This window comes from Mchenga conophoros, linkage group LG3 (genome assembly GCF_057382185.1).
Source record: "Mchenga conophoros isolate Kocher_MC1m ecotype Shallow Benthic linkage group LG3, M_conophoros_male_GT1.1, whole genome shotgun sequence".
NCBI lineage: Eukaryota > Metazoa > Chordata > Actinopteri > Cichliformes > Cichlidae > Mchenga > Mchenga conophoros.
Genome location: NC_140528.1, coordinates 76,901,791 through 77,166,532, shown reverse-complemented (window position 1 = coordinate 77,166,532; position 264,742 = coordinate 76,901,791). Strand labels below are relative to the sequence as shown.

At 41.9% G+C, this 264,742-nt stretch overlaps 1 protein-coding gene and 1 pseudogene across 1 annotated transcript; one reads left to right on the top strand and one right to left on the bottom strand.

Moving 5' to 3' along the window:
• The first annotated feature begins 111,436 nt into the window (after positions 1-111,436).
• LOC146580560 (neuroligin-2-like) lies at positions 111,437-260,714 on the top strand. The gene is made up of 8 exons (XM_085267334.1): positions 111,437-112,001; positions 145,665-145,718; positions 180,874-181,023; positions 248,115-248,300; positions 252,871-253,136; positions 258,117-258,270; positions 259,061-259,427; positions 259,730-260,714. Exons 1-8 carry the CDS (start codon positions 111,494-111,496, stop codon positions 260,556-260,558), a joined length of 2,514 nt encoding a protein of 837 aa, XP_085123460.1. The 5' UTR covers positions 111,437-111,493; the 3' UTR covers positions 260,559-260,714.
• On the bottom strand, positions 255,463-256,594 carry LOC146580561 (uncharacterized; annotated as a pseudogene).
• Positions 260,715-264,742: the final 4,028 nt, after the last annotated feature.

Sequence of the window (264,742 nt, the reverse complement as noted above, 5' to 3'; positions counted from 1 at the left end):
AAAAAGGCCAGAAGCAGGACTGCATGAGCAAAAACAAATGTTTTATCCAGTAAAACATGAATAATCTATCTGTCAGAATAGCTGTGTAAAACTGAAATCCTGTTCAACAAACCAGACATGTGTTTTGCGGTGTGTTCAATCAGCATAGACAGCAAGCATGTACACTTCATTTTCACACAAATGGAGCCTCACATGAAGAAATCAAAAACAGCACGGCTGGTCCTTGTCCTCATTCTTGTGCCAAAAGCTTTGCCTGTTGGGCGGTGTTCTCTCCCTCTCTCTCTTTTTCCTCCGGATTTTCAAAAAGAACCAAAGATTTTTGAAATTCTCCATTAACCTTGATGTGTTTTGACGGCTACAGCCCATCACTGTCTTCAGCTTGCTTTGAGAAGCCACAACCACGTCCAATTATCTATCCGTTGGGGTGCTTTCATGTCTTTGAGATGTTTAGTCACAAATGTGCGTATTGTGCCCCGGTGTCACAGCTTTTCATGCTCCAGCTCTGTCGCTCATCCATGTCATTACATAGCTTTTAGCGAAGGGGAAAGATGGTGGGAGAGAGAAAGAAAGAGAGGCGAAGGATAGAAGAGAGAGGGAGGGAGAAGAGTCGGGCCTGTCGAATGACATTTTGTCTGTGTGTCCAGGCTATTGTTTGCTAGGGGAGACAACACCAGTCATTGCTGTTACACTGGCTGGCAGAGTGACACACGCACATACCCTGGATCAAAATAGCCTCAGGTACACGCACAAACGTGCACGATATTTGTCTCTATCTTCATATCAGCACTGAAAATAATTGTTGTTGTGGGTGTTTTAAACAAAATAGTTCCATTTTCGGTCTGTAGTTGATCGTACAACCGACAACTATATGCCGCTCGAAACAATGCAATCAAAGCACATTCACGCTGCTGTGATATTAAGTCACTCTGTGCTTAATGTCAGGTTGTTTGTCCCCTGCAGGTATCCACACAATTGTACATACAAAAACATGCAGGCATGCACAACCATAAAATCTGAAATATAAGCACACACACGTGCACGCTCATATCCACACACAAAGATGCGGTTACAGCAGGCTCCCCACACTGAGCCAGTATAATTAGCACACTCGTTAAGCTCATCTGCATCTCTCTTCAAAGGAGATCGATGCAAATGGATAGGACTTAGCCACTGGCAGCAATTAGGCCAAAAACATATCCTAGCTGGAGAAACTTGGTTCCAGCGAGGCAAAATTGGTTTCATTGTGGGGAATAAATGCGTTTTCTGCCCCTGCAATGAGCGCATAATAGAATCCAAACTGAATACTTTCATTTACTCTCTTGTCAAATCAAGTTGTGTTTAATCACGTTCGGCACCAGCCCTCCTGGTTATCACATAATCCTGGGCTCTAAGGGAGAACAGAGTTTCATTAGGAAAATGCAACACCATCACCGATTCATTCTGCTAACAGGTCTCGGCTTCGCTGCCATACACTCATCTATCTTATTCCCATTTTGTTGTCAAAAAACTATTAGAAACACTTACGTGACCCACACAGTGCACTCGGTGGCCTGTTATTTACTGCGAACTTCATTTGTTGACTTAGTCATGTGGCAGTAACATTTAGTCCTGTAGACACGATCAAGATGGTTTGGCCTGAGTATTTCAAAAACTCCTGATCTACTGGGATTTCCCCACACAGCCATCTCTGGGGTTTATAGAGAATAGTCCAGAAAAGAGAAAGTATCCAGTGATTGGCAGGTCTCAAGTACCTTGATGATCAAAGGAAAATGGTCATGGATAGGAAGGCAACAGTAACTCAAGTAACCACTTGTTACAATGATTGTATCAGAACTCGTGATGCACAATACACTAGATCTTCAAGGAGATGGGCTTCACCAGCAGAGGACCACACCGGGTGCTACTCCTTTCAGCTAAGAACAGGAAACTGAGGCTACGGTTCACATGGGCTCATCAAATTTGGACAATAGGAGATTGGAGAAATGTTTCCTGGTCTATTAAGTCATGATTACCGCTGTGATATTCAGATGGAAGTGTCAGAAATTGGCGCAGACAGCATAAAAACATCCATTCTATTTTGTGTCAGTGGTTCAAACTGCTGGTGGTGTGATGGTATGAGGGAAAAATCCAGTGAGCAGCAGTTCTCTGGACCAAACTGCCTTGAATGGCCAGACCAAGCTGATAGGAAAGCAAGAGTAATTCAAATAACTTTTTGTTACACCAACGGTTTGCAGAAAAGCATGTCCAAATGCACAACATGTCAAATCTTGCAGATGGGCTACAGCAGCAGAAGACCACACCAATGCCACTCCTGTGAGAACTGGAAAACTTTTCTCAAAAATTGGAAAATAAAAGACAGGAAAATAATTGGTGGGTCTGTTGAGTCTTTCTGCTGCAAAAACAGCACATGTTCGTGATGGTGGTTGTGTAATGGTGTGAGAGATAATTTCACACTTTGGACACTAATGTTTTTCCAGCACGTTATTAAATCCATGCCATGAAGAATTAAGGCAGTTCTGGAGGCAAAGGGGGTCCAACCAAGTCCTCGCAGTACCTAATTAACTGGTGTGTATTAATATGTGGCATTGTAATGGCATAGTACCAGCACATTAATATATAAAGTAGAATAGGACTATAAAACAACCCTTGCTTCTTATATTTCACTGTTAAACTTTATGATATTTGTGCAGCAGGTCATTCCTTTACTTAAACTAAAGGAGACCTATTATACTTTTCTTTGCTGTCATATTATATATGGTATTTTGCTGGTGAATGCTCTGCATGTTTTAGATAATGAGTTGTGCAAATAATCTCTGTTTCAAACAGTTTTCCTCCTTTTGCATCATCTGTCACTGAGAGGGAATATCCATAATAAATCCAATCAGAAGATATTTGCTTTGAAAGGAGAGTGACCTTACAGTAAGGTCTGCACCAAGGCCCAGTATCAGTTATATAAGGTTTATTTTCAGCTGTCATTCATGCAAAGCTATGTCAGTAAGTCCATGAATTAAAAATATGGAGCTGGGAATGAAATATTTTCCTTTTTTAGTGTTTCTTTTGTGTTTTATGGGACGTGTCGAGATTTCAAACAAGAGTAAGAGATTTCACAAAAGTTGCTGTGCTTTAGCCTTTTTTACTAATATGTTTTAGTCTGGAACCAAGTGGTAGCCTGTTCATTAGACAAGCACTGTCTTCCCTTTGAGCCACAGTGAAAATACAATCTGCTGCTTTGAGCACTTTATCGTCTGTGTTTTAATGACTTTGTCTTCACTTTCCCAGCAGCACCGCTGCTGAATGGTTTTTTTCTAAAACATTACAATGTCAAAACTACCGACTTTGTATACAACGAGTAATTATGAACAAAATGATTATTACTTTCAAACCAAATCATGTTTGAGCAAGGATACAGATCATCTGATTCAGTCATCAGTGGCAATCCAGCCACTCGGGAAGGCACACACACACACACACACTATTCATCTTGGCATCACAGTCCTGACGCATGGACTCTTGTGTCTAAAATTCCTCCGTTACAGTATTTCCAGCCCAACATCCATGTAGAGCACCATATTGGTCTCCAGATGCAATAATGATGACAGTTCACACAGAACCTCCTTCTCCAGAGAGCCTACAAGAGAACATGCCCCACTCCTCTAGTTCCTTGTGGAAAAGTCTTCCTGTCCTCGTGAAATTGTTCCTCCAAACCCACTGAAGCGTTCTTCACTTACTCCTGCTGTAGGTCGTCCAGATCCTCACCCAAAGACACAGCCACATCAGTGTCTGGTTTGTTTCCAGATGTGTCTCAGTCAGACTTCTAACTCTGGGGCTGAAAAATTAAGCCAACAAAAGTTAGCTGATCCCCACAAATGGTAAAATGGTGAATGGCCTGTATTTGTATAGCACTTTACTTGGTCTCTATGGACCCCAAACTCGTGTTAAAATTCCCAGTCTCACTGTGTTTCAGTTTTTGTGAGTGAAATTCTATTATTTTACTAATCAGTCACATGTATATCTCTGTGTTTCTTGTAGTTTATGGATGCACCTTGTTAATGAAGCTTAGTGCTACTTGATAACTTATCACTCAGATCTCTAGACTAAGTATGATCACCTATGACTCTAATAAAGCTAAATGTTTGTGCCTTAAATCCTAAAGCTGACTCTTTCTTATCCTCTGCACTGTGCCGTGGTGCTAGTTTGCCTGGCATTTTTCCTTTTCTCATTTTTTTCCACCCTTTTTGCTGGAACTGCGCTGATTTACAAGAGTTGGCACATGAAAAGATAGCATGTCCCGCTGTTGACTGTTGCCACTCTCCTTATCATTACCATTCCTTGCTGAATTACCTGTGTGCATGTGAGCGGGGTTTAAATGGCAACATCGCCCTCGGTGCCGTTGTGACTCAGGCCATCCATCTCATTCACCTTACCTTGCTTATTCCTCCCATCTTCTGGCTCCATCAGTCTGTTTTCGCACTTCTAATGAGTCCCCTTCTGAATGCTTGTTTTTCTGCAACACCATTAGAATTTCCGTGCCACGGCTCTGATGGACGCATATTTGCCAGGAGCTAAATTCACAGCAGAGTGAAATAGGGGAGGAACGGATGTAAGTTCAACATTATGAATCTTTAAATATTCTAACTAGGCAAATGTTGGCAAAAGTGGTAATCAGCAACCCCCTCCAGCATGAATGCCATCAGAGGAGTTAATTAACACCAGGAGAAGGGTCTTGGCTTCTTTTTTTTTTCGAGGCATCTCACATGGAGATAGAGTTAGAGCCGGATTTTAAGCCTCGCTGTCCAGTGCCCGGTGGACAGCTAGAATCAGCTGTGAAGAATGTAAGAAGTAGCAGGGTTTCTACAACCAATCCCTTTATGTTTGAAAGAAAAGGGAGCAACAAGGAATAGAACAGTAAATCTCTGCAAAGGCTTTGCGACTTTTTAAATCCTGGCCTCATTAGTCATGTACCTGGAGAGACGCAGGAGATGGCGAGCAGGAAGATGAACCAAAGAGATTCATACTTTCACGAAGAGAAAGTGTCATGGCAACATTAGTGCAATGAAATGGCTTCATGTAGGAGTGAACCAACTCCACTTTATGCTGTTTACTTTTAATGCTGCTCTGCTATGTGTGTGTATATATATATGTATATATATATATAGTCTCACCGTGTAAAAGTATCCCCGTACATTCATGTTTTACTCTGGAGAAATAATGCATTTGGTTCCTTGTTTTCATGTCCCTAACGACAGTAAAAACATTCAGCCGTAACTGTAAACTTAATCTGTATTCAGCTTTCACAATGACAATATTTTTTACTGCTGCTGTCTATAATTGCAAGTCATAACTAACTTTTGCCAAGACGGACGCAAAAAGATTTGTATACATATACATTGCTCAAAAATAAAAAAAAACATTTTGAAAATACTCAATAAGAAAAATCACACTGGATCTCTATACTGATATGGACTGGGTAATGTGTTAGGAATAAAAGTCAGGGTGCCATTGCTTATCCTGTAGAGGTCCCTCCAAGGGTGCACCTCCCCAGACCACCACTGACCCACCACCAAACTGGTCTTGCCAAACGATGTTACAGGCAGCACAGCGTTCTGCACGGCTTCCCCAGACCCTTTCACGTGGTCACATGTGCTCAGGCTGATCCTGCTCTCATCTGTGAAACGCACAGGGCAACAGTGCTGGACCTGCCAATTCTGATATTCTATGACAAATGCCAATGAAGCCGGGCATTGAGCACAAAGACCACTAGAGGATGTCAGGTTCTCAGGCCATCATGAAGTCTGTTTGTGATTGTTTGGTCAGAGACAGTCACACAGTGGACTGCTGGAGGTCCTATTGTAGGTGTTTCCACTGCTCATCCTCTCCCTGCACAAAGGAGCAGATACCAGTCCTGCTGATGGATTTTGGACTTTCTATGGCATCGTCAAGCTCTCCTAGAATAACTATCTGTTTCCTGGAATCTCCTCCATCCTCTTGAGGCTGTGCTGGGAGACACAGCAAACCTTCTGGCAATGGTGCATATTGATGTGCCATCCTGGAGTATTTGGACTACCTATGGAAGGACCAGATATGGCCTCATTAGAGCAGTAGTGACACTGACCCTGTGACTTAGAGTCAGAAAAGGTGATGGGGGTGGAGGAATGTCAGTGGCCTCCATCTGTAAAGCCGTTTTGGGGATTGTTTCATCGTTGCCTGTCTAGTGCACCTGGTGTTAATTTCGTTAACGCCAGAGTAGCTGTAACTGATTAACAACTGGAACTGGATGCATGGATACTGACATCAGTACGTCCAGTTGTGCCTCTTCTATCAACTCTAATTTGGTCTTCTCCAGCTCCAGAAAATGCGTCTGGTGTTGGGTCTTACACTTGTGTATCACTTAGTGTAAGACAGTTGATACAAGTGGGTTTATTAAAGTTTTCATTTGCTGGTGCTCCTGGAAATGAGTCTTTATGTGGAAACAAAGTAGAATAACAGGAGTGAACAAAACCGTAAAATTGCAAGACTTTAATCACAAGTAATGAACTGAAAGAGATTAAAAGGTATTATAGAATTGATTAAAACAGTAAAGCGGGACGTTAATTCTCCATAGCCTTGTCACCACGACCAGTTTTATAAAAAATACACTGATTTAAACTTTGGCTCCTTTTAGCTCTTTCCCCTTATCTTAGCCCTTATTTCCTTATATTAACACCTTTCCTAATGAGTGAGACACTCACTCAGGTGCTCGTTTTTACAAATTGCATGTAGTATTATCTTTAGTGCTTTCTGTTTAATTCTTATCTAGAGCCAGTTTCCCCCACAGGGACCATTAAAGTATCTAATCACCTAATCTAATAACACTGGAAACTTTAAGTGTTTTACACATCGCAAGGAAACAATTGCTTTAAGCTCAACGTCATCCATCTGGAACAATGATATAGCTCGTGATAGAGTCGTTGAGATGCCTATCACCTGGATACTCTTCCCAGAGGAGCCACTTTCTGCTTTCATTATGTTGATTTAGCTGTGCTCCTTATGGTGCCTCTCCGTTTCTGAATGCTTTGCTCACGAGGCAGCAAGCTGCAAAAGAAAACAAAAGGAAGGCAGACAGTGGATGAATTAAATACATCAAAAACAATTACAATCAGCAAAATGTCAGGCCAGGATAAGCCTGCCTAATAACCGGTAAAACTGCGTCTCATTCTGCTTATTATTCATAATGGCGTCTGTACAGTCACACATGGAAATGCGAGCACGCTGGTCTGTATTAGAAACCCGTGCATGATAGAAAATGTTGATTTTCACACTTTGTTCTGCTTTATTAAATGGCATCCTTTATTCTGCTTTGGTTGGGGTCAGTAAGGCAATCAATTAACATCAAGCAGTCAGTTAGTCATACATTACCTGTCACTCGTGGAAAATGAATGACATTATTTTGCTAATTGCTTGGAAACTCTTGGAAATGAGCCTTTTATTACCTCCAAAGTCTCAGCAAAGTCGGTGGTGGTAGTGGTGGTGGGGATTCACAAATGCTAATCACCTCATAATTCTTGACCCACTGGACGTGAGTGCAGCAATGTTGCCAAGACTCTTTAAAGTTAATGTGATGAGTACAATGAGATCAAGACCAATAAAAACTTGTTAAAAGGAGCAAGAAAGCAAATGAGTTCATACTCTTTGATAAGATAATTCCATCTGTCACAATTAACTCCAGCTCAGGGTGACAGGGAGCTGGAGCCAAGCTAAAACCCTATCCCTAAACCCTAACCTAGATAGGTCATCAGTTAATCAAAGGGTTAATGCAAAGAGACAATCGAGCATTTATTGTTCTGCAATTCAAAACAGCCCATTTAAAAATCTCTGATATTACACATAAGAACGTGTCACATGAAAGGACCAACAAAAGTCATGGAATTAACGCTCCTATCAGAGTACCGTCGAAGACTCGTCCACTTTCTTCTTCAAGGCTTATGCATAGCTAACAAAATGCCTTTTAACATTTTAATTGCATGTTAGCTCCTGTAGGTTTCTGACTTCACTCGAGGCTGTAGGTTACTTAACTGTAAAACACAACTGCATGTCAGCATATAGCTGCCACAAACGGCTAGTGGGGTTAGACAATGTGGTCAAATACTTCAGAAAAACTTCATTGACAATACAGATTTGAAAGAATGACTTACAAGTTAGAAAATATATGATCATTGGAAAAACTAGTTACACCTGTGAATTCAAGGGGCACATGTGTGCTATTATAATTTTAATGTTTACAGTGAATACTATAATTTATAAAAACAAAGATACATTATTAAAAAATAGTTTTAGACTAAAGGGAAAAAAAGATCTGATTAGCCATAAGGTGCAGCCTTGAACTTACGTCCTTCCACTGACTTCCTGTTAGCTAATGTGCGATTTTTAGCTAGCCTACTTAGCTTTAGCAACGTGCATAAGGGTTTGTTTTTTCATCAATAAACGTTCAGTTATGGAAACTTAAAAGTGAGCGTGAACTTTTACAACAATTAACAAAAATGTCAGGAGCATTAGGGATCTAAACTGGGAAAGGCAAAGCCTGATGATGGATATGAAGAAGGGGACCCACTGAGGATGCTAGCATTGCTGATGGTATTAGTGCTCGTCCTCAAGAAGGCCCATGATGACCGGTTCCTCAAAAGTCTCCCCCATCACCATTTGAGAATGAGCACATAAGTTTAAATAAAAGTTGGTTGGACCAATATAAATGTGCTAGAATACAGTGTGCACAGAGGTTTAGCATTTTGCTTTGCTTATTTATATTTATTAAAACAAGGGTTTGGGTTTCATTTGGAGCCAGCATTTACTAATAATGGCTTCAGCAACTGGCGAATGGCCTCAGCATCCCTGAAGAGTCGTCATGAAACTGCGGGACATAAATTTTGCTGTCGAGACATGGAGTGAGTTTAAAATAAATAAATAAATAAATGGAAACACAGGCAAGTGGCTCCAAATAGCAAAAACGATTGATAAAGGCATTGGTTACTTTCAGTTCATTGGTTACTTTCATGTAATTTCAGCTTTGACTGAAATTACATGAAAGCTGTGGTGGAAAGCATGCGTTTCTCACAGTGAGATCACCGTGAGGATGAACAATCATAGGACAGGACAGGAGCAATTGTATGAGCTTCACAGGAATGCTTGTAATCCATCAAATATATGGCTATATACATCCATTGTGACATATAAAATGAGATTTGTGCAGTAATTATTAGGATCTGGTGGGCATGTGTGTTGTTGTTCCTGGGTTTTGTTTCCCTTTTCGGCACAGGTAGGCAGGACACCTGCGGCGCATCGGATTTCATCAGTGGGAGCCAGTGGCGGTCCTAGCCTGTTTGGCGCCCTGGGCGAACACTCCCTCTGGCGCACCTTGCAAACGAAGGGCGCCCTTACTCCCAGCAAATAGGCGATAGAAAACTGATCGGTGCCTATGCCGTTCCCAATATGCGCTGGCATGATGTCGGGGCAGCATGAGTACTAGCAATTTTTTTTTTTTTTTTTTTTTTTTGCCGATGCCCGTGATGCCACCCCCCACCACGATGCCGCCCCGGGCAACCGCCCGTGTCGCCCATATCAAAAACCACTACTGGTGGGAGCATTTATGGAGCTGTGTGACGGACGTCTGGTGTCGGAGTATTGTCGCTTCCACAAGAGTCTGTTGATTCCACGCTACTAAGCTGTATGTTTAAAGATCCGTCTTCCTGCCTGCTTTCCCTCTGCACCAGCCTGTCTCGCCGCCTGCTCGCCTGCCTGTTTCGTTTGGTATTGGACTTCTCGGATCTGTGACAGAGATTTACCTCGCACCAGCCTGTCACCACTGCCCATACCTGTATTTTCTGTGTTTCAAGTAAGCTCTCCAACTCTCCCCGTTCACCTAAGTTTAAATCTTGACTTTCGACGCTATCCCCTAACTCTGTTTGTCCCTCATCCTAAGGTCGCTCCGGTGCGCCACCTATCCTCCCGCATACCTCGGCTCTGTTTCATCCGCTCAGCTCCGTCTCCTCGCACATTTACCCTGTCACTGTACATAGCCCCATCCCTTATAAATATTCCCCTAGTACTGTAAATAAATCCGGATCCACCGCAATCCCGAGCCCGTGTGTGTTTCTGCTACTAAATCCACCCGTTTAAGTCACCTAACAGTAATAGCTGATACAATACTTAGAAAATATGCTCTACAAGTTTTTCTCTGGGTTGTTAGTTCACAATGTTCAAAAACATAAGGGAAGATAAGCTGACAGCACAGTGTATTGAACTAAAGAGGCTGTGTTTTGCTCGACAGGCACACCAGTATATTGCAAAGGCCAGCAATCCGGACAACACTCATTGACATCCAGTGCCAGTGAAATCTGCATTGGACGACATCGGTGCAATCACTGGCAGCAGGATTATTTTACATCTTGTTCATTCTAATGATCCTTTCACAACAACCATATCACAAGAGTCACCTCAAGGTGCTTTATACACTGTAAGGTGGATCCTTAAAATAATAAATAGCAAACAACCCTCTTTGAGCAACCACTTGGCGACAGTGGGAAGGAAAAACTCTTTTAACAGGAGGAAACCTCCAGCAGAACCAGGCTGAGGTAAGGGGAAGCCATCTACCACGCACTGTTTGGGATGAGGAGAGGAAACAAGAGGACCTGACAGGAACTTCACTACGTGAGAGAAGGCAGGCAAAAACAGCTGGAATAATGGATGGCCTGAAAATCCACATATTGTATGACACAATGCATTTTAACAGAGACAAACACTATAGTGAGAGGTGTGCCAGCCTGAGGCCCAAAACGCACATTTATTAAGTTTTCCTTTTAGTTATTAAGCCATAAACTATGATTCCCTATAGAGTCTCACTGCTGTGCTCATAAACTCCTGTAACATTACATTTGGAAAACACAATGCTGATTACTTGAGATGATTTAACTGCTGGATGACTATTCGATCGGTGGCTGAAATAACCACATAATCCCTGTCTTCTGTTCACTCTAGATATGTGCAGGCAGGATTATCAATCTTACAGCTATTATATCCTGTGGGTGCATGTGCTCCCATGTGCTCATGGATCTTTGCATGTGTCGTGGGTGTTGCAGTAAAAGCTAAACTCTTGTGGTTGACACATTAATAGCAGGTTAAATCTTAAATTCAGAAACACCCTCTCTATAGAAAAACCAACCAACTGCACAACATCTGCGAATCATACAACTTGCTGAAGTTGTAGTCATTAGCGCCACAATGGCTGTCCTCTGAAAATACCACAGACAGCACTGCATTACTTGGATAGTCTTGCTGTGGAAAACAGATGGACAAGTGCTTCAAACCTAGCAGGTACAGGGATTATTAGCTGAAATCTAAATTTTGTGACAGCTCATGGACTTTATAGAGCATGGTATAATTAAACATATATGCGTGACATTAAAAAAAATACATTAATAAAACAAACTCTTGCTCCCTCTGTAGCACAGAACTACAAGATAAAACTTACTCTGAAAACGTATCAGTTAAACTATTCAATATGTGGCGTGGCCTAGTTGGAGTGGACTTCTAGCCAAGACTGCTGTAGTAAATGCATTTTCCTCACAATGAAGCTCATAGGAATGAGTGTGATGTATGATGTGACATTTATAGATGGCACCAGAAATGCCTGTGAATATGCAAAAACACAGGCTGACAGGATGGCTCCAGAAACCTCGCAGTGGAGGAATATTCCTGCCCGGTAACAACCCAAAGCACACTGCCAGAATCACACAAGTTTCCAAAAAAAAAAAAGAAAAAAAGGCAGAAATATAAACAGAGCAAGAAGCAAGCACAAACTTCTTGGACTGGCTCTACCTCATAGCAACCCATATTTTTTATTTATTTATTTTTGAACAGTCTCTGATATTATGAAGCCCTTAAGCCCTCCTGAATATGTTTGAATGTTTGTTCCTCATTTGGTTCTTCTTGTTTGGTGTTTTTACTACTGCTATTTACTACTGCAGGAGCCAGGATACATGGGTGCACAGTTAATGTTAGCAAACAAACCTTATGGGTCCAGTTCATGTCCTAAAAACCTATTAATTAGTGTTAACAGTGCATAAATTTGAAGCTGGAATTTTCAAGTTCAGTCAGGACCCTAACCTGTGCCTTAATAATCCAAGATGGCGGCATTGGTAAAACTCTAAAACGTGTCATCTGTACAGCCACAAACATGCTGCAGCTTTGTTTTTAACAACAAAAAGCAAAAAGAAACCTTGAATTGTATTGCTAGAGATGCATTAATCCATTAAAGAATTCCTAAGAAGGCACAAACACGTTCAAGAGGTCGACTTTACAACGAAGCTCTAACTACCAGAGTGAGGCCTCTTATACTTGGATCAGCTGCATGCATTGGCATCTAAATAGATGAGTTAGAAAAAGTCATCCATGTACAGCTGTTATGAAGAAGGAACATATTCATATAAACCAACATATTTATTGTACCAGGCTGTAAACATTTTGATTGTTAAAGTTGGGAATTTCTACAAGCATTTTTCCAATTTTAAAAAGAAGGGACTGCTTTTTCTTTTTGCACCAGTAAAGGACCTGCACTGGCTTCACTTTAAAACCGGTTATCCTCCAGGCTAAAGAGGTCTGAGTCTGTCACCAAAAATTAAAGTGGTCATATGAAGTACAGAAAAAGCAAATGGCTTTAATAAAGGTGTGATGAGTTCTGCAGTGAGGTCTCTACTTTGAGTTTATCAGATATTATTCTACTGTCCGGTTTGGAGATCATGTGGTTTATTTAATTACAGGGGTGTATTCCATTCTCTATACCGTATGTGTGCCATCTGTATGAGCTGAACATATGCTGCTGTCCATTTGCACTATAAAGTGTTGGGAAGCTCAATACTTGCATCAATCGAGCACATGTTCGCTTGTTCATTATGTGAGTTTACTACCTCCTTACCATGAATAATGCATGCGTCCAGACTTCCTCTCTCAGAAGCCTCTCTCACTCACCGTTGCAACATATGAACCTATTAATGTTAATAAAAACTACACGTGCATATGTGATCACTAGGCCATAAAGTTTTAAGTTCAGAGGAGTCAATGAAAAATGCAAAGTCACACTGTGCAGGCCTCTCTCTTTCTCTTTCTTTATATCTCAGTGCAACAGCCTGCATCGAAGGGACATGTGGTGCTGCAATTAGCTCTGGCCGATTCATGGATGTGGAAACTATGCCAGTGCTCAGATGGGTACAATTAAAAACAGATGCCTCTCCAGCTAATAGGATGTGCATGTGTTTGCGTGTGGCACTGAGATACTGCTACAGAGAGCGAGAGAAGGTGCGGCATATGATGGGAACCAATGCAAGCTTTGCTACTTCAGAACTAATCTGCTGGGCTCCCTGCTGCTTCAGATCAGAGAAGAGGGCTACGATCCCCGACCCCAAGGGGGTGAAAGCTTGCTGAGGAGCAGAGATATCAGAAAGCAGGGTCGGAGGGAGGGACGATAGCTGGATGGAGGGAAGGAGACTTAGTGGTAAGAGGAGAGGCTGGCAGAGGGTTTCTGGGTGAGGGTGGGAAATGGAGGGAAGACAGAAAGCAGGTAAATAAATCAACAGAAACCTCAGCAGGTCATAAGCCTTCTGAGGTTTGTGGTGTAGAAGTATTGGTTTCTCTGCAGAGACAGTTATGCTCTTAGCAATTATTACAACATCTTGTACAACATACTGGATTCATTTCCTCTCTAGATCTCACTTAACCTTGAATGTATTGATTTAGCAGCTTCGGGAGGAGGCCAGCATCTTTCTCAACCTTAACATGGAAAAACAACTCCCAAACACATCCCGAGTCTATAGTAAACACTTTTATTATCACAGAGATAACAATGCATGTATGTGACATTGTGATGAGCTCCCAGACACAAGCTGCTCTACACTACCTACAGCAGTGGCTAAAGAAACAGGTTATTACTATCAGGAACTCGTAGAGACCGAAACGTTTCATGCATCTATTAATGTGGACTTACAGCTAACTAGGCCTCTTAGTTAGCTAGTTTAGTGTTTTCTGTTAATTTATGTTGTAAATTTATGTTGCATGTAGCACCTTGGTTCCTGGAGGAACGTTGTTTCGCCTCACTGTGTACTGTTAAACTGTATATGGTTGAAGTGACAATAAAGCCAACTTGACTTGACTTGACTTGACCGCTCCATTATTTATTTAAAAAAAAACACAACATAAACACTAAATATTATAAGCTAAATAATCAGCCAAGCTTGATATTTTTTTCAAGGCTTAAAAACAAAAAAAAAACCCCTAGCTTATAAACATCATGATCATTTCATTTCATGACTCAGAAATCTTCCAACTTCAGGTATAAAAGGAAAGATTACTGTTGTAAGATGTGCAACCAAGATGTGTTTGTGCAATGTGATAAATTATCAATATACATTTATTGCAATTAAGCTTCCTCAGCATGCAGTTTAAAGTTCTGTAGCCCATATAAAAACCATGCTAGTCTAGTGCTAGTTTTGGCTAGCAGGTAGCGTTTATTACCCTTGATCGTACAACCCGTTCTCACTCCCAAAGCGTAACATTTTACGCTAGGTGACAAATCGTCACCATATTACGTTTTCGGCTACCCACCACGTTCCTAAATGACGACCTCGGAAAAAAGAGGACATATGAGAACCGTCTGGACTGAATCTACACATGTTCGCTTTTTTTCTTCAAATCGCTTAGAAACACGCTATTTAACATCATTAAAGACCTGGTTAAGGTCAGGAATAAGGTTATGGTTAGGGCTAGGGATAAGGTTAGGTTTAGGGCTGGAATACAGGGCTGGAACGTCTATTACCGCGTGAGTGTCATTCACTGGATTCCAGCCATAACCCGCCGCGTACCATAAGAACGCCGAAGGTCTCCTTTCGCGTTCCTCAGGAACGCCGCGGGACGTGACAAAACGTCGACATGTTACGCCTCGGGAGTGAGAACGCTCTGGATCGTAACACATCAGTAATGTGACAAAGAGGAAATACTTTTTTCTTCACACCCTGGAGGACGGGGCTGTGGCCCCCCCACACTCCCTAGCAGATCATTACATGGAGAAACCTTTGGAATGCAAGCATGCTGATCCACACAGGTATGCACACATGGGTATTCACAGACGCGGACTAAAGCTTTCTTGGCTGCTGCCTCAAAGCACACTGTGCGCTGTCTATCTTGCGTGCTGCACAATATCGTTTATTATTTAGTAAATATTGATATCTATGACTAGCTAGTTTATTGTGATGGTGCTTTGTTTTCTCTATTATTATGTTGCTCTTTGTTGTTTGCTGTCTCCTCTGTTTGTTTTTTTTGTTTGTTTGTTTTTTTTTTTTTTCTCCATACAGGTGACCCAGGAGTTCTTTTTTTTTTTTCTCTCTCTTCCCCCCCCTTCTCACCGTCTCTTCTCCTCTTTGGTTTTCTTTCTTTCTCTCCCCCTCTCTCTCTCATTCATTCCCCCTGTCCTATTTATTAAAAAAAAAAAAAAAAAAAAAAAATGACAAAGGATGAACTGAAGCTCTGCCATCACGTAATGTCGCATACTGCTGTTTCTGATGTCATTTAAAAAAAAAGGGAAAAAAAAAAAAAAAAAAAAAAAAAAGAAAATAAGTACACAACCTCTGGGTGCCAAAGACTTTTAATGAGTCTCGTGAACACTTACGGCTGGCTCCATAAGTGTTTCAAACCCTGTTAGCTTCCATGTTAAAATGCCTGAATGCAACCAAATAGCTAGCGTTAGCTGACACCCATAGCCAATGCTAGACCATTCACAGCGACTACTCCATCTTTTATCTCCAGTGTATACTGAGAATGGACAATGACACCGTGCTCCACAGATCTAACTAATACTTAAGCTATCTTTCTATGCTATACTTGACTCATACATCGCAATCTGCAGCAGAGCAACACTTCCAATAAATAACTCTCTGGTAAAAAAACAACAACAACAACCTTTATAGTAATAAGTGAGAATGTGAGTGTGTGAAACGCAGCATGACACCAGGAGGTAAAGAGCAGGAAGCTGATTGAGGCAGGTGCCTCACAGCCAACACGGAGGTATAAAGACTGAAGAGAAGGAAGGTGAAGCAATGCACAAGTCAACAAAGGTTATCTGGGACAATTTTAGCAGTAAAGAGCAGACACTGTGTGATATATAACAGCCTTAAAGATGTAATGGTGACACTACAGAGAATGGAATAAGGCCACCGAGGGAGGATAAGAGGGGCAAGATTTTGAGCTTTCATTGTTGCGCTGTATGACTGAAGGATAATTACTGTTGCGAGAAGAAGAGGAGAATGAGTGCATTTAAAGTGTCTGTACCATGCAGTCCCTCTGCTTCTCCTGCCAAGCTAAGGTCCAGCCATGTAGTAGCTCTGTCTCTTTTCCCCTAAACAGCTTTGTGAGTTAAAAGCTCTTGGCTCTGAGTTTGTTGCCAGCTATTTGAACAGACTTTTGCAGGCCTTCCCTACCCACAGAGGAGTAATACCCTCCGACTATGTGTACATAGGTGAGTGCATACTACAGTCGTTGTGAATTAATTACTAGGGACCAATAACGTATTTCTCCTGGACAGTCGGTTTTAAAGTGTGTGACAGTGTCGTACGTCTCAGTCTGCAAACACAGAAGGGATTTGTGGGTATACTTACTGGGTCAGGTTGCTGGAAAGTAAATTAGGCGGAGAGAAAATACTCTGGGTGCCTGAGACAGAAAGGTTAATGGCTTTATGAGATTGCAGTGACATATTATTGCAAACACCTCAGAGCAAACAAATTATTTGATTGTGATATTGAAGAATGTAGCAGTTGTTCCTGCCTGTTAATGGAATATTAAATCCACAGGGTGTGGACATGTGTTACTGTGCCTTACAGTGCCATGTACGTACATCCTCGTATTGTTTTTGAATAAAGTGTAACACTTTCCAACGACATTTTTAGGTTCTTGGTGGTCTACCTCAACAGTAGCATAAGGATAATTAGCTTTTTTCACTTATTTATTCAACAGATTTATTACTGTGTGTGAAATTATTCAGTGAAATAAGTAAGTACACTTTGGACTCAAACACTTGCGTTACTGTCTGTAGTGCAAAAGGAACATTTTGTAGCAAGTGCAAGCTAAATTGTTAGTTTTGCGGTGGTACTAAACAACACTACAAAGAAAATTACTTCAACTGATTTATGTCAATGGATGTAAAAAATTATTGGTGGAAAAAACTGCAAGCTTTTTAGTAGTGTACTTGAAGAACAGAAGCTTGCTTTTCCTTTGTTTGTGTATTTAAAGATAATAGCTGTAAAAAAGCATTGGTGGAAAAAAACTATGTACACTTTGGCCTCTTAAGTTAGCGTCGTATCCGTTATTAATTTAGCCTCTGCTTCTAAACAAGCAAAGCAGGTTGTAAAGTCGATACACAGCATGCATAAATGATTTTGAAGGCAGATTTTTAAAGCAAAAATAGAAAGAAAACTGGATTCAAAATCAAGACCACTGGAAATAAAGGTGATACAGATATATTTCTTGCACGTGCAAGAAATACAAATTAAAAAAGCATAATACAAAAGTCTGATGCATCCATAGCTTACCTGATTTTTGAACCACAGAATCGGCTACGATACACTGGAAAGCTTAGGTAGAGTTTTAGGCAACATAAAGAACGATAGTGAGATCAGCCTGACTGTGAAACGCTCAGAATATGAGGCTGAGAATTTTAACACTGATCCTAAACATGCAAGTAAAAATAAATGAGTGGCTAAGATGTTGGATGTCAAAAGATTGGAATCACTCAAATTCCCTTCATATGCAGGATTTATGGCTTTCCTTGCATATACAACTCATTTTAAATCCCCCAACATTTCAGCTGGATTCAAATCTGGGCTTTGAACAGGCCATTCTATAACTGTGCTCTCTTCTTTTTGAGATTTAAGATGCAGAATTCATACTTTGATGGAAAAAATATGATGAAAAAGTTAAAAAATCCCCACTGGATGTACTTATTTTTTTCCCACATCAGTGTAACAATGTATTCCCTGTAAGTCTCAACGCATTGTTTTCCCTTGTGGGCACCAACTATTTCATTTTAAAGTAGCTCTCTTTTGAAAATCCAGACAATAGAAGAAAAGAATCTGAGGTGGGTGTCTGCAGGGACCCCAGGGGCACATCAAAGGGGCGGTTGACTGGTCAGTTATGCAGAGAGCTGCAGTAATCAAGCACAACCGGCTTTAATGATGTTGGAACACACACATAAACACATGAATTCTGCTCAGGACAGCAGCTCCCACCGGGGCTTAACAACCGCAAAACTGACCTCTAACAAAATAGCATCACGGCTTTAGGAATGAGCTGCGTGCAGGCATGGATGGTCCATGCAGGCTCAGGTATCAGGTTTCCCTGGTGGGCCATTACCTCTGATGCCTGGCTAGGGTCTATCAAGTGTAGGACATCAAAATCACCGCTGTACATGCAGACACGCATTTACAGGCCCTCTGCCTCCTCAGATTGGCCTTGGGATGTCAAAAGGGGGAATGAACATCGACCGGCAGAGACCATTTGTCTCAGTAGTGGAAATTTTAGCCCCACAGTGTCCGCTCTCCCCCTTTCCTCCCCCTCTCTCTCTCCGCCTCCTCTCAGGCATTTTTGAGGTGTCTGAAGGTAAAAAGCAAGACGGGTGGACATGATGTTTTGGCTGACTGACAACAGATCAGCTCCCCACATGGGTGGAGAGACAGCCTGTTTCTCTGTGGTTTATGAGGATGTGAATAGTGAACGGATGTAAAGCTGTAAATCTGTCTGGGAGCACAGGCATCAGCTGGCTGTACCTAGGGGTTACCGTTGTTAGACTATACTTTAACTAAAGTGACTGCAAACAGCAGAAGGTGACGATGGAGCAAAAAAAAAAAAAGAAAAGTTTTATTCAGCGAGCTGGGAATTCCTGGCAGGCATCAGCCACCAACTGTGGATACATGGCTCTGCAGTGGAATAGTGACGGAGGCAGATGTTTGGCTGTGTTACGAACCCGGTAATAAGACAGGCATGTGGCTGTGTTGCATCCAGAGGAGCAGGTGCTGCCACCACACTGCCATTACCATCTGCACTGATGAGATCAGGGACCCAGCCGTGCTGGATGTTTGATGATTATTATCCCTTAAAGTAAAATATAAAATAAATAATCATGCAAGCTGGTGAAGTCGGGAGTATCATTTTTATCTCCCGCAATTTCACTGTAAAATTAGTTTATTGTCTCATTTGGCCCTGGCAATGTGATATTCACGCCTCAAATATGTCTCTGCAGTAAGCACTAGCCAGTCTGCCAGTATGAACTGAAGTGGATGGATGAGGAAATGGTGGAGGTTAGGAGAATGGTGAAGGGATAGAGGGAAAGAAAGATGCAGAGTGATGGAGGAGAGGATGTAAAAAAAATGGGATAGTATCCCTTTAATGTCCTCTGACGTCATGATGATGCAGCTCTGCCGGGCTGGGTGCGAGCGTAGGAAAGGAGGAGAGTGATGCCGACAAAAAAAAAGAAACTCCTCAGCACTATTTTTTTAGTCCCCTTGAAGAGAAGAAGGAACACCCTTTATACAAGAGGGCGGATTAACACCTATTGTCACTAGCAAGTGAATATGTCAACGAAAGCACGCTGAACGCCACACGCTTTAATAGAAAAAGCGACCATATTGAGGTCAGAGGAAAGCGTTGCCAGGGCGACCGGCTTGCTAGGGAGGACACTGCGGCGCGCGTCACACGCCGGGGACGAGCGTAGCTGCCTGCCTGCGTGCGTGCCTTACGAGGGTGCGCACGTGCGCGAGCGCGCGACGGCCAGCCGGAGCGGTCACGGCATCCTCTCAGCAGCAGCAGCGGCAGAGGCAGCATCCTTCTCTTCAAGACTGCTGGAGCACCGCGATTTGTGCGTCCGCCGTTTCTGATACAAGCTAAAGCGAGCCGAGCCGGAAGCTCGGCAGCGTCTTGGCTGTCTTTACTGGGATTTATTTTGGATTTATCGTCGATGTCCTAGGAAAATAAGAAGAAAACACAGTCCGAGAGAGTAAACCTGAGTAGCTGAGACCACTGGTCAACACAGGTGATACTTTCCGGCTGTCAAATCCGCCGAGTCCCCGCAGACACGTCCGGGTTATTTCGGGGTTATTTTGCAGTTTAAAGGCCTCGATAAAAAGAGACATTGGTCCTGTGGCACGCTGGACTGTCAGCAGAGAAATTCATTTCTTGCGGGGACCAACCCGAGCTCGGCTGCTCGTATGGAGAATCCTACTAAACCGAGCTGTTTGTGGTGGGTATTGCAGTAGAGGCAGCTTTATTTTTGGGATTCAGTCTCCACTCTGTCATCGTCTCCAGCCATGAAGTCCCACCTGCCGGCCCGGTTGGACTGAACGAGGTAGAGCTCTGCCGAGGGGGACCTCCCCCCTCTCCTCCCTCCCCAAAGTATTTGAGCTATTTTCTTTTTTTTTTTTTTTTATTTGTTTCATTTTTATCTTTGTTTTTCCCGCGAGCTGGCGGAAGGTTTAAGGAGAAGGACGAAATCTGAAGAGAAGAGCAGTGGGAATCTGGCGCCCTACCAGCACCCGTGGATCCCACGTTAACAGGTAGGCTGAGGTTTACACGGTGGATGCTGATTGAGGTTATTCTCACTGAAAATTCTTCGAATTTGATTCATATCTAAAGTGTGTGTCAGCAGCTGAGTGAGAGGATGCATTGACCCCCACCCCTAAAAAAAACATGCCTGGAATGAATTATATGTTGTGTTACTTGCAGTCTTTTCCCCCCAGCATGCTTTAAAAAAAAAAAAAAGTATGTATATTTGCTGTGGACCTGTTGAGAATGAACCACACTTCGTGCAGATGAGCTCCTCCATAATCACACAGAAGATGCATCCGCTGTGCCATTAATGAGGGACCTGCACTCAGAGCTCTTCTGGTGGGATGAGAGAAACAGAGGCTGCCATTCGGTCAGGCTCAGCTTATTCCTGTGCCCCTGGATTACATGCAGCATTTGTAGCATTTTCTAATCAATAGAGCTTCTCTGAGATTGCAGAGAATTGCTCATTGTGCCTTTTTTTTTTTGGCATTATCTGGAAGATAGAGATGAAGGAGGAAACCATGGGAATTCTCGCAAGCAACTTAAATTGAGCCTGTTTTCATCTGACCTTTATTCTCAAAAGACCCCAGGAAGCGCCTTGGCCATGAGAACATATTCCCCTAAATGCTCCCCTACAAACACGCACACACACACAGATAAATGCACACAGACACACAGCACGAAGAATGGGGTGCATTTATATGCTGTGGCTGATGTTGTGGGGCATTCGGATCAGCAGGGCCTTCTAGATGATAGAATTCAACAGGGACAAGAAGACCTCTGTTCTTATCTACAGCAGAGAAGGGGAAGGCTCTCCTTGGTTTAGGCAGCTATCCTGCCCTATATAGCAGATAGGGACATCTCCTCTGTGGGGAGAAAGCATTTAAATGGAGGCAGAGGGAAATATGTGGAAATGTGTCCTTGTGCTAAATAGATGTTGTCACAGAGGAGTTGTTATTTACCTCGCCGGCAACCAGCTAGAAACTTTGAAGACCCGCCGAGATGTTTAAGGGGGATAAAGGTGGCGTGCTAATGCAGTCTGTTGAGGAATTGCAGACATTTGTGTGAGCGAGCAATACGTACACACAGAGAGAGATAAAAAGGAAATAGAGGGAAAGACATTAGTACATCCTAGCTCCATTGTTACAATGCTCTCGGTGCTCATTGCAGCTGAGCACCTGGCATTGCAGAGTGTATAAATGTAAGTATAAATATGTATATGAAGATCAGAATCTTTTACCCTTAAAAAATTGGCATTAGTCGGCCTCTAGATGTTATCGCTGTCATCTCGAGGTTTGCTGGTCAAGTTGAGTCACATATGATCATATTCTGATTGGTTGGACAGCCAGAGGTATAACCTCTGAAGGAAACGTTACATTAGCAGCACTCTGGGTTGGATCCATGACCATTTACCCAGTATACGGTCTTGGGGGTGGCTGAAGCTGGTCTGAGACAGAGCAAAAGGTGGATCCACCAAGATCCTTTGGAGGAGGTGGTCTCGGTATGGTTCCAAACAAACTCCATCTGTCCAATGAGGGGACTCATTCTCATGTGGTTTGTAGTCATGCATTTTTGTTTGCTTGGATTTTTCTCTGTGTGAAAACAAACCAAACCACAGGAAGAAGCTACAAGTTAACAAACTCATCAAGTGATTCGGACCACAGTAAACGAACTATAGGTGTCAAAACACCCTAACTGAACAAACTTATTGGATAAAAGCTTGTTAATCTCAAATCCTGAGCAAATGAGCATGTCCAGAATAATCATTCTTTCTGCCTCTTAGAATGACCATAATTGATCAAATGGAAAGTTCTGTTCATTGTTAGCTTTGCAAAGTGGACAAAGGGAAGGGTACTGAGGTCAAAGGCAAAAGGGGCCAAGCACTGTTTTGTGGTTGTGTAGACTTCAACACAACCAGAAAAGTCACACCTTGCCTGCCATTGGAAAGAATGCAGGTTGAAAGCACTTTGTGTTGGCTTCCCTTTGTAGACCCGGAAGCTGTGTCCGCCTTTGATACTCTCCGGTTAAAATCATTTGTTTTACCTGTCCATACATGGGCTGTTTCTCAGAACCACAGATTATTGGAAAAGAGGGACATGTTAAATAAGACTGTCTGCATAACATTTTTTTTCTGAGGAAAAAACCCCAAAAAGGCCAAAGAGTCAAGCGTCAGCTATATCTCACTTCAACAAACAAAACAGTATATCCTCTGAAAATGGCTGGCCAACTTTTGTGCTTCAGGCCTGAGGCTTTGGGAGTAAATATATCAGAGTTGGCACATATTTCAGTGTCTTTGGCATTTAGCATCTTCTCCAGTTCTGGAATTTGCCAGTAGCAGCAGCTAGACCCAGACCGAGCTGGATGTGAAGCCTTCTCTCCCCTTAAAAACAGAAAAGCATGTAATGGGGCCTGTTAGCCATCTTCATCTTGTGTTGGGATCACCGGTTACCGTAGTTCTGTTTTTGGAAATCTTACAAACATGGGCAGAAGGTCAGCTGTCCATTGGTGTTGCTTTAGTGTAAAATAACTAGGTTAAAATGATTTAATATGCTGGGTTTTTATGTTTATCTATAATTCATTGAGGTAAAGCAGGAGAGCAGGTAGAATGCAGTCAGTGCTCTGCTGTCGATTCAGTTAAGCAGATTTTTGGTTGAAGCATTGTACAGTATCATTTTACAAATAGATTTTCTTTGACTGACCACAGCTCCACAAGATACGATTGAGTGTTTCTGCCATATACTGTTCATCCATTTATGGGAACTTGTTATATACTTTTGTTTGCAAGAAATCATACATTTTTTATTGGTGTTTCTGTGTGTGTGTGTGTGTGTGTCCTTATCAAATGCATGCAGAACCCATAAAATCATTGCTCAATGCCAGCCCTCCCGGGCAAGATGCAGCAGAGCCAGAGGCAGATGGGGCTGAAGTGTTCAAAGCATGCCGACGGGTAGATTGATGTCTCCTAGCACGGGTCGCTAAGCAGTCAACAGATGCAGGGCGGTGTTGTGACAGAGTGCGATGAAATGGTCATCACGATCACACGCTTTCACAGCGCTTTAAAAAGCCCTACCTGTCAGTGTTACTGCGTCTGATTTTGTCCCTCACTGTTTATTTTTTGCTATTGACAAATCAGTGACAGCAGGTTTCCCAGTGGGTTAGGAAGCCTTCTCGCTGTGGAGTAATCGGAGCTGCTGCTAATTTTAGGCTGCGAGATCTTCAGCGTTATGACAGCTGATGCGCTGTCTGGAGAACTGGAGACTCATCTGATGAATGCTGGGGAAATTAAATGTTTGTCTAGCAAAGTTGGAATGAATTAGTAAAGCTGGCTGTACACAGAAGTCCTCAGGGAGGTGCTGTTGTTCATACCTTCCTTCTGTTAGAAGAAGTTTGTATGTGTGTCACTCGGTACTTTGAAGGCGCATGAAGACATTTTTAGGACTACTGGAAGAAATTAAAATCTGCATACATGTGAATTTGCCTTCCACTCTCCAGCTAACTTTAAGCACTGTGACAAACTGGACAATTATTGGATGTATAACAGGGAAATATTAAATAACTGTGGCAGCCTGTTTGCACATATGAAGGATCTAAGACTCAGAGGAGCGTGGAACATAGAGTTAATGGATGTATCACTGAATCTCATTACGCCTTCACAGGACTACGTGGCCTGTAAGCACATTCTAAATTGATGACCAGTCGTTGTGATCTCATCCGGGTTACTGCTAATCACAAGCCGAACCTGTTTTCTCTGTTTTACTGATTGACTGTGACGCTCTTGAAACGGACTAGCTCAACAGTGGATCCGCTCTTTAAACCGGAAAAGCTTGAAGAATTGGAAGAGGCTGATTAAAATGGGAACGTGCCTCTTCTTAGTTCTTGAGGTAGAGTGGCTCCTGTCAGTCCAGACACAGGTCGTTGCTAATACGTTAGTGGAGGTGCGTCGCTGCGGCAGATTACAAAAAAGGACAAAATTAGCAAGCTGATGGATCAAAGTAAGAAATGGAATAAATGGCGCTTTGCAGCGTCTGAATTGACAAACAGATGGGCATTACAAAATGTTTAATAGTCAGAGTGCGCAAACACTAAAGTGCATTGGTTTCTGTGAAGAGCGGGTGACGCACAGCTAGATTACCTAGCATGGTTTTCTGGATCGCTTGTTAGTTTATTGGACACATGAGCACAATCCAAACTGGTGTGTTGTTACTGTACTCAAACATGCTGGCAATATAATCTTGTCCAGCAGGCTTCGACTGCCCCGCCCCTCCCTGCGAGCAAAAGCTCTTCTTATTGGCAGTTCTTTGCAAACTGCAGATGTGAGGGGTTTGTGAGCTGAATGTTTAAATGAGGGCGGGCCCCTCTCAGTGAGGTCACACAGAGCCACTAGTAGAAAAAACTGTCTAAAACTGAGTGTTTGACCAGGCTGAAATCAAGGCTTTTTGGATCAAATGGATTGTAGACATATGGCAGAGGACAAATAATAATGATAACAATGAGAATCGGTCCACTTTGACACAGGTACAGTACAAGGACAGGGAGGACGCAGGCACCACTGAGTGCGCCAATTAGAAAGAAGTGAATTGTTTACTTGTAATTATTGACAAAAAACAAGTGTAAATGGACTCTCGCTCGTTGCCGATGTGTTTGTCCAGTAGACCAGCACTAATAGGACACTGCTCTCTACACATGATGTAAGATGAGTTTTGGACTGCTTGCGCTCTCTGATAATGACAGTAGGCTTTTGTATTATCATATATACTCTGCACGACTCCTTTAATGCCTCATTTCTCATTGACATATCCATTTATTTTTCTTCGGCATCCATCTGTGGCAGTCATTCATCTGCTTCAGAGGAGTCTGGATGTTTTCTTCTTCTTTTTTTTGTAACGGACTCTGTGTCGTTGCTATGGCAGCATCATTTTGGAAGGCTAAGCCCCTCAAAGATTTCAAACGTGAAGGTCTTCTTTTTTTCCCCCTCAGTTCCAGTTGTTTGTAAGAATGCACCAGCACATATTCTTGTATAGGTAATAAATATAATAAATAAATAAATAAGTAAGTAAATAAAATAAACAAATGACATCACCATATTGATTGCTGCAATGCCCAAAATGCTGCAGGCTGCATTTTTTCTTTATCCATGATAAAGCCAAATAAACAATGTTCCCTGGTGCTGTGCAGAAGCTTGACATGAAATCATTATGACCAGATATTTTATTCCATTAGAAACTTGCAAGCCTAAGCACCAGCCTGTCTCGTCTTTTCCGGTATATACAGTGAAGTAGGAGGTTCTTTCCCTCACACATTAACACACATGGGGCCTTTGCATTTAAAGGTAAGAGTTTATATTCTAGAGACTGTTCTGTGATGTGCGTAGCTCCATGTTGTGTGCTCAGCCTGCCAGTGTGTCTTGTTTTGTTGCTATTCTCACAGAGTGCTGCTCTCCCACAGTGCCACCACAGAGGCCCGTCTCTCTTCTTTGAAACTGGTGAAAGAGATCTTTGATGGCCGGGGTGCAAGATGGAGATAAGGTTTTAGAGCTGTTATTCGTCTTACTTCTTTTCTTCCTCCCTCTTCCTCTATTTCTTCATATTGCAGCATTTTCTGCTGTTTGTCACTTGTTAATCTCTCACTCACTCTCACACTCACACAAGCTTGCACACTCCTCATTTTTTTCTGCCTTGTGCTTGTCTTCAAACCCTCGGGCCGTCTATCAACGTGAGGCGTTCAGCACTCATTAAGGTTAGATCAAGGTCGAATGATCCGACACATTTTTATGGAGGGGAGGGGGGTGAGAACCAAAAACTTTGCTCTCCGAGTCTCCTGCCGACAGCAGCAGCAACCTTCACATCACTGCTCCTCCTACCCCCTGCTAGAACCAGGCTGACCACCGGCCAAGATCAATGAACATTTACTCCTCTTATTTCTTTAGAAAGATAAAAGCCAAAGGAAGACACAGAGACTGTGAGAAACCACCCAGAACACCCATCGGCCAGCTATCGGGATAGCTAACATCCCACTGACGGTTTCACAGAGCAGACTGGCTCCAGCTCAACATTTCCTCTTAAACAGAAAACATGCAGAGCTTTGGAACTCTGTTGAACTGTATTGCACAATCAAGTCCTTAATAGAAAGCATAATGCAGTTTTGATGGACTCAACAGCAGCGGGGTCAGCAACGGGTTGGATTAAATGCATCATATATCTGGCACTGCTTCTGTTGACACATGACCAATGTATCTCTCCCTGTCACTGCCACGATGATCTACGAAGGTGTTGAGTCTCCTGGCAGTTGCCCTTCGGATTAAAGAACCACTAGTCTGGGACCGACTCTGTAATTTAAATAAACTTATAGGAAATAGTTTAGTCATATTATAGTAAAGGCTGGGTAATAAATGTTTCCAAAGGGCAACATGAGAAACTAGGACTGTTGTGGAGGATCGCACCATGAAGCTTAAAAAGAGATCAAAGTAATATTGAGCAGAATTGGGTTCAACTCACTGGTCAATGAACTGGTTGTAGTGTTTTTCTGTTCTACCTGAGCAGTCAAAGCATTTGACAGCTTCCCAGTTTCTCATGTCGGTGCTTCAGGAAATGAATTGCCCAACCCGTGTATCATTTACAACAGGGGTGAGCAACTCCAGGCCTCAAGGGCCGGTGTCCTGCAGGTTTTAGATCTCACCCTGGGTCAACACACCTGAATCAAATGATTAGTTCATTACCAGGCATCTGGAGAACTTCAAGACATGTTAAGTGCATAATTTAGCCATTTAAATCAGCTGCGTTGGATCAAGGACACATCTAAAACCTGCAGGACACCAACCCTTGGGGCCTGTGTGTGTGTACACACACACACACACACACACACACACACACACACATATATATATATATATATATATATATATATATATATATATATATATATATATATATATATATATATATATATATAGAGAGAGAGAGAGATATATATATATAGAGATATAGATATAGATATAGATATAGATATAGATATATATTTGAGTGAGATAATATTGACAGTATCTCAATGGCAGGGCTGGCCACGTCTTGGCCAGTACTCTACAGTAAACCCACAGAATTGCAAACAAGGTCCAGGTCAAGGTGCAGGTGGAGGCAGGCGGGCATGCTGCTGTCCCTGCTCTCTTACCTCAGACACATGCAGAGCGAGAGAAGGAGGAAGTGTGCTCGGAAAGTCAAGTGACCACAGATGTCGCACTCTGGAAAAAAAAAAAAAACTGAAAGAGTGGAGGAAACATGCTAAAGAGTAAATAGGAGAGCTTTTCAAGAAAGTGGGCTGTGAAGGGACAGACTGCGGAGCCGGGAGAGTAAGGCGGGGAGAGGGATGCCACAACATTACAACAGCACCATCTCTATTTTGCACTTCTAACATCTGCTATATGCTCCCTCTTCCCTGCTGTTCTAGTCACATTAGTATTGGCTGACACACCACCACATATATTAGTATGAGCTGTCAGCCGAAGCCCTAACAACTAGCTTGAGAAGGACCAGTTGAATGGTAATGCTGGCAGAGGAGGCAGCAGCAGCAGCAGTTGTGGCTGTGTTGGCCAACATGCTGAAGTGTTATCGCTGTGGCTGTACTGTATAATGATGTGGGTTGTTATAAAACACACATATTTCCCTCTGGAGCTGGAACAAACACACACACAGACACACAAAAAAGGCACAGATCTCAGTCAGTCAAACATAATGAGCCTAGCCAGTTGGCATAGCTGGTGGCTGTTCCGTAGACTGTTACCCATTTGATGTCCATCTGCTGACATAAGTGACGGTGGGTTGCGGTGGTTGTGTTGGAGGCATGGCCAGAGCTGCCAGCTAATGGCAACACTTGAGGATGCAGATATAGCGGTCTCTGCTGTCCTCCTCCCAGAGGTTACCGCTGCTGTTTAGAGAGCTGCCTGCAGGAGTTGTGGATGGACTGTTTACCACACCATAGTCACTAACTTCTATACAGATCAAACATTTCTCATTGAGGCGTGGAAGTGTGTGGGCATATACAGGATGCCACAACCTCACCTTAAAAACCAAGCCTCCACCGCTCCTCCTCCGAATAAATCGAGCGTTCACTTCAATACACTGCACGCTGTCTAGCTCCAGTTGACGCATTGTTAGGCTGCTAGGCCTTAGCTGTCCTGATGGCAGATGCTAATGAAAAGAATTACAATGTCTCTTACTTGACAGCCTCTCGCTACGAGAGTTTGCTGGTTATGAACGAAAGCAGTGGAGCGACAGTGATGAATGAGCGGCAGAATGGCAGCGTTACACTTTCAGTGATGCAGAGCAGGCGATGATCGTCACTGTTATCGTCACAATCAGCAAAGAAAACCCTCAGGATGAAGAGGGACACACACACACAAACACACGCATCAACACAGACACACACACGGAAACAAAAGGTTTCGCCTTTATGCACACGCTAAGCAAATGCCTCAAAGCCCTCTGCACGCCTTTCTCCTTTGATTTATTTGAACTAAAGGCACTTTTCTTTTTGTTTTGTCCTAATATTTAAGGATGCAGCATGTGTATCCTCCATCCTTCATGGAAAACAATGCATGTTGTTTGAATCATTCATCTGTGGCTCTTCGCATTGTCCCTCAAGGCTGTAGCAGTTCCTCTCTTGACAAATGATAGCAGGAAAAAGAGGCTAAATTCCAGTCTTGTGTGGCTCGCTTTTGGACCAAAAACAACCCCGCGTGAGCAGATTTTCTCGGAACAAATTTTCACAGGTAGCAGCTCGCAGCACCAGGAACATAAATGTCACTGTTCTGACTCGTAGCGAACTATATTGAGTGCACTTATCTGCTACCCTCAGGCTACAGTATCTTGGTAAAAATGACTCATGTTCCCTGCGCTGTGCCCTTGATGTGTCCCTTCTGACTGTCTAGAATTTGAATAAAAGAACTTTGAACTTTCTTTTTCAGGTTTTGGGTGTAACAGATTCACGAATTTAAGAGGTTGATAGTGATCATAATATGAATATAAAATATTAGAAAAGCAAGTATAGGGAGCATGAGCTATAAAGGTAATAGGTACAGTAATGTATAGGCTACATGTAGAGAGTGTAACAACTTAGTGGAAAAAAGATAGGGTCTTGTCATTTTAATTAGGCAGGGTAAGGGAGTGTAACCTTGATCACACACCGGTGCTGCTGCCTAATGAGTAGTGAGATTGTTTTGGAGGGATGTTACGACGTATGCCTTTTACACTGTTAAAATGACTAGGATGGCATTTTTGCTGCAAAGATGGAGACCTGGGAAGGTCTCTGTGAGTGCCGACATTAAATAGTCTCTTTCCTTTCTGCTTTAAACTCCAGCGACTTGAAAATTACAAGGGGTTTAGGAGAAGAGGGCGCTGATTCAGAAGGTTGCAAGTCAGCAGGATTTCCGAGGCCTATTTCTTCACTGTCCCTTCCTCTGTCTTCTTTCGTGGAGAATAAAAACAATTCAAGGATTCGTCTCACTAGAGGACACGCTTTGCATTCTGGAGGACACAACAGCCACGAGGGTGTGCGTTATGGAAGTATGTGTGTACCTGGCATGCGCATTCCTCCCATTCAGATTGCGTTCATAAATACCTGAATTGATTTTCCAGATGTGTGTGAAAGTCTGAACCACAGGTTGCGTTGTGACATCTTGTTTTGCCAGACTTTGATAAATCTGAAGAGGTGGGGTTGTATTGATTCCAGCAGGTGAGCCGATAGTTCACGATCATCGCTAACATGGAGACATTTCCATCAGAGTTATTGGATGGGCCCAGTCGATTGAGTTAAGTACACAAGGGAAATCAAAATCCCACTGTGGGCTCATCATCCTCTGGGTGTTCAGCTGGGAAAATCTGCTTGCCTCTTTGTTGTTCCCTGCCTAACCTCCACCCATTTGGCCTTCCGTCACCCTTTCCAGTGGTTACTCAGCTCCTTGGCTGCCCCATTTTCTCCTCTCTCCACTTAATTAACCCATTGATCAGCATGCTCATAAATTAGTCCTTTGGAGAGGCCCTCAAAGAGCACTCTTCTCTTTCTATCATGGCCCTTCACCTCCATTGGCCGCTCTGTTACAGAAACAGTCCCTGGTCTCTGCACTAGCTTTGTCAACATGGGAAGCCAAATGTATTTTTTCAGCAGTCATTCAGCTATTCATAGGTTGAAGGCAGGGCAGCATGGAATGAGGAGTTAAGGCAAGTACAGATTAGTGAGTTTACCGCTCTATTCTTTGTGCTCACATAGCTCAACCTCTCCATGGTGCCCCTCTTGTGTCTGTAAATGTTTCCCCCTTCCTTAAGTCTCTCTGTCTCTCTTGCTTTCTGTCCAACCGGTTCTCTAGAGCAGGGTGCCAGGCACCTACTTAAAGATTTGCCCAATTAGGGGGTGCTCAGAGGTCAGCCTGGAAGGAAGCCTCTCTACCACTCCCTCCACAACATCCTCTCCATCCTTTTTCTCTTTTTTTCTGTTTACATCTCTTGTACCTCTTGTTCCGGCCTTTAGTCTTTCTTGGAAATGACCTCTTCATTCCTTTTATTACCGTTAACATTCATTATCCACATTTCCTTCACTTCCCCTGCAGTGAAATCCTCTTTTCTGTTAAGTGGGGTATTCATTTGTAAAACAGAGGAAAGAAAGGCAAGCATATGCAATATAATGTTATTTTATTGTTGTTTAAGGTGTTGTGCAGATACACTGATCTATCTGAGAGACCATTTTCACCCAGTCTGATGAAAAACTTAAGTACACACCATAAAACGTGGTTGTGCAATAGCTTGCAGAATCACCTCCCGCTCCTTTTTACAGTGTTGCCTTAGTTCATTGAGGTTTGTGGGGATTCGTTTATGTGAAGCTCTCTGATGGTCATGTTATAATGAGGTTGACTGGGCCATTGCAACACCTTCATTCACGATCCAGTTCCTGTCAGGTTTTAGCTGTCATACAGATGGCCTCACATTTGACTCTAGAATACTTTGGTTTATAGAGCAGGTAATGGAGCACAGGTCCTGTGTGTAAAACAAGCCCAAAACATTACCCCTCCACCACCGTGCTTGACAGTTGCTGTGTTTGGTTTTCACCAAACATGACCCTGTGCATTATTGACAAATATCTCCGCTTTCGGCTCATCTGTCCAAAGGACATTGATCCAGAAGTCTTGTGCTTTGTTCAGAGTCAACTTTGCAAACCTAAGCCAACTTCAACACGCTGATATAACTTCTCTGAGCATTGCATGGTCTGAATCTGGAGTAAATTTGTAAGAATGTCCACTTCTGGGAACATTGTAGGATTGAGTTAACTCACACCTGAAAGCTACAGACTAGAAAACTGCCAAAAGGTCTGGTTTTATAGAGGTCCTCACACTTTGCAGCTCCTGGATGCTGCTTATTAATTCCTATAAAAGCGGTAATGATGTACTTAGTTTTTTACAGGACTCCTTTAAAAACGTCAAGTTCTTTGTGAAAAATTACTAATAAGGAAATATGACAGACTCCCTCTCAAATGAGTCGAGTGATACTGTGGTGCTGTTGGATCCCAGTGTCTTGGACTGCCAGTGGTATTTGCTGTTCTGCTCTAACACGTCAAAGTGTCGTGGCTCGTTTCTTCCCTGTTGTAGGATCTGGTTTGAAGCCAGCAGAGCGTAAGAAGCAATAGAGTCACCAGCTGCAGTCCACGTCATCTGACTGTGGGACGAAATCTATAGAGAGGCAAATGAATGATCACATGGACTGCTGCAACCCTGATATTGAGCTATTCTCAAGGAAACATGACACAGGAAGGGCCAGGGCTAGCTGATTAGCAGCAATTGAACTTTCAAGAAAGGAGGGAGGCGATTGTCCCCTCGTAAATCGATCATGGATGGTGGAGATTTCTTGCCCTGTCATTAATATACTAGTCAGCCTGCCCAAGTGCAGGCTGTTTGTATGTGTGAAGCACTGGATTCCAAAATGATCATTGGAAACCCACTCCTACACGGCCCTCTGACTTTGCCAAATCATTTCTTGTTCCATTTGTTAATTATTACTGTATTTTTCTTTTGAAAAGAAGTCCACCTCTTCACCTTCTTGTAAGGCCAGAATGACAAAGGCTCTTCATTTCTGACCTGGTTGGATAGCAGTGTCATGTTCACGCTCTTGTACTGAGGGCACATGAATTTCCTTAACCTCTCTGATGCCTATAGTCATTTAACCCATGGTGCATTACACCCATTGCCCCTTGTCTAGTTTTCAGCCTCACCTTAAGGGGTATTTAGGAGCACCCAATGGATCAGAACCAGGAAAATGAGTTAGCTACGGTCCAATTCAGGGTGGGTGAATGGTTTGATTTAAAGACCTGGCTCACTGTTACAATTCATTCATATCCTGAGGTGTCCTGCTAGGCCAGCAGCCAGGCATGGAAATCTTTACTGAACCAAAAGCTATGTGTGCACTTGTGTAAGTCACTTAAATATAGAATGCTTTGGGAAACTGTGGAGGGGATTGCAAATAGAAGAAAAGTATTTTCTATGTAGTGGCAGGAACTTTGTCACACATTAAGCTCTCGTGGGCTAGAACATTCTTTATGTATACTCCTACCCACCAGCGTTGTAAGCTGGGTTTGCCCCTTGGCTGGGGTGCTTGCAGCTCTACTGGATGATCCATCAGCAGCTTTGGCAGATACCATTTGGGAGGGGAACCTAGTCAGGAATCATTTCTTTTATTGCACAAGAGCAGCAGTGGTAAAAGGGGCTGCCTGTAGTGGAATGGGACTTTGTAGTGTTTGTCCTGTGGCACATGCTCATATGTTTGGGCAAAACAAACTAAAAAAATAAGAAAAGAGTCTCCTGTAATAGTTGTATTTATATCTGTTATACAACCATTTTGTATGCTATTGTTCCTTCTCACCTTGACATGTGGTGCCTCTTTATGAAAGGGTGGCTTTTACAGTCATAATGAAAACGTACATCCTTTTGTGCCCTTCTGCAAATACAAAAAAGAGTCAAAGACAGTGAAGATTCAAAGGTACAAAATGCCTCCAGGGCTAAGAGGAGCTGAGCATGCCCAAGGGTGTGATGAATGGTCTTCTTTCTACTCATGCGGTGGCCTGCTGTTGCTAAGGCTTGAGGGAAAAGATTCTGCAGAAGACATTATTGCCATGTATAACTTAGGAGATCAAACTCATGGGCTCATTCGTTTATCCATTTAACCGTCTTTGTGTGTGGTGTCTTATTGATGTAGGAGAAAAATGTGTGTGTGTTTGTGTGCGTGTGTGTGCGTGTGCATGTGGGTGTTTCAGGAAATTGTTATGACAACGAGGCAGAGCAGTGGCTTTTATCACCCGCTGTTAATGGGGAAATGCAGAGAACAGTTGTTCTCCTTGTCGTCCGACGACATCGTCTTGTATATTGAATTACCACTGACTCCTGTGGCTCAGCCTGTCACGCACATACACACATGCGAGGACACACACACGCATACACACATGCAGGTTTCATAGCCCTAAGCATATTCCACTATAGCTGTCACCACAGCGCAGGCGTACATATGTTTTGGGGAATAATCTGATATGCCAAGTGCCCTGTCTAGCTCGTGAGTCTCCTCTGTACAACAGTTATAATGCTATTACATTTACTCTTGTCAAAGCCAGACTTCAAGGTCAGTCACGACAGACAGGGATTTAGAGTCTGAGCTGAGAACAAGTTAAACAGTGAGGTTTTACACGTTACAGAAAAGCGATTCCCCAGGGTTTTACAAATCAAGGTCAGCGATTACACTATAGGGGTGACTCGAGGAAAGAGGCAGGGTGGGCGTAATGTTAAACCCCACCCCATTTATCCCCGAAGTGACAGTCTGCAGAGATTGACATACCTGTCAGCGCCTCAGTCTGCGTGTTCATTTGAGTAATGCTTGATAAGGAATTTTATTGACATTATTTACAAGGTCATTTTTAATTTGTTTGAGTGTATTTGCATTTAAAGTTTCGGTCACCTGTGTGATCTTGATTCCCATGAAAATGCAACATTTCAAACAGCACTGCAGACTTGTGATTACTAGAGTTATAACACCACATATATGCTTCTCAAAAGAAATGTTACTGCTAGCCTTGGGCACAGTTATGATTTCAGAGTATACCAGGAAAGCCTGAAATCAATACCATAAAAATTCCAGTTGCTCCGTTCTCTGAGAAACCACCAAACCATCTCTGGACTTTTAGTTTTGTTTCTTTTGACTTGTTTTGGTTTGTGCCCCCAGCAGTATTCGTTTCATCAGTCTAACTCAGTTTAGGTGTATGTATAGGAATCTCTTAACATCCACCAGATTGCTGGTGGAATGCAGCTCAGAGCTGGGGGAAGGGTTAGGGGTTAGGTTCTTCTGATTTAAACAGATTTCTTACATATCTGGCCTGCCCACAGGGGATCAGACCAACTGTGAAGCCAAAATTCATGCAAGAGAGATGATTGGAAATAGAGCCCAACCAATTCTAAGATTGATATTAATACTGATTGGTTAATACTGGTGGTTTTTAAAAATCCCAAATATTCACTGATATATTTTTTCTGTCAGACACTAGGGCTGCCACAAACGATTATTTTGATAGTCGACTAGTCACCGATTATTTTTGCGATTAGTCGACTAATCAGATCATGCATCCTTTGGACTTAAAACGTACAGCTTATTGCACCAGCAGCATCTGCTCTTATATAACTATCATTAGTTTACAGCTTTAAGTGTTTAAGGTCTGTGCTAACTAAAAATAAAGACAAGATGATAGTTTATTAAATTATAATGAAATTTGCAGATTGTTTCAGTGAAGTTGAATAAACTCCTTGCTATCTAAAATATAACAGGACACCGGAGTAAATTCTCGAGCATCTCACACTTCTGATAATCAGCTGTCTGCTTGACGTTTATTCAGCTGTGTAAAAACTATAACTTTAATCTCAGCCAAACCGATTTACTCAGGAACAAATAAAATACTAAAAAAAAGCCAAACAATAACATTTTTAAGTTATCTAAGTGACTTATATATCATGTGTAACCTGAGTAGCGAAAGACGGCGGTGGGTTTGAAAACGATTTGCCGGGAGTCCGGTGTTCTCACGGCTCTAGTGAGCCTTGCCCCCGGCTAGCTAACGAGCTAGTGGGTAACAGACGCTTTTGAAAATATGTGGTGTCTTGATAAACTGAGCAGATATTTGAGGTTTACACAGCTACATTCTCGCCTGAAAATATGTTAAACGTTTATTTTGTGACCCAGAAAGAATAATAAGAGTAATATTAAAACTAACTAGCTGCCGCCATTGTTGTAAACTGAGCTGGGCTGCGCTATGAATTCTGGGACACAGCCTTCTTCTTCTTCTTCTTCGGGGTTTAACGGCAGCTGGCATCCTTGTACATGCAGTGCTGCCATCTACTGTTTCAGTCCGTTATTACACTCTTAAATCCTACTACTTATTCCTGCGTCTTTTGTGATCTTACAAAGCTTCAAACGACGCGTCGACTATTAAATCAGTCGTCGACGATTCTGATAGTCGACGTAATCATGACTAGTCGACTAATCGTGGAAGCCCTATCAGACACACAAAACATGAACTTATTTTCCTAGCATTTATTACGGGTTATCATTTATTTATTCTTTTATGTTGTGGCTGACACTGCTTGGACCACCTGCTGTCGTGTTATTGGTCGTGAGAAATGACAGATTGCCAAAAATGGTTCACTGATTAGCTGGTGGTCTTTGAGAAGTTATAACAGTTGTAACAGTGTGAAATCCACCCAGCAAGTGTTGGTTAGGCTTTTTTTGAAACTTCCAGCCAGTCTGTAAAAGTAGTAGTGGTGGAAAGGGATGCACACGTTGAATGGTTTACACACTTTAGTGCATAACAACAAAACTGGACAGGACATGCCGTCGAGTAGAGTTTAATCATTATTTTCCCTTCAAAAATGTGGTTAATTCATTCAAATGTTTCATCTGAACTGCTGCTGAAGCATTAAGTTGGAAGAATATTCTTTGAGAACAACTGGAAAATGTAACTCGTGAAGAAAACTTTACAGAAAGCGCTCTGAGCCTTGACCTTAAAAGCACCCCGTGTGCATATTGAACCACAACTCTGTCAGATTGCTAGATGAGGGTAGAAAGAGTCTATCTCCAGGAAGACCTTTCAGATGTGACCTGCGGAGTGTGATAAATGAAAAGACTTTTTGACACCCGATTCCTTTAGAACCCACCCCTTCTACTTACTGTACCTTAATCCCCATCATTATCCTCAACCTGGAAGCAGTGAAGAGGTGGTAAATTATGACTTGCAGTCAGTCATCTTCATAATGCTCTGTTCAGCTGACGCCAGCCTCACAGCCCCATCTGCAAGTACCCAGCACGGCGCAGGCAGAAAGGCTTCTTTCTTTGCAGTCTCCCAACTTATCTGAGAATATTCAAAGCGCTATAGCGTTTGATAGCTATTTGCCGCTTTTCTGTAGTTCTGTTTAGTGTGAATTTCATTTGTTAGCTTATCTTCATTTATCCGAAATAGTAGTTTAGATGCCACCTCGCTGCTGCCAGTGCACCTTGTTAACCGGAGAAACACTAAATGGGAACTAACATCCAGTCTACTGCGTTATCTTCAAATGATGCATGATGAGACCAAGTGAAAGGATCCTGGGTGGATAAATGTGAAGTGAAAGGGGTAAAAAAGACCAATAGAATTTGCAGCTGCACAAACCCAGACTGCATAGCTTACAGCTACAAGTACAAACTGCTTTGTGCATAGGCCTGCAGTCATTTCCAAAGTGTTCCCAGTAATTCCACTATCTCGCCACTGTGAGCATTTATAGATTTGGGGTAAATGCACAACTGAAACACCTCGACTGTTCCCTAATTGGCCACTTTATAAGTACACTAGGTTGGACCCCTTTTTGCTTTTAGAATTACCGTAATTTTCCTTGGTCCATGATCGCTTGTTCCGCCAAATCTCAAAGGTGATCTACTGGATTCAGATCTTTGGACTGAACTCAAATTAGTTTTTGTGTTCAAGAAGCCAGTTTGAGATGATCTGAGCTTGGTGACAAGGAGTGTAGCCCTTCTTTGAAGTGGCCATTAGAAGATTAGTACAGTCAGGGCTTAAAGGGATGGACGGGGTCAGCAGCAATGCTCTGGTAGGCTGTGGTGTTTAAATGATGCTCCACTGGTAATACAAGGTCCAAAGTGTGCCGAGCAAATATCAGCCACACCAAGGCAGGATAGGTCCGTGGTCTCATGTTGTTTATGCCAAATCATGATGCTACTACCCAAATGTCAGAGCACTAATGAAGAATCATCAGACTAAGCAATGTTTTCCAGTCTTCTGTTTTCCAACTTTGGTAAGCTTGTACGAATTGTAGTCTTTTTCCTTTTGTGAGCTAACAGCAGGGACACATGGTGTGGTCTTCTGCTATTGTAGCCCATCCACTACTAAGGTTTGATGTATTTTGAGTTCAGAGATGCTCTTTTGCATACCTCGGTAGTAATGAGTGGCTCTTTGAATTACTGTTGCCTTCCTATTAGCCCGAAGCTGTCCGGCCATTCTCCTTTGACCTCTGGCATCAACAAGGGTTTTTTACTCAAAGAACTGCTGCTCACTGGATATTTTCTAAACCTCACAGATGCCTGTGTGGGAAAACCTAGATATCAGCAGTTTCTGAAATACTCAGACAAGCCACATTCACATTGTCCTTTGCCACTCTCATTCAATTTGAACTTCAACAGGTTGTCGGCATGTCCAAATTCCTCGACTTGCTGCCTTGTGATTGGCTGCTTAGATATTTCCCTTGATAATCAGTTCAACGGGTGGTTAGTGAACGTATGCACACATGAGGCTTGGATACCTGCATATCAAACGCACATATACAGCTACACATTTGTGTATACTGCATAGCTCAGTCCTGCTATAATTGCTTATAAGTAAGAGATTTAAGTGTTGCATTAATTTGTTGTTTTGTGGCACAGGTGTCACATCGATGTCTGGCTTGAGGATATTTGACGTGAGGCAAACTGACAAGTTCACAGGAATCACAGCTCGGTGCGTCATTCGTCAAGAACAATATTAGTTTTACTTCTAAAAGGGCAAAGCACAGAAGTTGGACCTTCTACCTGATCTAAGGTGATATAATAACAAAACATGATGAGTTTGTGTTATTTCCAAGTTTTTGCCTTTAATACTACCTCCTCTCTTCTTCCCAGAAATATACTTTTATGTGGTATTTATTTGTATATGTCTCAGGAGGCACTACTTTGTGTTTCATGACAATATTATCACAAACTTATTCAGTAGGATCATGTTGTTGGACGGTCCACCAGCAGTCTGGGTTGTTTCCTGAAGTGAACTAAGCATCATGGTGCATAACTGGACCCCCCCAAAAGTTGTCTCAGGGCTAAACTGCATGACAAAAATGTTTAATTATATTTCTATCCGTGTACAGGTTCAAAAAAAATATTAACACTTTTCAGGTGTAGCACCCCTTTAGGCTAAGTGTTTAAACAGCTAACTGGTGGAGCCCTCAGGCTCGGGGTGTAGAAGACTCTGGCATTTTACGGCTCATAACTTTTCGGTTGCAGATACTCCAGTGATGCAGCAGTGACCTCACTGACCCCAACCCCTAGTTTTAGTCGTGCTGCAGGTTTTTGGGTGTTTTCAGACATCCCTCGGCCTAAACTCCTCTTCACCCTCCGTGCTTTTTTGTCTTTTCTCCCCCAGCCGTTATGTAAGGCCCAGAGCAGGTGTTTTAGAGAGATTGTGTTTTTCAGGCTATTTCTGGGCACAGGTGGACTCGGACAGTGGAAGCAACACATCAACGCTCCCCAGACGTTGCTGTCATTCGGGAGCGCAGATGTTTCAGCTGTGACAGGAATAAACCTGCGCGCGCGTGTGTGTATGCATTTGCACATACTTGCATACAGTGCGAAACATACTTCACCTTGACGTCTGCAGAGAAACTGCTGATGCGAGGCAGTAAATGACATGATTACATCTATAAGCATGTAATCACTAGTGCATTTGTCTTGCACTTAAATGCTGTTGTGACATTAGTTTAGTAGCCTCAGGCTGGATATCTGTCTTTACAGCATACACTTTGCTCCATCATACCACACGACATACTGCTGTGTATGGATGATAAACATCCTATAGGCTGCTTGTTTATCAGCAGGTAAAAGTGGTGCAGAAGCAATCTCTGTTGTGACATTCAGCTGATAAGAAACAAAATGGGACCTGGAGCGGGGCTAGGCCTCGACATTGAGGCATCCGGTCAGCGTATGTGTACTCTGTGTGTTCATTTCGGTGCATGAATGGCATGTGATGCGGAGATTACAGCCCGTTACTATTGATAAATGTGGGTTTTAGAGAGTGATATGTGGCTGGACTGATGCTGCCGCTGATGTAAAGGATTATCCCATTACTGAGACCTGGGCATTAGCACTCAGCCACTCACCTCAGGGAACTGCAGATGGACAGAAAGGAAGAGAAGGGGAGAAAATGGAGGGGCAATATAAGATGGTGGGGGGAGTGGGGGGTGGAAATGATGGGAAAAGGAATGAGAGGGAGATAGGATAGAGGTAGCATAAAAGAAAGGGTTGAAAGAGCAGGGATGAGAGGCTGAGCTTTGCTGCATGGATAGAAATAGAAAGGGGCAAGAAGCAGCAGCCAGAGAAGACAAGACTTTACAAGTGGAGGAGTGTGTGTGTGTGTGTGTGTGTGTTTGTGTGTGTGTGTGTGTGTGTGTGTGTGTGTGTGTGTGTGTGTGTGTGTTGGGGGTGGGGGTTGGGGGGGCAGAATACCAGATAAAAGCCGATGATGAAGATTTGATATTGTGGCTGTGAAAGAGATAGAGAGTGCATTAGGGAACAAAACCATGAATGATGCATCAAAGAAAGGACTGTTTGAGTTATTGGGGCTATAGGAGAAGAGTGGAGGGTGTAGGGGGTGGCAGTCGGAAAGAGAATTTTATAAGAAGGGAAAAGAAAGGCTGCTGGCAACAAAAGGCAGATGTAGGATTAATGTGGATGGCAGTGAAATGAAGAAAAGAAGGAATGAAGGGGAAGTGTGTGACATTAGAGGCAACAGGGGGGAGTTTTTATTCCTGGACCACTGTGACAGGAGGAGAAGATAAATAAAGGCAAGATGAAATGAAGAACGTTATGTGCAAACGTGCAGAAGAGAAGCAGAGAATATGGGTACAACCGAGCACAGGCAATCTTTCTGTCGCCTGTGGAATGATCCAGTGTTGGGGTGCACATGCACACATAGGGGGTGAACCTGCACTGATTTAATGAGGGTCCTGTCTGCTCCTGTGTTGGCTTTGTTGTTTATGATTCCTGTGACCTGCACATTAGCACTCACAAGCACACATACAACCTGATTTAGAGCCCGACCTCAGCACTGCAAACACGCAACCTTATATCAGCCATATTGTATTTATGAAATTCAGGGCTTTTATTTTGTGAAGCTGACTAACAGAAGACTTTAAGGGCACTATAAACAAATATTGAAACAAACGTCAGATTAGTGATTTGTTTTATGGGGTCACAGTGTTCAGCCGTGGCCTGGTCGATACTATACAGCTCTGTTAGCTGGAAATAGGAGCGTAGAGCATGAAATTACTGTGTGTTTGTGTGTGTGAGCGTCTACGAGTGTCACACTGTCGCCAAGTGCTTGCTTTTTTCTGTCTTATTGTAGGGTCTCTTTGCATTAGCAAACTATGTGTTGGTTCTGACTGGAAAATGACTTAAAAGTTAAAAATACACACTGGACTGGAGTGGGCAGTGCCTTAATCACATATAGCCAGCGGGATACAATGTGGAGCTCGCGCTTGCTTTTTAGCAACAGTATGCAAATGCAGTAAAAATGAAGGCTGTAACAAAGTCAGAAGGGGAGAAATTAGATCAGTTGCTCTGATGATAGATGAAGGCATTTAAGGTAGTAGAAGCTGCCACCCAAACATGAGTAGGAGTTAGGTGAGCTGAACACTGAGAGATTGGAGACAATTCAAGTCAAATAGCAAATGCCAGTAAGTGATTATGTTGTATTTAAAGAGGAGGCTATAAAAATCAAAAAAGCTGTGATTAAATATAATTAGAGTCAAGGCAATTTTATCATTATAGTCAGAATTACACTTGGAAAATTGGAAAGTACAGTTTTTCCTTTACTTTTGTTAGAAGTTACGTTTCTAAATGTCACTTGCCGTTTTTCCAAAAACATAGAGAAAATTATGACACATTTGTTGTCGTGTTGGACGGCTATATCACTGACACACATCTGTGTGGATTATGAACATGACAAAAATTCCACTCAGTTTTTAGTCATCTTCTCTTCTCCAGTAACGTCCATAAAGCTCATTTCCATTTGCACCAACTCGGATCCACTTGCCACGACTTAACTTGGATGTTGTTACAGCAATGCGTCCAAACATCCTGCAACGTAATAAACATGCGACATGAATGCTACAACAAAGGTGGACGTCGAGGCAAGAATATACTTGCTGCTCGGTCTGTGGCTTTTCATCAGACTCGGGGCTCACGGCGTTGTTTTGTAGCCATTTCTCCTGTTGCCGGTTTTCAAAAATAGAGGTTCAGACACTCTCGTGACTCATCAGATGACACCACTGATGAGCCAATCAGTGACATGCAGTCTGACGACATCACATTTTAGCACCTGCTTGGATCGCTTGGAACCCCAGCTGAGCAGACACTATTTTAGTACCTGTTACCAGGTACTGTGACCTGAAAACCACGGTGAATCAGGCTGAATCAATCCGAGTAGGTACTAATTGAAAAGGGGCTTAAATGGATAAGTGCAGATGAATGGGAATGGGACTAGGGTGTAGGCACCAGAATTTTAGTAGTGGTGTTTGTTGTTGTTTTGTAGCCTCAGTCCAGTTAGCTACTGTAAGCATGTTAGAGGAAGTTTTGGTTGTAATTAGAAGAAGGAGAGCAAAGACAGAATGTATTCTGCTCTGTTTCACGGAGGGGTTCATGATTGGTGCGCGTGCATTTTCTTCTTATTTCTTGCTATTTGATTAACAAAAACGAGCACCTACTTCTGCTTCAGTAAATATAGATCCACTTTAAAAAGATGTAAAATATTTTTGACAGAAATTTGGCAAAAATCCTGCATTTGCTGAAATGCAATCTCTAAACCGCGGGCTAATGTACATGGAGACTTTCGCAAGCAATTACTAAGGGGTAGAACCAGACCCTTTGGACCAGATACCTGCTGGATTCACTGGAAAGCCCCCAAAGTACTGGTCTTTTCGTTCTGAGGCTAAGTAATGAGACAACAGCTTACGTGATGCAGATTGCTCTTGTGGTGACAGCAGTGTTTTAATTTGGGAGCTGATGGTTAGCATTTTTCTTTGGGTCAAATAATGAAACGGTACAATGTTTTTCTTGTGCCTAAAGGTTTTAGATGTTATTATATACACACACATGATCAAGATAACCACATACCTGTCTATATGGAGATGATGATAGTGGTGAGGTATCAATAGGGTTCGTGCAATTATTCTCATAGCATCCAATTAGCTGATCAATTTGGGCCATCTGGGATTGCATAGGGGTCTCTGGGGCCAGCATGGCCACAAAACTATCAATCTGCGCCAGTTTAAATTGACTGGAGAGCAATAAGAGGGATGAAGTGATAGATAAGTATCACACAGTGTAAACGCACAGCACTTCCCTGCTAATTTCTGAAATACCAGGAGGTATGTGTCCATTTAAACACAACGCAATTCTGTCCAATTTTATTGTATAATATTGTGTCAGAGCCACAATTTCACCAAACTATTGGCTGTAGATTTAACCTGCTAATTTCCCCGAAGGCATTTTCAGACCCAAAACTGTAAGGGAAGGAAAGAGAAACTGTGATATAGGAAAGTTAAATTGCTTTTGGAATAGCTTATTTTATTTATTTATTTATTTATTTTTTGCATAAAGTGTATCAACACATTTAATGGAGAAATAAACTACAGAGTGATTGCGGTGCAGCAGCAAATGTTGCAGAGTGAGAAGGTAATGTAAATGTTATCAACAAATAAATGGAGACATCAAGTGGAGTGCATGTAGGTAATGCGGAAGGCCATGTTGAATGCATTAAGGGAGTACTTCCCCCCCTCATGCTAAAGTGTAAAACATCGAACGTGAAAAGCATTTCTGATAACACCGCACTGCTGCTTATTACACTGATGTTGGAGAAGACCGCTGCACGGAAGAACATTTTGTTATCAAAGTGGTGAAACAGCAGGTTGAACATAGCGTTACTTATTCATAAGTACAGTATAGCTTTTTGCTGAGCAGTCTTATAAGAGACACTGCAGTATGTCCAGTAAAAAGTGGGCAAGTAAAAGAAGAAAGCGAGACTTGAAGGCCTTACATTAAATGGACAGTTCACCCCTAAATTACAAAAATGTCCTTTATTTCTATTGATACACTATTCATCATTTGTATGAGGTCCCCAATTCATGGACATACAAACTATAGAAATTACTTCTCAGTAATATAATGGAAACAGATTGAACTTGCCTTGTGGTACTTGTCACCTAAAAGTGAAGCATCTATATAGGATATGAAGTCAGACCCAATACTAGGAAGTCAGCTTATCCTAGTGCCAGCCCACATCAGCTGATGGCTGAGCCAATGCTCTTCCTCGAAGCTTATTAGCTGTCAAACGCTACTAGCCCTTTTCCACTAATACCTGCTTGGCTCCACACGACTTGACACCATTTCAGTAGGTTTCCATTACAATTGAGTACACGTTTAGCAATGTGGGCCTTGTTGCTGGGTTTCAAAAATGATGGTTTTGATTTCCGTGACACAGAATCACTCTCATGACTCATCGAGTGACCAGCCAATCAGTGACATGCAGTCTGTTGACGTCACATTTTCAGTAACCACCTAATGGAAAACCCTAAAAACCGAGTTGAGCCATGCTGAGCTGAGCCGAGTAGGTACTAGTGGCTATACTATAATGATGCTGTTTTAGCTCATCAACAGTTGCATCTGCAAGCCTCTTTGCAACCTACCTCCATCCTTGTGTCCTTGTCTTTCATTTGCTACTGATTTACGTTTTGCCAGGAAATCCACTCCATAGCTACGTCGTAACCACAAACCCCTCTGAAACACTACCCTGTGACCTACCGCGCATCCTAAAGTGCAACTTAACATCCACCCCCTAAAAATAACTACACATCACGTGAACACAACTCACAACTTTTGTAATTGTCCTGTTCAGCACCGTTGATTCTCCTGTATAGTTCCTGCAATTTTAGCATTCATCAGTGAGAGAATAACAATCATCGTCTCGTTATAAGGAATAATAATTGCAGCATCAGTGTAAGGACTCACTGTCTGCAAATTCTTGGAGGGATATTGCTGAAATGAGCAGAAATTATGTGAGGAAACGCACAAAGAAGAGGTGAAAAGAGAAATGTCCCAGCATTTTGTTTCTATTGGCTGGAACTGCATATAAAACAAAGAGTCATAAGCACAAGATAATTCATATATAATGCTACACACACAAGCAGAAATGCTACCAACGACTTCGGTCACTTGCGTAGGTTACGTCATAGGCTCTACAAAGATTCACCACAGCAGTCTAAATCAGGGCGTAGCCAGTGTCAGCTTGTTGTCACTGATCCCTGCCCGATATCACCAATGCTGTATGCTTTGATTTTGATTTTGTACCTTTATAAATTGCTGGGTAGCTACGTCATGAGTTGGCACTCACAAAAAAGAATTAGATTATGGTCTTTTACATTGAGTGGGGCAGATTACTCTTATTGTTCCTTTTTTTTGTTTTGTTTTGTTTGAAAGAGTTGCAAAGCCTACTGTGTCTCTGCTCAGTTAGAGTAATCACGATAATTGGCCACTGTTCTTTGTTTATGAGCTCTGGATGAGCCGACTCCACAGGGTCATCGTCACTGCGGCGCCGTGGAGACAAAATGCTAGTTGCCTCAGCAGTCACCTCATAATCGATCACAGAGCCGGGGAATGGAGAGATCTCCAGTAATTAGAACAAACATGCACAAATTAAAAACACAAAAAAGGGAGCCAAAATTGTTATCTTGGTATCATCTTGGCAGAATTCATTTGCTTGCATTTAACTGAAACATTTTGGGTGTCTGATTAAAAGTGGGCCAGATTAAACAGATGTCTCCAAATTGCGGTGTAATGACTGGAGCACTCTCATGGTGGCCCAAATGGAACTTGCTTTGCCAGTCTCTTCATTAACTCAAGCAGAGCTGTGCGGTGCTCATCCCTGGCACCAGAAACGCACTTAGAGAGGTGCTTGGAGGCCCTGGGCGAGTGGGTTGGCTTGTGAACCCGTTCATGTAAGACACACACATCCATGCACGGGTGCAAACAGGAAGAAAACACCTTGCGTATCCCAATGTTCCTAATGTGCATGGAAGTGGATGCAAGTTTATGGTGAGATGGGAGACCAGTACACATACTACACCTCCCAAAACAAGCTCTTACATCCACACACACTCACTCTTACCTCTTACTCTGCCTGCACTTCACACCAAAACCTGTCAGGCCACAAGTGGCTGAGAAAAGAGTTGGAGAGGCTTGGAGTCAAGATGGCCCCGGCTGATTAGGAAGTAGGAGGCGTTTTTCCTCCTTGTGTAAAGATGATAATGACAACTCCAGCAGCCCCTCGGCCACAATGAACGGGCTGAAGTACCCGAGGAGAGGAGCTGGAGTGGCTGGTGGGCGGAGGTTTAGCTCTTAGGGTTAAAGGGCATTCAGCAATACCAGTGCTAAACTCGTTGTTAAACAAGCTATCGGTCGTCCAAGTGCTGCCTTGGGGAAAGACAGAGAAGACGAGATTTCTGTGTGTATGTTTAAACATAATGGATTAAAGTTAATGCCTGTGATTGCGTTCAGGCCTGCCGTGCGCTCCATGTATGTTGTCAGGTACTAAAATCTTGCATGCAACAGTGACGGGAAGTAATGAAAGTAATGGAGGCACTCCATTGATTGTGCACTAGTTGAGTTTACTCATTATGGAGAGTACTGCTCAGCCTGTAAAAACAGTTGTATAATGTCTTAGTGAAGTCACGATGGTTAGTGTCATCGCTGGACGTATGTAAACCCATCAAGTTCCAAGTGTGTATCTGACATTGTTACGGGTAGTTAACGTTTGGTCATCATGATCTGCAGCAATTCTCTGTTGCTATCTTCTGTCAGTTGCACAATAGGCTGGCCTCTGTTTCCTCAATCTAGCATAATTGAATTACAGTAAAGATGTGGATAGTAATTTAGTTCTATTCTAGATAATTTAGTTAGTTTATTCATTACAGTTCGCTTCACTTCCTGTTTGCCATTTGTTTGGAAGTTGTGTTTTGATCGTGTCCTGTGGATTTTTGAAATTTGGCCATCAATTTCTGGAGCAAAGACTACTCACATTGTTGGAACTTTTGGTACAACCCTGTCTGGATTACGACTTTGATACAGGATATTGGACTGGACTAACGGAGTTAACGAGGTAATTGCAGGCTAGCCAACGCGTTACCAGGCTAACAGCTGACTGAGGAATCAGCTGACCGAACCTGCTACCAGGGTAACCAGATAAAATGGGGCCGAAGAGGACACCGACAGCTGAGGAAGTCGAGGACATTAAAAAGTCCCTTGACTTCATAATGGAGGAAATTTCTACTATCAGGTTGCAGCAGAAAAATATCATTGAAATTGTGGAGGAGGTAAAGCTCCTCCGCATCCAAAATGCCGAAAAAGATAAAAAGATTGCATACCTGGAAAGTAAGGTCGCTGACCTGGAACAATACTCCAGGATAAACGACGTCATCATCACTGGGCTCCATATTAAACCCCGGTCATACGCTCAGGCGGTGACCGCTGACAGCAACGAGGAACCTGGAGAGCTTGACATTAGCTCCACGGAACAACAGGTGGCTGCTTTCCTGCGGTCCAAAGGGATTGCCCTGGACTGTAACTCTGTCGAAGCATGCCACCCTCTTCCCAGGAGGAACGGCAACATACCGGCTATTATATTAAGGTTTGTAAATCGAAAGCACAAGATTACGCTGCTGAAACAAGGAAGAAAATTAAAAGGATCTAATGTCTTTATCAATGAACATCTAACCAAACACAACGCTGAAATAGCCAAAAAAGCGCGACACCTTAAGAAGCTGGGAAAAATCCAAGGCACTTGGACGACGAACTGCAAAATATTCATTAAACTAAACGGATCACCAGAGGAAGCCAAAGTTCTGACCATTAAAAATATGGCGGATCTCGAAAAATATCAGTGAGCAACACGATCTGGACGGCAAACAAGGTAACAGACAACCACACACTCACTTATGACACACACTGGAAGGAAGAACTCAGATACATCTGGAAGAATCAGCTGCATCAGTCAGACAGTTGCAGAATATGATCAATTGGAACTGAAAACATTTAACTATATGGATCACAATACACACGACTTGGAATATGAAATAGATCCAGACAACAACTTTTTCTCATCTAACAATAACAATTGCTGCTACTATACAAATAAAGACTACAATCAGAGGATTAAAACTGAGAATAAATTATCAATTATCCACTTTAACTGTAGAAGTCTCTATGCTAATTTTAGTCATATCAAAGAATATCTTAACCAGTTTTCACATCCATTTAGTGTCATTGCCTTATCAGAAACTTGGATCAATATGGAAAAAGGAACAGACTTTGAACTGGAGGGTTATGAATTCACATTTATAACTAGGCGAAACAAAGGAGGAGGAGGAGTGGCCTTGTATGTGGACAAATCCTTGAAATTTAATGTGGTGGAAAAGATGACGATGGTGATTGATAATGTACTAGAATGTATTACAGTTGAAATTTGTAAAGAAAAAAGTAAAAATGTAATCATTAGCTGTATATACAGAGCTCCAGGTAGTAGTATTGAGACATTTAAAGACTGGATAGAAGAAACATTTATTGAAATAGCTCGCAAAAAAGTTTTCATTTGTGGAGACTTCAATATTGATTTGCTAAACCCAAATAAACATAAAACCACTGAGGAATTTATAAACACAATGCACTGTATGAATCTATTCCCTAAAATTACTAGACCTACCAGGATTACATCACATTGTGCAACTCTCATAGACAACATTTTTGCAAATGACATTGAAAATAAGACTGTAAGTGGACTCCTGATTAACGACATAAGTGACCATCTTCCAATTTTTACAATCTATGATAGGAATTACAAGATCAATAAAATGGACAGTAAAAAAGAGTACAGACGAGTAAGAACAGAAGAAAGAATGAATGCATTTAAAAAAGATTTATTGAAGGAAAACTGGGGTGAAGTATATCAGGAACAGGACGTTAATAGTGCTTATAATAAATTCCTTAGAATATTTGCATTACTGTACAATACCAACTGTCCAATAAAGCAATATAGTAGGAAACAGAAATATATGGACTGTCCATGGATAACAAAAGGTCTGCAAAATGCATGTATAAAGAAAAATGCTCTATACAGAGAGTTCTTAAGAACGAGAACTAAAGATGCTGAAATCAGATACAAAAGATATAAAAATAGGTTAACTAATATACTTAGATTTAGTAAAAAGGAATACTATAAGAAGCAATTAGATATAAATAGAAATAATAATAAAAGATTATGGGAAATCCTGAACAGTGTTATAAAATGTGGGACTGGACAAAAGAACTATCCCAAGTATTTCATTTGTAATGACCATGAAGAATACAATATGGATGTTGTGGCAAATAGTCTCAATGAATTCTTTGTAACTGCTGGACCAAATTTAGCAAGAACAATCACTCATCCTGGGAAAGCACAGGAAAAACCCGATACACTGATTGACAGAAATCCATATTCTATGTTTCTCACAGCCGTTGATGAAAATGAAGTTCTTGAAATTGTCAAAAAATGTAAAAATCACAAATCTTTGGATTGTAATGATATTGATATGATAGTGGTTAAAAGAGTCATTGAGGCTATTATAAAACCATTTACATACATCTGTAATTTATCATTTCAAACTGGTCGATTTCCAGACAGAATGAAAATAGCAAAAGTTATACCTCTATACAAATCTGGAAACAAACACCATTTCACAAACTACAGGCCTGTCTCTTTACTACCTCAATTCTCAAAAGTTCTTGAAAAACTGTTTAAAAACAGACTGGAAAAATTTATAGATAAACATAAACTACTCACTGAGAGTCAGTACGGATTCAGATCAAGCAGATCAACATCATCGGCACTATTAGATTCAATAGAATACATCACAAATTCCATAGACAAAAAGCAATATGTGGCTGGGTTATTCATAGACTTGACAAAGGCATTTGACACTATAGATCATGATATATTAATAAGAAAACTGGAACGTTATGGTGTCAGAGGGGTAGTTTTAGATTGGGTCCGGAGTTATTTAAGTGACAGAAAGCAGTTTGTGAAAATAAATGGTGGTTTCTCCTTATGTATGGACATTGCTTGTGGTGTACCCCAAGGGTCAGTTTTGGGTCCAAAATTCTTCAACTTGTACATTAACGACATCTGTAAAGTGTCCAAAGTATTAAAAATGGTTCTCTTTGCTGACGATACAAACATTTTTTGCTCTGGTGATGATCTGCAGAATTTATTGGAGGATATGACTAATGAAATAAGTAAAGTGAAGTTCTGGCTTGATAAAAACAAATTATCATTAAATTTGAATAAATCTAAACTTATGTTATTTGGAAATAGCAGTTTAAATACAAATGCAAAGATTCAAATAAATGGTGTTGATATTGAAAGAGTCAGTGAAAATAAATTTCTGGGGGTAATAATAGATGAAAAACTTAACTGGAGAGCTCACGTAAGATATATTCATTCCAAAGTATCACGAAGCATTGCAGTACTAAACAAGGCAAAACAGGTATTCGACAGAACATCACTTCATATTCTCTACTGTTCACTGGTTTCACCATACTTAAGCTATTGTGCAGAGGTCTGGGGCAATAACTATAAAACCACATTACATTCACTTTTTACTCTTCAAAAGAAAGCAATTCGAATCATCCACAATGCAGGTTATAGGGAACATACAAACTCACTATTTTTGCAGTCTGAAATATTGAAAATTGACGATATAGTGAAATTCCAAACAGCACAAATTCTATTCAAAGCAAAAAATAAAGAACTGCCAGGTAATATTCAGAGTATGTTTTTTTTTGAAAGAAGGAAGTTATAATTTAAGGGGTTTTTGTAACTTCAAAACAATGAAGGTACGTACTACAAGAAAAGGCTTTTGTGTTTCTGTTCAAGGAGTGAAACTATGGAACAAACTGAATATGGAATTAAAGCAATGTCCAAACATAAAACTGTTCAAAAAGAGTTATAAAAATATGATCTTCTCGATCTATAAAGAAAAGGAAAATATTTAAATTAAGTGAATGTCTCTATTTAAAAACAAACAAACAAAAAATTCATGATGTGATATTATAGTATATAGTATATCAGAAATCTGTTCACTATTTTTATTACAAATTATATCAGTAAGGAAGCTGACTAAATATTCACTGATAATTTATGGGACAGGGGTGGGATTAAATAAGTGTATACTTCTTCCCACTCCCTTTCAACATGTAAATTAATCAGAATGTTTTTTTGTATGTAATTTGTATAGTATTTTTTTTTCTCTCATTTCTTTTCTAAATGTACTTGTATATTGTTCACATGTTGAAATAAATTACCAATCAATCAATCAATCAAACAAAATAAACCTTTTTTTTTTTTTTTTAAAGCCAAACAGTTTCCACATCAGAAGTTAGAGTGATGAACTTGACATTGGGTCAACATTAGGTACACATCCTATACCACTGTTGCATGTCTTTTAACTTCTCATTGATGCCAGCCCTCCTCCTTCCCCGTTGCTTCCATTTTTCCTGACTTGGCATCTCCCGGCCAGATATTACCAATAGTCCCCGTGTCAGAGCACAGTGCTGCAGCGGGACAAGCAGTTATTAGCCAGGCTTGCCATTAGCAAAGGGAGGGGGCATCAGTAGGCACTGAAGGGCAGACACTGGTGAGGACAGCCCAGACCTGCTTCTGCCAACAAAGCTCGGGGAGGAAATTGATTACATGCCATACTGATGCGAGAGTAATTCGATTTTAAAAAAAAGAAACAAAAGTAAAATCCATATCTGTAATCATGCATATGCAAATATAATCAGACAAGAAAAATAGTTAAGGTAAAACATGCAGAGGTTTGTGGTGCTCTGTGAAGGTAATTATACTTGATTTACAATTAAAATTGAGTTGAAGTGAGAGGGGAGAGTGGCTCAGTGGCCAAGTTTACAATAATCTCGTCGAGGTGAGCCTAAGAGGTTTGTTGCATAAACATTTTAGTGGCGTATGAGGATAACTGATGTTTCACAGGATGTCTGATTCTGGATAGTGAGCTTCTGTGGTTCTTAAAGTTGGAGACAAGCTGATACTAATGGTTTAGACAAATGCACTTAATGTAATTTGAGAAAAATAAAAAATAAAGCGGACAGATATATTTGCATGAGTTGGTTGGAAATTGGTTGAGTTTGCATCCAGTACAAGTTTGTGGGAGCTGCTAGTCAGAAACAGCAAGTGCTATTCAGTTAAAGTAAGTAATAATACTCTATTAATGTAATCATATCTACTGGGGCCTGGATCCTGGAAAAATGGCAGCTCCCCTTCCTCTGTCATGTGACGTTTCAAACAAGCAAGGTCCGCAGATCAGATGTGTCTAGGAGTATTTTTATGTGGGACATGATGAACGATGGCTGTAAGGATACTAAAGTCTGCCACTTCCAGTAAACTAATCTGACATTGTGCATTTGAAAAGTGGCAGACATTTTTTTTACTCTTACATTTAAGTGGCCGATAAATTAGTAGATCGAATGGAAGAAGAAAAAAAACAGGACGGTGAAGTCCAAAGTGCAATGAAGGATATGTAAGCAGGATATATCATCTGCAAACATTTTGGCCATGATTACTTAGAGGCCATCGTTGCAGATTGTCAGGTTTCTGTCAGGTAACCACGTACAAACCCTTGCTTCTTTTCTGAGCTTGACTTTGCGCACTGAGTCAGCTTAACATGTAAAAAGCACGAGTCAACAGTATTGATGGTCTTGTAGGTCAATTGGGCCATCAGTACCTATCAGGTATTGGAATTACCTAAGCTGATTTGATGGTGTCACCTTGGGCAGAGGGGAACTATGATTGACAGTCACTGATTATAACAGCGTGTTACAAAATAACAAGGAATTTATAGACCAGTTTTCTGGAACAAATATTTCACATGTATGTAATGCAGGTATTTTTGATATGCATGCAGACAAATCTGCAAAACATCTGTATTTATGTTGTGATTAATTCATTCCTTCATTCAAAAAAAAAGAATTGGACCATTGCAAGTGCTGGTTTCTGTACTACGGTATGCATGAAAGATTCATTACTCGTCCTAAAGTCAGCACTGAAGGATGAAATAGACTCAGAGCCATGGTCAGCTGGCAGGGAGCCACTGTGAGTGGCACAGTGTTGCTCTGCAGTTCCTTCATTACTCTATCCCTCCATCTCTTCCTGTCCTCAATCACCTCTCCCCCTCAGCCGCTGCTCTCTCCCCTCCCTCTGTGTTTTGAGGGTTGTGTGTTGAAAAATTCTCAAGCGGAGAGTCTGATTATTCCAAAAAGACTATTGACTCATCAGCAGACGCACTCGAGCACACGCCACGAAGATAAATAGGCAGACTGACTCACACACACGTATGCACACATCAAATACAGGCACGCACAGACTTTGATGTGCAAACAGACAGAAATGCACACCGACACAAGCCAAGCTGACACAAAAACATAAAGAGCACTGCCACACATACACACAGGTTTAATTTAAATCACCACTACACCCGTGTCCCAGCACTCCACTTTTAATAGACCTCTGCCTCTTTATGGCTTTCTGCCTCCTAAACCTATCAATCCTCCCCCCTCTCCCTCTATTCCCCCCACCTCTCTCTCTCTCTCGGTCATATCTGATCGGAGTTGTGACGCAGCCGCCCTCTCTCATCCACCCGCTTTGTCTTGCTCCTTTTTCTGAGCGACTGCAATCATTCTGTCTTTTTGTTTTAACCTGGTTCGTTTTTTTTTTGTGTTCTCCATCTTTTTCTTTATGCTTCCTCTCTTCACCACTTGCCATCCACTTGCTCTCCCCTCTGTTTTTCAATTTCTGCTCTGCTGCTGAGAAGGCAAGAGTCAATGCAGCAGTGCATGTGGGGAGGGATTAGATAAAAAGAGGGAGAAGAGGAGAGAGACGAGTGGAAAGGGAGTCAGAGAGAGAGACGAAGGACGGCAAACAGAAAGATTTTCCTTCTTCTTTTTCTTTGGTGGGGGATGAGGGGGCGGGGGGAACGACTCATGAAATAGTATTGACTGTTTCATGAGTTTACTTCTCTGTCTATTGGTCTATAGCATGCGGCTCTTTAGTCCTTATAGTGTGGCTCCAGGTGGTTTGGGAAAATAAATTAGAAGTATTTAGCTGAAGTGTGTTTTATTTGTGTTTAGTTCTTTTTTTTTACTTGTAGTTCTAAATTGGAAGATTATTGTGATTTTGAAATATAAAAATAAAATTATATCTTATTATTTTTTCATCGATCAAAATAAGCGTCACACTCGCAGAAGCCGGTGTACCCGCCGAAACGGCGTGCATTTATCGAGACTTTCAACCCCAGGTAGGCCAATTATGGATCTTCGGATCCACATTATGTCAGCAGCTGTTCTCCACCGTGAACTATGTTAAAAACAAACACCGCTCACACCTCACAGATGACAGCTTACAGTCCTGCGTGAAGATGAAAGTGACTTCGTACCACGGCAGACCCAACGATGTTTCCATGAACATGCTTTTCAGCGTCTCTTTATTTGACCACTCTTCACACACGGTTGCTGTACGCACACAGCCGGCTGTAGCTTTTCAGCTCACAGCCTGACACACACCAACACAACAGCATAGATAGCACAAACTTTAAGGCAGCGAGGCGTGATTGCGGGTGCCGCTCAGGTGCGTCCGCCTCCCCTGCAGCGGCGCTGCAGACCACGCCCCGCCACACACATTAACCAGGTAAAATACATATTTAGGCAGAATTTTGCAAATATCTACTTTTCATCTTTTAGCAGCATAGAGCTTTTTTTCCAATTATATTTTAAAAGTCAGGTCAAGGCTCCAAAAGCCCAAAGGCGATATAAGGGTGGCGGCTCACAACAGTTTTTGTTTGCTGGATCATTTTAGTTCAGCTGCGTGTCTTTCCTTTTGTTATATTTCTTTAAGAGTTCAAAATGTGTTAATTACATAAATAAAAGGTAATTTTCTCTGTAGAACTTCATGGATTTCATAAGCAACACACCTTAGTTGCTCTGTGGATTCTTTTAAAAAGCAGTTAAAACTTTTCTGTTCAAACAAGCCTTTTGTTGATCTACATATTTTATATTATTTACATTATTTACATTTGATCTTTTAAATTGTGTATAATTTCTATTGATTGTATTGTTTATTTTAATATTTGTGTACAGCGCTTTGTGACTGCCTGTCTGTGAGAAGCGCTTAATAAATAAACTTTACTTACTTTAGTTGTTCACACAAAGCATAAAGGTAAAAAAAACAATATATACAGTGTTATCTTCATTCTAGATGTCAAAAAGTATTTGCAGCTCCCAGTGTTTTCTTTTGCGTGGAAACTGGGTCCAAGTGGCTCTTTGTTAAAGGTTGCTGACCCCTGCTCTATAGTGTCTGGTTCAAGGATTTGGACACATTTAGTAGTTTTTCCTTTGTACACCAGCACAGAGGAGTTTAAATCAATCAAGGTGTGATTGAAGTGCAGCCTTTCAGCTTTAATTGAAGGAGTTTTGCAAAAGCGTTATACAAAGTCCCCTAATGCCAGAGGCTCAAAAGTCACTGGACAAGTTAAGGTAATTTAAATATAAGGATTGTTTTTAATCCTTGGTTGGAAATCCTTTGCAGTGTCTGAAGCGCCTGAGGTTTAGAACCCATGGATATCACCAAATGCTGTGTTTCCTCCCTTGAGATGCTCTGCTAGGCCTTTACTGAAGCTGCCTTCCATTGCTGCTTGTTTGTGGTTCTGTTTTGTCTTCAGTGATTAAAAAGCGTGCTCTATTGGCTTGAGATTAGTCGAGTGACTTGGCCACTGAAGAATATCTCATTTATTTGCCTTGAGAAGTTGTTGGGCTGCTTTTGCAGAATGCTTTGTGTCAGTGCACATTTGCACTGTCGAGAAATGACTGATTGGTTTTGCAGCGACTGGCTGTATATGAGACAGACAGTATAGCTCTCTGCACCCCAGAATTCATCCTGCTACTTCTGTTAGCTATCACATTCTCAGTAAACAGTTCGGACCCTGTTTTGCTGGCTTGTGCGTGCTCGTACCATAAGGTTGCCTCCACCATGATTTGCACCAGTGAGGTGGCATGACTGAGATTATGACATCTTTCTCCATACTTTTCTCATCCTGGTACAAGTTGGTGTCGTCTGTCCAAGGATTTATGTTTTTATAGAACTGTGAAAGCTCTTTGGGGAATTTTTTTTGTTGGCAAATTCCTGTTCTGGAGTATAAGGTCCATAAAGGCATGTCTTTATTCTATCATGTGACAGTAATTCATCGACCTCCCTGTGTGTTCTTGAGTTGCGTAGAAGTTGCAAAGGGGTTTCTCTTAACCAAGGAAAAAATTTGCACTTCAGTTGTCTTCCATTGTTTTCCAGGTGTTTTGGTGCTGCTAAGCTGGCCAGGGTGTTTGTTATTTTTAAGAAGGTACCAGATTGTTGTTTTGAGCACTCATGCACTGACTTTCCTTTGGACCTCTACTTTAGAGTTCAGTGAAAAGCTGCCAAATGCACGTTCAACACTTGAACTCCAGATGTTTTATTTGTCATGGACTGACCAGGGCAGCAGATCTCACCTGACCGTGAAATTAGTCGACTGTACAGCTTTTGATCTCTTGAAAATGGGGTTGATTGATGCAGCTGTTTATTCCCTTCATGTGCGATGTCAGACACTTTAAATATAATTGTGACTAACAACTATTTTTTGTTTATAGATATATTAAATGAAAGATTTTCCAGCTTAATCACCTGACATGTAGTGTTTTCATTACTTCTATTACTTCTTATCCCCTTAATAAATATTAAGCCGTCTCTTTAACTAACTGGTAGGGTCATTAGACTGTTATTAGCTGATTATACACCTGGCTGCACAGACACAATAAGGCAAGTATTTTACAATTTCAGATTGATTTGGATTCACTCTTAGCTTTCATTTCAGTTTGTTATTGCTCCATGGTTCACTTGAAACCAAAATGTGTGTGTGTGTGTGTGTGTGTGTGTGTGTGTGTGTGTGTGTGTGTGTGTGTGTGTTTGCCACGGTAATGAGAGCACTGTTAAATCCATGCCATGGCAGAATGTGACACTGGTATACCGCCCACCCGAGGTATCACCGGTATAGTGACTAATATTAGCTAATCTTAGCAAACTCCTGGTACACATTGGTGTCTGCCTGACAGTACTGAGTGACTAAGCCTCTTCTGCTGTTACATCACTGTCTACCACTGTCCATTATCCTGTTATTGTCACTTGTGGTCCAAGATATGTTTTTTCCCCCCCAATAATTGCATACTATAAAAAATATTCAGAGTATCTATTTTAATGAGCCTTCATTAACGGGCCATCATGGAGTGTGACAGAGCTCGGGTGAAAAGCATTGTAGTATCTCATGCTACTGAAAAAAATTTGCTATTAGCATATAAAGCAGGTGGCGGAGGGATGGTGTGGTGGTGTTGCTGAGCTCAGGTGGTGTGGATGGCAGGGGTCCTGGTTTAGGAAGCAGCGGGACCTGACCAGTACATCTGCACACCTGCACCCTGCCTTCCACATTCCACCTCTTTGCCCTGGAAAACATCTCCCAAACCAGTAATTGCCCTCCCTCACACGCAGCTCCTCAATAACACTTGCTCTCCACCCCAGTCCACCTTTTACTTGTCTTCACTTGCAGGCCAACAAGTATCTCATAACCCCCCACCCTCTCTATTTCATCTCCCCTACTCTAACCCACTAAGAAGATCCTTGTTACAACCCGGCTCAAAATGACTGTAACAAGAGCGGGGTGTCGCGCGACTTCCCACGCCCAAACAGACACAGACACAGACACAGCATCGGACTTTTAACAACAATTTATTCACAACAATGGCACTCACGGTAGTGGGAGTGTATGATTTCAGGGTGAGCTAAGGCCAACACAACAAACAAAACTCAACCTAGGCTTCGGTTCCCCTCTGACCTGTTCAAGGAAAAGAAAACAAAGAAATGACACAGTCTGACCTCCCTGGTCTAAGAACACAGGAGAAAAGAAGGCTTCCCAAAATAATCAGCAGCTCACCCCTACTTGCTCTGCACTGCACACACATGCCCGACTTTAACTAAGTAGCTATGGCTGCAGATGCTCCGTCTGGACCTGAGGCAAGTGCACGGGGAGTTTGCCACATCCCACACCGCAGCTCTTCAGTCGTCCTTTTATAGTTCACGTCCACAGCAGGAACCAGTTAGATCAGGCTGTTCCTTAGGTCCACCAATCACAGCCAAGCCCCTGCACAGGCGAATTTGCATACACACACAACAACACACACACGTAACACCCCCCACCATAAGAATTAAACAATCCCTTGCTTGTTTAATTCCTATCTGTTTACACTGCACTAGATAGGGCATCAGCGAGGACATTATCGAGGCCCTTTTTATGACTAATTTGTAAGTTGAAGTCTTGTAAAAGGAGGGACCAGCGCATGAATCGCTGATTGGAGTTTTGCATTTGCGAAAGAAACACAAGTCAGTTGTGATCTGTGAAAACTTAAACGGGCACGGAGCTAGACCCAATGTAGACCTCGAAGTGTTGCAAGGCTAGCAGCAATGCAAGCGCTTCCTTTTCGATGGTGCTATAGTTCATTTTTTTGTTTATTGAATTTCTTAGAGAAATAGCAGATTGGACGGTCCACACCGTGTTGATCTACTTGCAGCAGGACCGCACCCGCTGCAGTTGCGCTGGCGTCCACCTCCAACTTAAAAGGAGACGCTAAAACTGGGGCACTGCACAGTAAAGTTTTCACTGACTCAAAAGCAGTTTGGCACGCCGCAGTCCATGTGAAGGGTTTGGTCGGGCTGACTAGGTCAGTCAGGGGAGCGACTACGGAGGCAAGGTTTTTACAGAAACCGCAGTAGTAACCACACATTCCCAAGAAGCGGCGTAACGCCCTCCTTGTTTGTGCAATCGGAAACTCAGTAATAGCCTCCACCTTCGCGGTTACGAGGCACACTCGCCCGTGACCCACCTGCTTTCCGAGGTAGGTGATGGTGGCTTTTCCAAACTCATATTTGGTCAGCTTTACAGTGAGCGATGCTTCCTCGAAATGCTTAAAAACCGTTAAGAGGGTTTGGAGATGACTGCTCCAGGAAGCAGAATAAATGACCACATCATCTAAGTAGGCATCACAGTTAGGGACCCCGGCCAAAACCTTAGCCATCAGGCTCTGAAATGTCGCTGGCGCATTACGCAAGCCAAAGGGCATCACGATATACTGAAGGAAGTGATCGGGGGTAACGAATGCAGACATCTCAGACGCTCTTGCAGTTAAAGGAACCTGCCAATATCCCTTTAATAAATCCAATTTGGTCACATAAGTAGCGTATCCCACCCGATCAACACAGTCATCCATCCTAGGTAATGGGAAAGAGTCTGCTTTAGTGGCCGCATTCACCTTTCGATAATCCGTGCAGAATCGAGGAGTATTGTCAGACTTGGGCACTAACACACATGGAGAGCTCCATGCGCTAACACTTGGAACGGCTAAGCCATGCTCTAGGAGATAATTGACTTCTCTCTGCATTATTTCCCTTTTCACTGGATTCACCCGGTACGCATGTTGTTTAATTATGCCCCTCCACATTAAAGTCATGACATAAGATAGTCGTTTGGCGCGGGTGATCAGAGAAAAGTGACAAGTTATTTTTTATCAGAGTAATGATGTCAGTTTGAGCAGTTTCAGGTAAATCGACAACAAATGATTCAAGATCATTTAAAATTACAGAATTTTTCAGCCCACTACCTAATGCATCATCCCTCCCAGATAATTCGTCATCCGACAGTTTGTAAGCGGGGAGGATGGCAACAGCGCACACCAGGGGCGCTGTTGTATTTTGTTTACGGGGATAGAACAGTTTCAACGTATTCACATGACAAACCCTGGTTTTTCGCCGCCGATCTGGAGTGCGAATCACATAGTGGTTATTGTCGAGTTTACATTCAACACTGTAAGGACCAGCAAACTGAGTTAGTAAACTGGACCCCACTACGGGCAATAACATCAACACCTTCTCCCCTGGTTGAAAACGTCTATCCACAGCTTTTTTGTCAAATCGAACCTTCATTTTAGTTTGCACTTGCTTCAGGTTTCCCCCAGCTATTTTCCACACTAGGTGAAGCCTCCGGGGTCTCCGACAGCCATTTTTCGTTCAAAAGTCGGAGAGGGCCTCGGACCACATGTCCGAAAACCAACTCTGCGGGGTTAAATCCCAGCAACTCCTGTTTAGCCTTTCTAATGGCAAACAACAATAGGGGCAACCCCTCATCCCACTCTTTACCAGACTCCAAACAGAACTTACGTAACATAACTTTGAGAGTTTGGTGGAACCTTTCCAAAGCACCTTGACTTTCAGGGTGATGTTCTTTCTTTAGCTTTCTCCTCTCCTCCTCACCCTTATCTTCCCTGCTTAGCCTCTATGTCCTTGTCTTGTCTTGTGTGCATTACTTTCCCTGGAATAGCCTCCCACTCTCGTTCTCTAAAACCTAAAAGAGAATTCCTTTCCAACGCCTTCGATGCTTGTGCCCTACCGGGGAAGATAGCAGTCAACTGGACCAGCACAGATGCTGCAGGACCGGATGCGCTGTCTACACCGGCTCTCTCTTACCCTTTACCCGCCCCTGTTGCTTGTCTTGTGTTTCTATGGTGTATTGATAGTCATGTGCTTTTGTGCTGAGGTGTTTTTTCTGTTATCAAACTGTTCTCCCACTAGGAGCTCAGTCTGAGTGGAGTTTTTTTTCTCCTCCTCTTACCTCATGTAGTGTATTTTCGTTGTTTTTTCCTATCAGCCTACCTTTCTGACATGTCTGCCCAATGTGATGTTTGTGTAAAGTTGGTCAGAAGGTTCCTTTGTAAGTGCGCATGCGCCATTAGCGTGCTGCCTGCTGTAACCCTAATTTCCCTTGGGATGAATAAAGTATTCTGATTCTGATTCTGATATGGACTGGATGTAACATGCTTGGCATGTAGTTCTTTAACAACCTGTGCAAAGACTCTGGACATGAAGTTGGTGCCTTGGTCCGTTTGAATGATTTTCGCTATCCCAAACACAGAAAAGAATTTGATCAAACCTTAAATTACTGCTTTGGCTTTCACCGTACGCAGCGGAATGGCTTCCGGAAATCTCGTTGCTGAGCACATTACAGTAAGAATATACTGATGACCGGCTTTTGTTCTCGGCAACGGTCCCACACAGTCTAGTATTACCTTTTCAAAAGGTCCACTCATTATTGGAATAGGAGATAACTGCGCAGGTGGAATGGGCTTATTGGGTTTGCCCACCAACTGGCAGGTGGCACAAGACCGACAGTAAGCAGCTACATGTTTTTTTTAAGCCAGGCCAAAAGAAATTGCGCAGCACTCGGTAATAAGTTTTATTTATTCCGAGGTGCCCAGCCATGCCGGCATCATGTGCTAAGCTTAGCACCTGATCACGATGCTGAGATGGTACCACCACCTGTGTAACACTTGATGTTCTACTCTGATCAGAAGACCACCACCTCATTAACACGCCATCCTGCAGGAAAAAACGGGGAAGAATACTTTCTCCAGCCGTGACAACGGCTGCAAAACAGGGACTCAAAGACTTGTCATTTTCCTGAGCACTTACCAAAGCTTCTTTATTCACATCTCCACTCAATTCCGGTATTAAATTTAGCACACTGCATTTATCCCCAACACTGTCTTTCTCCCCTACAGAAGGCTTTTGCTCCCTAGCCACAAATGTATCTGCGATACTAACGACATCAGCAAATTTGCGCGCTTGCGCCCGCGTAACAGTGCAAATGGGAAAAACTGTCGCTTTTGGGTCAGTAACATCTGAGGCGGTAGCAACAGGGGTATCCATCACTTCAGGCGGTGGAAACACTTTCCCCCCGGCCAAATCGTTGCCCAAGATAAACGACACACCTTTAAACGGCAACTGTCGTCTTATGGCGACCTTCACAGGTCCAGTTGTGATAGGTGAGTGTAAATATACTCTGTGGAGTGGCGCCCGAAGAACACTCATTTCAATTCCCCACACTAACACATCCGTGTGGCAGGCGGTTTTATCCGACAGTGGCAACACATCATCTAACATAAAAGATTGATGTGCCCCGGTGTCTCGGAGAATGGTGATAGGAACCCTGTCCTTCTCTTCTCCTGCCACCGAAACGAAGCCTTGGGAAAGGAATGGTTTGAAACGTGACTCTACCTCCATTTCTGGGTCACACCCATGCATCTGATCAGGACAGATAGGTGGGGAAACTACTTTAATGAGCCCCACGGGTCCCTTAGACCCTCTGCGCTGCTCTGGCGATCAGGTGACCAGACTCCCGGCAATAAAAACATTCCCGCCTTTCAGTTTCCTCCTGTCTCGCCCTTTGGGTCTGTTTAGGAGATTTTTGTCTCTTTTCCTGCCCTCCACTCACTTCTTGTGCTACCCCGGTTGAAAAAATGACTTTATGTGTGAGGGTAAATTCATCCGCTAAAACTGCTGCTTTTGCCAGGGACGTCACCTTCTGCTCGTTTAAATAAACTACTAACTGATCTGGGAGACACTTTTTAAATTCTTCTAAAAGAACCAACTCCTTCAATCCCTCAATATCCTTCACTTTGCTGGCTTGCATCCAGCGTTCAAACAAGCGATGTTTCTCACGGGCAAACTCCACAAACGTTTGTTCAGCGGTCTTTTCACTTTTACGAAATTTCTGATGGTAAGCCTCAGGAACTAATTCATACGCGTGCAGAATAGATTTTTTTTACAATATCATATTGGAGGCTGTCGTTAACGGAAAGGCTAGTACATACTTCCTGAGCCTTGCCGATTAACTTACACTGGAGTAGCAGCCCCCAAAACTCCTAGGCCAACTCAATGCAGCTGCTATATGCTCAAAAGCGCTGAAATAGGAATCAACCTGAGCCTCCCGAAACTGAGGTACTAGTGTAACATGTTTGGTGATGTCAAAGCTTGTTGAAGTAACTGCGGATGTGTCAGGGCGACTCGAGACAGGTGTGGAGGCAGCGGAAACAGGTGTCGAGACGCCAACGCTTTGACACGGAGGTGCATAGCTTGAACCTCAAGCTCTTTAGCGCGAACCTCTACCTCCCTAATACGGAGGGTCAAACGGAGGTGCTCCATGGACCCTACTGCCTGAGGCTCCTCAGCCGCCCCAGACTCCACCTCGTCTGCATCCGACCCCGCCTCAGCCGCACCAGGCTCCACCTCAGCCGGAGACACGCTAACGGGTCCTTTGGCATCTGGCTCCGGCTGAGCCTCCAGAGCCACCTCCATACCACCCCTGCCAGGCTGCTTTACAGCGACCGACGGGGAAGGGAGAAAGCCCTGCTCCACCAACCCTGCACACAAAGCGGCCTTCACCTCTGCTTTGCGGGCACCATAGGACACTTAAATATCAAAAGAACTCGCTATAATAAGCAAATCCGCCTTATCTTATCCCAGGAAGGCGATGTAACAAAGTCATCGAAAGAAAACTCCATCCCCAAACACTCACCCCTCACTTTCCCCCCACACAAAAGAAAAGCCGACCGAACAAACCACAGATCACAAAAACGAGACAAAACGGACGAGCCCCCAAATCATGTTACGACCCGGCTCGAAATGACCGTAACAAGAGCGGGGTGTCCCGTGACTTCCCACGCCCAAACAGACACAGCCACAGCATCGGACTTTTAACAACAATTTATTCACAACAATGGCACTCACGGTAGTGGGAGTGTATGATTTCAGGGTGAGCTAAGGCCAACACAACAAACAAAACTCAACCTAGGCTTCGGTTCCCCTCTGACCTGTTCAAGGAAAATAAACAAAAAAATGACACAGTCTGACCTCCCTGGTCTAAGAACACAGGAGAAAAGAAGGCTTCCCAAAATAATCAGCAGCTCACCCCTACTCACTGCGCACTTCACACACATGCCCGACTTTAACTAAGTAGCTATCGCTGCGGATGCTCCGTCTGGACCTGAGGCAAGTGCACGGGAAGTTTGCCACACCCCACACCGCAGCTCTTCAGTCGTCCTTTTATTGTTCACGTCCACAGCAGGAACCAGTTACATCAGGCCGTTCCTTAGGTCCACCAATCACAGCCGAGCCCCTGCACAGGCGAATTTGCATACACACATTAAGAAACAAACAAACCAACAACACACACGTAACAATCCTCCTTTACATTTATGACCCTGTGGTATTTTACAAAATAAACTGAATACTGAAACCAGATAAAACTTTATTCAAGAGAGTGCTTGACCCGACCGTATCCACAGCACATGCTGCTGCCTGATTTGAATTATTTGCTACCAAAAAGCAATGATCCTACGCTTTAAATCTAAATCTCAGTTGCCCACACAGTGCTTAACTTCTGAAGCATTAAAAAACCGGTGTGTGGTACATCTTAAACCTGAGACCTGTGGTGTACGCCATGAGGTTTTAAAAAACCTAGCTTCAAGGCATGCTTTATGTGAACGGGGCCAATAAAAACAGCTGTAAAAAGACAGAATATAAGCACTAAATAGTCTTTTAGGATTTTTGTCTATTTGGAAAACAACTAAATATATCTATATTTTGTTATACCTTATTTTTTTCAACCAAAAGCCACTGTTGTTCATTATATTCAGTAGCATATAGCAGATGTTCTGGCGAGACCTTAAACCTCCGAGGTCTGAGCTTTGATGGCAACCTTAACTCTAACCCTAGGCAAACACAAAATATAATTTTGTTTCTATTGCTTTTAAGTCTTGGCAGTTAAAAAACAAAGAAAATAATTAAAACTCATGCAAAGCAAACTTTGTACCTCAGAGGGCAAAAACACTCAGTTGTTGGTATGGTAACCATTGTATGTGAGAGACATGCTGGTGGTAACATTTAGCTGTAGCCACCACTGTGCTGATGTGCTCTATGAGAGAGGCACTAGCATCTGCTGGTGATTTATATTTTATAGTACTGCATGTGCAGCATTAGTGTTGCTTAGCTCAGAGACAGTTTTTGAATGATTCGGACACTAGCTGAAGTCATGAACCCGAGCTGTAACCTCCATTAGACCAAGCGCAGTTATGAGTAAGTGGCTCGGGCAGGTTGGTGGAGAGGGAATATAATTTGAAGTACTGTATTACAAAACCTGTCTGTCAGGGTAAATCATACCATCTCTTTTGCTCTCATTCAAAGACACTTCAACACACACAAAGCTTTTGAGATGAACCATGAAGCCCTGGTAATACCTGTGTGCACAGGGGTGTTTCAGCAGTGAGAGGAGCCCTTCTCAGCAAAGGGGTGGATGGAGGTGAAGAACAGAGGAAGAGGAGCGAAGGAAAGGAAGAGAAGGCGGGGGTATGCAGAAGCTAAAAATAGCTCAGAGTCGCCAGTCTTTCTCAAAACAGGCTTTTGTGAAGTCACATTTGCCTGAAGCGAAAGATTTGAAGTCTCCTGGAATAATAGATTCACCATTCGCTCTTTTCCCTCTCTCACCGGGGCTTTCTCTCTCGTTACAAAGAGCCGCTGTAATGGCAGGGGGAGAAACTGACATCTGTCCATTTTGGCGTGGAAAGTAGATCACATTTAATTGAAACCTCAGATCTCACAAATACTTTTTGTCATGCTGACGACATCATTTTGACAGTAATTAATACAAAAACTCAGTAAGAATTTCAGTGAAAATTCAGAATTTCTGCTATGCGAGCTTGGACCTGCACGACTCTTATCCTGCACAACACTCATTCTGTATCGATTGCTGTAGGGAAATTGCCTCGTTGGCCCACTTAGGTCACTGTGACAGAAGCGGTCTGGATGCAGTAAAAGCACCCCGCAGTTAGCAGGGATACAGTGTATTGCTCAAGGACAATTCGGCAGATACTTGCTGATATGAGTCTTGAAAGGTTAAGCAACATCCTGCTGGCTAAATAATTGATGACAGAGATTTCTTATACAGACTCGAATGCAGGAGAGGTTATTTAAGTCCTTGGTCGAAAGCAGTTACATCCTTAGTGAATGAGTGTCACGTACTGTTTGTGAAAGGAAGCCGTTTCTTTTCAGAGAAGAACAGAATGAGTTAATTAGATTTCATTTCCCTCAAGAGGGTTGATCTATCAGTTTGGTGTCAGTGTTCGGCGGGCAGACTGATCCAAGATGTGGTTGAGGTGCAGGAAAGGATTTAAGAAGAGCTGTGAAATCACAGGGGCTAAGCTAGCTGTAGAATAGCTTTAGAATTGATGGTCAGCAGTTCTCTCCAAAATCTACAGCAGCCTGCTGTAAAAATGTCTTGTTTTGTCTTTCGGCCAATGGCACAGAAGACGTCACACGTGGATATGGAAGGTTGGGAAATGTTTAAAGGTGACTTTGATGCACTGCTTTGAGTCGGAAAAGTTAAGCAACTGTTAAAACTAACGTATTATTGTTGCTGTTACTGTTTTAGTAGGTGTATAATTAATAATTCATGTCTGATACCTGCTTCTAATAAAATTTTGGTGGAGAAATCATTTCAGAGAGCTAATTGACCTGGAGCAGCGTTTAGCTGTGTGTGAGGTAAAACAGTACTATTTTAAAATTTATATATTAAGTGCTCGTGTGCATTTTGATCTGTCATCACACTTGTTGGTAAATGGGGTGATCTGATTGGTCAGATCTGTTTATTCGCATCAGAAAAATCTGAAAAAATTAAACTATGTTGCACAAAATAAATGCCGCAAATTCATCCAATGAAATTACACGATCCGTGTGAACAGATCCATTTAAAAACAGATTTTGGGGATCCGATGTGTCCAGGCCTTTTATGTAGATGTAGTTTTATATACATCTATGCTGCATAGGGAACAGGTTGGTTGGTACGCCGCTCACATCCAGTCTGAAATATCTCATGTCAGCCGGAGAACAATTTGAAGTCATTAAAATTTATACAGATATTAAAGTTGTCACTTGTTTTTCATTAATGTCTCTGGTAATTGTGTGACAACCACCTCAAGGTTGACATTTATATTTTTGACTGAAATGTTGTGACAAGATGAAATTTAGCATTCCCCCCTCAGGATAAATAATAATAGATTTGTTAAGCTTTCATCTAGTGCTGGGTGCACAGCAGGAATAAATTTCACAGAATGCACACAAATGCCAAACTTTGGCATGAGAATGATTCCCTCCTTTCCAGCAGCATTTGCATTAAAACAGTTAGGCACAAAAGACTGTATCAGCTGTGTGCAACAATAAGACTGTTAGAAAACACAGTCAAAAAGCCAGTGATAGTCCCACTGAGTTGGAGATACTACTAACAGAAGATAAGGGCAGAAAGCATTAATGGTGGCCTCTGCACTAGCAGCGTAGCTTTTGCAGACTCTCAGCAGAGTCTTCGCTGTGTAGAATCGTCTGCATGCTGCTCAGAATTTGAGAAAAACACGTTGAACTATTTGCTTTCGAACAAACAAAATCCAACATTGCTGACGTGGTAATAAAGCACCAGAAATGCTGACCATGCAATGACCCACAGCCGTCATTAGTGACATTAACTCCAAATATTGGCCTTAAAATTTATTTAACAAAAGATGCAAAATCGATCTCAGCACATAAATCAATTGAGGAATCAAAATGTAGGATGTCCTGCTGCCAAAATTGGAGTCAATATCAAGTCAGCTTTTAAAACAAATGTTTAGGCACAGCAAAGGGGATCTAAATATGAACTGTTTGGGGCGTGTCCTACCAGGATCAGCCCTCAGTGTAGGTCACGGACGTGCTGGAGAGATTGCTGAGATCATGAGTTAGCTTGTTCTGTATTGGTTTGCTGTTTGACTAAATGCTACAGTCTTTTAAATGTAGCCGAGTTAGCATAGGTTAGCATACTCACACATAAAGATGGTGAACAGCATGTTGCCAAGTGCAGCTTTACGGCAGCTAGGTGGCTATACATTAGAATAAAGGCTGCATCACAATAACAGGCTAGTAAAAGGCTTCCACCCTTTTACACATTGTATTGTGAGTCAGTGAGCATTTTGCTTTCAGTGCTTAGCCTCATGATGTCAACAACTCCGGCTTGAAGAGCTTGTGTCGCCTGGCAAAATAATCTGATTGGGCATTCTGTCAGGAAGCGGGGAAACCTTTGGGGACCACGGGGGCACAGTGATGGCACAGACTGTCCAGATAGATGCTGGGCCAAAGGTCACTGCTGCAGACACACAGATGTACCAGTGCTGGAAGGATGTTGGTGGCTGTGCTGGTTAGATGCACAAACACAGTAGATACTTGAGGTTTTCCACTTACTGTAACCTTAACCTTAATTAAGACACATTTAGCCTGGGTATTACGCAATATAACTGAAGTCAAATTGGGGTCAGCCAGTCTCAAATGAAGCAGTCACAAATTTGGGCCTATGACAAAAAACGTACACAAGCCTCTGCGTACAAATATTGGCATAATTGCCTTCTTAACTCGCGCTCAATAAACAAACGGGCACATTCTCTTTCTGTCCCTCGGCTCCAATCCCCCCTCAATCCCCAGAGCAGCCGGCAAGTTCGTGCTCGGGTAACAAAAGCAAAATCAAAGTGTTGTGTGAAGTATGGCTGGGATTCGTTATTAGGTGAAGGTTTTATTTTCCCTGGCACGCAGGCAGACTGAGGGATTTAAGCCTCCCTACTGGAAAGCATACAGATTAGCTGAAAGGGAAGTAGCCGCTGTCACCTCTACTACTTTTTTCAAGTCTGGAGCGTGGTCAAATATGAGGACAAACACTTGATAGCATCTCCGAAATGATGGGAAGAAACATTAGAAATTTACGGCGAACAAGTGAAGATTTCTCATTCGGTTTAATTTACTGGCATGTCGGTGGCTTTAATCGGAACGAGTCATTATGTTTTTCCCCAGCTCACTTCGCTTGATTGGTCAGTTGGAGATAAAGAGGATGAAAGGGATCTACTCATGCGTGCTAATGTGGATGAGAGATGCTTTTTCAGACGTCCTTCTCTATTTTTAAACAGGGTACTGTTATACAGTGTGTAAGTGAGCTAAAAGGAAAGCCTGGCTTAAAGGCATAGGGCTATGGGGACATGTTGCACATGCCAAGTGCTAGTCTGTTAGCTCGGCCAACATACACATGTACTCAGAGCAGCTTTCACAGGGGCGAAGCTGAGCCGCCCTGTTGCCTTTTATTCAGTGCAGTTCTATATGTCTATTTTCAGCTCTGCAGGACTCTCTATAGATGAGCTGCTATCTCGCAGGGAATTAGGAGAATGGGATCATTTTGGAAAAATGCTTTCCATCACTGGCCCTTTCACACTATTGCACAGACACACAACAAACACTTTTTGTGTAAATTGCACATAAATTACACATTGTAGCAGCACAGTCATGGACATATGTCAAAGCTGTGGCAGCATTCGACATCTAACAGCAGGATGTGTAACAGCAGTAATTTAAATACAGCTCCACCATCTACAGCTTGCTTCCTAACAGCACCGATTTACTCTGTATGGACGTGCATATGGACTTAATGCCATTTGGACACTTCAAGAGACAGAGTGCAGAGGCCTCCCACCTGAACCGTAGGGAGAGGACATGCGCTCACCAGTGGCAGCTACTGAAGGGAGCAGAGGTGGGAGGATAAGCAGGGGGAAAACACAGGTGAGAGGGCTTTGTGGAAGCAGTCATGACCCCCGTGGTGGCCTCACTGACACAGCAGTAGAAGCCTGAATAATCAGAGCCATGCTCTGGCCTGCTCGCTTCTGTCATCATTACATCGGTGCACATATTAAATATTCAATGAGACATTTTGGGCAGCGAACAGGCAAAAGGGCAACTTTGCTGAAGGACATGTCATGTGCCAAGAGAGATATGCACACTCGTGCTTGTTCTCAGGCGGCTGATTTATAGTGATTTATAGCACGCACGATGCTTGCATCCAAGCAGCAAAAGAACACAGTGGAAGTGGAAAAGTGCCATCTTAATTGTTACATTGGGTGTGTCTTTGCATCAAAGCTTGTAAATGCCCAAATTTTAATTGTAAAAAATGAATAAAATTAGGATCATTATTAACAATGGTGATAAGTGTTCTGCTGTTTTGTTAGCCCTATCAGCTGTAAAAGGCCAAGCAAAATAAAGATCATACACACACACACACACACACACACACACACACACACACACACACACACACACACACACACACACACAGACACACACACACATCACTCATAATATGTTTTAAAATCTAATGTCAGATTTGGTGTGACTGCTCCCAGAACCATTCAGGAGTGCTGATCGACTTTTAAAGGTTTAAAAGAAGCACGAAAAAGTCGAAATGATTATGCAACAGGTGTTTGGTTGCTATGGTGTTCATGTCAGAGGGACTTGTTTAGCAGTACTCTGTGCTCTCTGAGGCCACTGTGTGTAGGTGTATCTGTGTGGGGGCATCATTTGTACTGGCCTTACTTTTATTGGTTTAACATGCTAAAAAAAAAGAGAACAAACGCACACCTCCACTCACTCTCCTGCAGAGGGCACACGGGGGTGCTCAGGCACAGGCTCAGTTGACCTGTTCAGAAGTACCTGCCAATTATTCTGCATAGGACAATACAGCTGTGTTCCTTTGGTCTTGTTGTGTTTTGTCACAAGGAACAGTACAGCCTGCTTCAGAGCAGATACTGAATGGATACAGATCACTGGTTGAGTGGAGCCACTTTGGTACCAAACCCATTATAAATGTGCAAATTGCTTCCAGGCCACAGACTGAAGACTTGCTGTGGTAAATGTTTTTACAGTTTAACCTCATTTAACCAGGAAAAGAACACTCTGGAGATTTGAAATTGCCGTAATAGGACAATATTTCACAATATCTAGACATTATTACATTAGTACATTAAAAAGAAAAGAAAATCAGCATTTGATGTTCCCCATTAATTATATACATCTGTTACATAAAAGGTTTTTAAAATTTCAAAAAAAACAAGAGGCATGTATCGAATCTTATCATCTACTTACAATCATAAAGTCTCCTCGTCATTGTTACCAGTCCAGCCTGAGAGCCAAAAAAGTTAAACTACTGATAGTTTTACTTTTCATCCAATTTCTAAATTACTGAATAAATCAAAGCTTAAACTCAGTGAGTCAATGACGCTGATGCTGTTGTTTTACATTTCAGTAATCACTATGCCAAATTTAATGCTACATCAATGAATCACAACAAATCCATAGTAGTGGTAGGTGGCCTCATCCTTTGAAAAGGATGCCAGTTGCATTTTCATAACAGATGTGACCCGAATCCACTATGAATCCGGTGGTTTTCCTTTTTTGTGTGCATCATGCTGTGTTTCAACATGTAGCCGGTGCAAAATTGATGTTCCACAACAGGTTGTCATTGGCCACGAACACGTACATGTCATCCTATTTGCCAATACGCCAATTTCAACCAACAAAGCCAATATCAGTTGTCTGTACCACAGTTGCAATGTGTTTGCACTCATAGAAAGGCCTTGAGGTATTAGCTTAACCCTGATTTCACTTTTTTACTTCCTTTTGTGTCTAGTAGAGCCTCTCTGTGACTGAAAATGCTTTGTTTTTACGAAAGATCAAAAGTTTGCACACACTGATCTATTCATATGAATGGGTGAGTGTGTCCCGTGTTTTGTTGGCTGTTGGTCGACAGACGACCAGCACAAAAAACAGTTTAGAAAAAAGTTTGTGCCGCAGTTTTACCTTAATACACCTAACCAGTTCAGAATCAGACCACAGACCCGCACACATAGCAGTTTTCTAAAGGTTATATCCTTCCCTTTGTTTTTGAGTTTAACTTGGTGACCTTTACTTTGAGTATCTGCACATGTACCCTTGTTTTAAGACTCGGCGGGGAAAGGCGGCAGATGTCACAAGCTCCAAAAACTCCTATAGGTTTGTCTAAGTGCAGCTGTGCCTCAGTCCAAGCTGTTTGAAACCCTCACTCACTCTGACTCAAACATGTTGGCGCATTGCTGTGTAGAATAAGCGTAGTAATGAAGGAGAGGACAAATTTCGCACTGTTTTCTCCATCAATCCTTTTTGGAACAACATGCCTGCTGCTTAAGGCTGATGTATTGTTACTGTACGTTGTGCAGTGGAGCTCCATTTGTCTCAATCACCTGATTCCTCTATTATCATTCCAGCCCAGTTACTTTTGGGAATGTCACCAAGCATAGCGAATGAATAATACACTACGTATTCATTACACAAATAAAATGCGAGACGTGCGCGTGCCAAAGCCTGTTTTTACAAATAGCCCTTTGGCTGTGTTTAAAGAGACCAATGGTGCATTTAGCTGAGGAATAATCACAAGCATCAATACTGGCATTGAGACTAATGGCCAATGGACATCAAGAAACAAATGTAGCAGTGCACTAATTGGGCAGCTGTACTATTTAAAACTGTCTGCTACTCAAGATGGGGATACTTCAGTTGAAAGGTTAATTTAAAGTCCACGTTGAACAGACACTGGGCCGCTATTTCCCCAAACTGGGTTCAGCGCTCCCAATAACAACATTGCATTACTTGGAGTCCTCCCACTGAACATAAGCACCTTTGAAGGCCTCAATTTTTTCCAATCATCCAGTCTCCACTGTCTCCCCTTCCTCGGTCAATAGTCCCAAACTAGATTGACGGCTGTTCATTGCATGCTTCTTTGTGGCCCGAGGCCTGAGTGAGTGAGTTTGCCGCTCTGCAGGGAGAGAGAAAACAGTACAAGATTACACGCTACTGTTCCACTCCCGGGCCAGGCTCTGTCACAGCCCACCTCAATCTAATAAACACATGTCTTTATTGATCTCGTCCATACTGCTGCTGCATGTTTTTACTGCACTTCCCTATTCTCCTGTTGCAGAATCTGTGACCGAGGGCTACCTGGATTGAGTGTCAGTATTAATGGATAATCGAATATTGTGACCATCTGTGTTTTCAAGACCCAGTGTTGCAACCTCTGGTAGTTGAAATAGAGCCGTGTGCATGCTACAGCTTTGTAAGTTAGTGGAGATTTAAAAAAAAGTTAGTTTTATCGATTAGTTTTGACTTTAATAAAAAAATAAAAGCGTCTGTCTTTCATTGAGTGAACTGACACTTGAGGGTAAGTTCAGCTTGAGCCAAGATGACAGAACGAAGGCCTTTGGTGGTTAAGATCCATCTAGAGGATCGAGCTTATTAAGCTGGAAAAAGGTCGGCTTAGGTGGCCCTGTGGAGGTCCCTACCCTGTGAGTTTCCCACACTTCCCACTGTGGAGGCCACAGATGACACGTGACTTTGTGAATGTGACAAAAAAATTAATGAAAGTCATCTTTAAAGTCAAAGGAATAAATGCTACATAATCTAACAGCATTAGCAAAATTTATAAAGACGTTAAAATGTCACAAAAGACTAGATTGTATGCTAATGCAGTGTTTTCGCTAATAAGACATATTTATGTTTTTATATTCAGTTGAATTATTTTGAAAATTTAAGAAAAATATTTAAAAGATATGTTAAATTTATTAATATGTTAAAAAGTTACAATTTGTAAAGCTAATGAGCAATCGTGCTAAATAATTGAAATCTTATTTAGTCAAAGTCATTTTGTAACAGCAACTGCGTATTGACAATGACCTTGATATTTCAAAATAAATAAAATGTAAATAAAGAACATGTGGTAGTATCTCAAGCAATATGTTGTTTTGTAAAGTTAAAGTTATTGTCTCTCACCGCTAGAGCCCGATTGATTTGTCAGGGCCCTCATATTTATTGTCCAATAGTAGCTGTTTGCTGATTTGTCATTTCTAATGGCCAATAAGTGGAAATAAAAATAAATAAATTAAAGAATGGAAAAGAAAAACACCCTTCAATCATGTTATGAGTGTTGATATCGCATAGTTTGTTCACCAGGGGGCGCTCTGTAGCATCCCCGTTGACAACAAGTGTTCGGAACTTTTCAAACACATCAAACAGCCAAGCTGGAGAGTGTAAATATGTAAATAAATAACCACAAATAACAAAAAATAAGCAGATCTGTTTGTGTTTGTCTGGGAAGAAGACACCAGCCGATATCTGTATCTGAATTCTGCATCACTCTGACTCTACTCGCCACCTCCACCTTTTGTATTTTGGGTTTAATTAATTTGCCAAAAAAGAAAATTATTTTTTTCTTCAAATTTTCTATAGTTATTGTGATAATGCGATCACAGTGATGTGTTTTTGTATTGTGGTAACCGCAGATCAGAGCAGTGATGGCTAGAGCCTTCGTTTTACCTGACCTCAGTGTTACTCTAGCTAAAATGTGTTTAAACTAAAGTTGTATTATATGTGTAATTCTGCGCAGTTTGAAACTTAATAACGATACAACGGTTGTAAGGGGAGCAGAGGCAACAATTTTAAATGAAAAACACCATTTCTTTTTATTTCATTTATGAGTTTGTGTTCATTTATAATTCCTGCAGCAGACCTTAGTAACAGTTCTAGTGCTGTGAAACTAGTTGATAGATTTACCTTCATTCTTTTTATTTGATTAGCACGTTTAAATGCGTTAACGGCACATCCACAGAATTTGTGGAAACATGTTTGTATCTGAGTGTGTGGTGTGCCTGGCTCTGACCAGGTGCTGCTGTCGTAGAGATTGCGGTCAGTGGTTTGGCTTTGTGGGCCTGTTGAACCACGACAACAGGGAAGGAGAAGAGGAGGCGAAAGGAGGAGGAGAGAACGATGAAAATGGTGACATAGAGCTGGACAGCAGATAGGGTAGTAGTACGCAAGGCATCATGGGACGCAAGGATATGAGATAAAAGATGCATGTAGTAAATAAAAGCTCAAAATTGAGTAACTAAGTCATAGCTCCTCCTTTGTACGTTTGTAATTTGCAATAAATGTCATACACAAAAAAAGGAAAGAGAAACCCGCATGAGCACCTCGGTAAATATAATTAAGTGATTTGATTTCTTTTTTGGATAAACCCAAAATTGATGTGGAAATCTCAATTAAGATAAGAGTGCTCTTGCATAAACTCTCCCACACAAGTCCTCGCATTTACCGAGCCGTGTCTCTCCCGCATGACCGCACACATTTCTAATAATCCAACTGCTTCTCGCGCAGGATGTGAGGCACTTCCCTCCTGCTCTCCTCCAACTTTAACAGTTTCCCTCCCTCTTCACCTCAGTCTTTAAATCTGAGTCAGCCGGCCTTGTCGCACAGTATGAGCGCAGGTGGGGCAGCTGACCGAAGACACACACACACACCCTGCACACACACACTGCAAAAATATAACAAGATGAGTATTTTTTGTTGGAGGGGACACACGGAAAGAACCACAGGATGGCCGGTCACAGTCGTTTGCTGTAAACTCTCGCCTCCTTATGGCCGCTGAACGGTTCAGTAGTGACATTTGCTCCAATTAGCCTTCCCCTATCAGCATGTTTTAGATCAGTGCTAAGTGGTTAGAGATAAGAGGCATGGCGCTGTCACCAAAGCCTGAATCCCCTGCAGATGAGCCATATTCTCCTGAGCCGTGACTGCAGCAGTCGTTTTAAACACACACCCCCATCGCTGCAGCCATTACACACCTCGTTGGATTAAAAATAAGTAGGGAATCATGCAGGAGCCAATGGTGTGATAAAAATTGGGGTGGGGTGTGTGTGCATGTGTGCAGTATGACACCCCATGTCTGTGAGGTCCTAAATGTGAGCGTTTTATGGATAGCCGATCCATATTCCGTGTTTTGGCTCATTGAAAACATGAAATGAAATTCACTGAATCCTGAAATGTTTTTTAAATGTTTTACTGCAGAAGATATAAAATGGATTTGTGAATTGAACTAGATAATTGTAGCTGTGGTGTCTCAGCCTCACAGATGTATACACGTAGTATACACTTGCATATGTACGAATCCAACGTGATGAAAGTAAGCAGCAGTAACACTTCACAGATGGCATGTTGTTGTACAGTATAGATTTCTCTTATGAATATAATTAATTTGATCTAGCACCAAAAGCTCACAAAATGTTAAGTCTCTGTCCTTATGTCAAGTTAAGCAAAGTCATGGAACGGGAAGATGTTTAGCCTCGTCTATGCTGTTGTATGAGCGAATGTGTATTTGCATCAAAAAGCTACTTGCTTGAAAATCATTTAAAAACTCAGTAAGTTATGATGTCTTTTGGGTGCTTTAGTCGATTTTCACTGTGTCTTCATCCAGCATGCCAGTCATGTTGATGCACTATTCCAGTACAAGTAGGAATCTTGAAGTCATTTTTGACCAGGATTTGTTCTTTAATGCACATATTAAACAAATATGTAGGACTACTTTCTGCAAAAATTAGAAATATCTTGTTTCAGAGTGACGCTGAAAAACTAGTTCATGCATTTTTTACGTCTAGGCTGGACTACTGTAATTGATTATTATCAGGATGTCCTAAAAACTCCCTGAAAAGACTTCAGTTGATCCAAAATGTTGTAACGAGAGTGCTGACAGGGACTAGAAAGAGAGAGCAGATTTCTCCCATACTGGCTTCTCTTCATTGGCTTCCTGTTAAGTCCAGAACTGAATTTAAAGTCCTGCTCGTCACACAAAAGGTATTGAATAATCAGGCCCCATCTTATCTTAAAGACCTCGTAGTACCATATCACCCCATTAGAGCTGTTCGCTCTCAGACTCTGAGCTCATTTGTGGGTTTCCCAGAGTATTTAAAAGTAGAATGGGAGGCAGAGCCTTCAGCTTTCAGCCTCCTCTTCTGTGGAACCAGCTCCCAGTTGGATTCGGGAGACAGACACTGTCTCTACTTTTAAGATTAGGCTTAAAACTTTCCTTTTTGGTAAAGCATATAGTTAGGGCTGGACCAGGTGACCCTGCATCCTTCGTTATTTATGTTGCAACAGGTTTAGATCTGCTGGGGTGTTTCTTTTTCACTCAACTTTCTTTTCACTCACTGTGTATTTACACACCACTCTGATTTAATCATTAGTTATTTTTAATCTCCATCTCTCTTCCACAGTGTCTTTGTCCTGTCTTCGTCCCCTCACCCCCAACCAGTCACAGCAGATGGCTGCCCCTCCCTGTATCTGCCGGGTTGAGAGTTAGGAAACTTCAGTGTCTGCAAATACTTCAAGATTATCTCAGGAAAACATACTTTGGTGAACAAAGGCAAGATTCATAATAAGATTCATAATCATTTATGAATGTGCTAAGTTTTTATAAATTTGCATCATTATTTAACCACAATAATTCAAAGAACAGACACAGTTTGATTCCTCAATTTAAAAATTCATAGGAATAAACAAAGATCAGTAGATGATCTTTCATGCTAACCTAGATGAGGTGTTTTCACATGTGTTCCTAAAATAAAACATCTGGGTAAATTTTATTTATGTGTTATAAAATTTTGAAATATTTTAAATGACAACATAGTGCTTTAATCTTTTTAATGAGAATTTTTATGTTTATGTTCAGGGTTTAGGCCAGAAAACTTGTTAGCAGAGCTGTGAAGGTGTAGTGGGTGGTGGAAAGAATGCTGATTCATTTATAGTTCAAATAACAGCATGAAGAGAAAGTAATGTAGGCTTTACCGGGAAGAAGCAACGGTAAAGGGTATTTATGTTCTTATCTGAGGGGGGGAAAAAACAACCTTACGATGCAAAGCTCGTAGTAGATTACATTAGGTTTCATCACAAATTGTGCTCCAAGCCATCAAATTTAAGTCAAATAGATTTTTCAAGCTTTCCTTGGATCTCTGATCACCACTATGTTTCTCTTGCTCACTTTGTCTGTAGTCCTGGTGTGAAAGTGACACAATGAGAGTCATTTAAAACATTTAAACTGGTCTTATAAAGCTGTGGGCTGTAAAAATGCAATACAATATGTTCCAACAACGTGTTTTTGGTTGTTATTGGGAACTTTTGACAAAGCAGCATATTTGAACAGGAAAACTGTGGCTACCATTGCCTGCATAAGGATTTTTGACTGACAGAACAATCGTAACCATTATGTAATGTTTAATGAGTAACTAAACGTGGTTGTGGAGACGGGAGGATGCGTGACTTCACTTTCACATGTCCTTGCTTCCCCTGGTCCTTGATACTTTCTAGCAAAGGCAGAAATGCTGCATGAATAATGAAGAAGAGCGTGTAATCTGCATGTTGGTGCATGTGAGTGAGCCTTGCAGCACTATAACAGGTAGCAGCCTAGTTGTTGATGCTGATGTGGTCTCAGTATGCATTTGGACGAGGTTATATAACACATTATGCTGCGTAGCAGTCGAGCGGTGTTGCTGCTATTTATAGAACCGCTTTGATGGAACAAACCGTGTGACACACAGACACAAAAACATCAACCTAGCCCTGTGCGTGTGCAGAAAAACACATCTGTTGGCTGCACAAGGCTTAAAATAGCCTTTTCTTGACATTTCTTTCTTTCTCTCATTCACAGTATAACACACTGGTATCTAAAAAAATGTAATTGTTAGCTATCAGAAGGCTGAAGAGGCCCTGTGAAATTCTGAGGCTGCAGCAAGTAAACAGATAATTATTGATGTGTCCTGATCAGTCACCCTGTCCACTGTGTCCACTCTCCACGCTCCGTCTGCCTGCCCGTCTCTCTCCATATGAATGAGTCAATCTTCTCCCGTTCTCTCTTAAGCGCACGCATATCTCAAATTAAGTGCACACGCACATGCAGAGAGAATACCCACACCCACAGCCTGGCACCCCGTTTCCTTTTGTTCATTTAAATACCACAGAGTCCAGACAAAAAAACCATTACGGGGCGCAATGTGGCGTGACGGCTTTTTGATCGTCTGGAAAGAGAACTAAGAAGAGACATGTTGGGGGCATTACTACTCATTTTCTCGAGGTGCTCTGATAACGTTTAACTAGCTGATTGCTTTGTTTAGAGCCCCGTCTGCCTCTGCTGGCTGGAAACGCAAAGCCGAAAATGGCTCTGTCCACTCTCGGAATAATTCCTGCAGAGTTTTAAATTGTTAGCTTAAACTGACCACAGATGAGTGGAATAGAAGTAATGAAGAAATTATTTTTATGATGAACTCGTGCAAGAAAGAGCATCCACCTCTTTGGTGGCAACTGAAACATTTGTGTTTCTCCATAACTGCAGGGAGGTTTAATTGTCAGGAAAACCTACATGATCACAGGAGGACCATGATTCCCCCAGGGTCCTAAAACGCTCATGTTTATTACCTGGTACAACCTTGAAGTCGATCATCATCTTAATGGAATTTAAATAAAAGGTAACACACCGCGTAGCTTAAACATCTGCTCGTTTTGCACGTACTTCTGTGATTTCCTGATGAGTAATTTCAAGGAACTTTGAGTCTTGCAAAAACAAGATTTGTGTATTCATAATGACATCTCTTACTATTGTCATCAAAACTTCAATTGGAGTACTTTTTTGGATGGCTAAGGTTTGGGTGAGTTGTTAGTGTGTTTGTGCCACATGCATGAGGGTGAGGAAGTCCCATCTCTTGTTTAAGTTTTTTGCTTTTAAACCAGCCAAAACTGGCAAAACGAAGAGCCTCATAAAAAGATCAGACTGATTCATGGAATGAACCAGGTGGGGAGATTTGTCGTCAGCAAAAATCGATTGGAGCCAATTCCAGTCCAATACCGATATTGACGCTGATCTTTACATTAAAGATTTAGTTGTTAGATGATGCCGATACATTTATTGTGTGGGCAGATTTAACTCTAAAGAACAACTTTCAGTATTTCAAAACCTTTTAGCGCTTCAACAGCTAAATATATTTGGCCTAGGGCTGGGCCATATCATACCGTTCACGGTAATGCAGGTATAATGTCGGGCAACGATAGGAAAATGAAATATCGCAATAGACTATTTGTAAAACGCGCATGCGCAGTGCCTTTGTTTACATACGCACATGGCGGAAAAAGCGTGCCGGCAACGCAGAATGAGAAGAGCGAAAGTGGATCGTTAAATGAAACAGATGAACCAGAATTGGTTTGTAAAAATGCTGCAACGTCAGTGGTGGAACTGGTTTAGCTTTCGTCTGTCAGTCACACACCAAAGCACTATTTTTGGTAGAGCATGCTAGCGGGCCGTCATTATTACCATGTTTTTTGGAAAGTACGGCACACTTAAAATCAATCCTTCGATTTTTCTGAAAATCGACAGTGTCCCTTATAACCCCGTGTGCCTTATGTATGAATTCTTGTTGTGTTTACTGACCTCGAACCGATTTTATGTACACGGTGCTCGAAAATCGGTCAAATGTTTTAGTACGACTTTGCTAAGCTACGAAGCCGCACCGCTTGATGGATTGTCGGAGCATTACGGCTATCGTAGGCAGGAGCCTCGCGGAGTGATACGTACTGTGCTTCAACATAGTATTACCGTATTATGTGTGTATAACCTCTTTGTGGATATTATACATGGTTATGCTGAGGATATGTCGGCCAATTTCCACTGCAAATGCAAATTCCTTGCTGACAGTTTAACCAAAAGTGGTTAAACTGTCAGCAAGGAATTTGCATTTGCAGTGTTAACTTTTTATATAACTTTAATGCACATAAAAAAACAGCTGCTTGTTTAAGTGAAAATACATAGATTTATTATTTTTTTTGCACGAATAAAGTTGTGGAGTTGTAAAGTATCTTGTTTAGTGTCAATTATATCGTTAGTTATATCGTTATCGCAAATTTTCAAATGTATATCGTGATAAATAATTTTGGTCATATCGCCCTGCTCTAATTTAGCCAATACAAAACAGATAAATATCTGACTGACATCAGTAAATGTCATCCTGTCAGCCGTTGTACTGATATCAGTCAACAAGGTTGATACTAGCAGTGTTTGGTCAATATTACATAGGTGCGCAAACTGGAACAGAACCAATCTTTGCACCTTGACCACAATATTTCCTTCAGCTTCCTACAGTTGATAGTGTTGCTGTCAGCAAGCCGTGATTGAACAGTGATGCAGATGCATGTGGCATCCATCCGTGGAGCGCCACAAAATAAATCTGCTCATATAGAAAACACTCAGAAGGTGAAGGTAGAAATAGCCTTTTATGAGAACCTATAACACTTCCACTCCCTGCTTGTCAGTCAGCACCACAAACCCTGATACTACACAAACAAAAGGCTCAAAAAGTCAAATCTGGATAAGGTTGTATCTCAACAGCTGTTCGTGCTGTGGAGGATAAGATAACACGGTGAACAGGCGGCTTTGGGAAAAGCACTATCACCAGAAATTTAAGCACTTATTTACTGGATTTATGCCCCTGCCTGGTGCATATGTACAGTCAGGGACGGATTTTCCAGAGAGACGCATCAACAGTTTTATATGACTTTGAGATGGTTGAGTCTACAGTTGCTTTTAACTGAAATTGTAAATCTATAAATTTACAATTCTGCTGCCATCACACTCCTGCCCCACTTGTTTTGATCTTGCTGATTAAAAAGGGCGAGCGAGGCATCGAGCGAGCAAGGTGGCAAGAGATAGGAAGAGAGACAAGGAGGAGCGGGCATTGACAGCTGCCCAAACTGAGCCGCCTTTCAAGATATCAGAGCAACTGCAGCAACCAAGCAGATAAGACTCCAGCCAAGATATCAAACAGCATCAGCAATAAGCAACCGCCACAAACACTTCTGCAGCCAGCCACGTGCTCCTCACCAGCCACTGCCAAACAGCCGAGGGCCACCTCAGGAGGCCCGGAGCAGGCGGGAGGAAAGCTCCAAACAAATTGGAAATGTCAAAAGGTACGCTGGTCGAGTTCGGTCGGCTTTTTCATCAAGAACTTGATACCGAAATCGAGACGTCGTCGTAGCTTTGGTATATTGGATATGAGCGGGAAGCAGAATGATGTTCAGGTGTGCTGTGGGCACAGGGGAGGAATTTACATCATCGTCTTACTGATGATTGCATCATCTTTTTTTGCTGCTACAAGGCCGTACTAGAGGGCAGTTAGAGGTGATAAACTGGAGGAGGTTTTCACCACTTATCACCAACAGAATTACACAGAAAAAACATCCACGCTAAAGAACTCAGTTTGCATTTGTGAGGCCCGCCATACGTTAAGCAGCACAGTAAAGACTGTAATTAAAAGGAAATGCGTGTGCCTTTTATTTGCTGCTGACAGTGTTTTCCCCTTCTTCCCCTCCATGATATATTTATTCAGTTAAATGAGGTGGTACAGTGAAATTTGCTGCCGAGCACCTGCACCGCTACGAGTCGCATCTTTGCATTTTAATCTTTTACTCAAACCGTGCGCTGCGGTTACTGCGAAACACTTTACAGCTTGTTTGGATGTAGGGAATACTCTTGCTCTTAGCCGAGGACAATGCAATGCTAACGGCAGTAGATTCATCATTCTCTTCATAATCCCGGATATGAATCACGCTCTCTGCGCTGTCCCCCCACCGAAGGAATTAGTTAAGAGTTGCGAGGCTGCCCTGTTCCTCATCCATTTCCTGCGTCTCATTTATCTCTGTCTCTTCCTCAGGTTGTTTTTTAATCCTCAGATTTACTGTCATCAGCACAGAGCTGCGAAGAATATCTTATTTTACAAACAAGACTAAGATTAAGAAGCGCAAAGAGAAGGAGCAGACAGCTGAGCCCATTATGAGGGGAAAATTAGATAATCAGCAAACCCACAGACATGCCAATTTCATTCCAGAATGAGCTATCTACCACTAGTTTAGATTACACGGTGGGTTTGTCACACACGCTCCAAGCTATACGGATCCTACCTTAAATCAGACCTATTATGCCTATTTCTTGCTCTGTATTTTTCCTTTTCTTTTCTGGGATTCTATTAGAGTTTATTAACAGTTAATAACTAACCTTATTCGTCTTGTACTGGGCTGTGGTCCAGCCTCTCGGTCAATCTGCTGTCTCAAAGGAGCTGTTTGAGCCGCCTTTCTCCCCATTTAACCCAACTTTTGTCTGATTGGCTGTCCCTCGCTGCCGTGCCTGAGATGACCACATCAGGAATATCAGCTGTCAGTGATGTTATAAAGAGCTGTTACCTGCCCTAACGCTGACCTCAATTTTTGAATCTTTGCCCCCGTTTAATATGAGCCTCCACTATAGCAACAGTATAAGAGGTGTGATCAGAAAGTTCTGAGAACAGGTCCGTAAAAATCAAAAGCCTTATCAGATTTAAATTGGCCAATCTTCTGGTCAAGATCGTGTTCTCTTGCTATTTTCTTTTTTCAGCGCAGCTTTTATTTTTAGATTTAAAAGAAGCTTGATTCCAGTTATGTTTCTTTATGCGTGTGCCTCTGTGATGGACACCGAACCTCCTCCGCTGTGTCAAAACAGCAATTCTACAGCTTGATTTTGATTTTTGGGAAGTGGGTGAAGTTGTTGCAAAGAAAGTCTGGTGAGTGGTCCAGGTGCTGAGGGAAGATTGAAGACAGTGTCTTCTGAGTGTTTTCCCTGAAACAGGATGTGACAGCAGAACTCTGCAGCTTCACCGTCAGGACTAAATCACAGTTCACAACTGGATGAATGTTGGGTGGGGAAAAAAAGCATCCTCACCTCACCTGACGTGCTGATTTCAGGCTTTGAAAATGTGGACTTTACCTCAGGTTTGGCTCATTTTGAAACAAAAGCAGATGTTTGCTCTCTTTGAGGTCCATGTTGAAATCGGAGCTCGTGCAGTGTACAGTAAGTGGGAAGAATTTGAAAACAGCAGCTGTAGAGGAAGCCTTTCCAACACACCGGATCACTTAAATGTGAGATTAATTTACTGCTTAGCAACCAGAAGTACATCAGCTACTGGAGGGAATACCATATTCCAAGAAACATGATGATGTTTGATCAGGGCCTCCATCATTTAGCCCATTGGGTCCACATTGATCGAACAACTTTTCTGTTCTCTTTCTTCATCTGACTTGCAACATAAAACGTTGCTTTGACTCATGTAAACCTGTCTCGATGAAGGTCAACCAGAGTACAAGGAAAAGAAGAAAGTAACTTATGTAGCTTTTTATTCATGAAATAAGCCTGTAATTCATTAACTGCTTGGTAAATGACTTATAGAAAGAGGAGTTGGTCCATAAATGAATGAATATCTATAGCATTGGCAGTGACTAAACCCTAAATAATAAAAACAATTATAATCGAAGAGATTTTCAGTCCATTCAAATGTGGCGTCTATCACAAAGTTGTGTCCGAGTGTCCATTTGTTATCAGACGATAGTGAGAATATGTTGAAGGATTTGCGCTGCTTTCATCATTCTTTGTAAAAAGCTGCTTCCCTCCAACTTTGCTTCCAGACATCTAAATAATACTTAATCTCCATTAGGTGGTGTTACTTTTTTAAGCTTTGAAATCCAAATATGCTTTCCCGCACTGAAGAATGACTTTGTGCAACAAAGGTTCATAATGATTAAAGTCTGGTAATTGATTCCGAAGAAAATAAGAATTGCAACTTTTATTTGAAGTGATTATTCCCCCATAATGTGTGCCTCCAGCCATAAACTCTTGTGATATTAAAACCATTCATCTGGTGTGAATGCATAATATTTTACTGACGTATCGTACGCTGTTTTACTGTTCTGACAAAACAGATCAGAATTAGATTGTTACTGCAAGTTCGTATCAGAAGATCCTGCACGACTGACTTCGAAACTTTTAGTTCCAATGTAGATTTTATTTAATTAGTTAGGTTACATTTATACATTTTTAAAGAATTTGTTAGAACTTTATATTACATCTCGGTAGTTTAGAGAGGCAATTCTGGCATGGGTTGGGCATGTGCAGAGGAGTGATAGTGGATATACTGGACAAAGGATTTTGAAGATGGAGATGGCAGATAGTAGGAAAAGAAAAGGGCAACAGAGAAAACACATGGATGGAGTGACGGAGGATGTACAAAAGGCTGGTATGACAGAAGAGGATAAGATGAATACAGATTACTAGCTGCAGTGACCCGCAGCTCAAAGAAGAAGTAACATTGTTAAATGGGGTAGAAAACATATTACCTATATATTATCAACGTATTGCCCCATTAATATCACCTGGTTAGAAATGGAAATTTCCAGACGCGTTTCTTTCCAAGCTTCTTAGCAGTGTTGCCAACTTCGCGACTTTGTCGCTATATTTAGCGAGTTTTCAGACCCCCTTAGTGACTCTTTTTCTAAAAAGCGACAAGTCTTGCGACTTTTTCTGGTGTTATTGGAGACTTATTTATGACGACTTTTTGACGTGAAAGCGCGTATCCCTCTTACTCTCAACAAGCAGCGGGTGCTGCCGTGGGCACCTCGCTCGTGCCAAAGCGCTCACAGGTTCACATCTATGCGTCCAAACTGCAAATGAATCACGCATGAACGAAGCCGCTGCTCCCGCACTGACTGTAACGATCAGTTCTTCTTTTACTGTTATGTTGTTTTGTGGACCACAAGGTTTAAAACTACTTATAAACACACACTGTAAATCCACCAGAGTGCCTAATTCGGTGACTTTTAGGACAGCCAATAGCGATTTTTCCTTACTGAGGAGTTGGGAACACTGTTCCTTAGACTCTTTATCCAAAAATTGGATGGATATTGCGATTGTGCTGTTAGCACATTGTGCTACAACATTGCTAGGGAGTATTATTACGTCTGCTATTTTTGAATAATTTAAACTTTGTCTTAAAATAACAAATGAGGCAATGCAGTATGTTTTATACTCTGCATTTTGCTTTGGCTGTTGCCACATTAGTTAGAAATGACCACATTTAGAGGTCGTAGCGCTAGCTGAACAGCTAATGCTAGCAAACATGGGTAGCAAGCTGGATTCATAAACTGTTCAAGGGAAGTGCGTTTGTTCATGAATGCTTATTAGTGTATTAGAGACTAATAAAATAATTACCTCAAAAAAACTGAAGCACTTTTTTTCTTCTTCTTTTTAAACAAACACTTCCAGAGGTTTAACAAATTAGCAGCGCTAAGGCCTAGCAGACAGCTACCGGCTGTGTTTGTGCACCTTTCACTCAAAGTAGCCATGCTTCCAATTACAACATACAAAAATTTAGAAGGAAAAATCGTCCACTGTACAGCTATTCATAGAGGCCAAAACCATTTTGTGTAATAGGCTGTAAACTGTAAAACTGTATAACTATTCATTTTAATATTGGAGTCTGTGGTAAGTGACCTGTTTTGGCACTTCCTGTGTTGGCTTTCTAACTATTACCCCACTAGTAATCGCTGTGCTGTAATATGAAGTGCTACCAGTCACAAGGTGGATAGGCTATAAAAGCACATTTGCTCCAAAGTGTTGATAAAATAGAAAAAAGGGGAAAATAAAATCCTTCAACATAGCATTTCTTAAAAACTTTTACTTTACTGTCTCATATCAGTGCCCGATGGATATTTTTTTGTGCCTCATGCTATGAACTATCACGAGGCTTCATATCAGCTCAGTAAAGGCGAGGGAACTCTCTTTCAGAACTAAACAGCACGGTAAACAGAGTTAAGATGGAGTCATCCTGCAGCACATCCCTGCTGCTGCTGCTGCTCTCCCCCTTAAATCTCCTCTCAATGGCTTCTTTATCAGTCTACTTTTTCTTCAGCGCTCTGCCTATTCACTCTCTCTCCTTCGCTTCCTCTCATCCTCTGAAGTCAGCGTCTCTGACATCTTTCTTTCTCTTGTCCTTCATTTGCCCCTGCCCTCCATCCTCCTCTCCCTCCATCAGCTCCACCGCTCCTCATTCCCTCGCCTCCTTCTTCCTTCATTTCCTCCATCTTAGCTTGTCATTACCGAAACAGGTCTTTTGCATGCCGGTGATGTCACAGGTGTGTTTGTGTGTCTGTGTGTGCGTCTCAGAATGATATTGCTCTCCTTCACATCGTGTGAATGAGATGATCCACCTTCTCGCGGCCTCCCTGCATCCATCCCCACGTCAGCTCCACCACCGTCCCCCCCACCTTGCCGCACACTTCCACTCGGATAAAGGAGTCAATTTGTCAGAGATGTCAGGGGTGCTAACGAACAGCCAGCTTCTTGCCATATGCCCGTGTGTTTGTGTGTGTGTGTGTGTGTGTGTGCGTGTTAGCACTTCAGTGCTGTTGCTGCGACGTGGTGTGAAAGAGTGTGTGCCAAGTGTACTAAAGTGACACATACCCATGTATACATAGCTGCTGTGAGGAGACCTATGGAGCCATTTTTGCTGCTGTGACGTGGTGTGTGTGTGTTCAGGCTATAGAGATGGTAAATGTGTTAATTAATATATGACAGCTCTATGTTTAGCATGTAGCTCGCCTGTTTGTACCCATTTCTGTATGTGTGTTTCTGCTTTAGTGTGTGTGTGTGTGTGTATGAGGCCTGTTCTTCATCAAGCTCCGCCTGAGGAGTGTGATGACCAGCCTCTTTGACAGGCGTTACAGGCACAGCGGTTGCCCCGTCACCGTGGTGCTCGGGTCACCAGAGTTAATTATTCTCAGCGCTGGTCCATCAAGTTGCATTGTGTGGACACACACAGAGACATGCACACACACATGGACTAAACATGCACTAAACACACAGTCACAGCCAGACATAAAGTAAAAGCTTTGACCTGGTTAAACACGGTGCCTTTTAACTAAACACTCAGAAACACACACAAGAGCCTGCTGGTGACCTGGCTGCTGGTGTCACAGTCATGCACACCAGGCCTGCATTATGTACCAAAAATCTGCCTTTTATGCAGTAGCATTGTTCAGAAACAAAATCATGGAGTCAAAATATTTGCTTGTATTAATCCACAGTTCTCAAGGTCACGTTTTGTGTTGAGAATTTTACTGAAAGAATCGTTCCTGGTGATCAAATGTAAGCTAATTTGCAGAAAACCTAAAAAGGCAGCAGATCAAAAACATTCAAGTCAACCCTGTAAACTCACATTTGATATGATTTTTGTCTTGCTTATGTTTGTTTTTATACCTGTAGTTATGGAAGAAGATTTGAAGTTGAATTGTTTTCACGTGGTTTACCAGTTTCAAGTCTTTTGATAATTTTGTGCTTTTGTACTCATAGTAAACTAGCACAAAAGAGAAAATAATGGCATTTCACTTGTTTATTGGCTCAGGACACGGTTGATACTCAGCATAGGATTGGACCCAGTTATTCATGATCCAGTTGCTTTAATTGGGGTGTGATGGCGACTAATCACAAATGCATGATTACTTGTAACCTAGGTTCCCCGATAATCATAAAGCACAAAATGCTTCTGGTAATCCTACTTTGATGCGCCACAAAAGCCATCCACTGAATGACCACGAGCGGAAGCATGATCTTGAAAGATATCAGGAGTCTGATCCATCGTCCGAGGGCTTCAAAAAGCTACAAACTGCTCTAAGTGACAAAGCATGATAAACTAAAGACATCGATCTGTACTGTTTCTGTCAATTTACTTCTGTTTTTAGTGATTTAGCACAGTACAGGGTGGGCCATTTATATGGAAACACCGTAATAACATGGGAATGGTTGGTGATATTAAAGTCCTGTTTGTGGCACATTAGTATATGTGAGGGGGCAAACTCCTCAAGATGGGTGGTGACCATGGTGGCCATTTAGAAGTCGGCCATCTTGGATACAAATTTTGTTTTTTCACTAGGAAGAGGACCATGTGACATATCAAACTTATTGGTAATGTCACAAGAAAAACAATGGTGTGCTTGGTTTCAACGTAACTTTATTCTTTCATGAGTTATTCACGAGTTTCTCTTTGTTCACAGCCATTGACATGTCGAAGAGGTTAACACGTGAGGAGTGGATCGAAATTGTGTTGATATCTGGTGAACGCAGTAACCGGGTCATTGCAGCAGATTTCAATGCAAGACACCCTACGAGACCACCCATCTCCCATGCTACAGTTAGCGAACTGCTTGCTAAGTTTTGTGAAACTGGTCCATAGACAATTGCCTTCAGATGACCCCATTTTATTACGGTGTATCCATATAAATGGCCCACCCTGTATGATCAGCAAAATTCAAATCAAGAATTTGATCTGAACCCCCATCAGTAAATTCCCACAGTAAGCTACTTCTCTGGGCTCTTTTTTGAGTTCATATTAAACAAAATGACGTGCTACCACAAACAAATGTACTGAAATGAATATGTGGACTAAGAGTATTTTTAAATTTTGGTTGATAAGAAATATTCTGAGTTAATAGGAATAAAAAATGTATGTGTGTCAAATGAAGCAGGTATTATGTCTGCATATAAAGAAAATATAAAATGGGCTAAAAAGTGCAAAGTGGTCATGTAAACTTTTTCAAGGGTGGATGAAAGGAGGTGAAAAGAGTGGTGGTGTGACAAGGCAAAAGTAATACAATACATAAAGACACAAAGTATCATAATAATGTAAATCAATGGAATATGACATAAAACAGCAAATTAATTAAAAGCAAAGGCTTCTACTTTTCTGCTTTACCCAACACGGTTTGATTGTGCTGACAGTAACGAACACCCGCTGTCATTACGTTGGCCTTAGTTGGGTTCGCTGTGTGTGCATGCTGCCGGTGTTTTTTCTAGTTCATCTGTCTGCGTGTAGTGTAACTGAGTAGCGGGGGAAAGCATACGTGCCGTATCCAGGGCGGAGCTTGAGCGCATGGCTCATGAATATAAAATGATTTGTCTGCTTTAACATGATTCGGGTGGTTCGTTTCTTTAACGTTGCAGTGATGGTGTAAGAACGATTGATGGCTGAGCAGTAATGCTGCATTAAATGTTTGGACTTCTACAGCTGAGCTGAGGATGATAGTGATTAATACGAGGCAGGCTTCTTACTAATTAAAGCCTTGTCATTCATTAATGAGCTGGAGTAATTGAGGGCTTAAATAAAGGATGGATAAAGATTGCCCGATGAAAACGAGAGAAAGAAATTCCTATTGTCTGTTTTTAATGTAAAATTGTAGTACTATATATATTGTTGATGATAACATTAATTTTGAGTCATTTTGAGGACTTGAAGTATCTAAATTTTAATGGCCTGCACTTATCATGCATGTCCAGCTTCACTCCAAAACTGCTTCTTTAATCATTGCTCAGAATATCATGCTAATCCCTGTTATCTCGGTTAGTGCTACACCAGCTAGCTCATTCATTTGTGTTAAAGATGTATCGTTTTCCAGAATAATAAGCTCAAATGTGTTTTTATCAGAACTTAAATGCGTATTATGGAAGAAAATCTGCTCAGAAATGACCGAGGAGGTAACTCAGTCTGGGACAAAACTCTTTAACACTTTTTGCCTTTGTTTTTTTCACAGCAAGAAACAAAAACGGTTTCTTTTAATTCATCTGATAAGTAATATAAATATACATACCATTACATATTAACATTGCTGTAGTCTGAAATCAGCTCAGTGGCTGTAAAGGCTTGAGGGGTCATCTCTAATGTGATCATCTGAGGCAAGCTCTGGCAGGTGTAGTTTCAAATGTGCAAAAATGAGGGGCAGCCAATCAGATGACAGTAAGCTTAAATAGAGCTAAGGCGACTTGCTTCGAGCAGTGAGCGAACAGGGGAGCTGCACCCAGGCTCACTATAGGATGGATAAGGATTATTTCGAATTGTGAATCATGCACAGCTACTTTAGTAAAGAGCCTAGAAATGAGCATAGTAGATCCGCTTTAATGTAAACTCACATATATATTGCAGTCATTTGAAAATGTATAAAATTCAACCTGATTATCATATCCAAAGGTTACTTGTGTAACAGCTGATAGTGCTAACAATTACCAGAGTAATCTGACATTTTGTTATTCCTGGCGGCTTCGGCTGTAATGTAGCACCATCAATCTGCTAAAATGCTAATTGTGTGGCACAGACAGAACAGCAGAGCGCTGAGGAGAGAGAGAGATCATAGAGTTTATTGCCCACTTTATGGTACAAACTGGCGCGAGAACTCAAGGTTAGTCTTGTTCACATATGGCAAAGAATGACTTTCCCTGCTGTAATCTGTATTTATGAAACGCCAGATATCAGCTGAGCGGACACACGGTGTTATGAGATGTACCTGTTCATTCATTTAAAACAAACAAACAAACTTAATAATAGGTTTTTAAACCTGTTATTAAGACTGTCAACTGCAATAGTAGGCTAATAGGATTCATTAGCCATTTTAAGAGTTGCAGCTTTTGTTTTATGTATTAGATTTAAAAAAAATCCCCAGTGCTTACTCAGGCAGGCAGCCAGGCAAAGACCCCATGGGTGGGCTATCACCATACAGTTTGTAAGGTTAATATATACAATATAATCAGGCCAAACTCCAAAACTTAGGCCTAACAAGGGTAAGAGATCACCTCTATTTGAATATATTAATTTTAAATTGTGTTTTTCTCTCCATTAATCAATCAGTTCCCTAGAAACATAGAAAAAAAAAACAATTTCTGGTCTCTTGTTTATTTATATTAGGAAACACGTTATTCCTCGTTAAATGCTCGGTGAGTGGAACTACACTGTTTACGCTCTAAGATGTATTTATGGCTTTATACTGACACTGAGGCGAGTCCTGGCTGAAATATTTGGAGCAGAAGGTAGCCATATGTGAGTGGGTGGGGTGATGGCAGCACACACACACACACACACGGACAGTGTTTGTTAGGAAAGACCATGCTGCCCAGCACTATCTGAATTACATTATTGCGCAATAGTGTTCACAGCACGAACCAAATGTTCCAAACGTGGCCAGGTCGCCCTCTCTCTTCCCCTCTCTCTGGCTCCACCACTGCCACTGAAAGCAAATTCTAATGCAAAAAAAGAGAAAAGCGGGAAATAAAACTCCTAGTTTGGCAAACAAATGAACACCCTTGCGACTGCGAGCACATCAGGCGAGCGATATGCAAACGAGTGCTCCATGTGCCTTCAAGCAAGCTTGCCAGATGCCGGTGAGCTCGGCCCGACGGGTGGGACGTGAGGGAAATCGCCCACCGAGACGCAAAAAGAGGGAGAGAGAGTAAGAGAGGCGAGCAAAAGAGTGGGGAGGCGTTAAAGAGAGTGTTTTAATGTGGTGTGATTAGTGCTGCAGATTTTGGCAATTGCCTCCGTTTGGCACGAGGTGTGAAAGTTTATAGACAGGGGGAGCTTGGTTTCAGGGGGGTGGGGCTAAGCCAGGCTGTCCTTCCTAATGTAGGCAAGTGATGCTAAAAGGTTTTTTGGACCAGATGTAAACAAATCACATGTGGGATTTCCTGGTGAGGAAAGTGGGGCAACAGTGAACATCTCATTTGCACGGATTGCAGGAAACATCTCAGACTCAGTTAACGACCTCTGTATGCAAAGTAGAGGTCGCCGGCATCAAGGCAGCGTGTCTGAGTCTGAGTGGTGAGCCATCGATGAGTCAGCCCATGTCTGCTCGAAGTGCATTTAATACTCATATCAACAACTTCTATATTTGAGTGGTGTGCCATTAATACACTTGGACAAACACTTTTATCTTCAGTATTCTGATTGGTGATTGCCCGACTGCGGTTTGAATAATACCAATTATAATCAGCCTCCCCAAAAAAACCCACAAAAAAACTGATGCGAGAGCACAAACAACAACAACCACCACCTACAAGCGTTCAGAAATAACAAATACAAATATGCTTTAAAAACATACTGCCTCACTGTGACAGGTTTACAGGTTACAGGCAGATGTGCTGCTGAGCTAATGGGCCTTTCATATAATTAACTGTACAGATGGAATAACAAGAATAAACAGAAGGGTGTGCAGGTGTAGGCAGGGTATCGTAACCTATCAATTTATCTCATATTCAGATGGACGAGATACTCAAGAGATAATAAATACAAAAATTTATGCATTATGTTGTCCAACAAGCCACTAAAAGCAGAAAACTATTCTAGGGTTCTACTCGAGTTGGATTTGTATGCAAAAGTATCGTTGGGCAACCAGTCCCTTTACATATCACAACAATCCTTATTTACTGTGTCCCAGAAAATAAGGTCTGCTTTAAGATATTTCTACCCTGCAGCACACACACATGCACACACATCTCTGTGGGTACCTAAAACGCCAGCATGCGCAGCTTGAACACTCATATTTAATGCATTGCGTTTGCTCGGCGTGTGTTGTGTGCTTGTGTACTCGCACGCTCTCTGTGCAAGAACAAGTAAATTAAGACCACATCATGCCAGCACAATAAAGTCGACATTCCAGCCCCCGTGTGCGCACAGTTAGTACACACACCGGTTCGCGCACACGTTCGGCCGCTAAGCTCCGCAGCTACATCTAAATAAAGCAGATGAATCGCAGCTCCACAGTCCAGTAAGTCTGAGTGGCTCATGCCGGCACATTGTTGTGAATCAGCCACCCTTTCAGAGCGTGCCGTGCCCTTCTCCCCTCCCTTTCTTAACAGTCCGTGTCACCCAACTCCCCTGCCAACACCCCTACACACAGACTGAAATCTGTTAGCTGCTGCAGTTGGTGAGCAGGTGCTAGCGTGGCCTGGAAGCGCCCACGGGGCTCAGAGGCCGCAGACAGACACCAGATCGACCGCCAGTTTTTCTGCATTCCGCTCGACGGTGCCCGGCTTTAATTATTATTGGCCGCTGTAATTAATTACAGAGCCTCTGAGCGGCTGGCGGCCATAATCCAGGATCACTCCCCGACTTCAGTGGTGTCATTTGGCGTTTCAAACTGCTCCGTGTGGCTGCTGTCGCTCGCGTCGGTGTCTCGGAAAGCACACGGCCTTGCTTTTGTTTTTTTGCAGCGACAGCTGAGCCTGCAGCGCTGCCGGGTCTTACATTGGTCTCAAGTCTTTCAGACCAGCATATGGTCCGAGGTTAGAATGACTGCTTTATCTTAGGTTTTACTTTAAATGATTTAGCTGTTAAATTAAGTTGTCAATTTAAACTATGCAATTGAATATGAGACGCACACTTTATAGTCATTGGTAGCGCCTACTGTTGGCCTGAAGGGGCAATTATTCATGTCGGGAGCTATAAAGATTATGGGTTTATGAGCAGGGGATTTGTCCTCTCCTTGTGGTCAGAGGGCTGCTGCTGTCTGCCCACACACTAAAAAGGGACTCACAATACACACACACACACACACACACACACACACACACACACACACACACACACACACACACACACACACACACAGGCAGCAAGATTTAGGAGAAAAGTAGATGAGTATTGAGCATGGAATATATCTTGTTGAAAACTGCACCCATGGGGACAGAAGAGAGCGAGCGCGGGCCAAAAAGAAGGCAAACAAAGGAAGCTGGCTGCAAAGGAAAGATTTTTTTTTTTAAACAGAAGAAGAAAAGACACGAGACCATTTTAAAAGGGATGTCGAGCGAGATGCAGGCGAGGCCTGGTGGAGGCAAAATTTGTGTCATCTTTTTAAAAAGCAGGTTTACCTCCATGCTCGTCCTCATACTCATCCTCGTCCTCCTCTCCCACCCCTTTCAAATTACGGCACGGGTTGCAAGAGAGGATCAAACAAGCCGCGGTGTCTTATTCATTTTTTATCATCCTCCTATTCACTGAGGAGGGAAAGGAAAAGGAGGAGTGAGAGGCAGCCACACTGGGAGACTGGGGGGAAGGAAGGGAGAAGAAAAACAGAATAACCTACTTTTTCCTCCTCCCCTCTCTGGGTGGATATGTCGGAGCTTAACGAATTACAAACACACACGGACACTCGTGTGCAATCGCTGCGCTTGTAATTGCTCCAGTTGTTGCACGTGAACAGTGGAGCGTGGATCCCGGAGGTGGGAACAACTCTGAGGGAAACAAAAGAGTTGGCGGGCACACAGCCTCACCGCTGGCACTGCGCAGCGGCATGCTGCTAAGGATCGAGCGTGATCTCGCCCCCCGAGCCCCGAGCACCAAGTGGAACGAGTTTCTCAGGCCTCGTCTTCCTTGTGCCACAATCTTCGCTGGGTTTTTGCACTCGCTGTTTAGCGGTGGAGCTGTGACTCTCCGTTGGCACCTCATTATTTCCTCGGGCGCCGAGGGGCAAAAGGCTCCCGATTCCTCAGATGCACAGATAGAAAGAGAGACGAGTGATAGCGAGACGAGGGAGGCGGCAGTGCCATTCAGTTTCCCACTGTGCTCCACCTCAAACATGTCTCAGACTCGCACATACGGATTGAAGTACAGTAGCGGCAGGAGGAGGAGGGATGAAGAAAAGAGGCAGAGGGAAAGGGAGGGAACAGATTAGAAGAGAGAGAAAGGCAGAGGCGGTGAAGAGGGGAAAGACAAACTGTCTGAGATGGATTCCAAGAGGGAGAAAAGTGTCGGCTGAGAAGCGAGCAACAGCGGAGGGAGGCGTGGAAGGCAGGCAGAGAACAGAGTGAAACTTTTTGCAAGAGCTCGTTTCGCCAGCGAACCCCACAGTAGCTGAAGAGATGCCGCAAGTCTCTCTGTTTGCGGCTGCCAGTCCAAATCAGCAAACCTTATTCTGTCATTCAGAGCTGCAGGTATTCAGTCCCAGACTTCCTCCACCAGCTACTCACATGCAGCCTAGATAAATACACCCCAAGCCTGGATGGTCCAACAGGAAATGGCATGACAAGCTTTAGTTTCAGGTTCTGTTTTTGGATCAGGGTGAACTAAAAGTAAAAGTATGTAACATGGATATTATCATGTCTGCACACGTGACATGTTTAGTTGACTAATTTAGTCCAGAGTTCCTCCAAAGGCTAAATGTAAGAATGATTCTTGCCTTTTTGGACATTTTTTGCACTTTATTAGCACATTGGAGGAGATTTTTCTCCTTGTCATACCCACATCTATATAATTTCCTTTGTGGTAGAGCCTTGCATATAAAGCCTGATATCTCACCTGGGAGATTGGTGAGGTCGACATTGATGAAAAGTACGGCACCTTCACCTTGCACGCTAGTATGTTTGTCCTTAAAGTTGTTACCATGTGAGGTGGGAATGAAAAGTTTCACGTCTCCCCAGAAAACAGCAAAACATATATATATATATATATATATATGTAGCTGACTTGAATTTGACTGGTTTCCCTTTCAAGTTTGTCTGTGCACTCTCCTCTGGGCACTGGAGTGCTAACGCTATTCCACAGTGTCCAGACCAAAGGTGATGCAACAGGTTAGGAATGCTGCCACTGGGCAGAGTCATGGTATTCTTGGTATAAACTAGGGTGTCTGTAGTTAAGATGGTAGCTCAGGTAGAGCAGATCATCTACTGGTTCATTTCCTGGCTGCTCCAGTCTGTGTGCCAAATAGTCTTGGGCAATAGTTCTAGTTCCACCCTAGGCTGTAAAATCTGAAACATTGTAACAGTTAGATTTTTTTCTTTTAAATATTTTTCCTGTTTCCAAGTGAAAAAGAACAATGATCAGTACAACAGCATGTGATCGTCATTAACGCAGGAATAGGCAGCCTAAAAACAGACAATAAACCCCACAGTTTGAACAATTTAACAAAAGAAAATCTTCAAAGTGACATTTCATTTTTATTGGTCAGCCATTTATGATTTTAAAAAGATTCCGCTCATTTCTGTTTGGAGGAAAATCTGATTATTTGGACTGGATTTATTGGAAGTTTTTGTAATGCCAGAGAACCGCTTGATCTGGCAACAGTGATAAAGTCTTTTAGTAACAGCTACTCGTTTCAGCTGACATAATTGGCGGGTACGCACTCGAAATGAGAACGTTTTGTTGACTTCTGTCAGGAATAAGGAGCCGTTTTGTTTCCAAAAGAACCAAGAATCTCTAAAGACACATCTGACGCTATTTTTTTTTATTTTATAAAAACCCGCATTTGTGACGGGCAAAGAAGAGAAATATTGACAGGCGTGGTAACAATAACAGATGGGGTGTGCGAGAAAATCTATACATCAGCAATCACATTATGGATCTCTGTGTGTTCTGGCCTCTTTGTGTCGCAGTCTGAATGTGTTCATTAGGAGAGCTTGTTGTTTTTCAATCACTTATTCATGCAGCTGCTTGAGCACGCAACATGTCAAGAATACCATATGCATAAAAAAGCAATATTATTGTGCTGATCATGTAAAGCATATTTATGAGCAAATATTCCTCCTGCAGTTATAAAACAAACAGTTTTTCCACATGAGCTCAGCTATAGATTGAAGCCTTAGATGAATATTCATTGCTCATATTAATAGCCAGGAGAGGAGAGGAGAAGAGGGGGAAAGATTTGGGAGAGAGAGGCAGAAGTGTTTAGATGCTGCAGCTTGTTATTAATAAAGCTGATTATCATCTAAGGCTCATTCTCCGCGTGCCCTTTCTTTTGATATTTATCCCTCACCCTCTCCTTGGCTTTAGAAACCTGCATCAACAAACTCCTGCACCGCAATAAATTGAATTAATTAAAGACCAAAATAGACCGGGTGGAGGAACAGGTAGTGAGGGAGGTGTCGATTGTTGTTGCACCCTCTTTGGGAAGCAGACAGTCATACGCATCAGCTGCTCGTGTGTCTCACCGGCCATCTGTCAGGGACAACTAGATCAGGATGGCAGCTCTCCAAAGCCTCCCTCTTCCGCTCTGTCTCACGCTCTCTGTGGCGTTCGGCGGCATGCGTATCGCTCTCACTCAACGGTCATTACGAGTCAAATGAGTGTGACTTAATATCTCAGTTTCATGTCCTCATCTGGCCGCTTCAGTCCTGCTTTAATAACGGTCTCAGGGCCGAGAATCTGTAATGTGAATGTAGCTGCAGTGCTACACTTCCTGCTGTAATAAAACGGCTTATACAGCGCGACACGCACGCTGTAATCTCTACCTTTTGTTTTTACTGCTTACAATACAAGAATACCCATTAACATACACTTTACCCCAGTTATGTCTACTTAAGGGGCCTATTTCCATTCACACAGTATTGTGTGCTTTCTGCACCCGACAACTTATTGCATCTGTATGATGCTAAAATATTCAAACCTAAGTCCGCTTTTTATGTTTTTATAGCTGCACAATTACATTAATAAAATGTAATTGTTTTGCTTTCCATTTTATTCACATTTACCCGCGATTATTAGATTTAACTTAATTTGTGCGTGTTTTTAAAATGTACTTACTTACACTAAGTATTTTCTGCCCACACACCGAGCAGTATCACTGTGCAAACCTGCTTCATTTCATAATTTGACTTGCTATTTGCAAGTGGAGAAAACTTTAAACCATTAAAGTGACATCGCTTTAATAAGTGGGTTATATTCTCTTCTGACTTTGGTTTTTGTAGACATGTTATTTGATTTGCAAGTGTTTGTGGTAGAGAGCAGTGTATTAACGGCTTCTGTGGCAATTAAAAATTTGGAGTACTTCTGGAAATAAGTCCCATAGCCCCTCCTAAGTTTAGTTTTCTCTTTTTTCAATCATTTCATAAATGCCCCAGTCATTTTTTATATCACCGAATAACCAAAATAACTTCTGGAAGATGGATCGCATTAGAAGTAAGTATGAATTTAACAGCATAATCCATGTATGCTGCATTACACCCTACAAATTCAGATTAAGCATTTCATTAGTCTGTTGACAGCTTAATATCTCTTTTCTCTAGAGCCACGATGGGTTCTCAGTTGGAAAATTGCAGGTTTATTTCAATTTGCACAACTTCTTCTACCTGCCTAATCCTCTAAGTCAATATTTTAATGGACAACTTTTATCTGTCCCAGGTCTCAAGTCCCTGTCAGACTGTAAACAAAGTCCAAGTGCTTTTCTGCTTGTCAAGTGAGCAGCTGGAAGCTACAGCTGACATTCATCAGCTTTAGCTTTGTTTGGGGAACGGTACTTTGTACCATCCTGCCTCTGTTGCTTTACCTTTCATTTCTCTTTAGCAACATATTTTTTTCTCATAAACTGTGCTGGCATCGCCCTCACCAAGTTAAAAATTAATTGCTCATGCAGTTTATCCAAATGCCCTTTTAAGGGACATGTGTAAAGGGTTTCACTGACCCAAGTTTCCCTTTTATATAATTTTTTTTTTCCTTCATCAAAGAACTGTTTTTATTCGTTTTGCCAGAGGAAGCAATATAGGGTCAAATGATATATCAAAAACCCTAAAATGTGGCTATTTCCAACAGATGCTAAGTTAGCAAGCTAGCCAAAAGGTTCCCAGATTGGAATTTAAATATCACACCCTTGCTGCCATGTTTTGCTTTCCATATTAATGTTAACCATCTGCTAAAGTTTGTGACGAAGGGACAAGCTTGTTGAAGTGATGTTACTGCTAACAAACTGCTAACATTGCTGTTGCAGCAATGTTAGCAGTGTTAGCTAACACTGCTGTTGCATTCGTGTTGATGCTAATCAGAGAAAACAGGTTTTGTGAAGATTTTTACTTTTCTCTGTGATGCTGTTTACTCCATTTTTACTGTATGACGAATTTCCTGAAATGTGTAATTTATTTACTTAGGACCTAATGTGATAATTTCACATAGCAAAGATGTATTTACACTAGCGGATAAAAAGCTTGTATAACCTTTTTAGTTTTTGACACTTTGGCTCTCCCTCTGGTCAAAGGTTAAAACTGTCAAGAGAGGATGACAGGGGGTGTCAAAATTAATCAAAGTTGAACTTCACAGATTCACTTCTATCTTAAGAGAGAATCTGTAATCAGTCATTTCCACTGAGGGATGGAAAAATGTTAATATTTTAAATGTTGACGTGACTAGACCTTTACCGACCACGTCACTGTAAAAAAGAAATTGATGGAGGAGAGTTTGCAGTTTTATTGCTGCAGTTATTTCGAAAGCATTTTTTATATAAAATGAGGTTTTTTTGAATAAAATCACTTTATTATAAATGTATTTATTAACTTCTGCTCACATCAGACCTTCTCATGAATAATGCACATAGAAATGTTTGATGGTGCTCTACTACTTGTAGAGTGCGGTGTCCAACGGTGGTATGTGGTAGGTTTTTAGTCACGTACACAAGCGCTTTTAAGAAGACCCATTTCAGCCCAGTTTAATTACCACTAACTTTTAAAACTTTTAAAACTCTGGTCATGTTTCTCCCATACTGTGGTATAACCTACAGCACTCCAATCCAAGGTCAAAACCACTTAGTGGACGGTAAAATATTTATGATATAGGGTACGCGTTTAATGGTGGCACCCTTAGCCAACTACTATGTCTCCCCCTCGCTCTGACGTTTTGCTGAGCTCCAGCCGTGTCCTCCAGCCTACAGATGAGCTCTTCCCCCAGGGGCAGGACCACATCGTCCTCTGCCTCTCCTGGATGCTCCCATTGGAGAGCCAGCAGGGGGAATTGAGCGGCTCAGGAGCTGTCCTTAAGCAAGGGGAGGGGTAGATTTATAGCTGGTGATTTATTAAGGCGACAGAGGGAGAGGGAGCAGCAAGTAATCAGAGCAAGACGGCAGGGCAGTGACTCCCTACAAGTTCATGTGCTTGAAAAATTGTGGAGAATAAGGTACACTCGTCAAAGCTCGATACACTCATCCTCTCTGGGCGAGAGGAAAACATCCAGAGTATTTTAGTGGACGAGCCAGACTAAATGATGGGGCTGCCGCAGATAGCTCGTGAAAGTGTGTGTGGCTGCGAGGTTGAGCTCCCAGCCTGTGATTAATCTACCACTGTCTGTCTAATTACCAGCCATGCCCCTCTGTGTTCGCTGGCTCCACCGTAGACGCGCTGACCCACGCCGGAAACTCGGTGCTCCCGATGCAAATTAAAAGCCCTGTAAATATTTGCTTTTAACTCTTGCAGACACATTGTTTCCAATTTTGCGCTTCACTGGTCTGCATCCCTGACACCCCCTCCTTCACAGATGCACACTTTTCTGCCCACCACGGATGCATTTGTGCATACATTTACTGTCAACAAGTTTACCATCAGCCCACACACTCGCTACCTCCTCTGTCTAGCCCTCCTTTCTTTCATCTTAACCGCATCCTCCCATTGTTTTGCAGTTGGCAGTCTATCAGCCCATTTTTTCCCCCCACTGTCAGACAAGCCTATTCTCTGTAGGAAGTAAATAAAGAGTATACGGTGGGGAGGAAGGACAATGAACATTGTTTTAAGCTAGAAACATTGAATTAAAACAGTAAACTGGTTTCTTTAGTTTATAAGAAAATATTTTTGGTTTTGCAATGTAATGTAAATCCACAAATCTTTGTTGCTGGTGTAAGCATTATGCATGCACACATGCTGTGAAGCATCTTTGGAAAGTGCTAATCAGCCATGACAATCATGTTGCGTGAGCTAGCCAGTCATTATCAGCTATGGTGGTTAACGTCTGGTTACACTGGTGAAAGAGTGTTTAAAGATCCAAATAGATGAGAATAATCTGGTTTTCTTTATTTAAAGCCAACATTTGAACCTAAACGTGGATTTAGCGAATAGTTGTTTCATTTTATTGACTTATTCATTGATTAGCAGAAAGATCACCTGCATGATGGAATGATTGTCTAGTTCCACCAGCATCATGTGAGGAATGGTGAGCATGGCAGAAGAAAAATAACTTTACTGTTTTATGTAGACATCAAAGCCTTGGCGTCTCCATGAGCTGAAAAAAAAAATCATTTCCTTGTTTGCTGTAATAGTTTTCCCATTTAGCTGCTGTTAATTTAGTTGATCAGTGTGCTTAACACTCTTAGCTTACAGCGTGCTTTGAATTTGATTCTTTTTGGGAGAAAGGAAGGTAATAAAAAAATGATAAGGGATTGACAGGAAGAAGTGTGAGCGAACGCTTACCTGCCATTCGGGTTTTGCCATTAAGGAGCTCACAGAAAGGCTGTCAGCAGGATGGCAAACATACAGAAACACACATACATGTCCACCCCATCTATTGGTATTAATGTGGCATCTGCTGAGATGAAACGGCACTTTTCTGTTCAGCCACTCAGCATCCACTCTACCGTGCCCTCGCAATTACCTTGCAATCAACACGTCAAACTCGCATGGTGCAGATAAAACACACACCAGGGCTGCAGATACACAGATAAACTACAAACGGCAGCATATGTTTTTTTCTCAAGGTATATGCACTGATAACCGTGTATTATACCCATGCACACAGTCACAGGGATACATTGGCGTTTCAATATCCAATTTTCCTGTCACAGCCTTGATGTGTTAATTAGCAAATGTGAAAACAAATGAGTTGTGCTGATTCAGAGGCTGTCAGGGTTGACATGATAACGAGCGCGATGCATTTGTGTGCGTGGGCTTGACTTGGCTGCACATTGACAAGGTAAATGTAGTGTATGCGATTTTTCATTTGTGTGTTATAGGCCTACTTTGATTTGTCTCCATTTCTCTCCCAGTCACTTCATATTTTTTCTTTATAACCACAAAACAATTTTAAAACAGTGACTCCTTTTGACCTCTTACAAAAACTTCACTCCCTGAATTCCAGCTAATAGCCAGTACCCTTGGCACAGCAAAGTCGGTTTATTATCTGTCATTAAGTTGAGTCTGGTGAGTGTACTGACAGACTGACTGGAAACACAACACGGAGCTAGAGTTGGTAGGCAATTACAGGGAAGGCAGTGGTGGGCGATTCTGCAGCTGTATTCGAGTAGAATTGGGTGGAATTGGTTTTAATGGGATTTGGATTGTGCTTGGTAAGGTATGTGGCAAAACGGTGATGGATGTGATTGTGAGGCTGTGGTCTCTAGATTTAACAAAGCAGGAGAATTAGAGAAGCTTCCTAGAAGGAGAAATATTGTGGACTGGATAGTGTCTGCATCAGAAACTGGTCAAAGGCACTGGATGCTGAAAGCAGTGATTATAGTTGATTGCGGACAAAGACAACTGCAGACATCAGCCATAAGCAGTCATTTCTATTTTTTGAAGTCCTGAAGGGCGACGTCCACACAGAGCCTTTTACTGACCATCTCATAATTACATTTCTCAGACCCAAGAAGTCTCTCGCATCACCGTGCATGAATTCTGGCCCACTCTTCTTTCAAACGTTGATTCCGTTCATAGATGTTTGCAATCATTCGTTTATGCATAGTTCTCTTAGGGTTCCTCCACAGCATTCCTGTCAGGCGGAGGTTTCAATGGGCCATTGCAACACCTTGATTCTTTTCTTTTTCAGCCGTTGTTTTGTTGCATGATCCAATTTTCGACTCATTGAGTGCAAGGTGCCCAAGTCCTGTGGCCACAAAACAAGCCCAAATTACCACCCTTCCACCAACGTGCTTAAATGTTCATATGACGTGTTTGTTTGCCCTGATATGCTGTGTTTCCGTGTGGCCAAACACAAACATTTATTACGGCCGACGATCTCCACTTTGGGCTCGTTTATCCAAAGCACATTAGTCCAGAAGTCTTCCGGTTTGTTCAGATTCAACTTGTTTAGACTTTTTCTCATCGTACTCTCATGAACTCCAATACTAACTGAGGTCTGTAGAGTCTGAGATGTAGCTCTTGGATTTTTTGCTAACTGTCTGAGGATTGCATAGTCAGATCTGAGATTAAATTGCTGGGATATCCACTACTGGGAAGATTGCAGCATTGTGTTAACAAACTGGCATAAAAGGTGCTCACATTTGCTCATAATCAATTAATAAAGTGCATTGAGTAGCAGCACCTAGCTCTTATTTACCCTCTTCATTCCTATGCAAAGAGTAAGACTGTACTTTTAACAGCATTTGGTAGAGTCCAATGAAAGCTTTATTTTTCAAATACACTTATGTGTAAAGGGTTAAATAGTTTTGCTGCTAATCTTGTGGACCTGTTTTGGTTCAGTTTTTTTTTAAGGTTTGTTCTTGTTCATAAGGCTGTTTTATTTAGCTAAAGTTCTGATATGAATGTTGATGTCTTGTTAAATATCCCAATTGTTTGATCTTCGGGCTGAAGGAAGAACAACACTCGGTGTACAAATGCTTAATCAACAATCTCTTTATTCCATACAATTCTCCTTATTCCATACAACACTTTGAGCATAAACGTCCAGATGGGAGATGTGGACAGGAGGGTGTCTACCAGATCACGAAGTGTCTGACCGTTTCTCACATTCTTATAGCTTCGGCCTCCCTCCACACTAAGAATCCACATTCTTTCTCTCTTACGGCGCCTAAGTGACAGCCTTGATTTCCTGTTTTATTTCCTCTTGATGAGATGGAGCAGAAAACCTCTACAGTATGTTCTGTTCTCTTTGTAATCAGAAAAGGAAGGCCATGATTCTAAACAAACAGCATTTCTTATAACTCAGCAGTATAATGCATCATAAAACAGTGTAATGATTAATCCAAGGCATAATGTGGCCTATAGCCATATAATGATTCAACAGTTCTTTGATTAGAAGTATAAGGTGGCTTAAGATAGTATAATAATCTCACAAAAGTAATTTAGGAACTTTGATATATTTGAATGAAAATTAAAAGTTTTACATTTTTGTTGGCAAGTTTAGTTATCTAAAAGCATCGTTTTGGTATTGGTATTTATGAATTGCGCCGATGGTGCTTGATGCTTTTATTTGATCGTGGTTCCTCTGGCAATCTTTGGATTGCCCTTCTGTTTGTCTCTACCATATTTTGGATTAAACCTAGATAGTCTCTTGTCCTTGTTTGGCTGGTTACTTGAACAATTTTAGATCTCATCAGACATCCATCGATTTGCTTCTGCTTATCCTTTTCTTGGTCGCGGGGGGCACTGGAGACTATCCCAGCTGTCTTAGGGTGAGAGGATACACCCTGGACAGGTCGCCAGTCTGTCACAGGACTAATACATAGTAGGAGCCAATCGCACTCACATTCACTCCCACATTCACACCTATCAGCAATTTAGTGTTTCCAATTAACGTATCCTGACTAACTGCATGTCTTGGGACTGTGGGAGGAAGCCAGAGTACCCGGAGAGAACCCACTTAAACTCCACACAGAAAGGTCCTGGCCTGATGGTGGAATTGAACTGATGGTGAAAGTGAAGCAACAGTGCTAACCACCATGCCACACACCCTCATCAGACATTTGTTCTCAAATGATCAAAAGCTATATAATGATTAAATAATTCATGAGGAACAACGTATACACAGATCGAGTACACACAAACATTTCCTTTTTGATGTGTAGATGAGTCAGTTACATCCATGACTAATCTTAATCAATTCTTCACCCTGCTTTAGAAACTGTAAAGGAGAACAATTTATTCCTGTTAAGCGTGGTGTAATTTCAATCACACTTACTGATCGCGCTTCAGTCTCCACGAGCAGAGACATGACCTACACGTGGAAGATTAACAGCAGGTTAATTGGGGGAAGTCTCTGTCATAAAAGTGGTGCTGAACACTCCTCCCTGTAATTAAAGATAACAAAAGTAGACTTGCTGTTGAAAACATAAGCACTTAAGTAATTCTTCCCTGAATGTGTGCAGCGAAGCAACTCCCCCACCCCTCATGGCACCAACATCAAAGTGTGGTGTCAGTTTTGAAGCAGAGATAGGCAAAATAAAACACAGTTTGTGGAATGCGATCCCCGCTGAGACTTATAGTAATTAGTCAGAGAGAAAATTGTTCAAACATGTTGGAGAGAACAAAACAATAAAAAGAACACTTGCAAAATCGGATAAAATCTAATTGTCTGTGCAGAGTCTTTATTAGTTTTGTCAATGACAGATTTTCAGATCATGGCTTTTAGTCTTGTATTGGAACTATTTCTACACTAAATCCAAGACTTCACTTGCTTCAAAACACCACCTCACAGTCATTAGTCATGGAAGGAAGGTGGGGTGGTGGCTCACAGAACTTTCTGTTACTGAAAAGAAAGATCACTTCTTTCACATGGAGAGGCTTTATTTGTTTTACTCTTTCTTCTGTCCTCATCGGGGGGATATTTTTCTTAAAGCGGTGATGCATTTGTTGCTAGCTACCTCACAGATGATTGACTTTTTCCAACCATTGCAAAATACACCTACCCTTGTATAAATACCTGGTGGAAATTAAGTTCTCTCTCAGGACAAAGGCAAAGTTAATTGAGCGTTCTGTTGAATGGTGTTGAACAGCGTTCCTGCTGCAACCTCAATAGACGATTGATGGCACTCACACAGTATCATCGAGAATCATCATCTGACCTCACAGTTCTTGTCGTCTTCGTGGCGCTTTCACGTCACTTATGCCTTCATTTCTTCCGATCCATAGCTTTCCTGTTTTTGCACCTTTTTGCCATCTATTCCTTGTCCTGCCTTCGGTTCCACATCAGGTCTTGTCTGGTGATGGTGTTGCCTGGTTTCCTCAGTGTATGGGCTATCCACCTCCATCTTTTTCTTCCTATCTCTTTCTTTACAGATCTTTTATTCGCTTTTTCCCACAGGTCATGCATCTTGATCTTGGTCTTGCTTAATCAGAATGTTGCTGTAATGAGCCATGCACCATGAACCTTCCAACTTAGTAGTGCCTTTCTCTACTTTTAGATAATATTAGCACAACTACTTCCATGCGAGAGGCATCATCTTCTTCATGTCTCATTACTTATCAGTCTATTCCAGGGGTGGGGAACTCCAGGCCTTGAGAGCCGGTGTCCTGCAGGTTTTAGATCTCACCCTGGGTCAGCACACCTGAATCAAATGATCAGTTCATTACCAGGCCTCTGGAGAACTTCCAGACATCTTGAGGAGGTAATTTAGCCATTTAAATAAGCTGCGTTGGATCAAGGACACATCTAAAACCTGCAGGACACCGGCTCTCGAGGCCTGGAGTTGCCCACCCCTGTTCTGCTCTGTCCTGATTGAATGCACCTAGTCTCGCTGGTCCCTATTAATGCAAGGCTGTAATTTTGCATTGCTTTAGCAATTTAGTAAGCCCTTCCAGTTTGATACATGGTTTGGACTTTCCATGTATTTTAATCCTGGTTGGAGGAAGGATTTTTGGTCCTGTAGTTTCCAAAAACTCCTGACTTTTACTGAATGGCGTGCTTTGGGCCTTGGGTTGAAGGTCGTTTTTCCAAATTCAAGCTTCCTTGATGTTCTCTTGTCAATATTTTTGGGTTTTGTGGGATAGGGTTGCCAGCCAACCCTCCTCCTTTCTCATCCAGGCGTGGGAACCACCATGGGGGAGTTGAAAGTGAGGAAGCAGTGAGGAAAAAATCTACAAGGAAAAATTTTTTCTCAATCTGTGTCAGTTGTTTCAGCTCAACTGAACATCGTATTATTGCATTATTGTATAGGGTTGTTACCTTACAATACAAATAGACTTGAATTGAATTGAAAAAAGTTGGTGTTCTGTTAAAAAAACAAACAAACAAACAAAAACTAATCCAAACATAAAAATAAAGATTTTCTAGGTGTCCCACTTGTGGAATACCTCCAATCTGCTAACTGTAAAACAGAATAACATAGAATTGAATTATAAAGATAGTTCCTATGGATGGGACTGCTGTCAACGATCAGCTGTCTAGGTATGGACCAATAACCAATCCAAATATCAGATGCTCTGTTATACGGGATATTTCACATTTCTTTAATCTTTAGTGAACATACATTCTTGACTTGTCAGTTTGTTCCTGTGATTTGTCGTCTTATAAACACATTTAAATAGTTTTCTTACATCTGCATCGTTCATTGCTTTCTAAGTGTGCCAGTTGAGACGTTAGCTGTTGTTTTTTTCCTTTTCCTTTTAAGTTCTTTTAGCTTAGATGTTGGATAATATCTATCTGATATTCTCCTCGGCAGCTGCTCCTGTCAGATCAGTCACTCCGCTTTCTTCTCCACCTTGCTTAGAAGCATTTAGTCGTCTATTATATGCATATATGCTCACCGTTCACTGCTCAGTTTTCTCTTCTTTGAGGCATTCATTTCTTTTGTAGCCGAAGTGATATCGACTGCACGGAGTAATGGTGATATTTGTTATTGTTATAGCTGTTGGCCTAATGACAACTACATCTATTTGAACCTCGTACCAGGCAGGCATCATTTCACATCAACAGATTAAGCAGCAAAATGATATCACTTACAGACGTATAGGTCAAATGAAAGTGTTTGAGTGGCCGGATCTTTCCAATAGCTGTGATCCTGATTTGCTCAAGCCTGCTCAGTTGATGAATGTGTGGCACAGTGGTGTAAAGGTCGCAGTGAGGCTGGAAGGTTGTAATCACAGACTGTGTGGCAAAGATGGACACTATGCTGCCGTTTGCTGGTGTCAGGAGTCCATATTTTGAAGACTTGTCGTTAGGGTTAGGATTACCTGTCACCATCTTCATTTTCAAGAACCAGAAGGAACCACATTTGGATGATAGGGTGTCTTATTGAGTGTTAGTGTGTGCAGCACAGTTATTTATGGCCATATTTTGTCATATAATTTCACCATCAACACCACAAACACGTTTTTCCTAACAGGTTGTAAACATGCTTTTTAATAGGCCATTTGTACATGTGAGTACAGTATATGGGGAGTGACTCACTTTTGGTGCCAGCCTCAAATGGCCACTCCAGGAAGTGCAGCTTCCACACTGGTGTCATGCTTTCAGCCCTGGAAAACATGCTCTGGAGCTTGATGCCAGACATTTCTCTTCCTGTATTACTGCTCAACAAAAGGCCCACATGTGCATCCAGTAGAAAAATCCTTAACTGTGGAAAACGCTGGGATGCAATTGATTCGCATGTTTTTTTGTGCTGCTCATCTTCGATGATTCAGAATGACACAGACCTGTAACAAAGTATCTTGCGGTAAAGACTGGTTTCGAATTGAAAATATTTTTTTTCTTTTTTTGAATTGCAGCATCATTTTCCTTTCTCATTTAAATTAGAAATAAGTAGGAGATGAAAAAGAAGTGCAGGGGAAGATGAGTTTCCCACTGACAGTCTGCCACGGAGTGGCCTGTGCAGTCTCCCTCAGTCTCACTGCCTCCTGGGAGTTGAGGAAAACATTCTGCTGATGACATGAATCTTGGATGAGTGTGCATCTGTGTGTGAGTGTGAGATAGTGTTGCATGCATACAGAGAAGTACAGTATTCTGGGAGAACCTGTTCATTTAAATCTGTGAGTATGATAGCGTGCGTGCGCCAGTGGCGCCAAAATTCCACACACACATTCCCATGAATATCTTGTGTGTGGCTCTGTTGACATGCTGAACCGTCCTCTCCCCAGACCACCCCCATTCTCTCTTTCTCTGCTTCATCAATCACTTAAGCTTTCCCACTGCTCATGGCAGAGCTGGACCAATTAAACCCTCTAATTGAGCCAATTAGCAATTAAACACTCAGATGCACCACAAAATTCTGGCGGTCCCCGCAGGCATACTCGTGTCTGCCAGGAGCTTGGCCAGGAATTCTGACATACATGTGTCACGAGGTGCAAGTTTTGGGCAAAAAGGAGTCCAGTTGTCCCCCTTCCTGGGCTCATCACGTCCCTGAGAATCTCTCCTCCTTGTGTCACTTTGACTCGAGGCCTCTTGAAGGGCCTCTGCTGACCACAGAGAAGCTTTTCATTAACAGGACCTGTTTCCTCTCCATCTTTATTCTCACCTTTCATCTCCAGTTTGGCTCTCTCGTCATCCCTGCTCCTTTTTCTTTTTTTCCCTTCCCCTCCGACACTCGTCTCTTCGCCCGTCTCTTTTATGTACGTTGGAGGATGAAAGTTTAACAGCAGTGTAGATGGTTATTTTTGATTGTTGGGTGTGTGGGTGAAGGGCTCGTCCCAGACTCTCCGTGGTTTAATTAGAGCGCGCGTCGTGCTGCCCGCTTCTCAGCGAGCAGATACACACCCCGACGCACACACGGGGGGGCGTGGGCAGAACAACAAAGTCCACTCGGAGACGAACAAAGGCAGGCGGCAATATATTTAGTGTGCACGCGCGGGAACAAACAAAAACAAGGAGAGATTAGAGGCGCTACAGGCCCGCTCGCAATTACTGCTCTCTCTTTTTTAACTTTTTTTTTCACCATGCATTTCCCCAAAAGCCCGAATATATCCTCTCCAAGAGCTTGTTGTACATAAGAAACGATTAATACATGAATGAGCCTCCTTATTTGTGTTATCTGCTCATCAGCCTATAGACTCTAATTATCTGCCGTCTTGCCTCAAGCCTCTTAAATCCCATACTTTTACATTTTAAATGGCTTTATTGGCAGTGTGAGAGAAAGGGGGAGTGGGGGGGAGAAAACAAAAACAGAGGTGGGTACAGGCGATGCAATAATATCCTTAATGATGCCTTTAAAGGGGACAATTACGGTAGGGCGATAAAGCAAAGGGGAGAGTGTGAAAAAAAATGCGATAAGAGTGAAAAAGAGTGCGCTAACACTGAGGAGATATCTCACTGTACTCCCAGCGTTACTTACTGCCGGGCCTTGTGTGTCCCGCACCGTTACATAACACCACGCAACAACGTAACGGCAGCCTAATCTCCTCCTCGCCTCATGCATTTCCTGACTCTGGATCTGTTAGATGAGGATTTGCACATTTCCGCTGTAGATTACATGAATGGCTGTGCACAATGTGGGCTTTCATTCATGTGTGGCTCAGTTAATGCTACGAGTGTGTCTCTGTGTTCTGCGTATAGCCAGAGAGCGCCCCAGCTGGGCTGTTCTAAGCTGCTTACAGGCGCACATTATTGACATTTGACCTTACTGGGCAGTGAAAGGCTCGCCCTAATCTCCAGCTTCTACTCGTCCACCAACGCTGTCTACTGTACTGTCTGTAGTGTTGCCTCCACGAGAACCTCTGAAGCCTCGAGGAATTTAATAGAAATATTGAGGCATCGCTGGCAGCGTTGTTTGGTGGAAACTCGGCAGAGATGCGTGCGTGCTAGCTGCCAGGTTGAGCTCGGGCCGCCAGGAGGGATCGTGCCCTCATGCAGGTCGCACTGGGACAGCAGGATTTTCATACATAATGAATAGAGAGACATGTAGAAATGTGCACTCAGCAAGGAGCATATATGGGATTATGTTGCAAACGCCAGAGGAAGTAAAAACATGATGTCAGAAATTGCATTTGTGTCATTGTGTTTGTTTTTGTTCTTCCGTCCATGTTGGAGAGAAACATTTTCAGCCTTGTGATGTAACGACGTGAAGTGAAACACGTTGATCGTCACATGAAATGCTCCCAAAATGAACCCTTGTTAGTTTGATCTCCACAACACTGGCTCTGGATTTAGAAAATCTTTCATTTCAGGAAAAAAAAAAGAAAAAAGGTCCCTTGGCAACAGCTGAAGGTGAAAAAATGTTGAACTGACAACATTTAATGGAATATATTTCTGTTTCAGATAAGCTTAATCTCTTTTATCTTTTCTTCCTCCCTCCCCCCGTCCCCGCTCTCTCTCTCTTTATCACCATCCCTTAAATCTCTTCCCTCCTCCCCCCTGCTTCTCTGTCTCATTCTGCAGAATTCATCATCAATCCAATTATCTGGATAATTGAGGACGAATAGGTATGGAACGCAACAGAGCCATGGCTTGGGAAGTGTTTCGGATCACCGTTGCTCAGAATCACCACTGACCTGGCACCCACTCCAAGGTCCAAACCCCTTTATCCGGCACCCAGAGCCCAAAGGACCCTTCTCTCCCAAGCAGCTGCCTTGTCCTCCACTTCACCTTCATTCAGCGCCCTTAGTCTTGGTCGAGTTTCTAAAAAAGCTCCTTTTTAGTCATTAAGGGTTTTTTACCTTCCAGATTGTTGGATATAATCCACTTTTGCTCATAAAGAGAGACGTTTTCCCAAACTGACTAAAAGCAGGTGGCTGAACGGTATGAACTCAGTCATGAAGCCCCTTCCATTCTTTATAAATAGACAGAGTCGGCGGAGTTTGTCGTCAAGGACAAGCCACCTCAGCCTTATGACAGACTGGTGCCTCATGAGCGTCCTAGGCCTCATTCTGCTCTTCAGTCTAGCCTCGAGCCAGAAGATGGATCCTTCTAAACACCCTATCGTGACCACTAACTATGGGAAGCTCAGAGGCATCAAGAAGGACTTGAACAATGAGATTCTTGGCCCTGTGGAGCAGTACCTGGGTGTGCCCTACGCCACGGCGCCTATCGGCGATCGCCGTTTTCAGCCACCTGAGGCCCCGGGATCCTGGCAGGAGATCCGCAACGCCACCCTCTTTGCCCCTGTGTGCCCTCAAAATGTTCACGGTGTACTGCCGGAGATAATGCTACCCGTGTGGTTCACAGACAACCTGGACGTGGCGGCCGGTTACATCCAGAACCAGAGCGAGGACTGCCTCTACCTCAATGTCTACGTGCCCACGGAGGATGGTGAGTGGGGACAGGGTGAAATGAAGGGTTGGTGGATGTGGGACTTTGATAGGTAACATTTAGCATAGGGAATAGGTGGACTTTTCACTAAGCTCCAAACCCTTTAGTTACTATTACCGTACCGTTCTTGTTGAGCTTTCCATGCTCACACAGCAGGCACACAGTTACTGCTGTACATGTGTTTTTTAAGTCTGCAACATCAGGTTCTTGGTAGAAAAAGCCGACTCATCTTTTTGTCTGGCTGCCAAATAGAAGATTATATGTGAAGTTTGTTGTTTGATTGAGGATAACTGACAGATTGTTTTAGTGTTTGCAACCATCACCTTTTAGCTTGTAGCTTTAGTAAAGTCAGTAAAGCTCCAGGCACAAACAGCCGCTCCATGTAGAAGACAGTCTTTTCCGTTGTTAAATATATTTTTATATTTATATGTTTTCTTAAATATATTTTAGAAACTACTTTTTGGTTTTTTTGGTTGTGTGTTTTTTCCATCTGACTGATAGATCCAGGATTGCTTGCTAGGCAACAGTACCCTCACCTATTCAGTCTTTAAGTGATGACGTATGAATCCTGCTTCCGGGCCCAAACTACTCTGCGTTTCATCAGGCTGCTGTGTTTTTAACATGTTTTACCGCTTTATATCTTGTTGTATTTAATCTCAACAAGCCCCTAAAAACACTCACTGTCGGCTTCTCTCGGTTTTTATTACCACTATTAATTTCAAAGTTCAGTTTTTAAAACCTTATGATGTAAGTACAGCTCAGCCCATGCAGCAGTATATTAATGACTAACCTCGTATTGTGGATTATCTCCGTTGTTCTCCTGACTAAAGTTTGGTCCGTTTACAGCATCCTGCCATGCGATTGCATTTGTCCCTGACCATCGGGAACCCTCACGTTAACTTTTATCAAGTGGAAAAAAGTTAGCGTTCATCCTCCAGCTTCACTGTGTTTATATTATGCTAACATAGCTGTGTCGCTAGCAATCACATAGGACATCATTATATAGCAGCTAGCCAAACTTCAGTAACCCTGCAAACGTCACTGTTGTTTAGTTTTCTGTCTTGACTTATGTTGGAAGTGACAGCAGAGCTGTACGTTTTAATTAGTTTCAAAAATCTCTCAGTCAGAACATGCTATATTATGTTTAGGCGGAAACTAGCGAGCTAACCCTCTGCTAACTTCTAACTCTGTTAAATTTAATAAATTCTGTTTTCATGGATGCCTGGATGTCAAACGAAATTGTTACACCTGGTAGAGCAGCAATGCTGATCATTTTATTAAGAATTTAGACAGTTTTTAACTCTCAGTGATGCCGCAGTGTTCATTTGACTTATGGACCTGCAGCGGAGTTTGGGCCCAGACACGGCTAATGACGTCAGACTTAAAGACCAGATAGTTCAAAAGTTCAGCTGCTTGCTGATAATCAGCCCATGCGTCCTCCATTTTACATTAATCTGTCGTCCTGTTGACTTCAGCCTCATGTTCTTGGACTTCAGCCGGCTACAGCAGCCTTGATCTTTGTGATCTTGTGCGAGCTGGAGAGCCACTCAGACCAGAACCTCAAGTAGGCAGAGAACTGGTTCATGAGCTGCTGCACTGAGACGGTGGAGTTGACATTTGACCTCAGGACGAGAGACTAAGCAGAGGACTGGCTGAGCATTGCTTGAGAGTCACAAAGAAGGCCCAATTATAGGTGAAGAGGAGCACCTTCATCTGCCAATAATCTGTGCCCCCCCACACCACCATAGATATACAGTTAAAGCAAAAAATATCTCTTCCAGTATTGTTAGCTTGCCCTGGTGTTAAGTTCAGACTCGTGTTTCAGTCTAACCTAACTTCTGACTTGCTTTGAATACACATTTGAAGAAGCAAATGATGATGAAGTGATGATTTATCTGTTTAGAGGAGGGGCTTAGTGAACAGTCACTCTTTACAGGGATAGTCTGAGTGGTTGTATAAAGGTTATTAGTTAAGCTAATATTTCATACCAACCTTGCACATAATGTAGCTGACGACTGTTAGTTTTAGGATTATGCTTGTGTCTGGGTTGGACTTATATAAAAGAAACAATATAAAACTCCACGGAGAATCAAAAATCATTTCAACTACCACTTTGCTGTTTTTATGGTACCTCCAATTCTGTGTGTTATAAAACAAAAAGGCCAGGACTGGAGCAGCTTTATGAGAAAAGGGATTAGGTGACTTTTGACTTTACTTTTTTTTTTCCAGTCAAGAACTTTCTTCTCTCAACTCAGATCAAACTGTGGACATTTTTGTCAGTCTAGGGACTATTTGGTGTACGAGCAATAAGGGGGAAAGATTTCCATCTCATCGGCAGGTGTGACATGAAAAGTGGAGACTCCCGTCACCTCCCTTCCTCTCCTTGCCGAGGATATTGTGCTTCACATTTTTGTCTTTCATTTCTATATCTCGAGTAAAAGCTGCACAGCTTCCCAACACCTTTTTATAGTGACAAAGTGGTAAGCATTTTGGGTTTTGCTTGGAAAAGAAAATAAGACCTGAAAGCTAACTGGACGCTTTCCAAAGAGGAATGAAGTGTTGCTAAAGATCTGTATTGAGGCTAAAAAAAGAATACTCCATGATGTAGCTTGACAGTATCTGTGTGTGTCTTTCTCACCAACACTTTTAAGTCTCCCTCTTTGCCCGTCCATCAGAACTTCTTTCAATTTCTTTTTTTTTACCCACCTCGCAGTTCAAAAACATTCCTTCCGCCTCTCCACTGCAGCACCGCAGCCTCAGCCCTCGACACCCCATCATTGCCACTTACGGCTCCGCGGGCAAATTTAGAGCATTATACATCAGGTTTCACTTTTTTTTTCCCTGAGATGTGCGATGTGGAAATGGAAATGTCATAACTCTGAAACATATAAACACTCGCTCACATTCTCCCGTGCAGCGCGCCTTCTGCAAATGTCACACAGGTGCTGAACATCTCCCCACAGTGACCTTCATTCATCAATGTGAAAAATCAGCAGAGCGCCCGGCGGCGTCGGTGTACCACACGGTCACTGTTTGTAAGGTGCGTCCAGGTTAGAAAGACATTATCCCAGCAAATACCCACCTGGTGCACGTGCCATAATTTATCCCAAGTGTGGAAAAAAAGAACTGCAGATCCATATGAGCTCGCTTCACCCCCTCCCCCGCCCGTCCTCCATCATCACTGCTGTTATATTTACTGTGGTCGAGTCAGGCATGACATTGCTAGCCTCAGCAATCTCTAGCAGCCCCGGGGTTGCCGTTGTCTTTGCTCCTCTGCCTTTTCTCCCTCTTTGGTTTCCAAATCATTTGTTACACATGCAATGGAGGAGATGGAAGGAAACGAGGAAAGGAGGATAAAAAACAAGGAGAGGAGACTAGGGCTAGAGATTTTTTTAGCTTATATGCATTTTCTCTTGCCACACCACGTCTGTCACTGTCTTTCTTCTTACTTTTAAAACATGAATTCTCCGTCTCCTGAGAGTTTTGTACTTGTATCCTTTCACAGGGCAACCCTTAAGACAGAATCCTTAAAAAAACTCTGGTTTTAAGTGGATTAAGTTGGCAGAATTACGTCTTAATGCTGCCGTCGGTGCAAGTAGGAGAAAGTGGGACACTGACATGAATGTGTGTTTGTTCATAGATAAACAAATATGCTAACATTTGGTGCGTACTCGTGGCTCTTTAATTAATATTTAAGTGCTTAGTAAGTTGCAAAGCTAGCCATGTGTTGTCATTTCTTTCATTCATCCCATGGCGCTCCTGAATAAACATGCTGCTGAATGTGTCAGTCTTTTAGAAAAAAACAAAATCAAGAAATGAAACAAATTGAAAGAAAGAATGAAAAATGACACTTTTTAATATTTTATTAAAGACAGCTTCATCTAATTTAGTAATTTCATATCACATTCTTTGACTATATGAATAGTTTTGAGCAGAAAATGCTAATCACTGAATGGGTTTTCATGTTTTCTAAACACATTAAATAACTTATTGTGTATATATTGCTACAGAAAAGACGCATTGCAGCACCTTTTGGATTTAAATATAGAGACTACATTTCTATCCAACACATGGTGGCCTCAGGGAGGCACGGCAACGACCCAAAACATACAGCCAGAACGATAAAGAACAAGAAGGCAAGGCACTCTCTGGAGGTATTTACTGTTAAGGAAATATTGTATTATTTAGTTTGTATATATTTGTTTGGTTTATTTGTTCATTTAAAAGAACATTAAGTTGGCGGTGCAGTAAAGTCAGTCAGATAAGGGAAGTATGACGGATATTTGCTTTGATTACACAGACATTATGTAGGAGTGGGTTAATGGGTAATAGGTATTGATGTGTAAATAGCTTGAGCTTATTATAGAACACTGTACTACAGTATATTTCCAAGTAGGCCATTCGTTCTCATACTTTGTTTAAAGATGTGACACATTTTGGGTTCAGCTTAAAAGAAAGGCAGATGTAAAATGTAAAATTGAGGTCAGAGGTCAAATGTAACCTGCCATTGGATGCAGACTATAATATAAGATTTCCTGATCCTGATAGACCTGTATCAAAGAAAGTATAATTTGAAGCAAAGTTAACAATTCATGAGTTTATTTGCATTTGAAGATGAGGTCAAAGGTCAGATGTGTTTAGAATGTCTTAATGTCACTTCCTGGATACCTGTATGTTGAAAGTACAAACAATGGCAGTAAGAATCTTCATTTCAAACGGCTCTGTATAGCATTATTATCATCTTGACCTTTTAGGCTAACCTGTTGACCTTGAAGGAGAGGGCAGAGGTCAAATGTGACATGATATCTTAAATCTTAAACCACACTTGTAATAGACCTAGTTTCAAAGTTATACGGCTTTCTGTCAATTTTTGTCCAATAAATCATAAAGTTGACCTTGAAGACCTTGAACTGGAAGCCAGGTTTTGATGGATGATTAACATGACCGCACTCTGCACCCCTACCAAGTTTTCTCAGAATTCCTTCAAGTTATCATGTTTACAGGCAGAATGATGGCATGCATGCAGATACTACAAAATAATAACCTCCTTAGTGGAAGTAATTATTTTTAGCAACAAGAAAAACAAAAATGCACGGAGTCCATCAAGCCATCATGGAGTCAGTTAGAGAAATTAAATGAAGAACCAGAAGAGAGCCGAATCCTTAAAAACGGGATGAGTTTTCCAAGTTGTTTGGAACAAGCTACCTGCAAAGTACCTTTAAAGAAGAATTCAAAACATTCTCAACTGCTTTAAGTGGTTTTTAAACAAAGAGCCGTCCAACATTCATAAGAATTAAGATCTGCTGTGGTTTCCATTTATTAGTACCTCTGAAGGAATAAAATGACCACTAGGTTATAATAAAGGCTTTGCAGTGCAGAAGTAGTCCAGTGAGGGTTTATGGACCCAGTCTTGGTTTTTGCGTCTGGCAGGTAGTTTCCTCATCAACTGCTGGGAGGCAGGAGCTCCACTGGTACTCCTGCAGATGATATCCCATAAATCATAGCGAGAGGTTTTCATCTCACTCCTGCAGAGTCACGCTGGATCGATGGATGAGGCGAGGGGAGGACCGGCAGCTGATGCCGCCTCAGGCTCACAGACAGATCACATGCTTCTCTCAGCAGTCGGCTGCTGTTAACACAGAGCAAGCCTTCATGGTGAATAAGTTGGAGTAGCTGGACTCAGCAGCCCACAAATGGAAACTCGTTATAAATGTTTACCGGCATACACAATCCATTATGGCTATGCTTTGTGGAGTTAGACACAGGGAATAAAGAAACCATCGCTTTGAAGTCAGCAGCAGGAAGTTTTTTAAAGAAAGTTTGTCCCATCATTGTACCCACAACACCTACAAAAGCCTAAATTGACAACTGAAGCTGGAGTCGCTGCATTTGTTTCCGTTTCAGCTTTTTAGCACTTTGATCTTTTTGAAGAAAAATGTATATTTTGCCTTTAGCTGCAGCTTGTTTCAGCCCCAGATGTGACTGTTTCAGTAGCATGTAGCTGCTCAGGACCAGGCATCTTAAAACCTTTTAGCATCTCCACTCAGAAAAGGAATGGGTGGTTGTTACATTTACAAAAGTCTAAAAAAATTGTAATTTTAACAAAATAGTTTCATGTTTCTATGGTCAACATATTTAAATCATGTAGGATCTGTATGAAGCAATTCAACAACTTAATTTGTTCTTGTTGAGATGACATGATACGATCTAGTAAGAGTGGTTAGTTGTCTGGGCTCAGGAAATTCCCAAGATCACACGAGATTTGAAACTGCAGGAAAATCACTGGAGTTATAAGAGACACACACCACACGTGTGCTGTTGCTGTTTATTGTGGTTTAACCTGTCGAGGACAAAATGTAAAGAAAATTCAAGCTGTGTAATCATAGCTGTCCTACTTTTGTTAAGTAAGTGGATTGACAGCTTGGAGGCGTGGTGGTTAGCACTACTGCCTCACAGCAAGAAGGGTTCAAATCCATAATCTGACTAGTTGGCAGTGGGTTCTCCCAGGGTGTTATGGTTTCCTCCCACAGTTAAAAGTCATGCACTTATTGGGGTTAGGTTAACTGGTGATTATAAATTACCCATGAGTTTGGTTGTCTCTGCGTTTTAGCCCTGGAGACCTGTCCAGGGAGTACCCTGTCTCTTACCCTATCACATCTGGGATAGGCCCCAGCCCCCGTGCCACCCTGGTAAAGATAAAAGGATGGGTGGACTGGAGGTTTTGTAAATCCATTAAGATTTTAGGTTTCTTTGACTTTGTTGAGAAAATTGTGAAGGATTAAAATATTCCATGAGCTCTGCTTACTTTATCTAAACATGTTTCAGTCACCTTATCAACACAAAATGCACAGGCTTATTGAATGTGAATATGTGAATGTCGAGTTAACTCAGTTGTTTAAGTTGCTGCCAAAGCAAAAACTACTGAATTAAGTAAATCCAACATGTTCTTTTTTCCAGTGTCCACATCAGTGGCATCTGATCTAAGGTTAGCAGTAGGGCTTGTGTTAGGATGCAATGAATATGTGAGACTTTGTCTTCTAGTTTCTGAAAGTTGGCCATTTAACAAATAGTTAAAAACAAAACACACCCTAGACGAGCTTCTGGTGGAGGTTTATGATCTAGGACAGTGATGCCAAACTTTTTTATGTTGGTGTGAAATTATGAATTAAAAATGAATCGCCATGGGGGAGGTGTTCATTAGAAGGAAACAGTTGTAAAACTGAGAAGTCCAAAATGTACGCCTTCTTCAATCCTGGCCCGTGGGATTTATGTTTGACACCCTTGGGGTATTTTTTCTAGCACAGTTTTTGCCCTGAAATAACAAATGCAACACCTCACATGTGCTCACACTATTACATATTACCCCCATCTACGTGACAGTTCCTCACCAGCTTAGAGGTGTTGCTTTCAGCTCACCTTTATTCAGAGAGGCTGCAGTATGAATTGACACTCCTCACAAGCTCGGTCAGTTTCACAAAAACTGCAATCAAGAATGTGAGCGCTGAAAGGGAGCACTGTGGAAACAGTTAAAGACTCAAATGAATTAGTTATGAAATTCTTACATCCTACATTCATGTATTGCTATCAATGATAAATAACTGTATGGATAAGCATGAGACAAACTCCACTGCTCCCACAAGAACGCTACTGGTGGTAGGCTGGGGTTAAATCCCGATAAGCTGTTACAAAAGTGCCTTTAAAGCTGTTCAATTAGTCCCTTCCAAGTGGGTATACGTCAGTTTTGCCAGAGAACCCTTTGGGATTTGAACCGCTAACCTCAGCGTTGTCAGTGCTGTGCCTTTTTGGCAGAGATGCACGGTGCATGCTGGAGGCCTTATAAATTATTACATCCGATGCTTCATCTATCTCCATGCATCAAGCTCAAGCTCCCACATCTCCCCATTCTGCAGTATTTCAATTTTCTGAGGAGATTCATCAAGAAGGGTTCAATACTAATACAATAATGCACACGGTGGCCGAGCGCCCCTCTGCAGCATTGTCAAAAGGCTAGAGATGCATAAATAAGAGATAAAAACAAACAGATAAATAATGGGAAAAAGTGAGAGAAGTGCCAGCGTGCAGCGGTAGATGTAGGATAGATATTGCTTCTGATGCCAGAAAAACCTTGATTATTCTGCTCCATCTCTTTCTTTATGTCACTTCTCCCCCCTCCTTACCCTGGTTGATACCCTCTAAAGAACAAAAATGGGAGAGAAAAGGGGATTATAGGAGGGGAAATAGATCACTATCTTTCTGCAGGCAGAATACACTTCCCCTAGAATGAAAAATTGCTGTTACATACAGTATGGGCGCCTGTAACCCTCTGCAGATGAAATATCCACTGTCTTTCTCGCTCACACACACTTGACAAAAGTTTTCTTTGATATGAGGGTGCGCTTGCCAGAACCGAAAGACAAACCAGAGGCTTAAATAAAAAGACAAGGACACAATGAGAGCAGAGTTAGATTTTAAGCCAGGCATCTTGAGGTGGTTGTTGTATTGTCAAAGATGGAGGTTAGAACAGAAGGCCTCATCCAGCCTGTGGTCCAGCCCTTACAAACCAAATCTGACATCTTTGCTTTTTTCTTTTTTGCCTCCTCTCATGTTTCACCTTCCCGTTCTCCCGCTCAGTCTGCTCCCCTCTGCTCTGTTCTCTGTCCTGAGGCACGGTGGTGCAGACAACGAATGGTCTGCTCGGTCAAAGGCTGTATCTTACACTTAGGTGGCGAGGGCAAAAGAATCAGCCTGGGTCAGTCGCTGCCTTTCAACTGTTCCCATCATCCATGTAGGATCGCAAAACACACAGGACCACACGGCTGGTTGTTGAAAAATCTGAAGACTAGTTCCTCAAGTTCCAAATCTGGTCTCACAATTGGATTAAAAAGTTATATTTGTGAAGTCATTCTTGTGTATGTGTTGTGTTGCCTGCCTGTATGTGTATTGACAGTCAGGAGGTGGATATAGGGTGCAGAGTTGTAGGGTGATAATGCTGCGAATGCAGATGCTAAAAAGTAGGCATATAAGTCAGGAACGTTTGTATTTCTAACTGTTGAGTTAAAGTACAGAAGCGGGGCTTAAAGAGATTGGCAGGAGTAAACCGTAATGTGTGACATGTATCTGACTTGACGTTAAGCCAGAATAATCAGATTACATTTACCCTTAGGAAGTGATAAAAACTCTTAGATGAGCGGCAAAAACATTTTCTATACTAAAAGATGAACTCTAGATTCCTTTGATGTAGTACCTCTGATTATATGCCTAGGTTTTTAATTTTGATTTTAATGTGGGAGCTTATGAAATAATTGACATTTACATGACAAAAAGCATCAACTTGTCAGCAAAGAAACCGCAAACGATCTCCGCGGAGGGCTAAGGGTTGTCTCATTTTTGATATTTGCAAAAATCTGAAGACGGTAACATCACTCTTTGCTACACTGTCAAGTACTTTATGTGACATGAGCTGAGAGGAAGAGGAGCAGATTTTTAAATTGCTGACTGCTAAGCTGGTGTAGCTTGTGGGTTTGATGGACTGTTGAAAGAGAGGAAAGGTTATTAGAAATGTGTCCAGAACTACTTAGGCTAACATATCTTACAAGACAAATCTGCACAGAAAAAGTGTAGAGTTGGTGGGAAAAGCATGAGAAAAGAAAGGAGCGTCTGCCGGAAACAGAGAGGGTCTGTCAAAAAAGTATCATCTTTTCACTGGGTTTTATGTGATGGATTGTTACTTTCAAATCGTGTGGGCTGCAGTTGGGTAGTATATTATCTGTAAAACTGCACCTTGTGTGTGGGATGCAGTCCAGTACCATAATTGGTTGTGGTTTGAAAAAGTTTGAAATCAAAGTCTAAAATTTTACTTCGATTTTACTTTTAGTCGATGCAGTTGGCAGCTCAGCAGACATGGATTTATTTGAATGTGTAGTGTACATTTATCAAATTTCTGCCCACCACTTGTTGATTTTTCTGGTGTTAAAAAAAAACAGTTTGACAGCGTCATATATTACAAGGTGTTATATCACAAAGTTGATTTAAAATACAAAAACAGTTAAAAATACTAAGCTTTTCTTAGCATGCTATGGCCACACTGAGCAAACTTTTAGCGAAAGCAAAGGCAGTGTCACCTGCAGTTCATTAAAAGTAGGGATTTCATTACTGTAACGTGTTTATTTACCACATCATAATATTGATCAATAACTAAAATGGTTCTGAAGTTAATAAAAAACATAAATTGGAGGAGAACTGTTAAATATAGAAGATGAAGTCTGTAAGAACCTTTTATTAGCTGCAGCTAGCCATTTAAGCTAATATTCACTTAGTTTGCTCTTTGGATAAAAAACCAAAACAAAACGTTGAGCGCTTCAGTTGTTATAATTGTCACAAGTGAACATACAGTTATTCATATTTGACTCGGGTTTATTGCACTGTCCACTTGCTTTTGTTAAATTTAGTGCAAAGCAGGTGAGAGCTGCTAATGTTATTAAAAACCTCAATAAAGATGACAATTTAATATAGTTATTAACGTACTGCTAGTCCACCTTTTATATTTTGTTAAAGGAACTCTTTGGCGTCTAGCACATTAGGCTTTCTTCACTGCTGGTGTAGCTGGTAGGCTAATTAGCAAGATAAGCTAATGATTCCAGTTTTGACTGTGTAAAAGATGGCAGTAGCCAGAGTGGCCTCACCCACTAGTTTGTGGGCACATGTTTTGAGGTTTAAACGTTTGTCTTTTGGCCATGGCTATCTTGGTGTTTTGAATAAAGGTCTCCACCATTAGCTAGCACTAATTAGCTAATTAGTGCTAGCTAGCTAGCTTTGTTTGAAAGGTGAAGCTATTTCAAGCCACTGTTATTTTTAATTAACATAAAAAACAAAACAAGCTAAACCCATTTACTTTACTTACTGGAGAAACTGAAGTGTCAATTCACTTTGTGTGTTTGTTTTTTTTTTTGTTTATTTCTGCTGTAAAATTATTGAGAATCTTTGAGATTGACTGATTTTTAGAGCAGTCTTGAAGTAGCCAGCTGAAGACCTGCAGTTTGGCTTCCTGTTTTTCAGTCCTGGGTTAAAGCAGTGAAACTCCCTTGTGCTTCATGATTTTGAACAAACACACCTCCCTCCATTTCGGTAAGCCTCTTGAGTAAGCTGAGGAGTAATGGTGTAGTTAGCGAGGGACGCCGGAATGAAGAGAGGGTGAGAAACAGGGAAGGAGAGCGATTCAAGGAGTACAGACTTTAGATTGAAGTCATGTGAAGGAAGGAATAGAGGCGAAGGAGGGGATGGAGGGATTGTCTTGGCAACCGTCTACTAGTTCCTGTGTCTTCCTGTCAGAGTGTGCATCAAAGACTGCATGCATTTTGCCTTTCTGCTCGGCTCTGAATGAAGGAATTAGCAGCAGCTCAGTTCCTGCTATTTATAGCTTGTAATAGAGAGAGAATGAAAGGGAATGTGTGCATGGATGTTTGTGCTGTGTATGCATGTTCATGCACTTCACATGATCCCAACAATCTGCTGTGTGTTTTTAAATGTTTTGTTGCATTCGTGTGGGTCATTGATTTGATCGACTCTCCTGTCCTTCCTCCATCTTGCTGTTTTTCTGTCATTATGGTTGCCCTCCTCTCCTGTCCTCTCCCAGCATTACTACATCGTTCCTCTTTTCACTTCACATTCCCACCATTTTACCTCCCTGCTGCCTTCCCTCCTTCCTCGCTCTCTCTCTTCAGCCCCCCCACATCCTCCTTGCATTTCTCACAGCTTCCCAGTCATCACCATATGCTTTGGATGAGCAATGAAGGCAGAAATAGGATTTAGCAGTAGACAGTCCATTTAAATGATCTTTTTAGCCGCAGGAGAGTGAATTGACTTTACAACAGTACTTAAATATTAAGCTCTCGGGCTTTGACTATCCATGTTCTTTTGGCTTGGCTTCTGTAGCAGCGCTCCAGCACAATCTGGGATATCATCTGAGTTAACTCGGGGATTGATGGAGTGCATTTAATGTGATTTGATGAAGTCTAATATTCCGTGTCTTATCAATTAGACATTCCCTGTGATAACACGCTCGCTCCCACATGTGTGCCTTTTGTAGGTTTAAAACCCCCAAATACTCGATAAGCTGTTCCTTCCAGTGGCGCTTCTTCAAAGTGAAAAATGTCCACCTGTTCAAAAAATGTTTTTATCTTTTATTATTTTTAATTATTTATTTTTTAAAAGAAACAAAAAAGTAACCTCGTGTTGGTAATGCATTGTTTTAAAGCTGCTTGTTTTAAAACCACATGTAATGATATCTCCTTTTTATTTAAATATTATTTTACCAGGCCACTTTATTAATAGCTTCCTAGTTCCTCACTTCCTACCTTCCTAGTATATTATCTGTCTAGGAAAACCCATAATGCATTTGCTTGTGTCCATGGTCCATGGTCCCAGTCTATTTTGTGCAGTCACTGCTAGCAGGGTAGCTGTGGGCCTCTCCCACCTTATAGTCGCTGTTGCCTGAGATGTATTCAGCAGCTGATGTCAATAGCCAGCGTTCCTCTGTAAAGCACAACTTGCAGCCGGAGGAGAACTGTGCTGATCTCATTGAGGCTACAGAGGAAAACAAGGATTGCCCTCTCGTGCTGCAGTCGAACACAGCGGGGTTAGAATTCATCCGCAGGAAGGAAGACTCGCTGGAGGAGCAACTGATTACTTTTCTTAGCTTGTTAAAATGTCACAAAGCAGGAACAAAAATACTTCCAGAGAAGAAGCGTGTACATTTAAAGTCTTTTTATGAAGTGCTTCTCACTTCATCCTGTTTTCATTTTGTGTCACGATAAGCGTCTGGCTACTAAAACGTCAGATACTGGTTGATGAAAACTGGAACACAAGTAAATATTAAACTTAAACCAAGCAAATGGTAAAAAAAATCCTGCGTGCATGCGAACATATCCACAGCTTTGTATCTCTGGGATAACGCCATGAGTAAGCCACTTTATACTGTTAGGATTCTGAAGCTGTGTTTTTCTGGCACAGCCTCAACACAGCTCAGATTTTGTGTAACGTATAGCAGGAGAGAACAGTCATAAATCGCCGCACACTTCGCAGTATATTTGCCTTTTATAATTAATCCTCCGGTTTATTGATATCGTTCACATTTTGAGCAGCTGAGTCAGGCATTTCGGGGCAGCACGGTCAGCTGCCCTGTTACCATGATGTTGATGAGACCAACAGTGTTGGGAAATTACTCAGCAATGCTGTGAAACAGAGATAAGCTCAGAGTATAGAAGAGGAGTAGTGTCCTGCTGAAGGATTTTATTGAATGGCAGCACAGAAACGAGTGAAACTGATCCCAAACTTTCTGGTTATAATTAGTCGATTTGATCCCCTTGTGCTTGATGTTTACTGTGTTTTTACTTGTAATGGAAGCGAATCATGATAAAACCTTATTCAGGCTGAGCACAGATCTGATCTACCTCTGTTTTAGGTGTCCCTGGAAATTAGAAACAGATCGTGTTCTCAGACTGAAAGTGCACTGCAAGTGTTAATAAAGTAACCTTGAGAAAAGAAGATATAGGAAGATCAAAGAGCCCAGCAACCTGTGAGGCATACAGCAAGAAGAAGAATTCAGCTGTCTGAGGATTAATAATGGCTGCAGTTTGCCTCAAGGCTTAGCTACTGAAGATGCACATGTATGCAAACAGACACACACACAGTCATAGACTTGTTGGTGCATATACACATTTAGTCACACTGCTCACTGTGCACTAAGAGGTATGTTGCTGCCTCCTATCCGCTCCTCTCTCTCTCTCTCCTTTTTGCTTACACACTCACAAACACACACACACACACACACACACACACACACACACACACACACACACACACACACACACACACACGTACCCGTCGTCTCTTTCAGTGCAGCTCAAAGGGCCATCTCTTCAGGGCTTCTGAAGCTGAGGTCGCCTGTGGCAGTGAATGCAAATTACCCCTCCTACACACACACTCGCACACAGATACAAACACACACGCAGACGCACACACACACAGCTTCCTATGCCAGATCCCACTGCTAACAGTGCCTCCCACAACACTGAATGGTAAGGGTAGAGAGGAAAAGAAGATTTAAAAAAGGAAGGAATAGATACAGAGAGCAGGAGGTTATCCAGAGGTAAGGCCTCCTCCTCTGGAGGAACAAGTCCGTTGATATCCTCACACAGGAGAAAGTCAATGAATCACATGCAACCCAATTCATCACGGGTTAGCAGGAGACGCTGCTCAAGTCAGGGAGACGCTGTTTGTTGGAGATGAAAAATCAGTTCTGTTCTCAGTGCGGCTCAAACACCTGGACTAAAGCACTCATGCGTAGGCACACAGATGCTGACGTGCACAGATGTACAGTGTGGCGTGTCATATAGCATGCAGGCGGAATCACGTGCTTACTGTAAAATAACAAAAAAATGAACTATTTATATATTCACAGATTCACAGTTTGGATTCTTTGATAAGTTAAAACAGATTAGAAGAACTGTACCCACACCATGTAAGCTAGCATTAGGACACAACGGCACATTTAATATCATATTATCAGAATGTGGTGGTGTATTAAACTACCAGCTTGTATTTGTTATTGCATTATGCAGTTTTCAGTCTTGGAACACTTTCCGTTTTATATCACTGTCAACACTCTTCTGCAGTGTTGTGTTTTTGCGAGATCACGTGCGGCTTTTGGCTCTGTCCTCAATTTGTTCTGTAATGAAATTAAGAAACAGCGTACATTCAGTTGTCACTAACCAGCAGCTCACTGCCGTTACGCACAGTGACGCCAGTTTGGCCGTCTGGGAGGCTTTTTACCAGCAGCACGTGCCGCACACTCATAGCGGTGCAAATTTCAGCACCACGGACAGCGTCACAGAAACTGTAACTGATCACAGTTTGAAGACACTTTGCTTCTTCCTTCCATCAGGCTTTATGGAAATTCACCTCACATAATGCTTACAAGTGAGCTTTCAAGTAAGTAACCATCTGCTCTTACAACCAAAACAAAGGAACGTTTTTGCTATTCAGAGTTTATGCTCATCTATCATACTATTCATGTCACAGGAGTTTTCTATATCATCACAATTCAAACTAGTATGAATTACAGTAATCCTCAGCCATGAATACTGTGTTATATTATTGTTATTTCACCTGTATTAGTAGTTGCAAGCTTTAGTCCAACCTCTCTACTTACTGTGGGGGAAATATTTATTTGATCCTCTTTTGAATTTGTAAGTTTGCTCACTTACAAATGAGCAGTCTCAATTTTTTATGATAGTTTAATTTTAATGAAAAGAGACAGAAAAGACAGATACAGTGAGACGCATTACATAAAAAAGGATCATAAAATTGTTAAAGCTTTATGTCACTGAGTCAGATAAGTATTTGGTCCCCTACAAACCCAGCCAGGAGGCAGAGAAATGCTGAGTATGACCAAAACAACACCTTCCCCTGCTTTGGGCACAGGGCATTTGTTCATGTATCCTAAAATATTAGACTATAATCTACTTCCCTCAACCAGAACACTGAAGATGGGTCCTGGATGGGTCTTTCAGGATGACAGAGACCCAAAACATACCACTAAGGCAACAAAGGAGTGGCTAAAGAAGAAGCACAATAAGGTCCAGAGTGGTCCAGCCAGTCTCCAGACCTTTAACCTACAGAAAATCTGTGCAGGGAGTTTGCCAAAATCCTTCCTGAGATTGTATGCTACCTTGGTGACTGACTACAACACTAACTACAAATGCCTTACCACTGTGCTTGCCAACAAGGCTTTCTCAACCAAGTGCTAAATCTTGTTTTGCTTGGCGATAAGATATTTATTTCACTCAGTTACATGCAAATCAATTTAAAGTCTTGAGCATCACCATAACATATGAATGAACTAACTGTTGAAACATTCTGCATGATGCAAGAAAGTCAAGCTAATCACAGATAGAGCATGGGTCTACGTGTAGGTGATGTTGATTCCTACATTTAGCTTTAAATTTAAGCAGAAAAACTTTAATAACTAATGGAAACACAAGTGATTCTATGAGGTATTTTTTTCCATGAAGTGCTAAACTTTTAATTTCTTATCAAAGTTTTTCTTCTTTTTTTATGGATCTAATCAAATACCTTTTTAAAGCTAACAGAGCTGTTCCCCACCTGATTTTTACAGTAAATGATGCTGCTACGGGTTTAGTCTCTACCTGACAAAACACATTACACTGTTGGGTTGTATGTATGATGTAGCTTGGGGAGATAAGGTGGCTTGAAAAAGAGATGGCAATTGAACTGTCCAAAAGCATTAAAATAACATGTTCTACCACTGCTGTCAGCTCTGCCTTATTTCCCAGACGTCTCCTTTAGTTTTGCGCTCAAGTTTAATAGGATTTTACTCCCATTTTAGAAGACCTTACTGAGCTAAATTAATATTAATGGAAAATCTCAGATGGTTTCATTATTCAGACTTAGCAGGGTTATTTAAGAGTGGACTTTTCCTTCAATGGAATATGCACAACTGACAAACATAAGGAGAGAGGCTGAAAAGCCAAAGGAAGACACAAAAGGTATAAAAGTATGTATATAAGCATGTTTCTGCATCTTTGTCTCCCTCCTGGCCTTTTGACCCAAATTACTCCCTTTGCTCCATCTCAGTACTCCGTCAGGGGTCCACTCTGTCAGCATTAGGAGCTGTGCCTCATCTGCTCACTGGTTAGTAATGTCCCAGTGCTGCAGCCCGCGGTGGAATAAGCTCTTACAAGGCTGCACTGAGAGGACCGAGCGCTGAGATAGATTTAGATGGTGGAAAATAAAAAAGTGTCTGCCCCAAACCAGCTTCACTGCTTTGTGTCATCGCTCTCAGAGCAGCCGGCAGAAGTTACTCAGGCTCTTTTATTAAGACATGCCCAGATTGCTGTGTGCACTGACCGTCTCCATCCTAAAGTTTTTTTTATTTAGTGGAATGTATCAAGTAGGATCGTGTGTCACTATTTAGAATTTCATTTTAAATGTACGCCATCATTTACAGAAAATAAAACGTTGACCTCTGTTGATTCCACTTCTGCGAGGCTTTTACTGCTGCAGATTTACTTCGTCTGCTACAACCACTGGTTTATGGTGGCTAATGGTTAGCAAATTTTAGCAAACTGTAATGTAGTGTAGTGATGTATTTGTTTTCTAAAAATGTGTTTGTATTTAGAGCCTAATAATGATCTATGTGAAGCAACAGGCTCAGGAGTATATATTCTTCTTTTCTCTTCCTTTCAAATTAGCTTGTGTGTGTGCGTTTGTGTGCAAGGTATGATTTTATGAGGTTTTATTTGTGTGTGTGCCTGCTTTGGTGCTCCTCCAGTGCAGGAACCTACTGCTCATTGTGGTTGAAAGTAGTAATTTTACTTTTTCACTGGCTCATTTTGTCTCTTCACTCACTCTGCCGGCACTTTCATTATCAATGCGTGCGCACTGATGCACTGACGCGTGAAACAATCCATTTAGCTGTTAGCGTGTTTCAGAGATGAAGCAGTCTATAGCTGATTATTTAGAGAAAAAACAAAAATGAGGAGAAAGAGCGGCAGAGGCTGATGAAGAGTTAGAAACAACAAGAGGTCCCAACTAAACGCAATTGATGTGAAGTCAGGGAAATACTGAATAAGTCAGTAAGGCAACAGCCACTGCTGGGTGTATGAGGGCAATTCTGTGGGTGTATGTGTACTATGTCTACATATCTTTGTGGGGACCAAACATTGAAAGTCTACTACACTTGTGGGGAGTTTGAAGGCATTTTTGTGCTTTTAGTGTCAGGGTTACATTTAGGTTAGGCATTTATTTTTGATGGTTAGGTTTGGAGTAAGTGGCTCGGGAAAGCATTATGTCAATTAGATGTCCCCACAAGGATACGAAAACATGACTCTGTGTGTGCATGTATGCTTATTTAAACATCTTTGTGAGGACCAATTGGCATGCCACTATACTTGTGGGGTCCAACATTCACTTCTTTTTCATCCTGGCGTTGTTCCCGCTGGTGCAGGGTCTGGTCTTCGGCAAAGGTTTCTCCCATTTGGTTTTCTCCAAGGCGTCCTCAGGTGATGCGTTGACACCCTTAATGTCTTCCTTGATTTTGTCCATCCACTGTTTGTTCGGTCTGCTTTGAGGCCGGCTTCCTTCTGGGTCGATCCTCATAGTCGTTTTTGCTACAGAGTTCTCATCGCTTCGAATCACGTGTCCATACCACCTCAGGCGGGACTCTAGCATCTTTTCCTTAATTAAGGCTACACCTTCGGAGCATGCGCATCTCCATGGTGTTTAGGGCCTGCTCATGTGTGGTCAATGCAGGCCAACATGCAGAGCTATGCGGGCTACTGGGCAGACCACTGCGGGTCCAACATTCACTTGTGGGGACCAAATGCCAGTCCTGATGAATTTGAAGGCATTTTTGAGGCTCATAATGTAGTTTTGGGCTTAGTGTTACAGTTAGGTTTATGCTAACCCTAATCATTTCCATTGATTATAGTTAGGGAAAGGGAATGCATTACGTCAATTCGATGTCCTCACTAAGATGTGAAAATGTGTTTGTATGTGTGTTCTCATTGTCAGAAATTTGGCTTTTCTATTGGAGGAAACGGTAAACTTGTCTCACAGAAAACAGCATTAGAGACGACACAATACTGAAATCAAATAAATACACATATTAGCATCAATCAGAAACTTCACCTACGGACATACATGGATGTAGCCTCAGTGATGTCACCTGTTGGTCCTCAACTTTTGGATTTTGGCTGCTGCCATGTTTGCCTTTTGGAGCTAAAAGTAACCAGATTACATGCCAATACAACCAAGTTCCAGTTAACCCTTTAAAGCCGGTAGGAGCGGGCACACTCCATTTTGCGTAACTATTTTTAAATCCGGGTAGCACTGCAACTACGTACGCTAGCGCAATAATATTTTTGCATATGAAACCAGAGGAGTTGTACTTACATCTCATGCCATCAGCTTGTCCTAAGTCAGGTTTCCTTCCACATATAGCTTTGCAAAAACTGCATAAAAAGCACTTGCAGCAACAAAAACATAATATTCCAGAAACACGCTTTGCCGATCCGATCAGCTGTTTGTAACACTTCCTACGTCCATCAGCACGAACTATCACATGTCCGCCATGTCCTGCCCGAAACCGGAAGTGACGTCATTTTGCGGAAATGTAGTTTTCTACCATCAGGACCTTATGTGCCTATACTTGTGTTTTTAAAAGTTATGTTTGACTTTATGACTTTCTGTGTCGTTTCTGGGATGCTGAGGACTCAAATTGCACTGCTGGAAATAGTTTATTTTGATGCATAAGCTGTTTCTTTTGCAAATTTGTAGTATAATATTTATTTTTGTTTTTCCTGCAGTATATAAAAATTGGTGTATTTCAAAAATAAAACTATGAAGACACTTAAAATAAATTTCCTGTGGTGGGAAACTATTTTGTGCAACTTTTTTGTATTTACAGTTTTGAGGGATAAGCCTCTTAAATTTCTCTAACTAGAAATATATGTTAAAAAAACAAAAACGATTTTACATTTTTTGTAATTTATTGCACTTTTTTGCAATTTATGTAATTACTATGCACTTAATGCAGACATATTATTAACATTTGGGCTATAATGGTTGTATTGATGTATATCAATTTGAAATGCTCCCAAAAATGGCTCCACAGCATGTAAAAATATAATATAAGCTCTGGCGGACTCGGTTCTATGCTAGGTCTTAAAGGGTTAAGTTCTGGTTACTAACCAGAGATGGATTAAACTTTCATGCGAAGTAATGTTTATTCTCTTAAATTATTTTGTTCTGGATTTCTGTGCAGTGTTATGAGTTTAAGTGTTTAGCATTTAGTAACCCGAAAAATATCAAGTGCAGCTTCCTGGGGCTCTGACAGTCTTTGTAGTGTGAGGTGAGTAAAGGAAAAAGTCTGTTCTAATTGAATAATTTAATCGTCTAAAGCAGTTTTACAGAGGCAGAATTTTGATTAGTGATCCAGTACCTATTGAGGCATCCTATGGATTGAACTGTTGCCTTTGTAAAATATAAATCTAGCCAAATGATGTGGTTAAATCTCTCTTTGGGTCTTGTTTTGGTCTTTCACCTGTGATTTTATTTATTTGACAGTTTTTCTGTTCTCAGTGTGTAGCGATATAAAAACAGAGAAGCACAAAGTGAGCGTAGTCCCAAACACTATTTGAGTCCATACTCGGTGTCACAGTCACTTCAGTTCTTGTCTGCATGGTGTCTCTTTAGGAGAACAGGCTGCTTCTGTGTATCATGCAGTGGAAGCAGCTTTGGTGCTAAAGAAGACTTTAAAGCCCACATAGATGGATAAACAGCCACAGTGATCTTGGACCATATTAGAAGGTTATTGCACAGATCACCAACAAGCCTTTGTTTGGGGCAGAAATAGCCCAGGGGTTGAATGACTGTTCAAACACACAAACACAGATTGATGCCTTTGTGTTTTTCATGAACAGAGGCAACAGAAGACAATACACCGCAGAGATTACCTCTGAGATGAAATACTACATGAAATGGCAACAGAGCAGCTGAGCCTGTCGGCGTTTTTGATAGCTCAACAGAGCAGCCTCCCGCCATATTTTTCTTGTTTCCCCGTTACCTCCTCCACCTTCCCCATATGTCAGACAACATAAAGACTTGTTGCTCTTCAAAGGTTAGCCTAATAAAGAGCACACACATCTCTGCTGACAAAACTGCAAATGTCAAAATGGTTAAAAAGCAAACTTTTCTGAGCATAGCTCTTATCTTATACGTGGAGTGATGAACAGAAGATGCTCTTCTAATAGACGCAGGGCATTATGGGATATGGGGTCTGTGTCTTTATAGTATCTTATCACCTCTGCAGTATTAAGAGTAGAAATTGACTAGATAAGCACAGGTGCGAATTGGGAATTTGAAATATCGTAGTATGTGTGTCTTAAATTGTGATTATTTTGTTAAAACTGAACTCCAGACCTCTATAACTACTGCTTTCACAGAAAAAGAAGAGTTTGTGTTTTTAAAAATCTATCATTTCTGCACAAATTGATTTCAAACTAATGCCGTTGCTTGTTGCGATCTTGCTGTGATTCATTGCACTCAGAACAATGGGATAGCCTTCTTTTGAAAGGCAGACCATAAGTCAGTAGTAATCGGATATAATCACAATATTTGGTACAGTAATAATGGTGAAGTGGTGAGCTGGCAAGCCTCGTCAGTGTAATGTTTGGAGTTGCTACCTGCTGAAGCCATTGTTTGCACTGGCACTGGGGTCCTCAATTACAGCGAAAAGCTTAGAAATGATGACGTGTGTTTTAGACCTAATATCACTTTGCTCCCCAGCTTCTGTTATTTACATTTAACAGTTATGAGCTCGCTGCTTTGTGAAGCTGGTGAGAGATCACCAGTTTATTAGGATACTTTTATATACTTTTACTTTACTTTTATATACTTTTACTTTTAGATTATTAACTATGGCCAGAGTTAGAATGAATAAAGTCAGCATACAGTGTGTACCAATTTTTTTGTCCGTCACCCAGTGAAAGGTTTATGCCACAGCTGCCCTCAGTTACCAGCACTGGTAATTACCAGAATCATCACTGTTCCTGTAATGGTTAATCCATCTGTATACCCAAGCTCTTTAAACAAAATTATGGTTTTAATGCTAAAATATTATTATCACTGTTATGCTTATTTTTTATTAATTAATTACAGTTATTTACTTGCAGTCTTGAACAGAAAGTTAGTTTTAGTCCTTGAAAGTTCAAATGTGAGAATAAAGTTTTTGACAGATTTCTTTTCTTTCTTGTTTTCATCACAGGTGGACAAATGCATTTGTTAAGCACTTTATGTGCAAATGAGCCAAAAGCTCATCTTTCAGTCTGCAGTCAGTCGATGAAATGAGGAGTCGCACCAAGGCCCGGTTCAGTTATATAACTCATTCGAAGCTACTTTAGTAAACTCAAAGAGTAACAAGGAAATGGGCAAAAGTCTTTCATTTTTTGAGCGCTTAATAATTACGAAACGTAAAACTTGTTACTTTTTTAATCACAATTTTGAATATATAATTTTCTGTTTAGTATAGGTGGAGTGTGACTGATTTATTGGTGTTTTAGTGGTTTATTGGTATTGGCATTGATAATGACTGGTAATATGAGTGTTGCTATTTGGTTTGCTCAGGGTGCTTTGCAACTTTCCATTTGGGCAGCGGGTAAAACGAGTAAATGAAAGGATTTTTTTAAATGGATATTGGTCTTAAAAATCGCACATGAGTTGGGCTCTGAATGTAACAGGGACATTGCCATACACTTCACTGCAGAAACGGGGGGCTGCTGTGGAGGTTTCTTCATTAAAATGTGAGTGCAGTGAACAGAGTTTGCACAGTGTGTTCTCTGTGACATATGAAGCAATATAACGATTTTTTTCTTTATTTGTTCACCTTATAAAAAGTTAATGCAGCAGCACGACCCCTCACTCAGGTTCAGCGTGGGTTAAGAATAGCAGAATGTCTCACTCGTGGTTGATGGTAATCCTTTTTTACTGATAATCCTCCTTTCATTTTTTGTGATGACGGGTCATTGTAAAACCCTGAACTGTTGTAATTTGAGGTCTGTAGTGATTCAGATTCAGCTCTAAAGAACACATTTGTCAGTGTAGTGAATGCATGAATGCACGAACAGATAAGCCTACTAGTGTGTGTGTGTGTGTGTGTGTGTGTGTGTGTGTGTGCACGCCTGGCTACATGGGGAGAAAATGGCTTTAACCTTCATGCCCACGCGATCATCACCACTCCGTAAATGTCACTCCATCTGCCTCCACCACTCCCTACATCTCTGTTTACCTCGCGTTCTCTCGGATTCACATAATCTCTTTATCTCTTTTCACTGTCATCTCTTCATCCATAGTTGTTTTTCCCCTCTCAGAATCCTGTTTTCCTCCTAGACTTCCTCTTCCCTCCTCAGCTCCTTCGCCTCATTTCTTGACTTTTTTCCTTTAACTCCCACCTCTTTTACAAATACCCTCCAGCCATGCTTTCCACCTTTCCCCTCATTCATAACATGCCCACCTGAACCACACATGCACACACGCCCAACCTTTTCTTCTCATTTACTTCCCCATACCTGTCCAAATATCAGCCTCTTTCTCTTTTTATTTTTCAGCTTCGTCTTACTGCGTCTTTCCTGTCTCTCTCATACACGCATTATTGCGAAAACCTTGTGTCAGCATCCTATTCTCCCATGTCTTCTCCATCCTTCTTTTTTCTTTCTTTCCTTTTTTTTTGCCCACTCGATTCTGGCCCTTCAGCCAGGGTGGATCGATATTTCTCAGGCTCTCAGTCTGAAGCTTGAGAATGAGGCACCGAGAGACTGAAAGGGGAGAGAGAGTTGACAGCGAGAGAAAAATGGTGTACAAAAAGGAAGGAGAGGGGGAACGGTATTGGAGAAAAGGGAAAAGAAATAGAAGGATGGAAAAGATAGATTGTATAAAAAGAAAGAAAAGGAAGGAGGAGGGGCAGAAAGAATGATGGCTACCATGAAATGACTCTGAGTCGGAAGCATGTGTACTCATAATGGGCTGCTTTATGGCGCAGTTATTTCTCACTTTGCATCTTAATTAGCTGACATATTATCTACTACATAGATTATCTACTACATACATTGGACGCTGTATTGATTTTTAAATATACAATATATTTATGTAACTTCGAGAGAATTAAAATGAGACAATATTGTCGCTGCTTTCCCTCTGCACGATTTCAAAGCTCTCGTGCAGAGAGTGGAGGCCCAACAGTCTATGATATCTTATATTTAGAAAGCTTACATTCAAACAACCACACTCAAAAATAGTGACTATTTTCTTCACAACGTCACAACAACAAAAAACTATTGGTTACTTTGTGTTTTTTCCACCTAAAGTCCAAAGTTACACGCTATCACAAACCAACCAATCAAGCAGTACATGAACAGCTCCTGTATTTTGCAAGGCGAGACTGCAGATTTCCTCAGTGCAGTCTGGTGGAGTGTAACGGCTTCATTTCCCTATCAGTGTGACAGCAAGTAAAAGGTGAAAATGTTCTAAATCTAACATGCACTTAAGTCAATATCGATTTATTTTAGGAAACTAAAATCAGTTTCACAGCTCAGTGTGATCACAGCAATCCGTGGCCTCGGTTTCTGTGCCGGTCAGTGCTCCTGCCTCCTTAGGGGACAAGGCGCTATTCCCAACTGAGAGCAAACAGTTTACCCAGTGAAATGGGTACTATTGAAAAGAAACATACTGCATGGCTTTAACAAGATTGCTACAAATTTCAGCAGCTCCTAGCAGAACTAGTTTTAAATATTTTGTGTTGTTCGGTCTCTGTTAAATAAAAGTCCCTTTGATATCTCACTTTTTGCCTTTTATGGAAAATACTGAGATATATGTCTTGTTTTGTATCGAAGCACAGCTGAAACCTTTATCACAATATGGATTTTGTTGTAGAAATGTCCACAGTTGGGTTTCTGTAAGCAAAGCAGTGAGTACTACATTGTCAGATCAGTGTAATAACTTAAGAAGCCATAAAATCAGCAGCAGCAGTAAATTTACAAAGAGTCCTGGCAGGCGGGCTTTGCTTTGTCATTGTGCAGTATACAGTGTGCATTGATAAGATTCTGCAAGTTGTAATTTCAAGATGAATACAACCTTAGTAATGAATGTAAAGTACATTAACTCACACTAATTAGACATATTTGGAAGGACACTTACACTTTGAGTTTTCAGATGTGTGAATATAGTCGCGTTATTTACGTTTCTACATCCATTCTCTTCATCCATGGAGAGAAAGGCAGGATACACCCTGCACATGAATGGTGAGGAGCTCACCCAATCTGCGAGGGACTTTGAGAAAAGTTCTTCCAAATTTAAAGGAGGCAATTGAGCTGGTTTGGGCATCTGACCAGGATACCTTGCAGACACCTTTTGAGGTTATCTGGGCATGCCCAACTCAGAGGAACCCAACTGGGAAGACCAAGGACATGCTGGAGATTCTATCTCTTGGCTGACTTGAGGATGCATTGGCGTCTCTCTGGAAGAGCTCAAAGAGGTGGCGAGGGTAGGGGGAGGGTGCCCCATTAAAATACACTCAAATCGCCTTTTTTCCCCCATTCTCATGCTCAATTTTAAAATTCAGCAAATTGGTTGAACAATAATGAACTAAGTCGCTGCCATGCAACTCAACATATTTGCATTAATGGGTAGTTGAAATAAATGAGTGTGTGTACTGCTGCAGTGGTGGATGCCCATATTTAATACAGAAATGTGGTCTTAAAGTGGGTGGAGCTAAAGCAGCTTACTTGAGACACAGCTGAGGGATTGGACCGAGGCCCAGTGTAGGATGGATCATTTCGAACAGTGGATCATACAGAGCTACTCCAACTGAGTCCAAGTATAAAATGAGCACATTAGGTGCACTTTAAATGATTTTTATTAACGTTGAACACCTTATGAATCACTTTTTATTCATGAATTTCAAAACACATCACCCAGTCCCACTTTTTCCTGTCAGTTTTGACCAGTTGATGCCTCGGAAACAACCCAAGTGGTATACAGATGTAAACAATAATAAGCTGTCAGAACCTTCCGCGCATAAATCTCTTACCCTCTTTTTATGTGCATATACTCTCCTGAGAAGAATACAGAATGAGTTTAAAGCCTGCCCAAGCCAGCTCAAGCACAACAGATCTACTTCTCATAGCTCAAAATAAGGATGGAGAGCAAGCAGAACTTGAGTGCGCACTTGTCTTATGAATAATTCGAACGTTCAAAATTAGGAGATGGGCAGCATAATCCCTAAGTTATCAAGCACTTCTAAAATATGGAGATGTAACCAATTTTTTTTAATAATGCATGCAGCTTCATCTCTATTACCATTTATTTCTTTATTTTTATTTTATGTTTTGCTTTTAAAACTTAGGAAAATGCACAAATGTCTCGTAAACAGTTTGGCATGTGAGAGCCGAAACTTCACGAAAAAATAATAACCTTTCATAACCCTGGCGCAACATGCTGCTAAAATTTAGTGTGCTGTGGTTTTCCCTCTGGTGGCCTTGAGCATCATGGGACAGCAGCATGACAGCCTCATCTATCTTTCTCCGTTGGTTTAAAAATCCCCCACAAAGCCTATTATTCACCTAACACTCCGACAGGCAAGGTTACTGTGTGCTAAGTGAGATAGACATAAGAGAAAGAGAGTAGCTCTTATTTTAGTCTTCTCAATCAAAAAAAGCCAGATCACTGTAGCATCTGATTGGAAAAGGGCCTTGTCGCACCCGTCCTGTTCTGTGTCGTCCAGTTTTAAATCGATTTTTAATTTTTGTTGCCCTCCTCCAACATTAAAGAGCGGTGTGATTTCACAGTGCCTCTGGTTCGAGCGCTTTACGTCTTTGAATTCTGCGTTGCGCGCCGGTGTTGTCTGATAAACAGTCATGCAAATCACCTCACTTAATTGAGAGAACTGAATTGAGACTTAATGACGCGGGAGTGCCGGAAAACTACTTTTGACAGGGTGACTAATGACGGCTGTGTAAATCCATTCGGAATATTTCTGATGTGTGAATTTTGAACATCACCTGAAAGGACAGAAGCTCCGCCAAGCTCGCGGTGGCTCCGACTTTAACTGCCATTCATCCGAAAATGGACTTCACAGTTGTTTTGTAATGTAGTCACAGCTATTCATGTGCGACCAGCCCACACGCTACTCATACGCATGCAGAGTTTAGCGGCTCAGGGAGCTGTGCTGCGTGATAAATGGCAGCATTATATGTCTGCCTGCCCGGCTGCTTGATTGTCTGTACATCTTGCCATTGTGCAGCTCTATTGCACACGCATGCACTCACACCACAACATGGACTTACAAGGTGTAAAATAGGGGAATGTGGGTGAGCGACTCTCACCCGTCCCCGTTGCTCATCTCTAACCTGTTCGCTCACAAATCCGATTGAGGTATTCATTTCATTTCTGCTGCTATACTTTAGCTCGAGGACAATGGTGGGATCCTATCTTCCCGTCTTTACGACCGTCTCACACAGACACACGCGTAATCTCTTGCACAGTCGCCGCTCACTCAGAGGCTGTCAGGCACACTAACGTTTCCTCGTAGATCACGCCGGACTGCCTAAATGAGCTACTCAACACGTACTTACTCGCGCAGCGGCACATAAGCAGTTTTACGCACGTTCACTCATATCCATAAACACAAAGAAATAAGCCTCTCCGGTGTTTGGGAATTCAGTCTGCGTCAAATCGCATAATGACACCAACTGGTGTGGTACACACAGAATGATATGAATGTACAAAACAGGGCAAAATATAGCATTATTAAAAAAATAAATCCAATCTCTGTTACCCATTGCATCAGATGGAGTTTAACCAAAATAAAAGCTTAATTAATAATTATGTTCCTTTTGAAAAAGCGCAAAAAGAAAAAGAGATGACACTTGTGAAACTTTTAATTGCATCAAAAGCTATCGACCCTTTAAAAACAGATATTATTTATATTTATTTACTATTTCGCCTTAGTTTCCTGTTTTTAGCTGATCCGAGAGGCCCTGGTGTGGTTTTCTGCTGCTGTAGCCCATTAGCTTTAAGGTTGTTGTTCAGAGATGCTCTTCTGCAAAAGTCATTATTTGAGTTACTGTTGCTTTCCTGTAGTCTTGCATCAACAAGATATTTTTTTTACCACAGAGCTGCTGTTGACTGGATATTTTCTCTTGGTCATATGTGAGGTTTTTTTGCTTGTTTGTTTTTCGGGGTAAAATACCAGCAGATCAGCAGTTTCTGAAATAGACCAGTTTGTTTGGTACGAACAACCAACCACCTTCAAAGTCACTTAAATCACCTTTGTTACACATTCTCCATTCAAACTTCAGCAGATAGTCTTGACCGTGTCTATGTGTGCTATAACTTTCAAATGATTTAAATGTTTTTTGAACACACTGAAAGACAATAAATGACAAACAAAATCCTCTGTTTAACCTGTTGTTTCTCTAAATGTCAGACACAGCTGCACAAATAATATAGTTTAATATGTTCAGCAATGCAAGACACAATAAGGACCGTTTCCACCACCTTTGGCTTTTCCCCCATCTTCTTTGCTGTGCACACCTTGTGCATGAACCTGTGAGCATCTCCTCACATCCTCCATTGCCAGTGTGTCCTAACAGTCCATTTTGCATGCACCTTCCATGTTTTGGAGAGGTCTGGCCATCGGGAGAAGTGGAGCCAAATTGAAACCTTACATAACGGGCTTCAAAGCGAGCTGCGGTCGACCCACGATCCAGACAGAATAACGCAAGCAGAGGAAGAAGGAAAGAGGGGAGGATAAAAGGATGGGTCTGTGTAAAAAGAGAGGGTGTAAACAACTGGAGGTCTGAAATATTCTTAGCCACTGCTTTATGTAGCATGCCTGATTAAAATACATCTTAATATCTGAAAAGTGTACACAAAAGCCTCATTAGGCTTTTTTATTTCTAAGAGTTAGCAGATGTCTTTGTTTCAGTCCTGGGGCTGAACTAGTCTGTGCAGTGTTAATCCCTTCTGTCTGTTTTTGGTGTGCTTTAATGACATGTGCTGGTATTTTTAGCCTCTACAGGTGCAGTCAGTGCATGCGGGGGGTAAATGGGGTTGATGGAGTTAGGGTTTGATTCTCCAGGAAATTGCTCACACGCCCATCACTGCAGTTCTTTTGATTGTGGGGAGGAAAAAAAGGCCTTAAAACGTCAGGAAGACCAGTTATTTCTCCCACCAATAGCTTGATTCTCAGTGCTCAGCTCCTCGCCCACTCATTGCGAAAAGATGTCAATCAAGCTACACTTTTACACTTTTCCTCAGCATGTTGCTGGTAATGGTTGCTTGATTTTACTTACTTCCCATTTTGTCACAGCCCCACCAGCCACCAAACCCCAAAATCCCTGCTCGCTCCTGTTTCTTTGATAAGCAGTCCAGCATTTAAACTTTTTTCACAGCTTTTCGGGATGTCGTTTTGATGTGCGTCAATCACATTGGTTGATTTTTTTGTGCCCACAGCTAATATTGAACTTGATCAATGAAGTGGTCAGTCAGGGGCTTATTTTTACTCTCATGTGTTTCACTAAAGGAAAAAAAAATCCACGTGTCTCAACAAAAGGATGGAGTTTACTCAGGTTTCCACTGGTGTTGTTTCCACTAAAGAGTTTCCATTCTCAAGGATCTAACTGGTGACTCTGAGCTCCCAGGATTTTTTGTTGTATAAGCAAAATCTGTTTTTAGTTTGGAAATGCCACAAAAGATGTTTCACCCTCAGGATTTTAAATATAAGTGGAAATGTTTGAAAAATCAGCTTCCATGTGGTAGATACTAGTTAAATACTTATAACCTTCTGATTTTAGGTCACCAGTCTTCGAGTTTCCATTAAATTAGTCATCATAACTCTTTTTGTTGGTCTTTTCTAATAATTTACTCAAAACAAGAAAGCAGTTTGTATTTTAAAATGTAAGTACTTAAATTGTGTTTAAGAAGGAATTCCATGTTTGTGTCCAAAAAAGTCAGCAACTGTAACACGTTCACTGTTTCACTTGAACGTGTTACGGTCTTAAATACTACCTCCACTGTACTTTGTGTGGTAGAATGGCACTACACTAGTGTGGAGGTTGTAAGGCTTCATATGTCAGATGAGCTCAGCATTAGCTGCTGGAGGACTTTCATGAACTTTCGTAAAAGCATAATGTTGTCCACATGACGAATCCTTCTGTCCTAACCTCGCTCAGATTGTAAATCCATGTCTCTGTGTTACAGTTCTATAAATCATGTGTCAGGATCCACACCCACGGGCCAGATCTGGCCCTTTGTAAGTTTGAACCTGGCCCACATTTCACTTTTAGCACACCAACACACCAACAACCGTCTCCACAGCGATTCATGGCCAGCTAACAGAGAATACAGCAAAAATCTGATGTTGGGTTGGTGCAAACAGTTTCTGTTCTCAAACAACATAACTCGCATTGTTATTGTGCTCTTTGAAATCCACAAACTAGTAAAGATTTGGAGCCATAGACGAGGAACAGAGGCTTCACAAAGTCAAAGACATAGAAGACGCGCAATTACAGCACAATAGTCTGTGCTTTGAGCCCAAGTCTCAAAGTGATGGAGCTGTGAAGGCAAGTGTCATTTTTGTGTGACCAATTTCATGGCAGAAAGCTACAGCGTGTGGACATGTATATTCCATGAACTAAGATCTCTGACTTCTTGTTTTAAATGACATTTCTTACACAACTATTGAGATGCCTTGGTCTTTTTCAGGCCTTTGAAGCAGGCTTGCTAAGATTTGCAGACAGATGTGCACATAAAGATTCATTTGATTGCTTTATAATCGGGTTATATTTGGTTTTATTAATTGCCCCGCACTATCATGGTGAGGCTGTGAACAGGGCTGTTGTAAACTAATAGAGTATTTTGTGAGGCGCTTAACTGGAAAGGCTCTAAGAAACATCCTTTCTAGATTAAAATGAAAGCATGTTAAACTGTATGCACTGAGCTCTTGATATGATTGCTCCAGCGTAGCTGCTGTTGAAACTGAATTTGACACTTGTGATGTATACCATCACCCCTGACCTTGTGCCTATAAATCTGGTGCAATGTAACACATTCTAGATTGAAACACTTTTAACCTTGTAATGGAACGCATATCATATTTGATACATGAGTTTTTCAGACTTCTACATCTCCCGTGTGATTTTTCTTGTCCTGAAAAACCTGATGTGTACTCTCAGACACACAAAGTGCTACTGTGAGCAAACTACTAAAAAGTGACACAAATTAAAACACACATATATAAAGTGTTATTTAAGTTTTTTATTGTCTGAAGTTACAAAAAAACACACTCCATATTAAAAAAAATAGAATTTTCTGGTAATTATTTAACAGTTCAGGCTTTACAGGGTTAAAGAAGCACAAGTCAGCCAAGTTTTAGAGTATAAAAATCAAAAATATTAAATACATATTTATAATAACAGGGAGGATGAGCTCTTTATCTTTTTATAATTCCTTCCTATAATGCTGTAACTTGCTCTCTATCTGGTCTTTAAGTGATGACGAATGAACCCTGCTTCTGGGTCCAAAATACTCCTTGTTTATTACGGCTGTTGTGTTTTTAACATGTTTTAATGCTTTGTATCTTATTCTACTTATCTGAACAAGCCCCTAAAAAAGTCAGTGATCACTGTCGGACTCTCTTGGTTTTTATTACCACTATTCATTTTAAAGCTTTTAAAACCTTACGATGTAACAACAGCTCAACCCATGCAGCAGCATATTAATGACTAACCTCGAATTGTGGATGGACGATCTCAGTTATTCTCCTGACTGAAGTCTGATCCATTTGCAGCATCCTGCATTTGTCCCTAACCATCGGAAAAACCAGTGGAAAAAAGTTAGCGTTCATCCTCCAGCTTCGCTGTGTTTATATGTTTATATTATGCTAACCATAGCTGTGTAGCTAGCCCAACTTCAGTAACCCTACAAATGTCACTGCTGTTTAGTTTTCTTTCTTCATTTATGTCGAAAGTGACATCAGAGCTACATGTATAAAATTTTTCAGAAATCTCTCAGTCAGAACATGGAATATTGTGTTTAGGTGGAAACTAGCGAGCTAACTCCCTGCTAGCTTCTAACTCTGTTAAATGTTAAAGTTAACTGTTACACCTGGTAGAGCAGCAACGCTGATCATTTTATTACAGATGAAAGAATTTAGATACGTTTTAGATACGTTTTTAACTCTCAGTGATGCCACAGTGTTCGTTTGACGTTGGGACCTGAAGCGGCTAATGATGTCAGACTTAAAGACCGGATATCTTTTTTTAACCGGCGCTGATTTCATCATAGTTCAAAAATAATGTTACTCAGCTCTAAAAGTTGTTATAATAGTTTCATAAAGACTTTTATTTTGAAATCTCCTATTTGGAGGTGAAGTGTTCCTTAGACTTTAGTCATTTATATCTGCCCGGTTGTTAGCAGATAATTGACATTCAGCATTCACCTTGTAGTTTGTGCACCGGCAATATTTCCCCCCTGATGAATTTCAGATACTCTCAGTAAGTTGTTGTTATATAAGTTCTTTTTTTCCCCACAAATCCTTCAGGAAAAAAAGGTCCTCTGCCAAACCTCAAGTTCAAAAATTGGATTTATCAGATGAAAGCCAAAGTGATGAAAGGTGAGGGAGTATCTTGCTGTAGTACTTACTTTTCTGAGCGCCGAGGTGAAGAGTATTTTTTACAAACGCTCACCTTCTGAGAGACGAGGCGAACCATATGCACACGTAGCATTTGCTGGAACTAGAAAAAGCATTTGTCTTCCTTTTTTTTCCCCTGTGAGATCTGAGCTGGACGTGACCGAAGCATTCAGAAACCTGACAGGTGGGTGGAGGATAAAGCCAACGTGATCTACAGAGTAGTTTTTTGTAAAGTTCTCACTTTGTGTTGATGAAGAAAAAGACTTGATGTGACAGTGAGGCTCCATCAACGAATGAGAAGGGTTTGTTTTTTCTCTCTTTGATTTCTTTCTGTGCAGATCTCTCTCTTTGTCCATCTTCTTGCATTTTTGCATTTCTCTTTGCCGCTCATTTAATTTACAAAAAAAAAAAAAAAAACAGCCCGTGGGTAGATGGGGATCAAATTACATTCACCTTTTACCTGCTTTCCTCTGCGCAATTAGTACCACGCTTACTTGTCATTTCAAATTGACACACTGCTGTTGTGTTATGTAATTATTTACCCGCCTGGGGAATAACGCTGTGGTTTACCCACTAAATAATGCTCTCACACACACACACATGCACTCACAAAAACCCTCCAAAATGCTGAAGCACCTGTTCCCTGTTTTATCTGAAACATGTTTAACATGCCTTTTAACATTCCAGGGTCATTGTCTCCTGCTGTCTAATTAAAGGTGTCTTTGTGTGTCTTTCTAAAAAGCTCTAATTGACTAATGTTGTGCAGCAGCCCGTGGAGATTTTCGGGGTGCTCTCGCTGCTTAAATGCTCAGCGTTAACATTTTGAGGTTTGAGCATCAGGACCCAAACCTGCCGTCCGTCCTGTAGGTGTTTTCTTCTTTTTTTCTGCGTGGAGGAAAGGGCTGGGTCCTGTTCTTCAAACCACCGAGGTCTTATTAATCCACATTCCCTTTTTCCCCCCTCTTCCTCCAACCCCAACCCCGACCTTCCACCTCCTTTCCCTTCCACCCACCCAGCTTCCAACAAAAACAATACAAGTTAGACTCAGGAACAAAAAAAAGGGTTTAAAGGAGAGAGAGAAACCAGGGGCCCAGAAACAGTGGCAGCATTTTCTTCTGCAGGGGGAGAAAAGGAAATCCGAACCAGTTTTCTTTGATCTTGTGTCTTTTCTTGTGATAAATCTGTGTCTGTGATGCCTTTTGTTTTTGTTTTTGGTACTCTTTTTAAAGGAAAAACACACACGCACACACACACAATAAGCAAACATGAACTCTTGCTGATTTGTCCTTTTTGCTCTTGCTTCTTTTCTTTTTTTGATATTCTTTTTTTCGGTTTTTGCCAGTAATCTTTTTTGAAATTTTCTCTTTTCTCTTTTTCCCCCCTTTTTTTCTTAACCCTAGGTCCGCTCACAAAAAAACACGATGAATCTTCAATGAACAAGCCTCGAGACGAAGGTATTTTTGTTGCATGTTTTTCCTTTTTTCTTGTTTTGAAGTCTTTTTGGGGGATGTGTACACACACACACACACACACACACACGCACACACACACAGGTGAAACATCTTCTAGGTGGGACTTTGGAACATCAGATGCATACCGATGTGTTGGTGTAAGTGTATGTGCTGACCGCTGCAATTAAAAAGCTGTCTTTCATATGCAAATCATTAGCCTCAGCTAACCTTGGATGATCATAACGGCTGGCTAATGGAACCCAGATACCCATTATTAAGCCATCTCCACTGTTTTCCAGAGGTCCTTTTCTTGCTCTCTAATAATAGCCGGCCTCGACTACCACCATCAACACCGTGCCCTTGAAAATACATTGGCCAGCTGAACGGCATTGTCCCCGAAACCAAATTGTTGTCAGGATTTTGAGCAACAAAGCACCTATTGAGACCTGCTTACACAATGAGGTGCATTATTATTGCGCCTCAACCTCCGGCTCAAGGATCAAATTGCTGTTGAATAAGGAGCTACGCAAATATTAAGCTAGCTCTATTCCAAGTCAGTGATGATAACATCAAATCAAGTTAGGGGAAAAAAGGAAAAGGAGGGTGGGGACATGCAAGGACACTCATACCCCGCTTTAGAAGATTTAGGTCTAATAAGCTGTTGGAATAAGGGCACAGAACTCTCAGCCTGCTTTTAATTTATCTCCTACCTGCAGCACTGATACCACGGAGGTGATTTTATCTGCACTTTCATCTGCCGCCCCTCCCCCTCCCACACACACACACACACACACACACACACACACACACACACACACACACACACACACACACACACACAATCATTCCTGATTCTTTTGGACTTGTTTCTTGGAGAAAGATGACTGATGATATTTTGATACATATTTCTCTTTATGCTATTTTGAGGGTTGTGCGGTGGATTTTTTTCTTGCTCTTTGATTTGGGGTCTTTTTTTCTTTTTTTTTTGAAGTTGGGAGTCGGAGGAAGTTTGACACAGGAGGATTTTCTTGGTGATCAAACACAGACACAACTTTTTTTTGAGCTGCCACAGTCAGGAACACAGTCGCGGCCAGTCGAGACGCCCCTCCTCCCCCTTTCCCCTCATCCTCTAAATACGTCTCTCATCCCTCTGTTGCAATGTGCAATTAACCTCATTTGATTTGGGAACTGCTAATCCCTATGCAGTAATTTAGCATTGCTAAACTCCTAAACCGGAGTTTAGCACCGAAAAAAAACCCCACTTACCTGTCCCCACACTAAAATACACATCCAGAAAACTTGTCTAAATAAAACAACAAACAAAAAGAAAAAAACATGCTCTTTATATTCATCTTTGCTCGGCAATATCCATGCACATAGCTGTGAAGAATACTGGCAGCCTTTTAGTTACACTGGTAACCTGGGCCACAGCCAGGCATTTAGAAGTGTTTAATTTAAATCCAAATCCCCCTAATAAAGATCAGCTTATAAAGCATTTTCTTTGTGCACATATTTCATTCAACTATAGTCTTCTTCATAACATATCTAAGGTGAATATGGTTTCAAAATGTTTCAAAAATCTTCTACAGCACCCCTGATTATTACTCTATTTGAAAAAATACCAAATCATTACAATAAATTGTAATCTAGCATAGGCTTATTTCAGGCAGGTCAGAAAGTCAACCTCAGCTACCATCTCATTGCTAGCCCACATCAGCTGCTGATTCTGCTGATACGCTTCTATACATCCAGTCTGCTGTCTCACACAACCTTAGTAATTGGGCAAGCTCTACAAGCTGGTTTAGCCTGCTTAAAAGTACATCTGCACACCGCTTTGCAACCCAGGCACCTTAACCGGATGGCAGCTGCCTCTATATGGTTACACCTGTGAAGGGTTACACAGAAAGTTTGCTAAGTAGCAAATGACCCTAACCAAAGGTGACCTGTAGTCTTAACACAAAGGTCAAACAGTGTTCCTATAACAAGTTGCTAACAAAATGTTCAACAATCTGTAAGTGATAGTCCTTTGAGCACTGATCAAATGATTCCAATGGAGGAGCTTCCGAAGAACCGATATTCAAAATCACCTACAAGTCAGGAGCAAGTCACGCTGCAGTGGGCTCTGCAAGAGTGGAAAACTGAGGAACAGTCCCACTACTCACCAACTCAACCCTGGTCTTTAGGCAGTTAATTGGGAGGGGTAACCTAGTATCAGAGGTGTCAGGCAACTGGTTACACAAGTGAGCCAACTATAACCACTGCAGTTGTTCCTGAGCATGTAGCTCTATTCAAATTCACCACCATGCTACAGCTGACCAAATAGATTCCCCACACAGTACCTACCATCCAAAACCTCTTGGAAGCATTAGACTCCAAAAATTCAATCATCCTACCTTTGTGTAGCCAACCAAATCTATTCAGCAGTAATGCAGTACGGTAGAATAAGGTTCAGGGAAGGCAGATGTGACAGCAAATAGAAGACCGAAAATAGGAGCACAGAGAGACCCCGAACAATATGTAGAACAAAACACGAACTATGGGATATAGCAGATAAAATTTAATACAAAGCACATGGTATAAAACAGCTAACAGTTCAGATCAGGACTCTACAGTCCAGTAACATTCAATGATGAGGATGTACACATCCTGGACAAGCAGGACTGCTAGTTTGAGCTGGGCGTCAAGGTGGCAAATGACTATCTTTAAACTGAAGGAGGGGGGATTAAGAATTAAGAGTACATCTTTCACCATCTTACAATGCTGAGATTGCAGCCATTCCTTGACTCTCTGTGATTGGTAATCATGCCACTGGTTATGACAAGTTGCATATCGACAATGGTGAAACTGAGCCATTGCTAGAAGCGCAAAGGCATCAGGATAAGACTGAGAAAATAGAATAGCAAACAGTAGACAGAGCTCAAAGAGACGGCTTGCCGAGCACACTGGCTCCATCTTGGATCTTATTAGTAGCATGTAATCACATTTGGGAGTAAAAATAGAGTAAAGAAGCAGTGTTCCTGGTCCCCCAGGACCCTGAGCCTTTTAAACAGTAAACAGTAATCCAGATCAAGTCCTAATCTTAATCCATTTTCTTAAAAAATGAATGTTTTAAGACTAATCTTAAAACTAGAGATGGTATCTGTCTGCCCAATCCAAACTGGGAGCTGGTCCCACAGAAGAGGGGCCTGAAAGCTGAAGGCTCTGCCTCCCATTCTACTTTTAGAAAGTCTAGGAACAACTAGTAAGCCTTAAATGGCATAACAGGGTCTGATCATTCAATACTTTTTATATAGAAAGGATTTTAAATTCAGTTCTGGATTTAACGGAGACCCTGAAATGAAACAAGAATGATCTTTCTTACTAGTCCCATTTAGGCCTCTCGCTGTGGTGCTCTTTGGACTGACTGAAGGCTTTTCAGGGACAACCACATTATAATAAGGAACTATAGCAGTCCAGCATAGAAGTAACAAATACATAGGGTACTTCTTCAAGCATCACTGATATGATGTCACTAATTTTGGCAGTGTTAAGTAGATAAAAGAAGTGCCAACATGACTTCACGGTTCCTCACTTTAGTACAAGGCCACAATAATGCCATCCAGATTAAGTGTCTGATTAGATGATAATTGTTAATCAATTTCTGGCTGGTTAATTGTGAAGGATTGGTGAGCACGATTTAGTGGTGGTCAGCTGCAACCTGCTTCCTCGGCCCTCTCTTTTCAAACATGTATGAGAACCTCAGATGGCCTTGGTTTAACTTAAGAATATGAGAGGTCATCTCTGTTTGGTTTGTAGAAACATGCTGTTCCAATACATCAGGCTCCATACTTGAGCACCTGCTCCCTGTGTAGATAAAAGACAGCTAGTTGAAGTGTGTCTCTCCACCTAAGCCACCGTGGCCCTTTAAGTGAAGAAACCTGGCGAATCCTTGGGCAGCTTTTGTCTGATAACAGCCCGCACAGTCAGTTCATCTGTTTTAGCCACCATTTTGTCCTCATTCTTTCAACAGCCTTTTCAAATGTGCATGCTTTGAAGCAGGATGTTCCTGGCCGTGTATTCACAAGCAAGCCTTTTCAAGTAAAACAGTGCTTACTATAAGTACACTCAAGATGCATCCTTGACCAGTGCAGACAGCTTCAAAGAAAGCGACCCCTGCTTTTTGCATCAGGTGTGAGAAAGCAAAAGCTATCGGGCCTCCGTGCTGTTCGCGATCAATGTTCCGAAAGATTGATAGAGCTTAGAGCTGCTTGTGTGTTTGGAGAGAGAGAGAGAGAGGGGAGGGAATTACAAACCACAGTGAGATTGTGCTAAATCAAGAAAGAGACAGCAGTTGTGTGTTACTGTGCTGTCCTGTGTGTCAGCCCTGATCAGAGACAAACCAGAGCCACCTGAGCCCCAAACCTGGAACATATTTCTGCCAGGAACAATGTCACCTCTGTGACACACTCACACAATTACACACTCACACACACAGTCTCACTTGCACAGAGGCACACAAAAAAGACCAAACCCCCATAAAATAAGACCTACTACTTAAAGGAAATATCCCATCAAAACTAACCTCACAGAAAACGCTTCGGATCACCATTTATATAGCTATGAATAAAAAGAGGCTTTGATTCATGCAAGCAGTTACAGCTACATTTCTTGAAAACATAAGAATATCTTAACATGATAACATGATAGCTATTATGTTTCATTTCAGCACGGTGTTCACTGTTAAGTCCATAATCAGTTAAAAAAGGTAAAAGCACTGATGAAAACCCCGAGCAGTGATTTTACGATGATTTCCCTCGTTAAACATTAGTGTATGATCCACCAGACTCACTGGATGACATAATCATTTTGCTACAGCTTTGGAAAAGAAAAGTGATCTTTGGTGGTGACACTGAAAGCTAGAAAACAAATCAAGAAAACCAAGATGGTTTCTGTGTAGCTGTTTGTGTTATGGTGATGTTTGAAGGACCAACATTCTGCTGGTTATTTTCACTTTTCTGGCGGGATGCTGCTACAAAGTACCTAGACCGAAGCAGGTAGTGCTTTCTGCCTTAGAAATCAGCCGTGAAGACACATTAATGTTTATTCATGCTGGAATAACTTCTTTTTAATCTCCCTAACATAAATCAGTGGGTCCTTCTTTTAGATTTTTTTTGTCTAGCTAAAAAAAGGAGAGCATATTAAAAAAGTAATGAGGACATTTTATGAAGGATACAGTTAAACTCAAGAAAATGCTTTTCACTCAGTAGTAACACCAACGAAAAACTAAAGTATTGCTGTTTTGAATTTGTTTTATTACTTTAATATCCTAAACTCCCTGCCTGATTAGCTTCCTTTGAAGAGCAAAATGTCTTTTTTTTTTTCAGACATTATCTATGTAAATTATATAGTGGACTTAATGAAAGCCTTTTCCAATAATGCAGTCAATTTTCTTCATGATTATTAAGCACACGAATATGAACCATCCGTCTGCTTAAATTACAGTGTAATAGTGTCATTAATCAAACAAAGTGATCAAAGGTTGATATTTGACACAATTATTCTGTTAGCCTTTGCCGCATTTGTAATAATTATTTCATGCTGCGGCTTATGAGTTGGGATGTAACAGGTAATAATTTTGTGACTTGCCCACATTACGCAGTTAATATAGTCCCATTTATATTCTAAAGATTCTTGAGATATTTTAACAGCCGCGGTCTTCTTAAGTGGCTCATCTGCATCTTTGCACAGAACATGAAACAGACATAGATATTAAGAGCAGTCACTGGCCTTCAAATGCATTTTTATCATAACATCTGTTAGAGGATATAGCCAAACATGCAGGTCGGTGGATGATGCAGTGAACATGGGGCTGCATTACATCCTGCAACACCTCGACCGCCCGGGAACTTATGCCAGGGTCCTGTTTGTGGACTTTAGTTCGGCTTTTAACACCATCGTGCCTGAACTTCTCTCCTCCAAACTCTCCCAGCTCAGCGTGTCACCAGCTACCTGTCAGTGGATCACCAGCTTCCTGACAGACAGGAAGCAGCAAGTGAGGCTGGGGGAGATCACCTCTGAAACTCAGTCCCTCAGTATTGGTGCCCCTCAAGGATGTGTCCTCTCACCACTACTGTTCTCCCTCTACACTAATGACTGCACCTCCAAGAACTCGGCTGTTAAACTCCTAAAGTTTGCAGATGACACCACCGTCATTGGCCTCATTCAGGATGGTGATGAGTCTGCATACCGGCAGGAAGTGGAGCGGCTGGTACTCTGGTGCAGTCAGAACGATCTGGAGCTGAACACGCTTAAAACTGTAGAGATGACAGTGGACTTCAGGAGACATCCCTCAACACTGCTCCCTCTCACCATATGAGACAGCCCGGTGTTGACTGTGAAGATCTTCAAGTTCCTTGGTACCACCATCTCCCAGGACCTGAAGTGGGAGACCAACATCAACTCCATCCTCAAAAAGACCCAGTAGAGGATGTACTTCCTGAGACCACTGGGGAAGTACAGTCGACACAGGAGCTGCTGATCCAGTTCTACACTGCGGTCATTGAGTCTGTCCTGTGCTCCTCCATCACAGTCTGGTATGGTGCAGCCACTAAACAGGACAGGAGCAGACTGCAGCGGACTGTATGGGCAGCAGAAAGGATCATCGGTGCCCCCCTGCCCTCCATCCACGACCTGCACCTCTCAAGAACCAGGAAACGGGCAGGGGAAATCATCACAGACCCCTCACACCCTGGACACAGACTTTTTGACCTGCTGCCCTCTGGAAGATGGTACAGAAGCCTGCAGACCAGAACCACCTGACATAGGAACAGTTTCTTTCCCCTCGCCATCTCCCTCCTAAACAGTTGAACTGTCACACTGCTCCCACTAGCATACTGCAACTGCACCTTATGTACATTCTGTGGTATTCATTTCACTGTGTCTGTGCATATACATGGCCAATAAACGCGATTCTGATGCTGATGTCAAGCACACACGGCTGCCTGTGCCGTGAAAAAGTATATGCCTCATTCATGTTTCAGATCATCAGACAAATTCTAAAAGTCAAAAAAGACTTAATATAAAATGAAAGCTTGAAATGATGAGTATATTTATTAAGGTAACTAAGCTACCCATTCCTAACTGGCACTATGTGTAAAAGTAATCATAAAAGGACGAAACCACTGCTGACCAAAAAGATGAAAAAGGTCGTCTTGCAGTTGCAAAAAAACCCTCAATCATCCCCAAGACTGGGGGAAAAAAGTCTGAAGAGACAGACTGTTCTCATTCCTGACACGTAACATACCGACGATTTGTCACGTTCCGAGTTGTCCCATAGGAGCGCAAAAGGTACCCTTCCACATCCCTATGATACGCACTGGATTATGGATGGAATAGAATGACGCTCCCGGCAGTAACACACGCTCCAGCCATGTATTCCAGCCCTAACCCTAACCTTAACTACAACCTTAATCGTGTTAGATAGTGTGTTTTCCTAAGCGATTCATGATGAGAAAGTAAAATGAAATGTACATGTGTAGATTCATTCCAAATGGTTCTCATGTTTCCTGATGTTTCCGAACGCATAACATAGAGACGTGTTGTCACATGGCGTGATATGTTACGCTTTGGGATGAGAACCTGTTGAAAGGGATCAGACCTGAACATTGTGGAAGGTTTGAGTCCCGTCACATCTGATTCATCTAAAGAACATTATGCCAACAGTCAGACATGGTAGCGTGATCGTCTGGGGCTGCTTTGCTGTTTCAGGACTTAAACAACTTCTAGTAAGTGTTAAAACCACGAGTACTGCTCTCTACTGCTCTCTGAAGCTCAAACGCTCTTGGGTTATGAAGTCCATACTTAAATCAGAGTAAGATGCTTTGGCGTGACTTTGAACAGGCCGTCCATGTGTGGTTGAATAAATAGTTCTGCAAATTCCTACACGTCGACATGAAAGCCTCATTTCGAGTTATCACAAACGCTTGATTACAGTTTTTCTGCCAAGGGTGGCACAATTAGTTATTAGGTTTAGGGGGCAATTACACAGAAATTACACAATTTTTCACACAAGGCCAAGTAGACTTGGATAGCTTGTTTTCCCCTTAATAAATGTAATCATCATGTAAAATTTGCATTTTGTATTTAATCAGGCTATCTTTCTTTAATAATTGAAAATTTGCTTGATGATCTGAAACGTTTAAGTGAGACAAATATGCAAAAAACTAAAGACGTCAGAGGGTAAATATTTTTTCATGGCAATGTAATTTAAGTTTATGTGAGTACATGCACATGTGACACTTTTAAGTCTGATTTGGAATAATATATGTATAAGTTGGCTGAGTTCAGCTAAACAAAATGAGCCATGATATGAGAATAATTAAAGTGGACAAAATGAAGGAGGTCTGATTAAAAATAAAAGCATCTGGAGTAAACTTGCATTAGGTGTTATTTTTCACTGCTTAAGAGGCAACGAAAGAATGTGTGGTAAGTACAATGCTGACATATAATAACCTTGTTAAGAATATTAAGCAACAAATATATTAATTAATCTTATCCACAAAACACTAAACAAAACAAACATTTACTCTGTGTTGGCTCTACTTGTGTCTGTAATGAAACGCCTCTTTAGATTATAAACAATCCACTAACTAAGCAGGAAACACTCACAGCAGGAATAGTACACAAATCAACAATACAGAGAAAAAAGTGAAGTTCTTATTAAATAACTGTCTCTACATTGTCTGCGGTCTACAATAAAAATGTTGAAATAAAGTTGCTTCTGATATAATACAGTCATAAAAACACTTTTATTGCACAAATGATTCTGAATTTCAACATATTTTCTGTTCTGTGTTTGTATCGTTCCAAATATCAGTGTACAAATAAAAAACAATCACATCATATATATGAAAAAAACTGGACTGGACTAAGTACCAATGACCAGTTACTACAATAATTACTGTATAGCAGACCCAACTGAGTAAATTCAGTTACTGAAAAGTGGAGTAACTGATCCCTTAAAAGATTTATTTGATAATTCTAGAAGTTAAATGTCCTCTTCAGTTACACAATTGCGTAATACTTTTGATTACAGTTAAATTAGGTCATTATATAATATTTTTACAGTTTCCATTCACCTCTCCCGTGGGATGTGCTTAACAGAATTAAAAAATAATAATTTTTTCAAAAACAAAAATATGCATTTATTGACTTTAATTATTAGACTGCACACAAGCAATGCAGTACCGAATGATGTAACTATTTATTTTAAGCTTTATTTAAACGAAGATCACAAATTTCTTTTGCTGTGTTCTACTACCACGTTTTTCATTAACCTTTAAAATTACGTTATTAGTTTGTTGCACAGTTTTGAAGAATTATTTGAATTTTTACTTGTTACATTGGTCTTGCTCACCCTTGTTTGGCGTCAGTGGGACAGACTAACCTTTAGATTTCTAGGCCTTTATTTTAAGCTTCATCTTAGCATCTCTAGCAGTGTAAGTACTAACAGAGTGATTGTTAATAACCCACTGAACCCACGATGTTACAGTTTGACGATTACATAAAAGTTATTTATCTCATGTGTAAACTTTGCTACTTCACCTGGAGCTTTCATAGTTCACAACTCTACACCATTAAAAGAAATAAAAACCCAACAAAAAAACAAACAGGTCTCTTTTGGCTGTCAGATTCTTCGTGTCTTTCTTGGTCCATAAATGCTCCATAATAATTAGCTAAACACACCAATGCCACTGATATAATTAGTTCAGACTCAAATTAAGTCCTTACTTAATCAGCAAAACAATTATGTTAATCAAACATAATCTCATTCATTCAAAAGTAAAAATGTTACACAGGAACCCTTAGAAGGAATACGTAATACTATCATTTTATATATTTATTTGTTGAAAAATCTCAAGTTTATTCTGGTTAATCTGTTTAAATATATGGAATATTTGAGTTTACAATGTGCTGAGCACCAAATGCTTGTGAAAGTTTATCTGTAAAATTTATTGTCCCGGCTGAACGCCGTCTGCTCAAAGCAAAACAATGACATTGCATTAGGCTTTTGATAAACAGCCATAGCGGTGGCTCCGCAGAAAGTTGTTCTCCACCGGCTGCATGAGTGAGCACGGCTCCCTGAATCAGCTCTTAATTAATGTCTCTTAATTGAACATGTTGCTTACAGTAATGGCTGAAAATGGCTTTGATGTCACAGAGGAAAATGTATTTTTTTGCCTGGCAGAGACTATTTTTTAGTTTTCGAGATCTTGGGGTTAATTTTACCAGATTGTGGATGAATTATTATAAGCGTAGAGGAGAGGCTGATACAGATGAGAATAAGAGAAAAAAATGACACCAGAGGGGCATTAGTTAGTGACGGAGGCATTGGAGGAACCTGCTCTCGATTCTTTATGTTGGCGCAGCTTTATCACGCAGAGATGTCCAAAAAACGTTCACGATGGTCTCTCCTGGATGGCAAGATGGTAGATGGGGTGAAGGAGTAATAAGATTTCGTCGTTGTCTGCGTGAGATAGAGACAAGCTTTTGTCTTCACACTGTTTTTTGTCTGCATCGATGTGTTTTTCTCCATTTGCTCCTCTTTTTTGCCTCCTCGCTCTGTCTCTCTGTATTATGTGGCGTTTCCACTCTGGTTATAACTCCTCTAACAGACGCTGGCCTGTAGGCAATGCAACATCTCTCTCTGTCAGCTTCTCTTCCCATGCATTCACACGTATGCATTTGCTCTAAAACACCCCCACCCTACTCGCTCGCAATCCTTCGTTTTGGAAAACAGCGCCATGCAAGGACACCGACTTGGCACGTTTCATCTTTTTTCGTATAATTAGGAGCATCCAGGGAGATATTTTTGTGCTAAATCCATCCTTTTCCTGGTGGATTTTCAGTATGGCCAAAGTGTAATATCCAGTGTGCCGTACAATAACACATTCATCCAGACAAATCTCCAAATTGTTGAAATACAAAGAGACAAGGGGACTGTAAGCAATCAGCGATGGAAAATATGCAGGGCAGCATCCATTATATGATTTATTTCACCATTTTTACATCCTTATGTGTTGAGCACAAATTACTTCTTAAGAGGATTTTGAAAGGAATTATGTGGCACATGGACAAGACCGAGTAGTCCTGTGTATTGAAAAATGATGAGAGGAGAATGAAAAGAAAAACAGGAAGGTGCAGAAGGATGGAGCTGAACTCAGCAGTGAAAATACACGAAATAAAATGACAAAACTGGACGTATTAGCATGTCAGGGTATAAACTAGCACAGTACGGCTGGGTGCAGTAGAAAGGAGCCCAGCACAGAACCAAATAGAATTTTCTGCAGGAAAGGATCAACAGTACTGTCAAAGCAACTTTATTTCAACATTACTATAGAGACTCAATCTCTTGTCTCTTTCCATCACTCTGTCTCTCAGTGGGCCTGTCGGTTATTTGCTGCCGAAGCTCCCTACCTCCCTGTTACCTCAATGCTCGGCCCACGTCGTGTCAAGGTTGTGTCAATATCGTGTCGAATACACCTACTCCATTGCACGCTGACAGATAGTATTTTATTGAGCTTGAAACCCTTTGACAAGACAAAGAAAATGAAGAGGAGGCAAAGGAGGGAAGCTGAGAAAGAGAAGGAGTTGAAAAGGACTGGAAGGTACAGGGAGATGGAGCAGGACAGGCGAGAAGGAAAGAAAAGGAGGGATGAGAAAGAGCTAGCTGGCACTGTGTGGCCTGTCAGCTAGCTTAATGCTTGGGAAAAAGCTCCACACAGTCTTTTTTTTTCTTTTTTTCACTTGGCCGGGTTTATTGCCATGTGTGATGGCTATAAGGGACTCAGGGAAGCAACTGGCTCAGCTTCTCTTCCACTCCTGAATCTCAGTGAATACCCCCGATGCTGGCCTTGTGCTAGCCAAGAGCTATTGTGGGTCTATTTAATCCAAATCAATAAACTTTAAAGTGCTCACTGAAACAAATGAAGTTTGGAAATTGTATTGGAGACAGGACCTCCCAGCAGGAATTGTTGACATCACCAGTATAAGTAAAGCATTGTAGAATCTTTTACTATGTTGTTTTTCTCTATTAGAGAGGAGAAACAGCACATTAAATAATGCTGATTATGATATAGAGGCAAGGGAGCTTGTAATTAATGTATACACTGTTGTCAATCAGCTCCTGGTAGTCCTGACTGTAATTCAGTGTTTAGCAAGAAATACAGGAGTTAGAATATGATACTGGATTTCGCTGCCATGTCATATTCAGTTTTAGAAACATGGTTTGAAACTTCAAGTGTTACGTTTATATTAAGAAAACCTGTTAAATCTAAAAGGTATTTGGCACTTCATCAAACAACTTCTCCCTGGATGTTGCTTTAATCACTCACCTTGAAGTAGAGCTGGGCAATATAAGATTTTTTCATATCACGATATGTTTTTTTCATTTCAGGCGATAACGATATCTATCACGATATAAGCCAAATAACTATATTTGTAAGATTTGAATGTGCCGTTGCTCACAAGTAAAATGTGAAATAATCAGCAGCTTGTTTTGATTTAAATATTTATTTCCCGTAATAAGTTCAACAGGGTAGATGTACTTAAGGAACATGAGACTTTTTCAGATAAATAAAGGCAAATATTGCAAACTACACAAAAGCAGCCGCTAAAGCGTTTAAGTTTCAAAATAGAACAAACGAAACAGACTAAACTGTCAATTCCACTTAGAAACAAAATATTAATTCTAAAAATAAATCTTAGTTTGTTTTACAGAAGAACAGACAAAATTGACTAACTTTTGTCAATATCAAATAAACTGAGAACTAAAAGGAAATTCTCAATCTCTCCTTGTTGTATAGCTTAGCTTTTCAAACAGTTTTAACAGTTACTTTAGTCTGACAAAAGCCGAATGACGAATTAGCGCTTCCAGTCAGAGATTGAGCATGCACCGGTTTATTGTATTTCCAGACTTGCTTTCGGCACAATTTACAGTGAACGCTACTCTGTTTTTTGTCAGACTTGAAATAGCCGAAATACCTTCACACTACGGAACTTCTATGGCTCTTCCGTTCGACAATCTCTCCGGCATTGGAACCATCACCTTCGGTCACGCTCTCGGTTGATTTTTCTCTAGTCGGCACACTCATTTCCTCCATTACCCGGGCGGCACGGCGGCTGGCTGCTTCCCAAACAAATACACATGTGCGGCTTGGCACTTGTGCTGCACGTAACAAGTCACGTGACGTGACGCTGCGGCTGTGATTGGTTCGGCTCTGCGCTACTTAATTTGGATTGGCTGTTCTTTTTTTTTTAAGAGGACAAGAGCGGCGAGGCCTATCGCAATAGTTTAATTTTTCTATCGAGAAAAAGTTATTTCGCAATACATATCGTTATCGTTCTATCGCCCAGCTCTACCTTGAAGCAGAAAAACTTTGAAATCATCTGAAATCACTGAATGACATATTTTTGTGGTCATTAGTCCCAACGTTGCTGCAGTGTGGATACCTCTTTATTCCGAAAGCTGGCGCTAAGCAGATAGTTGCTGTTTCCCTTGAAGCGAGCTGGTTAGCTCCCTTTTGTAGACGTCCTTGTCCCTCCAACGTCCCTCCAACTCCATCGTCTTGGGCCACAGAACTACACTTTACTAGGGCGACCGTGGCTCAGGGGGTTGGGAATCGCATCTGTAACCGGAAGGTCGCCGGTTCGATCCCTGGGCTCTCTGTCCTGGTCATTGTGTCCTTGGGCAAGACACTTTACCCTACTTGCCTACTGGTGTTGGCCAGAGGGGCCGATGGCGCGATATGGCAGCCTCGCTTCTGTCAGTCTGCCCCAGGGCAGCTGTGGCTACAACCGTAGCTTGCCTCCACCAGTGTGTGAATGCGAGAGTGAATGAATAGTGGTATTGTAAAGCGCTTTGGGTGCCTTGAAAAGCGCTATATAAATCCAATCCATTATTATTATTATTTACTGTTTTTTGGAGAAAAGATGGTGGCTTTGTTTTGGTAGTAAAAGCAAAACTAACGGACATTTTTAGGACGTATTTATATCTTCTCAGTTCTTAATGTGAAATATCTGGCTCCGAATCCCACCAACCTACAATCTGTGATGCCAGTCTAATAGATGAAAGCATCTGCTGCTTGGCTTAAAAAATAATAAGAGAGTCAAAAATAATTAGTATATAGACAAAACCTCTGAGAGAAGAAGTTGATATTTTTGGATTTTTAAAGGTTTTAAGTAACCTCTCTGGTAGCTAACAAAATCAAAGTAAGTAGAGTAAAATTACGTCTGATGTAAATAAAGAAAAAAACAGGTTGTGTGGCCTAGTTTTAAGATTGCATATAAATAGTGTACCCTGAGGAAATATTCTTGGCAGGTATGTTTATTTATTAGTTTTGTGGAGAGGAAGCCGGAAAAATGAAATTTGGACTCTGTATCATCACAGGAGACAGCTGTGATCGGGTGGGACTGCAACACTCATATTTCCAAGACGCTTTTAAACACCAAAAGATTCACCGGGATTCTTTTTGCAGGCTGCGTCAGTACAAAGGGGAGTATGGAGTTCGGTGTATATGTGTCGCAGCAGAAGGTCTATCAGCTCTGGGAACAGAAGTAGAATTTACTTCTCTAGCATCAGATTAACTTTCAGGACAGACAAGGACAAGACAAGCGGCTGCTGACAAACCAGATACTCCCACTGGGGTGACATGTAGCACAAACAATAAGATCTGGATTCATGTAAAAGCGTTTGATTAAAGATTAATGGCTGCACACACACCTTTACATCAACGCACACACTCCACACTCCTCAAACTGAGATAAACACACACACACACTCATAGAAAAGACAAACTCTTTCCCTCAGCACACATATGCAGTTCTGCTGATACATGTTGAGCTAAGTTGCTTTAAGTTGCAAAAGTTCCACTCAGTTTGGCCAGCTGCTGCATTTTTCAGGGTATGTTGTCTCTTCCTCACTTTGTACACGTTGCGTTTGTGTGTTTTCACCTGGATTGTGTTGTAACTGTCGCAGGAGCATTCCAATTAAGGAGGTATTGTTATGTATGAGATGGAGAGCGGCGGGTAGTGACAGAGCTGACAGCATTACTTAATGGAAACGCTGGTGCCTGAACGGAGACGACAGCACAGGCTCTCTCACACCCAATTTCTTGTTTCTGTGCTCTTCCTGCTGCAACTCACAAATAGAAAAAGAATACATTACACGCTCGAAGTAATAAACTCTGCAGATCAATAAATAACACGACATCTAAAAGATGTTGCTTGTGTGGGGATCGCATGTTCTCCTGTTGTTCAGTTAAACAGTAACTTTACCTTGAACTTGAAAACATCTTGAAATAGGGCGTTGTTCTGATTAATCGATCAATAATTATATAGACAAATGTGTTATTAGTATATTGGTCATCAAATGTAATGGTGTTTATACGTGATTGCAAAATGACATATTTTGAATTTTGGTTTAATGGTCATATTTATTATATGAATACATCATTTTAAGTTTTAAAAGGAAAACGTTTTCAGCAAAAACTGATGTAAGTGCTGCCATTAGTCAGCAATTTCATACTGAACAGACATTTCCCTTTTTTAATAAAAAAATCAGCCTTTTATAATAAAAATTATCATTTCATTAATTCCTCCTCTACTTTTTCATCCAAGTAATTTTCATTTCATATACATCAGTTCACACGTATCTGCTGACTACTGTTGACTGCATCCAATGCACTGTGTAAAGGATCGATTTAGCATAATTTCATCAGTTTGTTTTGGACTCTGCTAAAAGTTTGTTCTGGTCCAGAAATGATCATATTTGTTTTTCTGTGGAGTTACCAGCTAATGCTAGCAAGTTCTTAGCAAACTGCAACCAAAAACTGCGACGTAATGTGTAGATACAGATACCTGCTAATTATTGCTAAGTGTCAGACCAGTAATCAGTTTGGCTCAGTTTTATTTGTATACTGTTAAAAGTTTGCTACGTAAATAAACGAAATGTATTACACATTACTTTTTTCCCATTTAAGAACTTACATTAATAAATTGCTACACTGCTTACTACTTTACTTTTGCGTTACTCCATAACATGAAATGTATTGTGACATGTATACTGGTTAGCAATCTCGACACTGACCCAGGCCTCTGTCCTAAAACTTACCATGTTTCTTTTATTGCTTAAATTTGAACACTAGACCAAAAGCACAAAGCAAAGTTGAAGAAAAGACCAAAAGAGATTTCAAGCAATCAACACAGAAACTGTACTGTAGAAAGATGCACAGGTAGAAATGGAGGCTACCAGCCTGACTGCTCATCACTTTGTAGTCTGTTGAAGGTCTGTCTCTGGCAGCTGGGCTGGGGTCTGCATACACTCACATTTAACATCCTTCACTAGCTTTGTGTTTGCATACTGTCTGTTTTACCGTCTGCTTTACCATTATGTTTGGGGCAATACAAATATAAATATGTACCGGTCTTCACTTCTCTAAAGTTGGCTGATATAGCCTCAAAGTTATATCATGATATTTCAAGAGAAACTGCGATAGTGATATTTTGGATAGGAAAATAAAAGCTTAAGTTTTATTGATACTTGCAGGCAACAACGTTTTAACAGCATTATAAGTGTAAATGAAAGCCATTTTTATCCAGTGAGCTGCTGTCACTGATGACAGACTACCTAATTTAAAGTGAAACTGGGTGCTAGAAACAGCAGCGTTATGGTGCAATAGTAGTGACACACCATGTCAAATCTAACCAAAATTTAGTCTAGCTACTGTCCTTGGAATATTTAAGTAAATGTATATAATAACTGCCTTACACTTTAGTTTAACAATAGTTAAATTAAGTTAACCCTGTAACTTGTTAAGAGCTGCACAGTGTTGTCACATCATAGAACTAAAGATATTTTCTACCTGGGATTTTGTGTCATGGGTCCACAGCTGCTTAAAGCACTGCTATTCCACTGTGCAACTGCACCAGCAATTTCATTCATTCGCTCTTCACATTTAGTGCAGCCAGTGAATGGTGGAACGATGCTCTGTGGAATCATTTGTTTGGATTGCACATCTCCACAAATGACTAGCATCTCCTTCGTAGCTTGATTGTACTCAAATGTGTGTTTTAGCCTCAAGTGGTTGAATAAGTTTGTTGCTTCCACCTTCAGCGGGCAAAGTTTTTTCTGCATATTGTGCAAAGTACTGTGTTTTGTTGGAGGTTATTGAAGTAGCTCCCTTTTTACTAAATTGTCACCGTAGACTGACGAGCGGCTCTTTAACATGTCCCGGCTTGTCTCATTGTTGCGCGCACAAGGGAACATAAACCCATGGGGTTGCCATAGCAATAATATTGTGATATAACATTTTTATATGATGTAAAAAAAAGTATACTTATACTAGTATTTTCACAGACTGTATGATGTGGCACAGCCCCAGTGTACAGGAGAGATGACAGATTTTTAATGGTGTCTTTTTTACTTTTTTATATTGCACATTGTGTAGATAATTGAAGAAACTTTGTAATGAAAATTGTAATGATATTTTCCAGTAGTGCATTACATTACTACACTGCCAAAAAATATAATTTGACACGCACTTCATGACATGTGTTTTTCAATTAGATCAATGTTGTAGAATTTGTTGAATTTCCCTCACCAAAACTGAACCAACAACTTCTTGGATGGTCTGTATGAAATAAATTGAGTACCATATAATTACTGTATAAATAATTTGAATTAGTTTAGTTCAGGCCTAGCATAAAACGGTTAGCTACAGCCGTCTATGTCAGGACACATGTCAGTCGAACCCGCCACAATCCAACCCAGATCCAAGTATAAAAAACTCACATTTATCACACTTACATTTGATATTTATTCATTCATTCATTTATCACATATTACATAGACTGTACAAAAAAAATCCATCTAAGATCCATGCCTCTTTTACAAACAATGGCTGAACAGGCTCAGGCTGAAGCAGTGCTTATATTTATGCCTGGCCTATATTCTCATGATTAAAGATACTCTACCCTAAAATCAACAAACAAAATAGCAACAATATTCTCACATGTAACTTAAATATATTTGTAGATTCCTTTGAAGGCCACAAATAAATTGCACATTTTTATGCACATATCAACATCATTCACAACAACAATTTTTTTTTACAGGAAAATTACTAAATAGGCCAAAAATATTTTCTGTATCAGACTGTGAACAGCATGTTTGCAAGTTGAACATTTTAACGTTTGAGGTTGCTGCTTGCATTGCGTAACTGCATCAGACTTACTTGAAGAATCATGTACACGTATGACATTTACTACGTTTTTAGAGGGAGCATCTTGTAGTGGATGGTTTACTGCCCAGCAGGAGACACCTAATATATCTCGTTTTTTTTCCACTTCTTAAAGCAATTTTCACTCACTATCTTAAAGCATTTACGCTTGTTGTTGGACAAAATTGTAGGCGCAACATTTGATTTTAGTGGTCACTTATACTCAGCAGCATTGTGAGCTCTTCTATTCAGCTAAATGAATGAAATGCATTAGGACTGAAGTGAACACAACCACACAACCTTTGAAAGCTGTCTTGCCTACACTCTTTCTTCTGTCCTTATTGACAGGAACGCTGTGAACACTAATATCACTTCCTTTTTATTTCGTTTTACTGAAAATTACAGCCAAACGTAGCACAGCGTGGGATTTTTCTAATACTTAGAATGTAAATTATAACTTTGTTAAGATACAGTGCAGCCATTTAATGTCACTAATAGACACACATTTCACACACAAAGTAAGAGCGGTCTAATTGGGTCAAAAATTACATATATACCATATTTGAGGCTCCTTTTAAACACACTGTGGACAGGTTTTGCTTGTTTCTGTTACAATTCTCATACTAACCTGATGATTACAAAATCTTAGCTGCAGACACAATTGTATTATTTTACATGTGAACATAGGATTGGTACACACTAATCTGGACGTAACAATACTAAAGCTTCCCTCAGTGTTAAAAAGATATTTCCTGTTTGCTGTTAGATATCTCACAAAAATACTTTTCCATGTTAAAAAAAAGCCGTAGTATTCCAGTTGTTCGCCAGATGAAAGGGACATTTTGAGCTTTCTAACATTTACTGACATAAACTTCTGTTTTTTATGTGACTTGAATACAAATGGTAGAAGAACTGCAGGAATTTTGCCACAGTGTGATGCTGCCATGGATCGTCGAGCTTGCAGCTATTCTGAGTTTTGCATATTGCTGTTACCACAGGGGAGCCGAATACAAAATGTATATTTGCCTCCTTTGTTATAATAAACCCACTGAAAGTAAGTTTAAAACAAAAACAATGCTTCAGTATAGACCTCTCAAAGTCAGAGAGGGATTGTTGAAATGAATTAAAGCGGGTGTTTGTGTGTAAAATATGCTAGAATACGTGTTTCTATGTAAAGACTCCATTCAACTACACCACTCTTGGGTGGGATAGACACACCAAGCCTCCCATTCAGTGAGACTTCACAGCAACACACACTCGTGCTCATTCAGTCCCAATTAGACCCCACACACCCCCGTGAAACAGGGCTGGAACGGTAGCCCCAGTAATGACCAGATCGTTATAGGAGAGAGCAAAGTGGTGAGGGCAGAGAGGCCGAACAAGGGAGGTGGACTGGGGATAATGAGAGGTTGCATGAGGACAGGGAAGGAAATAGATGGGGTGGAGTGTTAGAGCATGGCTGTTTGCACTTTATTTATTGACACAATGTACAAAGTAAAGGAAATCATTTGATTTATGTCCCCACATGCTGGCGTACATATGCAGAATAAACCATTACTGTTGTTCTTTTGTAAATCATTCAGTGTTAAAACTTGAGCACGTGTCATAAAATCAAAAACTTACTGAATTCCCGTTTTTATGCCCAAATCTGAGACGACACACTGGACGTCTCTGAGAAGCACTAAAAGTCATTTTTCTGTTCAGGAAGTAAATAACTATAATTTGGCATCTTAGTCAAGAAAAAACAACAATAAGCTTTGCTAATGTTTGCTGCTTTTTTGTTAATTATTTTTTGTTAATCATGGATATCAACAACAATTATATTTCAGCATTAAAATCATTTTCATGAGAAATTTGTTAATCACTGTTCTAGTATATGGATCCGTTCTTAAGCAAACAGCGATCTAGATTATTGTTAAATGGAAAGGTCAACGTTTTGTTTAAGCAGTAGAGAAGGTAGCTGCTCCTTATGGTTAGCACATCGGAAACTATACACAATAAGGAGTTCAAATGATTTTAAATAATTTGGAGCTTGAGTGATGTTTTAGCGGTAGTCAAGTGCAGGTGAACCTTATACATCTGTAAGGATCAATGTCACAGAGAGCTCTTTGAGGAAACCTCTGAGTTCTTGTCAGTATATTTTAAAGAGGAGTAATAGAAACCGGAAGCATCTCACAACAGACCAGTCTTTCAGAAATAAAAAGTTAAGAGGAATGTTAAAGCCTTAAGAAATAATGAGTGGTTGCAGTTTTTAAGAAATAACTACCTTAAATGTTTCTGAAACAATGAGTCAGTTGATTATTTTTAATATGATAAATAGTAAGTAAAGTCTTTATAAGAACATTAGCCTTAGCAGTGAAAAGGAGGTGCACGCATTGAGGCAAAAGGACTGAACCGAATCCTTGACCATTCAGGATGATTCCAAAGTGGGATCTTCAAGTGATGGAGATGGGATTGTTCTGTGACCAGAAATAAGGTTTATATTTTTTAAGTAATCAGAGACTGACTAGTGTTTAAGCAATAAGACGTCAAGTATTAATGTATAAGAAATGTCTAAAAGCAGGGAGGTGTAATGAATTTAAGCCTGAAGAAGACGGGATTACATTTGAGCAAAAAAGGGATTAAGGATATTTATAGGTTAAAAGTTATGAAGACAGTCTTTAAGCTGAAAGAAACAGTGTTGAGCAAATAACTGTTAGAGCACAGATAGACTCTAAGCACAAGGAGGGTAGAATAATTTAAGCAACAAGGAGCAAGTTTTTAATCAATAAACACTGAAGTTATAAGGAGTCAGTGTGAGCGTCTATATATAATAAGCAGGAAAGGAACAGACTGCCACAGTGACGAAGAAGGAAGCTAAAAACTAAAGAAATCAGGACCAAAGATGATTTTTAAACATTAAGTTTAAAGTGATTGTAGTTTGGATAGTTTTATTTGTTTTATTTGATCACCCATCTAGTGTTAGGGTTAGTGTTTGGTAATGATAGTTACATTAAGCTCAGATATCTGTCTACATAGTCAAGGATTTAGAATATGTAGGGACATCAAAATAGTTCATGTTTAAAACTAAAAGTTATGAAGGTCTCCAAGCAAAAAGGGACTTCCAATGGCATTAAGTAATTATGTGTATGGGTAGTTTTATGAACTAGCAGGTAGAGTGCCTCAAGGTAGAAAGCAATAAGGTTGGGATAAATTTTAAGGCTCAAGCAGAGTTTGATTTATGAGTATGGCATTTGTATTTATATGAGCAATTGTGTTGTTTGCTCTCTGTGTTTCTGCGGTCGTGTGGCACTTCAAACATGATCCTGTTATCTCACACCGTGCATAATCTTAGAGTCAAACAAACACGTTCATATAAAATTAGGCTATTTTGTTACCAGTCATGCATAATGAATGCAGAGAGAAAGAAAGGGAAAACGACGGGAAAACGAGGCAGAAAATGAGAGGGGTCAACAGAAGTCCAAAAGGCTTAAGGCTGAAAGAAAGGGATGTGGCAAATGGAAGAGAAGAGGACTGTTACGAGAGAAAAAGGGAGAGCCCGCAGTGGGAAAACAAGGACAATGGCCGTGTTTGTGTCGTCTTTGTCACTGTGGCATTTCGGAGGACAGAGGGGCCGTCTGTGTGTATTCGCTTCCCCATCCACTCAATTTGTGGAATTGATCCGCTCCCTAATAGTGAGCAAAACAAAATAAAAAAGAAAGAAAGTCCGCCTAATCCAACCACTATTTATAACACAGATGGGAGAGAGGAGAGGGATACAATTTAACAGTAGAAGTGTTCCAAAAGCCTGCGATGAAGAGATGAGAAAAAGATAGAGGAGGACAAATGAAGTGGAACAAAGACAGAATAAGGAAGACTCGGTGCAGTTGGAGTAAAAACAAGAAGCTTGAGCGTGTTGGGCTTCCAGCCATATGAGGGGCTTTCAAAATAGAGTCTCCCAGCAAGAGGCCAGCCAGCTGCAGATTAAGATGGAGGCAGGAATGGGAGGGAAAAACGATAAAAGAAAGGAGATATCAGGCAAAATGGAGATCAGAAGGAGGACAAGAGAGTGACTGCTGCTGGAGGAAGTGAAGTGTGAATGGAAAGAATTTGAGCTAGATTGATCAACAGGATGTTTGTGGTGGTAAAAAGTGAGAGGCGGAGAAGACGAAGGAGGGACAGAGAGTGATATATGGGCAGGGAGAGAGAAAATGAGCGAGTCCTTGTGTTTCTGGAGATGTTGTTGAGTGTAATAAGAGCTGGTTGTTGGAAGACAGGCCAGGGCGCGGTTATTCTTATTCCCAGCGGCCCTACTCATCTTTCCTCTCCTGCTCCCTCTGCTCCTTTTTTACCTCGCCCACTCCTAATCTGCCGACGGAGAGAAGAAGCACTGCTGTCTGATTTGGGAAAGGGAAAGTGGTTGCAGGAGGTGTTGAGCTCAAAAAGAGCAAGCGGACAAGCCGCTCGGCGCATTGCCACTTTTTTTTTTATTGTTTGGGGGTTTTTTTGGTGATCTAAAGTGCTGACTCTAGATTATGAATCAGGTTTCATGGAATTATATCCAGTATAATATCTCTGATATTATCCAGTGTCAGATAAAATACTGCAGTTGAGTCCAATACCTTCGAGCACAAGCTGTTTGCTTATTTTTTTAGGAAATATGGTTTGTTGATCTGATCTTTGGAAGCATATTGAGCTGTGAGGTGGGCGTTTGCTTGCTGTCGCAGGCAGTGAATTTGGTGTAGACAGAGTACAAACAGTACAAGAGCAAGGATCATCATGCTGGTCCCTGCAGTCCCAGTGTTATAAGCTCGGGCAGACGGAGAGAACACTTTGGTGTGTGTGTGTGTGTGTGTGTGTGTGACTCTTCAGCCTGCACACAAACACAGTGAGGGCGAACCTTCCTGTAATTGTCTGCGCCGACAAGCAAATCAAATTTAGCTTAATGTAAAGCAATACAGCGCTAGACGACTGCTGAGCTGCACTGCAGTGTTGTTGTTTGTACTCGTGCCTCACTGGGCTGAGTAGTTTCTGTCATTGCATGAATCTTCTCCGTTATGCACTAAATGTAAAGTGTTAGATAGACGCACTGACGTTATTAAATGCTTTCAAATGTGTTTAAACAGCTGCTTTAGAAGTATTAAAATAGAACTGCTGACTTGAAAGGCAGCACAATAATATATCATCTTAAGATCTTCATGGAGCACTTTTTAAAAAGGCTCTGTCTCAGTGTGCCTTCTGCACAATTCATATTTTTTGATAAGATAGATTTACTTATCTAACGTATCTGGGAACACTTAAATGCAGCCATAAAAGAAGAGATCAAATAACGTGTAATCATATTATAGTAGAAACAATAAAGTGAGTCTGACATTGATATTAAACTGAGGTATTCTAGTAGAGTAGCTTTGCATAGCTGACATTTCAAAGCATTCTTTTATATACATATATATGTATTTATGTGTGTACATGCACTGAAAATATAATCAAACGGTGCAATATCCCTGATGTGAAACAAGATGTTTGGCCCTCCACTCATATTGGACACATTTCAGTCGACTTTGCTTCAATTGGCTGCCCATCACAAACAGAGGGTATGAACACCAGGTGGGCGGGGTTTTTGTGCTCACAGCTGTATGCCTGAGATGATCATGTAAGGGACCGTGTGGGAATTAGAGCCAGTTTCATGCAACAAGCAATTTCATGGGCGTTTCTTGTTATTTCAAGACAAATAAAGCTGATAGAATTTCTGAATCTGATTGAGTGCGTTTGTGTTGTTAGAGCTTTTCACTTTAATATTAAATATGAGATGCAAACAGATCCCAGTGCAGTTGAGAGAGGTCATCATGAGGCTGAAAAACCAAAATAAACCAAGACTTTAAAGATCGCACAAGACAACTAAAGTGAGTGATCACATAACTTCACAGCTTTTTATCAAGGCAAGAAGACACCCTGGGAGGCAGGGTACAAATGAAGAAGTAGCAGAATGATGGGAAGAGGAAAATATGGAGAAAGGTCGTGATCTTAAGCATGCCACATTATTTCTCAGACATGGTGATAGAAGCAGCAGGAGCAGCTCTGAAGTGTAGACGGCTATACTCTCAGCTCAGATTCACCCAAATGCTGCAAAACTGAGTGGACAGCGCTTCACAGTGTTAGTCGATGATGACCCATCGCATACTGCGAAAGCTACCCAAGCAAGACAAAGAAACTGGGTATTCTTCAAGTTAGTCAGCTGATCTCAACCAAACAAAATATGATTTTTAGTTATTAAATACAAAACTGATTGACACAACTGCACACGTACTAGTGAGACTAAAGGAATATGTAACAAAGTAACAAACAGATTTAAATGTAGAAAAGAAAGTAACTAAAGACAGAACCATGGCAGTTAGATGTTCGTACACTGACTTTAATATCTGGAACTTTGGCCTCACAAGCGTTATCATACCAGACCGCAGACACGCACGTCCCAGATGCAATCAACGTGGCCTTTGCCTTGATCCATTGTGCTCTAACGATTAAGCCTTACACCCCTGCTCGGTGGGTCAGCTCTGCTGCTTTGCATCTCATCACAGCCCATTCATCACCGCACGTCTGTCTCCACCTCCAGCAGCCCTCTGTGACATCAGCTTGCTACTGACCTCCCACCGAATCACGTGCACGCTCATCTCATTCAAAACAAACTGCCTCACAGTAAAGAAGACCACGCATACTCCCATCAGAAATGATGAAGGCCAGACGGACAGCAGGTTAAAACTCTGTTCTTAGAATTACACAAATAACCATAAGGGGCGAAATTAAATACAAACAACACAACATATGAACTGAAAAGCTTTTTTCTATTCCAAGAGGTAACCCTTCCACTTCTAGGCTTCATCAATACAAATCCTAACAAGTAAAGTTTATATGCTATGCATTTTAAATACGCCGTCATTTAAAAAAAAGGATACTCACACTCTTATTTCCCAATATCTCACCCATACTTTTTTCAGTATTTGACGTTACTTTCTCAGGCACTCTTTATCATTCAGTTGATCCCTTTTTTTCAGTTATTGTTCAGTAATTGCCTTGTTATGTTGCTTGTGAACGCCAGTGTCCAGGAAACACTGTGGATGGATGCACCTTTTTCTGCTTTTCTTCCAAGTCCAGCTGAGGAGTTTTCCTGCTGTTTTGCTTTAGTGGACAGGGGTCTGTATAAGAACAACTTCACCGCTCTCTCTTTCAAGTTACAGATACATAAGGTTGTGGCAATTTAGAAAAATCTGGCCTGTTTCAAAAAGGACATTTTTGATGTAGAAATGAATCTCTGAGGCTTTTGAATATGCAACCTTGACTCACTGTGGTGCCTTGCATTTTGGATTCTAGCAAAAGACGCACTTTTAGTTTTCAGCGAGTGTTTTCTCATTGAGGAAGCTTCTTTGCATATTCAGAGTGAAGATTTATCCCAGAATATATTTAGCACCATAATTTGGGGAAATACAGTAAATTCACATATATGCGTATTTGTTAAAAAAAGGCCTGACCTGCACACTGAAGATAAGCTTTCAGAAATAATTCCAGTCCATCATGACTGAAATTACAGAGCTCAGAATTAAAGAAATATGCCCTGATGTGTTCTCTCCATTACCCTGTAGCAATATTTCCACTACTCTGTAACCTTTCTGTTAATTGGAACACTAACACAAAGGGCCTCTGCGTATTTGCACACAGATGACAGCTCATCGTTTTGCTGCGAGCAATTTCACTATTATTACGATTTGGAACCTGAGTGTAAAAGGCCAAAAATTTATCTCCACCTCATGCGCTCATGCGTGCACGCTCGCTGCTCACACGCTCTTTTGGAAGTTGAAATGGTGGAAAAACGCATTAAGTGAAGCCTGCATGGAAGAATTGAAAATGTTAATTCATAGTACATTCTGTATGATTTCCTCTTCCCGAGTTGTCGCTTCGCCCCAATGTGATTCAATATCTTTTTAATTATGGCTTTTGAAAGGAGAGGGCCCTACACTCACCATCTCTCCATGCTCAGGTCAACATATGGGAAGATGATATCGCACTGTTCTGTTACAAAGTGAAATATGCTTTTGAAAGCATAGCCTCTGCTTCTGTGGCTCAAAGGGGAGAATCTACCAAGTCGTGATGCAGTTGATTCTTGGGTTAGTCCTACTTTTTTATTCCCCCCACCGAAGAAATCAACAGCTAAAATATTCATGCAGACCTTTAAATCCAAAGGCACTTCATCTTTCCAGATCCTGTCGGAAATAAGCGCATGTCAGAGTTTCCCCTCCCTCTCAGCAGGCTGTGTCAGTGTTTACTGTCAGCAAACATCAATTCCCATAAAATCAGCGGCCGACGGTGACGCACAGAGCGTGGCCGACTGCGCTCCAGCCCCATGACTAATCACTCATTTGATGATGCAGTGGAAAGGAAGCCGTTTGTCTCCATCGGGGGACCAGGGGGTGGTGTCTCCGAGGGCCGTGGTGGACAGCGTGCTAAACTGGAATGCTCGACACAAGTTTAGGCCTAATCGTCTCATTGTCTCCGTTCTGCTTGAAAGGATCAGCAGCCGTGCTAAGCTCCTCGGGGTACCAGCACTCAGCTGCTCTCTGCCATCTTGCTTTGTCTTCGCTGCTGTTGTTTGTGTTTACTGAGCCGAGCAGTGTTTTTTTTTTTCTGTTATTAGATTTCATTCGTCTTGTTGAATTTGTGTTTTAGTTAATTGTCGTTTAACCTGTGCATCGTGGCATCCTTCATAGTAACTTTTGGCCTTGGAGTGAATATGCATTTCTTTTTATCAGTAATAATTGAAATATGGATTTTAAGTCAGGATAGGTTCGATGGCACGCCCGTCCATGTGCGCGCATGGACTGTTTGAAGTGCGAAAGCAGCACAAAGTGATGCCTGCCAGACATGTTCCTATGTTCATGTTCATGTTTGAGTGTTCTGTTGCCGTTACTCGCCTGTATTCAAATTGTCTGGGATCATCGGATGCCTCGGATTTATTGAAAGAACTTAGACGTATCCAGCACAAACATGGCTGCCTGATGTTTGTTTTGGGCTCCAGAGCGAGCTCTAACAACATTTCTGCGGCTGAGCAGATTATGTTACAGTGTCGTGCGTTTTTCACTATAGCCGACAACAACTTTGGCAGCTGAGGCGGTATGCTGACTTTAAAGCTTGGCGAGGGAGCGTAGGAGAGGAGCGGGGGGGTTGGTGCAGAGGGCCTTCCAGTATAAAGGTGAAGAGGTCGGTGTACAGGTGTGCAGTGGAGGGCACAGACTCGTGGTAGCGAGCCAGCACTGATCCTTTCTCTATCTCATATTCTGTCCCAACTAACTAGCAACATATTCCAGTAGTCTGTGAGGTATTTCACTGCTATAGGATGCAAGGGACAGTTTCTGCCTTCAAGTCGCAGGGTTTAGCTGTCCCGTGAGAATGGATCTTGATCTATGGTCGCCCGGGGAAAAATTGCAGGTGGAGGTGTGTGTATTTATGTTAATGAGAGATGGTGCAAGAACTGCACACTTTGAGAGTCATATAGTTGTCAGGATATTGAGTTTCTCCCCTTCTACGTCCCTCAGGACTTTGGAAAATTATTTATAACTTGTTTATATTCATCCGAGACCAAATACTAGGCCCGCTGAAGATATAATATATCACGCGGTGGTTAGGCTTGAAAATGTTGCTCTTGAGCTCCCAAAATTTGTATGAGCGGACTTCAGTGGCTGCTCAGTAAGACAGATATTGTCCCGCTTTTATCAGTATATTAATTATCCTACAAGGGGAGAGAGGATACTTACATAGAGGGGGTATCCAAAACCCACTGGAGGGGGGAATAAAATGATGACTCTGCATGACGAGGAGTCGACATGGATGACTTGAAAGAACTGTAAATGTAAAAATACCTCAGTAAATTGGCCTGCTTCTGACTCCAAATGTTGGGAAAGTGGAAGGCGATTCTTAGCAATGTATCACACCATCTTTATCGTGAATATATCTTAACACCATCACGATGCAGGTGCAGGTATCAGCTTTGTAGACATCTTGTAGTCAGTAATCGTTTATACATAGTAGCAGAAATCTGTTGAACAAAGGCAGGTGATGTGATACTTTGTGTGTTGAGCTGGCACACTGGATTTCTTCTTCTTTAATAAAAAAGTAATAATGTGCTTTACTATATGTTCCTTTAATAAAACAGTAAATTTGAAAATTCACGGGTAACACGATTAGTAATATTTTAGCGTTAAAAATATAATTTCAGTTAAAGAGCTTGCACATACTGGTGGAAAAACCCTTACTGTTCATTTAGATCAGCTGTGGCGCAAACCTTACACTGGGTGGGTGGTGTAATAGATTTGTTAAGCACTGTATGATACTCAGTATGTCAGATAAAGAATGAAAGGAGGAGCTGGACAGGAGTTGGGTTGCAAAGTGGCTTGGAGATACACAACATGTGTGGGCAGGCTAAAGTGGGTAAAATTGCTCACCCTATTCACATCTGGATGCACAGACAAATAACACTTGAGCCATCAGCTGTTGGTTAACATTGGGATCAGTGAATCTACTGGATTTGAACTCAATATGACTTTGCAGGCTATCTGAACTAACACCATAACTGATTTGTTCATAGTTTATTTGGAATGACTGAAGGAATCCTGTTAGTAATCTAGGTTTTATATCCAGACACGTAAAACCTATTGACACTCACATTTTTAATGTTTGATATCCCACTCTGCCTTTAGTGATTTGCTCCACCTGAAGCCTGTAACAAGTCCCAAAAGTCAGCAAAAAATGTATTTTTCCATCTGTTCACTTAGTAAAAAAAAATCTTGCGCCCTTGTTACAGTCGACTACTATACAGCCGTCTAACAACTACTTGTTTCAGAGAACTGAACATGGCAACCCAACAGCTGCCTGAGAAATTTCATTAAAAACGAAAACATCTTTGATCAGGTAGTTTACATATGCTGGACAGCTTAGCGTCCTGCCATGAAATTGGCTGCACACAAAAAAATTAAAATAAACTTTGTAGTTTTTTGCAAAATTCATGTCCCGTTTACAGCATCATCATTTTGAGATTTGGCTCGAGCACGCACGTGATGTCGTAGCTGCATGTGTTCTTTCGGTTCAGCAACCTTTTGAAGACTCTGTTTCTTGTTTCTTATCCTTGGCTCTGTATCTCGGCTGCTGCGTGGATTCAAAGTGACAATGCAGATTGTGTCTTTGAACGCAGACATCGACTCGTAGTAAATGGATACACGGGCCTCTCTTTAAAGATGCACTGTCTGCCTTCATCTTCAACTTTCCTTTTCGTGCCGTTCTCTGTCAGCTAATTTGTTAGTTTACAGTGAAAGCAAAGTTGCGGTGTGGTGTGTGTTGCTGCGTACACACCGAAGGGCCAAAACCTGCTGAGATCTTAAAGGACGGGTTTGGCCCTGTCCTTGAGTTTGACATCTTTTAGACTGTTAAGCTGTCAGCCTGCATTTGAGGTGCTGAAACATCAAATATTCAAGGTTCTCAGTTTTTGTACAAAAATGACTACAATAACTGCGAAGACAAGACCCTCATCATTTATTCCACAATGACATAAAAGCAAATGTTACGTTATTAAGAGATTTTTCAAGTATTTGCCATGACCATACAGGGAGAGAGTTTCAAATAATTACGTCCATGTTTGTGAAAACCAAAGACATGCAGTAAGTGGGTTTAGGTTAATTGGGGATTCTTAACAAGTGTGAGTGAGAGATGGTCAGTGTGTCAGCCCTGCGACAGACTGATGATCTGTCCAGGGTGCACCTTGCTTCTCACCCTATGGTAGCTAGGATAGGCTTCAGCCCCACCGCAGCCCTGATAAGGATAAGCGGAACAGAATGGATGGATGGATGGTTTCGCCAATATCGGCCTGCCAAGTGCTAAACTTCGAGCAAAGCGTTGAGCAGAGACCTCTCTCCCATATGCCGTCAAACCCTCTGTTTCCAAGGGAAGGCCAATCAGATAAAAGCTGCCATAAAGGGAGTGAGGCCCTGAAAAGAGCAGGCTGTTAATACATTTTATTTCAGAGGGAAAGCTGGAGTGCTGCGCCCTCTACTCTAGCAGAGTCTAAGATTAAAAAATAGAGGTTAAAATAAGCAAAAGGTCCCTCTAATGCTAAATCATTTGTATGTGAAGTTGAAAAGCTACAAACTAATAATAAGCTAAAAGTAAAACACAGAAAGTCTTACTTGATATGAAGTGGATCAGCTGTGGGAGGAAAAAGGGGGAAAAAATAGAAACTTGGAACTTTTTACTTTTTTCCCTTGAAATATTAAATGAAAATTACTATTTTTTTAAAGATATTTGCAAGAAAAAGTTTTTACTATGGTCTGAAATACACATATAATCATTTGGAATTATACACCAGCTGTAGGTGGTTACTTACATAACTCACTGAGGGCTTATACGGAAAAAGTATTACAAATCATATGAAAAATATCAAATGCTGTTAAACAGCTGTGGCCTATAGCTGTTATCAGATTAAGGCAGTTGAGCAAAAAGTTTATGATTTTGTTCCCTGTTGAAATGGAAATATTTACATACTTTAGCAGAGATGGAGCACACACTTCTGAAAAGCCATAAAAGCCATGAAACAAAGCGCGAGTAAACCTCAGTCGGTCGCCCCGTACAGTGGCTGTGTTGACCTGTTTTATAAATCTACTCCGTTTAATTCCTTTAGTCGAACATGCAAACGTTAGTGTAAAACAAATGAGTCAGCTTTAAGCCCCTCCTTTAGCTCATGCCTGTGTGAGAGTATTCACCATCTGCCCATTGTAAACATGGACGTTAAGGATTTGTCGAGGCTTTGTATGTATACGTGGACACTATCCCATTTCCCCAGCTGCCTCCATGGTATGGGACATTCTGTTGTCGTGCAGCACCTGTTCACATTGTCAACAAAATAGCTGAAGAGAAACAAATTATGCAAAAAGTATTTTTAAAGCATGATTGCACGCTTTGATGAATGATTGAATTTTTTTCTTTCAACCCACATGTGGTTCAAGTATGGAAGCTGAGGGTGGAGAGCTAACCACCAGCCCATCTGTGGGCATCGCACGCTAAGCTTTAGTTGTGGTAGAAACACAACAAAGCCAGAGGCAGGGAAAGAGAGAGAAAGAGAGGAGAGCTTGTTACCCTTGAGGGCCTCGGTCCTATCAGTCACTGTGCCACAACGATTCGCCCTGTAACTGATCCGTGGACGCCGAGTCTACAGGTCAACTGTGACAGTCTGCTTTGTGCGTGTGTGTGTGTGTGTTTGCATCTTGTGGGTTTGTGTGCGTGTGCATCTGCATTCTGTCCCTCGATGCCGCTGCAGCAGAATGCAGAAACATGCATGTAGGAGGTGCGCATGTGGTCATTCGCTGCTAATGAAATGACATGCAGGTAGAAGCACGGCGAAGGGCATCATGGGGTTAGGCATGCAGGACAGCAATATGTTGCCACAGCAACAGTCAATGAGACTTTGTCCAAGTGAGAGGGAGAGGCAGGAGAGGCGGAAACAAGTCAAAGTGGAGCAGTTGCCATAGCGACTTCTCCATTGCAACTGCCTGTGAATTTCTCTCTCGCCGGTGTGAGTGTGTCTGCCTGACTGATGCGCTGGTTTTAGCGCCATAGCTCTGTATGGATGTGTCTGTGACACCCTAGTCTATCACTGGAGATTTACGGTGCTACATTTGCAGCCACCTTACATACGTTTGTGTACTTAACACAGCATCTACATATATATAAGCAGCTTTCAAAGAGAGCCGCACGCCCTCCATCTCTCCTGCCTTCTATAATAGATGCAGTAGTGGTTATTTATGTGGTTATTCGCCACTACTGTTTGCTCATATCCTCAGGCCTGCACGCACACACACTCGCAGACACACAAACAGAAGCCAACAGGGGCTGCTGTCACTGTGCCACTCCTCTGAGTCTTCTGTGCCATATGCTACCGTAGGCTCCTGGCAGGCAGGAGCGACGCTGCTCACAGTCAGCTAGGAGACTGGTTCAAAGGCCAACGAGGGCCCATCGGGGACCGTCCTACGTGCACGCACAGCGCTGCAGGAGAGGGCGTATGCTGAAAACTCTCAGGACTGACATTGGATGCTTTCTGAAATGAGCTGCATGAGTTTCTTAGTGGAGGATGCCAGAATTTATCATCATAGCTTCCCTGAGCAACCATAGAGTTTAAAGGGCACCTGTTATGCTCATTTTCAGCTTCATATTTTTATAATTAGACTCCACTGGAGTAGCTTTAAGTGTTTTATGGATCAGAATAGCCTTTATTCATCTTTTACCAGGTCTTGGTGCAACCTGTCAGTTCATCCAGTGGGTGGGGTCAAAGAAGTGTTCTGTTTGGGAGGCAGGCCATGCCCTCAAGCCAGTGGTAGAGAAATCACTGTGTCATTGTTTGTATTTTTTGTTTAATATGAGCATCCACCACTGTAACAGTATATTATATGTATATATCATCATATATTATATATAAGAGAAAATAAGGAAATAAATAACACAGTAGGTCTACATTCACTGAATACCTTCAGCTTGCCTCAGAAATTCATGTTTACAATATATTGCAGAGAATATGTTTTTAAGTACTTGTTTTCACATTTTTAAGCATTATTATTTAAGTTAGTGTTGTCCAGGCAACACTAGTTTAAATCCATCCATCCATTTGCGTCCGCTTATCCTTTTCAGGGTCGCTGGAGCCTATCCCAGCTGTCATAGGGCGAGAGGCGGGGTACACCCTGGACAGGTCGCCAGTCTGTCGCAGGGCCAACACACAGGGACAGACAACCATTCGCACTCACACTCACACCTAGTGGCAATTAACCTATCCCCACAACTTAGTTTAAATCACTATAGCTAATAATCCGGTTGTTCAGTGATGACGCGACGAATCCTACTTCCGGGCCTAAAGTAGTCTGCGTTTAATATGGCTTTTGTGTTGTTAACATGTTTAATGTTATGTATTTTCTTCTATTTGATCTCAAAAAGCTCCTAAAACAGTCAGTGATCACTGTTGACCTCCCTCGGCTTTTATTACCGCTAATCATTTATTTAAGCTCAGTTTTTAAAACCTTAGGATGTAACTAAAGCCCAGCCCATGCAGCAGTATATGAATGACTAACCTCGTATTGTGGATGGATTATCTCAGTTGTTCTCCTGGCTGAAGTTTGGTCCTTTTACAGCATCCTGCCATGCGATTACATTTGTTCCTGACCACCGAGAACACTCACGTCAACTTTTATCGAGTGGAAAAAAAGTTAGCTTGTTTATATTATGCTAACATAGCTGTGTGTCGCTAGCGGTCACGTAGCACATCATTATATACCAGCTAGCCCAACTTCAGTAACCCTACAAACGTCACTGCTGTTTAGTTTCCTGTCTTCATTTATGCTGGAAGTGATAGCAGAGCTGTACGTTTTAATTTGTTTCCAAAACCCCGCAGTCAGGACATGCTATATTGTATTTAGATAGAAGCTAGCGAGCTAACTTCCTGCTAACTTCTAACTCCGTTAAATGTCATAAATTCCGTTTTCATGGATGCCTGGATGTTAAACTCAATTGTTACACCTGGTAGAGCAGAACGCTGATCATTTTATTAAAGATGAAAGACTTTAGACAGTTTTTCAACTCTCAGTAATGCCATAGTGATCGTTTGATATATGGACCTGCAGCGGAGTTTAGGCCCAGACACGGCTAGTGACGTCAGACTGAACAACCAGATAGACAGATCCTGCCTCCAGTTTGCACATTTATACTTACTTTCAGTAAAATAAATACAGAAAACTTTACGGGAAGCAACTCTGGAGCTAAACTTTGTTTTCTAATGTTCTTGCGTAACATTTTCATGGGTAACTTTTTAGCTATCTTTCCATTTTTCACCTCCAGGCGGGACCCACCAACAATTTGTGCCAGTGCAAAAATGATAGCGTCCAAGAAAACTGTGTTCTTCTAGAGATTCCACACAGGGGAGTTGACCTAGAAATAGGTTTCTATAGCTGTCTCTGCAGCTCAAGGCGACTTGAAATTTGCATTTATGGGGGTTCCGAGTTCCAAGGTGCAAAATAAAATGAGGAAATTATGGAAATTTATTGCACACATGATATATTGAGAGCCAGTGGCCTTTTATTTTGTGTTGATTGCGCACTGAATGCTCTTCAGAGGGGAGTATACAGACATCAGCTCCACTCCTTTGGGGCCCGGCTTTGATATGTTTCCTAGTGTCATCCTGGTACCTTCTTTTTTACCTTCTGTATGTTGTGCCACATTGCTTTGAGTGTGTTTACTAGAGAGTGGCTGTTTGAACAGTGTTAAACATCTCTTCTCTGCAGCAGAGAGCTCTTTGGGGTGAACTCTGACACCAACACATTGAGCTACCCCATCATAAGAGCTGTTGTGCAGATATTCTGTGAATTTATCTGGACATTCTCTGTTGAAACTAATTGCCTCAGGCTGCCATCAATTTTCAGTTGCACACACAGATGCTTTTGCACTGCGCTAGGAATTGCATCAGTTTTAGTCAATCTTGGCCTCAGTGTGAAGTAAAGACTGATGCACGACAGGCTCTAATGTGAAGCACTACAGTAGCTGGTAATTTTCTTCAAGCCTTTTTTTTCTCGCTTTAATCACCAGGAAACATTTGACAAGATTCTCACGGTGGCGCCTCTCGTTACTGCCTGTTGTTAGAATCATTGGCTGAAATCTAAATGAGCTCAAGCCCATTTTTAAAGGTTGGCATCCAGCTGCAGTAAGTAATGCAGCACTGATCCAGTGCTGTGTTTTCATCACGCTGCAGTTTGTTCCATATACTATGGTCTAACACAATGTCTAATCATAACTGTGAATGCAGTCATTGACTTTTTGTTCTTTCACACTCTGTTTTTCCCTGTTTGTGCATGTAGATATCCGTGACCGCAGGAAGAAGCCGGTGATGCTGTTTATTCACGGCGGCTCCTACATGGAAGGCACAGGAAACATGTTTGATGCCAGCGTCCTCGCCGCCTACGGCAACGTGATCGTGGTAACCATGAACTACAGGCTCGGCGTGCTCGGTGAGTGGCCCTCATGACTTTTTCATGCTAACAGATTTGCACCAACAAATAGATTCGATTTATATTCCATATCTCCCCAAACGCTGAGCTAAAAGAACGTTTCTTCTTTTCTCTAAACTGAGTCGATGATGGGTGACATGAATAGAATCCATCATTGTAATGACAACCAGTTCAGGGCCTGATCGTTACAGCTCACTTGCTTATAGATTTCCCCTCACTGTCTAAACACCGATTGTGTAATTCTTTAATTTTCTTTGAATACTGATGGCCTTTTTTTTGTTTTTGTTTTTTACAAAACTTTTGCATTGTAAACCCTTTCTTGGAAACAGGGGGAGCTGAGATGAAGACACTAGCCAGACTCGTTCAGCTGAAACACACCAGAAAGGAAGTTTGGCTTGTCTTTACCCAGTTTGCAGTGTGAATAAAAAGAAATAAAAAATGTTACAATTCAAGCTTAGTTTCCATGGTATCCCTTGGTGATGGTGCCAGGATAGATTACGATCATTTGGTAAAGTTGTGGATAGTATTGTGGTGGAGCCTGATACAATGGGACTGGAAGGATCAAATTATAAAAATGTGCAAAGACTCCTTGAGTGTTTATGGTTAAATGCTGAAGTCTAAACCAGGTTGAATCAGGAGGACTGCAATTTATAAAGATGTGCACAGTTTTATCCATCCAGCCATTCGCTTCCACTTATCCTTTTCAGAGTCGTGGGGGGGTGCTGGAGCTTATCCCAGCTGTCATAGGGCGAGAGGCGGGGTACACCCTGGACAGGTCGCCAGTCTGTTAAAGGGCTAACACACAGAGACAGACAACCATTCGCTCTCACATTCACACCTATGGGCAATTTAGATTGATCAGTTAACCTATCCCCACTAACTGCATGTCTTTGGACTGTGGGAGGAAGCCGGAGTACCCGGAGGGAACCCACATAAGAACATGCAAACTCCACACAGAAAGACCCCGGCCTAGTGGTGGAATTGAATTCAGAACCTTCTTGCTGTGCGGCAACAGTGCTAACCACCATCCCACCGTGCATCATGGTCCCTTTTCTCATAAAATAGAAGAACGCAGAATAAGTAGAATGAAGAGCAGGTAGAAGAGAAGGTAGATATGGTTTTGCAATGTATTAATCAGAAGAATTTTCCTTTCAAAAATGTGGTCGAAGACATATATGGAGCCATAATCAACAGTGACTTATTTTAAGTTGGGAGTAATGAAGCACATGGCTTCATATGCACTAGATTTCTCCTAAAATTTTTTTTTAAAAAAAAATCTTACCTTAAATCGTGTCTAGATTTGTCTACATAATTGTTTCCCAACCACTGTGGATAGGTGTGCCATGAGAAATAATCAGGTGTGCCGTGGAAGATTATCTGGTTCAACCTGATTAGTAACGGGCAGATTGATTACTTTCTCTTCCACTAGAGGGCAGTACAACTACCTGCTCTCATTAAATGGGTTGCCAATAAAACAGAAGAAGACGAAGAAGAAATTACATAATAGTCATGCTGTGAGTGAGACGACAAAGCGTGTAATAAATAAATAGATAAATATTTGAAAAGAAAACGTAGTCAATCTGACCTGGATCCTGGAGAAAATTCCGACCCAGATGAAGCCCTGGCATGAGTAGTGGTCAAAAGAAAGCAAAAAAAGTATACTGGGGACAAACCAAACCAATTCCACTGTGCCTGGTGCGCAGGGGGAAAATGATCAATATCCTTTTTGTGACATTTTTGTTTGGTGGTGTGCCGTGTGATTTTTCTAATGTGAAATATGTGCAGTGGCTCCAAAAGGTTGGGAAACACTGGTCTACATAGAGTTAAAGTTAAAGTGCTGCGAAAAACTGTTTACACCCTTCCTGACTTTTTTTTTTTTTTTTTTGCTTATTTATTATCCTTGCGGCACTATGTTAATAAGTAATTGCCCTCTAAACCTAATAACTGGTTGTGCCATCCTTGGCATCAACAGCTGCAATTAAGTATTTGTGATAACCGGCAGTGAATGTTTCACAGTGCTTTGGAGGAACTTTGGCCCACTCTTCTTTGTAGAATTGTTATAATTCAGACTGAAAAGTATTAACAGACTGCTTAAGGTGATACCAAAGCATCTTATTTTGTTTGGTTTCTTTTTGAGCTATTCAGAGGTGGACTTGGATAACCCAAATGCAACCAACACCTTCAGAGCACAATGATGGTTGGACATTGTCCTTCAGAATTTCCTGATACAGAGCAGAATTCATGTTTCCCTCAATTATGGCAAGTCTAACAGGTCCCGAGGCAACAAAACAGCCCAAGACCGTTACACTACCACCATGTTTGACTGCTGGTGTGATTCTTGTAGCATCATGAACTCTGAACTTGACTGAGGCAAGTGAAGCCTGCAGGTCTTTAAGTATTGTTCTGTGTTATTTTGTGACCTGATGAGTCATCAGTAGACTCTTGGAGGAATCTTGGTAGGCCAGTCACTTCAATACTGGAGTCCTAAAGCCTTAGAAATGGCTCTTTTCAGACTGATAATAAAAGTATGTCAGCTTTTTCATTATGTGGTGGCATGATTTGTTGCTTTGTGAGATCTTTTAGCTTACTTACTTAATTCTCGTACTCTTGTCAGTCACCATACATCCTGTTTTTTTATTTGGCCACTGAGTCCTGCATTGCCAGGAAGTCTATTAAACATAGGAGTGGAAGAAGAGAACAAGCATGCAAATCATATACAGATGTGGCATTTTTACTGACGTGGAAATGCACCTCACAATTCCTCATTTTAACTGCATGCCCTCGCCCAGAACCTCCAACTTTCAGATGACTGTTTTGCAGATGTATAATTCATTCCACAGAGAGTAGGCATTGTAAAAAACAAAAACAAAAAAAAACAAACCTTTGCGGAGTATTTTGGTAGGGGAAGGTTTGGTTATGATGCACTTTTGAGCTGTTAGTACCAGCGGCAGCACTGAGAGAAAGTGAGGGATTTGGAAAGTGGTTAAAGTGGCTTTACAGGCCCGGTGTAGCACGCTGTAACCTGTCTGCTCAGTTCACTGTGAGATCTGCCAGCACACTATTGTCTGCCACCTCAGCTCTCCAGCACGAGCGCATCATCCCTTTTTTGAAAATACACTCGACTTCTCCTCTTTGTTACCGCACTCTGTCTCGCTCCACTGAGACCAAGTACGGTAATTTAGCTTGGAGAGGAGGAACATGCCTCTAAGGAGGCAGGTGCTAACTAAAGGAAACTAAGTGCTTTAGATATTTCATTAGCCGAAGAGAGAGCGGGCTCCTGGAAGCTGTTTTAAAATAGGCAGCCTGGCTTTGATTTGTTTTGTTTCTTTCTTAAAGGATGTTGCTGTGTTGTTTTTGGAGCATTTAAACCGCCTTTACTGCGGTGACACATTTTCATTTGCATGCAATTACCTAAAGTGTTTGCTTTTCAGTGCTTCCCTATTGAATTCATCAGCATTTTTTGCTACAGTGAATAACAGAATGCAATATGAAATATCTATTAAAGGACTGTTAAAAGGCCTTTTTGTTGCTTTTGTTATTGTTGATTGCTGCTATCTATAAAAGTGTAATTCTTCTCATCAAGTTAATTGTTACAGAAAAGTGCTGGTAACGAGTTTGTTACTTTGTTAAGAGTGATAGTTTTAGCCAAAATCTAGCCGCTGTGGTTTAGAGTCAGCGCTAGTGTCATTCTCCTCCTAAAAGTGCTGCCACCAGGGTTGTGGAGCTGTAATTAGCTCCAATTAGCTTGCAGGTGAAGTGGTGCTCATTAGCAGCCGGCACACACTTGTTATCATACAGAATATTGTGAATACTACTGCAATGCCATGGCTATCCTGAGTGCTATCACGCTAGCTAACCTGACTGACACAACTGTAAAAGTGTGAAAAAGGTATTTTCTTTTTTTTCTTCTGTCAAATTGAAATGATTGAGAAAAACATGGGAGCATGCTAGTATTTCTCATGGTACCAGGTAGTTTATTTCATGTTTACAACATTTAATAGAGAGGAAGCACCAAATCACAGTTAGCTTTACTTTACTCATCTTACCTCTGTTAGTCCTGAATTTGTGTCTGGAGGTAGTCGAATATCATCTGAACAGCTAAACTCATTGTAAATTACAGTATATTTGCCATATCCTTTATTCCCTTTGAAACTCATGTAGTTATTTGAGCTATTTTTATAGCTTTAACAGCTAATGGCAACAGCAGACTACTAAGTAAAATGTTGAAGAAGTAGAAGTACACTGTCACTGTTAATACAGGAACTAAGAGGGTAAAAGCAGCAAGGCCCTGCTAAACAAATGTACTTGATTTCCTTGACTTCCTTAGAAGTGCATCAAGAGTGAGGACCACTATAAAAGAACAATTTGGCAGCTTGTTGTTAAGCGCATTCAGGTTTGTGTTACCACAATGCCACAGAGGAACCTTATCAACAGTTGTTATTGCCCATCAGTCTGCGTGTCTGTTACGTGGCATTAATGATCAAAGCAAGCAAACATGTGAGAGATTGATAGTCATACAGAAAGCAGTTACTAAATAAAAGAGCTTTTCAATCATTGTGTGTACTTTTGTTTAACCATGGCTGTATATTAGCCAGCTTAATGCTTATATTTTTGTGTATGTATGAAAAAGAATCCACAGTGCTTAGGACCAGCAGTGGATCAGTTTAGACCAGATGGGCCACCAAGCTTGTAATAGACTGGCAGAAACCCTGTTTCTGAAAGGAAAAGCAATTCTAGCAAAGTTCCAGGTTAGATGAACTTGGGAATAGAAAGCAAAGGCTAGTTTCCTGTTTTTCTCAACATAACAAGGGGATTGGTAACTTTTCAGGCATTAGGTTTCTACCTCCAGACTAAAACCTGGCTACACTGTTGGCTTGTTAACTTGTTAATTCGTGCTCCCAGCGCTCTTTGATTTGTTTTTATCAGTAAGATGTAAATAGTTTTTTTATATGTGGTCAACGACAGCGTCACATATCTGTTAGTACTCTTATAGAGCAATGCTGTATGATAGCTCTGCATACTGAGGATATTCATAGTGCTGTTTCATGCCAGCTTGAACCTGGTGTGTTGACTTTTAGAAGAAAGTAATCCTGTACAAAAGACATTTAAATGTGTGGATTACAAATGTACTTTTCAAAGATGATAAAAATAAGTCAGGTGTCGCAGCGGCATTAGATTCTCCCCGAGTATCACGCCCTACCTAATGACGTGAGCATTAGGTTGGACTTAATTATCTGTCCTTGTATGTTACATCTCTCTCCCTCCTTCCAGTCCTCCAGCTGCAATTCTGCATTTTCTTCTTCCTGCACCCTGTCTGTAACTCTCTCATCACATTCTTTGAGTCAAGGAGAAAGCAAATTGCGGGGGAGACTTTGTCATTTGTATGCAAAGAGACGGCCACAGCCATCTCCCAAATATGAGAGCCATCCAGAGCAATTTGGCCATGATTGGGAGAAATGTGAGTAATCTTTCACCCCATGCATCCTGCATGATGGATGGCATTTTCCTTTGACAGAGAGAGGCAAAGCTAGTGTGGGGTTAGAAGCGAGCGTTTGTGTGTTTAGAGGTGGTGTGCACCAGGCACGTGTAGGTGCATGCAGTCATGCATATCAATGTCTGCTCTGTGGATACGCTGTGCGATGGTTTCTGCTGTTTGTGTTCTTGCTTCAGCAATCCGACATGTCGATTTGGAAGGGCGATGCAGGAATTATTGATACAGAAGCTAGATGTGGCCATGTGATATGAAAACTCGAAACAGCGTGTGTTTCTGCGCAGGCCGACGTCTTCGCATGAGATTATATTCGATATCATCAGCGATGCAGCCTTCCGGTGCTGCAGTCAGCAGTGCAAGAGTTCAGTTTTGTGGTCTTGGTTTACGAAGCCTACCACAAATTAGTCTGGGTCTCGCAAAGTTTCCTGTGCTGTATGGTTTCGACGTCGTGATGTATTTAATTACCCTGATCATATAAATGATTAAAGCTGGAGTTGAGTTAATTGGAATGCACTGCTGCTAATTAGGACTTAAAGCTGGTCTTTGAAACATGCCTTGCCCATACTGTATCTGGAGAGCAAAAGGAAGTGCAATTTATTCTGCTCCTGAACTTGAATCTGGTTGTCAAAACTTATAAACACATAAAATTCAAATCATTTAATGTATAGTAAATGTTTTTGGCACAGGTAGGGGTGGGCGACTTGATGAAAAATAACGACTATCGATGATAGGCTGAGCCCATCGGCGATTTATTTATTTATTTATCTGCTCATGAGTAAGTTTGCTAATAATGATGGAGCTAATAGAAGCAGTCAACAGAATAATAATGCTGTTTTAACAGCACCCTCTTTCATCTGCCCCCACCTCATCTGCTTGTTGATGGAGGTGCAGAAACTGGTGATAGCCTATCATACTCAGCCGGATGGTGGACGTACATGCTCATGCAACTTAGTCGTGTTTGAGTACTTTGCTTGCACTATACATCTGAACTAGTGGCACGCCGCTTTGGTTACATTCTTAGGTTTACCTCTTTCATCTGGATTAAAGCCAATGGCAACCTTACAATTTTTTAGTGCTATGAGCGTTAACGTGCCGTAATCATGACTAACGCGATTAATAATTAACCCATCTGGAGCGCAGACTGAGTCAAAATCCCTCTGTCATCAGTCATCAGTGTTCTCTTTTTATTTCTCAAGTAATAATAATGGATTGCATTTAAATAGCGCTTTTCAGGACATTCAAAGCACTTTACAATTCCACTATTCATTCACTCTCACATTCACACACTGGTGGAGGCAGCTACAGTTGTAGCCACAGCTGCCCTGGGGCAGACTGACAGAAGCGAGGCTGCCATATCGCGCCATCGGCCCCTCTGGCCAACACCAGTAGGCTGTAGGTGAAGTGTCTTGCCCAAGGACACAACGACCAGGACAGACAGAGCTGGGGTTCAAACCGGTAACCTTCCAGTTACAAGATGAGCTACCCAACCCCCTGAACCACGGTCGCCCCATCAAGTGTATATACATGTATGCATACTGGAGAATATTAGAAGCTCTTTGGCAATGGCAGACTTGTGACGTGTTTTAAAAGCTAGCTGAGTTTTTACAGGATCTTAGTTCCACGCAACACTCTGACAGCTGTAGTTGTCTGTGGCTTTGAAAGTTTCTCTTCTTTCAGGCTTTTTTAGTGCATGTTTAACAGGTCTGATGCCTCTTGTTAACAGGGTGTTATTCAGAATTTGTTGTTGAATAGCAGTTACCAAGCAGCTTCTAGATGCCACCTTGTGATGATAGTCATAGCACATTGCATCCTACCAAGGTTAAAGTTACTATGTTACAATGGTTTGATGTATAACGTACAGAATTGTCATGCAAAAAAAGGGATATATAACCCTAAGTTAAACTGTCTAGCGTTGACTCGCTATAACAGTTAATGTGAGGTTTCCTGATGGTTAGGGACAAATGCAATCGCATGGCAGGATGCTGTAAATGTTCCAAACTTCAGTCAGGAGAACAACTGAGATAATCCATCCACAATACGAGGTTAGTCATTCATATACTGCTGCAGGAATACAAAGCATTAAAACATGTTAAAAAAAAAAGCAACAGCTTTAATAAACACAGAGTAGTTTGGACCTGGAAGCAGGGTTCACACGTCATTGCTGTTACAATACACTCAACACTGTCTACAGGGTGGGCCATTTATATGGATACACCGTAATAAAATGGGAATGGTTGGTGATATTAAAGTCCTGTTTGTGGCACATTAGTATATGTGAGGGGGCAAACTCCTCAAGATGGGTGGTGACCATGGTGGCCATTTAGAAGTCGGCCATCTTGGATGCAACTTTTGTTTTTTCAATAGGAAGAGGGCCATGTGACACATCAAACTTATTGGCAATGTCACAAGAACAGCAATGGTGTGCTTGGTTTCAACGTAACTGTCTACTGATGAGCAAAAAACTATTTTGTCCTGATTTCCAATTAAAAAAGGGAAAAAATCCTCTTTCTTTCGAGGACTAAAAATATTTGAAGCAGGTGACAGTCAAATTGTTCTCTGTGTTGAACCCGGGTAGTGTTTCTATACTGCTTTTCTAATCTTACCCACAATTCAAAGCACTTTATTTAGTGAGATGTACTCCACTCTTACCTTCATCCCAGACTGCAGCTCCCGCCTTTATCCTGGTTAGTGCTTTGCTACTTCTGCGGCCTATTTAGATCGCCTCTCCCTTGTGGCAACTTGCTCCTTAATCCATCCATTGTAAACCCTTCACAGCATCTCATTTAGCGAGTTACAATCCTAGTCAGGACAGCAGAGTCGCTCTGTGTCCTGTGGGAAGAAAACCTCCAAAAACCATTTCTTGAAAGAACTAGTCTTGACTTATTATAATTTCTTTTTAATAATAATGTAAAAATTCCCCCACTTTGCTTCTTTTTTTTATTATTATTCGAAAACAGTTATTAAGGAATAAAGGCATAGCTGGGATTTACATTTCCATTAGCATGTAAATAAATAGTTTCTCTCGCTCTCTCTGCTAATCTCTCCCCTCTGGGCTTTATCTATATGTTTGTGTCTGTGTGTGCGTGATAGAGTTGATACGTGAGCATTTAAGAAAAACAAAATGAAAGTCGAGCACAGACAGGATGGCAGTAATAGAGGTTGGGGGTCTTTTTCTTCCGTCTGGCTGATTGAGAGATGTGATTTTTCTCTCTCTGTCTTCCCTGACGCCCTTATTTAACAGCTGCCTCGCCAGCCGTGGCGGCGCTACACAAATGCTAACCACCGTGGAATTATTCACCTAGCAGGACACGCCTGACTGTGCGTATGCTAATGCGGTGGAGTCGTACCTGTCTGCAGCCAGACAGGCGGGCTTGCAGCGAGACGGGCTTCGAAGGGGTAGAGAGGAGCAGCAGGCAGTCTCCGGCGAGGTCTCCGCAGGGAATTCGGCCGAGTTAAATATGTAATGAAAAGCTTCACCGGGCCACCGAGCAATTGACCTTGGCTCGGCTGCCGTGGAGACAGACGTGCTTACAGTACATACGTCACCTCCACCCCAGCAAGCTTTTTACATCCCTCGGCTGCCTGAGAGGAGAGAAAATGAGACTGTGCATTCATTCAGACATTAACAATGATGATAAGAGCACAGAGGTGGAACAGCATGGCACAAAGCTTATAGAATTTGTTATTTTTAGTGCTGCAACCCCTTGCATGGATGTAATGTATGCCGCCTGTGTGTGTGTGCGCGGCCAAGACGCTCTGAGAATACAGGGTGAGAGATTTTAAGAGATGAGAGAAGTGACAGTGGGGGAGAGTGAGGGCAGAGAGCAGGAGATGAGGGAGGAGAGGGGCTCCATTTGCCTGCGATGCTAAAAATAAAACTTGCATATTTTTGAGTGTGCACTAGAGTAGACATTCAGCTAGGGCACAATTATATATGCTTCATGCTGCTGTCTGTGCGCACGCACGCAGGAGCGATGGCATTGACTCTTCATTACAGTACGCACACACACACACACTTTTTTACACTGTTACTTTTGATTTGGTATTCATAGAGCGTGGATTTGAAAAATGTCTCCTCCAGGCTTCTGTGGGGGGTCTTTAGTTGCGGGGGGTGGGCTGCGCGTGCCGTACTACAGGCAGACATCAGTGTGAAACGTGACCTGACAGGACCAGAGAAGATATTAAGACACGCGCGGGCTGTACACCACAGCCAACCGCACGCATGCACGCGCGCACACAATATTCTCAGTCTCCATAGCAACCCCCGACAGAATTGATGAGCAAAGTCCTATTGACTCTGTGTGAGAGGAGAGAAAGGGGGACCATAGTGTCTTAAGTGTGTTGGGCGGTATAGAGTGTGACTTTGAGAAAGAGGACAGGCTGGTCCACTGTTTTCTGAGAGGGGATTAGCACCTCAGCTAGCCTCTGTCTCACACACACACACACACACACACACACACACACACACACACACACACACACACACACACACACACACAGGTGAGACGCTCTCCTGCGCTGACACACACATTAACACAGTTTCAGGCGTGTTTTCAGACATCCCTCATGACTTCTTTTCATCTGTCCCCAGACGTTGTTTCTCCTCTGTTTGTCCATGGCCTTGATGCTCAGCCAGTCAGTCAGCTGATCTGACTCCTACTTTCTCATCTTCTCTTCTGCTCTCATCATAATTCACCTTAAAGGAACTTCCAATAATCCTAATAGGGAACCATTCCCACTAGTGACGGTTTTTCTTATTTCAAGAGGACACCCGCTGCTTATGCCAACACCCACTCTTTCTTCTCCAAGTCAGAACCGTGGCTTCTCTTTCAATTAATCCAATACAATACAGTAAAAGTATTGTATTGAAAGTCTCTTTTCTCTTGCAAGGCAGTATTGAATCATGTGTTTTGGAGTTTGGTTATTATTTCACTGTTCCTTTTGTTGCCATAAAAAATAAAGCTTGTGTAGCGAGGTGGCACAAAGGACAGTCTGTACGTCATGAAAGTAATCCTTGTATTACCACTTTATTTAAAAAGCACCTGAAATTGATTTATGGAAATGCAGATTGTATCTGTCACCTGCATGAAACTAGCATCTGCTAGCTAAACACAGGCTTTTAGCAAAGGAAAACTGCTACTCTTCTAAAAGATGCTACTGATGTCCACAGAGTGATAATATCGTGCAGCGAGACCCACTCAGTACATTCAGAGGCACTCGTAATGTAGTGTGCATGCCCTCTGGACTATGTAACTAATATGCACAAGGAGTTGCAACAGGGTGTTATGTTACCTTCAGGCAGTAATGTTATAATGTGACAAGTTACTTTCAAAGGTCACTTTATCCAGCAGTGCTTCCTACCTTCACATCTCCAACATTATAAATCTGTAAAGACTTTGAGTTTAGATTTAATCATAAAGAACAGCCACAGTGTCATAAAAGCTTCAGTGTTTTTTTTTTCTAAATGATTCAAAAGCTTGCCTTTCCCACTGTTGCAAACGATCAGCCCTCATTGTAGCCTGAACACCTCATAGTATCCCAACAGACCGCAGGCTAACTTTTAGTTCCTAATGTTTCTAAAAGTACATCCTTCAGCGATCTGGTCCTTCACCAGTGGAATCAGCTCCCAGTTTGGATTCAGGACACAGAAACCATTTCTTTACTTTCTAATGAAGCTAATAGTCAAGGCAGGATTAGTTGACCCGGAACCATGTCTTACTTACGCTGCCATAGGCCCAGGGTACTGAGGAACTTCCCATCATGCAATTTCTTCTTCACTCCCATCGGTTTTACTCTCCATGTGCTTACATGCCTCTGCTGCATGCCATTTTGTCTACTTTCTCCTGTCATGTTTTGTTTATGGTCTCTTTATGCTCTGCTGTTTTGGTTCTTCAGGGGGTTTCTTCCTGTTAAAGCAGAGTTTTTCCTTGACGCTGTTGCCAAGTGCTTCCTCATCGATTCTTGGGGTTTTCTCTAATATTGTAGGGCCTTATCGAAAACACCTTGAGATAAGTTCTCGAGATGTTCTTGGGCACTGGTGCTATATCTACATGACACTGAATTAACCTTGAACTGAACTGCATTAGAACAGAGTTAACAGAGGTGGATGACAGTCTTAGAGTTTATATTAGTGACCTAAAGCACAGTGAATCATTTTTCTTGTCTCTTCATCTTTTTCATTGACGTAATCCAGTGTTGGACTCAAAACTGGGCTTTGTTGGGGGTTATATAACACTTGACGTGTTTCTTTACTGGGCACAAATCTGATAATTCCCATTGAGACCTGGCTATAAAACCATAGGCGGCCACCCTCTTTACCTTCTTACTACTTTTACCTTCTCTTCTCCATTTGCTCCCATGTTTTGTCCTCTGCTCATCTTCCGTTTCATTTACCTCCAACTTCTGACTCCCATCCTCACACACAGTGCGTGGTTTGCTTTGGGTGCTCTTTTAAAAAAAGAGTTATAGGGCAAATTACCCTGATGTATGTCTCACATGTCAAACAATCAGCTTGGTAAGTGAGAAACCATGGGCTGGTAATAGCTGCGGATGGATCATCATTACAGAGGGATGACAGCCGTTTGAATCATCGCGCAGCGCTACAGGGCTAACTGGGGGACTTAGTTCTCCCATGGGGATAGCGGAGTTGTTTGGGGAACCAAACGATCATCCGCGTGCATCTGTACGTTCAGACTGGCGCTCATAAAGACAGGCTGTTAGCGAGTGTAAACACTGCTAAGAAAAGCAGTCGGCATTTGTATGTGGAACCCGCCGCGGTGCCGTGTGATGTTTGTGTCAGCCTTTGAGCTCTCTTTGCACGCAGCCAACACAAAGACGTAATAATTAACATATGGCATTAGGATTCTACACTGCTGTGTATTTAATGCTCACTGCACTGTAGGCTGTGCGTTTGTTTGTTTCTCTTAGCATTCACTCAAACAGAAGTATGTGCTTTGGTTGCAGTGAATTACTAATGTAATCACAAACACGAGCCGACTTTTCTGTGAACAAGAAGCTATCCCCCATTGAAAGTGTTACACCATTAAATGTGATTTTCCTTCATTTCTTTCTTTCTTTATGTTTTGCCTTCTGTTCTGCTTCGTCTTAAGCTTGAGCTTGTTTTTAATGATTTTCCGAATACTCCCAAACACCTCTCCATGATCCTGTGAAGTTGATGCTGTCACCTGTGAGTTATGTGTGAGTTATGAATGACAGGTGATGGATTTTTCACCCGAGTGAATTAAAATGGCTTTCTTTGCCTCTCCTCTGACAGTATCCATGTTGTGTGGCTTTATTTGAAGTCAGTGCATCTACTGCTGTAAATTTATACCTGCTTGGGCGTTAAACATTAATGCCATCTAATATCTAAAACCAGGAGCCCTTCATGAAGCCATCTGGACCTGAGAGCAATGACAAAACACACAGAGTGTTGACATTTTGTAAAATTAGGATTGAAGTGAAATAAAGGTGAAAGCTGCCAATAAATTAGTTTGGCCCTAAAGGCATCTCATAATGTGAAGAATTGGATAGAAAGAAATTCAATAATCTGCTCTCGGTCAGCAGGATTGCAGCCTTGGGCGCTTAAAAAATGTAATTTCTTCTTCTGTTGTTTTAGCTGCTAGATTGTTGCACAGTGTTTAGAATTTCGATACATGTGGGGGATATTTTTAGAAACGCCTTAAGATCTTTAAAAAGATTGGGAACGTCGTCCTTAATGTCATCTGGTCTCATATCAGAACCACCAGGAATACGAGGAACTTTGTACCTCCAAACATTTATTCTTTGTGCTGGATAATCAGTCAAAAAAAGGTATTGCCGACTAGTCCTGGCCACCGTGATCAACCTAGGCTCACAGCAAAAATAGTAAAAGCTTTTACAAATGCTATAACACAGAGGTCCCCAACCCGCGGGCCACGGACCGGTACACGGACCGGTACGGAAATTTATGGTTTCCAGGTTTCCCTGGGTCTTTTCCTGTGTTGTAGTTGTGTGTCTTAGTTTGAAAGAAATATTTACGTGTTACCATAGCGACCAGAGAGCATTAAGGGGCAGAGAGGGGGATGTTACTCTCAATCTTGTTGCAGATTTAAGGTAATAAAGTTACACAATTACACAGTGAATTTGTGTTTTTTATTATTATATTTTAAAAAATACCACAGTTTCTGTCTTGGTCGTATCCTGTTGTATTTGTCCGCGACACCTTAAAGGCCGGTCCGTGAAAATATTGTCTGACATTAATAAAGGTTGGGGACCGGTGCTATAACATACTGTCTGTGATAGATTTTTACATCTTTAAAAAAGTGTTGTCTCACAATATAAATGATATAGCAGCTCCAGGTATTTACTTTCCTGAGTGTCTGCGATGATGACATCATTTTGAGGTCCTGTCCCTGAGACTTAGTATGTTTTTTTTCTTCTTTTTTTTTTTTACATAGAGGTACACACTGGACAGGGTGAAAGTCTGTCCCAGAGACAACCGCGCTCGCATTCACACTTAACTAAATAACTAGTAAGCCTAAGCCCAGCATATCTTTGGATTTTGGGAGTAACTCACAGGCTGGATTTAAACCCAGGACCTTCTTGCTGTGAGACAACAGCGCTAACCGCTGCTCCACCGTGCCGCTGTGCCCTGTTTATCTTCGCATCATTTCCTCACTGATTTACACACCGCCTGCTGTTTCCCATTACACCACCCTGCGCTTCTTCCTGTCAGCCTGCTCTGCTGTGACATCTTTCATTCCAGAAACACCAGGTCATCCCGGGGCTCCAGCTCTCTTGGAGTAGTCTTTTAGATGGGGCACAGCTGGACATCACAGTCGATCTGCGCTCTTCTTCCCTAGATCTCCACTAACACGCACGCAAACGCATGTCTGTCCTGCTATTACTGCTGCATTAACCTATCAGTGCTGGCTAACACAGCACCTGAGGCCAGAAGGGGAAGTGTGCGTGCTTCGTTGCTCGTGTTACGTATTCCCCTCTTCTGCTGCGCACACCGGGAATATGTGTGGCTACTCAAGTCATTTGCATTTTAGGACGGGCGAGGTCAAGGACAGAACTGCCCGGTGTTGACTGTGTTGGCCGTGATTGACAGGAGGAAAAGTATGATCATGGCAGAGGTGATAACACCTAACATCAACACACACACACACACATGCATAATTGAATGAGAGAGCAGAAGGGAGAAGGAGGTGGACAAAAGGGAAAGCAAGCGCAGCGCAGAGAGAGTAGTGAGAGAAATAGAGTTCACCCATCCGTGTAGCTCACTCTTCTCCACACACACACATGCCAAACACAGGCTGATCATAGTAACTCAGTGGCCCAGTAACAGATGCTGTGAGCAGTGTGGGAGCCAGGCTACACCTGCTCTCCTCTCCTCTGCGCCCTCCTCCACCTCCTTTCTGGTCCACGCAGTCAGACCCAGAGAGACGCAGTTCCTGCCTCTCCCCTTACCCAGCCATGTCACCTCTGAGCCAGGCTTACTCCATGTGCCACATCCCCCCTCCTGGCTATTCATCTGCCATCTTAGAGACAACAATCAAGTTATGGCATCATTAGTCCCAAAAGACACACGTATACAGAGTTGGTCACTGTCTGCTGCAGTTCACAGGTAAACACACTAAGGCTATGTCCACACGTACCCGGGTATTTTTGAAAACGCAGATTTTTCTATGCATTTGCGCCTTTCGTCCACACGTAAACGGCGTTTTTGGTCACTGAAAACGGAGATTTTTAAAAACTCCTGCCAGGGTGGATATTTTCAAAAACTCAGTTTTTGCGTTTACGTGTGGACGAGGTAAACGGAGAAAACGCAGCGTCAAAGTGTGCGCATTTTTTGACGTCACACTGTGCGCCACGTTATTGTTTCGGTGAAATGGATTTCTACAATACTGTTACTGTTAATTGTACTCTCTGCAGTGTTTAAATGCTTACATATACACACACAGTTACTGTCCCTCCACACATATGACTCAGTTCTGCTTCTATGCGCCATTTTTGTTTACTTTTTCCCACCCAGGCTTATTGACTTCTGATTGGCCAACATTTCTACACGGCTAGGGATATAGCGCCACCTGCTGCTTTGGCATGTTCCTAGCAGCATTTTCCTTCGTTTTTGGCTTTTACGTGTGGACGGGATTTTTTTTATAAACGAAAACGGAAAATCTTCGTTTTCAAAAATACCCGTGTACGTGTGGACGTAGCCTAAGAAGTGTGCGTGCACGCCAAGAAGCTTCTGTCAGTTTATTAGAGCCAGGTTGTGAGTTTTAGATGTTCGGATCTAGCGTCTTGAATACCTACACACACTTTCATTTTCAACCTGTTTCAACACCTGGTTCTTTAATTGAAAACCTTACCTGGTTCTCCAAGGTGCCAGAGGTGTGTGTGCGTGAGGAGCATTTGCACTGACTCCCCTGCGCTCAACAAATTAAAGAATTTATGCAGAGGTGTTAATTTCATGGCAGTGATGGAATAGCCGATGAATATGTAGAAGGAGAGAGGCGGTGAGTATGTATGCGTTATCCACCTGCGCTGGATGAAGCGGTATACGGCTCTCATTAGGAGCTGCTGCAGCTAATTATCTAATTAACCAGCCTATCCCGAGGAAGCGACCCCTTTGCCAATCAGCAAGCCTCAATGAGCTGCATTCACTAACCTAAAGGGAAGGCTGCAGCCGGCTGTGTATCTTTCTGCCGCATTTGCTTTCTGCAGCCTTGACATGCCCACTCACACGTGTCTTCGGCTGAAACAAAGACGGCTGATGATAATGAACGTTTATTTGTTCCTCAGACAGCGCTGTCTTGTGGATGGACGCGTGTGGGCGCGCAGACGTAGACGCTCTGAAAGGAGTTTATGTTTTCCTATGGAAAGCCCTGTGATCTGCTGAGCTATGAATGAGGCAGATGGTGCCTCTAAAGTGGTGCCACAACAAGCTCGAGCTCCTGTGTGGAACTGCGCTCTCTCCCTCTCTGTTGTTGGCTATTTCCTGAACCCTTCTGGAACATATCTCCATTTCAAAGTGCACTAAATGAATGACTGTTTCAAACTGTTACGTCTGCACAATCAGCCTGATCTGGGAAACACAAATGAAAATTATTGAAAGCTTTCATTTCATGAAGTAGATTTCAAAGCCTGGATGCACTTTCAGCTTGACAGAGACTAAGAAATAATGGAAGGGGGCATGTTTATGATCCGTGTGCATGCATGTGAACACTTCCCTGCATATCTCTCTACAAAATCTTGTTTTATCTCTTGTACCCTCTACTAGCTTTGCCAGTGTTTGTACGTACAGGAGTCTGCTCACAACAGTTGACTCTTGAATTAGTAATGTACACAATTATGGACAGCTTCATCCTCAGCTCCTAAATCCAGAAGGAAAAGGAGGAGACAAAACCATCAACCAGCTGTCTTTCTGGAAACCCCTCTCCCAAACAGCTATATCCAATCACAGCTTAGAAACCGGCACGAGAGGGGCCCGCAGTTAAGCTTTGGATTTCTTTCATATGCCAGCATGGTTTGCATGACTCCTGATAATCACAACAGTTATGTCTGTTCTTCCACCTGGCTCCCGCTGCGCTGCCAGCAACCCGCCCGATTTTTCCGTGCATCCGTCATGTGCTCTGCTCCGCCTGGCAGCAATATCCCATCCACAGCCCGTTCAACCCTGCGGAGATTTTTCATCTTTCATCTAGCTACGGGCCCCGATATATTTATCTATCAGTCACATCTAGCTAGCTCTGGGCCGTGATATAGCAGGCTTCATATCAAAATGTGTGTAAACAGTGCGTGGTGCTAGGCAACCAGACATGCCACAATTGTTGAGTGCAGCGTTTTAAATTGATTTCTGTGGTGGTCAAAATGGCTCTGTTGGTGTATGCAAAAAATTCAAATGATTTTAGATGATGCGGTTTTATTTGAACAGGGTTACATGACTGTAAAATGTCCTTGGCAGCTCTAGTGTGAACAAGCTTAGACCTCTGAAAAAACAACCTGTTGCTCTTAGATAGTTGCTTCATTAATTGTGGCGATGCCAGTTACTCGGTGGTGAAAATTGATTTGATTCGACTGCATTACTTAGAGCAAGATGTTCATAGTGCTTCATACTCAACCATGGTCATGGCTAGAATGGTTAGCTTAACAGACATAGGAGTAGATAGCATAGGCGCAGAGCTTGGTGAGCGTACATGTTAAAAGAGGACAGGTGTGTGTGTGTGTGTGAGACCTCAGTCGATCAGTTATGTGTGAAAAGCGATGTCTACATGTCCTTTCTTATGTGGGTGGTGACATGCCTTGGATGTATTCACAGTTATGGCTGGAAGGTTTTCAGCAATGTATTCTAGTCTGCAGGTATGTAACCATCCTTATACTCTGCACTAGTACTTCAGCCCCCTGGGGATTAACCCACAACAAGATTCACGGACTGCACCAACCTTCCCTTCAGCAGAATTTTCACTTACTAAACGACTGCTTCTGTAAAATATTTGGATTCGGAGCGCTCTAAAAGGTGTGGTGAGATTCATTCGCTCCGTGGTGTTTTTATAATGTCAAGTGTGTTTTGAAGAACCTTCATGCAGCACAATAGTGGAAATGAAATGCAGACACGAGTGTTTTGATACACGTTATTAGCCGTATTCCGTCTGATCTTTGCTTTGACACGTGTGGTAGTCTCTGTTGTGCCCTTTGTGAGAAGCGTGTTCCCTCTCATTGGAATGCAGCAGAAGAAACAGTCGTGCTGAATAAATCCCGACCCTGGAAATCTGTTAATTGTTGCACTTGTTTATGCAGCGAGACTTTATTCATGTCATCATGTCCCTCTTTAGTAAGCTTTACTTACTCCACCTTCGCTCATTCCCGTGGTCACCTTACATGTTTTCCCTGCTTCCTCGTGCTTATTTTAATTAGAAATAAATGTGCTCATTAGCTGGATGATGAAAATGAGAAAGGATGCAAAAATTAAAAAAAATAACATTCAGCTCTGCTGATGAAGGAAATGGGGTGAATAAAATATTCCGTCTTTTTTCACATGCACAAAGATCCTTGCATAAAAACAAAGTGCCGCGACCGTTTGTTGTATTTTTTAGAAAGCAGAATTGTATCAAACGGAGGGTGTAGCCTTACACATGTAAACATGAGATGTCTGGGTGACTTTGAAGAAATGAGCTGGCTCCAAGTGGGCTCGAGCAGATGTGAGCTATGGAAAAAGCAAATTGGAACTGGCACTCGATCTGACAACTTGGAAGTGTCTCTCCCCCCCCCGTCCTCAATATGAGCGTGGTAAATTGAGTGCGGCCCAGTATGGGAATAAGATGAGGGGATTCTTTTTTCCTCTCCTTTTCTGGCTTTCTTGCACATTGATACAGGTCTGCAGTCTTTCAAAATACTGCTAACATCTTCACTCGTGAAATAAATGAATTAGTAGCAGCTAATTGGAGAGTTTTTCGGGTGGCACGGTGGTTAGCACTGTTGCCTCACAGCAAGAAGGCTCTGGGTTCACAACTACCAACTAGCCAGGTCTGTTTTTGTGTGTCTGTGTGGGCTCTCTCTGGGTACTTCCTCCCACAGTCAAACACATGCAGTTATTGGGGTTAGGTTAACTGGTGATTTCAAACTGCCCATAGGTGTCAATGGACGTCTGTCTTTTGTGACAGGCTGGCAACCTGTTCATGGTGTACCCGCTTGTCACCCTATAAATGGACAGAAACTTTTTTCCTGCTTGGTACAATGTCAACTAACTTAGTCTTTTAATATGAAGGATGGTGCCACAAACACACACATGACACGTGTAAAGCTAACATGACAGAAACCATTTAGGTGTCACAGGCAGGACATTTTGCTCCCTTACACGAGCAGTGTACTGTTCCCTTATTCATGAGCTGTACCATGGATAATGCATGACTAGAGCTGAGGGAGCTCCAAAGAGGCCTTTCCTTTTCCAACATTACCCAAATACTGTGTGGGCTGTTGTGTGCACGTGCAGGTACATTCATGCTATAAGATCGTCCTGACTCCCCGGCTGATTTCCCAGCACGGAGCTGCATCTGGGAAAGTTTTACATTCTCCCAGGGAGGATGAATACAGCTGTGTGGGGGGCTGATAGCTAAGACTATGACTATGTACTCTTCCATTAGTATTCATGAGTCAAAAAAGTCTATTCGCATGCTTACACGGTTCTGCCTCGTGGCAGATTTCCTGGCAGAATTGATGTGAATGTGTGAGAGAATAGAAGGGCTCTTCTTCCTCCTCTACTGTTGTGGGGAAAGCTGCAGAGAGCTCCACCGGGAATTCCTTAGACTCCAACATTCACTCATTCCCCACCCCACCTTTTTTCCGCCTTCCACTCCAACCTCCTCCTCCTTTTTTTTTTTTTATTCCTCAGCGTGATATCACGCCTTTCTATCTCCCTCGATGTGCCTCCCTCCTCGCTAACGCCACCTTCGTTGTCTCCTTCCGTTTTTTCCCCCCTCATCTTTCTCTTAAGTGTGACTATGTATTAATAATTTTCCAGGCAAATGGTTTGTCTGCGCAAAAAGGAAATTAAATTAGTACATTTTTGGCATGTGTGTCTGATTACTACTTCAGTCATTAGTTCTAATTGAAAAGAAGAAGTTGTTACTGTTGTTATCGGCCCTCGTGAATAGGTTTTGTGATTAGAGTTGAAATATCTAATAAGAATTCTCCTTATATTAATGAATCATTGTTTTCTTAGCTGATGCAGCAGTGAGCCGCTTGCAATGTTTACATTTATTCCATCTGGAATTCTGGGGTACCAGATGCACTTAATTAAGCGAGGGGATGGCGGAGAGAGTTTTATTTGCTCATTTACTGCAGATTCAAAACCGTTGAAATATAATACATTTTGTAGTAATCAGTGGATAATGTTAGCATTGATGTATCAGATCAACCCAGAGCCCATGTTTATGTGTAGCATATGAAACACACATTTTTTTGACTGCCCACTCATAAAACATAGCGCCCAAGAAATCCCATACTTCATGAGTTGTGCATGAATAATGAATCTAATTTTTTTTCATCAGTGACTTCGTCGATTTACATTTTCCAAATTGCAACATGTTTACAAATCACCTTGCAAACCTTTTTTTTTTTTCTCCACGAGTGAGTAAGTGTTTTTATTTGATGCTAACTTACTCTGAAGTGTGAATCTGGCAGCAGTCACCTCAGAGAAACTGGCCTACTGCTCTCTTCCAACCTTTCCTTTCTTCCCTGCATCACATCCCTCCATCACCCTCTCTGCTGCAAAGCAAGGCGATCACTTCAGACAAGCATCCTCTACCTCTCAGTTTCTCCGCGGTATCCGGAGTCAAGCAGATCAGACTGGACTTCCTAGTGTTGTACACCTCTGTTTCACATTTTTTGCCCTGCCGCCTCCATCTCTCCACTTCATTTTTCGCCTTTTTGCCAGTGTATTGCAAGCCTGGAGCTGTGATAGATACAGGGCTCGGGGTTATTTGTATTTTTTTAACACTTTAAAATATGACCTGCAATTAACTGTGTAATTCCCCTGTAATTAAATGGAATTTCAGCGTATTTGATTTCAAATTACAGTGTAATTATATTTACCTACAAATAGGTAAAGGAAGGCTGGAACAAATCAAGCTTTTACAAGAAGCAAAGAACTGTACGTACTTATACCGAAGTCATTTTAAGTAACGGTGAAGTAATTTTTCATAAAGCGTGAGAAATGTTAAGTATTGCTCAACTTTGTGTATTTTACAGTAAAGAAGAAATAGCATCACATAAGTATCTGTAATAGTAGCTAACTGTGTGTTTTACAGACTGTAAATGATACTGTAATTTTCAGTACCGCATAAGTCGTTTTAAGCACGGAAAAACAATATTTCCCTATCTTACATTGTAATTATTTATTTATTTCAAAGATTTTTAAGGGTTTTTTTTATATACATATGAGCTAGAACCATTAAACAGGCTTAGTGTTTATGTAAATACCCATATGGAAAAGATATATATAAATCTTATAAAGTTTGTATCTGTCTTGTGTGAAACTTGTATGAAAAGCATACAAGAGTGAAAACAGATATAAGATCCCTTGAAAAATTATATAATGAAACTTGTATGTTTTGGATACTTACTAAAACAATGTATGAAAGTAATGAGAAAGTGGCCACTTTCATGAGTAATCACATATAAGTTTTTACTATTTCTTTTCCATATGGGTAGGCTTTAACGACAGCATGAAAGAGCAAGATGATGAAGAAGTTAAACTCATGGGAAGATTATACATTTTAGCCTCAGTTGTTTTAATGATGTCCGTCCATTTATGTTGATAAATATTGGGAACACAAATCTTTAACATCATGTAACTGCGGCATGTGGACAACTTTCATTGTGTTTCACTCTTCTCCAGCTGAAATAAGCTACTTTCTCTTTTAGCCAGAAGAAAGATATAAAGTTGCTGGTGGCTCCATCCACAGCAATGAGTAGAGCTCTACATAATAATATAAGATATAATAGATCTTTATAGTTACTGTTAAAAGAACAATGAAATGCAGTTTGGCATCTCTCCATTAGCACTGTGTAGACTTTTTACATTTAAATTACTTTGGAATAAAAGATTAAAGTTACACAGATATATAGATATATACATAATATTTGAGTATTCAGTAAACATTGTTAAAAATTTACTAGATTAACATTTAATTTTGGGCGCTTGACAATTGCTCCTTTTAGCAAGTTTTTTTCTAAAAACCAAAAACCACCCGCTACATATTACCAAGTACTGCTCTCCAGCTGCCGCACGTCCTTAAATTACAGTAACTGCCTAACAACAGCCAATTTTTACACAAACCATGAAAGACGAGCTGGTGAAAAGGAGGAGGTAATGGGGTAATAAAGAACAGGTGAACAAAGGAAAGATGTGAAAATAAAACAGAAAAGCTCACGATGAGCTCACCTTCAAAATAAAACAAGAAGCGTCTGGAAAAGGTACCAAGACCAAACTCACACTGACAGCAGCGAGGGAGACAAAGACAGAGCACAGCAAGCATGTGAGAAAGGCAAAGACCAGGATGGTAACAGAGCCATGTGGAGGCCATGCATCATGTTAGGGAGCAAAGTGAGACACATTCTGTTGCTTATGGCTTTCTCTTGTCAGTGATTATGTAAATATAGCACATCCATTATCATCAACTCTTGTGTGTGTTCCTCTCAGTGTCTTCGTACAAGTAATTGCAGGTTGCATGTTTTTAAAAATGGAAATGTTTACCACCTCTTCTTGTCCTCCTCACAGCAGTGGCATTCATGCTTTAGCTCAATTTTACCTCAAAATATGCTGCTTTCCAAAAACCTCTGGAGGAACAGCTCCCTCAGCAAGCAGCAGCACCCAGCAGGAACCCGCGTGCTACTTCTAAGTTTCACTCTGAGTAATCATAACATGACCGTTTATCTGGGATTTTGTCAGATGCTGTTCCGATGACCTAATGAGTCTGCACACAGAAGGAAGGGAGCATGCCGGGTTGCTGTGCTGTCTGTCCCACACAGCATATGTCCATGGTTGTAATGACGAAGCAGTGAGAAAGAGTATCTGTGCCTCAGTGTGTGTCTCACTGATAAGCCTAGATGCGTTTCTAGAGTGATACGCACATGGTTGATTTATCTGAAAAGGGTCCTATTATTAAGCCCCACCCACTCCGGGCCAATCTCAGCCACTGAGTAACAGTTTTGGTGGAAACCATGGCTCCATGCCCTCCTTTTATTTTCACGCCCTCTGCGTCGTTGGCAGTGCAGGTCAGGCCAGTTCAGAGCGTCAGGCTGAGCAGTCAGCTCCTGTTATGACAGCCTGTCAAAGTGAATACACCTTCTCCTCTGCTCCTGCTCCTCCTCCTCCAGCACTCCTTCCTCTCTATCTCTCTAAAATGCAGCTTTGCTGGACTTTCAGTCCATCCTGATCCACCCTTCATCTCTCACTGCAATCGCACTCTTGCCCTCTTTACCGTCCTCTTCCTCTTCTACTCCATCCAGCCATTGTCAGCTTCTCTTCCTCCCTTGTAACACAGCGTTGGGCCTCCCATCCATCACATACTCATCCTGTCTTTTCTCATTGCCTTGCATATGTTTCAAACCTAAAAGCTGTCCCTCTGTCTCCGTCTTTCCCAGTTCATCTGTCTCCTCCTGCACCACTCCGCATACACTACCACCACCATCCCCCTTCCTGGGTCCCGCGTCTGTCCCTGCCTTCATTTTTTTCCCTCCATTTCTCTTCTGTTTTTGTACTTTTCCCCTAATGAAAAGATCCATTCGTTCTGAACCTGGGAATCGTTCATCTTCATTTTCTTGCGTTACAAGCGGCCCGTCTGTTCATTAATCTTTAGCTCTCCCCTTGTCTTTCTCTTTCTTATCTATCATCTATCTGTCTCTATATCCAGCTCCTCCAAATTTGAAACTCTTTCTTGGATTAAACTCATTCCCATCTGCGATGTATCCCCTGATTGATTTACTCTTACATGTTCATTTGGACTAATGCTTTCTACAAGTACTCAGCAGTTAACATTTAATGTTAGGTAAGAATAAAACCTTATAAAGATCAGCTTCAGTCTGCATCGGCCCACATATAATTACATTCAGCAAAGAGAATGCTTTTACATGGAGTGGAATTTGGCTCGAGTTTAATTCAATATGCTTTACAATATAAAATTTTCTTGCAAGTATGCTTTCCATATTACCATATGGAGAGTCTTTCTCACTGAGCTGGAAACACTGGAGGACAATGCCGTTTCAATGTGTGCAATTTCAAGCTGATCCTTATTTTTTTTAAAAGCAAATGACAGATTTTAAAAATCTTTCTCTTTATTTTTTTTATTATGCATTTTCTTTTAATTGTTGCATATTTTAATCCATTTTTGTTCAGTTCTTAGTGTAGACTCTGACATCCTCACTGCTTATTAGCATCAAAACACAGGTAGCTATTAAAAAATTTAATATGTTAGTTGAGGCAGGTCACAAAGTTTAGCTCAGATGCAGTCCCACCTGATGGGCCTATCTCAACGGCTGGCCAACTGCTGTTTTACACATTCAACTGGAAAATCTCATGTAATGGTAAATGGCCTGTATTTATATAGCGCTTTACTAGTCCCTAAGGACCCCTGGATTTACACATCCAGTCATCCACCCATTCACACACACAGGTGATAGCAAGCTACATTGTAGCCACAGCCACCCTGGGGCGCACTGACAGAGGCGAGGCTGCCGAACACTGGCGCCACCGGGCCCTCTGACCACCACCAGTAGGCAACGGGTGAAGTGTCTTGCCCAAGGACACAATGACTGAGACTGTCCAAGCCGGGGCTCGAACTGGCAACCTTCCAATTACAAGGCGAACTCCCAACTCTTGAGCCACGATCGCCCTGTAATGCACCCTGTTTAAGCTGCTTCAGCCTGCCTACAGTTTCTGTGCATCTGCAAGGACTTTACATCCCACCTCCAGCCCGGCCAATCCTTTCCTGACTTAATCACTGTCATATCTATTTGTTACTAATGGCTGCTTTGGACTCTTGCAGCTGCTCTCATCAGAACCGATCCTTAAATATAAATGACTGCATTTGGAAATACCAATATTCTTTTGACAGTAGTTATAGTCTCATTGTTACATTCATGGCTGTCAGCTCAATGTGAAGCCTGGAGCAAGGGACGGGTGACCTTTGTGGTAGGAAGAAATTCACTTTGCCAGCCTAGAAGTAGTCCAGCACACAATGTTGTCTAGAGAGAAAAATGAAAGAAACTTTAACTTCATGAATCCGGAATACCAAAAATACCCACCTAATTTGTTGCTTTGCTTCAAGTCAGACATCTCCTTTATTAAAGTCATGAAAGTATGAAAGTGAAGTTGTTGCGTTGACCCTGACGTCTAACTTCTTGTTGTGGCCAAGAGTAAAGACGGCTCCCTGAGAGGAATCAATAGTATGTCACATTATGATTATCACTCTAATTGTTGTCATCAGCAGCAATCATTGAAGCTAGAACCACTCTTATCTTTTCATTCTGATTAGTTTGCACACTTAAATTAGCAAATGGCCTTTTTTTTCTACATGGAAGATGAGCCATTAATGTTGCTCTGCTAGTGTAAATTGTTCTATCCATGCTGGTTTGGGATAGCATTCCTAGCACATTGTCTTTTCATTACTTTAAATTGCGATTTACCTTCAGTCAGGAGTTCTTCATTGGTTCGCATTAATGGAACCAACGTTTCCCTAGTCACCTCCCATTAGCGGCTGTTTAGCCCCAGCTTTCCCTTTCCATTACCGAGACTGACAGTGTAGCTGGGTGGAGCAGAGCCAAGCACCCTGAAGCCGACAGGCCAGTGCTCGTGTATCAGAGACACACACGCCGTTCTTAGTAAGACCAAATTGAGGTCAGTATATCTAACCCATATTGAGGTTTACTAGCAATTCAAAGTGTTTTGGTTTGCTGAAGTAGTCACAACACTTAAGATCAATATTAGGATCGATATTAGTCTAAAATCAATCAAGCGTCGGTGTATTCTTTGCAGGCCGGTACATAACTTGCGCACACATTGACGCATTCACAAGATCATCAACCTCCGATGGAGCTTGGGGAAGAGCCCACAGGAAACAGTTTTTCTTTTATCTCCTGTTCCTACGTTATGTCCGAGTCCAGTGACTGCCTGAATAAATCCCTTTGGGACTGCACTTTCCTCACAATCATGTTCAGAGGATTTTGATGGCTATTTTTGTGTTATTGGTGATTTTTACTCCCAGCTAAAATAAATTGCACACATGACTCATGCTCAGTACGAAAAATATCTGCATTTGTGATTGCTTTGCTATGTTCAGATGCTTGTTTGACCAATGCTGCTTCACTTTACAGTTTAAGCCAGCATTTATTTGTAATAAAACCATCTGCAGATGATGTGGAATACTCCCAAGAATCTTTGTGGCATGAGTCAGTGTTGCTCAATGGTCCTTGAGCATTGCGAGACAGGAAGACATGAAAGATCACACTGTAGTGGGATAAAGAGATCCGGAGTGAAAAGAAAGACAAAGGGAGAAGAAAGCACTGGAGTGAGTTATCAGTGAGAGTGATTGCAAATAGAAAGGGGGTAGAGGGTTGATGACGGATGGCGATGAGAAGAGGTGAGATGGAGACCTAGAAAGTATGCGAAGGACCTGAGGTGACGAGAATGGAAAGGACAGATCAAGCAAGCGAAAGGGACACCAATCAACACCTCCTGATTGCCTCAGGTGTCCCAGGAGGAATATCGATCTTTGGGGAAGGGGAAGGAAGAGGGTGTAGGAGAACAGAAAGATAACCGCTCCAGACACTCGTCAGAGAATACAAAGGAGTGTCATATCCTCCCCCAGCTCTCCATCTCTCTGCGGGCCACTCAGGGGAATGAGCTGAGATGGCACGGGGGTTTGATGCTCTTTGATGCTCAGCTTTGTTCAGTCGTTGCTGACAATAAATGAATGCTTCAACATCTTTTCCAAATGCATGTACTAGCCAATCTGTCCCACCATCAATCATTCAACCGTTGTGTATGTAACTCATTACTTAAGCGAAAAACAATTCAAAGCTGTAAAGTGGAAAAGCAGGCGAATGATCACAGATTGATGTCCTCACCAGGACTTGAAGGAAAGCTGACTTACAGTTGAGTCACATCTTTACCCGAAGGTAGATTTGCTTACATTTGTCAAGATCGTAAGGCTGTGAATGAAAGCACTATGTGTGCTTTGTATCATGGTCCTTCCTGCCATTCTCTGATAGGACAGAGAGAATGGACTGATTTGAGGTTGAACGTCTAAATAAGGGTTGCTTTCTCGTGGGGAGATGGGGCAGTGTGGAGCGTTCCCAACAACTGCTAATTGGGGTGGTTGGGTTTGGTTCGGTTTAGGCCAAACTATGGCTCGGATAGTTTATGTGGATTAAATAGTTGCATTCAAGGTCTTGGTAAAAATATAACAGTAGCACGCACAGAATGAAATTCACATGCAGGAGGACATCTTTAACACCACAACAACCCCATTTTATTCCATGAGAACTGCACATTTCGATTTCCTGAGAAATAATGTTTGAAAACTGAAAACTATACGTCTAAAGTAGAAGCTAAAGTAAATATGGACCTCTACTTCTATAAGAAATGGAGAAAACTTTAATATGCTTGGTCAAAGTCAACTTTGCAATAGTGTGTAGCACACAAACAAAATCAGAAACATAACAAAACTCTTCTTTGACATTTAAATCGTGCTGTCAGTGACGAGTAAGCAACATACAATCTGGTTGTAGATCTGTTCTGCGTTCACTACCTGACAGATCTGCTGGTACACGACGAATGCAGGTCCAAGCGTTTGTAACGAAAAATGAACCTGAGCACATTCGTGAGGATCTTGTGACCCGATAATTTGTGCTGATCTTGGTAGATTAGATGGGCCCGTGTTGAAATTAACTGGCTGCATCTGTGTTCATAAAAACATCTGCTCATGACTTATAGATCACCTACAGAACTGGCACTTTTTTCTCCCTCATTGTGGCCTCACAATATTCTGCCCTGCTTTGTAAATCTAACCCTACAGCTGGAAAATTTTAAAAAGCAACAACAACAAAACAATAAGACTTTAGCTATGCCTTTTCTGTTCAAAGGACTAAGATATACCTCGAAGTACTTCTTAATTAAAGTTCAGTCATCCATACCGACAGTCGGTTCGATAAGAGGCAAGATGAACTCACTTTTACCTGCTGATTGTTGTGTAGGAATCGAAGAAGCACTCGTGCTGCGTTACTCAAACTGTATTTCCCATAAATGTCACGTGTAGACCACTACCTCTGGCTACTTCTTCCCGCTGGTGACTTCAAATAACCAAACAAGCGTGAACTAATCCGACCATCAACTGACTCCAAGGTGAGGGGAAGTCAGCGTGTTCTGGTCCTCCATTCTTCAATTATGTCTCCATTTTTTTCTCCTTCTCAAGGATTTTAATTAATAACAGATTTCTCTTATTCATACCTTCTGCAAAGTCCTACTTCTCTCTGTTAGATAGCTACCAATGGCTCAAACTCTTTCACTGAGAGTGAATGCGGCCAACTCAAGGAAATGAGGGGTCATTGTGTTGTTGTCTCCTTGCTGTCATTTAGTAAATGCAGGCACAAATAATAGTGAGTCACTGGGAAAACTGAATGGAGTGTTTCAGCCTCGAAAAACAGAAGTTGAAAAAAGCTGTGCTTTTTGACTTTTAGAAAATGTTCAAGGTTCCTGCACCCAGTTGCTCAGATTCATGAGAATAATTCAGTGAAATTAAACAGGAGCCTCAACATTTCTTGACACCTTCTCTGTTGGTGATAATAAATTCATCTTTCCCTGTTCTTAACATGTGTCACTGCATTTGCTTCTGTGCACATTTGCTGAATTAATATTTGGATTTATTAGGTATATTTAGTCAGCAAAGCCATAAAGAAAAGACAAGACACAAAATGTTTTGAAAGTGCGTTCTAAAATCTGGGGCCTTCTGCACACAAGTGTTTGCGATGTGGAAACTGTGAGGGGCTGCGTGCCACGGTTTAGACAACTTTCATAAACTGACAGTCTGACATTCACACCCACTTGACACAGAGGCCAATTGTGTGGAGGAGGGAGTATTAACAGGATTTAAATTTGTCTCAAGATCTCATTTTATTTTTTTTCACTTAGTACCACAAGTCTAACAAACCATGAGTAATGTCACATCTTTACCGTACTTAAATGTTAAATTCTTCCCGTGTCTCTCCTCTTTGTGCTTGTTTTTCCGCTTAGCTTTTAAGTAAAGTAATTCTGAGCAGCTGTAAACACTTATTTACACTATTTATTTACCCAGACTTGGGCAACACGGACAACATACGGTAGAGGAAATAATTATTTTATAATGTGCCAAATTTGGATGTTTACTGACTTCCAAAATAAGTAAAATAAATACTAAATTCCCTACAACCAGGCCAGAATTGTGGCTCCCACAGGTTTTGCAGTGTGCACATGTGGGGCACAGATGTGGGGCACAGATTACAACCAATCAGTCAGTCAGTCAATTACACCTTTTTCTGTTTTGATCATGTAAAGGTATTTAAGGTTGACGCACGTGTGTCATTAATTGTAAGAAGGCGAACAGTTTGTGACCGTTGCGCTGTTATGTTAAGATGATATGGGAATAAAGACCAAAAAGGACAAGATAAGTACTGCTGGAGTTATTGGACTTTTTACTTAATTCATACATACCAGTGACATCACGTCACCCCCGTTAACAACCACCTCAGTGGCTTCAAGCGTAGGCTTAGCCTCTACAACATGTAAAAAGTGTCCACTGAATCCATTTCTTCCATTCCAACCTCTCCACCCCCGTGGGCAAGATCTGCACAAAGTTCAGATCAGCTACATGGCCATCAGCAAGAGGGCTGGTAAGAAAGTAAAACTGTTAATGTGATTATTTGGAAATTGAAGAAATTTAAAATGAACAATCCCTCAGTCTCCATGCAAGATCTTGCCTTATGGAGCTGCTGGAAAGGTTGGTGAATTAGCCCAAAACTACATGGGAGGAACTTTTTAACTATCTGATGGCAGGTGGACCACAGCCACCTACAGCACAGGTGGTAACACGCTACACAGTAATGGACTGAAATTCTTCAGTGCCTACAAGGTCACTCAAGAAAGGACGTATACGGGTCCCACTTTAGTTTGCCAGTGAACAACAAAATACATCAGAGAAAGCCTGGGAGAAAGTGCTCTGCTCAGATAAAACCGAAATTCAGCTCTTTGGCATCAGCGACCCACCGTGTTTGGAGAAAGAGAAATGCGGAGTATAACCCAAAGAACACCACCCCCACAGCCAAATGTGGGGGTGGAAACATTACGCTTTGGGGCTGTTTTTCTGCTAAGGATACAGGATGACGGGCCAATGGACATGTGCTATAAATTTTGAAGAACCTTCTTCCTTCGGCCAGAACGTTGAACATGAGTTGTAGATGGCTCTCGAGCATGACAGTGACCCAAAACATACCATCAGGGAGTGGCCTAGCCAGTCTCCAGACCTCAGTCCTAAACAAAATCTGTGGAGGGAGCTCAAGTTACCAAGCGGCAGCCAAGAGTTTTGGAGGTTTTGTAAGGAGCAAAGGACGAAAATCCCTCCTAAGACGTGTGCAAACCTGGTGACCAACTACAAGAAATATCTACCTGCTGAGCTTGCCAAAAAGGATTTGTCAACCCAGTGCTTTTGTTTGGGGATCAAATATTTATTCCACTCAGTGAAATGAAAATCAGCTTATAACTTTTATAAAACGTGCTTTTTTTTTCTTGATATTTGGTTGATATTCTCGTCTCTCTCCATTGAAATGAAACTAACATAAAAATTAAAGACAGTTAATTTCTTATAAGTGAGCAAACTTCCAAAGTCAGTAGAGGATCAAATAATTATTTCCTTCACTTGAACAGCATAGGTTTCCTCTTTACTGTTTTAAATGAAGAGTTTGCGTCATCATCTAGCAACTAGAGACGGTGTTTAGCGTTCCAACCCACACTTCTTTCTTAAGTTAACACTTTTGGGTGCATGTAACCTTTTTTGTAACACACCCACTTCTCATAGCAGTTAGCCACTCGTGTGAAGTAGAGAAAACAGGCAGGATCTGAACTTCTATCTCTCCAGTTTTTTTTCATTGTCTTGTTCTTCACACAGCTACTTTTTTTATGTCTACAACTTTAGCACCAAAATACTAAGTGAGCCTTTTCAAACGAGTTTGTATTGTTCACATTTGTACAATTTATTTATTTCTGCGAATGCTGGCTTTGCATGCGAGCTGTGAGCGTGGCCATTCAATGTGGGAATAAACACTTCTGCTTTTAGGCACATTATTTTAGAACACACATTGGCTTTTAAAGTGGTTAAGCGCATCAGAACCACTTAGCTTATTTATTACACAAGCTGACTGTGAAGCTGGTGTGACATTTTGAAATAAAAGGAGGGGTAAAAACACAAATTTTAGCAGGGATACACCAAGAGTGAGTTTAGGAATTAATGCTGATCTCCAGCTTTTGTTTCACAGCAATCCCTGACTTCATATCACCTTTTTACAAATGACTTTAAAAATGTTTTAGACAGCGAGGTTTACAGATTACACATTTGGGGAAATGGAAGCACTCGTATTGAAGCTGTACTGTGTGTTAACAGATACCTATTGTAAAGTGTCAACATGAAGTGGGGATTGGTAGATCCCAGAGCAAGTGGAGCTAAGTTGTTTCCCAAAATGTTTTATTTGTGGAGTATTTTGTGACAAATAGTGTAGGATTATATTCATCTGTCTCACATTTGATGCTGCAGTTGGCGACAATCGTCACTGTACTGCAGCCTCGGTGAGCTCAGAGTAGCAGCACATGAACCTCTTCTCCTGCTACTGCAGCTTCTGATTAGTTGGAGTTTGAGTCCATCCAACTGTGAGCACATGTCCTCTTTGGCAGCTGAAGGATACAGAGGAACACGACACTAGTGATTTAGCCACTTTAACAGCAACTGTAGGTTCAAAATCAGAGCGAGTGAATTGCTCACTTGTTAACTGGTTGTGGATGATGTTAAGATAAGATAAGATAACCTTTATTAGTCCCACGTGTGAGAAATTTGTTGGGTTAAGGCTGCCGACCTTCGCCAGCGCCATCTTACCCTTCCGACCATACATACATTACAACATCACATGGGGAAGACAAGTCAGAGAGGTATAACAATGGAAAATGCACAACATGAGGAAAGACGAGGAGAAAAAAGAACTCCCCCCAGACTGAGCTCCAACAGGGAGATCAGTTTGAGAACAGAAAAAAAAACACCTCAGCACATGAATCAGCACATCTCACAACGTAGAAGACATAAGCTTCGAAGGTGTTTGGAGGGGGGGTACATGCATATGTGTGCCTATGAGTGTGTGTGTTCCATGTTCAGCCAAGAGAAAGTGTCCCTTCGCCCAGTTAGGCAAAAGTCAACAATCATTTGGTGGCCTTGAATGAGGGGGGAGAAAGTCACAACACAGTCTTATTATCTAAAGGAGAATTGCTATTCCCGTCAGCTTTTGCCTTGAGCATCCGGGGGGGGACGCATGAGATGAAGATGGTAGTTAGTTTGGTTAGTACGAACAAACTGCATCCAGTGTTGGTCTTACAGTTGGTCTAATGTCCGTCACTGGTCACCAGGTCTCTCAATTCCAGTTGTTCTTCTTCAAGATGTTATCCATATAGCAGAGCCATGAGCTTCTCCAAGATCTTATCCATACTGTGTTCAAAAACAGTCTGAGTACTCACAGCCGTGCCCATCGTCTATCATGTCGGCCAGCCTTGTGGAATTTTGAACAGCTGTAGCCGCTTCTTGTTCTTCGATAAGCCAGGGCCGAGCCAGCTCCAATCAGTTCAGTGAGAGACTGAGATTACCGAAAAGCACCACTGAACGACACAGGAAATCATTCCTGCCTGTGGCCATCTCCCTGTACAACGCATCCACTTAACACACTGTTTGCTGCTACAACTACACATGTTTCTTTTCCAACTATTTATTTATAAGTGACTTATGTATGTATGTATGTATATATATGTATATATTGTACTATTCTTAGTTAGCGTATTGTCTGTCTTGTCTTAATGTTGGTTTAAAATGGAGCACTGTAACAAAAAATAATTTCCCCCAGGGATCAATAAAGTATTCTGATTCTGATTCTGATTCTGATTCAATCAGCCAGAACTCTGTTACCGTAGTTCTGAATTGGTAGATGTTGTTCACTGTCCTAAGGGAGGGGGAGAAGGAGAAAGTGTGACCGCTTCCCTCAAGAGCCAAGAGAAGAATAGATATCTGGACTTCAAATATACTCAGGCTGCCATTATTTTGCATGGACAGCCTGCATGAGTTTACGTGTGGTCAATGGCTCAGTAAATATAGGACAGCTACCTTCTTATGACTATGAAAATTGGTCCAATGATTGCAATAAGTCCTGTTTTTCTCTTATGTTTTGTTTTGTTTGCTTGTTTGTTTTTGTGTTCTGCAACAGGCTGCAACTAGTAATGGTTACAAACTGCTTGGTAGCAGCACAAACCTCTGCATAATCCTTTTAGATTACAAGCTCACCAACTGGATGGCAACCTGTCTCCAAACAGTCGCGGCCCAGCTTGGACTGGCTGCAGTCACTCTCAGGCAGACTGGTGAATGTTTGCAAATATTTGTAATTTATAAACATTGTTGCAGTCATTCTGAGTCACTGTGCCGATGAGAGCGACTCATCTGCGATGTGTCCTTTTGCAGTAGGTGACTGGATTCAACTGGTTGCCAGCTGGCTGGTTGATAAAAACAAGGTTGCCAAGCTGCCATCCTGCAGCAACTATGTGACTCTTTGTGGGGGAATTTCTGTTTCAGAGCCACGTTTCTGGCTGGACTCTGAGTTTTAACGTCAGTTTGTGTTTAATGTGAGTTTCCGTGTATGCAGACAGCGACAGATTTATTATCACAGACTGCATGTAACTGCCACTTTGACCCCATTCAAACGCAAACTGATAGCTGATTAAGTCTTATTGACATTTTATTGCTGTCTTGACACAAGTTTGCTTTAAAATGGCAACTCAGTGTGAGCGGTCACAGACCCGGTCCTGTCTAGCTCACTGCACACAGTCACAATAATTGTGGTTATACCACAGTCTCTCCAGCCAGTGTTTTCCTTAGTGTGACTGCACTGCATTTTTTAACCAGTCCATGACTTTAGATGAACTAGTCAAAAATACCAAAGACAGTGTTCACAACATGAAACTGGACCATTTTTCTCTTTTGCTTTAGGCCACTGGGTGTTGGATCCTTACACAGCGTGTTCTCAGAGGAATGGGGGCAAACTCTCTGGCACGGATATATTAGGAATACTTATTTTATGACCTTTAATGCCATGACAGAATAGCTGGTGCCATGGCAACAGCTAATGGATTTTAATGAACTCTATAAACCCATTTTAGTTGTTGTCACTGTGTGGATTAGAGGTCTTCTTACAACTTTAAAAGAACAGATGGTGTCATAGGCGGGTTCTGTCAGGTTACATCACGTATTCTACGGCCATACCGAGCATCATTAAATACTCGGATAATTCATGCAATTTGCTTAACAGTGCTCACACAAACTTCTTTATCCCGAGGCAGAGAAAAAAAGCAGCAAATTTTTCTGTTCAACTTCAGTTTTGAGAGCAAACTTTCAACTCTGCTCTCAGCTACTGACCTCCTTACTCATTGTTTGAGACCTTCAAACGGACAAGCAGAGGACACTGGTTTCATTAGCCATTCAGCGAGCGGTGTGTGCGCATGTTTCTGCGCGTGTGTGTAAATGTTAATGACATAAGAAATGGAAGGATGGCTTAAATGAAAGCCGTGCAAAATGTCAACTGTGCGCACGTATGTGTGCGAGTGTGTGTGTATGTGTGTGTTTTTCAGTTTTCATTATTGCTCCCGTCTCTCCCTCCCACTCTCTGATTCGCTGTCTTGCCTATCATGCTCTTGCTTTGCAATTATAACCTCCATTAATTATGAATCGGGGCCCCGGATGAACAGGGCGCCGCTGCTGCCACTGTCGATCGAGCCAGGTGCCAGAGACCTGGCAAACTCCCGAGCTGTTGACGTCGCCTACGGAAGCGCCGCATTCTAATTTTCCTATTATTAATTCAGGTGGCATGAGCGTGGCGTGGAGTGGCTGAAAGAAGGAGAAAGGGACACGCTGTAGGGACGGAGCATGGAGAGAGTGTGGCATATAGCTGTAATTACCCTGGATTATTAGTAATGATAATAATATTGCTGAGAGGGTGGAATGTGTTTGCCCCTCAGCCTCGCCTTCATTTCCGAGCATGGGTTGATGAATTAATAAAAACTTTCCACTGGCTGGCTCGTTGAGTGGCATGTGACATACAGTTTCTCGCTCTCCTCGCTTCTCCAGGTGACTGGCTCGCTCGTTCACTGACAAAATAACATCACGCACTGTGAGAGGAGGGATACAGGAAAGAGGTGTAATCAGCAAAATTGAGGCAGAGCTCCATCCACGTCAGTTCACCAATGGCAATCTGTGTGCATTCGGACAGCTTGCTTATATGTGTGTGTGTGTTCCCCGACAAGGTTCCTGCCTCATAATCAGGGCAAAGAGTGCGAACAGGTTGGATTGGGAAACGCCCGGCATCCATCTGTCAAAGTTTCATCACTGAACTAGACACTCGATCGCCTCAGCTCACCCTGAGTGGTGCTTGACAAATAGACATTCAGGAATGTTTCTGGCAGAGAAGTTTGTGTCTGTTACGTGCAAGAAGTTGGTGACGAAAACAGTCTTTCGCGGTCAAAATGTTTCCCTAATTAAGTCACAATCCAGCACAACGCCCTGTGAGACTCAGAAAGGCCATTTTCAAAAAATAAGCCTCCTCTCTTCGCTTGTGATGTACCGCGTCTAAAAAACATTTTGTTTTGCCTGGAGGAAAAAAACTCGCTCAAATCCCATGCGATTGGGGGGTTGACAGCGTTCAGCGCCGGCGCCGTCTGCGCGCTTCTCCTTTGTGAAGTTGATGAAGCTTCTCTTAATGAGACCCCGCTACGTTTCTGCTCTGAGACTGTTTAACTTGGAACACTTTTCTCCTGTCATGGCAGGTCCTCTCATTAACCGACATGTTCTCCTTATTTCACTTGGCTTGTTTGTCGGCCTCGTATCCCGCTGCCTCTCTCTTTCGCTCTTCACCCCCCCTGTGGCCGACCATGTTGTTACGTGTTGTTGTCATTTAGACACCTAAGAACCCTTGTAGTCCCCACTGGCCTGTGCTGACAGGTCTGGCGATAGGAATGGGTAGACAAATTGAGTTGACGAAAGCAATTAGCACATTGAGGAGCTCTGTGTTGCTGCACGTCACTTTGTTTTTCTAGCTGGAACTCCATCTTGTCATGACCAAGAGGTCGTTTATCTTTCAAAGGGACAAGTGTGTGTGTCTGAAAGTGGACTTTGAATTGTGTTTTGTGTCCACGCAATGGTGAGTAAGAAGAAAGAACATTCTTTCATTCAAGTATTGCCATTGTTGTCTTAACTTACAGTCTCTTGAGAGTGGTGAAAGTAATAATTCCTCTATTAAACCTCATTCTTCTCTAAGTGTACAGAGGCACTATCAGCAAAATGTATAATATCAGAAATAAAAGAACTCATTCTGCAGAAAAAGTGTCCTACCATATACTGTATATGTCCTTAAATGCTGCACGAATCACTTCTAGAAAGCACCAAGTCTAAACTAGCTAACTGTAAACTTATAGATAAGAACAAAAAGGCAGTAGCTCTCTCTGTATAAAACAATGTGTCACAAACAAATATTTCTGAACAAACATCTCTGCGTAATCTACAGGCCTAATAAAAGTATCCAAGAACTCTAATAATTTCAACAGCGGGTAAAAACTTTGTCATTTGTGTGTATTACAAGTAAAAACAATGACAAAAGTACAAAATTGTGAAAGCAGTGAAAGCAGTTTATGTATCACAGACACTCAGACACTAATGGAATCATCAGAGGTAATTTGGGGTTCAGCATTTTGCCCAAGGACACTTGGTCTCCAGTGAAATTTGATTTAGAAAAAAAAAGGTTTGCTGGCATTGTGGAGTGCCGTGTCTCTCTTTTATAGTGCGTCTGGCCCCAGCTGGCACAAAGGAAATACACACCTGCAGTGTTTTTCCTGCAGGGAAGATTTTTTTTAAGCATCCTCCAAAGAATTTTAGCTAGAGACAAAATGCACAGTTTTCTTGGTTTGCATGCTCCCGATCCAGGAAAAAGACTGAAGTCTTCCACCCCACAGCCAAAACAACACCTAACCCTAATGGGTTGCCAGTGGTACCAGGTGCATGTTAAAATGTTTATTACCATCTCTGATTTACAATGAAAGGGACATGTGAACATGTGGACACTGTGGTATACGTCGTGGTAATTCAGGCGTAAGTCTAATGCCACATTGAATCCAATGCCTTTCCCATCTTAGCACCCTCTCCCTCCTTTTAGCGTCAGGAGACCGCCGCTCTCCCTCCATGCAGTGAAGTCACCACTAACACGTGAATTATACTTCTGCATCAGAGCTGCGTCATAACTAACGCCATAACTGGAACCCTATTTTAACCCTACGTCGCCTTCTACGTAACTACACATCGGGTTGACGCAACCACAGTGGATTGAAAGGCGTGGAAATTTGCAGTGTAGGGATAACAGGAGTTTCCAGTTACATCATAAGTTAGGACGTAGATTTCCTGCAGAAATCTAAATGAAGCTTAAGAGTCAACCCTAAACATGGGGAAGTGTTTCATCCTCACCTGTTGCAGATTGGAAGCATGAGATGAATGGGTATCATCACAGGCCATTTTCAGCAGATGGCTAGGCTATCATTAGCATCTTAATCATTGTGTTTATCTGCTATCTGATAGCCATCGCGGCTCAGGCCAATTTCAACAGCCTAGTGCTGAATAGTCGTCTGATCTTTTCAGCAACAGAGTCAAACTGAACATAAGTGTTCCAGAAACAAGAATCTTTTTTTTTTTCAGCAGGAAATAAATATATCATCTGTCACACACTGGTATCCTTTTTGGCATGTTGATTATAATCAGAGCCCTGCGGTGCACATGTAGAAGAAACTGCTCATAGTCCGATGACAAGACAGCGGCAGCGGCGGTTATCTAAACAGATTTGATGCTGGCACACACTGTAATCCTGTGAAACATGCCACTGAAGTCATTTTATCAGCACTGACATACCATCCACACAACACCTAATCCCGCTTCTGTGCTAATGGAAATGTGGATGCATGCTATATCGGTGCAAACTCCCCAAAGAAACCGACGATATTAAGATGGCTTAATGCTCTCATCCTGCACTCGCACACAAACGTGCTGTACGCACACAGAAAGACACACACCACCTCCAGTTTGTCAGAGTGGGACGTTATTTAATGGAATCATGCTTTATTTTTTGTATTTTTTGCTCTTATCGGCCTTTCTGCAGACACCCTGGTTGCCCTGGCAGGAAAACAATGAAAGCACAAAGCCTTTTGTTTAGGACGAGTACCCTGCATTTCCAACATTGTCCCCAGAAAACAACCCACGATGCGCTCACACCTCCCCGGTGTTATTTCAGTGCGGTCGCACTTCCATCCCTTTGTCTGCCTGCATGCCCACCCTGCTTTTTGGCAGCACGTTCACCACCACAGATTTTTTTATTTCTTTTCCCTTTTCTTTCAAGATGTGCTCAGGAAGATGTGGAGGTGGGAGTGATAGAGGAGGAATGGCACAGGGGGCTGGAAGTAGGGCAGGGCTGTGCAGCCCACCTTTCATTATTATCAGCTGCTTTTAACGCGGTGACTTCAGCAGGTCGGATGTTGATGCATGCACTGTCTCCGGGCCGTGAGCTGAAGTGCTTCCAGCTCGTAATGACGTCAAACACATGTACACACGAACACGTGCGTGCATACGATTTCTCCCTCTCTCTCTCAGGCACACGCACACACACAAACACACACCTTTATCAGCCTCCTTTTTTTTTTAATTAACACCAGAGTAGCTGCAAGCACCATCTTCTTTAATTTCTACCAGCCAGCTCCTCCTTCCCTAACATGGACGGTGTCATTAAAACATGATTAATTTCCTCTGAGGGGCATTTTCCTTCCTGCATACCACGCTAATATCATTCCGGCCTGATATGCATGCACACCCACATTTACTACATGAATTATAGAATTTAGTGATAACAAATTCGTATTACTGTTTGGCAAATCTATGTCCTCGGGGCAAAAGGTGCGTATGTTATTGGGCCTAATTTGTGCATGGAAATGTTCCTGCTCTGCTCACATAATAAGTGCACACACAAAATTACCATCAAATTTGTAAAATGTGTGTAATGGAAAATTGTGCTCATCCCTCCATGTGTATTTTAGTGAATCAGAGTCATCCAAAATCAGAGGGTGCAGCTTTTTATATGCAATCTGCCGTTTCTCCGCACAGAAGCCAGTCACCTGGGTGGGGATCATATAGGTAGCGGTGAAGCAGGAGAATTCCTCGACTGAAGAAGCTGAAATGGTGTCTGAGGACGAGGAATTCAGAAAAATGTGCAAGTACAAGTGTCGTGCATGTTAGGGATCCAGATGCAGAAAAAGGAGGCAAAATAATTGACAAAAAAGACAAACTTTTAATAACTACTAAAAGAAGTCCAAGATTCAAAAAGTTCAAGAGGTCAAAATATCAAGAAAAATAGGAAGAAACAGAAAACAAACCTTTGGCAGCACATGTGGGAATAACAGAGACAAACAGAAACATCCTCCAGAAACTCTGAAGGAACTAAAAACACAAGAAGTAATAAACTAAAAATGGGAACCAAAGCTCAGCAAACACCAAGAAACTAAAACATTAAAGCAATAAAAAGTGGCGCCAACTATTTAAGACAAACAGCGGCCGGAACTCAAATATAACTGCGAGAATTAAAGCTCAGCATTATTAGAATGACGCAGAAATCAATACAGGAATTCGTTTTTTATTCATATTTAACTTAATGTTATTAAAAGAACTTTTCTACTTCTGTGTTGATGTTGTTATAAGTAAAACTGATGAATTGATGAATGGCAGATGTGTGTGTTTAAACAGGGATGTGCCGTCCTCCATTATGAATTTGGTAAAGATCAAAGCCCTGCCGGTGTCCACGATAAGTGTGTGATTAAACACTCTATAATTACTCGCTGAGATTACATCACCACAGCCAGTCTGCTGCGAGGTTCAGCCACACACATGCAGACGTATACGCTCCATACTGTTGTTTCTTCCCCGTCGCAGTATTGACGATGATAACTGTGATTAGTGAGTATTTTGTAGGATGGCAACTGATTATTTCTTTGTTCGGCCGTGTTCTTTCTCCTAACACTCGAGTCTGCTAGTAGATCAAAGATGAAACTACATATTGATTGCATTTTCTCTGTCGGCCATTGAGCATACAATTCTCTGCACCCGTGCTCTTTTTCTTTCCCTTATTTTCTTTTTCCATCCCCTCCACTTCTCTCACTCCTTCGTCACCCCCCCCGATCTCTGTCGCGGACCAATCAATCCCATATTCTATCTTTAATGCAGTCTATCATAATTTTCTCATTATAATCAGAGAGTGATTGGATTCTGGGGTAAATGAGGGATTCGGAGAGGTAATTAGCAGACTAATAACTCCAAGTTCTGACATGCTGCAATAAGAGACGGATGGAAGGACTTTGAGTCTCTCATATGCATGGATGAGAGGAAGAAGGGCGCAGGAAGAGGAAAATCAGCCTCTTCTTCAAGCTCTCTGCACAGATACATCAGTCACAAGTCCAATATTATTCTGTGGCAGTGGGAGGAAGGGATAAGTGTGTGTGAGAGTGGTTATATATTTGCAGAAGAGCAGGCACGTTTGTCTGAATGTTTAATTCTTCTGCCAGAGTTTTCTCAGGAACTCAGTATGGCAACACAAAAGCCTGCTAGAACGACACAGGCAGCACAGAATGACTTTTTAAGGCATCGGCCAATCAGTGTGCAGAATCGCTTACTTTCATAATCATCACAATCACAATCACCCTGCACTTATAAGATGATATGGTGATGTTGAGTTGCTCGCTCTTGACACTTCACAGCAATCTATTGGACTCACTCACTTTAGGAAGCTGCCTCATGTGGTGATTTGAGGAACTGCAATTTTGGCACTTGTATTAACAGACCCGGGACCAGATCATTCCAGTCCCAGTCTATATGCTGCAGTTCAAACGTCTTGATGCATTCTCAGTCATCCAGGTAAGTAAATCTCCAAAAGTTTATTCTGTTCATCTGGACGTAGCGTCAGACCTCCCTGACCTCCCAGCCCGTTGTTCCCTCAGTGGGCTGGTTTCAGTCATTATGCAAATGTACTGTTTATAAGATTTGGGGAAACCTGCAGTCGGCTGAGACTGAAGAAGTCACTTGGACGAGTGACGAAACGTTTCTCCCACAAAACGCTACGTCCAGATGAACAGAGTCAACTTTTGGAGATGCTGCAGTGGAGCTTTGCTAAGCACATACAGCAGGAAATATAAAGTGGTATTAATCATGCTAATCGTGTTTCTTTTCAAATAAAGGATGTGTGATTAGGTCATAAATGCATACCATATTTAAACATGCTAACACTAGGCTACATGGTGGACAGAGATGTGGACAAACCTCCATGTTTGAGAAGAAGCGCTTGTCTGATCGTTGAGTTGCATCTGTCTGATTTTCTTATTGCCTGTCGCCTCGGGCGCTGTGATACTGACACCTTTGCCTCATTGCAAGATCAATGAAAAACAGCTCCAGCGATTTCTGCATATAATGAAAAATGTGTTTATCTGATCCCTGATCAGTTCAGCCGCTGACTGATCTTTGTTGGTACGAGAGCACTTACTGCTTTGAGGGAGCAGTGTGACTTAGTATGTTTGCAGAATTCTTCTTCTTTTGTTTCTGGCAGCTGCCAAACAGCTTCAGGTTTGTTAGCAGCTCCTTCTGAACCAGAGGAGGGCTGACATTTATGTGCATGTTGGCCACCAGGCCGAGATGGATCGCAGTCAGCCCTGAGATCTGAACAACTTAAACATGCATACTTTGTGTCCAAATCTTGACTTCAGCTTGGTGTTAGATTTAAGCCCAGTAAAAACAAGAAGTGTTTTTCAGACTAAAACTGTCTCCTCTAAATGAGACTGGAATTCCTGCTTTGGTGACTTGTTGACTTGCTCCCTTAAATGTCCAGCATCTAGTTGATCATACTTCCGCAACATTACATAACTCCATCTGGTTCAAAAGGCTCAGCCATTAAATGCTGGCAGATGGCAAACTTTAGCCGACGTCAGATGCCACGAAACGATCGTAGAGTAGAGATTATAGTAAACTTGATCGTGAGCCAGCCTTTAGATTGGGATTAATCACATGGCTATTTTTAAAAGGTGGATTTCCATCTCTGCTTGTGTTAACAGACAGAATAAACACAGATTGGGTGTCAAAGTTTAAGTTTTTTCTGTTCATTTTCTGTTATATTAAGTGATACTTGCCATTAAAAGACAACTGCATACAGTGACTGGTGTGAAGTGTAACCAGGGTTCAAAATACTTCAGAGTGCAGCTTTTATAGTGCCACCATGATGTCCCTGTGTAGCTCTTTAGAGAAGAGAAATTATGAGAATTTAACCAACACGGGCACTAATAGCCCTCCAAAAAGCTAACAGTGCATGGGGCCATGTCGCTTGCTCAGAGCACACAGCTGTAACATGCAGATGTGCAAAGTTCTGCAAAGCACCTATGGACTGCCACTGCACTGTGATGCCAGGCACTTTTGACTTCTTCAGAACCGAACACTGCATATATTCATTCCTCAACTGTCACCACCAATCAGCTTGATCCAGTCCCATGTGATGCAGTCTAATTATAACTACCAGATGTAACGCGAGTCTCCACATTAAAGGACACAGCGAACGTAAATCTCTTGTTTTGTTTTTTCTTCTTCGTGCACTCTGTTCCCACTGCACATGCTCCGTGTGCTTAAGTTGATGTAAATATTGTCATGTTTAACACATTTATGTAACACAGACAGACATTAGAGCTATAAGTTCACATTTTTCCTCGGGGATGAATCGTACCTTTTTACAGTTGCTTGGCTCCGCTGGCCTCAGGTGTATGTGTCCTGGCCAGCGGAGCGCGTGATTAGCCAGCGCTGCTGCTCATCCATCTTGGTTGGTGGAGAGGACGGGAGGGGTTAGGCTGACAACAGACCTGGCTGGCCTGGCCTCGGGATACGACTATGTCTCCATCCACCTACCGACCGCACAAACACACACACAGCAGCAGCAGCAGCTCCGAGCCTGTGGGTTAATGGCTTTGACTCCTGTCCACTCCATCTCTCCCTCTCTCTGTCTCCTCCTCTCTCTCTCCCTCCTGTCATTTTGTTGTCCTCCTCAAATGTTTGCGCTCTCCCTCTTAAGCTCTCTGTGTCTTCATCACCTCCACATATCCACGCATCAGCCTCTCCTTCTGTGCCTTTCTTTTCCATTACTCCATTTGTTTCCTCCATTACCGGTCCATCTCCTCATTAGCTTATGCTAGTCCTCCCCTCCCCCACCGCCATCTCTCTCTGTCTTACCTGGAATGCATGTTGCATATGTATGAGGGACGTGACAAAGTGCTGCCCTCAGCGCAAACACAGCCAGGGCGTCAGACCTGTAGGATGTGGAGAGGAAGGAAGACTGAGAACAAGAAGAGAAGGAATCAAGAGGAAGAAGAAGACGTGTAAGAGAATGAAAGGGAGACAGAACAAAGAGAGAGGAACTAGAAAGAAGGAGGGTGAGAAAACGTGACACGCTGAAATAGAGGCGTGAGAAAGCGATGCTATACTTGTGCCATTTTCAAAAGAGGAGTGTTGCCACGTTTTCCCACCATTATGCATCTTTATCTTTTCATACTCCTGCCATAGAGTGTTTTTGGCTGCAATAATAAAATGCTTCTCTTTGCTGGGTTTAATTATGGTATGCTGTTTGCCATTATCCAACCAGGAGGCCTCTTGAGATGCATTATCATGTTCACACAGACAGTTAATTTTCACCATTTGTATATTCATTGCACTCTGCTAGAACCAGCACGAGTTCTGTTCATCATTCACAGTCAGTCTGATGTTCGGATGTTACAGAAAACAGAGACGCCTTGTTTTGGAAATGCTTTTTAAAAAATCTCCAAATGTGGTTTGTGTTTGGAGATGAAGAGATGTTTAGTGGTCCAGATTTTCTGAATCCAGTCTGTATTTGCCAAAAAAATGAATTTAGGCTGGCAGTCTGACCAAGGCCTGGCATGCACGCGTCTAGAAGTGCAGCATTTACTTCATTTATCTTCATTTTAGTCATATAAAAATGTCTAAAACTATATTACAGTGCTGATCTTTGATCTCATTAGGGCCATTTGAATTTCAGCAGAAGACTGACGGTGACCAACTGTCACATATCGGATGTTTAAATAACTCCAACATAAATTTGTCCTGAAGGTGCTTTGATAAATCTTTTAATTCATTCATTTTGATTCGGTCTGGTCCTTAAAGGCCTGCTTTTATTCATGACATCACAGCAAGGTTATTATCGTTAACGAAAACTAACGAAATAACGAAAACTAGAAGTGAAAAAACATTTTCGTTAACGGAAATAAAATTAAAAACAAAAAAAGGAAAACTAACTAAAACTGTAATGAGTGTTCACAAAACTAAAATTAACTGAATTTATAGCAAAAATGTGTTTCGTTTTCATTGATGTGTGCGTGTCATACAATAGTCAAGGGTGAAAATGAAGTTTAGTTTCCAGATTTTTTTCTTGCTGTGTCTCATTATGCCAGCAGGTGGCAGCACGTTAGTCGAGTCGTCTGTGTTGCTGCGTCCACGCGCAGAATCATGTCAGGAGAAAGCGCCAGAGTCCAATTTGGGATTACTTTGAATATGACTGTGTTTTGGATAAAGCAAGTGTCTTGTAGTGGAAAGAGACAAATTATGAGGGACATTTCTAAAGGGAAAAAAATCCCACAAACCTTAAAGTGCACTTGAAAAGCTCACACAAGAAGGCTAAGCTAGCTTACCTTGAGAAGGTAAGGGAGCACACTCAACCCTCATCCCCAGAAAACAGAAGCTAACCCCAGACAAGGCAGCGTGATGCATCCCGAGACAACAGGACTGGGACATCTACACAACTGTGGGAGTCAATTGCCTTCAAAAAGTTTATCAATTCACTTGAACCAAAATTGCAAACACCCGGTGCTGCAAGAGTTAATAGTCTCATTGGGGCCAAGATATACATTTTATAGTTGCCTGGTATCAATGGTTGTTCATCTGCCTTTATTTATTTATTTATTTAAAGAACCCATAGGTGGGAATGTGAGTTGTCTGTCTCTGCATGTTAGCCCTGCGACAAACAGGCGACCTGTCCAGGGTGCAGGGTATGGTAGCTGGAATAGCAACATACCCAAGGATAAGCAGAAGAGCATGACTGATATGATGAAACTGGGATTTTGTTACACTTAATTATTGCAAACACAACTAAAACTATAACTGAAACTAATCAAAACTAAACTGAAACTAAGGATTTTCAAAAAATAAAAACTAAACTAAACTAGCAAACAATTGGTAAAAACTAATTAAAACTGATATAAAATTGAAAATCTGAAGGCAAAACTAAATAAAAATAAAAACTAATGAAAATTGCAAAACTATTAAAACCCTGGTGCACAGAAACCACATTTCCACTTGTGTTTTGGTGAAAAATGAAAAAAAAAAAAAAAAAGTAATATTGGACCAAAAGTATGTTTAACCTGCTCTGATTCTGAAGGATTGTGCTTGCCTTAGTCACTGGCATAGAAAGAAATGATGAAATTCTACTGTGGATATTAATGGGCTGAAATAACCTGAACATACGTAACGAGTATGAAGCATTTCTTTCATATTTGGTCATGCTGGGCCGACATACTTCAGCTGTATTCACCGTATTTCGCTTCTTCAATCCTGATTTTTGTAGCAGTAGTTGAATGCAGTCCCAGCTGTTTTTATACAAAAGCAGTCCAGTCACAGGACTACCGGGCCTTTGAAAGTAGAGAGGGAAAGGAAGTAGAGCATGAAACAAGTTAGAGAGGGGCTGCGTTTGTGTTTGAAAGAGAAGAGAGAGGAACGCTAAGATTATGAATGGCTAAAAGGGAAAAAGGCACGAAGAGTGGAGCAAACGAGCTGGGAACAAGGAAGGGTTTTCACTCACAGTTGTCCATTCACTGTAGGTATATTGCATTGCACTTTTTAAGTCTTTTGTTCGCAACGTGAAGTCTTTTAAACGTGGAAAGTCTTAAAAAATGAAACGGCTTTTTGTGCCTTTCAACAGTGAGAGGCAAGCGCTGGCAAATCTGAAGTTATCATCTTCTTATTTGATAAAGAAGAAAAGGTCTGATGTCAATTCAGGGAAGTGGAAGCCCTTAATATACACTCGTAAGTAAGGAGAAATTGATGAAGGCGAAGACACAGCTAGGTCTTTAAATGAATGAATTATGTGTGACTGTAATTCCTAAACAGCTAAAGCGATAGTTTTCCCTTCATTATTTAAGACGGCTGAGCAGCATCAGATTTATGAAAAAAACTGCCACTGCCCAGATAATGAAGCACCTGAGCGTCAGCAGGTGCAGAGAGCAAAGATGAAGAAGGAAAGCAGGAAGATGGGAGTGGACGAGGGGAGGAAAGAAGGGGAAAACGGCAGGGATGCAGGCAGGTCGTCCTTCTTATCTCCAGCGATGTTCTACCTTTGGCCAGTTGCCAGGCAACGGTGTGCTTGACAACAGCTGAGGATGAGTTGATGTGGCTCTCCTGTCACAGCAAGCGGTGGAAGAAGAGCCAGTGTCAAACACTCCCTCCAATCCTCACAAGGTCAAAAAGAGGGCGCTCATCTTTTACCAGAGGGGGATCAGAGGTCGTCGGCAAAGTCGCGGCAAAGAATTGGCTTATAAAACCAACACGAAGAGGACGCGCTCACGGCTCCAACATTACACGCTAACACATGTAGCCACACCCCAAAATGCGAGGAATCATTTTACAGTTGTGTGTCCGTGTGCGTGTTTGTATTTACTCCACCTCACTGTTTCATGCTGTATCTTTGAATAAGCGAGTGGCTGTGCACCCCCACTGCGTGTGAGACCACCTGCCTGTGCTTTGCTCCTTTTTAGTCTCCAACCAGACACCTTAACAGAGACCCACCACTGTTTACACCTGTAGCTTATGGTAATACAACCACTGATACACAAGCACGGATTAAAATAAATGGTGCACACACACAGAGCGAGCACTATCAGTGGGAGTTGAGAAAAAAACCTTCTTGTAGTGACAGACGAGAGTAACTGAGTAGAAGAAAGCGAATGAAACATGAGAAGACATCTGAGAGGACTGACATCTCTGAACACGTCTGCTGTTGTGTTGGTCTTATGTATTAACAATCATAAACATGAACTCAATTATATTTATTTTAATGCAATAGCTAAAGCAACCTTGTAGTTACGTGTGTCTAAATGTTGTAGCTACAGTATTTTAAGCTGTTTTCAAACTGACATTATTTACATGGTGTCTGTCATAGCACGAAACATGAAAGGGAGGTTTAAAAATGTGGGCTAATCTGATTTGTAGACAGAAGAAAGCTAACTGGCATCAAAGCAGTGGCATGTGCTTTGTAAATGTGTAAAATAACTCTGCAGTTCATGTGAAACAATCCAAAAGTTTCTGCTCTGTAAAATCTGAATCGAATTTAACGTAATTTTGTAAAATTATCTGTCGCCAGAAAGTAATTTATTGCAAATGTGTTCATTAATAATATGAAGGCAAGTTTAATATTCATGATGCACATATCATTCAAAAACAAATAAGGCCAAGTATTAGACTATGTATGCTAAATATACAGTCATCTGTAATGATATAGTCACATGAAAGAAAGATGGAGTCAGTCTGAAATCTCTTTGCGATAATACAGTAATTAGCTGTGTTTAATCTGCAAACATCACAAATCTGTTGCCATTAAAAGTGTTTTTAATGGCAACGTTTTAATGATTGGCAGCAGTGGGTAAGCAAAATGGTATATTTGTATTATTTCACTTATTTCTTCAGAAAATCACACGCTGACCCCACCTCTCAGCTAAATCACGCCCCTCACTTTGAGTCCTTTTTTCACTCAGAAACAATTAAACACAGATGGGACATTAATCACAGCACGCCTGAAACCTAAAAGGGAAATAAACAATCCCTGGAATTAATGTTCTGCTCCTTTGTATTTGCCAGTCACGCGCTAATATGTCAACTTTCTCTGGCGTGTAATATTTTAGTGCGGGAATGTGTTGCTGAAATGCATCATTCCCCCCAAAGTTGCATTCATCCTGTGCCGTCTGACCTATTACACATGACAGATGAATGGGGGAAAGGGGATTTAGAAAAAAAACACCTTATCGGGAGCCGTAATGTCACTTGCACTTTTACTTACTGTATATCCTTGTTTTTCTTGTCTGCTGTTATATGTTAAGCTCCACATGTGCTTGCTCAAGCCCTCCCCTGTCACGTTGGCAGTTAGAAATGGCAGAATGAGGAAGTGTTCTGTTATGCCTGGCTGCCTGCTCTGCTTAAGAGAAATGGTGCATTCACAATAATGTGATAATACAGCCCTGATGAGCTGTCGCTCAAACCCCTCGCTGCTGAACGAAGGGAGGCACAGCCTGTGTGCGTTTGCATGTGTGCGTGTGTTTGTGCTGATATTAGGGTGGATAAGAGGGAGGGAACAGGTGTGTGTCTTCCCTCATTTTTATGTTCGTTTTCGCCCGTGTGTGCGTCTGCTCAGTTTTATCAGCAAACCTGTGTTGTGCTGCGTTTTTACCCGGAGTTTTCAGTGTGTCTGCCTCAGTGTGAGTACATGTGTGTGGCGAGAAGTAAGGGGAGAGTAGGTGTGTGTGTGTATTGATATGGGTATACGCAGTTTGTGTGTGTCATTAATTTAGCAGAGCTCTGGAAGCGTCCGGGCAGGCCAGTCTGTTAGCGTAGCCGCTCCGCTGCTACTTATTAATCAACCTGGCAGACAGACAGCGGTGGCACTGCCCCTCTGCCTGCCAAATAGGGAGCTGGTCTCACTCTGATAACTTTCAACACACTACAGCCATTGCTGTGAGGATGCCAAATTAGGAGCAACTCTGGCTAAGATAAGTCTAATAGTCTCATGCTGTGGGAGGGTGATAGACTGGCTCGCCTAGAAGACTGATGGTTTGTGGTTGGTGCTGCAGGGCGGGGGTTTAAATGAAGAAGGCTACGATTTTAAGGAAGCTAGGAGAAGAAAACAGGAATTGTAAGTTGTTGTTTTTTCCTAGATAATCCAGAGAAACTTCACATGGAGGAAGATGTGGGTGTGGGACTTATCCACGCTTTAAGAAAAAAGCAGATTGACTGAATGCTGGTGTGCACAGCGGTTCTTCTGCCAGCAGAAAACATGATTATTTACAATATTCATTCATGTGTCAGTCCAGCAGAAGCAATGTCACTGCCAATCTTTGCTGGCACCACTTCCACTAGGCCCAGAAACGCAAATTGATCGGCCAAACTGTGACTTTGGACGGGTCAGAAGATTTAATCCCCGCGCTCTGTGCTGAAGTGTAAATAACTGTCCAAACCTCGAGCGCAGCAGAGTGGAATCTGTAAGTGTTTTTGTTAATTTGGTTCCTTTATGGTCTGCTAAACTTAAAGACTTCATCGCTTGGTTCCTGATGAATGTTTTATGGCAATTTAAGATCATCTGAATAATGGACATTTCTGGTGTGCAGAACCATAAAGAACATTTTACACAGTGAAGGGTTTTTAGGTTACTCTGCTTCTATTTATGCCGTATGAATTATTCATCAAAGCCTCGGACGTCTCGATGAACGGCACACATACATGTTGACTTTGACTTACTTATCTCTTTCGCTTAGTTTCCGTCTCGCTCTATTTCACTACCATACTTTAACCATACCAGTGTTCTGCGTAAGTAGACGTTTAAAAAATTATGTCAGGCATGTTGATTGGCCCATTCTGGCCAGTGATAGGGATTCAGCCAATCACAATGAGCAGTGACTTGTTCTGGGATGCTAACACTAAATCTCCTTTGCTGCTATGAGAATCTTCACCTTGTGATAGTTTGACCTCAAAGATGCTTAATGAAGTCATGCAAGGAAAATACAGGCTGTACCGTAAACTCCAAGATTGGTATTTTTACCCAAATCGTGGCCGTGCTCACGGTATTCACTTTTTCACTCTCTCACCTACTGTAGAGCGCTCGCTTTGTACTGAACACTGTATTCAACACTGAAGCAAACATTTCAAACACAGTTTGGCTTACTTCAGTTGTGCTGTATCATCCCACACACGGCTGATGGCGACTACCCATGGAAAGCAGCCTAAAATATTAACATAACTCTCCTTTGTTGGTGTTGCAGATATTCGGCAAGCTAGCTAAATAACAAAATATTACTCATTTATACAGTTTAGACTCAGAAACTGTCTCAACATCTGTTTTTTTATATCCTCAGGTTTTAAGAAATCAGTTTTAAACAGAAATCAATAAGTTCTAATAATATAATATAATCATTTCCAAAGTTGCTTAGAGCAGTTAAACAAATGAAGTCAGTTTTTAGCTTGTTTTCCCCTTTAATGCATTAGCATTCCAGTGTGCGGGGAAGGCACAGCTAACAGGTGAGCTATTTCATACATACGAAAATAGAAGAGTTTAGTGGAGCTATAGGTCAGTGGTCACTAATTCCAGTAGGCTGAGTCATTCATCATTATATGTAAAATAAGCTCTCCTGCAGCGAGAGTCTACATTCTTTGTCTTTATGTTGAAAATTGTGTGGAGTGTTGTGTGTTTGCCTACACTGGGCCACAGTGCATTATGGAGGGTGGATAGCATTACCTCAGTGAGTGCACATTAACCCCATTGCCCATTCCCCCATATCAGTTACTGTCACTCAAACAGGGGGGCAACAGGAACGACCGGATTACGGGGCAGGTCACCAAACTTTAGTGTGTATTCTGCATCATATTGCTCACATTTATTCTATTGTTCGACTCTGCAGAGAGCAATGACAGTGATCACACAGTAGAGCTACCCACCACTCAGAGGCGGTACCAAAAACCCTGCTGACCTTTCAGGATATACAGCAGGATTACAGGTGATGCATGAAACATATAAACGTAGGAGACATCTCGGAGCTTCCAGAGAGCACACACTCTACTGTGATTCTGGCATTTCAGCCACTTTCAGAATCGAAGGTCACGTTACAGACTTTTCCAAAGAAGACTTTTCCCACCCTCCGACTGATAGCTGAGTGCATAGTGGAAGGGATGAAACTTTGTGTGAATAGCAAGCCTTTTAATGAGCCTACTTTGTATTCATGCTGTTACTTTATTTTTTCTCCATTATGAACTGCAGTCAGAATGTTGGAGTGTTGTGTTTGTTCTTTGTTCTGATAAAAACAGATTTTCTTTTTATTTCTTGAACATTCTTATTAAGCTCTGCCAGTTGAAAATGTGTCTCTAATTTCTCTCTAATTTGCTGAAATATACGTCTTTGTTTTTTTAATTACTGTTATCTGAGATAAATATGCTTTATCAGGACTTTCAGTACAGATCAATAAGAAGTTGGAAGTTTTTATTAAAAACAAACAACAAAAAGTCTGACACAGATGTAGAATTACATTACATTTACATTACATATAATTGTATGCTATAGCATTAAAAAACATAAACTCAATATTTGATTTTTTTTCAGGGAAAATGCCCCAAAACAAAACAAAAACAATCAAACATTGTCAGTCTTTCTCACAGGCTTTACCGAATGCTAACACTGTTAGACGCGGTGCTGCTGGGGGTGATACAGCACGCTGTGTAGCAAAGCTGGAACAGCTGTGTGCTGCAGGCTTCAGATGCACTGCTGCTAGTACGGGGAGAGAAAGAGGTGATAATTAGTCAATATAATTAGGAATTTAATTGGACGGATATAAATGATTAATTCAAAGTAGAATTAAGTCAAAAGATTTATCTGGTTATTTTCCAAAAATGTATAACTTACTAAAATGTATAGCTTGTCGATCGTCATGCATGTGAATATCTCAAAATTCAAAATCCTCTGTAGTGAGGGATAACGTAATAATATAAGGCTTTTTGTCAATTTTCGACCAATAAATCTTTACGTTGACCTTAACCCTGGAGAACCCATGGGGTCAGACCCCATTGGTTTACTAGGGAACCCATGGGGTCAAATTTGACCCCATGGGTTCTCCAGGGTGAAAGACTGTGGTGGATGTAAGACAGATTTTAATGGGTTGTTGACATGACCCCACCCTAAACGAGTTGACAGAACGACGCACACACAAACGCTACCCAAATCACAACCTTGCCCTTTTACTGAGGCCCGGGGTGTCGAACTCCAGGCCTCAAGGGCCGATGTCCTGCAGGTTTTAGATCTCTCACACCTAAACTAAAGTGTTAGTACATTACCAGGCCTCTGGAGAACTCCAAGACATGTTGAGGTAGCCATTTAAATCAGCTGTGTTGGATCAAGGACAAATCTAAAACCTGCAGGACACCGACCCTTGAGGCCTGGAGTTCGACACCTCTGACTTAGGCAGTACAAGGGTCTCAAAAGTGGCTTTTTTGGTCCTCTCAGTTGGTCCCTGTGATTCAATTGCAGAGACACAGGTTGGATTCAAAGGAGCCTGAGAGCCTAGGTTTATAGTAATTTTGTTTCAAAGTAGGTCTAGATTAAGATAAGATAAGATAAACCTTCATTAGATAAACATGCCAATTTGCTAGATAACATGCTAGATATTTTCTTTTACTTCGCAGTTCTTCTTCTTTGTTGGTAAAATTGACTTTCAAAATAAGCAATTACATTTTTTGTTGCTTATTTCTCTAAGTTAATAAATACAACAATATATTATTATATTTAAATTATTAAGAAAATACTTATGTGGGGTAAAAGATTAGCCACAGCCTGCTAAGGTAGTCTATCAATAAGTATGTGTATATGTTGATAGGCTACGTTAGCAGGCTGTGCCACTGTTATTACACAGTTATTATAGGGTTTGTGGGAAAATGCAACATAGGTTCCTGGTGGAGTCTTGGTTTTCTTTGCCTGTTTTGGACTGCATGGTTATGTAGATTTTTTAAACCTGTAGCAGTAGTTGCAGCTTTTGTTGTATTGGCTTGCCCTCTTGTGGATGTAATGCAATATTTGAATGGTTCAAACTTGTGTTTTGGGGTTTTTGTTCAATTATTTTTTCTGAAAATAACCAGCTGTGGCTAATGCTCAAGTTTGGAAATTTTAATATGGGTTCGCTGACATTGTTCTTACAGGCCCAGTTTCCAGTGTAACTTTGAATGCATGGGATGGCATCTTGGAAAACATTAAATTCTATAAAATTCTAAATGCAGGTAATAATAATGTGAGAGTTTCACGGGCAGCTTTTAGAGCAAATTAATTCATTTTTTTCTGGAAAAAAGTTAACTATAACTAGCAATCAATCAGTTGAGTAATTATGTAATGAACTACACACTCTGGATATAATCCAAAGGCTCTGCCATTCTTGCACACATAAAGTATCTTGATTTTTGGCAAAAGGCAATTAAAATTCCTTTCCATTGAACACAGCAGGTAATTTATTGGGTCATTTAGAAGCTCAGACAGTTGTCGTGTACAGACAGGCCCGCAGTTTATTCTGGCTCAGAGAATAAAAGGGAAGAGTGATGGGCAGTGTGATGAAGAAAGAAGAAAGGAGATGAAATGTACTGTATTCTGTCAGCAGAGTTGTGGTGTCACCAGCTCAGGGACAGTCTGACGTGCACATGATGGAGGTTTCATGCCTGGGCTTGTCTTGGAAGACCTCGAATTAGAGGAGAGAAAGGGGCCAGTGCATTCAATAACACTGAGACAGTGGGAGGGAGAAGAAATAGATACCACATTGTCTTTGAAGGTAAATGACACATACTTGCAGTAACTGCTTGCACTGCAGATTGTTTAGTTCTTTCATTTAGATGTTGGAGACTTCCAACATTCAATCTTTTGTTGTTTTTCCCTATCTGATGATGAGTTTACTTTATTCTCTGTTTGCCTTTTGCATAGCTGTGATAACTGGGCTGTCATCATGTCATACGTTTAGACTCCCTTGTTGAAGTATTAAATACTATGTTAACTATAAATAGTTTCCCCCTTTCATAATAACCGAATGCTCGGTGACGTTTTTCATAACGCGCCTGTTTTAATTGTGTTGAGTCTTTAAGCTTGGAGCTGTAGAAGCTAGTTCAAGTCCCTAAACCATACACGTTGTTTCTGTTGTTCGATCTATTTCAGGCATTTTTAATTTAATTATTTGTCAAATAAAGTGTTTTACTTCAAGTAAAATTCATCCAAGAAGCTTGTGCTTCAAGTAAAATTATTTTTTTTAAACTATTAGCACTAATTAGCAGCATTTGTCTCTATGTGTTTATGTTTTGTACCCATACAGTTTATGAATGTGATCGCTTACCAAGCTTGCTGTTCTTGATTACGTCACTCTCTAGTCTAAATATGGTTACATCCAAAAAAAGAAATCAAACGCTGGTGCTGAGACTTTAAGCTGCAAAGTGGATGTAGGTCATAGTGGCTACGTCAATCTTCTATGAGACTGAAGAGGAGTGCTCTCTCTTTGGTTCTGTGCTGCTGCATCATTGTAGGGTATGAATGAAATGTTCTGCGCTCTCTCCTTGTCGTCACATTAAACATTGCCGGGGCCTGCAGGCTGAACATTGAAAACACTGGATGTAATTGGTTGCCGTGTGCTACATCATACATGAAGTCGATTATTCCAGTAGTGCGAACGCTGAGGAATGACGGAGTTTCCTCTGACAGTCTCATGTTGTTCCATTTGTACATTCTAAATCATCTTCTGGTACTTCCTCTGCACGCGTTACAGATGTGATAGATGTGCTCCCGACACAGACCCGTCTTGTGAGTTGATCATGCAGCGAGACGAGCGTGGTCCTCCCGAGAGTGATTTCATTCACGGTTTTCCCCGTGTGCTTTCGGAGCGATACGACAAAGCACACATCACGAGGTCGACAAACAGCGTTATCTGGCTTCTCACGCAGGAGGGGCGTTTTCCATCTGTAAGTGATGCAGTGAAGAGAGAAAAACATCACCTCTGACAAAAGCCTTCGGCAAACTTATTTGTTGTTGTTTATTATTATTATTGCGAGAAATAATGGAAGCTCTCCAGTAGCCTTTAACTTCAGGTTGATAGTACGTGCTTATGCACTCTACCTCTGTTATCCTGCTGTTAGTGTGATGGGATTTTCATGTACGCTTTCAGTATTCACTGGGGACTGTAGCTGTTTGTTACTGTTTTGGTGTATTTTTACCTCTTGGGTTTTTCTTTTCTTTGTTTTTTATTCCTCAGCCGTAAAAGGCTGATGGGATATTGTCGTCACCTGCCGAGTGTTCAGGCGGAGCGGCGTGGACACTCAAGTTTGTGAATGTGATACTTAGAAAAGGAGGCGGTGTAGGATTTTCAAATTCATACCCTAAGTGCATCTACTAGGAAGGGGAGGAGTAGCCACTCCTTTCAGCTATGATTAGGAAAATGATGCTACAGTTTGCAGAGGCTTACCAAAGGTGGACAACAGAAGACTGCAAAAATGTTTCTTGGTTTTAATTAGCCTCCGTTTGTGCTGGAACATTCTGATGGTAGGGTTTTGGCATAAACAAGATAAAAGCATGGACCCAACCTGCCTCGTATGAGCGATTCAGGATGCTGGTGGCGTAATGGTGTGGCACACTTTGAACTGCTTAGAAGCAACTGAACTTTGTTTCAGTGCCACAGCCTACCTGTGTGCTGTTGCTGAACATGTACATCCCTTTATGACCGCAGTTCCAGCAGGTTAACACTCCATGTCTCAAAGCTCAGGTCATCTCTAACTGGTTTCTTGAACATAATAAATGTTCAAATCTGTGACGAATGTTTCCAGCATGTTGTTGAATTAATGCTGTGAAGAATGACGACAGTGCTGAAGGAAAAATGGTGTCCAACCTGGCATTAAAGTGTACCTAACAAAGCAAGTTTAAGTGAACTGTAAAAGTAACATTTTTGTTTCCAAAGGGGTATAACTAATTTTACATTAGTGTAGTTAGTTTTCTCTTCTGGAGTTTATGGAAATAATGTGAGCAGAGCATAAAGATTCACAGTTGTTGTTCATAATCGTTGATGATTCTAAGAATACCAAACATCAAATGAACTCTGATCTGTTGATCTGCTGAAAGATGTTGAAATATGGAATTTTTTTTATTTCATTATATATATCAGTGGGAAATATTCTTATTTGTTTTTACTGACATGCAACAGTGTATATAATTATAGACGCTAAATTTCATATCCAACTCCAGGCCTCGAGGGTCGGTGTCCTGCAGGTTTTATGTGTCCTTGATCCAACACAGCTGATTTAAATGGCTAAATTACCTCCTCAACATATCTTGAAGTTCTCCAGAGACCTGCTAATAATAATAATAATAATAATAATGGATTGGATTTATATAGCGCTTTTCAAGGCACCCAAAGCGCTTTACAATGCCACTATTCATTCACTCTCACTCTCACACACTGGTGGAGGCAGCTACAGGCAGCTAATGAACTAATACTTTAGTTTTGGCATGTTGACCCAGGGTGAGATCTAAAACCTGCAGGACACCGGCCCTTGAGGCCTGGAGCTGGACACCCCTGCTTAAAAAAAACCTTTATTTACACTGTAGCTGGAGACAGTGCTCTGAACAGTGAGTCTATACGTGCCAGCATCCCCATACATCATAGAGTACATTATTCAGGAAGTCATTATTTCAGTTGCACAAACAAATAACAAAGTAACATAAATCATAACAACACTGAATATTCATTATCGATAAAATAAGATGAGGTAGCCTTTATTAGTCTCAGAGTTGGGAAATTCACATTGTTACAGCAGCCGAGTGAACAATATTTCTTATGATATGAACAAATAATAATGTGTTCCTGATGTAAATTAATGAATTTGTACATAAAAAAAGAAGAATGCAGAATATTACGTGTTTGACATATTTCCTGGGGGAGGACCTCCCCACACACACAGCAAAACATGTGTTAGTCACACAAATTTTCCCGGGTTTAAGCCCTATGACTGTGTCAAAATATTGTCTGTGTGTGTGAAACTAGACACACAACCAAATTGCGTGGGAGCTGGCAGTGCAGCATTTTTTCAAAACATAATTTATCTAAGTTGTTTACTCAAAAATACATAGAAGGTCAAAGTAACTGAAAGCTTGTGTGTGTTTGTGTGTGCGCGCGTGCAGAAGTGTTTGCGTCGAGGATGAGCAATACGAGGGGGATTTGAGAAGCTGTCTTCCGCAAACTTCAGAGGCAGAAGTCAGATTAGTTTCTTTATGAGCCGGAGATAAAGCCCAGAATTCCCTTTGTCTCTCAAACACGCGGGCTCGTGTCAGCCTGACTTTTGATGTGAAGCAGTCTTATCTGACGGTAACCTTTCAGAGCCGAAGGCATCGGGCACGACTGCCATTGAGTCATTAGAGTGAAACACATTTTATGATGCCATTTGCATATTTTAATTACAACACCGCGGAAGTGGAAAGCATCAGACATCTCAGAGTTGTTGTGCTTTAAAAGGGTGGGATGGTCGTGTAAAAACAAATGCGTACAGGTGTGTGTGCGAGGGAGGGAGAATTAGACGTACGATATACTGGTTAGCTCAGAGTGAGTCTTGGAGAGGTTTGGTTTAAGCGGTTGCAGCAGAGGAGCATATTAACACTGACACTCCCCCAGCGAGGCCGGCTCTTTGAGTTGAGATGGAGGTTAGCAGCTGAATAATGATTTCAAACACATTTTCAAAAGGAGCAGATATGGAGCGGTCCCTTTTCATTGATATGCATTGAGGTGAAAATTGTAGGACTATCTGTTCGCTCTCAGCCCAATTTAGTGATGCATCATAACACAGAAAGAACTTCTTCCACAATAGTAAATAACAGATTGATTTATGGACGCTGCACAAAGGAGGCTGGTTAACGAGAACAGAGCCCGTCTGTGTCATCGCCTTTTTTCTTTTGCTTTTTGTTACATAGTTAGGGGACGTTTGTGCTACGCGGCACATGGTCTGATTAACAAGACTCCAAAAAGTGGCAACGGTTGCAGCTAAACAAAACCCGAGCTCAGCTAAATTGTAGCACATTGGCTATATGCAGTGCAGTGTAGTGGAGTTACAGTATGTAGGCCAAACCCAGCATGGGATCCATTTGAAGTATTTCACAACTTTGCCAGCGTGTAGTGGAATAGTAGGGGTTTACTTTTAGCTCCACAGATTCACATCCATTCATTCCACTTGCAGCCTAAGAGGGTGAAATTGTGAAATTGTGATTAGCTAAACGCACGCACACAAACAGACACAGATAAATATGCAGATAAACATACAAATAAGTACAGTCGGATACTCCGAGAGACACGCGTTCGAAGACCCCCGCAGACCCACAAGGAGTGTTTACCCATTTATTTTTGCTGTTTGTTTGTTTTGCTCGGTAAATCTAACCACCGCACAGCTGCTGCTGCTGGAGCAGGCGCGGACACCAGTTCGGGGATTCATTAGCTCTTGTTTTTCCTCCCCTCATTTCCCCACTTTTCTCGTCTCGCTCCTTTTTCCCTGCGTCTCGACACAGGAGCGCTGTATAAGTGGTTTATTCCACGGGCTGGACCCAGACGTTAGTTCTGTGAAGCTGAGTTTTGGCACTTTGTGTTGCCTTTTTTTATTTGCCCTTAAATGTTTTAAACACTTCAAGTCTGCAGGAATAGTTGTAGAAAGGGTTTGGAGGAACTTGCTAAAAGTGGAGAGAATGATCTCCAGCGATGTCTTCGGGGTTATGTCAGGTTTAATATGTAGCTTGCACAGTTTTAACTGTTTCGCCTGCTGTGCCCACTGGGGGCATGAAGTTGGTACACTTTGGCATTTACCAGGCAACGAAGAGCTAATAAAAGATGCTCTCAGGAAGAATTACAGGTTCTTAAGCTATTGAAGGTAAAAACACCAAAGCTTTATGCAAAAAATAAAAAAGTTGTGGCAGATTTGAATTTTCCCTTCAGCTTTGTCTCCTTGTGCAGCTCTGTCTTTACTGTTTTTAGATCTAATCACTTGCTCACATGCACCTTGCAGTGTAACTACATCAGACTTTTGCAGATAGCAGGTGAGAGATGAACCAGCCCAATTCATCACAATGAGATTCATAGCATGCTAAAACTAGCAGGTATGCTGCAAGCATTTGCATCTCTGCCCACGATGATGACCTTGAAGAAGGCGAGGAACTTTACAATTCTGTAAACTAAATCTGCATCCGCACTGGAAGAGACCAGAGAAAGTGAACGACATTCCAAAACTTCAAGCAAATAAGATAACGGCTGGCAGCCGGAAACATGCGGGATCCAAGATTTTAAAAAATGTCTTCCAGCCGAGCAACTGAAGTGACACTGAAGAGTGGTGCTGATTGACACATGACCTAGTAGTAGATACATTAAAGAGTCACCTAGGAAACTGGAGCCTGGAACATCCACGGCAACCAGAGAATTCATTTATTTGGAATGACATCAGCTTCAAAGTGATGTGCGAACCAGCGACTGGCTTCCAGTGTGGACGCGCCATATGGATATCTCATCCTCTGCTGCTTCAGTTTGACACTTGTAATTCTTTATTCTGCCTTTTAACGATTTTAAAGTTCAGCATGAAAACAATTAGACATGTTAAGGTCAACCATTGATTCATTAGGCACAATTTCACTGCTTTTAAATACCTGGAACATTTCTACACAGCTTTAATCCTTTTCAAGCCAACAATTATTGCATTTTCTGGATGGAACACACTAATCGACTCTAACGTCGCATCCTGTGAACGGGTCGGCAAATGAGCGAATAAAGAAACTCAGTGTGTTGTGTTCTTGTGCCAGCCGTGCCGGTGACTAAAAACACTTACTGCAGCTGTGTGCTAGTGCAATGCACACAGCTTGGACTATACTATACATCGTGTCCGATCTGGCCCACGGCACCCCTATTTCACCCGCCATTACCCTCTGACTGGTTGGAAGACCCCGGGGACGGACACACCCGAAGGAGCTAAATGAAAGATAAACAGGAGTGGGGCGAAAGAATTCAGCTGAAGAAGAGATGTAGAAACACAAAGAAAAGGAGACAAGGAGGCGCACACACACAACACGGAGAGAGCTCATGATGGGAGTGTGTGATGAGGAGGATGAGCTATTGTTCCTCAGGGCTCTAAAAGTGTTCACAGGGCAACAAAACCTGATCGATAGACGCACACCTCCACTCTATAAAGACTCTTGTTAAAGAAGAAGAGTGAAATAGATACTGGTCTTTCTCTCATCCCTGTGGACACACACACACACACACACCTGGCAATCTATCATCTCACTTCCTCTCACTGTGTTTGTCCCTTTGTGACTCATTCTGTCTCTGTCAGCCACTTCTCCTTTGCTGCCATCCTCCCTCAGAGTATGACCGAGTGTGTGTGTGTGTGCACGTGTGTGTGTTCGTCTGTATCCCTCTGACACACTTGGACTGGCCTGTGACAAAAACAAGAGCAATCACACCCCTTCATGCTTAACATACACATACACAAACACACACACACACAGAAGCCCGCATGGGCAGATTGAAGGCTACGAGAAACGCTTGTGTGCATATGGTCGTGCTCTGCTGGGAGCTGGCCTGGTTTCTCTCTCACCAGTGTCAGGACTTCAGATGCTAGCAGCTCCAGCTCCAAACCCAACCCTGAAAGGAAAAGAGTCAGAACCACAAGGGACGCGGCAGATGAAAGAATGAATGACATAAGAGTGAATGCAGGAGCGTCCACGAGGAGAGAGACAGAGTGCAAAAAAGGTGATGCATATTCAACTATTAATGATTCAAATACGAAACACGGAAAGTTGGATTCTTGAAAAAAAAATGTCCTGGTTTATTTGCTGACACCTTTGAGTATTTGAGGTAACAGCATGTGTGCACGTTATTGTTCTTACCTCTTACCTGACCTTCATACGGCTGCGCAGTTGCCACTAGGAGAATTCATTTATTTGGAATGACAGGTGAGATGCTGTGAAATGAGGGTGTACAGTTCTTCAGCATCACAAATCAGCATTTCACTCACTGTCCTTCACATATTTTCTATTAAAATGTCTGTCAGAATACAGCCGTTAATATGAGTGAAGGTTGGTTAGGCTAATAGGAGTTTCCTGCAGTATCACACAGAAAGTCAATTCAGTTTCATTGAAAAAATTACCAAAGCAGTCAACTCAAGCCACTACGAAACCCCAACAATCAGATGATCCCCTATGAGCAAGCTCTTGGCAACAGTGGGAAAGAAAAACAGGAAGAAGCCTCCAGCAGAACCAGGCTTAGGGAGGGGCGGGGCCATCCGCTGCGACCAGATGAGTGTGATGTTCACATGTCTGCACTGCATGTAATATTTTGTGCTCTACTGGACATCCATCAGCTGTCAGACACAGACTGAAGAACCATCTCCGACCCTGCCTGCTCCCTATTAGCTTCTGATGGAAAACTTCATTCCTGCATCCAAACATGTGCATTTTTCTCCCGCTGCCTGTCCTCATGACTAAAACCTGCTCTTGCTCTTTATTATGTGCTGTGAGATTACAAATATCAATCGGTGCTTGTTGTTAATAGAGCTCTACCTCGTCGCGTCTGCTCGTTTGCAACTCGCTAATTTGTACTGCTCTCGGTTCTTTGTGTTGATCATTATTGAAATGAACCTGCTGCTTCTGTGTTCACAGATTGGTGTTTTGTTTAGGAGTTTTTTTAGTATCACCCATCAGCTTTTTTTCTTTTTTTCTTGGTTACTGCAGTGCCACGCTAATCTGACCCACTCAGTAAATCTAGCTCTCTGCTAACAAATAAATTCCACTTCCTGTTTCAGCACCATGTTAAAAGTTACCCCATGTTTGCTGAATGATTTCAGGGGGCGGTTTAGCAGCGATAGCAGTACCTCAGTACAGATCTGTGTTAAAAGGTTCCACACTGAGGCCGATGCCAGTGACAGTAAACTATCAGTAAAGCCGGATCATAAACCAATCAGCAACTGAGACAACTAAAACCTGTTAACATGTAAAGTTTTTCACACACTACTTTGGTAACCTCAAAAATAGGTTGATATAAATCTCCCCACTTCACTTGGCTGCAGTTATTTTACCCGTTATTGCTACAAGTTGCTGAATTTCAGTTTGGGTTTGGGTCACCTCACAGCCACTAGTGTCCTTCTGCGTGGATTTTTGTTAAGAGATGAAGAGTTAAAATGAATGATAACGATGTGATGTTCTGCTGGGAAGCATCAGGATCAGTTGCTTTTCCCCTCGTGCCCGACATCACCGGAGACCCCCACAGGTCCCGTTTTTCGCCCTGTTGAATCAGAGCTGTGTTGATGGACCTACACGGTATCAGACGGGTGTAATGCTGGGCCCGATCGATCCATGCATACAGTGATTTTTGTGAGCCCTCATGCATCAGTGGTTTTTCGACTCCAGCCCAGAAACCGCAGACTCCGGCAGAGAGGTAATTACTGAATATAGTAGCATTGATTGGCAGCGTGACAAAATAGGGTTTGATTGATTCAAAGCTTTATAACTTAAAGACGAGAGGCCGCTGTTTTATTTTACATCACCATTAACACGCCGCTGTTTGTTTTCTCAACAATCAAACGTGACTGTTACAGAAAAGGAGGATTTGGGCGATAAGAAGGAGAGGATAAATACAAAATAAAGCGTTAGGAAGGCCGCGAATTGAACTCCCTGCTTCTAATGTTAAGCAGGTAACCCTCTCATTTGGTGTGTTGTTCTGCTCAGGAAAGGACTGGCATCAAACACATCTCAGCACACACACACTCACATATACAGGGGTCCTGCCCAGTAAGAGGGCATAAAATCTGAATAATTTCACAGATAATTTGGTTGTCACAGGCTGGCAATAGCAATAACAACTTTAGATAGAGAGCCAGCACAAAAGGGAAGTAGAGAGAAGAGCGGAGCGAATCACCCTTAGCCAATCGCTGTGTCTAAGCCAAAGTGGTGTTTGTGGGAGGATTAAAAAAAAAAAGAGCTCCTTTTTAAGCCTGTCGAAGAAAATGAGGGGAATCGCTCTCATTTCCCCTTTTCTCCTGCTTCCAAATCGTTCCTCCTCTCCTTGCATCACTCAGCGTGACCCTTTGAAAAATTGCAAAACGTTTAACGTGGCGGCGGGATGATCGCGCGCTCCAGCTTCGGCGATGGTGGCATAAAATATGGGGTGCTGTAATTGGAATTATGCACTTAGAAACAGTTTGGGGATGTGCAGTCTATCCAGCACACAGGTGGCTTTCATCACCTCGGAAAGAAGCAGGCAGCGGTGCGCGTGTGTGGGTGTGCGCGGCCACATATTGAAATTGTGTGTCCTATACATTATTCAGATGCTTCGAGCCACCACATCTGTTCATTTCTCTGAGCGACACGCACACACACACCTGATGAACAATAATTACTCTGCTGCCTGGCACCCGTGTCACCCTCTAACATTGGCTTTGTGCGGCATGTAGTTTGTGAGGAGTGCTGTTTGTCACCTGTACGCACAGATCATAATGACAGAAATAGCTGCGCACAAACAACAAACTTGTGCAGGATAGATGCACCACAGTTTGCCGTGCATGTGCTCACAATTCCCGAAGAGGTGCGTGCACACTTTGGAGTCTGTGGAGCGTTTCGGAGGGGTGCTTACAGTACGTACTCGCTTGATCCCTGTGTCTTTGCGCGCTTACATGTGTGTGTTGTGTGCGGCCTGTGTTTTTGGGAGAGGAGAGAGAGATAAAGAGAAAAGGAGGCAGTCTTTTCTGTGGCGTCAGCCTTTGATCAGTGTCCCTCTGTGTACGTGTGTGTGTATGTGAACCAACCCCTGGTGTCTTGGAGGCAGATGAAACACTGTGCCTCTATCCGGGGCTCACAGAACACCCACTATCCTCCTCGCCTTTTCCTTTACTCTCATCTCTGCCTCGCTCTACCCCTCCCTCATCGCCCCCCCCCCCCCCCAACCACTGTTCGTTACCACAACCATTTTAAAGGCTATTCATGCGGCGCCGCGCCTTTCATCTTGCATTGCTGCGTTTTCACCAGCTCCTCGATTTCTTTTTTTTTTTTTCCTCAAGCCTTTTATCAGATTAGAGCAGACGGGGGTAGATGGGGGGAGGACGGGTGAAGTGGCCTGCTGTTGTGCACTGTCTCTCTGTCAGATGGACGCAGCGTGGAGGTGCAGAGAAGACGGCGGCTTCGGCTGTTATGAAAGATAACACGAGGATCTGGGGTGTCTGCTGGCTCTGTGTGGCCCACTTCTCTGTTTTGCAGCCACTGTGATAATAGATGCTTCAAGAAGCTGCACAATAATGATTATTTCCCACCTTTGGACTTTGCTGCCAGAGCTTTCTCTTTTTCTTCTTTGTCCAAGAAACTGTGCTGACACAGAAATATTGCTATGCATTGCAGTAATTAGCCAAATTAATGACCTCATTAGCATAATTGGTTATGTTTAATATATCATGGTGATTACAGTAGGGCATTAGGCAGCTTATTTGCCTCTTGTTTGTGCTCGGCTTATTTAACGCACCCAAACATGCTGCTTATTTGTGAGTGTTTGTGGTGTTTTAAGAGCAGCACAAAAGCCGTAATGGAATGAGATGCTTCTCGAGACGCACTTTGATCTGTTTTGTTTTATGGATCGTAAAGGTGAACTGTAAAAATGAAAGAGAATGTAGGAAAATATTGATTCATTATGTACTTGACGTAATTAGTTTGGTTACTGCCGTAAACTCTGTGCAGCATCGACAGCTCGTTTGTGGTGCAGTGCAATTAAAATTAAATATTCATGCACAAAAGGTGATCAGGTAACACCCCCCTCCCCTGCCCTCCCTCGCCCTGCAACAAACTTCATATTCCTCATCTCTCCATGAGCTGGATTCATGTGGACAGTAATGAGCTCACCACCTTTCTCGGAGCAGTAAACGCCCTCCCTCCTCAGCAGCAGCTCCGCCAGTGTGGGGGCTTCAGGGTTTATGGAAAGAAGTTTGATTATCCAGTTTTAATGCGTTCGTGTAGGTGCAGCAGGTTCGCTGGTGTGTAGTTAGACGAATATGCGAGTAAATTCCAATAACTTGTCTTCTTTTTACTGTAATTCTTTGGATGTTCTTGTGTTTAATAATTATTATCAGGTTTCTCTGTGATTTCTCAGTTATAGCCACTACATAGTCATGCCATAATATCAAGCATGTGTTTCTGTAGTATGTGATGGATATTTGGAGAAAATGCAGGTGGTCTTTCTTGTTTTTACCACAAGGTGGCAGCACATCCTCATGTGTAAGCCCTTAGTAAGTCCCCCTTACCCCCCTCTCCCTTATATACCTAATAATTCCTGTTCAATTATAACATAATATATACAGTTCTTGGTTGTATTTTTAGTTTTTAATTTGGCTTGAGTTATTTGTCTTTATTTAGATTTTCCTTCCTTTATTCTTCCTCCACAGACAGATGATTAGACCCCATAAATACAGTCGGGCCTAGCTGTTTCACAGTGTAACCAGCGCTGAGCAGATTAAATGTGTAATAAATTAAGAAATGTTTATGTTGGTGTGCTGGCTCCCAAATTCCCGTTTATCTTGATAACACTACTGAGACACCCATAGCAGATAACGTACTGTATGTTTGTGTTAGAGCTGATCAGAGCAGCTACCAGCATACAAGTGTTCAGCTTCCACTTAATTGATGACCTTTCCAGTGCACCTGTCTTTAATAAAGCTTTAATTAGAAGTCCCGTTAGGATCTCAGGGGCTGCCGGTTAATGGGTACTCAAATAGGAAAGATTTAGGTCTTTGGTGGAACAATCGAAGATACTTACCAGTAATCGTGAGAGGCAAATGTCGGCGAATGTCATAAAGGGCGAGGTATTATTCGGCTGCTCTGATAAACGGGACGGTCGTCTTACGGGGAAACTTCGGGAAGCGTCGGCTGCTTTATCGTTCCGCGGGGGGAATTTGATTTGAAAACAGCATTCTGTGTCATTATGAGGTACAATGAAGAAATTAAACTCAATTATATCAGACAAAGCGCCGAATGAATAATTAATGCACTAACAGTGCTGCATGCATAGAGTGGAGGTGTTCGGGGTATGTATAGTTCACATTATGTATGCAAATTAGGCCCCTGCACAGCTCATGAGAGGATGCATGTAAGGAACTGTGAAGCTTTGGCTTTTCCAATCAGACCACATTCTCAGTTAATTCAGATCGCTCCCTTTGAGACATTTGCTCATTTCAGAGTCTTCATGGGTGTGATGGGATACACACAGCATGTGTTTTGAGTTGCTGGGGTACTTTAATTGAACTTGAATATTCATGCATTTTTCTGTGGCACCTGTGTCGCTTTTTTTTTCTGTCCTACAATCTTCTGCCTGTGAAGGTAAATGTTTCTGTTTGGTCTTCTTTCTATTTCGTATCATGTGAGATGATATTTGATCTGGTTATTTGTACGATTCAGGTCAGGGCCTCCTACGTTCCTCAGACACACGGCTGTCGTACTCTGAGTAGGTCTGTTCAGAAGTTGCTGCTCAATGACATTAGAGAGAGAAAACGTCATTAAGAGAGGGGCTGAAAAAGCACTTGCTTGTGCCACTCCCTTTGTTGTCTCTGTGCACCGGCTGCGACTCCTTGTTGATGACTGATGGTGCTGCACACTCGAGCGCTCTCGTTCTCTACACTCTTGCAGTTCCCTCCCAGAAGTGGAGCTACAGGCCAAAGTGGGAATCACTTTCCTGACAGATGCTAAATATTAAAGCTACACTTCCCAATAACATCTTGTCTTGTTCTCTCTTCATCCCCCTCCATCCTCCCCCCTCCTCTTCTGAAAACACTCCTTCACCTTTCTCCTCCCTCCATCTTTGTGTCCCACACATAAGGCTTCCTGAGCACCGGAGATCAGTCTGCTAAGGGGAACTATGGCCTGCTGGACCAGATTCAGGCTCTGCGTTGGCTCAACGAGAACATAGGCCACTTTGGCGGAGACCCGGAGAGGATCACCATCTTCGGCTCTGGAGCTGGGGCCTCTTGTGTCAACCTCCTCATCCTCTCGCATCACTCTGAGGGTAAATGTCATGTTTTATTCCTCGTACAGCACATATTTTTTTTAATATCTTTTCACCACCTTTGCTGCTTTTTCTTATTTAAACCAACATTAACTACCAGCTACCAGCTTGGATCCACCCTGTTAAATCAATGATCAAAGAGGGCCAGGTTAGCTTATTTCCAGCTCTGTATTTCATTCTTAGACTTTGGCGGAGATGCTTTAAATGGATCAGCGATGTCTTATAGAGGACCAGAGTGCAGCTCCTCTGTTCATCCTCAGACTGAAACAGCCATTTCAGCTCTTATCCCCCTTTCTTTAAACCAACTTTCTTCTGATTGTCGTCTTATTATAAACAGAAGGTGTGAACAGCAGGAGGGCGGAGCTTCTTGGCTCATAGCTGTGTGCCTGAGATGACTGCATCAAGGATTTTTGCTGTCTCTGACATCACACAGAGCCATAAGAAGAAAAAACTCTCAAAAACCAACATCAGTTTCACGCATTTCGTTTACTCTGGGCTGGATCTGATAAGCTTAAAGATTTGTAGTTTTTTCCCGTCGTTTATTTCTTTTCACAGAGACAAAACTCTAAATGAACCAACATCCGTCGCTATAAATCACACCTTCAGTCTGCTTAGTGGCCAGATGTGTGCAGGCCAGGCGCAACAAAAAATGAAATAGAGGATGAAGGTGTTGTGCTCTGGACTAGTGAATAACATGGAGAGTTGTTTATCTGTGCAGTTTTATTCATTTACAGCAAACTGATGCAGTTTGTGTCCTCTGCACATCTGTGGTGCTCTGCTGCGTCACACAATGTGAAGCATGTCAGACTACGGAAAGATGTGTGGTTCAGCTAGAGACCGGGGAGGACCACGGGGAGGACCATGCCTCCTTTAACATACATTTCTCGACTAATATATTTTTCTCCTTTGCGTACATTCTGTCTGAATGACTAAAGTTTCTGTCCTCAGTCAGTCAGTTCAGCTCTCTTTAGTGAGCCATGTTTTATTTAATGTAAAATATGATTGTCATGTATAGAAGCACAGCGGATAGCTTCCAGCCCAGAAACAGTTAAGTCCTGTGATGTTCACTTGACACCTTTATCCCCAAAGGAAAACACTGCTTGTCCTTTGAACTGAACAATTTAAGCAGTCGTGTAGCTAATGTGCGAGCGGAGGTTTGATCCACGTTATGTTATTCATTTCTTTGGAGGATAAATGGCGTGGGAGCTCCAGCATTACCCTGAATTACCTGCCTTTGGCGTGCGCTCCTCTGTCCGCGCTTCACTGCTCTGCAGCAGGAAGTCTCTCTCTCCACTGAAAATCCAACATCTATCTGACCTCGTGCTCCCCATTACCAACAACAAACCCCGAGGGCTAAGTGTTAACACCGCACCGCCAAAAGACAGAGGCCGACAGACCAATCGACTTTGATCGGAACTGAGATCAGCGTGGCCGACGATCCGCAGCCAAACGGTCACGCGCTCGCCGCCTTTGATCATGCTGTTCTTGAAGCTGTCCTCCTCCAGTCATGGCTCCTCTGTTCTCTCGGCTGCTCGAGGACTCTCCCTCAATATGTCTCCCCTCTCTTCATTTTCCGTCTCGCACACACAAACTGCAAAGGACAGAAACAGGAAAGAAATGGTGGGTGAGAAGAACAAGAGAGATTAGAGAGTGTGTTCACACAACCACGCATCTGTTTCAATTACTGCTCTGTGCGTGCGTGTGCGTGCGTGTCTGAAGCACCAAGCAGACGTCTGACTTGTCTCTAATTTTGACTCATTCTGTCGGCGTAGATGTGCCTTGAAAACAAATGTGTTGTCAAAGCTTGAATGAGAATCCGTGCGCTGCTGCTGTGTCACTGTATCTGTTTAACACAATGTCTGTAATTACCGCTGATGTCTGTTAACCCTTCACATTAACCCAGACCACCCCCAGACTTTCCTGTTGAGCACCCCTGTCTGATTGCATATACACAAATATAACCTATAAAGCCTGGTAACTTCACTTCTTTAACACTTTGGAGGGAAAAGTTTGTATTTTCTTTGTGTTGCTAAGTCATGGTGTGATTAGCATAAGTTAAAAGAGGTGAATAACTAGCCCGACATCCCGCAAAGTGACTAATATTAAATGGGTTATTGTAACTTACGTGCTTTCATTATTATTATTAGTTTTATTAATGGGAATACTTTATATAAAAATACACATTTTAATTATAAGTCCATATTAGTGTGTGTGAATGTGAGAGTGAATGAATAATGGAATTGTAAAGCACTTTGGGTGCCTTGAAAAGCGCTATATAAATCCAATCCATTATTATTATTGTTATTAGTTGCTTCTGGTCTCTTTATTAGTTATCATGAAAATATGTAATAACAGCTTACAATTCATGGCAATATTCCACAGCTCCATGACCATTAGTTCAGTTATCCTTTAAAAACCTTGTCATTACTGCATAACAACAGTAAATAACAGTTAAAGTATGAGTGCTATGACTGATGATTTTAAGTATTGATGTGTAAAGTCTGTTTGCTAGCATATCATTTTTCATGTTTATTTATATAGTTAACTTTTTAAGATTGTATGTTTCACAGCCCTGTCATGTGTTAGTCAGAGGTATTCTTTGTTCTCATTGGTGGATGTGGAATGTTTACCTCAGTACTCAGTACTTCTGTGACTACAAGTCATTGGTCGCTGGTTTCCATGACACCACTAGTTCCATGTGTACAGCCCTTTAACCCTCTCAGGCTCAAATTAAGTTTCTGTTGCTAATGCACAAAAGAATACCTGCAGTGGTACTTCTGAGTAAAAAAAAACTCATAAAATGTGTGTGGGGTAATCAGGTTGTTAGCTTTTACAACCCCTGCCTTGAGAGGGTTAAAGGGTGGTGGTGCCATCCTGCAAGATTAATAACATGTAGTAAATGTGGGTGACTGACCACAAAACTACAGCTAACTCAGAACATATTCCCTGTTCTAAAGTCAAATCGTGCCCATGGCTAACAGGTTGCTCAGCAGTTATTAAACAGCAATAAGAAGGTTAGTGAGGAAACTCTAAATGGTCTTCTAGTTGCAGAATATGCAGACTTAGACGTTAATGCTTAATAAACATTGTGACTGATGAGGAGCCATTCTGTCGCTAACATGCTAATAAGCAGCTTGTCAGTTGTAGATTTATGTGCTTTAATGTAAAATGTTACCTTTTCTTCACATTTTCTTTCTCTGTGTGAATGAGCTCCAGAGATGTCTCTAATTATAGTGTCTAACTTGCTCTGCTTCTAGCATTAATGCTAATCCATAATGATTACGTTCCAGCTCCAACATGAGCTCAAATAAAAAAAAAAAAAATCTAAAGCACAACCTTAAAAACCGAGGAATGCCGCTGTTTACCCCTTTTGTCTTGTTGCTGACAACCAGCCTCACCCCGTCCCTCACTGTCACCTGTCTGTCCTCATGCCTGCGCTTTCTCATCACCCCGTCGTCATCTTCCTCTTCATCAGCATCTAATGGCGTTACATCAGTCCACTAGACGCCACCTGTCTGTCATGCCTCCCCCCCCTTCTCCCCTCCACCAGGGTGCCAGGTAAGGAGTCTGTCATCCTCACACTTAATGGACACCAATCATGTCAACAACACAGTGTCACAGATCAGGGCTGACATCAGAGGCTTACAGGACGGATAGCAGGACGTAGGGAGGGGGTTGTTAGTGATACTGATATGAAGGTTAGAGGGAGGCAGAGGACAGTAATCAGTATCCATCCACAGTTAAGAGGAGTGAGACAAGGACAGGATGAGAAACAGGAGACTATGCTGAAGAGGAGAAAGAGGGAATAAAATGCTTTGAAATGGAAAATACGAAAAAAGCAGCAGCCAAGTAGAGCAAGGTTTCAAGCAGCGAAGGCAAGAGGCACTAAAGGAGCGACAAAGAAACTGATTTTGAAGACGAATAAAATATACCCTCTCTGTCTGTCTCTCCTCCCCTCCTCGGCCTCTCTCGGTGCAGATATGTAGGTATAGCTGTTTCCAAGCTACTTCTTACTATAATTGATTTCCCAGGGAAAGAAGGCTCTGCAGCTCTGCTTAATAATTAACTGACCAATCTTCGGCCCAGGAGAAGGGAGAGAAAGAAAAAAGGGAGCCCGGGAGGAAACGAGAGAGAGCCAGGCGGCCCCCTTAATGAGCCACTTGAGTGGTTTAAACAGCACAGGACAGCCAGAACTAAAGGAGAGAGAGAGAAAAAGAGGGAGACAGAGAGGGGAAAATACATCCAAGAGAAGCTTGGAGGGGGGGAAAAGCAGCTCAAGAAAGGAAAAAATAGATCTTTTGACATCTCAGATGAGCTTTTTCCCAGTCCTGCCTCCACTTTTTGGAGCTAAAGCTCCATAACATGCTCCGTCAGTGATGCTCTGGGTCTGTAGTCCCATCCTGTGTCTACCAGCTTTTCTCTAGTAAGAAACGTGATGACGAAAAATTGTTAAACTGTATTTTTAATCAAGTTCTCTAGCAGAAAGAAAGTTATGTGATTTATACATCAGGCATCCTCCCTCTGCCCTGAACCTCACCAAAATGTCTTTCTTTCCCACGTCTTCTTTCAGGTCTGTTCCACAGGGCCATAGCGCAGAGTGGCACAGCCATCTCCAGCTGGTCCGTTAACTACCAACCCCTCAAGTACACCAAGATCCTGGCCCGGAAGGTGGGTTGCACCTACGCAGAGACGGCTGACCTGGTTGACTGCCTGAGGCGCAAGAACTTCAGAGAGCTGGTGGACCAAGACATCCAGCCGGCCCGCTATCACATCGCCTTTGGGCCTGTTGTGGACGGAGACGTAGTTCCTGATGATCCAGAGATTCTCATGCAGCAGGTGAGGGTCTGATAACAGCAGCCGCACATCTCTGTTGTGTTTTATTATCCAAGCAAAGTGGTGAGAACTCCTGGGATCAGCCGTGACGTGAAACCAAAATAACTGCAGTGTTGGTGATGTACATGATCAGGGTGTTATACTTTAGACACACTGAGAAGTTTCTCTTGTGTTGCCATGAGTGTTCGCCAGAAGCCCAAAAAGCAAACAAATAAGACTTTATTAAAGAAAAGTATAAACACAAGTACACGCAAAGATGAGACACAACTATAAAGACAAAGAGCGATCTGACTGGGACAAGTAAAACTAACTGGGAGAGCAGTTTTCTTCCAACAATCGCTACCAAAATGAAACAGGAAGCAACAAGAGACAGTAGCAAATAAGCTAAATGTAGTCAGACCTGGAAAATGTTAAGCTGGAACAGAACCTTAAAGCAGCAAGATGTGATCCTGTAATTCAAAGCTGACAGAGAGTCGTCGAGGTTTTCAAAGAGCAGGTTTCTCTTCTCAGTTTGATTGAAATATTTTCATGTGACAAGAATAAAAAATTCTTCTTCTTCTTTATTCATCCATCCAGATGGTATTTTGGACCATCTTCTAAGTGAAAAACTGAAAAAGTTGATTTGTGTGTATTATTAGTGTAAGTAACCACTGCTGGTTGACCAGGATTTTTAATTACAAAAGAGATTCTTAAAAAGTTTTATTATTTGATTAAATAAATGCTACATTCTGAAGAGATTGCTGATGCAGTCAGTGTCATTAATGTGAAAGTCATTTTGGAGACGGGGGAAGTGTTTTATGTAAGGTGAAAAAAATCAAACAGGTGTGCAGAAAGCAGTAACGTGAAAATCACTACAGTGACATATTGTGTGTGAGAGGAAGAAGTGTGAGTTTTGCAGCTCTATGCATTAATCGACACTGCAGACTTTTAAAAGATCGGCCCTGAAGCCGTGACCTGCAGAACACGCAATATGATGAAGATCATGGCCTTAAGAGTCAGTCTTGGAATCCTTGAAAATGCTTGAAGTTTAATATTGTCTTTTCAAGGTTTGAAAAGTGCTTGAAAGTGTTGTAACTAAAAGTTACTGTGACTCAAACATAGAAAATTTTGATTTTTTTATTTCCCACACCTAATTAATTAGAGATTATTTTATTGAAGTCTTTAATAGCATATAACACCCAAAATATGCTTCGGTTCACATTTAACTCCAGAGAATCATCAATCAAAACATGGATATTACCTGACCACAGATTCGTGGTGACGTCACTGCTCTTTTAACTGTTTGGTGTCTTTGCTTTGTTTGCTGGTTGTAGAAATGGTTTATTTGAGCTTTGAGCTGAGATTCAGAGATTTCTGTGGACACTGCTCATGTCGGCACTTATATTTCTGACCTTTTCTTATAACCCATTAAACATCATCTCCTCCCTTCTGACCCCATTTTTGGTGGTGTAGGTACAAATGATCAGGCATGACATTCTCATAATAAATAAGATACTGCAAATAATTATTTCTGCATTTGTGCGATTGAAGTGAATTGAAAATGTGTATGAAATGATACTGTTTTAAAGATTTGGCCTAAATAAATTTGAAGTGAATGAGTCTAAACATGATGACCTAACTAGTGATACCCTGACACACACAAACACACACTCACTCACTCACTCACTCACTCAAGCATGTTGTGCCAGTTTCAGCTGAAACCATGTTTCAAACCATATTCTGGGTTTTTAGTTCACCATTTATGAGGTTTCAAGAAGAAAATAAAAGACAGATCTGAATGTTTGAAAATGTTTTGGAAAGATTCTGTAAAGATGAGATGAAAAATACTCAAAGGATAAATTTAATTGGTTTATTATTTAGATAAGAATATCAAGCAAGTAAATGAAGGAAAAGATAAAATGAAGTAATAATGAAAGAAGTTAAACAAGTAAAAGAAGAAACAAGGCAAAATGAAGAAACAAGGCAAAATGAAGAAACAAGGCAAAATGAAGAAACAAGGCAAAATGAAGTAACAATGAAAGAAGTTAAACAAGTAAATGAAGAAAAAAGGCAGAGGAGAGAAAACCCCAACAATCCCCTCTGAGCAAGCACTTGGCGACAGTGGGGAGGAAAAACTGCCTTTAAACGGGCAGAAACCTCCGGCAGAACCAGGCTCAGGAGGGGACAGTCAACTGCCGGGACTGGTTGGGGGGGTTAACAGAGGTGGAGCAAGACGAGGCTACATCAGGTGAGGAAGCAGTAGCGTCTCTCCTCTGGACCAAGTGGAACCATTTTTTCTTTTTTTTCATGCACTTTTCCACGAGCGCTTTTTTCTCCACGATGAGATTTCTCAGCTCGTCGATGGTTTCTGCAAGTGGTTTTTCTTCAAGTTTCTCACATCTTTGTTCCACCTCTTCCAATGCTGCTTGTTGTTCTTCAAGCTTGTCTTTGAGTTGTTTGGATGTTGCCTCCTGTATCAGCTTGTCCTTGTGCATGTCTGCATTTCTCTGTTGGACCTCTTTGTGCTTGTCTTCTAACTGCTTCTTTCTTTTCTTGATTTCTTGATTTTTGTCTTCATGTATTTTGTCTTCTTGTTGTTTTTGTGACTGCATTTGAGTGTGTTCACTCTTCAAGTTATTGAATTTCACCAAACGCCCCTTAACGAGCTCGGAGTTGTTTCTCGCTATCTGATCGATCCTTTTCTGCATCTGTGAGCAGCGTTTCTCCAGTTTGTCCCTTTCTTCTTCCACTTTAGTTGCTTTGTCCTCCAGCTGATTACAAAACTCTTGCAGTTTTAGATTTTTAGACTGAAAGTCCTGGACGATGCGTTTTCCTTCTTTCAGTCTTTTTTGTTGTTGCTCTTTCTGTTGAAGAAGGTCTTTATTTTGGCGCAGTGTTTCATCCAGGCTTTCTTTCAGCATGCGGTATTTTTCCTGCATGCTCTTCAGTTTGTGCTGCATGTCTTGTTGCTTTTTGTCCTGCTCTTCCTTCTGTTGGAGGAATTTATTCTTTTCTTCCACAGCTTCATGGAGCTGTCTTTGGAGGAGCCGATTTTTTCGGTCCATGTATTGGAGATCCCGCTGTATCTTATCAGTCATCGTTTTCTTGTCTTGGAGCTGGTTGGTCATTTCTTTTAGTTCTGCGCGCTTTTGCCTGTTTTCTTTATTGAGGTGCACAATCTGCTCTCGGGCCTGAGCAAACTTGATTCCCCAGCCCTCATTAATAATGTTTATGTCCGGCTGGCGCTGTTGTCTTTCTTCCAGCTCTTTATTTTGGGCTTCCATTCGTCTACACTTGTCCTCCAGTTGACGTTTTTCTTCTTCAATTTGTTGCATTTTTTTCTGGAGAAGGTAGTTTTCCTTCCTACTCTCCTCTAATGCCCTTTGGAAGGATGAGATGCCATTTGGGGAAATTGGCCGGCCACGCCAGGAAGGAGAGGCGGCGTAATCTTTTTGAATTGGTTGTTTTTTTCTTGGAAACATGTTGGAGTTTCTATACGATGACTTTGAAGAGCTTTCCAAATGTTTCTGTGGTGAACGTTTTGTAGGCTGCAAACACAGATGCTGCTGAAACGAACTAAAACTTGCTGTTTCTCACCCCTATTTAAGGAAAAACATCAAAGGACTTAAGATTCTATGAAGTTCTATGACATCATCACTCCCTAAGCCAATGAGATTGTCACAAGACGTTTTGGAATGGGGTGTTTTTTTTTAAACTGTTTTCAAACTTAACTTAAAATTTCAGTGTTTCCTAGTTGTGGACTATTGGTTAGTCCAGCCGATAAAGAAATTAATTGTCACAAACATCCCTAATATTACATAACAGACAACAGAAAACAAGACAGTTTTTTTTTCTAATAGAGGTATAATAAAAGTTTTTTTTAATTATCCTACTTTTTATAAAAGAGAACATTTATTAAAGAGTATGTATTTAATTAAAAAACTCTGTTCATCTAAAGCAGGGGTCAGCAACCTTTAAGACCCAAAGAGCCATAATTGGCCTATCTGGGGTTGAAAGGCTCGATAAATGCACGGCGTTTCGCCGGGTACACCGGCTTCCACGAGTGTGATGCTTATTTTGAGCGATGAAAAAATAACAAAATATAATTTTATTTGTATATTGCAAAATCACAATAATCTTCCAATTTAGAACTACAAGTAAAAAAAAAACATAAATAAAACACACTTCAGCTAAATACTAATTTATTTTCCCAAACCACGCAGAGCCGCACTATAAAGACTAAAGAGCTGCATGAGGCTCCGGAGCCGCAGGTTGCCGACCCCTGATCTAAAGGCTATAACAAAAAGCTTCCTGCTGGAAAATGAAATGTCCCCACTGGGCGATCGTGGCTCAAGAGTTGGGAGTTTGCCTTGTAATCGGAAGGTTGCCGGTTCGAGCTCTGGCTCGGACAGTCTCGGTCGTTGTGTCCTTCGGCAAGACTCTTCACCCGTTGCCTACTGGTGGTGGTCAGAGGTGCCAGTATCCGGCAGCCTCGCCTCTGTCAGTGCACCCCAGGGTGGCTGTAGCTACATCACCAGTGTGTGAATGGGTGGATGACTGAACATGTAAAGTGCTTTGGGGGTCTTAGGGACTAAGTCAAGCGCAATACAAATACAGGCCATTTACCATTTTTCTGGGCGTGGGTGTTTAACTAGTTAAAAAGAACAAAAAAACAAACAAACATCTGTCTCCTATTTTTTATGTCACACAGGAAAGAAGCTTCAATATCTGATGAGAAGAATTTGTTGGTCTTTGGTGCAGTTTTCTTCTTTTCTGGCTTGTTGTTTATTTACAGTGGAGATGAAGATCTCTAACAAGTTGATTTGTTCACATTTGCACATTTTAAGAGGAATATGTTTTTTGAGTTTGTACACTTGTTTACTGGGAAATGAAATGCTGCTAATGCACAAAGCTGTGTTTCAGCCGCACTTCCTGTTATAGACTTGTGATGCACACAGGCTCTGTTCCAGCACTCAGCATGTTCTTCCTCATTTTCTCCACCAGGGGGAGTTCCTAAACTATGACATCCTGATAGGAGTGAACCAGGGAGAGGGGCTGAAGTTTGTGGACGACAGTGAGGACAACGACGGCATCTCAGCTGCGGCGTTCGACTACACCATCTCCAACTTTGTTGACAACCTCTACGGATACCCAGAGGGTGAGGACGCCACCTCTGTACACTGCCACTTTTTCAGTTATTCCATTTTACAGCCTCCTCTCACTTAACTGCATTTTGCAGCATCATCAGGTTTTGTCTTATTAGGAGCCGCGTTTGTTGATCTGTTATTTTTTTCTGTTTACTGTAATAAATGGATTAAAATAAACGGATAATCATCAAAATGACAAATGTGGACAATTATCAAAGCTTACATTACAGTTCTGACAGCTTGAGTTCACATGAATTTTCAAAAGAATATAAAAACCTGTGAAAGTGCTTTAAGCGTTTAAAACATGCGAGTAAAGAATGGAATCAGTAACATGTGAGCCCAGTGAAGTGCATCAAACAAGACAAGCGTGCTAAAGAGAGCCACTCATCCACATCACGGCGTGTCTGCGCCTTAACCTTTGAGGCTCTGTGGGCAGTAATGCTATCATCCCCCAGGTAGTCGGCTCCCAATCTCAGCGTCTGTGTTTCTGACAGATCGGCCTGCGAACCCGTCACAGCCGGACCACAGTCACAGTACAGACATGTTTGGATAATGCAGTCATGCTTCCTCTCTGTGCCTGTCACTCGTTCTGTTATCTGAAAGACTTTTTTTTCCTCTCTAGATTTCTCACTCACTTCCTGGCTCTTGGTTCATCTCACCAACATTTGCTTTGGTTTCATATCTGTTGATCAGACCGATCTCTTAAAAAATGTCTCGCACTGCTGTTACTTTACTCTTAGCAGTTTTTCACTTTTATCTTTCTTCCCCCTCCTTTTGTCCCCTCCTGTGCTTCTTCACCAGGCAAAGACATCCTGAGGGAGACCATTAAGTTCATGTACACAGACTGGGCGGACAGGGACAACGGCGACATGCGGCGGAAGACTCTGTTGGCCCTGTTTACGGACCACCAGTGGGTGGCACCAGCTGTGGCCACTGCCAAACTCCATGCTGAGTTTCAGTCCCCAGTTTACTTTTACACGTTCTACCACCACTGCCAGACGGAGACGCGGCCCGAGTGGGCCGACGCCGCGCACGGAGACGAGATACCTTACGTGTTCGGCGTACCGATGATCGGTGCCACGGACCTGTTCCCGTGCAACTTCTCCAAGAACGATGTGATGCTGAGCGCTGTGGTCATGACTTACTGGACTAACTTCGCAAAGACTGGGTAGGCCTCATGTCGTAGTGTAAACTGTACACGTTACTGTATGTTCTCTGACAGCCTTCTAGTCATCTTGAATACTTGAATCTGGGTTGCTAGTTTAATTCTCGTGTGGCTTTGAAGAATTGAACATACTGGTTGACCAAAAGCATCCAGATCCCAGAGCAGCCGGTTGGTCTTAGATAGTTGAAAGGCTGCACAGAGAATGGGCCTCCTGTCTGTATTCAGTGTATTGATTCCACATGTTACTTATAATGGAGACTGAATATAACTTTGAACTGAAACGTTTAACCTTTATGCTCCACCAGGGACCCCAACCTGCCCGTCCCTCAGGACACCAAGTTCATTCATACCAAGCCCAACCGCTTCGAGGAGGTCATCTGGACCAAGTTCAACTCAAAGGACAAGCAGTACCTTCACATCGGTTTGAAACCTCGTGTCAGAGACAACTACAGAGCTAACAAAGTGGCCTTTTGGCTGGAATTAGTCCCTCATCTTCACAGCCTGCACGACGTGCTCTTTCCCACCACTACGCGCTCCCCTGCAGGTCGTGACCCCGGCACCACGAGGCCCAGGAACAACGTTCCTCGAACCACTCGTCATCCTTACCCTACCTTCCCGTCAGATCCCGAGCCCGAGGGCTCAGAGCGCCCGCCCCAGGACCTCTTTCCCGGAGACACCCGCGACTACTCCACCGAACTGAGCGTGACAGTTGCAGTTGGAGCGTCGCTCCTCTTCCTCAACATCCTGGCCTTCGCCGCCCTTTACTACAAGCGTGACAAGCGGCACGAGATGCGCCGGCACCGGCTGTCCCCTCAGCGGGGCGGCCCCGCCAACGACCTGGCTCACAGCCAGGAGGAGGAGATCATGTCCCTGCAGATGAAGCACTCAGAGCACGACGCTCACCACGACATGGAGCCCCTGCGACCCCACGACATCCTGCGGCCCGCCTGCCCTCCCGACTACACCCTGGCACTGCGCCGCGCCCCCGACGACGTGCCGCTGATGACGCCAAACACCATCACCATGATCCCCAGCACCATCACCAGCATGCAGCCTCTTCACGCCTTCAACACATTCCCCTCCACCGGCCACAACAACACCCTGCCCCACCCCCACTCCACCACCAGGGTATAGTAGGGACAGGCCCGACACAGCGCCACCTAGGGACCAGGAACACTGGCTCTGCTACCGCTCTGGAAGGGAGGCCTCTAGACGTGGGCCTTCGTTCTGTCCTCTTATTCTCTTCTTTCTCCAAAAGCAACTACACCTGCTGCGTCATGTGCTGTAAAACTTGGCAGCTCCCTCCACTGGTGGCATGTGGAGGTGCAACTGAAGTGTACAGCAGCAGATGAGCAGTTTGGGGTGGGGGTGGGGTGGGTGACTCAGATCTTTCAAAGATACTGTTTTCAAAGACGGTCTGCTGTTTCCAGGCTCAAGACCTCCAACATTTGTCAAAGGGACGAATGCTCTCTCGCTCCTCGCTGTTTTCTCTTTTTTACGTTGGCGTCATCTCTTTTTCCATCTCCTGTGTGTTATGTGCACATTATGCTTCTCTTTTCTACATCCCTGTTTTACTACTGCTCTCTTCCTCTCATTTGACACGCCTCCCTCCTGCTCTTCTCTAAAAATTCCCGATCTGCTGAGCAGTTTGGAGGGGGGAGGCGTACACTAAACATATAACTATAAAAACACTCATATCTTTCATTCTACCAGCATTTTTAGGTGCCAAGTAAGTACTGCTGTGTTTCATTTCTCATCGAGGGAGCAGAAAAACGAAAGAAAAATAAAGTATCGCTATTTACCGTCAACTAACAGAGTTCTGTCATGTTCTCGTGACAAAGTGCCAAACTGGCCTCAGTCGTGTTTTTCTTTCTTTCATCTTCTCTTTTTTTGTTGTTTTGTTTGAAGCATTTGTTTAATTGTTGTTTTTTATTGTGTGGAAAGAATTTTTCTGAAAATATAGATATAGAGAAATGATATTATATATAGTTCTATATAAAATGTGTACAAAGGAGAAAGTATATAAAAGGGTTTTCTCAGTGGGGGATCTATGCATGAATTATTTTTAAAGACGCGGGGAAAAGGACACTGTACCTGTCGATGCACGTTTCCCAAAATCTAAACGAGTCATATCGCTCCATGTTTGCTACTTTTGGTTTTTGGTTTTCTCCCGCAGAGTAAGAGCATCGCAGGAGCTCCTGAAGTCAAACGACGCCTCCCAGCACTCATTTATTAAAACGGAGTCGATGCCAAAAGTCTTAAACGTTAGAATCAAAGCAACAGCTGTGAACTCAGTCATGGTGTCATGTGCAGCCTTCATCTTACTGTCACTACTTTTTCATTTTAGGGTACGTGAGGTAAAGCGTCCGTCGATGTAGCTTGATTGTACAAAATAATTTTTCTACGTTATTAACAAAACAGAGCAGAGACTGATGCTGCTCCTGTTTGACCCCCTTATGTCATGTGTGTGTGTGTGTGTGTGTGTGTGTGTGTGTGTGTGTGTGTGTAGGAGCGGCAGTCGCTGTGTGAGTGTGATATCACATCTGCATCACTCAAGCGTAGGCGGGCCCGCGTCAGACAACAATAAACAAAAAGCAGAAAAAGGCCAACAGTAAAAACTCAGACTCCAGCATGAGCTCCTTCCTGCTGCTTAACCAATCACCTTCCTCCATATCATCACTGCTCCCTCCCTCCTCCTCTCTCCATCCTACACCACCTTTGTTATTTAACACCGACCCCCCCCCCCCCCCCCCCCCCCAAACTGATAATCAGACAAATTCCCAAACACCTGACTTCACTGTGTCGACACCGTTCCTGACTATTTCTGACCTCAGGTCAGCTCTGCTATTATCCTCACATTAAGGGTTCGTTCACCTGCCTGCAGATGATCTGTGAGCTCGTCGGTTGTAAATTAAACTCTAAGCACACTGAGGGTAACCGGGAGGCGTTCAGGGCCTGCAGTGCAGAGCTGCAACATGAAAAAAAGGGATGGGGGCTCAGATCTCCTGAACAGGGTGGAAACAACACGGTGGGTTTGTGCTGTTTGTGATTCCTGCTCCGTCACTCTGGTGGAGACGACTGCAGCTCAGCAGCGCTCCCTGCTGATCCTCTGATGAAGATGTCAACAGTATGTAAACTGAGCTGATGTGCTGCTGTTTGAGCCCACGTGGTAGCGTACGTCCAGTATGGGAGAACTTAGTCACCGGTGCTGTCTTTGCTTGTGCTCTAGCTTTAGCCTGTTTGATTGTTTGTTTTCTATTTTATTACTGCCTAAAAGGGGAGGTGGGGGAAACACATGCCTGACTTCTCCTGTCAGAGGTTTTGTAAGCTCACTGGAAGGGAAACGTGCACAATGTAAATCATAAAACAACTGACTGGGGCTGTGCTGCAGGTGGATCAGTGCTGTGGACAGTAGCTGTGGAAAAGAGACTGGACAAAGACTCTCAGCCTTAAATACAGGACAGAGGATGATCCGATCATCTTTCAGCTAACAGTGTCGAGCAGAAGGACGGCCGGCTGATGCGTCCGTACGAACCCTTTTGTACTCACTCCTGTGTATAAGGAGGCGGCGAGGGGTTGTGTAGTTAACCTCAGCACCACACAGCTACAGCAGAGGAGAGAACACAAACGAGTCCTTTCATTCGGCTCTGTTCTTTCTCCTTGTCTGTTTTATAAGCTAACACTAGAGGGCGCCATTGTGGCACATTCAGCGCTCACTCTGAGGTCACTGGACAGAGAAGAAAATACCAAACTGGGAGACGGATGGAGACGAAACATCTGGAAGATCAGAACTGTACATTTTTAAGTGTAAGAAAAAAAACAGACAAAATATTTGTAAATATTAAGTTTCTTGTTTATTTTATGTTTTGTTTTTTTGGGGTTTTTTGGAGTGAATGAATGATATGCTTATTTTGTGATGACAAAAGACAACAGGTGCAGTTTGTAATGAGAAGAAAAAAATGGCCGTTAGCTTGAGGTTTCAAATGAGTTCATCCTTACCACCGATCAGTTTTGTCTTTGTTTCTTCAACATTTATTTTATTTTTGTCATAACGTTGATCGTTATCATGTGACCATCCTGTAGCAGGAAGGTCGCTGTAGCAGAAGTCATCTCCACTGAAGCCCCCTCACAGCAGAGGGCCAGTCATGCTGTTTATTAGGATTTGCTAGTTTTCAGTGAGAAAAAACATTTTCATCAAGTTTTAAATCCTTTCGTTGCTCTTTTCTCTGCGATTGTCATAAAATCGTCGTCCTCTTTTCAAGCCTTAGCTCGCTTTTATTTTGAAATATGAGTCTTGTGATCAGAGATGAATCTGTGCTGCATGATGTGCGTAACATCAGAGCGATAAAAGCCAGCTTTGCCTTTCAGTGATTCGCAGTAAGGACATAAATGACCTAAACTGAGACAGAAAAAAGTGCAGTCAGTTAAATGTTAGCTCACCTAACATGTAGCAGTGTTTACATGTAGCCATGTTTGACAGACTCCAGGGCTTTGATACCATAAGATGCCTCATATCCTCACAGACTCATGAGATCACACAGGTGGTCTGACCTGCTCGTGTCACACTGTGCTGTCTGTCTGTCCGTTGTTTTTCTCCTGCAGTGATGTTATGTAGCAGAAAAACAGTTGGATGCTGGAAAAGTGCAGAGCGATGGGTGACGTGTGGAGAACATCACAGTCTGTGTGTGTTCAACAGCTGTTAGAGCCACACTTTGTCCTTTCTGTGGTATAACTGCTGGATTTATTTTATTCCAACACTTAGAAACTGTCAGCAAAGCAAAACTTCATGATTGGATGATCCTGTGTCACGTCCACAGTGTCAAACGTGCACAGAGACAGTGACACCCACAGAGAAACCCTCAGCTTGGTGTCCATTGCAAATCTGCACCTGTTGTCTTCTTTCTACTTTCTTTGTTGAACTCAGAAACTCGAGACTTGAGATGAAGAAAAATGTTAAATAATGGAATAAAAAAAAGATGATTATTAAAAAAAGTAAAGTAAAATTATATAAATAAATGAGGTGATGATATTTCTGTTTACTTTAGAAGTTATTATACACTGTATGCTGTGATTCTGATCTGGGAAACATTAAAGACATTCATAGCCAGACTGCTGACTTTGTGTTTTTATTCAGTCGCCTAACAGAAGTGCAGTAAGAAACGATTTAGCCCATCCTGATTTCTTAGCTATTTGCATATTTGACACACTTACGTGTTTCAGATCGTGAAGAACATTTTTATGATAGATAAAGATGACCAGAGTCAGTGTAAAATAAAGCTTTTACATGTATTGCTGGGAGGTCGGCAGCTCCCTCCACT

What these genes read in the sequence shown, in the direction of transcription:
- LOC146580560 (XM_085267334.1), top strand. Translation starts at nt 111,494, where the DNA reads ATGAACTCAGTCATGAAGCCCCTTCCATTCTTTATAAATAGACAGAGT. An exon ending in CCTCTCGCATCACTCTGAGG is followed by an intron (nt 248,301 to 252,870) that starts GTAAATGTCATG and finishes GTCTTCTTTCAG; the next exon opens with GTCTGTTCCACAGGGCCATA. An exon ending in CCTCTACGGATACCCAGAGG is followed by an intron (nt 258,271 to 259,060) that starts GTGAGGACGCCA and finishes CTTCTTCACCAG; the next exon opens with GCAAAGACATCCTGAGGGAG.